At 41.2% G+C, this 205,166-nt stretch overlaps 3 protein-coding genes across 5 annotated transcripts; all 3 read right to left on the minus strand.

Moving 5' to 3' along the window:
* Positions 1 to 12,010: 12,010 nt before the first annotated feature.
* Positions 12,011 to 48,594, minus strand: OPN5 (opsin 5). Of its 2 annotated transcripts, XM_088162493.1 has the most exons (8): positions 48,465 to 48,594; positions 48,149 to 48,227; positions 37,648 to 37,797; positions 31,297 to 31,416; positions 27,101 to 27,271; positions 23,668 to 24,002; positions 21,292 to 21,527; positions 12,011 to 20,100 (listed from the first exon to the last, which is right to left on the minus strand). In XM_088162493.1, exons 3-8 carry the CDS (start codon positions 37,781 to 37,783, stop codon positions 20,037 to 20,039), a joined length of 1,062 nt encoding a protein of 353 aa, XP_088018619.1. In that variant the 5' UTR covers positions 37,784 to 37,797; positions 48,149 to 48,227; positions 48,465 to 48,594; the 3' UTR covers positions 12,011 to 20,036. The 2 variants fall into 2 exon arrangements, with proteins under 2 accessions (XP_088018619.1, XP_014728385.2); XM_014872899.2 differs by lacking the exon at positions 48,465 to 48,594 and having other exon boundaries at positions 48,149 to 48,432.
* A 20,336-nt stretch (positions 48,595 to 68,930) lies between these two features.
* ADGRF4 (adhesion G protein-coupled receptor F4) lies at positions 68,931 to 80,689 on the minus strand. Of its 2 annotated transcripts, XM_088162494.1 has the most exons (9): positions 79,844 to 80,689; positions 76,620 to 76,721; positions 76,200 to 76,236; positions 75,904 to 76,064; positions 74,654 to 74,935; positions 72,597 to 73,961; positions 71,698 to 71,739; positions 71,559 to 71,618; positions 68,931 to 69,347 (listed from the first exon to the last, which is right to left on the minus strand). In XM_088162494.1, the coding sequence occupies exons 2-9, from the start codon at positions 76,695 to 76,697 to the stop codon at positions 69,342 to 69,344; spliced, it is 2,031 nt and encodes a 676-aa protein (XP_088018620.1). In that variant the 5' UTR covers positions 76,698 to 76,721; positions 79,844 to 80,689; the 3' UTR covers positions 68,931 to 69,341. The 2 variants fall into 2 exon arrangements, with proteins under 2 accessions (XP_088018620.1, XP_014728436.2); XM_014872950.2 differs by lacking the exon at positions 79,844 to 80,689 and having other exon boundaries at positions 76,620 to 76,765.
* A 1,661-nt stretch (positions 80,690 to 82,350) lies between these two features.
* Positions 82,351 to 159,812, minus strand: CD2AP (CD2 associated protein). The gene is made up of 18 exons (XM_014872951.2): positions 159,687 to 159,812; positions 137,663 to 137,823; positions 121,293 to 121,446; positions 117,711 to 117,811; positions 113,562 to 113,682; positions 111,051 to 111,250; positions 107,561 to 107,669; positions 104,089 to 104,180; positions 102,492 to 102,596; positions 100,197 to 100,233; positions 99,773 to 99,835; positions 96,366 to 96,525; positions 94,405 to 94,547; positions 88,208 to 88,323; positions 87,293 to 87,379; positions 86,495 to 86,679; positions 85,695 to 85,758; positions 82,351 to 84,647 (listed from the first exon to the last, which is right to left on the minus strand). The coding sequence occupies exons 1-18, from the start codon at positions 159,688 to 159,690 to the stop codon at positions 84,606 to 84,608; spliced, it is 1,944 nt and encodes a 647-aa protein (XP_014728437.2). The 5' UTR covers positions 159,691 to 159,812; the 3' UTR covers positions 82,351 to 84,605.
* Between the last annotated feature and the right edge of the window lie 45,354 nt (positions 159,813 to 205,166).

The raw sequence follows: 205,166 nt of genomic DNA on the forward strand, positions 1-205,166 counted from the left end.
AAATTGATACAGAGCGTTTGTTTTCAGCACACCAAATCACACTGCCTTCAGTAATAAGGGCTGCAAATGAAAAACTGGTTCAATGAGATTGCTCAGCACAGCTTTGCTGTGATGACTAAATTCTCTAGGATCTCCAAAGGACCCTAAAGTCTACATTTTTCTGCTATGCATTATGTATAAATATGAATTTCTAATCAAGACATGCACTCTCCTCTTGGTATATATAGAATAGTCCTGAGTTAGTAAGAAATAGCTTTCTGCTCTCTTAAAAATTGAGATTCTTCTCTAGTGGGTCTTTAAATCTTTGTTCCAGGAATTGATCATCCTGTTTTGACGTCAATGGCCCATACTGAGGTTATTGAGTACAGCAATTTTACAGCCAGCTCCTCTGTTTTCCTTCATGTTTTACAATTAGCCAAAGTTTTAGCAGAAATATCAGCTGGGAAGAGAGCCTCTTGTCATTTCAGATTCATCAGCTGCAGAAGCCACCAAGAAAGGTCAAAACCAAAAGCAAACATATGTCTTCATATTTACATTTAAAGCAGGCAGCCTGAACAGCAGAGAGCTCTTTGCCTTTGTTAAGCACAAACAAAACGTTCTCAAGTAGTGAAGTGTGAAGGTGACTGGTAAATCAACCAACAATATTTTATGTTAAGTGTTTACAAAAAGAATAATTTAAGATGGAAAACACCACATCTCCCTGAGAGTATGCTATCCATGATTCCACCTCGAAAATGGTTCCACATTAAGGAAAAGAAGGAATTATCTTAACACTATCATTTCTTTGTTTCTATTGTTTATCTAGGTGCCAATTTTTCTGTTTATTCCATATTTTTACCTCTGAAGATGAACCTTCTTTCCAAATTGTTGCTTTTTTTTTCACTAGCACATTATTTTCCTTCTGCCCCAATGTGTAGAGCTACACAGTTGATAAATCAGAGCAATTTTTACCTATTTACCTGTTGTTTTATTTTTGTAAGTTTTTTTTTACCTATTGGTTTATTTATTTACCTACTGCTTTTTCAAAAAAGTCACCCCCAAGCTAAATTTCACAAGTTTTCTGTTCACAATAAAAAATTGTCCATACCTTTTGTAATCTGGGATTAAACTTGCTGATATTCTGGAGTGGCCCAAACTCTGACTGAAAAGTATTTTCATATTTTTCTCTTTGTAGTGGCAGAACTCATTGCTTGACCCATTTGCACCATGGCAGTTCTACAGCTGCACACTGTGGTGGGTATAAGGTGGGCTCAGGCTTCCAGCACAAGAAGGGATAAAAATGTGATGCATTTGGTCCAAATTTTATTGTGTAGCATGGAATTACATATGTCCCCTTCCAGTATAAGAAGGGTATTGCCAAAATGAGGAAATTCCAGCTGAATGTCACCGAGATGTTCAGGAGACCAGAGATGCATTTGACATGCACAGATAAACTGACAGAGTGAGGTTTATTCAGATTATTATAAAGCAAACCACATGGCAGGTGTCACAGGAGCCTTCCATAGTCTAATTTGGGTTAAGGAATTTAGATAAAGCCTGAGTTTCCAGAGAAGTAAAATGAGAGGACAAAAGACAGTGGGCATAAAACACTACAAAGTAAATCTTGATGAGATCCAGGGTAAAAATGGTTTCACTATAAGGTTTCACTATAAGTCAAATATGGAAGCAAGCTGCTCAGGGAAGTCACAGAATTTCTATCTTTAGAGACTCGAGCTCAGCTGGACCTGGAACTGCCCTGTGAAACCCAACTGGCCTTGAAGACAGCCCTGTGTGAGTTGGGATTACCTGGCTTCCATTGGCATTACCTGGCTTCCACTTATTGCTCTCTACAGCTTCCTGAAAGGAGAGTGTAGCCAGCTGGGGGCTGGTCTGTTGTCCCAAGCAACAAGTGACAGAATGAGAGGACACAGCCTCAATCTGTGCCAGGGAGTGCCAGGATGGACATCAGGAGAATTTCTTCACGTCAGGAGTTGTTTAACATTGAAATGGATTGCCCAAGGAAGCAATAGTCACCATCCCTGGAGGTGTTCAAGAAATGACTGGATGTGTCAGTGAGTGGACAAAATGGTGATCAGTCAAAGGCTGGACATGGTCTTGAAGGTATTTTCCAACTTAAAAGTTTCTGTGATTCTGTGTGACTCTGTGGTCTCCAATGCTAACTCAGTGGAAAATGAAGAAAAAACTGCACATGTATGGATTGTGCATTGACCTACACTGACAATTTATTGGATTTCTCTCCTCAGCTCTTGTGCCATGAAGGAGAGAACTCCTCTGGTAGGGGTTTGGAGCTCTCTTTCCCTTACCACGTGGCCAGTAAGTCAATGGATCCACTGCAAGAGATCTCAGAACACTCAAGTCCTGAAAAGAACTTTGTGTACATTGAAACAGAGTATAGGAAAGCTCTGTTATAACTTGGAATTATTCTACGTTTATTATTATTGAGATATTATTTGTTGGATATACCATTGTTTGTTGATACCAATTAGCTGATCTTGATTCAATTAAAACTTGAATGTCAGAAGTGTGATAGAGCTTTCATGACTTTTTCTAAATGAAGAGTTGGTCACATACATTGAGTTTTCAAGAATACAATAGTGTAAGATTCTGGGTTTTTCCATTCTTTTTAATTTTTTCCTAAAATAGAAAGCAGCACTTATGAAAGCTTTTGTGGTTTATTTCTTTTGCCTTTTAATTGCGACCAAAATTTTTCAGCAGGAAATAAAAATAGAAAGAGCCTTGCCCAATAATGTAAAAATCCCTTCCTGTTCCACACAAAGGCTTGTTGATGCAGATTTATACTTTATATATGTATATTGTTCCATGTATAGGCATTGTGAATAGTCACAGAAGACATGGAAGGAAAAAACAGCCTTCTGGCACCCAGTGCCTAATTTTTTCAGCAGAAAATCTCTATCTGTACAAGGACTAAATAGTGTTAGGGACCATTTTCTACTGCAGAAATCAGGAGGCACAATTTGAACAGATCTATGATATTAAAATAAAGTATTAAAGCATAAAATCTACACTAACTGACCACTTGTGCTCCAGACTCTACCCCAGCTCCATTGCCTTCCCTGGACTTGCTCCAGCCCCTCAAATGTCTTGGTTTTGAAGAAGAGGCCAAGGACTGGCCACAGAACTTGAGGTGCTGCCTCACCAGTTCTGAGTACAGATGGGTAAAGGGCTTGTCCTGAGTTCTTCTTTGTTTTCCTCTTTGCTCTTATTGAGACCAATATTGAATTCTCATTGGCCTTTCCACGAGGAGAGCTGGATTGAGCACAGCTGGATCTACCACAGCTGGATCTACCACAGCTGCATCATCTACCATGTGCACAACACCTTCAGTGCTTGAAGAATCTCTAAACTCCCTCATATGTACATGGAAAGACACACATCCAAGTGACCATTCAAGTCTTTTCCTTCCTGATTAAGACCTGAATCACCGAGGTAGTTAATATATACAATAACCTCTGTTCTGTGCCTCTACACCCAAGGAACAATGACTGTGATTCATAAGGTCCATTATGTGGTACCTTTGGCACATTGTCAACAGTGCTATCTTTCCAAGAGCCAGGATAAAGGGTAATGGAATGGAAAATTTCCTTTTATCCCATTGCTGGGTCAGTCTGGGTGCATCCCATGTATTAACTTGCAGCCAAGAGGCAGAGTGTGTGTCTTCAAATCACATGCCTATTGGGAATTTCTGAAGGGAATACTACTGACACAGAGGAAAAGGAAACAAAGTCATGTTCAGCAACTTGAAAGAATTCTTTTATTTTCTTTTCTTTTTCTTTTCAGTTGGCCTTTCCAAGTTCTTACTAAAAGCACAATTCAGTCAGAGGCTGTCTTCCTTTTTAATGCTAAATGTATGGGTTGAAAAGTACATATTGTCTGCTGGAATTTGGGGTTAATGATGAAAAGCATTCACCTTCCTTAGACAATCAGTGCCTGGCAATAGAACTTGGGCTGATTTTAGAAGATTGTGAAAATTAATCTTTGAAAATTACAGCAAAACCAATGAGATTTTTTTATTCAATCCTGAATTTTCATTCCATCCAAGCCACTATTGCCATATCTCAGTTGTTATCTATTTTTATCTCAGACTTGGCAAAGCTCTTTCCTCCAAATTTCCTGTCTATCCTGTCATGCAAGGCAGTCCAACATCTGTGCCAGCTACAGCATCACCCCTGCAGGCTTGAGCTCACTGGTCAGTCCTTGCTTTCCAGGATTCAGCTTAAGACAGAAAACTTAAAACATTTGAGAATGTGAGGTACTGAAAATAAGTATTTTCAGCAATTTAACCTTCTATACAGACTGCACATTTGCCATTGCTGCATCATTAAAAGTGGAGCTGAAGGCTGCATGGATACACCAGATGTTGAATAGTCACATCAACAGCTTAAATTCAAGAATTTTGCACAAAAGAAACAGTGATGAACACTGATGATTTATTGAACTTTATGGCAGAAAGCAACTGGAAAAAAAATAACCCAACATTTTGAAGAGTCTCCAACTGTCAATACTTCTATTTGAGGAACCAGGTATTACACATCAGAAAAAATGGCATCCAACATCTTGCCCTTGGCATTTTCCTTTTAGTTTTGTTGCATTTATTTGCCATAGGCAGAAGCAACTTCACATTCACTCCTTGAAAAATGATGTTCCCTCGACTTTTCTTAAGCTTTGTGGTAAATTCTCTGCTTCTCTGTCTTTCTAAAATAATGTGAATGGCCTTAGGAATGTCTTTATCTCATTCCTACTGCATGCTAGGCTATATTCCATTCAGCTGGCCTGATCCATATGCATTTCTATTTTCCAGATAATTACATTGTTCTACTTGTAGCATTAATTTTATTGTTGCTGTTTCTAAGAGGTTTTTCCTATCTAACTGATTTCCAGGTTTTCTTTTTTGAATTTTTCTGAGCTACTGAGTTAGAGGAGAAGACAGCAAACCTCTTCTGTTCCTAATCAGAATCCCCAGTCTCTGAAACCTTGAGGCTTTCTCATTACCACTCCTAACAAAAAGCGTTTAAAAGTCATTATCTCCCTTCTTGATCCTCTGTAGCAAGAAATGGTTTTTCCCATATAAAAATTCCAGGTTTGAGCTAAGGTCATCAAGGAAAGGGGAATCTACCCCTCATCAAGGAATGGGGAATCTACCCCTCCCCATCGTAATTTGTTTCAACTCGTAGTCAAGAGTTGTGCCTAAAGCAGATTATCCTAGCTTTTGTTATTTATCATAGTTATTATTTATGCTTTCTATTTGTATACTGCAAACTCAGTCTGCTCTGAAACATCTGCCAGACTCCATAAATGGACACAGTGACTTTTTGTTCTGGGGTAGAGGAAGAATGCTTGCACTCAGCTGCTCCTGGAATGTTGTTGTCACCCAGTGCTAAGGCTAGGAGCGAGTTTAATCTGCTGGTGTGTGATGCTGTCTGCCACGCCAGGGCAAGGAGGCAGCTCAGACTGGCTGAGGCTTGCTGTGCCCAGGACATGTGTCCATGGCCTCCTCTCTCAGCACTGGGTCCAGCCCTGGAAGGAGCTGATGCACAGCCCCAAAAGCGTGGGAGACTTTTTCTGGCTTTGTGGGTATGGCAGCAAAACCTCCCAAAGTAGAAATTGCAAGTTCATGGAGACCTTGAGAACATGTTCTGGTGTCTGGTGTCACTCCATTCAGATATTCGTCCAAATTTCTAGCTAGCATCCTAAAGGGATGGCTCTTAGTAATCATATGCATATTAAATATTCCAGTTCAGCTTTGATGCCATCTAACTGGCAGTATTTTAATCTCAAAGCTTGAATGATCACAGTGTTCCCTGTGGTATTCCTCGAAGTTTATTCATGCTTCCTTTGCTGCTGGCATACACATGCCATTAATGGCAGAGAAGCAAGGAAATTTAGTTGTGACTAGAAAAGGGGTTTTCCTCTGGATGATAACTTTCCATTCTTAAGCACTTCCTTAGCCTTGGGAGTCTAGATTTTTCCCTTTCAGAAACACTGCTTTGCCAAGAATCTTTCCTTTAATTATACAAATCTATCAGAGGTGTCACACCATTCCTGATTTGAGCTGAACCTGACCTTGCAGGAACACGAGGCTCATTTGGTATTTGGAAACAGAACAACACCCTGTCCTTCCCTAGCTGCCCCACAACTTCCTTTTCACCCATTTGCCATCCTTTAATAAGAAAAGGAGCTTTACATGAAGGTAAACAAATATAATAAACCAATCTCTCTGAAGATGAACTGTGCCTTCTTTTTATTTTTTTCTTCCTGTAAGTCTTCAAGACTGAAATTCTAATAAACAGCTCTTTATAAGATATCTCCTGTCACTTTTTATTTGTCTGTAACATTTTTTCCCCATTGGTATATCTTTCAGCATTTACCCAACCAAGAAAAATGCTACTTACTGACATTAACAGGCTTGCAATATTTAAGTAAAGTATATAAGCTATTTACAAAAATCAGGCTGACAGCAACATTTCAAAAATGAGATTGTAATGTAATAAAAACATTATCCTGGCTTGTGTCTGATCAGGGAATAAGAAAATGAAAGAAATATTGCACAAATGAGAACTGGGAGAATTTTCCAGAGAAAGAAAAAATAATAGTGGAGCTAGAGAAAAACAAGGCAAAACCTTCTGAAAAGGCCATGTTTGACTACAAGAATTTATGTCTTCTCTTTTTATCTCAATGCACGCTCTGTGAAAGCAGTCCCCATAACAAACCTGAATGATTTGTCAGCTGCCCACTAAAACCTTTTTCTTCCAAGGGCTTAACCACTGTTACATGTCCATTGCATTTCCACAGAATGGTGCATCCATGTTTCAAACAGCAGAGCCTAATACATCCCTGAAAGCATCCCTGCCACTGATGTTAGCAGCAATAAATGTGGCAGACTGAGGATACATTCCCAGCAGGGCTGTGACAGTGCTTAATACAGGTCCCAAAATGCCCACCTGTGTGCAAACAAATCTCTTGCTTGATGATGTCTCTTTCTACTCAGCCATTCAGGTGCAAACCTTTCTCTTGCTGTCATTCCTTGGTGAGATACAGCTTTTCTGTAAGCAGCACCACAGGCTGATTTCTTCCTTCTGTTCCTTCAAATCCTGAAGCAAAATCTCTGGAAGGGACAGGCTTTGGACCAAAAAGTGGGTGAAGTTTCTGATACTCAACATGACTTTTATTATGCTGTGCCACACCTCGGGGCCATGCAGCCCTTTCTGGCATCAACCCCAGCAGCATCCCTGGAGAGCAGTTCATCCTAACCCAATCTCTTTATACAGATGGAAGATAAATGAGAGATAGGAATCTGCAGTTACCTAACAACATGGCCAGTGGACTATTGCCCAATCTAGCTGTCCAGACAAGTCAAACTGACACTGAAACTGAGAGGAGCCTTTGGAATAAAGGCAGATTCCTGAGGAGATGGAGAAAATGGCAGCCAATAATAAAAATGAGGGTGAGCAGCCAGAATATTTGTGTGCTGCAGATATTTTTGCTTGCCTGTCCTTGAGAGTCACTGTGACCTTGGAAGAGTTTGCAATGGCACGAAGCTGTCCTACCCCTCTAGGCACAGGAAAAGAATAAAACAGATGTTAAGCCAGCTTGCTGTGCTTCTATTTCTGCTCAGCAGTTCAGCCAGAGCATAGCCAGGTTTCTCTGTGCAGTGTCCCAGCTGTGGGGCAGATGCAGGAGGTGAGTGTGCAGCTCCTGCACATGCACTTGTGCCCCACTGGCAGACCACGAGAGAGAGCTTGGTTTGACCAGTAGATAAACGATTTAGTTTTGCTATTTTAAGCCTCAAGTCTAGTTCAACACACCATGGAAGTGGGCATCATCATTTTCTCACTCTCTTCTCCAATGAGACTTGGCTCACTGTCTGCTCAAAGACGACTGAGTTTAATTAGAGCACTCATGCCTACCAATTTACATGCAAAACTCCACATGAATGAAATCCAGTGTGTAGTTCACACCTCTGGAAGATTATGAATTGGATGAGAACAGAACAGGAATAGAAAACTTCAAAGCTGCAAAACTTCAAACTCTCTTATTTAAAGCTGGCAGTTTTATCTCTGTCATTCATGATGCCTTTTGCCTTTATTCCACTTCCTTTCAATAACCATCAAGACTTTAAAATTTTTTTTTTTTTCTGTTATCCTCAAATCTACCTTGCTGTATATGTGGACAGAGCAGCAAACTGCTTATAAGTAGAGTATCATTTTTGTCCTTTTTTTCCTCTTCATTCTTCTTTCTTTTTCCTGCTGATTTTCTTCTTCATATAGCAATAGTTCCTGTGGTTTCCTGAGATAGGCACAAAACCACATCCTGTAGCTATTGATTTATTCAAAACCCTGAACACCTTTCCAGGCACTCCACTAAGGGATTTCACAACCCACACAATTATTCCAGAAAAAATTCTAAGTATGCAGAATTTATCTCTATTTAAATGAAGGAATCCCTTGCTCTATTTAAATGAATGAATCCCTTGCTAAAAGACTTTTCTTTCACCATAGTAATGAAGAACTGTTCTAGGAAATAATTCCAGCAAAGACTGATCTCATATTTTAAGATACTGGTCCCTAAAAGTGAATTTGGCAAAGACAACATTCACAGAAGTAGAAATTGAGTCACATCCACATGAAAAAACGTTTGCCTATGGTTTTGGGGTAACGTTTCAAGGTTACAGTCTCAGTCAAGATCCCTCCTTGCATAAGAATATTTATTGGAAAGATGTGGATATGCATCTCAATTTCTCCTTCTCAGTCTCTTCAGGTGGGCCACTCACTTTGTCTAAACAGTTAAACAGAAATTGGTCCAGAGAAAAATAGAGAAACTAATGGTACAGGCATGTGACCAAGAGCCTTTGAAATACAGTAGATCCTGATCAAAATCCCTTTTCCCAAGAGGAGGGAAAGGACACTTGGACCTCCATCATCCCCTGGCTCTTTGTGCACCCTACACCACTCAGCATTCTGGATCCCGAGTAAAGCTTTCAAAAGTCATTATAGAAAATGGGGGAAACATCATTATTAAACTTTGTTTTTAGGTGAGGTATTTAGACTAAAGTCTGACATTTGACACCCACTGGATGTGCAGCCTTGAAGTCCATCACAGCTTCCATCCTTGAAGTCCTTCTGGCTGTCATATTTATGAAGGAAGAAGATCTGAAAAGTTATTTTTAACCAGTATTGCTGGAATTAAATTTTGTCCCTATCTGTCAGCACAAAATCAAAATTAGAAAAGTCAAAATATAAAATGTAATGATCCACAGGAACAAGATCAGTGAGTAACCAGCTTCAAACTTTGTCCAATTGAGTCATTCCACTTTCTGATGTCATTTTTGGTTTTTTTGATTGTTAAAACTAAAGAAAAAGAATTGAGGGAAAACAATCTAACAGAAAACCTAATTGTTGTTGACCACGATGGAACATCCTAAAAGGGAATTTTATGGAATTACCTCACACAAGGTGAATCTATCTGCTTTATACACTGGGTCCCTAGGAGAAAACTTACATTACCACACCACCATCCTTTATACAATCTGAACACCTGGAAAAATGGCAGCAAAACTAAAGATGGGTTCAAACTAACTTGTTTTCTTGTTACACAACAATTTTATGAGCCCATTTCTGGCCCAGCCAGATTCCCACAAAACACAACCCTGCACCATCAGGAAGTGCAGATATAGCCAAGATGGGCTTTTAAAATCTCAGGGATAGCCAAAACCACTGACTCTGTGAGACTTAGGGCACCACATAATAAAAGTACTCATGGTTCACACCATTTTGTACCTGAAAATCAAAACAGGATCAAGAACAAGTCTTAGTAATTCATACTGAGATTCAAACCCCTGTTTCATTTCTAACTGCAAACCCTCGCTGTTTTAGCATCCACATGTATGTGTTAGATGCACCAGAACCACTTCTTTTATAAAAATTCTCATTTAATTCTTTTATTTTCAGCTTCAACGGCAGAAAAAGCTTACCATAAGCAGAAAGCTCCTCGTTAATCTCCAAATCTCCATAGAGAGTGCATCTGCTATGGTGCTCCCTCTGATCTTACAGTTTTCCTACTGATCTAAAAATAAATATTTGCTCATAATTTATTTTTAAAAAACGTCTCTTTTTCAGGATATCAGAGTAATTTCTATAAAAGAAAGGGGGAAAAAAATCTGTTCTTTTATTCTGGCTTTGAAGAAAGCTAAAAGAAATAACACCTGATTCACTCAGAGAACTATTTTAAAGCCATTTATAAGCACGACCTTCAAAGAAAGCCAAAAGGCCTTCTTCAGTGCCTGCTGTTGGATCTAAACCTGCCTCAGTGAAATCAAAGTGCTCTGTTTTGCTGGATCCATAGGATGTGGGCAGGACCATCCCTCCCTGGGGCCATTAAACCAGTCTGTTTGAGCATCCTTGAATGCTTTTTCAGGTAACACTCTTTATGTCACCTCTGTGGGACAAGACCCTGCCAAGAAGAACTCCTGTGGCTCCTGCAGAAAAGTCACTTTGTGCCTTTGCCTTTGTGTGACTGCAGTCAGCCAGGAGCCCAAATTCCAGTGCTGGATGAATGCTCCCTCACTGCTCAGTGATGTGCTGCCAGGACAAAACACGTCCTTCCCTTTGCCTCATGCCTGATGTTTTACACTGGGATGTTTTATTTAGTGCCTTCCAACTCCTGCTTCAGGGAAAAAAATCTGTAAATATGATCCTTTCATCTTCTCCATGCTATCTGTGGGCTGTGCTATATCCCATCAGATTCCCCCTCTTCCAAGATGAATCCATGTAACCTGCCATTGCACAGAAGCTGTCCCATGGTTTTTGACTTGTTTTTTCTGTCCTTAAGCAGTTCTTTCCCTCTTCTGCCATTTCCTGGGACAGTGTGTTGGAGCTGTGCAGATGTGGTGTTCCAGGACTCCTGACAGCAGCCTGGAACTCTTTCCCAGCTCAATCCCAGTTCCTCCCACCAAGGTTTTACTGTAGCTGAGCTCGCTGTGTGGGCAGAGTAAGACAGGATTGAAACACTGCCAAGTCCAGGCAATACCACCAGCACTCAGGTTTGCAGTGACGAAATCTGCAGTTTCTCAGCCTTGGCTGGTCAGATTTACAGACAGGTTACTGCTGAGGGGACAGGATGAGTCTGGGAGGAAAAGCCTCCACCTGCCTGTATTTCTTCTGCCATCACTGTCTGGCAAAGGTTTCCACTGTGCATCTGTTTTCAGATGAACAGAAAGAGGAAGAATCCTTCTCCCCAGTTTCCAACTCTCCTCAGATGTCTCAGAGAAGAACAGGGCAAAGTGAGACCATCTCACTTTGATGTACTCTCAGGCAAGAGCATGTTAAAAGCCTGTCCAGGTAGCCTGACTCCACTGGGTCAGGATGCCCAAACCATGGCAGCTCCCAAACTTTGATTTGTAGGATCCCTTTGCCAGAACTGCCAACTGTCCTTTGGGGCTGGGAAGAAAATAGGTGGAAACAGTATTTTTTTACTTTATTTAGAGAATCATCATTCTCTAAAGAATAATAAGAGTAATTAGAGTAATAAGAGTATCTGCAAATAACTTCTCAAGTGGAGGTTTTACTTGTTTCTCACTAGGCTGAAATGGTCTTCACACATGTTTTTCAGCCACTGAAGACACAGAATCATAGAATGGCTTGGGTTGGAAGGGATCTTAAAGATCATCCAGCTCTAAGTCCCCTGCCCTGGCCAGGAACACCTTCCACTATCCCAGGCTGCTCCAAGCCCCATCCAACCTGGCCTTGAACACTTCCAGGAATCCAGGGCATCCACAGCTTTTCTGGGCAACCTGTGCCAGGGCCTCACCACTCTCATAGGGAAGAATTTCTTCCTATTCTCTGATCAAAATCTCCCCTCAGTCAGAACAAAGAATTTTACTACAGACCAGTGCAGGTTAAGGATTGCAGTTAAATGGCACCAAAAGCAGCCTTGATATAAAAACATACAATTTTGTGATCAAAACCCAAGACAAAACCACAGGTAACAGCATGTATCCATTCTCTTGCTTTATTTGAAAGCACATTCAGATAACAAAGTGCAGAAAATAAAGACTGCCCATGATGTCATCCATCTGGTTGTGTGTTTAGGGGAATAAAAAGGGCAGAGAAAAATGAAAATCACTGTTGTTCCAACACAGTGACAGTAAAGTGTCCCCTGATGTTAAGTGCAGCCAGTAAGTGAGGTTCTTTACTGCTTCATAACACAGTGTTATACATTAATAACATATTAACTCAGCAACACCACTTGAGAACTTACACAGTTATTTACAGGCTCGCTCCATAAATTTTCCCTTACATTGGTGATTGCAGTTCCAGGACATTGCACTGACACACAATGTGTTGGAAACATTGATGGACACAAACAATTGAATTTTATTCTCTGAGTTACAAAATCATAGTAGTTAATGAACCCTCCCACTTCTCTGACCTCTGAGGTTCATTAATACTCAGATCCTCCATTATACTTTGAGCTCCAATGTGCTGAAAAAATTCAGTAATAAATATTCTAGGAAGTTTTATATTAGTTTATTACAGCTTTGAATGTTGCTTACAATACCAGCATGCTATGACTGACACTTAGCTGTGTACTCCAGTGGGTTATTGGGAAGGTCAAGTGCATCTTTTAAGGACTATAATGAAGCAGAATATGAAGGAAGCTGAAATCACTCAAAGCCAAGTGCAAAGTGGCCTTCAGCCTTCCTCATCTCTGTGCTACCAGCCAAGTTAAATTTTTATTGCAGTCAGTAGGTCTCCTTAGCAAAAATGACCATCTTAATTCAAGGTTTAGTTGTTTCCATCAGAGCTGGAGAACCAGCTACCAGACAGTGGTCAGTACATGTGGCATTTCTTGGGCCCCATAAAACTGAAAAGGTATTTTCCCCTTTCATTTCTATCGCAGTTTCAGACCAGTGCCCTGATTTTGGTGGGGTTGTTCCTGGTTTATCTCATCTTTGAGAAAGGAGCCCACATTTTTCCTACTTTCCCTTTTCCCTATGGACCCAGACCCTGTTATGGGATTTGTTACCCAGGTGCAACTCCAAAAAGGCTGCTGAGGCTGCTGTGGTGGGAGACGAGCAAGGCAAAGGAAACACAAGATTCCTGTTTTAGAAACTGGAAAGGGTTATAGACCATGGACTTCCAAGCAAGTGTGCATGTATTTTCAGCAGGAAGGAGTCTGATCCCCTAAACAGAACAGAAATCTATCTAATAAATGCCTGTGATTTCTTGCTCTACAATATTAAGCATAGACCAGTATCAGGACATTAAATGTGAATACAATCCTACTACCAACAAAATGAAACAATAATTACAACACATTTACACAAAAAATTACACTTGAAATTATTCCTTAATAGGACATACCTTCAGTAGTAGAAATATATGCCTATACAATTAATACACCTAAACTTTGAAATAACAATCGTATTGTAGTTATTTTGGGTCAGTATTACTAGAATTTTATTGGTATCTCTGTAAATTTAACTCAGAAATATAATTCCTAAGAATGAAAATGTAGATCACAAACCACTAATATATGTTTTTCTGAAGGTAATTTTCTCATGTAATTTCCTTGTGATTGTTTGGTGTATTTTAATTTAATGACTCTGGGATTCCAGATTTATTATCATGTGCTCGAAAGCTAAATAGCACAGCTGAAAATATTTTATTCCAACAAATTGTCCTTGGCAGTAATTACAACACTTTATTTCAGCTTGAACTGCAAGTGTTGCAGAATGATACCTCTCTGAAAAGCTCGTCTAATAACTGTGAAAGCAAAGCTACTTCTTTCATAATAAAGTGAAACTCTGCATCTGCACATATCACTGCATTGCACCAACTTTGGATTTTGAAATGACTTTGTTAGGAGTGAAGTTTCACGGCGTGAGGGGTCTTTTGAAGCCAGTTCCAGTGTAAACAATCCAGCCATCTGTACAGCAAGGTCAGCACTCACAGCTTCAGCAGCACAGACAGCTCCAAAGGTGAGCTCCTACTAGTGTTTAAATTAGGAAAATGCTCAGAAATTCAGATATCAGGACTAAAAATGGCTGTTTAGAAATATTGCCAATTGTTAACAATTTTTGTTAGATTAAATAATTTTTCTTGAGTATCTAGTTAATCATGTTCCAACTTCTCCCCTTGAGAACTCTTCCAAAGCCTGAATGTTCCTGTAGTTCAGAAAGTCCCATTCCAGCTTTTCCTGCCTTAGCTTCCAGCTTTGATTTCTCATCTATCACCTTCTGAGACTGCAAATAACTCTTTTCCTTCATTTACATTATTATTTCCTCAAAGTTATTTATAAACTGATATCATTTTCTCTGACCTTTCCTCTTTTAGATTACTTTGCTTTGCCCTCTCACCACCTCACCTCAGTTTCTGTTGCTTATACATTGTCATTCTTTTTCTCCTCCCTATTACACTTCCTTTAAAGCTCCCCTTAGCTTTGGGAACTGCAGACAGGCAGGTTCTCCACCCACTGATAATCCCAGATAAAGGTTTGTAATTCAGGAATGAGGATCTTCAGGGAAGCACTTTTTGGTGCTGCAGACTGCCTCCATGAATGCAAAACCCTAAGGTCAGATCCCTTCCTTGAATTTTTTGCAAGATTTGTGCAGAAAGAGCAAGACTTTCACACCAGCCTCTGCTTTTAGAATGCTGAGCATCTGTGTAGCCCCTTTAGAAACCAGAAAGGTCTTCCCATCTCTATTTTTGTAGTTATATTCTACACATACCTATTTCCAAAATGTTTCCTATTTTCACTAATGTAATATTATGCTTGGTGGAATGTAAGCATTATTTACATTTAAAATGTATTGTGTACCACACATGTAGCCACCATCCATACCTGAAATAGTTCTGTGCAATGTCAGGCTTTGGTCAGTGCAATGTTTACTTGTCATTTCACAAATTTATTAGCTATATCCCACAAAGATTAGGAGATCTACTCCCAAAACTCCCTTTGGGTGCTGTCTTCAAAATATAGACCAATGACCATCCTACTGCCTGAGGGAACCCACCAAACCTTTACCAGGAACTTTCTTTCCTTTGTTGCAGTCAGCTGATTTGATACTGGACGTGTCTCTCAGAACAGATCTCTACAAACCAGGTGGGTTTTGTTCTCCACCCAACTGAGACACAAAACTGCAGTCAGTGACTGGAAAAGGCTCTTTATTCAAAACTAGTGAAGCATCCTGTATGTTCAGGATTAATGAGAATGTGAAAATCTGTGACTACACCTTGCATTTCAAAAGGTTTTGCTCAGGCTTATATATCCAAGACCCACTCCCTCAGCTGCAAAGTGAGACTGGGGAAGTGAAGATCATTCCAATTACAAAAACAGCCCTCACTGTGTGCTCCAAGTGAAGGAGAATGTGAGCCATCCTGAAAAGCAAAGCATGTAAAAGGTCACTATGGGATGCACAAGAGCTCACAAACATGTCAACATGGTGATGATAATGGTGGTGCTCAGCAGCAGCTCTCCAGAGATTCCAGTTTCAGGCTGCTAAATGTTCTTCCCTGGGCCCAGACACCTGCAAAGGTTTGTGAAACTTGGGAAAATGCAGATATGGAGGGAACCAACCAAACTTTCCTTGAGAGGAGGGAAGAAGAGAAATTCGTGTTATGGTGAACATCATTTGTCAAGAGCTTCTTCCCAGGGCAAGACTCATGTGGGGACATCCTGAGCTGGGAAGTGTGACTAAAAAAACGCCAAAGCAGCTTTCCTGAAGGATGTAGATTGATGTGTCTGAAAGTTCCCTGGTGGGAAGAAGGTGTAGAAACACAAACATTAAACGAATAATGTAGAATTAGAGGGGAAATAAGTGCCTGGTCATTTAGCAGCTATTCAGGTTTATTCTGATGGCCAAGAACACCCTGCACAGAGGAGATGGGACAGGCTCTAAAAGGCATTGTCAGCCAAGAGAAAAGTTCCACCAAGGATTCCAATTCACTATCATTGTGCCTGTCATTCATTAATCACACTCTCTTTGTATGAGGACACATCAATTTTCTCTTTCACTTTCGATGCCACAAAGCCAAAAATCTTCTGCTATCAGCAGTCTTGTGCTGTGGGTGATAAATATTTTTAACAAATCACTTGTTTGGTTGGGTTCTTTTCATTTTTATTACAGGTCTAGAAATAAAAATTGCTACAGCTGCATTCACCTGCATGGACAAACGCTCCCTACTCTCTTCCAAAATCCCACAACCATAACTTACATTTTTAGGACTTTTTTTTTTTGCAACTTCCATCATAAAAGTTTGTTTAAATCTCCTATTTCAAGAGTCTCTTCGGGCATTTTAAATCTTGTTATTTCTTCATTATCAACAGATTTCCAAGTCTGCAGAAGAAGATTTATAATCATTCGTCATCTCTGAGTGAAAATGACAAAAAAAAGAATTCCGTATCCACATGCTTTGCATAATTTCACTATGACTTCAAAATACAGTATTGCTCTTATTACTCTCTGACTCTCAATCTTGCTGTTCAGGTCAGCTCATTATCTAAGTGGAGTCTTAGCCTGTGTCAGTTACTTCCTTCAAGTTGTGGACAGTGAATTTAAATAGAATTTTGCCTCTTGGCAGCTCGGTCTGAATACACACAAAGGTTACATAAGAAAAGATCCTCATTTATAGCTATTATTCTTGATGGCACTGTTTTCATTGAAAAACATTTAGTTTAATGTTTATACATAAAAAGAGGAAATCTCTTAATATAAGAAGGAGGATGAAATGTTGAAATTGCAATAAAGAGATTTTCCTTCAGAGTGATATTCCTTACTCATTCATCACACTGAGTAGAATTTATATTGTTGGTGCTTTGACAAAGCCCAGATCACAAAATGGCATAAGTCTGAAATCTGTAAAAGATTTGGAAGATTTCTAGAACAGGAAAGTGAAAGATTCACTGTCTTTTGATGACCTCAGACCAAGCTTACATATCTCAATTTTATATAATAATCAATTATCAGCCTCAGCACAGGTAGAGGAAGAAACTCTGTCCTGAGCATCGGTGGCAAAGTATTATCTTCAGAACCATCTGGCTACAACCTTCAAATCAATTCAAAGTTGACCTTGAAAATTTGAATCCATAATAAGACTCCTCATTCCTTTACCACTGTGATCCCAAACAGAGCAGAAATTGTGTGAGCTGATTTATAGACAGGTGAACAAAGAGAGTGCTCCAGGTCTCTTTTGTCGTTGAATCCAATGAGATCCATTTGCTCTCAGGTTCAGATTCTGCATTTAAATTAAGCACTGCGTGCTGAAATGTGCATGTCCTGCTTGATTCAGGGGAACATCTTCCACTTGAACACATGCTCAGCATAAACTTGTCTCTAACTCCTGCACAAGCTGGAGTCCTAAAGCTTCTTCTAGAGCAAGATACTGTTCAGTCATAGAAAAACTAAGTTTTCAGACAAGAATAGTTATGGCACTGAATAAAAAAAATAAACAAATTTAAATAATATGAAAATAAAAATCTTTAAGTTATATGAAATGTTTCTCATTTTTCTGGAAGTTCATATTTAGGGTTTACTAAACCTCTGAACTCTAGGTAGCACATGTATCTAGTACATTTGCTATAGTGAGATCCAAAATATCTTACACTCTTTAAAAATATAAAACTCAGCCCTACCACAAGTGTGTATCCACTTCTGGGATGACCCAACAGCAACTCTAAGGAAATTGCATAACTTTAACAAATAAAGAGAAAAACTTCCTCATTTTAATTAGAGGAAGGGTTGATGCAAAAACTGTGAGTTGGATTACCCCTAAATCTGGCCAGAGTACAATTATACCAATTATACCAATTATACCAATCTTACAATTATACCAACAGTGTTGCTCCAGCTAATCTCATTTATAGGGCCACTGTACATATGATTTACATCACACCTTAGTTATGATAAACACCTCTAAATACAAACAGAAGTTTGTCTGGATGAAGAAAATAATAAAAGCTTCAGGATAATGCAGGCAAGGTTGTTAATGTCTTCATAACCAAGTCTGCAAATATTGTAAAAGATGCTTTCTGCTCTAGATCAATTTGTGGGCACAATTTGCAACCATAGTTAAGTTAAGGAATAAGTTGGTCTTATGCTGAAAAGTCTGTAGAAACAAAAGGATTCAACTTCTGGGGAAAAATTAACACAAAACCTTGTATAGGTAACATGGCAACTCTTTGTACCTCTGCAAGTTCTGTTAGTATTTATTCAAACTTTTTTGCTAAAGCATTGCAGAGGAGGAAGCAATACTTTCCTCTACCCAGCTTAGGAAATTCAATAAAATTATATTTCTGCTACGTAGTCTCAATATCATTTGATAAAATAGCAACTGCAGAATGGGAGTGTTGGGACATGCCAACAAACATCAGAATAAACCTTTATGATGTTATTGTATAAAGCAATATTAACATCACCATGGATCAGCTACAAAAGAAGTTCCATTCATTGTGGCAGAAAATGCATTTTAAACACAATTCTGAAATAACAGTAGGATAAATTAACATTAAACAGGAAATATTAAACAGGAAAGTAATTGAAACTCTTTCACAAATGCTTTCTTTCCTTAAAGGAGCAACTCAGAAGAAAACTTTGCCCTTGTAACTTTGTTCTTTTTAACAGTCAGCACAAATCTGTGTGGGACAATCTTTGATTTGCAATTAACTTATTTTTAATAAAATCATATCCTTCTTGAAGAAATTTCATAGAAACATCAAAGCCATTATTTTAAGTATTAAAAATCTGCCTTTACTGAAATTCTAGTTTATGATCTGTAGTGATGCCTTCACCCTTAGATAAATCCAAAGGAGAAAAAGGAGATAATAGGAATAATTATGTCTCCTATCCAACACAACTGTTTTGGCTCTGCAGGTTGTTTCAAGACACATTGTTTTTCTGTTGAATGCATTAGGAACTTACAGAATTTCATTCTCTCAAACAGTTACTAATCCTCATCCTCGCAGGACTTAGTGTTTAAGAATTACTCTGCAGCTGCACTTTGGAAAGACTCCTCTGTTGCTGTGACCCTTCTCACAACCACACCAGATTTGAATCTGGTTCCATGGTTTGGATTGAGGAACGTTTTGCCATTTTATATCTCATTAATTGATCTCATAAAGAATTGTGATGAGTAAAATACACAGTGAAAAATTCTATTATCAAATCTTTCTGCTTATTGCCATCATATTTCATTGTAATTTTGGCCAGAGAATGATAAAAATGTGTGAAATATTGGTTTGCTTAGTTTGGCTTGGGCTGACTTCATTCCAGTTCTGCTTTTTTATTGCAAAGTTATTCATAACTCCTAAGTGAATCTAGAGATTGAGCAAGAGACCTTTCCCCTCTCATTCACAATTGAGTAAGGATTTGTTATTCTATATCTTGTAAAGTGAGCCTGTGTATGAATGTGGCACCTCTGACTTTGCCATGACTAAAATCAAAATGTTTCTGAATATTGAAGGACTGAAGTCAAAGTGAGTTTAACACAGCTTGTACCTCAGGATTTGGAGAGATGCTCACCAGGGAAATCCAGTCAGATAATATTTCCCTACTGGGTAATTCCAAGCCCCAAGAAGTGAAGCTCCAACTCAGATTTGTCCTCTAAGGAATCCTTTCTCTTGTGCTCCAGGCCTCCAGTGACTGCAGCAGGAATTTAGGCAGATTAGCTTTGGTAAACTAAAACTGGCCTTTATGAATACTTTCCTTCCCCTGAGGGAAAATATTGCCCAAACTATCATTTCTGTTAGTGCTAAGAACAAAAAAGAATATTTTAGAGCATCTGAAGTGAAAGAAAAATGTTAATAAAAACAAATTTTCTCTGTTTTTTCATCCTGAGTACTTAGAATATTTGCCCAACTCTAACCACAATTTTGGTCAGGATGGAAAGAACTGTACCTTGTACATAGGAATAAGGAGTGAAATGAACCTGTCACTATGTTTGAATTCATTTACAGAAAGAGGACTTTGAGCCAGCAGGGTTGTTTGTCACCAGGTTTTCCTTTGCTGAAGGTGAGATGATCCCTCATGCTTCCAGCTGGGTTTCATTCATGGCTGTGGAGTCCCTGTGTGCAGATATTGTGTATGTCCTGTGGGGCAGAGAAGGCACCATGGTCATTTTGCTGACACCAAGCTGGAAATCCAGTTCCTGCCTCTGGGAAGTGATTCCTCCAGATCGTTCTGTTCACTGCACAGCCTAGAGAATCCAGCTTGCTTTCAGCTTGAGGGACTGGGTGAGACCTCCAGATGTTAAACACAAATCCAGCCACCAAAAATCCACTGAAGGCTACTTCTAATTTGTGTCCCATTGGGACACAAACTGCAGAAGGGATTTTGGCAAACTATCAATTCATCACCTCAGACATTTGCAACATGTATGAACTCTGTATGCTCTGCAAATGAAATTAATCTCAGTGCATTCATTATGGAATGATTTTCCATGAGAAGCTGTGGAAGATCAAGATTGATTCAGTGAGCAGCACACCAAAAATTCTGGAATTGGTAAGGGAATATATGAATGATAAAATGGTCCTCCATGCTTCTATCAAGGCACATATGTTTTTGGCCTTTGAATCAAATTACTGAAATCCTATTGTTTCACAGTCACTGAGGTGTGGTGACAGTGTACACTGTCGGATTAACATCTATCATTATCTTGTCATTCAGCCATAACAGTAAGGTACTTGTCTGGCATAATACAGAACTATACTTTTCCTCCAAGTGCATAATTAGTGTTTTCAGGAATTCCACAGGTGTGAAGCACAAATTTTGCCTGAAGATTGTAAATTTTTAAAAAAAGGAGTTTCTTATGAGACAATTACACTTTGATTTGTCTGGTTTGAGGTGGGTTTTCTTGTGGCTGAAAGTCATAGTATTAACAGGTTAATTATGGAAGGAATGAACACAATTCGCTTCCATTTCCTTCACTGGCAATAGAGATCATCAACACCTTCTGGAGGAAACTCATATGATGATGTGAAAGAGAAGGATTAGGAAGACAGGATTTATCCAAAATCTATTAAAACCAATGAGACTTTTTTTCAAACTATATCAGTGGAGTTGTAGCTGGATCTAAAAGTAAGGACTGTCTTCTTGCTTCTCCTTTTACATCTACAGTGACTTTATAAATTCTCACAGCAAGAAAAATCCCAAATCAAAATGGTCGCAGTCAAACCCAAGAAATGAGATTCAGTGAGCTGTGATTCTTGGTAGATCTTAGTTTGGTACTTTTTGGAACATCGTGTTCTTAAAGGAATCCTACTCCCCAGAGAAGAAATTACCTTGATTTCTTCAAAGAGCTCTTGGCCCTCAGCCCTCCTGAGCGGCAGCAGGCGAACTTGCAGTCGATGACCTGGTAAATGATGGGGTTGTACATGGCTGCTGACTTTGCCAGCAGCGTTGGCACCACTGAGAGCTGGATGGGGACCGAGTCTGGCTGCCCAAAGGCTGACCAGACCGACACCACGGCGTAGGGGATCCAGGCGATGAGGAACCCTGCGCAGATCAACATTGCCACCTTGTGAGAGCAGAAAAGAGACAGCAGCGTTTATCCTTAGAGCCAGGCGGGGCAGAGCAGCACGGAGCCAGGCAGAATGCGAGGCAATTGCATTCCACCGAATGGAAAAGAAGAATGAGAACTTGCTTTTCCATGCAAATTTACAATATGGACAAAATCTGCCTCTTTATCTCGTGCCTGTGTTTCTTTTGCCTGATACAGAGCAGCTGAGTCTGCTATCAGACCTTTAAAAATACAGTAAAGTCTGGCTAAACATGAGGAAAGTAAATGAGATTTCAAAAAATAATAATAGCTTGACATTGAATTCATATTATTTAAAGAGAGGATTCCTTTCGAAACACAGAATCTTCTTTTTAGGATAATATACTGATAATAGCAGAGCTGCAAAGGTTCTTGAAAAAAGATCTTTTGAAAACTGGGATCTTAACTGAGAGTCAGAATGCTAGTAAAATGTCTAGATTTATTTCTCCTAACCCATATATATAATGGATTTGTGCTCCATTAGAATATGTAGATACTTCAAATCAAATTTATGTTAAATATTTTAGTTCTGATAAATAAGTTTCTGGTAAATTAGTAAGTGACCTCCTTATAATGTGAGGAAATGTAACCATAAGAAAGCTTCGTATAAATACTAAAGAGAAACTGGGGCCAAAATCTGTGATTTGTATACTTTACCTGAACCAGCCTGTGTGCACTCGGTCACAGCCTGATATCCCTTCAAATGATGCCATGCCATCATACATCCTGAAAAACATCTGCCTTTATACTGCTGCCATTGACAGACTATTGCAGCAGCCAGACTGGTAGCAGCACATGTGCACTTATTTGGATTAAGGCAATGAACAGGATCAGATTACAAAAATAATTCACCAGAAAGGGGTTTGGACATTGCCTAACCTTTCCTGTAGCCTGTTCTTTTTGTTGTCTGTCACTGAAGGAATAGTGCAGGTGAGCCAAAGATCTCAAACACAGCCTGCTTGTCATAAATTATGCTGTGGAGTCAAAAGGGTTATAAAGGGAGACTAATTTTCCATATTTATATTTACCCCAATATTTTGTTCTCCAGTGTAGATCCAAGACAGGAGGGAAAGTTACTGGTGTTGAAATGCAGATCACATTACATGGTCCTAACAATATGCAAAAAAAAAAAATCTGCAGCCTCAAATCAAAAGGATTTCCATTGCTCTTCAAAGGAAATTTGCTGAATAATCATCAAAAAAAAAAGTAACAATTTGAAACATCCTTTTGAAAGGCAAGTGCAGTTGTACCAGCTGTACTGGCAGCACTGGCTGTGCAGGTACATAGCCGAGATTTTCAGATGTGTTTAGACATAATTTCCCTTATTGCTGTATGTTATATAATTCTCAGTTCAACTCACAAAATTGCAATAAAATTAGATCAGCAAGCAAAACTTGCTCCTTGTCTCAGTCTTGGCATGGCTTACAGAGGTTGGTAAATCTTTTACAGCTAAAGAATCTTATTTTGTTCAATACAAGGCTTTCTTTTGAGAGATTTCCTGGCACGATAACCAGTATCAAGTATCATGGCTGTCACCACTGCCAAACAGAAAATATATTCAATCAGAAAGGGAAAACAGGATTTGGTCTGAGATGGAAAATTAATTTTAACATTTCAGCATTTTTATCTGCAGTTCATGGCTGAGCTTAACTGATAAATTATTTGCATAAAAACAATTGCAGTGTCACAGGACCAATTTTGGTTTATATCTTCATTAACAGAGGAACGTAAACTGTCTGAAAGTTTTATTTCCCTGCTTCAATAATCTGCTCTCTATCTGTTTTCTGTTATAATTCCAGTGCACATCAAACACCCTAAATTACCCTTTACAACTCTTTCTGAAAGCAAAGGGTGTTCTGTGGTGGGGAGCAGGGCCACAGGGAGATGACATGACTTGTAAGGTCACAGGGGAAAGCTGAGGCAGAGCTTCAGAGGGAATCATGATCTCAGGGACCCAAGTGCCCTCGTCACAGAATTATGTTTCCACTCCTGTTTTTTCCCCATCTTAACAGCAACAGGGCAGAAAGCTACAAAAACCATCTTCAGAGCATCATGTTATTGCCTCCAAATCTGCTTCTCTGACCCAACACAGCAAACTGAAGAAAACATTCCTACCTACCTTGGTCAGCTTCATTTCAAGTATGTGGCTGTTCTGAATCCTGGAATCGTAGTGAGCAACTTCTTTGGTGGATGATTTGACTTTTAAAATTATTTTGACATAGGAAAACACAATCACTGCAGTTGGGAACAGGAGGCAGAAGAAAAGGATGCTCAGAACAAAAGCCTGTCCAGCCACTGAAGCCTGTGCCAGCCACCAGTCCAGAGTGCACGAGGTCCCAAAGGGCTCTGGGGCGTAGCTCCCCAGCCCAGCAAAAGGCACTGTAGCCCAGAACATAGCATAGCCCCAAATTATTGCCAGGCAGATAAATGCGTGGTGTCTCTTAAGCCAGGTACCTGGAAGAAAATTCAAGAGTTACAAGTCCATGTCCAGATGTGTTTGGCATGATGGAATGTGTGGAAGAGCTCAAGCCAGGCTGGATGAGTGTCTTGCCTTGCAAAGCAGGATGTAACCAGAAGTTTGTATTCTATCACCATCTATTGAAACCAGGTGGGGCAGTGATCCTTATCTTTTCCACAACCCATCCTTCCTCCAGGGAGATATCTTCTGTTAATGGGCCATTGAGTCCCACTGCACAACTGATAAAATTACATCATCCACTGGGTCCCACTGTGTGACTGATAAAATTACATCATCCACTGGGTCCCACTGTGTGACTGATAAAATTACATCATCCCACTGGGAGATGCTCCACCCAGGGGGAGGAGCCAAGCCTTTCCTACCTAGATAAAAACAGATCTGGAACACCAGAGCAGCCTTTTCCCACTGGATTCCAGAGGAAAACCAGACCCTTCTACATCATCATTGGACCTTCAGAGGAAAACTGCACCTTCTACAGGAGCACTGCTTCAACTGAACCACATCTGTCATCCAGGAGGATGCATCCACCATTTAATGGGACTGCTACCAACACCCTGCCTGACTGATGGGGGGTCAGGTTGTATTCTGACTCTGTCAGTAGTTATGGGTTTGTTTTTTTCTGTAATACTGTATTTCTATTTTAATTTTTTAGTAAGGAACTGTTATTCCTATTCCCATCTCTTTGCCTGAGAGCTCCTTAATTTCAAAATTATAATAATTTGGAGGGAGGGGGAATATATTGTCTATTTTAAGAAAGGCTCCTGCCTTTCTTACCAAATGGCTCTTTCAAACCAAGACAATGTGGCTGGAGCAATCTGCTCTACTGGAAGCTGTCCTGTGGGGCCTTTGGAACTGGATGGTCTTTGAGGTCCCTTCCAACCCAAACCATTCTATGATTACATGAAATATTAATTTTTTTGGCTGTTTGACTGTCATGTTCATCTTGGGTTTTTGCAGGTTTGCATAGTGACCCTGAGCTCACATTGTGCCTCATGAAGACAAAGGCACATTTACATAGAAGGCTTCACCTGTCCTTATTTCACATCTTTGCTTTAATTTGTGATGAATTACAACTGAGAAGAGTCCAAACTAAAGAAATCCAACAACCAGCTCAGCAATAGTCGTGGGAATCTTGTCCAGTAATTTCAATTCTTTACTGTAACTTAGGTTTTTTTCCTATTCTTTCTCTCCTGTTACTTGGCTAAAGTTCAAATTCAGTGACTGAAAAACAAGGCTTTACAGTGGAAATAAGATATCTAAGGTTTCATTTTACTTTTTCATTCTTTTCCAGTACAGAAAATCACCATATATGTCCTGTCAGATGTATCTGAAATATGTGTTTTCATGTATCCTTGCCCTTTTTTAAAATTAAATGGAAATAGAATTCCTGGAGATTAAACATTGTCTCTCTGCTCATCTTGCATACAGATCTAATTCATTTTGAAAAAGTTTCAGTTTTAATCATCATCTACATGTTCAGCATGTAGGACTCAGATAGGACTAGCAAATTTAAATCTTTAATTTTTTCAGAAGCTTGGAATATGATGTAATAACATCTTCCATCTTGGGACCCCCAACTTGTTTGCAGCCTCAGACTCACGTGCTTCACACTAACGTTAAGGAGATTTCTTCAGGGTTTCAGAGTGACTTAAAGTAAAACCCTAAAAAAGAAACACCTGTAATTTGGAGGTGTCCAGCTTCCCTTCGCAGCTGATTTTACATGTCCAGGTCACTGGAAGGAAAATTAACATTGCCTGACAAATGATGTATTCATGTGTGATGGCTGAGAGACAGAAAGGTGGTTTGTTGTGTTCAGGGGTGGAAAAACAAAGCAATAATAGCATAATTATTAAAAGAGAAACATTTTTAACCACCTACACTGAGCATGATAAACACATCTGTTTATTGCTCTCCATCATTTTATACAGCCCACCATGATCAAAGTCCTTGAAAATAAAGGTTTTGAAGAGTTTTCTGTCCCATGAACTAAGATGCCATGTTAAACACCACAGCTGGTGGCATGAATGCAGCCATGAAATACTCACTTCAGCTCACCAAGTCTGTGAAAAATTGTCTGTGATTTGGGTTGCCTCTGAATTATTTTGAGAAAGCTTCTATGGAAAGAACTGAAATCCTGCTTAATATTAGTGGTGTATCTAAAACTCAGCTAAGGAGTCCTCCCCTGCACTCCCATTCAGGGAAAAAGTATGGACACAGCAGGGTCTATGACAGGACACCTTAGCACAGCAGCACAGCTTTGATCAGCTTGCACAGACTGGCTTACTTACACTTCCTAGCTGCAAACACTCCTTACAATTAACATGACCAATATTACATGTCATCATAAAAAAATCTGTTGTGTCCCTCAAGTCACACGGGCCAGGTGTTTATTACTTGTAAAGTCACCTTGAGCATTCCCTGTATTAGGATGGGAATTTAGTCCCTTACAATGTAAGAAGAATATATTTTCTAAACTGTGACAATAACATTTAACTGGAAAGGATGAAGCATATAATATATCATATTCCAGAGGTACAAGATATTGATGGATATGGTGGTAACACCTCATACTGCTAAATTCACTTCATCCTCTCAGGTTCCATTTCCAAATTTAAGAGACTATTTCACATTATGACTTATTGCCCTTCCAAATATCTTCAGTGTTTTAAATAGCTTGCCACACACCACAGAGGAATTTAGGCATCTAATAAGGAATATTTTTGTGTGTTGGTCCATAAGACCCTGCAATATATGCAGTACTTGCTTCTGTTAATGCTAATAGGCCTTGATAGACATAAAGTGATTTGTCTATGAGGGGTTACAAAAACTCATGGCTTAAGGAGACAGCAGAGGGACAACAGTGAGGATGTTACATCCAGCAAAATGAATTTAACTGGGATTTCTTGCATCATGTAAACATGTTTCTCTCCCCTGTGTACCCCCTGTATACTTAAGAAAAGTAATCTGAAGAGTTTAATTATTCTTTCAGTGTAGTAAACTATAGCACTTAGTACAGCTTTTCTACAGCCACAGATAATACAGTTATCTATACACAGATGTACATTTGTCTTACCATAAGACAAGTGGCAGATTTTCAGGTACCTGTCCAGGCTGACAGCTGTCATGGTGATGAGGCTCCCACAGCCAAAGAAGAATCCAGCCCACCCATACCAGCGGCAGCCAATCCACCCAAACATCCAGCGGTGGCAGAAGAAGGAGATGATGCTGAAGGGCTTGCCTACAACTTCAAAACGAGAAGAGAATGTCAGCCCACTGGCAAAATCCATCCTTGCGAAAATATCCTTTTTTCAGAAAGGCAAACCCTCTCCCTTGCAGAAAATTAATACCCATAAAAGTGCTCTGCAATGTGGAGAAACGTCTTCAGGCACAGTGTGTGATGGCTTTAGGCTGGAGGGTAAATTTAGATGGGATATTAGGAAGAAAATCTTTACTGTGAGGGTGGTGAGTCACTGCCATGGGTTGCCAAGAGAAGCTGTGGATGTTCCATCTCTGGAAGTGTTCAAGGCCAGGTGGGATGAGGCTTGGAGCAACCTGGTACCCTGTCCCTGCCCATGGCAGGGGCTGGAATAAGATGAGCTTTGAGGCCCCTTCCAACCCAGACCATCCTGTGATCCCATGGCTTGTGAGCCCTCCGTGCACAGGACTGAGCCTAAGACAGCTGTGGCTGCATCCCAGGGCACCAATGATGTGGCAGGACGAGCCAAGCCTGCAGAAGGGCTGGGAACAGGTGCTTTACTGTAAACCACAGGAACCAGAGGTGAGCCAACACTCTGGAACTGATCGTGGGCAGACTCTTCTCGTTATGAAACCTTCAGAGTATGTGTTAAATCCACATGCCAGTACCTGAACAGGATGGATGATGGTGAGTCAGAGCTTAAAACAAGCCCAGATCTACTTAGTCTACATCCCTGTAGCCAACTGGGTGTCTTCCAGCACAGGGTAAAGAAACTTGCCCTCACAAACTTCTTTTTTCAAACCTGCCAAGGCCCAGCAGCAGGATACACAGTGAGGTAAAGTGTTAGGTGGGAAGGAGAGATATGGATTTGAGCTGCAGAGGTGGTTTCAGCTCCTCTCCACATTACACATTCCTTTGGTGCCTCCTAGCAAGTCACTGCACACAGATCCCAAAACATTCTAAGCTTCCCCAAAGAGATGGGAAATGAGTAAATATTTTTGAGGCTTTCTCTTAGTGGCACTTTAGCTCACTCATTTCTCCACAGGTAAAAGTGAGTGCTGCATTATGAAAGAAGTGAAGTTTGGTCAAATGATATTCCATCCTCACCTTAAAGTAGCTTCACATTTTTCATATTCTTTGTAAGTATTGCGACAAAGAGAATGTTTGAAAATTGTAATTATATAGTCATAAATCTCCATTTTCTCCTAATTATTGCCTTTTTCTTGGTCTTAATTTAGGCAAAGAAAAAAAAATCAACTTTAATGGCATAGAAAACTCAAAAATTTATAATCTAGAGACACCCGTTTTCCAAACGATTCCGTTTTACTTACCAGCCTGATCTTAAATTCTGCCAGGCCTGAACATTCCAACTGCAACATTCAAACAACATTAAATATTGAACTGCACCTTCCTGTGACTGTATTCCTTCCTGCACAGGAGCAGGATTTGAAAACATCTCAGCTTCCCTGGGCTGGTTTCCCTGGCTGAACCACAGTGTCTGTAATGTCACAGAAACTCAGTGAATTGATTTATGAAGAGGGCAAAAATTATCTTGCAAACTGTATTTCCTACAACATAACCTATTCATAGAAACCAAGACAAAAATCTCTATTTTGTTGAAGTGATCTGTAGGAAAATATTTTTCCTAAAAACATTCAATTTCACATTGAACTGATGTAAAACCACACATTCTCTTTTCATTCTTAACAGAAAATTAAATCATTTCTTCCAAAACCAAATCTTGCAGAAAATTACCTTTGCTCCATCTTCTATGCCAAAAGCATCAGGATTTGAAACCCTTCAAAATCAGATGCATTTTTTTAAAAAGGTATTTTTTGATTACTTTCCTTCAGCCTAAGCCTGTGAGGAAAGTTCTGCCTGGACCTGTAGGATGTGTTCAGGTCAATGTATGATGTGCTTTTCTCTGAGCAGAATAAATGCACTTTTAATTTTCCAAGCAAAAGCTGACCTTGGTGATTAAGGTTTCAAGAAAAACATTAAATATGGCAAGGTGAATGTCATGTGCTAACAATGAAGTCAGCAGCTTTAGGCATATAAGTGACTGACAGCTCTAAAGGTCAACACATTTCTGTGTACAAAATCAAATTTCTCTTCAGCAGCAGGACTCGGAGCAGCCCAGGCCAGAGCAAACTGAGCCTGATGCAGCTTTGGACAAGGGGCTGGTGCCACCCTGTGGAAATCTGCAGGAAGCAGAATTTTTCTTTCAAAAAGTTGTTAAAACAAGGGTGTGAAATATGAAGATTTTGCAGAAAAAAATCCTATCTTCAGTTTGTCCAGCAGACAGAACCCATCACATTTCTCAACTTAGCACTTAGCACCTTCCATTAACAACAACAACCAAAAAAAAAAGAAAAAAAAAAAGACAAAAGAAAAAAAAAAGAGCAGATAAAACCAAGCATGGCTCTGGCAATCACTATTCTGAATTCCAAAATTTAAACCCAGATGGAGATCCTGTGGAAGAAAGCAAGATGACCAGGTGGTGCCCCAAACAAGCTGTAGTTTGAATGGTTGGGACACACAGTTTTTATGGTTAGGAGATACCTGTTAAAATTCATAGAATCACAGAATATTTTGGATTGGAAAAGGTCTTAAAGATCCTCTCATTCCATCCCCTGCCATGGGCAGAGACAGCTTCCACTATCCCAGGTTGCTCCAAGACTGATCCAACCTGGCCTTGGACACTGCCAGGGATGGGGCAGCCTCAGCTTCTCTGGGCAACATTCAGAATATAAAGCTGGGGAAATTCTCCTGAAACACTACTTCTCATTGGAGTGACTCATATGAACTTTATAATACAGATTCTTAAAACACAAAGAAAATGGGAATATCAGAGAAGAGCAAAAAGGCAGCCTGGGGTTTTTCCTTAACTTCTAAGTGTCGAGAGAGGGAAGTAGTGTGCCCGTGACAGAAATGCCAGAGAAATCACTGGGATTTCTCTGTGTGGTAGCAGTGATATTTATACCAACATCTTTCTTCTACTGAACTGGTATTTCCTTCAGAAATTAATATTTACTGACTAAAACCACTGGAATCTGCAGGGATGAGCAGATCTTTGGTCTTGTGCCATGAGAGCTCAAACAAGCATCAGTCTGGGAAGGCTGGGAGCCATCATTTTTTATTCTTCAGTGATATTTTTGACATTGAGATGGGGCTAAAACATCTGGCAGAGACAAGGGCAGGAAAAAGGTGCACTGGAGCTGAGGACAGAGGTCCCAGTGTATTCAACACATAGGGGACAGATGACTCTGCAAGCATGGGAATATAATTCTATTTATATGGCACTGGGGAGATCCCATGGTCAGCTGGGTCCTGATACCCATTGGACTGTCTGCCATCCAAAATATCCTTTTCTAAAGGACATCCAGCCCTTTCCCTGTATTTACCCATGAGCAGATGAATCAATCTCATGTCAAGAGCCAAAACAACCATCTCTGCAGCTCTGGATGCAAAACATCCTCTCCAAAGCTCCCTCCTCCAGTGCCAGGACTTCCAAACTGTGGGGTTGAAACAAAAATCCTCCCAGTTGGCTCATCCTCTACAGATTGACACAAATGCTTATTTTTTCTGATCCAGAGACAAAGGAGGATGGCCACTAGAGAGAAAACTAACAGCTTTGGTGGGATGATGGCCACGGGCATATTCCAATTATTTGGCTAAACATGTATTTTTGAGGCATTTGGATCCTTTCTATTTCACCCCATAGCAAGAAAATGTAATTTTCTGCACCTGTAATACCGAGCTATTTTGTGGTTATTGTGCCAGGGTGCACATGGAAGCTGCCTTTGGACACCTGCCCAGTGCTGGGGTGAACAGGGGCTCTGCCTGTTTGATAAAATCAACGCTAATTTTTCCTCTGTTCTGTTCATTTCTTCCCATCAAGTTGCTCAGGAATGTTGTTTTCCATCCTCCTCTACTATTTATATGCAAATAATAGAAATATCTTCAGCAAAAGGCATTTGGTGCTCCCATGACTTCCAGAGGAATGTCTCTGGCTGCTGCCGGGCAGAATGGTGAGATAGCAAAAACGAGGGAGAATAAAAACATAAAATTACCTGAAATGCCCAGATCACACACTGCTAAATTAACAGTCATTATCTCAGCAGGTCTCAGCTTCTTTTTTCGCTTTGAAGACATAAAAATAACATACCCATTTCCCAGAGTTGAAAGGATCCCTGTAATAATGGAAAATAGAATAACATTCCAGTTAGAATCATCCTCAAAAACAGCAATATTCCATCTTCCTTGTGAAATTCCCTGATATTTTCAGCCTCAACCTGTGGTCCCTAATGCTGGGCATTTTACTCTGAAATGTCATCCCCTCGTTGTCATTGTGCAGCTCATAGAGAGCTCGGCTGCAGACACATCCCTCTCACAGGAAATTCTGTTTCCCCTCTGCAGCAGGGCATTGCTTTCACCACTTGAGCCTGCACAGTCATCAACAGAATGCTCATAACAAAAACTCCAGAATCTCTCTGCTCTGACCAACCCAGTTCTCACTCAAACATTTATACAGTCACAATAATGAAATTCAGCTCTCTGTAATCACAGGAACCAGAATCTGACCAATTTCAACTTTATTAAATACTTTAATCAGATGTTGAGGGATAAATTGCTAGTTTAATTTAAATTAATATATTAATACCAGATCTTAAATCTTGCATTAAAATTTATTTCTATCATAAGAAAGAAAAATCATAAAATAAAAGTGATTAATCTGATTTTAACTTCCAGATGGAATTCAGTGCATGGGATCCTTCTCATATTGGCTGAGAATCTTTTTCCATATCATCACCCAAGGACCTGCAAGTACTGGCACTGCAAATGGTTCATCTGCCATGGAATTAATCATACTGGTACAGAAAATTATAGGATTTCCAGCTCCCTTAAAGGAAATGTGTCTTCACTAATTCATGTTTGAGAGAGTTTAAGGTGAGAGTTTTGCTCTCACAGGACAGCACACAATATCCCTCTCATGGAGCAAGAAGGTGAAAAACCCAAAGGGGCCATGATCCACTGAGCCCCACACCAGATCAGGGGAGACACATGAGGAGGGAAATGCAGAAGGGAGGAGTGAAGAGCAAAGAGTGCCTGTGCTGCCATTGCCTCACCAAAGGGACCTACAACAGCAGTGAGGGAAATGTTGCAGAGAAGTTCAGCCCAGGAAAGGGTGAAGAAGGATGTTTTCCATGAATATTTTGGGTTTAAAGGGTGAAGAAGGATGTTTTCCATAAGTATTTTGGATTTAAAGGGTGAGGAAGAGAGTTTTCCATAAGTATTTTAGGTCTGACACCTTGTTTCTCACTGCCTAAACCAGTAATTAAACATTAAGCTTTGGGGGTTGGAGCATGATGGGAGCTGGAATGAGATGATCTTTAAGGTCCACCCAACCCAAACCATTCTGTGATTCCATGATCCTGAGTTTATTCCCCTCAAGGAGCCTGTTTGCTCACTGCAGTAACTGAGAGTGGATCTCCCTGTCTTTATCCCCACCCTGTCCTCATCTCCACTGCTTTTTCTCTGCCTGGTTCCTCCCTGTCCCTCTCTCAGGTTTGCCCTGAGTGCTTGGCAACCTGCTGAGGACAACTCATCACACTACTCTGAAAAAAGTCACAAACTATTAGTGGCTCCACATATTAGTGGCTAGCTCCTTTTTGCTTCTGTCTTTACTCAGAGTCAGGATTGAATGTATGAGAGACAGATTTTTTTGTCCAGACTCAGCTGTTTATTAATTCTTATTTAAAGTACAGAGAGTTCTGCAGCACTTCTACCTAACAAGCTAAAAGCAAGAAAATGTAGATCTAGCTAGTTACGAGGTCATTTAAAGCCTAACCATCCAATGAAAAGCTAATATCTGTATTATTTATACTTTTGACCTGATAACCAAACACCTGTGACCCACACTGCAGTACTTTCTATCCAACCGAAAACTATTACCTGAAACTAAGAAGGAACAAGAAGGAAGAAAGGCACAAAGCCCAAGAACCTCCATCTTGTCCCATACCTATTTCTATATTCTAAAACCCCAAATTCCAAACCCTTCACCATGTGAAAGCACACACTTCTATTCTAACTACACACCAGGGATTCTATCACTCAAATCTGGAGCCTTCTCCAAGGTCTCGGGTCAGAAGCAGAGTTCTTTTGAGGGTCAGTGCCAGAAAGCACAGAAAGTTTAAAACTCCCAGGCTTCAGGGTTCCAACAATAAACAACCCAACTTTCCTCAGCTGATGGGGTATCAAAGTCCAAAATAAACAGGATAGAAACTGGCTTATTACTGATCTTCAGTTTTCTCATCAAATATGATTTACCCTTGGTGAATTAAATTTTAAGAACAACCTATAAGCAGATAGAAATATTCATATGAGTCATTTTCTTCCTTGCAGCTGAGTGAATGAATCTCAATGCTGTGAGCATTTTTCATATATTTTAATCCTTTTCTCTCTTAATGCCATTTTCCTCTCCAGTGATATTTAGGATAACTAGAATGCCAGCATCCAGTTTGAAATACCTTTTGAAAGCATTTGACATTTTCCTGAATCTTTTTCAACTGACTGGCAGTCTAGAGAGACATCTCTATCAGCCAAGCAGCTCTGAAGCTGCCAAGTTGCTCTGCAACCACTGCTTGTTATTAATATCAATATTTCACAGAGCCCCAGCCCACTGAGCTCCCAATGCCGTGGCTGGAAGGGGTCCACTGATAATTTGTGTTGCCTTTTGTCTATGCCTGCATCTGAAAATTGTTTATCTGAATCTTTTTTTAACTCCTTGGTGGTGAAAACTTTTTAGCCTCCTTAGATGAGGCATCTAATTCTCCATTTCTCCTGCTATGAAATCATTGCAGTCAGCTAAAGCCTTTTCTGGAGCAGGCTCCCAGCTCTGGTAGGTTGGAAACAGGGGGAAAAGACATTTCAGATATAAAATAGAGGTTCTTTTCCAGGAGAGCTGTGCATGGCACCGTGGTACTATTACATATATACAAAGAGCCAAGGATGTGATAACTAAAAATGTGACACCTGCAGAGACAGAGCCAGGCTGAGACACACAACCTGAGAGAGAGGGGAAAGGGTTTACACGTAGCCAAATGGAGAAATAAACTTCCACTTCTCCAACCTGACAGCAGCACTAAACCATCAGAGAAAATGAAATTTAAAAAAAAAAAAAAAAAAAGGGAAAAAAGGTAGTTCAGTTTTCAATTAAGCTGTTTCACAACAGTTTGTAAATCAATAGTGATTTGCCAAGGGGTTTCAGAGGAGCTGACAGCCAGCGGGTCCCTGCTCAGTAGTTTGTCACCCTGCCCAGCTGTACAGTGAATCAATCAAGACAGTGATGAAAAAGCTGGTGGGGGAAGTGACAAAGACAAAAGAATTGGATTCTTATAACCATGTGCATAGTCTGATTTTTTTTTCTTCTGGACAATTAGAAAGCTACACATGGAAATGAATTATTCAGGACAAAGGATCATGTGCTCACATAGAATTTGTCAGACTAGTCAAGACTCCTGATTTTCTTAAAAAAAACCCAATTATTTTTCTATTTCAAACTGCAATACTTTAGCTGTACAACCAGTCTGACCCTAAAAGCTCTGCAGTTTCCTGATAAAATCCAGCCTTGTTCACTCACTGTTCAGCTTCTTCCCCTATCTGAATGAAATTTTAAGCTCACTAGCACCTTACACAGCTCAAGTGCAAAGACATGCACAAAAGTTGTCCTGACTTCCCACCTCCTGCTGCCCTGTCCCTGCTGTCAGGATGTCCCTGCAGGTCATCCTCAGGAGGGGCCAAATTTCTTGGAAGTGATCTGCAAAGGAGTAGGAAATGCAGATCACTGGAAAAAAATGTGATAGGTTCAGTCTAAATCACAAGTCATAACAAAAAAACACAGACATGGAATCATAAAATCATTTAGGTCAGAAAAAACCTCTAAGGTGATCAAGTCCAACTTTTGACTGAACACCACCAAGCCATACCATGAAGTGCCACGTCCCCTCATTTTCTGAACCATTCCAGGGCTAAAGATTTCATCATTCCCTGGGCAATCCATTCCTGTGCTCAACCATTCTTTTAGTGAAGAATTTTTTCCTAACCTCCTTATCCTATAGATCCAAGGAACGTGCAAATACAGCATTTATATGGATATGGGAAAACCATAATTGGCTCTAATGAAAGCCACTAGTGAAGTTTGTTATGCACACAAGGGCAAAGCAATTAACCAAGTAAAATGCAATGAAAAACAAACACTTCAAAAATTGACTTAATTTAGAGCTAAGTGTAGGATATTATGTGTACAGATACATACAGGTACAGCAGAGCTGTGGCTTGAACTACCCGGGCCCAGGCCACTGGATAGAATGAGTTCACAAGTCCAATATTTAAATGATTATGAGAGCTTTTAAAATTATAATTTCAGTTTCCTCACATTGCTCATGAAAGTTTGTGCCTTTCTGGCTGGATTTTGGCTTTTCACCGGAAATGTTTGATTCTTGTTCCTTGCCTTAATTTGGTTATGTCTGTGATTTTAAAGACGTTTCACACCTGACAGGGGTAATTTTTGTAACAGGATAAATCTACACTAAATACAGTGAATATAACAAGGCATCACAGTGTATATTGAGAGGATTCATCCATCAGACATATTTCCTGGGATTAAAGCTGAATTTACTTAACCAAGTGAAAAAAGACTCTAAGTGGAGTTTGTTTTGTACAGTTCAGTGAAGACATCTGTCGGCAGAGCAACAGAAAAAAAATTTACGTGTGAAAAGTGAAGATACCTACAAAACAGTGTATGAACACCAACAACAGCACTGAGATACAGCTTCACCTTCACCTCTGCTGCTCTGAATTCGTTTTTTCAATAAAGACATAAGCAGAAGAGAAATGAGAAATAAACAGAAAGAGAAGGGAAATAATAATAAAAACTCTGCTACCTCCACTGTGGAAAAGATTACATTACTTACATCAGTCAGAGGAAAAGCAGTAAGACAGAATAGGAGGGGGGAATGTAAAGTACTGAATGAGAAGCACAAAGGTGAGGCTGACTGACAGATCTTGATAGTTTGTGAACATCTCATTGAACAAGACAATGCATCAAAACTGAAATAAATGTCAAAGAATCACTGTACACCCGGTTTTCAGCCTTGTCTTTAGACATCTGACATCTGGAGCCCAGGATTTTTCAGAACAGTTCTGTCCTCAGATCAGTTTTAGTGAGAAAATAGCAGTTGAGTTGTGAGAAACTGCTGAACTAAGACCATAAAGCATAAAGGAACTTAAAATATATAAAGAAGAATGGAATGGAATGGAATGGAATGGAACGGAATGGAATAGAATAGAATAGAATAGAATAGAATAGAATAGAATAGAATAGAATAGAATAGAATAGAATAGAATATGGAATATCCTGAGTTGAAAAGGACCCACATGGATTATTGAAGTCCAGCTTCTGACCCTGCAGAGGAAAATTCCAAGAATCCCACCCTGTGCCTGAGAGCTTTGCCCAAACTTTTTGAGCTCTGTCAGGCTTGGTGCTGTGACCACAGCCCTGGGGAGCTGTTCCAGTGCCCAAGCACCCTCTGGGTGAAAAACTTGTTTCTAACATCCAACCTAAACCTGCCCTGACTCAGCTTCATGCCATTCCTTCAGGTGTTGAGGCAAATATGGACACAAAAATACATAACTATGCCCTCCTCCATAAAGTAAAGAAGGCAAATCATCAAGAATAAGGCCGGGTTTATCCCTAGAAGAAACAGAGACCAGCATTTTCCTGCTGAATGATAACTCCTTGGCATGTAATACTGTCAAGAAAAAACAGCTATCATGGGTGTGCACTAACCAATAGATAATTGCATTTATTCTGCTTGCAAGGTCACTTTGAACCTTGTAAAGGACTCCAACACAAAAGGATGAGGAGGGTGCTGGGCAGAAAATATTGCTCAATATGATGTGTGACAGAGGAGAGATGATGCCAGGAGCTGAGCAAGGGTCACATGAACACATCTGAGGGTGTTCACTGCTGTGCAGGCTCATGAGAGAGGCTGTGAAAACAGGCCATAAAATCCACATGGCATAGTGAGGGAAACCCTATTCTGCCCAGGGACAAATTAAACTGCAGAGTAGCAACCTATCAGTTATTAAAAACAATGAGGAATTCTTCACTTTTTGCTGGAACATCTACTGCTAGTCACTTTTGGCTGCCTGCAGTAGCATTATCTGTTGATATTTACCATATTTCTAACTATATTAACCATATTTCTAACACATAATCTCTCCTCCCTCCTAGATTTTTCTTTCTAGTATGAAAAAATGTAATTACCCAACTAAAGAACAGCAGTTTCTGCCTCCTTTCTGAGAGCTGCAAGGATGCAAGAGCATAGTCATATTTCAAAGACCAGTTATAAAATCATTACCAATTATTGTCAAATAAAAGCCAGCTATGATGTCAGCTTCTCTGGAGAGCTTTGATGCAAAGGGGTCTTCCTTTTGGAGATAGTGTGGGATGTATTCTTCCTGGGAAGAATTGTGGTATGAAGCCATCCCACTCATGTCCAGATAAGTGCCTGAAAAACAAAAGAACAGAGTTTGCAACAGATCACACCTGCTGTTAGAAACTGTGAAGATATTTTTGTTCATACACAGGATCCATCTTCCCATCTTCAATGCTGCTCTGACACTTCCCAGGGCATTTCAGGGTACAATTCAAACCCACAAAAAGCATCATGCCATGATTTAGGTCATGACTTACTTTATCCAAGAACATCTTTATTCACATGGGACCACAACAGGAAAAAGGGATCAAGCTGTTGGAGTGCCCAGAGGAGGCCAGAGGAGGGTGAAGGGTCTGGAGGGGAAGCCTTTGAGGAGCAGCTGAGGTGACATGGTCTGTTCACTCTGGAGGAGACTGAGGGGAGACATCGCTGGGGTCTTCAACATCCTCATGGAGGGAAGAGGAGGGGCAGGGGCTGCTCTGTTCATTCTCATGACAGGACTGGAGGAAATATGGACCTGGCTCTGTGCAACTTTGTCTTTGTCTATTCACATGGTTCTCACAATGCCAAGAAACTGGGAATTATCCACAAGACAGTCCCAGCAATTCCTTTGTATCCTCGGGGGCACTATGTCTGCAGATGGGAGCTCTGCAAATTTTACAGGTAAGTGAAAAATTACATCCATAAATTCTCCTTAGAGTTCCTTAGGAGTTGTGTTCCAATGCAAATAACTTCTCATGGCCATGGTTGTAAACAATAATTGGCCATTGGAATTGTGAAGCAGCAGGAGTATTAAATAGTAGAGTCGTCTAGGAAGGCTTTGGGGTTTTCTTTTCATTTTCTTTTGTGTGGAAATGCGTTATTGAGGTCAAAAGTGTTAATATAAATAAAGGGCACCCTGGCAGGGGAAAATGAGAATCTGGCAAACACCAATGAAAATCATCCCTCCAGGACAACTTAAGAAATAAAGGGAGGAACTCCTGCATAAGACAAAAACATTTCTGCCATGCTTGAAACCACCCAGCCAGGAGCTATTTATGGCATTGAGACACCCCAATTCCTCCTGCTGGTGCTTGCTGGGGCAGCAATGGCACTCAGGAACTTAGCACTTGACTCAGGGCTTCCATAACTTTTGCTGTGGGACCTGGAACAACCTGTGAAGCTGTAAAATTTTGCCCCCAACCTTACAGCTTGGAGGGAGACTAAATGAGAAACAAAAATTATTTCTTTATTTTACCCATTTTCTCTCTCTTCTGCATCTTGAGGACAGGCAGTCTTGCCAATAACAGACCTGTGTGGCCAGGTACACCCATGCACACCTGAAACACTCACAGCCCTCTCCCTACTGTCCTTCTAGCTTTGGAAAAAAAGTAAAAAGAAAGCTATTACTGAAGGGAATTGAACCATGAAGGCACACTGCTACTCTAGACATGGGAGACAACAAAAAGTCACCCAGGCATATGGCTCCAAGCAGTGTTAACTATTTAAGGTTCAGCAGCCTCATTGTCTTCTTTTTTTCCTCTCTTTTTTTTTTTGTTGTTTCTTTTAATTAAAAAAAAGGCTGATTAATTAAAAAAATATATTTTTTTTAAATTCAGTGTTCCAGACAGCAGAGCAACCATTTATGTTTGGATCAGGTACTCTGGTACAACAAACAGCCTGGACAGTCTGAAAAGAACAACTTGTAGAAAAGGATGGACTAAAGCATGAATCTGGGAAATAATCAGGATCATCCTGTACATCCTATCACAGCCACAGGTGTTGATCCAGGTTCCTCCTGGCCTTTAAAAGGATCCTGATGCTTTTCTGTGCCCCAGCTTGCAGGGTCCCAAGCTCCTCTGTGGCTGCAGCATTTGAACCTTGTGGGTGGCTGAAGTGATGCAAATGGAAAAGCACATCTGGGACCTGTCAGCACAATTTGGGTTTGGCACAAATATCAGAGTGTTTAAGGGCATGTTCCTCTTTGAGCCACAGTAGAATCTCCCACTCACGTCAGTATCAGGTGCCTCAAGGACAATATTCTGCCATGTCCAAGCATACAAACAAAGTAGCTTTAAACAGGAAATTTCAACTTCTGTGTATGCTAAATCCAGCCAGAAGTGCAGACACTGGGTTTTTAATCTGCCTTCAAGCAAAGGTGCTGGTTTTCCAGACAAATCACAGCCTTGGGACAGGAGACAGCCCCCTCTGGTCCACCTAGACAGGGAAAATTTTGCTGCTCCATTTGATAAAAGTTGTTTACCTGCTTGCAAATATTAATGTTGTGACACGCTATCCTCTCTGGCTGCTGAAAAAGAAACACTTCATCTCAGCTTTAAGCAAACAGAACACATTATTTCTTGAAAATTTTCAACAAAAATAAAAGGAAATTAATGTCTAACTTCCAAGTAGGTATGCAAACTTTCCTTATTATTTTAAATCATGTCTGGTGAATTAAGAATAAGTTTCAGATACAATACAAAGAAACAACTCTACTTGATTTACACAAAAATTGTTAGTTTCATATAATGCAGGGGGTTAATACTTGATTATGGCTTTAAAATATGTTCATCGTCCTGATTAGACTGGAATTAACTGTGCCCCCCAAAATGAAGCATTATTCCAGAATCAATCTCACTTTTAGAGTGCATAAGACAGAAAAGTATGCAATTAACAGGGCAGAATAATTAGTCCTCTCAAAATTCCAAGTCAAGAAAAGCCATAATTCTAATCAGCATCTGGTGTCTAAATATTGGATAAAAAATGTGGAAAGGGATAACTTTCATACCAATAGGCAAAGCTTAGAAAATGTAGGGATGTGCATTTTCATAAATACATTATTTCAGGAACCAAGGTTTGAACTGCCAGCTCTGTTGGTTTTATTTATACATGTGTTTTATAAGGTATCACAGTATTAAATGGCTGATAAAGGTCATAAATCTTCTGATACACAGCTCCTAAAAGTTAATGAGTCAGCAACTATAAAATATTATTTGAATAGAAACACAAGTGATCCGTGCTTGTACCAATCTTCATTGCTGCAGGTTCCTGGGAACTTCTAAAACATTTTGGGAAGCTACAAATGGGAGGTGTAGCAGCCCAGGTTCAAATTATTGTGTCCTCTTACATGGGACTTAGACAAATATGGGTACACAGTGGCAAAAGCTAAAGCCTTTAATCTAAGTTAGTAAGAATCTAAATTAGTAAGAAATCTTAATTAGTAATTAATCTAAATTAGTAAGGAAACGATCACTGTGCTTATGTTAGCCAGCCAAAAGTGGTGGTGCCCAATTTATGTACAACAGCCAACCTAGTATGAAGTGGGGAATTCATTTTTGTAAATTTGCTGGCAAATGAAGGAAATATTAATGCAAACCATTAAAAAAAAATCTGAAAAAGCTAAAAGCATGTTGTAGCTCAATGGCAAAAGTTATTTACTATGGGAAACAGCAGTGAGTGCCATAGGAATCCCAGAAGCTGAACTGTTCTCAAATGCTGTCAAAATCCTCTGTGGAAGTTACTGTGGCAGGAATGCTTTAATGTACTTGACAAGAGAGCACAAGAAGTCAAACATTGTTTGCAAAGTCATGGTCCACAGACAAGTGCTGCAATTATTTGTAAAAGCAGATTAATGGCAGGGGATAAATGGCAAAGTGAAACAAAAGATATCCATGGACCCAGAGTCACCTCATAGTCAGTAGGGCTCATGTGAAAGATTAATACAATTAAAGTGATAATACTATCAATTGTGTTAATTAAGAAAATAATTTTCTATTCTCTCATGTTATGTCAAGAACAATAAAACTATGAATAATTTTATCAGTCAGTAAAAGACAAAAGCTAAAAGAATAAATTAGTGCCAGCAAATATATTTTTAAGAGGAAAAAAGGTAATTATCTCCTAATTTGTCCAACGACATCGATCTCTCAGTATCTCCACAGCAAAGTCAGTCTGCTCTCAGTGTGTGCTGGATCCCAACTCTCACTGTCAAGTGTCATGTTTATCCTAAACTTCCCCAGGGTATTTTCAGGAGCTCCTTTCATAGGCTGGGGCTGTGGAAGCACAGGCAAAGGTCCCAGTGGTCACTGCCTGGTCCTGTCCCACCATCCTGGCTGCTGACACAGAGCCTGGAGCCTCAAACTCAGTGTGTGACACACATCCTGAGCCAAGCATTGTCCAGCCTGCCACTCTGCTTAGGAACATAAATAACAGGATCAGAAACACCATAAACAGCTACAGAGCACCATCCTTTTTCTCTTTTCTTTTCTTTTCTTTTCTTTTCTTTTCTTTTCTTTTCTTTTCTTTTCTTTTCTTTTCTTTTCTTTTCTTTTCTTTTCTTTTCTTTTCTTTCCTTTCCTTTCCTTTCCTTTCCTTTCCTTTCCTTTCCTTTTCTTTCCTTTTCTTGTGTAGTAAAAGAGATTTATTTAAGAAAAATAGGCTTTGTTTCATCTCAATTTAGGACTAATCCTGAAGATTCAAGCTATGAACTGGAAATCTCTCTTTTGTCCTCAGTAGGCTTGCTCAACCACCAGGCTGCGAGTTATTTCACAGTGGATTCGATCCCACTTGTTGAAGAGGAATCATCACTGTGAATGCACTAAATTAAAACATTTTCTACGTTTCAGGTGTGCACTGTGCTCCATCACATCACATCCCCTTGCTGCATTTGTGTTAATAATTATATAAAAAAGTAAATTTGGTACATCTCATGTTTCTCACACAAGAGAGATAGAGAGGGCTTTTGAAACCACAACTTTTGGTCTGTTGATTCCAGGAAAATGCTTCATGCCTACCTGTCACAAAAGATGCCCAAACAACCTAATGCAGCATCCCACAGGAGCACTGGAAGGGCAGGGGTGAGAGAAAAGCTACACTCAGATCACAGAATCACAAAATGGTTTGGGTTGGAAGGGACCTTCAAAGATTATTCCATTCCCACCCCCTGCCATGAGCAGGGACACCTTCCACTATCCCAGGTTACTCCAAGCCCCATCCAGCCTGGCTTGGACAGCTCCAGGGATGGAGCAGCCACAGCTTCTCTGGCAGCCAGTTCCTCGCTGCCCTCTGTGTATGTGGTCCCAATCTCAGGCTAAACACCACTCAGGTATTTTAAATAAAGCCTGGGTAAGTGCTACTATTTCCTTTCAGTTTCAAGACTATGCAATAAGACTCATTACCAGGCTTTGAAAAACATGCAATGATTTTAAAAAATAATCATTTAATGTCTGCAGCTACTTCCACTTTCCCAGGCAATACAGACCCACAGCAGTGGATCTGCAGAGCCAAGCAGCTGCTGTTGAGGACCTTCATTTACCAAGGCTCTACACTTTTCAAGCACTGAAAAGAAAATAGAAAACAAAAGTAAATTATAACCTATTTATAATTTATTCCTTGATTTTGGTTAATATCCATAAATTAAAACCCATGCTCCCAAAAGATATTTTGTGACATAAGTGCCTCATGCAGTGTGATAGGCATACTCGGACAAGCACTGGGAATAATCCAGTTATCAAGGACTGGTTTGGTTTTGGTGTTGCTGCCTCAGAAGACCAAAGAATTCCACATTGGTCTGTTCAAAGCTGGGGCAGAGAGCACTGCACCTCAGGCTGCCATCCAGCCCATCTACATTCTGTGCTGGAAGGCCCCCAGTGCCTGTGAAAACAGATTTTAAACCATAACTAAAGAAACCAACTTGTTCTGATTATTAGAAATGGGTTCATGCTTAGATCAGTGCTGCAGACCCTCATCTTTAATTAATACACAAGCAATTCTACTTTTAAATAATATATTCTTTAAAATGGAACTGTTCCACTATAGCCAACCTCAAGAGATACAAACTCCTGACTCAGACACTATAAAGTTTCAATATCAAGCCTCAAAACTTCTGAGATTAAAGAAAAAAAGTGATTTGAGGCTTCTTGTTTGGCCCAATGAGTGCAGCTTTGCCAGCCCTACATCAGTTTTGTTCCCTGCTCCCTCCCCATCTCTCACTGGGGGTGTTCCAACATGTCCTTCATGGCTTGGCCAGGCTGTTCTTACCCTGGCAAAGGCCAGGACACACCATCCCCACCCTTCTCAGGATAGAAGTCAACCACATAACAGTGGCCACCCTCCTGACCTCTTCCTCCTGTAGGGAGGGAACAGAAGGAGCACAAAGCACCTGATGTTATCCCTAAGATTTAGGCAAATCCAGGGAATTTTCACACAGAGTTGCTAAAATCATGATGCTTTGCAAGAGATGAGTGACAGCAACCAAAAGGACTTGACTGTTTTTTCTGTCATTTATCACAGAATCACAGAATAGAGTGGTTTGGGTTGGAAGGGACCTTAGAGACCATCTTGTCCATCCAGGGCAAGGAAACCTTCCACCAGCCCAGGTTGCTTCAGAGATCCATCCAACCTGGACTGGAACACTTCCAGGGATGGGGCACCCACAGCTTCTCTAGGCAGCCTGTGCCAGGTCCTCACCTGTAAAGAATTCCTGAACATCCAACCTAACCCTGCCTCAGTTGGTTTATTTCCATGATTTACCTGGCACTGACATTTGGTTTCAGGGTTTTGCCCCTCAGTGGCTGGGTCACAGCAGGCACAGCACAAGATTTTCCATGCCCCAAACTCCAGCCTGAAGCCTTTAGGTCCTGTACCCCTTTACATCATCACCTGGAGAAGGTGGGAACATCAGGGAAACTGCTGCCTCAGCAGCTCTAAACCCCTGACACGACTGTCCTGGCTGGGGTTTTGTCCATTTCTATTTCATCAGACACCAAGACTTCACCTCTGCCCACATTCCCATCCTGGTGTACCTGTTTTCCCATCTTCTGGAGGAAATTCTTACAGTCCCCTAAGCTTCTGAGGGAGCAGAAAGGTCTGGAGGACCAAGCACAGAGAATCCCCTGGGTCCTGCCAAGCCTCATCCTTTCTTCTACTTGATGTAGAATTTGCAGCAAATTGCTAAATCTCTTCCCCCCAAAGAAGAAGAGAGGGAAGGTGGACCAATGGACTAATGTGTTCTGGTGCAATGGCTCCCAAGTCAGTGATCCAGGCAAGAGCAATGTGTTCTGCTGGTTTGGAGAATTATTATAAACCACAAGGTGTCCTAAGGGATGGGGAGGTACTGTGATGTACTCTGAGATTTGAAGTTGTGGGTTGTTTTTTTTTCCTCAGGACAGCATCTTCAGAAGAAAAGTGATTTATTTACAACAAAGAGATCAAAATTGAAATTTCAGATTAGTCTCAGCAGCCTGGTATGTTTTCAATGTTTGATGTGAAAAACCACAAGCATTATTGTTTTCCAAATTTATCCTCAATATCCAGAGGACACCTAACATCATCCACAAGCCTGAAGTCATCATCCAAATTATTCAATTTATTTGTGGGTTTGTTTTTCCATACCTCAATAAAACAACAAATAATGCTCTCTGGCCTGCTAATACCCTGAAAATGGCCATATATCTGTTTTTGTCCAGGAGCAGAATCTGAAGGTGCTGGGGCACGCAAATCATGGAATATTTCCTTCCTCCCTTATCTGATTTCACAGCAGATTAAATCCTGGTTTTGTTGTTACAGATGAGTGTCCAGACTATTCCTAATAATTGCAATTTCACACCCTCCCGAGGTTAAATTTTTCCTGAGCTTAATCAAAATTTTCAAAGAAAGAAACTTGGGATCACACACTTCTTAAACAATTTACATCGTTAGGTCAGAGAGACTCATTTTCCTCCCAAATCCTTAATATCTGATATAGGTACATCCTTATGGGGAAAAATAATATTAGGGATTCATTACAGTATTTTAGGGGTATAATCAGTGCAGATCCAACAATCTGCTGAATTCAGCCTTGATAAAATCCCTGTTAATGCAAAATGGATTTGGGACAGGGCTGTGTGCAACAAAGGGAAATTCAAGTGCCTTGAACAAGTAACACACATGGAGAAGAGTAGGAGAATATTGATTTGGCAAGAATGGGGCATCAAAAGTGCTTTTAACGACTCAAAAAAAAAATCTCAATCCACCATGATGATATACCACAAAATACATATCAATAGCAAGAGGCCTAAGTACAGGAAGGTTAGAGGAAAGCAATAAGATAAATTCACAGGAACCTGAATTCAAAACCAAATATTAGTTTTTCTGGTGAATAGAAGGCATTTAAGAAGCACTGAAAACAACTTACTTTGGGATATTACAATTAAGAACCAAGTAAAGGTAAATGTTTTATAAACAACACTAGAGATTTCTTGATGCTTGGGCTTTAGGCCATAAAAAGACCTAAAAGTTGGCATTTAGACCAACCTAACTCCAAAGCATCATAGGCAACAACTCTGCAACAAGATCTGATCACTCTTTGCAAATTCCACAGTGATGACAGCCAGCTTATTCAGAGGAAAAGGTCTGTGCTCCCACTGTATTCCCAGGGATCCCTCTGACACATCAAAATTTCCTTACATCTATGTTTGAGCTCACTTTGATCATGAGTTTCATGGCACCCACCTCTGCTCTTGCCTGGGGCAGAAAGGGCCGTATTTTCGTGCAATATTTGTCCTGGGAGTCCTGCGAGTGAGCAGATCAGTGCTGTGAGCCTGCTACAGCAAAGTAAAGTGACAAAGATCTGGCTCTACCTCCCCCTAATCCTGCAGAAGGAGCCTGGCTGTCTCTGTAAACCTGAGCCAAAACAAAAGTTAAGAAAACAGAGGCAGACATTTCACAGGATCTGGAGAGGCTGTAAAGGTTTTATTGAATCTTTCTGCGGCAGCGTCAGCGCAGCATTTCACACTCCTGCTTCCCTGAGGCTGACTTGTGAAAAAAGCATGTGCCACTCAAATGTGGGGGCTACATAATCAGCAGAGGCTGTCTAGAAGAAAATGGAAAGCAGTCACTGCCAAGCATCATTTAGAGAAGAACAAAAAATGGTCTCAGTAACCCAGCAAGTGCCATTTTAACCAAGAGCTGAACCCCAATTGCAGCACCACGGGAGAACAAGCAACAGGGAAAAGCCGTGAAAACAAGAGCAGATGAAGAACAGAAAGACAGTGCCAGATCACAAGATACAGCACCTGAAATGTTGGCTTAGGCTCCTGGAGCACTTTTCCATAGAATTTTCCTATTGCAGAGGAAATCACTTCCCATTTGCCAATAAACAAACACCCTGCAGGCACACAAACACCTGAACTCTCTCCCAGGGATGAACAAGTGGTTTCCTGGTGGACCAGGCACATGAAATCTCATCTGATCCTTTCTCATGTAAAACATTAGGCTTGGAGTAACTAAATGCACAACTATTTTCCAGCTCATAAACTTAATTAGAGCAGCTTAGTCATCGACGTGCAGTCGTGTAGCGAGTCAGGGGCTGGGAATGCAACTTTCTCTCTCTGCTGGATCTCTCTCCTCTTGTTACAGGCTGACCCTGATATTAAAATTGTCCTTTTGCTGCCTGTTTATTTTTGAGGAAGTTCAGCACTGCAAACTGGGGTGCAGGCAGGAACACAGAGCAGGTGACTGCATCCAGCTCAGCAAAGAAACAACCTCCAGAAGCATGCAGATACAAGGACTGCTGATGCCTGACTCTCAGGTGTGTACTTCAATGCTATTTTGTTATTAAATGAAGCTTAGAGTTCTGCTAAATACAAAGAACTGCATTTTCTTTGGTGCAATGTGCCATCACAACCCTGTGCTGACCTACAGTTGTGCAACTCCAGGCATTTCCCTTCTGTCTGCGAGCAAAGTTTCTGCAAATACTTTCTCTTTCTGTAAGGGAATGTTTTGGGAGACTAATTTTAATTTCTTATTTTGAAATTAACCAATGATCAGCATAAAATCAATACTAATCATATAATCAGTATCAAATTAATCTATGTTTTAGGCTCCTGGTATTGCCCAAAGACACAAATGATCAGTTCTCTTCCAAATTCATTCTGTAATAAAGACAATGCCAGATTTGGGCAAAATTTCAGAAAGACTAATAGAAACACCAGCCCAAAAAGGACAATATTTATTAAATGGCATTAGACTGGCCGGTCCTGTTACATCAAGAAATCATCCCTGGTTATATTACACATTCCTAGAGGCTCCAATGCCTTCAGAAGGAGTGGAGGAGAGAAAAGAATAAATGACACTGTGCAATATCAAAACTTTCAGGAATTTTTTTCTGAATTTCCTGGATATATTTCAGAAGACTGCACCCTGACATTTTCATTCCTATGATGAAACATTTTATTCCACAGGAAGGAGAAGAAAAATAGAATAACAATCAAAAGGATTCTCTGAGAAACTAAGTATGAGCAAAGATAATATGCAAATGGACCTAAATTAAGAATACAGTGAAAACAGGTAAGGTAAGCACTCTGGTGTTTATCTGTGTTTGCCATTTTGCACCTGCATTTTCTTGTGCATGTAAATATCCACACTTCCAGCATCTTATCAGAACAGGAGGAGAAAAAGGACTTACCTTATTCATTAACTCTGTATAGAGCATCCCCCCTAGAGCTCCACAGCTGCTTTTATTTCCAAGTCTGGACCACAGTGATCTGTAAAAGCATAAATCCACAGGGCTCCTGGTGTTTCAAGTTTTGCAGTTCAAGAGGGAGAGGGGAAAATCATTCTGCTCCTCAGCCAATCTCCCTCCTGCTCCCCCTTCCCATCTCGGATCCCAGACTGGATTCTGCGCTGTTCCTCCCCCTCACTCTGCCCGGTGCTGCTGCTGTCGATCATCCATCCATCCATCCATCCATCCATCCATCCATCCATCCATCCATCCATCTCACCCCATGCAATTCCCTCTCTGGAGCACCCTGCCCCTCTGCCTGTGCCACGCAGCTTCCCAAAGTGCAGGGGCTCCTCACAGGGCCCTGGGAGTGCTCCAGGAGGGAAAGGCGCTAAGGCAGAGCAGCAAGCTCTGTCACAGCACATGTCACACGCTGCTGGCTCCCTCCTCCAGCACAGCTGAGGGATCCTGGGCATCCCCCCCACCACAGAACGCAGGATGCTTTTAAAAGAGAAGGTGCTTTTTCTCATCAAATTATTCTTACTCTTCTGGTAAGAGAGGAAAAAGATCTGCAACACTAAAAGTTGCTTTCACAGAGGTAATAAAAGCTTTTTTTAGTATTGCATTTCACTTTTCTTCACCAGCACCACCAGGCAGTTAGAAGAGTGGACTGGATGGTAAAAAGATGTGTGTGTAAATCATCATCACCACCCTGAAACCAGAAAATTTTACATTAACTGGAGCCCTTTCAATCCCCGCTGTAACAAAATAAAATCTGAAGCCTGTAAAAGAAATTTGCAAAGAAGAAATATAGGGAATGATCCTGTCTTTTCTTCACTGAGGCAGATTTCTGTGTCTGTACAGCTGAATCTCAGAGTCAGTTCTCTTTCATCAGCCCTGGTCAAGAATCATTTTCCTAGGTAACACAGCAAACTGACCCAGTCCTGGATACAGACAGAATATTGCAGCAAACATTTTTAGATGCTTTATAACTCATCACTTACCCTATCACCTTTCTGGCAGGGGCTAGGTATTAAGAGGCTGCAGAAGTCACTGAAAGATTTTAATAAATTACTTCACTTGACATATTAGTATTAAAAATAAATAGAGACGATGACACTATTTTGGTTTCATTTTAAAAAATATTGTCATGATTTCATGGGTGTCTTTCTATGCTTGCCAAAGGTGGAAGGACTGTGTTCTAGCAGTAAAAGACAAAAAAAAAAAAGGATTCTGTTCTAAAATGGTAAAAGAAGATAAGAAGCAGCAAATTATATCCAGAAATATTGAGATTCTTCTGAGCCAGGGCAGAGCCTCAGAGTAAGGCTGGATACCACTCTCTGATTGTTACATAAAAAAGAAAAGCAACTTGTTTTTTCATTTCCTTATGAAAGAAGTGGGAGTAGCCCAGTTTTTGGGTACAGACTGGCTCCAGTCAGTTCACCCTTCCTTGGCACACTCAGGTCCTTCAGCCTAAAAGCACTGCATGAAAAGGGAGGAATCATGAAACTCCAGAACCCAAAATCCAGGCTGCACCATCAAAGACCCTGTGTGGCAAGTGACTTGAGGCCAGTTCACTGCAGGATTTACAGGAACACAGAGCTTTATGCTCAGCTGGTTTGAGGCTACTCTGAACAACATGCTCATCCTTAATGCCATGTTTTATTCAGGGGGTGAAGAACCCTGGCAGAGAAAGGTGAAAAGCACATGATTCTCCAAAAAGGAAATTCATTCTAGGTAAGAACTTCAGTCTTCCAAACTTCCAGTGTGTGCCAAAGCAGCTGCAGACACCAGGAAGACTCTTGGGATGTGGAGCTCTGAGCCCTCCAAAACCACCCCTGTGCTGCTGCTGTGCTCGAGAGGAGACCAAGGCAAGCACCCCTGTGCTGCTCCCTGCTTTGGGGGGAAAGTCCTGAGGTGACACTTGGGGTCCTTTTCACCTCCAGCTCTTCACACCAACATGGAGCAGAGCAATAAACATCAGCATGTGGTGAGGGTTAAAGAGAGGAGTAAAACTCAGGATGGCCAGGACTTGGAAAGGACAAAGAAATGTGGAAAAGAAGGAAAAGATGGGGGTAATTTAGAGCATCACCCAGAGCCTTGGCACTTGGAGATAGCAGGAACATGGTTCTCCAAACAGATGTTTCTTTAAAGAGGACTTTGATAGCTGCTACAGACTCAAAAAACAGTAGATGTGGAATATAAATCAAAATCCTTCTGGGGCATGTCGCTTATGTCTAGGAAAGAGTTTGCAGAAATCATGGCTAACAACTCATGGAAGCTGGCAATGGGAGGAAATTGAGTTTATTCCCCAGTTTATTGCAGGTGGTGACATTGTCATTGCTAGTAACAGATCACAGATTATGTCCTCATCCTAGCTCCCATCTGAACTGGTCTTACTAACTGGTCTTGACTTGCTTTCCTTGCTCAAGCAGCAAAGTAGTCAGGGCACTCAGATCTTAACAGCAAAATAAGAAAAGTGGTGAGAGGGTTATTTTTTCGATCACAGTCCTTGTCCAGTAGCTTTAAACCTTGGACTTGCTCATATTTGGTAAGATTCAGTCTTAATACATATGGCAAAATCCCAGCAAAAAACCACATGAGAGTGAAAATCCTGGCACGGTAAGGGTTCATAGATGGCTGGGAAAGAAGCTCACTAACAAAAATAGGATAAAAATAGCACCGGGCAAACCACAAACTCGAGGAATTTTAGAAGATTTTGAATGTGCCAGGCCATGGATGTAGTTGAATGTTTTGAACTGTCTCATGGACTAGTTCAGGTTTAGTGAAGAGGTGAGACTCAAGGATTCAAGTTGTCAAGCAATTTTTCCAGAAATCTCAGAGGAAAAACCCCACAGTTTGGAAAACGTTCCACTGACTGAAGAAAACTAAGAAACTGCTGGTCTCCCCAAGCTTGAATGAACATAAGTGGCATGTACCATGAGAAACAGAGAAATAAAAACCAATATTGAACATGCTTGCAAGGACAAAAAAAACCCGAATATTTTATTGATTTTTTTAGGAAAAAAAATGTACAGGAAAAAAGAAAGGTACAGGGAAGAATATCCTTCAGCCTAGTAGTTCATTCATTCAAGTTTTCTTTCTATTTTTAAAGCAGCTTTTTAAAAAATTATTGATTTAACGGAACAGCAAATAAAGAATAAATCAGAATGGCAGCATTTCTATTACTGATACACCACAGCAGTGCAAGGTGTCTTTTCATCACCCACCATGAAGCACAGCAAAGCTCCTTGCTCTCTGCACAGCACTGTGGGGGAATCCTGGTGCAGCACAAACACCAGTGCAGAGCAAACGTGGTCATGTGCCAAGGCAGGGTGTCTGAAATGTTCAGTGCATTTACTCACATGGTTATTAAAAAAATAATAACTGTGGCTTGATGCTTAATGTCACACTGATCAGCTGAGATAAAAACTAACTCCCTGCTCTGCTTACACAATTTCATCCATGACAACAAGAAATGGAATGGAAGAAGGAGATTTGAGTGCAAGGGTTTCACCCATCTGGATATGTCCAATGAAACTGTTCCTATTCCTATTCTTGTCTCACTGTGAAACAGCTGCCAGGACTCATTAGAGGGCCAGGCTGTGCAAACCTCCCACTGCAGCATGTGACACAGTCAATTAACACAATGCCAGTGCAAACCTGAGGCACAGCAGATCTGGGTGAGGTGGGTGCCATCCTCTCCTGGGGGCTCATCTTCTGCCTGCCAGAACATGTTAACTGAGCCATGGACTCTGCTGGACTGACTCACACCATTTTGGATGATATTCTAAATATCCCTGCTGTGACAGGATTTCCCAAGTGGAGCAATTGTGTTCATGCCCAGGTTTTCCCTGTTGGCATGACTCTGGAGGAGCTCTGCTCTCACCCTTGGGACCTTCTCCACAGTGCCCACCCTCTGGGAGGGAGATACTTTGCTCAGCAAATGTGTAGGGTAATAAGAACCAAAATAAAATGTCAAAACACTTTTCCCCCACCCCTCCCTTTTTCCAGGGCTCAGCTTCACCCTGGATTTTCTGGCCCTCCTTCCTTCAGCAGGGGGCAGGGAAGGGGGCTGTGGTCAGTTCATCACATGGTGGTTCTGCTGCTCCTTCCTCCTCTGAGGGAGGACTCCTCACACTCCTCCCCTGCTCCAGTGTGGGCTTCCTCTCCCAGGAGACAGATCCAGACCCCAGGATGAACTGTTTCTGTGTGAGTCCTTCCCATGAGCTGGAATTCTGCATGAACTGCTCCAGTGTGGATCCTTCCCAGGGGTTGCAGTCCCTCAGGAATGGGCAGCTCTGGTGGGGTCACTGTGGGTTCACAAATCCTGCCCAAAATCCTGCTCCAGCCTGGGCTCCTCTCTCCATGGGGCTGCCTGTCCTGCCAGGACCCTGCTCCAGCACAGGCTTCCCAAGGGCTCAGAGCCTCCTTTGGGCACCCCCTGCTCCAGTGGGGGCTCCTCCATGGGCTGTGGATGGATCTCTGCATCCCCCATGGATCCCCATGGGCTGTGGGTGGATCTCTGCATCCCCCATGGATCCCCATGGGCTGTGGGTGGATCTCTGCATCCCCCATGGATCCCCATGGAGGCACAGCTGCCTCTCCCTGCTCCTCTCCAGGAGCTGCAGGGTAATCCCAGCTCTGGTGCCTGGAGCTGCTCCTGCTCCTCCTTCTCCACCGACCTTGGTGTCTGCAGAGCTGTTCCTCTCACACATTCTCACCCCAGCAGGGAGGCTTTTTTCCTTCCTTCTAATCACAGAGGCCATTTCATCTCACTAAGTACAAAGAGCTGAGAGTAGTCAAGTGAATTGCCCTCTAAAAATGCCAAGTTTTCTAGAACTGGAGAACTAGGTCTAAAATTAGTCCTGACTCTAACTTTTCCTCACACATCCCTCCAAAGCACCTTGCACCAACCTGCACTGCAAACGTAGGCAATGTTTGCTTTAGCACGCCTGCATGGAGCAGTGAATTTCTCTTACTAAGCCATATAAAATCTGTGTGATCAATCAAGCCACTAATTCTGTCCTCTGGGTGTGCAGAACTTGCCAAAGACAACTTCAAACTAGGCCACCTGCTGTCAGTTCTCTCTGGGTACATCTCACTTCAAAAAAAGCTTCCCTCCAGCAGTGAGGACACCTTGGGATCCTCTGCTTCCACCAGTGCTCCTGAGAGGAGGGACAGGGATGGCACAGAGCAAAGAAACAGCCAATAAAGTGCAGGTGAGCAGAATTCCAGAGTTTATCCTATGCCATATGAAGATAATTTATGTGCAGGCTAAAATCCATCCCACCTAATGGGAGTTGGTGAAATGTGAAACATCAAAATTTAAATATCTGTCAGCTTTTTATCTTTAAACGTGAGGAAAAAAAGAAAAAAAACCAAAACCAAAACCAAAACAGAAACCACTTTTATAATGGAATCATTCAAAAGAGAAAATTGGTTAAAGAGAAATGGGAAATTGTAGTTTGATTTAAAATTTGAAATTTAAGTTTCTGATGTGAGATACTTCCTAAAAACTAATTTTTAATTTCTTCATCCCTGAAAATACATATTAATTCTGAAAATTGAATGAAAGTTAAGCAGTTTACTTGCTTCTCAGTTTCTTAAGGGAATTGAGAACTACACAATTACAGTGCCCAAGGTTTCCCCAAAAATTTATGAACTTGTTGATTCCCTCAAAAACAGAAACTAGTGGAAATCTCTAATTATATCTCTTCTAATGCTTTGAAAAAACAGCAAAAACATAGATAGAGGAGATGCAGAACCATATGCAAAGCAAGGGGACCTACCAAATTCACTGCTAAGAGCAGCAAATCCCTTCTTTGATAGCAAATCCCTTCCCTGTTCCTCTTTGTCTGAAGAGATGTGCTTGGGTTTGTACCTGCCATTCTCTCAGCTGCAAACCTCCCTGCTATTTGTGTAAGTTTTGTTAAACTAATCCAGCTTACTCCAGTTGGTTTAGCAAGGGGTTGTGATAAGATTCCACCCAAACCATTTCTCCTAACTGGGAGAAATGAGACCCTGCTTGTGCAGTCACCACTGCCCCAACACAATCCTTTAGAGATGATAATGATTTTAACTTTAATTTCAGCTCCTGTTTATTCAGTTTCTGGACATACTGGCAGCCTCGTCTGACTACACCCTTTTGAGTCAACAGCACAGAGAATTGAGACTGTCTTGGTATCACAACCTAAAAAAAATGAACCATTTGCAGAACCTGGCAGAAGGTGTGAGATGAATCAGGTTTTGCTGTTTGGGCTTTTTTTTTTAATTTAATGAATGAAAGTTATCTGAATGATTTAATGATTTGAAAAATTTCTTCACCAAAAGGGTTGCACCAGAACAGGCTTCCCAGGGAAGTGTTGGAATCACCATCCCTGGAGGTATTTAAAAGATGTGTAGATGTGGCATTGAGGGACCTGCTTTAGTGGTAGGTTGCAGTTCTGGATTAATGGTTGGACTTGATGATATTCCCAGTCTTTTCCAACCGAAATGATTCTGTGATTCCATGAAAAGTTGAATTTTTTTTATGGACTCTTTAGCCTTGAAGCAATTTTGTATCTTTTTTTATGACTCCAGGTTTTTTTCAACTCCATTCTCCTGGGAGAAAGTGGGGAAAGAAAGAGAGGGAATATTTTTTAATCCACCTCTGTTGACTCATGTACTATTATACATGTTCATTTAAAACCAAAATTTGGTGCCACCTGATTCCCATGTTGTCACATGAGTGTCCCCAGAGTCACTGGTTTATTCACCACAATGAGAAGGTTTGATTGTTGCCTGCACGACCTCCAACAAGGAGCAGTGATGAAGGAACTGCAGCAGGCACATCAGGCAGTTTAACACAAGGATGACTCAGCCGAGGCCACCAGCTGAGATATCCAATGGCAACTCTATGTGTAAATTGTATTTTCCAGTCTTTCTATACTCTAAGTACACTTTGGGCACAGCGAACAAGAGAGGACACAAAATCTGTTCTAGAAAAGAGGAGAGGAGAGGAGAGGAGAGGAGAGGAGAGGAGAGGAGAGGAGAGGAGAGGAGAGGAGAGGAGAGGAGAGGAGAGGAGAGGAGAGGAGAGGAGAGGAGAGGAGAGGAGAGGAGAGGAGAGGAGAGGAGAGGAGAGGAGAGGAGAGGAGAGGAGAGGAGAGGAGAGGAGAGGAGAGGAGAGGAGAGGAGAGGAGAGGAGAGGAGAGGAGAGGAGAGGAGAGGAGAGGAGAGGAGAGGAGAGGAGAGGAGAGGAGATTGCAAAAGAGAGGAAAAGGAAAGTAAATGAAGAATATGCAGCAGCAAGAGCAGTGGAAGGTAGGGGAAAAAAAACCATTTTCAAACCAGTTAAAGCAAGAGAGAAAAATATTGAAGTAAAATGGGTTGGAAAATGAAAGAGGCTCAAAGGAAAAAGAAAGAGGGAAAGTTTCTAAAAATGCCTCCTCATTCATTTAAACTGCATCTTCTATGATGCAACAATCCCCAAAATCCCCTTAAGACCTTCAGGGTGGGGACATCTCCTCTTTTCAGCTCCCTGTGCAATTCCACACCTCAGCCTTGTCTATCACCTGCCTGTTCCCCTCTCTCCCCACTCTCTTCCCAGGCACTGCTGCTTCCCTGTGCATGTTACACATTTTAGTCCTTGGATTGGTCTCCTCACCTCCCCAGTCCCATAGGTGTGAGCCTGGAGTTTATTTACTGTGCTCCATTTACTTGGATGGAAAACCAAGGAGCTGTGAGGTGTTTTGGAGACTTTTGTGCCTGTTCTGGGTCATGCCCACAGTCCCCTGCCAGCACAGATTGTCCCAGCTGGGTAAGAGCAGGTGTGGGGGCAGTCAAGTCTCTGCAGGCACCACAGCTCTACCATCAAATTAACCATTTTACCACCAAAAACCCCAGTCCTAAACAGAATTACCTTCAGTGCCACAAAGAAAAATTATAAGTTTCTCAAGTCACCGAGAAGGCATTGGAGATGTACTTGGAGATGTGAAATATCAGCTTGTAAAGCTTGCATCATTGAGTCATTTCTAGTGGACTGATTAAAAATTAAAGGTGTAGTTAGTAAAAATAAATATATATCTATATAACCACAGCAGAATATTATTGCTTTAAACAATAATTATTTTTTCTGAAAAACAGTACAAAGGAAGTGTTCCTATTTCTCCACTTGAATATGTTGGTAATAGGTGTGAGACACTACACCCAGGGTGAGGGGTTTTATTTTATATATTTTATATGTATATCCCATACCTGAGGAATTCATTTTCTCTGTGTTTTTGAAAGATTTCTGTGATAAAACCTAGGAGACCATCCAGCTTTTTGACAGCAGTGGAACAAGGGTTGAGAAGAGTCTTTCATGTCAAGATAAGCTGAGCCCAGGAAAAACATAAGAGCAGCTCCTCTCACAGTTTCCTAAGTACCTCCCTTGTCCTTGGACATTACCGACCTCACCCATTTCCACTTATTTCAGACTTCAGGGTGACTCTAGGGGCCAGGAATTGTTCCCAAAAGGGGGCTTGGATGTAGCTACATCATTTTGGAGACCAGAGTTTCTTCCCAGAATGGAAATCCTGGCTGGCACCAGGGCCAAAGAGCTGCAGTGACCCTGACAGTGCTCCTGCATGTGCTGGTTTAATCTTCTCCTGATGGGCATCAGGACAGGTACAGACCTGGCGTGTTCCTGGCAGCTTAAACCAGTCAAAAGCAATATTTGCCTTTGGACTAAGGAGGATTTTTGTCTCTGTAACAGATAGACGTGAACATAACAAACTACAAATGTAGAAATACACCAGTTTCTGAGAAAATATTGATATTTTAATTTCCCAGTCTAAGAGGTTTATGAGCATTTTGTCCTTTTAAATATTAAAGTCAATACGAGATTGGACTATTTTTTAAGTTCTTTTTTAAGATAGTAATTAAAATAAAGTCCTCCAATAATCCTGAGTGGCATTTTTGTGTCACCCCACAGCAATATAACACAGGGTGTTAAAGGTAGTAAAAGCAAGTCCTGCAAATAAAATCTCCTTTTTTGACTAGCCATTGTGCTGGGTTGATGGTTTGCCTTGATAACCTTAAAGGTCTTTTCCAATTTTAATGATTCTATGATTCTCTCAATGCATTTCTAATAAAAGAGCTACTTCTTCACTTCTTAGTAAGACAAGCAGGACCAAGAACGTTTGCACTATTAAATAAATAAATAAATTGCAGTCTAAGTGTTCTGAATGAGGACAAATTGGGTTTTAGGGGCTTTTTGATCATTAATATGAGAGGAAACAAAAGTACCTCTGCCTCTATACAAAATATGTTCTAATAACAAAAAATATTGCCTAATTCTTGAAAGAGGCATTGTATTATTTGTACTTTTTCTCCACAAGCAGAAGAATTTCCTCTTAATGACTAATTCTAGTTCACACTAAACCAAGTGTTGCAAAGCCAATGCTGTTATTGTCCCAAAATTGTGAGCTACCATTAAATCCAAAAAGCTTCTATATAAATCAAACCATGGCTCAAGGTGGGGCTTTTATTATTTCAACATGCAAAAAAGCAGAGAATCTATTTTCTGATTATATAACATATATTCTGAAATATAAGATATTAAGTATATGTTTAATGTAAGTCAATTTAGCATGTGTTTAAATCATTTCTTATGATAGTATATTTTTAACAAGATGGTTGATGTTCTGAGACCAAAGTAGATTAATTGGGAGATGATAAAATGAGCAGAGTAAGAATTACAAGGTAACTAAAATCAAATGAGTCACTGAAATTACTTAAAATATTCCTAACAGATTATGTCCACTGAGAGACGGAGTGTATATATATATGTATGTATATATATATATATATATATATATATTATATCCACCTCTCCTTTGGGGCATTGAGTGACCACAGCACAGAGAGGTGAGGATGGAACTCATGGCCATGTAAGTGAGCAGATGAGCCTGGCTCAGTCTTGGACAGGTCAGGGAGAACAGACTCATTTTTTTTCTCTAAACCCCTCTTTCATGATTGCAGTATAAATCACACCATCAGCAGGATGGAGGAAATGCTGTGTAAGAGCCCTCTACACTCAGTGGATTAATTTTAGAGCCTTCACATTACAAGAACCTAATGTCCCTCATGGCAACTGGGTAAAGTTCCACTCAAAAATGTGCAACCTGAAGTGTTATCCTCTAAAAACGTTTTCTTCCTAAAGGAATAAAGGATTTGAAAACATGCAAAGCCATGATGGTGGTAAGCCTTCAACTCAGCCATTCCAAATGTTCGGAAAGGATCTATTTGTTTATTTTAAATCCCTTGCTGTTTGCAGTCTCTCCCTCTAAAAGGTGACACCAGTGTTAGGATTTCTGCTGGGATACTGGGAGCTCCCAGTCAGAGGTTGGACCTTATAGCACAAACTGGAACTTTAAAAAAAAAATCTATCCAATAAGCAGAAAATGATTTAATAAAGAACTTCATTAGAAGTCCAAACACATTATTTGAAAATAATATCCCCCAGAAGGCACAGAAGGATAAAAGATAATTAATTACTGGAATGATATGAATTTTTAAAACTTTGAGAGCAACCCCTTGAGGACTGGTAAATGATTAACACCTTCCTATTGAAGGAAAGATGTTTAAAAAAAGACTCAGGCATATCATGATAGGGAATCCCACACTCACCAGCCACTGCTGAGCATGCTTAGATTATTCAGGGGGATCCACTTAAATTATATATAAGCTGAACATTTGAACACAAATGTGCTGGTAGGAGCAGGTGCAGTGCATATTTCCAAGGTCCCTGAGCTTTTCTCTAGGAAAAAGTGTTTTGTCATTAATTTCTGCAGAGAAAAAGAAAGAAGCCATTATTAAATTCACTATTTCAACCTGACCAAAAGCAGGAATCACATATCAAACTGAAACAGCACACTGGCAGCTTCTTTTAGAAATAAAAATAGAAAAGTTTTCTACTTCTGTACAGCAATATTTTTTTCTGAGTAATTGTAACAAAAGTGAAGTACAGAGCGACTTTGGAAACTAACTCTAGGAAAATAATGCAGGTGTGAAGAAGCATTCAGTGCTTTTCCTTCACTCCCAAGAACTTTAAGGGAACTCAAATCATTATATAGGAGCCAGGCATTCATACAACAGTGAATATTTATAAGTACTTTGCTAAACTATTCTGACCTTTGCTTTGATGAGGTCCCTGGTCCTTCTATGCCATGAAAAGAAGAGATTTGCTTTTTCTCTGTCAAGCAAACCCAGATCAGCCATTAACCCATTTCCAGCAGGATAATGTGTTTAACTCTGCCTGGCAGCCCCACAGCAGCCCTGAGAGCTGCACCTCCAGTGCATCCCTGGAAACACATCCACCACGTCCTGCCCTCCTGGGAGACACCTTTTAATTTTATTTTGATTCATTACTGAATTATGGTCCTCTAAACTCCCAGTAAAAGCAGGGTCTGTTCAAGCTTGGAAAAGTTTCCTGGCTAAAATCTACAGTCTGCCAAGTACACGAGGTTGAAGTTGTGCACAATTAATTTTTTCTGAACACTTTATGACATTACAATCCTTGTTTCTTGCTTCATATTGTAAATCTGTAATAACTGCTCTTCAACAGAATTATACAGGTACGTTTTTCTTTCTTGCTCCCACAGAATGTGATGAAAGAGTCCCAGATATTTCATAGCAATGTTTTCTCCTTACACACCAAATCAATTTTTAAATTATTTAACAAGTAATTTTCTGTATCTATTATACCATCCATTCAATTTTCTTGAGATTTTTGGAATCCTGAAATATAACTGAAATATTTTTAAGATTACTGTTCACAAATCATCATAGAAAACACTAAAATAAATAGGTATTTATCTATACTTTTGTGATTGGCTTTTAACAGCTTTGCAAGGCATAATATAGGGTTGATTTTTTTAACTAACAATTTGCCAGCAAAATTAGTACATGCCTCATTCATGCTAAAGTTCAAGATGATCAGCACATATGAATGATTTTTTCTTGAGAAAAGTTCACAGCCAGAAATTGCCTCAAGAGTGTTAATTTAATCAGGTCACACTGACATTTTTCCCCTAAAGAGAAATCAGATAATAATAGGAAAAGTCACATCACCTCACATTTCTGATGAAAATAAATACCAACAGCATAAAATGTTCAGCTGATGTAGCATTGTACGTGTGCAAAGGTGAAATTGTGCATTAACTTGCCAAGACAAAAAGATGTTTCCATTATTCTGCCTAAAGAATTCTTTCAACCTTTTTCTAGCTAAGATGTGATTACATCTTAGAATGCAACAGGCAGCTCCAATGACAGAGTACTTTTAAAAATCCCAAATAGCACAGAAAAATCTAGAAAACTGCTTAAGAAAGGGGGTTTTCTGAGAGTACTTTTAATTCCAGAGGCAAATCAGCAGAACTGTATTTTAATACTAAGAAAAAGAGACAAATGTGTCAAGCATGGAGGAAAGGGGAGGGTTGTGAATTAATTCCTGGTATCAGTTACTCCATGTGGAAAGAGCCTGGAACCAATACAGGGGACAAGAAAATGGAGCAAAGATGGACTGGCCTTTTAAAGAGGATAAACTCGCTTTCTAAAACATCTGCTCATGCTTGCCCGTAATACAGGAAGCAGAACTGGAGATGACATTTGTTATTTCTGTTCTATTTACAGTCTGTGATACAACTGCACATGAGACAAGTTCTGGTAGCAAGTCAATCTGAAAATGAAAGATTTCACAGGGAGAATGCTGACTGATTCCCTTCATAGCCAAATGTTCATGAATTCGAATTTCCCCAGCTTTTTCCATAAAATATGGGTGCAATGAAATTGAGAGTAGAATTCCACTTTTATCCACTTGTTGTTCTGTCATTTTTAGAAATTTTAATCAGGATACAGAAAGAAGACTCGTGACTCATCCTGGATAACATCCTCACCAAAAATTAACAAATCCACATATACTGGCCATGCAGTTCTTGTGCAGATGATCCAGGACTTCCTTTTCTTTGTTCCCCCTGCCCATCTCTGAGCCCACCCATGGTCCCAGCAGACACTCACAGTGCCCACACTGCCCATGGAGCAATTATGCAGTGATGCTCTGGAGCATTTCCTGGCTCACCCTCCAGGATGAAAAGAGAGACATGGATTTTTTTTTCCAGGGAAATTACATTTTTCTCATGGAATGAAGCACAGTCTGTCTCAGAGCTGAGGGAAGGATAGAAGTTGAGGAAAGAATTCAGTTGCAGATGCCTCCATTAGCAAATTACTCCATTTCCTTCAAATTTCCCTGTGGGAAAAGGCAATAAGCTCTTTGAGAGTCCCAGGGAGAGGATGGCAAGGTGCAGGCTGAAGGTTGGGGAAATTTTTTGCCTGAGTGTCTAGAGGTCTTCACCTCATCACCTTTGCTTTAATAGGTCAATATTTACAGGAAATACAAAGCCAAATGCAGATATCTGAAGTTTCTGAAAGTTCCCAGTAAAACATGGCTGAATTTACATTTTGCCTACCAACAGCACACACAGAGAGAGGAAGTGATTATAAATTACTGGAAATGGGCTGTGTTTAATAATCTCATGCTTGCTTTCTGCTAACACTACCCCTGTGAGGAGTTTGGCTCACTGAGATGGAGAATTGTTTCACACACTCCCTGTATTTTTCTTACAGGCTTCTGTTAAGAACCTCCACAGTATCTGAGACTATGTAGATCTCTAATTCATCTTCAAAGTTATTATCTGAAAAAAATTATTTACGATTATACCACAGTCTCAGGGGTGAAAAACCTGTTATTTGGTTTAGAATTAGGTCAATAAAGAGAACAAGTTTGTGGGTATTAGTCCTTTGAATATGTAATTTTGTGTTTTGACAAAAAACTGCTTTTTGAATTTGCTTTGTGCAGCTGTCTCTGGTTAATAAATGAGATTCTTCACAGGATGGAGAGCTCAGAGCTCACACTGCAAATTCCCCACAGGCCTGTGCTCACACTGATGAGAGGGTGAAAATCTATGACATTAAAACGACAGATTCCATTAGATTTGCACCTTCAGAGTGTGTCCTGTCAGGAGAAAGGAAGTGTGAATGTGCTGAGCAAGATGACTTTGGCTTTTAAAAACTCAGGTCACTCAAGGAGCCCAAAGTTTTCCTGGGTGCTGCTCCCTGGCCAGGGGGATGCTCAGCCTGTCCCGGGCTCCTCCTTGGCTCCACAGGGAAGAGACTGAAGGACACACAGTGTTCACCTGACAGAGAGCCAGGCCACCTATTTCCAAAGGTGTTCACGCTGAGCCAAACAAAATGTGTTCCAGAAATGGTTTTCAGCTCTGCACTGAGTACATTGAGTAAACAAACTGAGAACTGAGAACCTAAAACCACAGCCCGTCTGAAAATCTACCACAAAGTTCCTGATAGAAAGCAGCAAACAAAAGGGTAAGAACAGACAGTGTTGGATCCACACTACAGCCAGGAAATATTGAACAAGGACTCAAAAGCAGATTTTCATCTCAAATTCTACACTGTCAAAAGACACTAAATTTGTTTTCATTGACTCCTCATTGTATGATTGCTTCCAATTCTTTTGGTGGAACATTTTGAAGGGGGCAAAGGATCCTTCTGCTCCCCACAGAAAATTCCTTTTTTGGTGATAATAAAAGAGCAAATCTCTAAAGCATTTAGGTTTTTTTTTAACCAAAATGTATAACTTCTCTATAAGCAAAAGGACTTAATTTTATTCTATTCTATATTGTTTTCATATTTCCATATTTTCCACATCATTTCCATCTTTAAAATCCTTCAGTCTGCCTTTAGGGAAAAACTTTTTGCCTTACCTCAGCTTCTCTGAGAACCTACTGCCTGTATCTTTGAAGACAAAAAAACCAAAACATTTATTTGGTTTTCCTCATCTTCCTTAGATGAGTGCAGGCAACAAACAATTGCATTGCTCTGGGGCCCCAGCCATACAAGTTCTAACAGATACCACATCTTTGCTGCTGGCCACAAATTGGGAAATTTTAATCCTATCAAAGGCATTTTGTTTAATTGGTTCAATGATTTATTTCAAATGGCTCTGCATATCTATAAAGCTATATAAAGATGTTAACAAAAATAAATTATTCCAGGCATAGCCTCCATTAATACTGCATGAAGAGATGTATTTTTTACTGCACAAAGGCTGTGCAGTGTATTTTGATACACGTGCATGTGCATGCCTACACACACCTTTAAGTCTGGTGATAAAGCCAAAGAATAAATCTACCACTTTCTACCTTTACAACTTCTTACTAAAAACAAAACAAAAAAAAAAAAAAAAAAAAAACAAACAAAAAAAAGTTAATACACTGAGAAACATGTTGTTAGGGAAAACAAAGTCATAAACTTCATCCAAAAGCTGCTGCAGAGATTGACACAGACTGACCCTCTCAGAGGCAAAAGCTTCTTCAAATCTCAAAACTCAAAAGCTTCCTCAAAACTCATAGAATTGGTGTCTTTCAGTCACCTTTCACCAGAAGCAGCACAACCAGAATGACACAAAATTATTAACTAATAATAATTCTGCAAGAAGGGAAGGTTGTGTGGAGATCTCTTTTTCAGGAACTGCAGTGGTAGGACAAGGAGTTATGGGTACAAACTGAAAGAGGGAAAATTTAGATTGGATACTAGAAAGAAATTATTTATTGTGAGGGTACTGAGACACAGGAAGAGGTTGCCCAGAGGAGCTGTGGCTCTCCCATCCCTGGAAGTGTTCCAGGCCAGGTTGGATGGGGTTTGGAGTAACCTGGGACAGTAGAAAGTGTCCCAGCCCATGGCAGGGAGTTGGAATTAAATGATCTTTAAGGTCCCTTCCAACCCAAACCATTCCATGGTTCTAATTAAAGATTTTAACCAGAAAGACAGGAAGCATTCCTTTAGAAGAAAGGAAACACATATTCATTCGGAGCATCACATTTTCCGTGTTTATTCCTCATAAACACCCCAGAGTGAAGCATCCTCCATAGGGGCTGCCTTCTGCTGCTGCCAAACAACTGCAGCACTCCAGATCACCTGGGAGAACTCCTTTTTCCCTTCAGGTTTTTCACACCTTCCTTACAGGAAGAAGACTCTAATTCCTATTACTTTAACACAGCTTGTAACCTGATGGGTGCATTTGTGTACTAAATTAATTGTTCTGTCTGCTACCAAAAATGGAAATCAATACAAATTCAATAAGACAACTCCTCTTCTCAAAGGGAAAAGACAAGCCAGTCTGTCAAAAGAAGCTTGAAAGGTGATTTGATCACATGAGAGAAGAGAAGGCTCTGGTTAATCTCAGCAGTTACTTCTGGCTTAGAATACAAAAGCTTTAAAAACGTATCAGTGAACCTTTTCCCTAAAGCAGACATTTTCAAGACACTTAGGGCTTGGCAGCTGGTTTTAAAGGGAATTTTAGTGCTAATCAGCACACTTCAAAGTCAGCCTTCAAGTCTTGTCTTCAACAGATCTTTTGACAGAGGCTGACACACATTATACTGCAAGAGCTTTACAGCTGATGGATAAAGAATCAAAATCCCTGTCCTATCCTGCTCTGCCCTGCAGCACTGCAGCAGATAACCAGGGGATTTCTCTCCAGCTGCACAGATGAATCCCCCAGGCTCTCTGCAACGAGCAGGGATTAAGATAACATTTTGTAATAATGCAGGAGAAATCCAGGCTGTCCCAGGGCTCCCAACCCAACCATCTCAGCCATGTGGGAGATTTTCAGCTGCAGCAGGAGAGAAACAAGGATTGCATGAGTAACTGTGATTACCCAGGAAAAAATGGATCATTTACTGTGGAAACTGCAGAAAGGCACAGAGCAGGGTGAGGAATCTGATGAGATTTAAACAGGCCAGGGGTACCCCAAGCTCAGTTCTGCTCTTTTGTAACACAAAGGGCAAGATGAAATATTGACATCAGTGGGGCATTTCTGGAAGATAAGCACTCGAAGAGCAAGGATGTGGGCCAAAGATACTGATAATGAGCAGCAGGGTGCATTAAAAAGGTTGGCATGGATGCAGGTATACTGAAAGAAGTGCCCCAGCTCCCTTTTCCAGAGAGCTCTGCCTGGAGATGCCCACCTCTGACCCCAGAAATTCCCCTTGCTACCAATCCTGCAGTGGGGAGGACAGCCTGGGACAGGGATCAAGTGTTGAGGCCCCCAGGGAGCATTTCACAGGCTGGGCATCTGCCTTCACACCACTGCCCAGTATTTGGTGTTTACTGAAAGCCTGTTTAGCAACACCAGGGTACGGAAAACTCACTGCTGCTCAAAACACTCCTCTATTAACTTACCCTTCTCAAACAAGGGTATTTTAAGCCAAACCCAAGCTAAACATAGCTCCATCTTCCAGTAATTGCAACAGTCTGCCTGTTCCCTGCCCAGATATGCTGCAGCATGAATAGGAATTACATTATAAAACTCAGCTTGCACTGCCCAGGGGTTGGAATGATCTTGCTAATCAATCCATTGTTCAACACTTAATCCTCACACAGCCCAAAGAGATGATTTACTTACTGGTCTCAACCTGAAACAAAAGTACCCAAAGGATACACATACATCTTAGATGTGGGTTGAAGAGCTGTAATTAAAGATTGATGTTTAAGTCAGCAAGAGAGCAAGTTTAGGACTGCTGAGCAAATAAAAGTGCCATTCCACTGACTGGCTGCAGTTAAGTAAATAAATAGACCTCAGATTGTGTTTTCTAGTTGTGAAAAAGAACGGCCTGAGCACATGGCTGCAGTAATTAGTGACAGATGAACTATTTTTGTCAGATCAGAAGGGACATGCACCTTTTCCCAAAGCAGCCCCAGGGTGTCACTGGAGCCAGGCTGGGTTTCAGATACAATGGGAAACCGAGGGGCCTGGAGGAACACACAGTGTCCAGACACATCTGATCTGAAACCAAATGGCATGTAAACATGTTCACAAGCTTTACACCATTGGAAAGGTTTCTCTGTTGTGTCCAGATGGAAGTTACTGAAGAAAAACACCTCCAACCACAGTGTTCAGAGAAAAACCATGGAAAGATTTCATTACATTAAAATCTGACAGGGAAGTTAAAATTCTACACAACTCCAATGGCATTTTATAGAATCACAGAATGGGTCAGGTTGGATGGGACCACAGTGGGGTCACCTGGTCCAACACTCCTGCTCAAGCATCATCCCAGAGGACATGCACAGGATTGTGTCCAGATGGTTCTGGAATATCTCCAGTGAGGGAGACTCCACACACTCTCTGAACAATCTTTCATTGCTCATCACTGCACAGCAAGGTCTTCCTCAAGTTCAGCTGGAACTTCCCATGCACCAGTATCGATTTGATATTGATTGTGCCCCCCTTGAGAGAATGAAAACAAAAATAATCTGCTTTATAATACAGGAGATGTTAGAAACTTTAACTACATATTCAGCACTGCCCTGGCTGCAGGATACAAACAGGACATCTGACCTGGGGGGGCAGGGAAGGGGAATACTGGTAAGTTTAGAATTTTGACTCGATGGCATTCACAGATTTATGTGCTAAAAATATATTCCCATCATGCTGTTGGCCTAAACAAAACCACTGAAATGAGCCAGAGAAGGAGGCAGTGCTCCCAAAGGGCCCTTTCCTGGGAGCACATCCACCAGGGATTTTAGGTGCATCCTCCCTGTGGGGCAGGAGGTGAAATAGTGCTGCATGTCCCAGACTGTGCTTTCCCCCTGAAATGAGACTTAACTTTGGGAGGACATGGCCCTACAGACCTTGTTTGTGCAGCCACACAGCCAGGGCTCAAAGCCTATGGCAAGAAATGGGATGTGCAATGAATTGTGATCCCTTTGGCAAGGTGGGCCCGGGGGGTTTCAAGTGTCACCACTTTGGCAGCCAGGGTGGAACAGCTCCAATCAAGCTCCTGCACATCCAGGAGTCCAACTGTCCCACACAGCCCTGACATTATTAAGCTGTTGCTACACAGATAATTTGCCAAACTGGCAGAATTCCAGCTCTGGTGATTCCCTCTCCTCAGCTGCAATTAAAGCTGGGCTCTCAGCCCATGGCATTTTGAGAAATACTGGTTTACAGCCCATGAAGGACAGCTACAGCTTTCACTCCTCAAATATATTTATTCATTAAATGCTCCTGCACAGTTTAAGTTTGGGGTATTTAAAAAAGAAGTTCAGTGCTCCTCCTCATCCTGGACCATGAACTGGCTCTATGTAAAGCTTCCCCACCCCTGTTATTTTTAAATACCTAAATGACCATAAAACACAGAGGAAAACACTGATATGTGCCAGGTGCTGAAAATAAGCACCATGCTTCAAGCACCCTTTGATAAACAGCAGATGAAACTGATTCCTCTCACGGTGCTTTTGCTGAGGGAAGACTCCTGCTGAATTTCCTGGGATTCTGGAAGGGGTCTGTGTAATAGAGGAAGCCTCACCCGAGACCATCTATAAATTCCACTGTTTAACAGACTGGTTTAACACGCACACATGTGAGAGGAGGGCAGGTGGCAAGTTTGCTTAAATTTTCAGGTGCTATTAAAAAAAATCCAATCACTTCATTAATAAAATGACACCAAGAAGCAGACCTTGGGGTACTGGTCTTTTAAAATTTGTTGCAGCAGCACACAGACCCAATTTTACCTCTGTTTGAACAAAGCTCTCCAGCCTGCAGATGGGCTGTGTGAAAGGAGCAGGGATGGACTCCTGTAACATGATCAGAGTCTGTGAGAAGAGAGGAGAGGAAGCAACAGAGTCCTGAGGACAAGAAATGTCCCATGGCCCGGGCACAGCTCTGCCCTCCTCAGCTTCTCCCACCAGAACATTTGGCTGTGGCTTTTTCCATGCCAGGGCATTTTTCTCCTTCTTCAATAAAAGCTTGTTGAGGACATTAAACTGTTTTATTTTGCACAAATCTTCTACATTTCAAATGTATGTGAAGCCACATGGGTTTAGGTGATTTCTGACTTTAGGTAATACTACAGGGCATTTATTTACATTTCTGGTAGAGAAGGATAAGTACCACTTGTTAGAAACAATGACAAAATTTCAACTTTATTTTCATTTGAAACCATTAAATCATCCCTGACAAGAGTCAAAAATATTTCTATCAAAGCCTTCATTAGAAAGGGTTTCTCAGAGCAGGACAGATTTTATAATTAAACGAGACACCCCATCTCACATGGAGAAACAATCTCCTTTGTTAGGACATTGCACAGGACATGTCCATCCCTCTGATTAGTTCTGCTTGCTTTCCCACATCTAAAGGGGGAAACTGAATATTTGCAGCATCCTCTTTCTTGTTCATCTCTGTCATTGTCTTGCAGGACAGGAAAAATAATAAAAATTCTGTCCTGACGGATCAGAAAAAAACTTTTTAAAATTCCTCTGGCACACAAGTACTGAGATGGGCACAACAAATACTGGGAGGGAGAGAACGGCTGCAATGCAGAAACAGAATTGTCCATCAGCCTGGGAGGACAAATGGAAATGATGAATACAGTAGCAACTAATAGAATCAGTTGTGCTCAAAAGACAGCCAAAATCAGCTAGATAATACTCAACATTTGTACATCACATGAAAAATTAAATAATTGCAGAACATCTCCTTACTGTGCAGTTGGAAAGGAAAGGAAAGGAAAGGAAAGGAAAGGAAAGGAAAGGAAAGGAAAGGAAAGGAAAGGAAAGGAAAGGAAAGGAAAGGAAAGGAAAGGAAAGGAAAGGAAAGGAAAGGAAAGGAAAGGAAAGGAAAGGAAAGGAAAGGAAAGGAAAGGAAAGGAAAGGAAAGGAAAGGAAAGGAAAGGAAAGGAAAGGAAAGGAAAGGAAAGGAAAGGAAAGGAAAGGAAAGGAAAGGAAAGGAAAGGAAAGGAAAGGAAAGGAAAGGAAAGGAAAGGAAAGGACTGAAATGGCAAACTAGGACAAACTCTCCTCACAGCAGTTTTCACAAAGGTGAGAAACAAGCTTTATGTTTCAGCATGTTTCCTCCAAGGGCTGCAGCAGCACTGATGGTTCCTGCTCCTGACAGCAGGTCCAGGGCCTTTTCTCTCCAGGTGTTCATGATGTTCCCAGACAGTGCTGTCCATGCTCTGAGCTGGCCAGGCTCTCCAGCTCCCCTCAATCCAGCATCTCTCTGCAAGAAGTGCTGCTTTGCTTCTCGCTGGTCAGATCCACTGAAGACAACAGACCACAGCTAGGACTAGGAGGGAAAACAATCAGGTCAGACTACAAGAATCATCTGGGAAAGCAGAGGGTCCATTTCAAACAGGAGGTGCATCAGCATCCTGTGAGAAACACCACAAGGTGGTCACCTTAAAATGTGACCCACAGGAAAGGTTCCTGCAGGTCTGGGGAAACTCAGAGAATGAAGCAAGAGTCTGCATAACCCTTCCAGAGTTTTACACTGACCATTAAACCCCTGGATACATTGTCCCATTTTGGGCCACTCACTTCAAGAGAGACATTGAGGGGCTGGAGCGTGTCCAGAGAAGGGAACAGAGCTGGGGAAGGGTCTGGAGCACAAGGATGATGAGGAGCAGCTGAGGGAGCTTGGGGGGGCTCAGCCTGGAGAAAAGGAGGCTCAGGGGGGACCTTGTGGCTCTGCACAACTCCCTGACAGGAGGGGACAGCCAGGTGGGGTCGGGCTCTTTTCTCAGGTAATGATGAACAGGATAGAAGGAAATGGCCTCAGCTGGTACCAGGGGGATTTAGATTGGATATAAGGAACAATTCACTCTCGCCAAGGATTTGTCAACCATTGGAACAGGGCAGTGGTGGAGTCACCATCCCTGGAGGTATATAAAAGTCACATAGATATGACTCTTGGGGACATGGTTTACTGGTGGGTTTGGCAGTGCTGGCTTCATGGATTTGACCTCAGAGGTCTTCACCAACATAAACAATCCTATGATCCTGAAGCTCTCTGCAACAAACTTTTTTTAAAACAATCAGGTGTGACAAACTTCTCCAGCTCTAATGAGTCAAACTCCATGTTTACACCCAAGTTTACAAAAGTGGGTGACTCACATCTTTCCCCTCTATTATGCCACAGTAAACACCTACACGTGGTGTCTTCCACCCAGGTGAGTGACAACATCGACCCAAATTCCTAGGCACACATAGCCATGGTTTCCACATCAAGTTTTGCCCAGTGAGATCACTCAATGTTTTTATCAAATGTTGCTGAGTCATGGGATTAGTGACACTTCCATCTGTTGTTTCCAGACTATTATATTGATGGTGTCTTGAGAGAATTTTAACTTTCAAATTTTCAGTCCTGACCTAATGCCTGACAAGATGTGAAACATCTTTATTGGATCTTCCTGGACCTATAAAAGAATTGTAATCTCAAAGTTGCACAGTCTCTCCTGCCCCAAATGACCCAAATGCTGGTTTCAGAGGAGAGGAATAGTTGCCTTAACCCCTCTGTTTTCCCCTCATAAACCATGTACATTTGAACACACAGTCACTGGAAGACCCTCTGCAGCTTTCAATACAAGGATCATAATTGAGTAATAGACTGGAAAAAAAGAAAAGAAATTATTTTTCCCACGTCCAAACTGACACAGTTTCTTTTGGCAGAGAGCAAAAACACTGCAAGTAATTCTTGAGACACCTAAAGGGCACTCTCTTTTATAAATATTGTGTGAAACCACTAAAGACTTGGTACCAAAAGAAATCTAAGGACAACAGATAAAAGTTTTCCAGTAGAGGTAGGAAACACCAACTCAGTGAGGTCAACACTTCAATTCTGCCAAAGTTTTTGTCGGAAGCTGCTAAAACACAGTTTATTTCCTTAAGGATGAAACATTGATTTTAATGAATTGTTCAGATATTTAAAAGAACCTCAAGGTCTCATGAGTGCACATCACTTTGCACCAAACACCCTGGCTGGGCTCTGGCTGGTTTCCATCCCTCAGATGAAAGCAGAACAATCCTCTGGCATCCTAAAGCAACCCTGCTGGCATGCAGATCCATGTTTTTGTGAAGGCAGCAATCAGGTCATTATATTGGGAATTCCAATTCCTAATTCCATTCCTTCCTTATTCAGTGACCTTAAAGTAAATCTAATTTACATGTAGGGCAAAAAAAGTTACTGGCACTGTTTACCTAAAGGGCTTTGACATCTGCAGGTGAAGAGATTATATTAAAATACCACTTTTAACTCTGTAACTACAGCAGTAGGTTATGTAGGAGTCACAAAAATCTATCCATTGCCATTTCTGATATTTAGAAGCTTAATATCCTGAGCAGACTTTGATGATACCTGTATGTCCTTCAGCATGAATTTACATTTGAAAAATGGTGTAACATTTATGTTGATGTAGTGGATGGTTCCATTCTTCCAACATACAAATAAGGTTTGTAAATTGGTAAATAAGCCATTAATAGGAAAATAAATAAACTTTACCTTTTCTAGACCCCACTTCCGCCTTGATGAAAAGCAGTTCATCCTTAAGGCTTCTCTTGTCTGCAGATTTAAATAAAAAATATTAAAGGGACCAGTTTCTCAAGGTGTAGAAAATGTGCATACAATCCAGAATAAGTACCTTTCTGTCCAGAAGTGTCCCAAACAACAGGATGAAGAACCCCTAAGAAATTACAAAACCAATTAACAAAATCAGCATAACTACATGATATTTCTTAAGTGTTTCTAGATGTCTTTTCATTAAGGAGAAATATCATCACCTGTGATTCAGGTAACAGCAATGCACAAAATGGGTTTATCCACCCAGGTCATGCAGGCTCTCAGGAATGGATACAACCTGTGTTAATCCTGACTATGAACTGGACTGATGTGTAATAAACCAGGACTTTCTCAGCTCACTCAGTGCAGCCTGAGCCAAGAAGAGCTAAGACTGGGTGTGCAGCACTGCATCAGGTAACACTGGGTGTTTATGCTGATGAGTTAATCAAAACCATGGAATCAATTATGGAATGGAATGGTTTGGGTTGGAATTGACCTTAAAGGACATCCAGTTCCAACCCCCTGCCGTGGGCAGGGACACCTTCCACTACATCAGGTTGCTCAGAGACTCATCCAGCCTGGTCTTGAACATTCCTGGGGATGAGGCATCCACAGCTTCTCTGGGAAACCTGTGCCAGTGTCATCTTCACTGGAAAAGAGAATTTCTGTGCAATTGTCAATTGATAAGGATCAGACATCTTTGCAGTTATGGACATTAACTGGTGTATTTTACATTTAACAGAAATTAATAATGGGATTAATTATTCTTCCCACTTCAACCCAGACCAGTTTGTTCCATGACCCATCTGCACCTAAAACACCAACCCGGGATGCCTCGTGCGGGAAAGCACCGAGTGGAAGGGAAAGCTGAGATCCTACTTTTCACACACAACACCTGCTGCCAGCCCCTCTTTGACCTGTACCTTTATGCCAGGCTCAAGGTCTGAGCACACACACTACTCCCAGCATCCCAGAGTTTACCTGGAAGGCGTTCAGCAGTGCAAACACGACATGGAAGGCCAGAGAGCGGCTGTCGAGGATTGTGGCTAATCCAAACCCCCAGGTGAGCCCCAGCAGAGGTGTCAGAAGGGCAACGTTTTTGCTGACTCGGATCATGCTGCTCAAATCTTGTGACTTGCAGCCTTCTCCAAATGAGGATCTCCCAGTCTTCACCACAACCACGACCACCACAATGAGATTCATAACAATGATGCTCAGGGCAGGTACCACAAAAGCCAAAAGGGCTTTTGTCTCATACCAATTGAGCCAGCAGGCTCCACTCCTTAAATACCCATTTTTTGGTTCAGTAATAGCAACAGTGAGGACAGATATGACCAAGGGACATCCATATCCCATAGAGAACGCTGCAGCTAGGAATACAGACCTTGTTATCTTAAAAAAAATTAATAATAATCCATAGAGAATCAAGAGGCCCAGGGTAAACATCCAAAAAAACAGGGCAAGATAGAAAAAGTGTAGGAAAAAGGTAGCTGCCACACAGAGCTGGTAGTTTAGGGCTGTATTGTGCACAATGGCTGCCAGGATGAACACGACATCAGCAATGAGAAGCGAGGCAGCGATGTTGACCAAGCAGACGTGGCGCATGTAGCTTATTTCTGTTTTCGTGACGTGGTGCCAGACCACGGCCTCTATGAGAAGGCAGAGGACCAGGCTGAGAATGGAGAGGCCCAGGCCCAGCTGAGTGATGTAGTCCAGCACGGGGCTGCGTGGCACAGCCGGGGCCATCAGGATGGAGAAGGATCGGTAGGCGCGGCGCCGGAGGGCGCAGACACAAACCACGGCGCTGCCGGTGTGAGCGCGCAGCTCGCACGGCCCCGGGTCCCAGCGCCGCTCGGCCGAGTGCCACCCCACGCACCGAGCCCCCCCCTGCTCCAGCTTGTTCAGCTTCTCAAAGGTGAGCAGAATCTTCTGGAGCTCCTCCGGCAGCGACACCGACAGCACCATCCCGTTCACGAAAGCGGGGTCGGGCTGGTTGGTCTCCAGGACGGCTCCGAGCGTTGGGAATGCCACGCTGATGGCTTTGGAAGCCCTGGGTAACCTCAGGAGCTCGTCTTCTGGAATCACCACGTGCCCAGTGATGTTGCCTGTGCTGTTGAACTCCATGGAAAAGTCAAAGCTCTTTGCTGAAGTGTTTCTATGTATGCTGTAGCCTTTGGTAGCGATGAAGGGCTCCTGGATACTCTCTGAACCATTTCTTAGAAGAAGTTTCCCAGCAAATAAATTCACCGAGTCCAGTAATATTGAACCAGCATTTCTGTCCTTTACAAAAGCCCAGTTGGAAATGATGGAACTGTTCAGAATATGGTTTGCTATCCTGCTGTAGCTCTGAAACAAACAAGCAAAATAGAATTAATTTGTTTTATGTTAGAAGAAACCAAATCTTATTCTCCTGGCAGTGCTTCCAAAAAGGCTCATTTAATTCATGAGTGACTTCTATAAAAGGAATAATCCCTTTGACAGTGAATATGTTCCCATAATCCACCCCAGTCAAACCCAAACATCTCATTACTAGAATTGTCCTATCCTCTTCATATCTTACATCAAAAGGTGATTGGAGAAATAAATAAAAAGCAAAAAGGATACCCTAGTTCTATTCCAGATGTTGCCCCATAGTGCAGGTCTGGTTTTTACCACCCTCTCTGATTTCTGAGTTGATCAGGGAAAGATCTCAGCTATTGTTGTACAACACAGCTGCAGGTGAGCACCCCCAAGGCTGCCTTCCCTACAGTGTCATACTTCAGAAATTAATTCTTCCTTGTACTGTTATCCCATGCTGTAACAGCAGTTCCTGAAAACCTTTGCTTTTAAAGAAATTTAATTCCACAGTCTATTTTCATCACACATGAATAAGTAAAAAAGTTTCTCTGACAACAAAATATCCCACTCTGGAAACTTTCCAGGTGATCTCAATGTGACTTGCAGCCACCACTTCATTGGACAGTGGCCATAAGGACAAAATACTTGTGGATGCTCTGTAAAGCTCAGAAGCATCTCCTAAAGCCAATACAAGTAAATACCTGCATTTTTCCTCTAGTGACATTTTCTGAGAGCAGCAGGGAAATCTTCTTTAGCAATTCCACTATATCACCAATGTTTCCTGGGATGGCTGGTGAAGACAGGATATCTGGGATGATGCACGAAAAATCAGCTTGGCAGCTATGATTCCCAGTACCAAAATGTTTTGCTCCATCTCCAGGCTTCCCATGCCCTAGCTTTCCTCCTCCTACAAAAGGAAGATGTTCTCCAGCAGCACCACTGTGTCCTGCAGAGCATGAGAAGTGTTCACTTTGGGATATCCTCTGGAGGGAGGAAATAGATTTGAGACAATTAATGAAAATGAATGAAAATGAAGCTACAGTTACAACCAGACAAGAGATTCAGTGCTGGGTGTGCTGGTTCAGGACTGAAACCCAGGACCAAAGCTCACGTGAGAAGAATATCGTGGTTATACTACACACATGAGGGAAGGGGCAAGAACTAAATGCAATGTCTTATTCTTGAAGTAACTTGAACAAAGATCTTGCAGCTGAGGAGAATTTGTCATAAATAATCTGATTATTACACACACTGGTGTTGTCCTTTCCTCAGTTTCATCCTACAGTGTTCTTATCTTGGTTTAGATCCACATGAGGAACAGCAGTCAAGTGAACATGGCAATTTCATTCCGGAAATATTTCCACAAATTTATTCCTTAGCACCTGATTTAAGATTGTGAAAGAACTAGAACAAACTCTGATGAGGAGTGGCTGAGGCATCTGGGAATGCTCAGCCTGGAGAAAAGGAAGTTCAAAGAGGGACTTTATCACTCTTTGCAACTACCTGAAATGAGGTAAAAGTGAGGTGGGGGTCAGGCTCTTCTCACAGGTGGTGACAGGACATGAGCCATGATCTCCAGCCACATCAAGGGACATTGAGATTTTAGGAAAAAATTCTGAAAGGGTGGTCAGGCATTGGAACAGGCTGTTCAGGGAAGTAGTGGAATCAAAATCCGTGGACATGCTCAAAAAAGGTGTGGAGGTGGCACTTGAGGATGTGGTTCAGCAGTGAAATGGTGGTGCTGGGCTAATGGTTTCACGCAATGATTTTAGAGGCCTTTTCTAACCTAACCAATTCTTTGATTTCATGGAGTCAGAGCCTGTTATCAAAGTATTCCGTGTTTCAGGATCCCATCTCCCTTTGCTCAAGACTGAAAGCACATGGAAGGAGGGTCTGTCTTTGAAAGAAGTTACAAGCACAGGCCAAAATAGGTGCACAATAGCATCCTCACCTCAAAAAGGGACTGAACATCCAGGCTTGCACAAGCATCTGACAGCATCTGCCACTTTCTGTCTTCACAAACAAAGCTTGTCTCCCCGTGGAAGGAGGGAGAGCAAGGCTGAATACAAATTGCTCCGTTATCTTGGCAGGGAATGAGATTTATACAGGCATCTGGAAAATAGTCCAAGCAGATACTGTTACAAGACAGCATACACAGTGTGAGATGTGAGTATCAGGGGTGTAAAGTATTGATAAGTGATAAAATCTCACAAAGCATTAACCCAGGCACACAGTTAGTCACTGTACCTTGCTCATCACCAGTCTTTGATGTGTTACTGAGAATCTGAAAAATAAGAAGTGGAAGGTAGAGTGAATGTTTACATAAATAAGTAAAAGATGACTCCTTAGTACAAACCAGAACGGGTTTAAAGAGGAAAATAGTCCTTTTGAGGTCCAGAATTCAGAGCTTGTGGCCCTTTGCTCGTACAGACCAACTGAGAACTCTCTAATTAAAGTCTGCCTCTATATAAGAAGAGGCCTTCAGTTGGACCCTGCTACTGAAGTGACACTGAGCTCATACACAGGACCTCAGATGAGGAAGTTGTTAATGATGAGGCTGGTGGGACACTGGCACAGGCTGTCCAGAGAAGCTGTGGCTGCCCCATCCCTGGAAGTGTCCCAGGTCACTTGGTGGGGATTTGAGCAGCCTGGTCTAGTGAAACTTACCCTGGGAGTGGTGTGTGGCATGGCCAGGAAGAAGTGTGCAGCCCAAAGGAGCAGGCAGTGGATTGCCCTCACATCCATCACCACACATTTGCTGATTTCCTCCTGGAAGAAAGATGTTAAAGAAGTTTAGATATCTCTGTTTCCACTTTTTGAACACAGTCTGACTACTTACTAGTAAAAAAGCAGCTAAACCTATGCCAGAGACTGTCCTTACTGGGATTGCAAGGTGATTATCAGGCATTCATAATTAATTACCTTTACTGAGAATGACTTGTGAACCCTTTCTTAAAAAAAAAAAAAAAAACAACCAAAAAAAAGACGGAAATCTGTTCAACACTCAAAATTACTGCATTAATAATTTACTGTACACTGCAAGCTGGAGAGCTTATTAAAGCAGGTCAGCCTGTGGATTTTGAAATTATTTAAGACATTCTCATCTCCACTGCTTTCAATGCTCTGCTCTCCTTGGGCACTTCCTGCCATGTGAGTAGGAAACATGGGGACTCAGGGCCTAGAAATCAAAATATGATAAACAAGGCCCAGAGCGAAGAGTTATTTCCTTTCTAGAGGATTCAGACCTCTATTCCCTCCATGAAGTTTCCCACAGTTCTTAATAAAAGCTAAACATCCTGGGATGCAATTTGTTACAGACATATTTGTTAGAGGAAAATAATCCAGCAAAGGGAATGAAGGAAAAACAACATCAAAAACATGTGATACATCAAATCCAATTATTAGATGCTAGACATGTCCAAGGCAACAGAAACAGCTGCTCTGGGTTCAAAAGAATTGAGACACTGATCTTCTATCACCACAAGTAGATTAATTTAATTTTTTTTAAAATCAAAAATAAAATGCATAAAAGTCAGTGAGCTAAACCACTAAAGCAAGAAGGAAATGCACACTGGCAAAATAGGAGTACAGCAGGATCTTAAGAGAAGGCAACATGAAAAACCTCATCAAATTACCATGCCTTGAGAGGAGCCCCTCAGTTTCCCCCCTGACACACACTGATCAGCACAGATGATGCTGATCAGAAGCAGAAAGGGTCCTGCACTGGGAGAGCAGAGATGTTTTCCCATCCAGAGGCTCCAGGCTGTCTCATCTGACAGCATCAAAGGGCCAGGCACACAGCTGGCTGCTCCTTTCACCTGTGGTGTTTGTCCACTGTGCTATGTTTTTAGATCTGTAGGTTTATTATTTAATCATGAAATTACCATAAAAATAAGAGTTCAACTAATGCACTGAATTTCCAAGGTAGCTCTTAAGGAGAACCTCATGCCAGCCTCTGAATTCAGCTGTTAATATGAAAAATATTTTCTGGGTTAAAAGCTAGCAGCCACTAGCTCTTCTGAGAAATAAAATTGATCAGGAGAAGTAAAGCAGAATATTTGGATCAGTATTGCCAAAGAACGGGAGGTGGCTGGGAAACACCTACAGGTTTGGGGTGAAAGGCTGCACCAAATTCTTTTCTGATTTCTGCAGTCATTAAATGTTTATTGTGAGCCCGTAGCCCTAATACCATTTCACAGCTTGGAATCCTTGAGCTCATCGTGTCTCACCATTAATTCACATTCATTTTGTATTAAATCATGGGTGCGACTCCACCTAGGGCTGTTACCTCTGATGAGGCAGAAATCTGGGACATCTCCAAGTACCTCGGGCTCACCGAGACAGCGGCCCCTGCCAGCAGTGAAACACTGAGCTCGCCTGGCTGCATTGTTTGACTCATCCTGGAAACCACCCAGTCCCAGCACTGCAACCCCTGTGCAGCTGGGGAAACTCAGGGCAAAACAAGCGAGACAGCAGCAAGTCACTGTTACTTTAGGAAAACACATGGGTGTAGTGACACTGGGCCGCATGAAAGCATGAACTGAGAGGATGATTCATCTCCTACCATAAACTCTCTACTGCCAATAATCCCTGCCTTTGTAAGGAGCTGTAAGCACGATACTCCTCTGTTCCAGAGGTTTCTGCTCCATCCATATACCAGGACACAGGTACATGAGCAGCTGAGGTGTCAATACCCTCTCATGTGAAAAAGACTTTATAGTAAGGGGACACTTCCACACCCAGCTCAGGAGATTGTAACCAGGATCACTGATGATCCTCTTTCTCCAGTTCATTTCAAAGCCCTCAACAGAGGGAAAGAGCGAGGAGAGAGTGGATGGGCAGCGGTTACAAGAGAGCAAAGAGTTCTTTAAAACAGAAAAAAAACAAAACTGACCATGAATTTAAAAAGTAATCCTTATGTTGGTTAATGCTCACAGCCTTACATTCAAATCCCTTACTCTTCCTGCTGGTGTGAAATTGAAGTATTTTGTAAATACTACTCTAGTCCAAGCATATTCTTGATTTTAACTACGGGCAGGATGCACTGCACAGCAGTCTGGCCCCATGTGGGCACAGCAAACAGAGGGATCTGTCCAAACAATGACAACTGTGGAGTTACACCACCCCAATGCTGGACCCAAAGTCTCTGGCCAAAGGGCCCTTCATCACCTGGAGTCACCTCTCTTCCCTCTACTCCAGAAAACAAACTACAGTTAAGTTTACAAGGAAAGGTTTCCTGCATAAAAAGTTTATGAGCACACTTTTTATAAAATTAAGATTTATACCAACCTTGCAATAATTTGCAAGAGAAATATATTTTCCCAAATACTACAAACTCACAACTTTAACATTTACTAGAAGTATTAAACCCATTATTACAGAATCCAATCTATTGGTTATAGGGCTTGAATGGCCACATGGCTTGCTTACAACTCAATAAAGCACCATAACATGGTAACCTGCCATTGCTACCAAGCAAGTTAAGGCTGCAGCAGGAGGTTTTTGTGTTCACATGGTCATCCAAGAAAAAAAAGTAAAGCTCTTAATTCTTCAGAACAGTGTTAGTTGTATTTTTAAAGGAATCATAGTTGGAAAGTGTAGCTTTAAGTGAAGTAGGTCTAAGAGGAGAATAATCTTAATATACAGCCGTAAGAAAACTCCAATTTCTTTTTTTTTAATTACAACACTGATTAGAGACCAATTACAAAACTACAAAAAAAAAGAGGTTAATTAAAATATCTAATTATTTTCACAAAAAACTCAGGAAAGAAGTGCAAACTAAAGGCAGCCTTAGCAATTAAATGCATTTTAGATTATGAATGAACCAATTTCACAGACCACTGATAACTCACAACATCTCTGGAATAATGATGTTCTGTGGAAGTACTCACCGTTTTCAGAAGTCTGGGGAATACTGTGAGCAAAGTGAACCCAGCCAGGGATCCCCAAGGTCTCAGACGTGACAGTCTAACCACTCATCTGCTGCCATCCTGCCCCAGTCTCACTCTCAGTCTTACCCAGCCCTGCCTGGGTGCTTCGATTCATTTGGAGTTTTCCCATGAAGAAATAATGTTGGCCAGCAGCTGCTTCTTTTCTCGCCTGACTGGATTAAGGCTGAGGAACCTGCAGATGAAGGTATTGCACTGCAAAATGACAAAACACGTTACAAACCCGCCCATGAATCTCCAGATTGCCACCTCTGTCAGAAGTCCACAGGGATGAGTCACACCCGAGGGGTTGGTGCCTTTCCTCCAGGTGCAGGCAGCACCTTCTGCTCCCCTGTGTTTCATAGAATTATGGAATGGTTTGGGTTGGAAAAGACCTTAAAGACCATCTAGCTCCAACCCCCTGCCATGGGCAGAGACACCTTCCACTGTTCCAGGTTACTTTAAGCCTCCTCCAACCTGTTCTTGAACACTTCTAGGGATGGGGCATCCACAACTTCTCTGAACAATTTCTTAAAGACCTCGAAACATTAATGATCAAAATCTGGTCAAGTCAATGCATTATCCTTCATAAATGCAAGAGCACACTTCTGACAATACCTTGTGCAGCTAAAAAGCTCAATGGGCAAATAATAACTTTGCTTCAGGGCTACCCCATCATAAAGGGTGACAGTTATCTGCTGAACCTTGTGCCATGGTCACTCTTGGCTCTCTAAATATCACCTCCCCTCCAAGAGCCAGATTTCCAATAGTCAGAAATTGACAGCAATTCTGTGGCTTATCACTACAGAAGAGCAATTCCTAACACTCCTTCACACAGGACTGACTTGGAAGAGCTCTGGTCACTAATTTTTTTTTTCCTAATTTCCTGCAGTGTGTTACTCAGGAGCTTATGGGGTTTCCTGTTATTTTGCCTGCTGTCACAACTCCAGCCAGTCCTCAATCACAGGTGTGTCTCCAGTTTTAACCTAAAGATTGACATTATTTACTGTTCTGCTTTGATACAGCCAGCCTCACATCAGGATCAAGCAGGAATTTAGCCAGGCACAATCAAGCACAGCCAACACAACCCACCTGGGAAGGTTAAATTTCTTGTACTTGGTAAAATACCAGATAGAGATCAATTTTAAAAAATACTTTAAAGTAAGAAAGGGTAAAAACCATACCATGGCAAGGTATGACAGGTTTCAAAAGCCTTCTTGCCCATGTCACCTGGAGCTGTGCTTCTACACACTCCCTGAACATTTAGTGTGATGGCAAAACTGAATGGCCCTTGATTCTCAACACCTTCTTAACATCAAGGGTTCTCTGAAGGATGCAAATTCCAGCACCCTGCAGCCCTCAGACACCCACACACTTCTCCCAGAAGGAAACTGTGTGAAACTGGGCTCCCAGGGGGCTTGGAAAGAGATTGAAACCATGACTCCCAACAAAGAGAGCACTCCAAACCCTGACCCCAGCAGCATCAGCCTATGATTTACAAGCTGGTTGGGGTTGTTTGCATTCTTCAGGCACGTACAGGGAGGGGTTTGTCTTCTCAGCTCTTGCAAAATCCAATTAACCAAGATCTGCAACCAGCTGCTTCGATGCTGTGCTCACCTCTTGCTTTCTCAGAGATCACAAACATCACAGGTAACTTTTACAGCAGCCAAATGGCAGCTGTGTAAACCAGGGTTAACCATTTCCTTTGGAAAGAGTTAACAACAGACTTGTGCTAACTTAATGAATACAAGGTATTTATTTAAAAGTTCAGCAGATACTTTGCTATATTCAAACCCTGCAATAAATCACAGGTTTCCATGAGAACTTCACTTCCATGAATATTAATGAAAAGATTCATCTTTGTGGAAAAAATAAAATCAAGTAAGTAGACCTGTAATTTTACTTAACTATACCTTGTGTGCTACCAAAAGATTTTTAGAGAATCTTAAGATTCAATGAAAACCTGGCAGTTTAAAAATGCCCTTCTGCTGCTCTGTTATTTATGTGCCTTTGCCCTCTTCCATATCCCTATTAAATATGCCACAGTCTCAGTCTTCAGTTCTTCACTATATACTTAAGAAGGGATTCAAACATGCATTTATCCATGTTACTGAGTGGCAATAGGGATCCTAAATAAAGCCTCTGAGGATGCACAGTATGGTCAGTTCAATATGGGCCAAGAGGAAAAAAAAAAAAGGGGGGAATGGATAGATCCTGAGAAGTTAAAGATTCTATATTTGCAAAGCAAAACTGAGCTTTCCAACTGTCTGGGTCCTAAGCCACCCTGATAGTCAGGAGCCAGAGTACCCTAGCGAGTAAATGGAAATTGGAAAATTTTAAAGGGGGATTATTATAAATACTTTGCTTCCATCCCCCAGACTCCTCCTTGCAAAGAATTTAATGGCCAATTAATTTAATTTGTATTAAATTTTAATACAAAACTCCTGAACAGAACTGAGCAGACGCCTGAAGAGATTTTTATACTCATTTTATTTGCTGAGTTTGGATAGCATGCATCATTTTACAGCACCGGTAGACAAGTCAGTGAAGCACACTGCTCTTAGGAACTTGTACTGTGGAATGTCTCCAAAACCATTACCCTCTCCCCCTCCACTGCAGTACATAACAGTAGCTGAAGACAAGACAGACACACATCAGGGCAACTTCCTTATGGCTACAAATACTCATAGCAGCGACTTTTAAAGGAGGGTTTATTAAATCAAGTCATTGCACTTGGGTCATTTATTGCTATAGCGAACAAAGGCCATTAAATAACAAACACCTTTCATTTGTGGCTTTAACTGATTGTCTTGTTCTGTTCATCCTCTGCAAGCTCACACACAGGCACAATTTCTTCAGAGCAACCCCCTTCCAAGATTTGTTTCGTGCTCCAATCACAGTGAAGAGCTTGTATAACAAAACTGGGTCCTCCATTAGGCTCAATTCTTGTTTTTCATCACCTGCTTTACAGGCATGAATTCCAGGCAAGAGTTCAGTATGAAGCATGTGATTCCTCAATTCATCTGTGATGCACTTGGGCAATTCAAGGTTAAAAGCATTAAGAGTCAATCAGCTTACCAGCAATTTGACTAGTATATATTACTCAATACCTGCATAGTGTATTGATCAGATTTCATCAACTATTTGAACCAGTAATGGACAAACATTCCTCAACTGACGTTTTGACGTTTGTATTTTATGACACATCAACTATGGAAGAATCCCACAGTGTGGGATTACTCTCAAAAAGTAACACTTCCATGTCCCTTGAACAAGTGACATACTGAATGATTACTATATTTATGCTACTCCCATGAAGAGAAGCTTAATAACTTTCTTTTATTAGTGAAGTTGCCAAATTACGTGGCATGTTTTTGTCTTTTAAGTTATAGCAGACCTAAAGGAGATGAGCTGATTAATGAACTAATGAATTTGACTGGCTTTCTAAAGCTGTATGTTTTTTAATTCTTTAATCAGATAAACACAGCAATAAATACCATAGTCTCCCATCACTTTGCATATTATTTATGTATTATTCTGGTGCAAGTTTTGAGCCCAGGGGTTAAAGATAATGGTAATCCACAAGATCTCAACTTTTTTTCCATAAAGTAACAACACCATCTTGGACACCAGTACAATGATGTCAAAGCAATTGTTCCAATCACTCATTAAAATACAAAGATGTTACTAAGTTTAGAGGTATGCAATATACTGAGAAAGTTTATGGCATAAATATATAAATATTGAGAGCTTTTGAGAGTATCAAAGTTCCAAAGGGATTTATTTGGAGATATATTATAAACAAAACCTGACTATTGTAAAAACAGATCAAGATGCATACTTGAACCACTAGAAAGACCAATGACTTCAGAAACACAGAAGTACAGATGCTGTGACTTAAGGTTTACTCTTTCATGCTGTATACTGTAATATTTTAGGCACAACAGGTTGAGTTAAGACTGGATTCTCACTTTGTTTCTGTTTTCCTTGTGGTTTAACAGTTAATTGTGTCATGATTATATGATTCAGTCTTAAATCCCTTTTTAATCCAATAGTGCAAGTGACAAACCGTTCTGCTGAACTACTCGGATTAGATCATTCAATCTTTCTACAATGCATAGGAGTTTCACCTGCTTCATTGCACTAACAAATTCCTATCTCATTACTCAACTTATGAACAGTATAGTATTAATATTCTCACTGCAGACAGGCACAACAGCATAACCCTGGGTAGGACTGCCAAAATTATACAAATACCATATATTCCCTTTTGCATGTAGGGGAAAAGTAGTGACTACAATTACGATACAGTTATTCCATCCCTTCCAACAGACTATTTTACAGATTAGTTGCAAAGACAGATCACCCTATTTATAGTATAGATCTCTTTAAAAATTAAGCTACAGGTATTCAATAAAAATCTATTAAGAATTCCCTCTCCTTTCTATACAGATTCAGTAGTATTTTCAAGCAAACCAAAAAAATAAGGTCTGCAATTCCAGCACAGTAAGAAATAAGGCCTCTTTTATATTGGCAAAAAAATTACACCATTATTCTTTTTTGTTTTCTTATCTCTCTGAATATAAGACTATATTCCTTTTTTTAATTATATTTTTTCTTCAAGACTGTAGAACACCAGCATCCATTATAATGTAATAAGAGTCAGTTCTCCTTGTGTTCAGCTTTGAATTCCTGGCGAGTTAGAAACATTGAGTCCATAGCTGTCTCATGTAGACATCACTGCTTTCTTCAATTTTTCTACTTCAAGCTGAAAAAACAGACATTTTGAAAAGAAAGTCAGTATTAAAATAGCTATAAAGTCTTCAAAGCTTTCATCAAAGTTAAAACCTTTACATTTCAAAGACACTTAAAATCTGTTTATCTGGATAAACTATCTTGAAAAAAGAAGTCAAAGCTGGGTTATGGAATCACCTAACATGCCCCCATGTAATGCTGCACCATCACCTGAGAGTAACTTCCTAAAACAGCCTTTCATGCAAAACACTGCCTGGATTAATTTGTATTTCTTGAAATGGACAGAGGACACCTGGAGTTACGTCCTCTCCATCTCCACTGCACATTCAAGGCAGTGGTGAGTTAATGTGATATATAATAATGTGACTCTAAAGCACAGATTGCTTTAGAGTCACATTAGAGACTCACCAGAAGTTTCTCTCATGTGTTTCAAGCAGCTTTGTAGCCAACAAGATGTACTATTTTACAAATAAAATGCCCTTTTGTACCAGACTGAAATAATTTCCTACAATGACCTCATCCTATTAACTATTTAATGTCATCATATTGCACTGCAGGTAGTGTTCTTCATCAGTAAACTGAGGAGTGGTGTTCATTCATAAGCAAATTTTTCAGATGCATTCTCTTCTTTTTGGCAAATCATCCACACTTAAACAAGTCATCAAAAATTTAGAGAGTTTTACTTCTGCCCTTTCTTTTGATTACCTAAATTAAATAGGGATTTTTCAATCTTATAAATGCAAAGTATTAACTTTCTCTCTTGGAACTTGTCCAGTTGCACAGATTTCTAGCAAAGAGCAGAGTCCAGCAATGCCAGACTGAACTCCCATCCCAACCCCCACACTGATTGATTGTTAGAAATAATATTCCAGAAAAAGAAAGCTGAACTTCTTCTCTATACATCCAAATGTCTCATGAAGCATTCATTCAATCACAAAATAAAACAGCAACACAAAAAGAGACTGAACAGGTTTGGTGAGACTTTCCTGTGACATCAAATCTCAGAACAAAGCCTCCACACCCCTAAACTCCCCATGCCCTCCCAAAGTGATAACATTACCTCCAGATTGCTTCGCAACAGCTTCTCTTCCTCCAAATCCTTCTTTAGTTTTTCCAGTTCTCTCCTAATAGTAGTTAAGATAGAAACAGAAGTTAGAATGGGGAAAAAGAAACTTCACATTACTGAGGACAGGATGCACAGGTCTTGTTTATATTTTATGAGTGGGATTCACAAAACAAGGCACATGCCCACCAGTGAATTGTTACTCATGTATGTTGGACCACAAGTTTCCACCATCACTCAACACTTCTTACTTACAGCTATTCACCTATCCTTAACTTTTAACTCCAATTTTAAGGAGGCTACTTAAAAGTTTGTGCTGTTATTTAATATTTAAAGTTGAATTCAAGCTAAAATAACCTAAAATAACCTGGCTACTTCTACAGAGAGAATAAATTCCTTACAGTATCAAGTTCCCATCAGCCACGTTGATAGTGCAAGTACTTGAGCACAGTGTTACACAGGGCCTGCACATGTACTTACATCATTACCACAAAAAATTAACTACTTGTCCTTACAATGAAAGAACAAACTGTTTAAGAAATACTTTCAAAAAGATGTAATGGATGCAGGAGTGCAAAGTAGGAGGGAGAAAATGCATACAAATTCCAAAAATACTCTGACATCAAATTTGTATGCATTTAGGACATTTAGTAGGATCAATTTCAATAGAAAATATCTGAATTTATGTATTAATATATTATTAGCATAGAACAGCTTTCTTGTTTTAAAGTCTGGCATCGAAGACATTTATAAGATGTCTATATAACTCTTTGCAGATCGACAAAGGAAATATTTACCCATGCTCTTTCTTCAGTGCATCTACTAAACCCATTAAATCATTAATCTGAGTCCTGAGCTCTTCCACAGATTTTTTTTCATCATCTGCTTCTCCTTTAGGTTGGAGGTCTCCAGGTAAAAAGTCGAGTATGACAGAACTTGGTCTCTGAGATGAAGGTGGAATCACTGGGCTGAATGCAGATGGCTAAAAAATACATGAGCAGAAAGGTAAGAAGTGAAATCTTTATGAACTGAAAGCTTGCAGCACACAGGTTGTACCAGGATGGGAGCTAAAGTTCCCTTATTTTTCTAACTAAAAGGTAAAAAACAATGTCCAGCTTGAATGGATTACTGAAGTACATGAAATAGTTACTTTATACAGCTCTGAATTAAGGATTTATCTGAGGTTCCTGTAGTCACTAAAGAAAGTCCTTACACTACAGTCCTCTACACTTAAAAAAAAAAAGTGACTTAATGGATCCCACTGGATCATTATAAACAAGCTTTTGTGCACTTTGCTGATCTGCTCAGTTGTTCTGTCTGTCAGGAAATTGGAGGCTGAGCAGATATGGAACTTATTTGGGCAACACCACCTGATACAGCAGTTTTCATCAGAACTCATGCACTTTTTAAATATAAATGAGCTTCAATACTAAATTTCTTACTATGAACTTTATACTAAATGGCTCAGCTCACTTGTACTTAAATAATAAGGACTGGCATTCAGATGGTTGCATGAACCTGTACTGGAAATGCAAACAGGATGAACAGAACACCAAGCTGCCCAGCACTCCTCTGGCTACTTGGTAGCATCATACCTTCTTTGTTTCAACTGGCTTTGGTTTGGCACTTTCTTCTTCTTTCTGCACCTTCAAAATTTTTTCTGGACCCACATTTTGACTTGCCTGGTAAGCCATTCATAAGGAATGAAAAGGTTTTCAAAATTAAAAAAAAAAACCAAAACAACCAAAAAACAACAAAACTTAAAAGTAAATAAATAAAGTAAATAAAGAAAAAGCTTTTACATGCTTCTAAAAGTACAATAGTAAAGAGGAAAATCATGTAACTAAACTTAAATTTCTATGCTAGCAGACTTTTCTTCCCTGACAATCAGAACTTTCCTTACCCATATTCAGCTGAACTTAAATCAAACACAGGAATCTTGGGCAGGATTTTCAAGCATATTTGCAATACTTAAGTCTGTGATGCTTTTGGGAGCCTGTAGGTGCTTCCACAAAACACAAACAGGCAGGAACTGTATATAGTAACTGGCATGACTAACTATGCAACATCCAGTGACAAAAACCGATTTCAGGGACTCTGCTTCTCATTACCAACCTCACATCAGCACTAAGATCACAAACCTCACATTACAGCAGCATTAAATTACAAATTTATAGTGGCCAATTGTCAAAGTCATTAAAGACGCTTTCAGATCTGTGTGTATGTACAACCCCTAGTTAATCAGCGAGGCCAGAAGAGCTGAGCATTTCCTGCAGCAATAGCCATGGAACAGGAACACTCCTTCAGCTGCAACACAGTTCCAGTTATTTCTCTCACATTCACTTGCCTGCTGGGAATGATCTCCCTGCACACAAAACCTACAGGAATTGAACCCCTGCAGCATTTTGCTCTCAGATAAATGGCTTACAAGACTGCTCCTCAGGGCAGTCCTGTTTCCTGGGAAGCCAGGTTTTAGTTCCCTACTAGGAGAACACCCCCAAAATACTCACAGGACTACTGCTATTGAAACGGGAAGGCAGCCTCCTACCAGGCATCTTGGGCCGGTTCGCGGTCGGGTGTGACAGATTATCTGAGGTAGCTATTACATCATCAAAGCTTAACAGATCTACAAAAAGATGAAAACAGAGATCACCATCAAGACCAGGAGGTTTTGCTGTGTTATCACTTTTTTTAAACTTGAGACACAAAAAAAAGAATTAGCAGAATTCTTATTGTTTCAAGGATTTTCAGCATATACAACATATGAGGTATCTGAAACAACTGCATGACTGATATATCTGGAAAACTGCATTTTCCCCCTTGGAAAAAAAATAAGTTAATTCAACTAGGACTTAAATTCAAGTTGATTTGTGTGAACAGAAGAAATGCTCTAGCAACATGGCAGCATCTGCAGAAAATACATTTATTACTTTTTCTAAGAGCTGCCATATTCAACTACTTGAGAGCATATTTTCTTGTCACTGAACTTGCATGAAAAGCATGAAAATGCAAGTTTTGTGACTAAAAGAAAAATAAAAGCAAAATGGTGAAGTACATACTGAGGTACTCCACACGATGGTGAAAGCTAACAAGAATTAACTGCACCTATGTCTGTGCAGTAGTTTTTTCATGTTCAGTATCTAAAGATAATACACAACTTTATAAAGTCTTTAATAAAACACTTCAAAACTCCAATCTTGCACTTTATTCAATCACACAGATCTCTTTGCTCATTAGTCTTTTTATGCTTGCACCTCTAGGTAAACTCTCTCAGATCAGCAGAAATGCTTTACATCCTCTGGGAACAGGCAACTTCAGGAAAAAAGTTGAAAATAGAAAGAACTGACCACAGCTAGTCTTAGTAACTTAAGTATTTCACCTATGTAACAACAGGACTTAGCCTTTTCTCCACAAAAATAAATACACTTACCTGGCAACAGATGTTTAGTGAGACTGAGTGGTGTTTTTTATTTAAGCACTTACATAAGATTACATTAGATTACTATATATCATTTACAACCCAAATTCATCACTTATTCTATAGACTGTAACTAAAATGCCACACAGTATTTACTACAGGTACCCATAAACAACATTCAAGATTTTGGGTTTCATTTTTTTTCATGACCTCTGATTCTTACTTGACATTATGATTCAACAAATAGAACCTACAATATCTCTTTTCCTATGTTCCCATTAAAAGTCAGATAAGAAAAAAGCCTTGGATACACTGAGCCAGACCATTCATACCCCTTCAGTGTCTGGATATCTTAAAAATATCTGATTAATGCAAGTTTTATTCACACATTGTAAAATCTAATTTATACCTGTAGGTACTGAGTTTTCCACTGAATGTTTTAATTTATTTAAATGTGTTCTCTGCATTAATATCCTTGAAGGCCTTAGAACATTCAGCTCCTTTGGACAGCCCTGATCAATCCTACTTCATCACCTATTCCTTTACAGCACTGCTACCAATCAGTTTTGCTGCTTTTCACTTCTATTCAAGAGAATGTCAAGGCAGTCTTTTGCAAACATGCAATCACACCTGCAATTAAACAAGCGGGGGAGAAAAAAAAAAGGAAGAAACAGAAGAGCAATGAATGGCAAGCAGCTGACGGAAAAGAGGATGAGGGAGAAATAAATGAGAAGGGATTTCTGTTCTAGTCTGTGCCAATGTTTCATTTAATACACTGCAAGCAACAGTGACCATGGGGTCATCTTCATGGCCTTTACTCAATTATTAGTAGTCCCAGAGTGGTTCGGGTTGGAAGGGACCTTAAAAATCATCCCGTTCAAGCCCCTGCCACTAGACCAGGTTGCCAAAGGGCAAATTAAGATTTATGTTAGTTAGGTATCATTAAAAAGGTAACAAGAAAATATTTTATGCCTTTTTCCCTCATCTCACTAATTTCTGGCTTTAAACGATCCTTCTTTTGTCATTCCACAAAAATGACAAATCATTTTGCAAAAAATTTAAGTAAGAATTATAAATGTAGTTGCTATTATGATTTTAATGCCATCCTGACTCCAAACAGTAAACATCAGGAGTATTAAGAATATTAAGAATATATTAAGAAAAATGTTAAGTTTTAAAAAAAAATTATCACAATATTTGACAAGACTTGAAGACTGCTATGGTCCTGAACTATATACTATTTAAATATAGATGGTGGGATGACACAAAATCCAAGGATTTTTTCCACATTTCTACGAGCTTCTAAAATAATTTCTTACACCTGAGAGAATTGCTCTGCATTAAGATTTTGCCAGCAGACTCCAGTCAGAAGGAATTTTGACTGTACTTGAATTTTTCTTTTTACCTTTCCAATTTATTGTTTTGGTATAGGGAAGAAATTAAAATACAGTTTGGTGGAGATTGGGTTTGGGTTTTTTGATGGTGGTGGTAGGTTGATTGGTTTTACTGCAGGCTTAGGGGTTTATTTTATTGTTTTTCTTCAATTAAACAGCATTTTTAGTTATTTTAGAGAAAATTTAACCAATAAATCATTAAATCAATAGAGATACTGAAAGTCCATTGAAAGTTCACAGCCTACACACATTTCAATCAATAAAATGATTTATCAAATATGATTCTTAGAGATAGCCTGAGAGCAATTGTTAAAGGAAATTCCATTGTGGTGCCAAAAGAGCAATGCCACACATCTGGATAATCTGGGTCAAAAAAAAGACTTTATGACTGAGCAAGAGCACCTTTCTAAGAAGATGAGCTAAGTCTAAAGTTACATAGGATGGACTATTAGAAATGTCTCTTCTACAAGCTTACCATGGATCCACCACAGAGCTGTTAGGAGCTTTGACAGGTACAATTAATGAGAGCCTTTGTTAAGATTTGTGAATGCTTCACAAGTGTATTCATAGCAGTTTGTCTTAAAAAGCTTTCACAAAAAGAAGCAAAGCTGAAGGGTGGCTGAAGAAATTATGTTTCCACCACCTCTTGTGGCTGGGGTTTAAACACCCATGATACAAGTGAAACGTATCCAATATTTCAGAAGATAAGAACTCACATTAATCTGTGGAGTAAAAAGATGGTGTCCTTTCTCCTATTACTCATCTTGCTGAGATTTCCAACCAAAAATTCAGGGGACAGCTATAAGCTGTAAAATATTTAAGTGCCCAAAAGCTTCATGATTATGTTTTTTGTGTACAGAATGATAAAGCCACTCAACCTACATACACCAGGCGTGCTAAAGGTACTGAACACATTTCACTACAAACAAATAATAAGTTTGGGTTATCAACAGCTCAACTATAAATTTTTTTTCTTACTTTTAGTCCCCACCAGTTCCTAATGGAAAAGCCTACTTAAAGTAACTTCTTTAACAGCTAAGGAAAACAGGCATTCAAACAAACAAAAAAAGTGCATTTTTAATAGAAACCCCCAAACTTTAGTACCAATAATTGCAACTGAAAACCACGCTCACGATGTTAAGAAGAGGATATGTGTATGGAATAAAGCATTTGGATTTCCTTAGAGATTGTTATCTTACCAAAATGGAGAAGGGTAGGGTAATTTCCTGACACGTAAGAAGGGAAACATGGCAAACAGGATAGGAAACAAAATCTGGAAAGAAAAGTCAAGGAGAGGAATGTCTAGAAAAAGATTCTGAACAAAAAAATTATTTTACAAAGCAGGAAAAAGAAACATTTGTAGAAGAAACAGAATTGCTTTACATGTTCAGCATGCCAGTATTACAGCTTTAGTCTTTTTTTACAGTACTTGATTCTAACCAAAAAGAGAAACATTTATGCAATTTTTCATATAAAATGTCAAGAGGAGTTATTTCAATGTGATCAATATTTCTAAATAGTTCTTATTATTTGTCCTGATCTGATGGCTGGTAACATAATTTTGGCATGGGTTGGGTTAGTTTTTTCATTACAGAATATTTACAGCTTTTTATTATGCTAAACTGAAAGTGACTCAATCTAAACCTCACTTCATGGTCAAACCAAGATGCAAAAACCGGACCCATATTTAGAAAAAAAAAATTTCCTAAAAATTCATCTACCTCAGGATCATAATCTGAAGAGGGGAGAAGAAATAAAAAATAAAGACTTCTGTAAAGCAGTTGCCAGCCCCAGCCATCCATTTTCCCTCATCTTTTATTAATACTTATTCTAGTTATTGTAAGATTAAACAGTCTTAAACATTATATAAGGACCCAGTATCTTTTTTTGTAGTTTTATATAGCCTTGCTGCACAGGGCATTATGTCTTTAGCCAGCACAGTATGTAGAGAATTAGAGTATGAGACTCATTACATTTTACTGGCAGGAGTTTGGATCAGTCCTTTTTCACAAGAGCAGCAGGAGTGACTTATGCAGATTGTTTTAAGGAATGTCAGTTTGAAAAACACGATTTCTGAAATTTTCCTTCAATTGTAGCTCCTTGACCCTTCTCAGTGCTGCAGCCCCACCTGAACTGCCTGAGCCTCCTTTGCTTGCTGGGCACCAAACACAACTGAACAGACCTCACCCATGAGCCCACTGTGCACCCCTGTGCCCTGCCCCATCTAGGTATTAAAACCTGTCATTTCTCCATAAGCCTATAAAAACCTATGTTAGCAAAAAAAAATTCTTAGTTTTTATTTCCTCCATCTGTGTAAAATTATTCTTTTCCTGTCACAGTATATTCTTGCAGTAAGAATATATATATGTATATACATGTATAAGTATATACATGAACACCTAACAGCACAGGTACTATGTTGCCATCCTGATTATTAAAGATGTCACAGTAACTGGATGTAAAGGGAAAAAAAGAAAGATATTTCAGCTATTTTCATAGGGATTTTTTCCTGAGGTTAAATAATACTGTCCTGTACATTAACACATCTAGCACAACCCCAGAGCCACTCATAGAATTTATTATACTATCTAGAAAGCTGGTAAGCTTGGAATGGCTTGGGTTGGAAGAGAACTTGAAGATCTTCACCTTCCATTATCCCAGGTTGCTTCAAGCCCCATCCAACCTGGCCTTGGACATTTCCAGGGATGAGGCAGTCACACCTTCTCTGGGCAACCTGTGCCAGGGCCTCACCTCATATTAAAGAATTTTTTTTCTACTATCTAATCTGAGTAGTAAAACTTCTGTATTAAAGACATACATGAACTAACCTTTCCTCATATAAAGCATTCACACTTAAAAAGCGTATTTTAACATTCTCAATGAAAAAAAGTCAGGAGTATTCTTTTTATTCCTAAACTGCTTCAGTTCTTTTAATGCATTATTTTTATCTTCCAGATGAATTTATTATACTTTGGACCAACTATTCTACAACTAGAATATCACAATTTGCCCTAAAAATAAATATATTTATAGTATTTTTATATTTATTATTACTAAAATTTTTCTGAGACAAAAAGTTGCATTTGAGATATGCAAGACGAACACTGCAGGTATAATTCACTACAGCTTTTTCTGACGACGTTAATCATAAAATAGAAATATTTTATAGTTTAGAAAAATATGCCCACAGCAGCTGATCTCTGCCTAAGTGACACACAGAGGTCTGACAGTTGCACTGTCAGTCAAGGGCTAATGGTATCAATAGAGTAGTTCAGAGATTCTGATCATTAAATGTAGGTGCTTTAACCACTACAAAGGGTTTTACTGGATATATGTAGAATTAAGGAGATTCCAGGTTTGGTTCAAGGTGCTTTAAGCAAAGCCATAAGCATGCTATTCAAATGTACAATGCTCCATGCTTTTTTAAGGCCCCAATATAAGGTATGGTAAAGTCAAAATCTAGAATGGCTCTGAATTACATCACAGGAGGCTGAAGGTAATGGCGTTACTAAAAATTCTGAAGCTAAGCTAGAAAAGCAAAGTTATCTGAACTTCAAGAGCAGAACAAACTGAACCAGCCATTAAGAAAACAACTTCATAAAAACTCAAGATGAAAGAGGCAACAAAAAAACCAAGCTTTTAAATTAGAAAAACCATCCATTATCTCTGTCTCCCTTCCTGCCCATTCTCACAACCCAGAGCTCAGCAGCTCCCTGCAAATACCCTGCTGACATCTGGCCATCCCCTCCTGACTCTTACCTTCAGCTGCCTACAGCTCTTACAGGCATAAATGCACTCTGTGGCATTTTGAGTAAATCACTCAAAAAGCTTATTCCAACCCTGTAAAACACAGCAATCCAAACAGAAAGGCCCAAAAGAACATTTCTTTTCTTACCTGATTCTTTAGAGCTCTTTACCACAAGTGAATCTACCTCTACTGATTTTGGTCTGAGTGGCAATGGTTCAGAGTCTAACTTTGGTTTTGCTACTGGCTCAACTTCAGATTTTGGTCGAAGAGTAACAACTTCTCCATTAGTTCTGTGGTAAGAAAAAAAGACAAAACATTCCTAGTCAAGAGATGAAATAGTTTAAAAGGGAAACGTGCCAAGAATTAGAAGCAAACTGAAAAATTACAGTAGATTTTATCATTTTCTAAAGCCTTGTTTTAAAACCAAGGCTTCCGGAGATCAATTCTACTCCTGTGAACATCAATTCTTCTGTTCCAGCTCTTACAGACTTGTCAGATGTGCACAAAATCCATGTGAAAATAATCCAGAACTTTTACTATAGGACACACTTTGGCATTTCTGTCTAAAATATTACACCTCAAATGACAGGTGAGCTGAATAACATTTTCACTAGTACCTCCTGAAATAATTCAGAAACTGACTCCTTGACATAAAAGAAATGTTCCTTACAGGAAAAAAGGCTGACAATAACAAGTTACTTCTTGCTGGATATGGAAAAAGCGACCTTGTAGCTTTTTTTCTACCATGCATTCCTTCCATATCTGCTCTCATCATTCACAGACAAAAAAACCCCAAGAACAACAATGAATAAAACACAAAGTACTAAAACCCCCACTAAAATAAATTCAGAAGAATAGGCAACATCTTCCTTTACAATTCTTGCCATCACAAACCCATTCTGACCAGGCCTAATGGCTGGCCTGTACATGCCAAATATAAACTGTGCTCCTTTCATTAATTCACCTATCAAAGCCTGTTAAGTTTTATTGCAGTAGAAAAAGGGACAGCAGCCTGATCTTCCTAAAACAATGTTAAAAACTTCCAGACAATTAAATATCTCTAAGTTTTAAAGGTTTCAATTATTAAAGGCCCACAGCTTACTACAGACCTCTATTTAACTGCACATGTGCATCCCTTTAGACCAATAATTATTTTCTAAGCTGGAAAAGAATATGACTTGTGGTTTTAAAAAAATAATCTTTACTTGGGAAAGTCTCCAAAATACTAAGTGAATACAACACAATTCCATACTGAAAAGTTATTTAAGGTGCAAGCTCTTTGATGTAGCAGCTGTCTGCTTTATTTGCACAAGGCCAATTATATCACAACCTCACTTGCTCATGGTTCTTTCAAGACAACTGAACATCCCAACGGGACAGTTACCAGTCAGCTGTGGGTTTACACTTCCGGGTAAGGGCCTAGCAACTACTGTGATGGAGACAAAGGAAAATTCTGCGTGTGGGGGATTGTATGGATGCATAATTAGCCTTCGTTAAAGTTTCAAACTCACGAGGAAAAAGAAACCTAAGTGGATGTAGAAGCATTTGTCCTTATTTATCCAGTAACTCAAGTGAGAAGGCTCAAGAGGGGATAATCTGAATGCGGTTCTGTACTAAGTGCTTCCTTCCCCAGAAGCAAACATGAGCCACAGTGAGTACCTTTAGCACAGGTACCTGTGCTCAGTTCTCCCTCTCCATCTATCCTACCCTGTACTAAGTGCTCAAGCCTTGAACCCTGAGGCAGCTCCAATTTTCAGGGTTTTTTCCTACACAATAATAATTCTCAAAGGCCATGCCCACATTCTTTTACTCCACCCTGTTACTGTAGCTACAGCAACCCCCAGATGAGCAATTTCATCTGCCCCATGGTCGGTTATGCTCTAATACTGACTCCGAGATGGATTCAATGTCTCAAAGGATTTGAAAGGTCTGAGTTCACATTGACAGAGACTTGGAGAACTAAGACACTGGGAGATGTAAGGCAAAACTTATCTTTGCATCCTTTTCACCCTTAAAGCACACATTTCTTCCTAACTCATCCATGAAGGAAGATCAAACAACAAATCAAATTGAATCTACTTGGTGACTGCAGTTTAAGTGATACTGACTTGGATGCAGACGATGGCAAACCAGGTTTGTCTGGACGTTTGGGGGGCAGGAGCCCTGCTCTCAGTAAGCTGTTGGTCTTGCTTGGAGGAATCGGCTTCTTGGGTGGCACTTGAGGAGCTTGTGGCTTCAAAGGCTTCTGATCCAAAGCTCCTTTTTCATCTGACAAAGGAAGTCACATTTTAAAAACCCCATGTTGTTTAGAATTCTTAGAAAGCACCTGCTGTCAGAAATGCCTTCTTTGAAGATTAAAATGAAAAATAGATAGGCAAGTGTTGTAAATGACACCTTAACAAAACACACAAACTACTTACCTGAGCACAAAAGATTTATGTTAGAGTAAGATAAACGTTCCTACTGACATGAAACAGTAGTAATAAATTATGGATTCACATTATTGCACTCCAAATGACAGCTAAGACCCAAAAATCTTTGTACTGCTTTGTCTTTTTTACAAATTAATTTGATTTCCTTTTAAAGAGGTAGGGTTGTAACTAGACTTCTTACACACACAAGCAGCATAATTTATTTATGGAAGAAGGGGGGGAGAGAAATGAGTTATCTGAATAGATGAATTTATCTAATGTATACCTTCCTACAAAGAGATAGAAATTAAGTATAGATAATATTTTTTTTAAAAAAAGTTGTATTTATTTGTTCAATGACTGCATGACCTAACTGAATTCTGTCCAGAGAAGTTGACATACAGCATATGGTACACTGAAAAATTCAAGCTGTTTTACAAGAAATAGTTGAATAGGTTTTAACCTATGTGTCCTACCTCTACCCTGTTGGATAGCCAGAGCAAACCTTCTACTTCTCCCTGTAAAACCATGCCACAGTTTAGCAAACACAAAGTACTGAATATTTGAAAATATAAATGTTAGGTTACAACAAGGGGTTACAGTTCTTTACAGTTATTGCCCTTATAGGGCAGTGAATCAGTAAACTGGGATGGAAAGAGTGACGTTCAGCTTTGATTCTCCCCATCCTCCCCTCCTGCAATTTGCTTTTAACCAAGTATTGATCTGGTGTAAAATGTTTACATGTGCTATGGATCTGGGAGCAGGGCTGGGTATTTGCTCCAGCTCCATGCCAGCAAAGTGTCTGAACTGCCAGGTCAAGGACTGATTTCCTTTGGACAAGTCCTGCAGCTACTGAGCATCCCTCCAACCCTAGAACAGGAAGAATGTTTTTTCACAGGAGTACTGGCAAGCAAACAGATCCTAGAGATACTTCTGTCAAAAGCATTGCTCAGGGGCAGAATTCTCTTCCCACTTTGGGACACTTGAACATGAGCAAAAGAACAAGCTGGCTGACATGTCTCAGTCTCTCTCAGCACGGAGCTGACAATGCAGGGCGCTGCAGCAGTGGAAGGATTTGCCACACGGTGGGGCTGCCTGCCCTGTGCAAAGCAGCAGCAGCCACTGCTGCCTCCCCACCCAACACAACATCGCCTTTTTATCACCCAACACCAGCCACTGCTAACTGCAGATCAGCTGTCTGCATTGAAGCTATGCTGAGCACAAGCTGAGAATTACCCCTTTTGCTTTTAAAAATGAGTGAGTTCATAAACAGGGCAGAAAACAATGCTGTCATCGAATCCTATTCCTGAACTCTCATCTGTCAGTTCTTCCTTCTAATACTCCCACTCAAAATCTGAATATAAAAAATGTCTATAGCTAAGTGGAATAAGTTAATGCCAAAGGCCAAGGTTCACCATGAGCACAGAAACTGGGCATTTCTGCTGGACAAAATGAAATATCTTTTTTGGATTTTGCTCCTCAATGAAAAAGAGTGTTGACTAAAAATGAACAGTTTAGTAATGGAAATAAAAGATACAAATCTGAAGACATTTACACTGGAAAAAAATTTCTACATGACACCACTAAGTGTCCTTCACTATAAATACAGAAATACTCATAGAAACTCTACTTTTAATTTTTGATCAATTTTTGATTGTAATTAAAGGCAGATTAGTCTCCCAATAGGCGTAAAAATGACATGGTTTGATAGTTTCCGATTAGAGCTGCTCAATTAATATTTTTTTTCTGAGAACTAGCTACAGAACAATTTCATTCTTAATGGGTTTAATTACTAGTATTAACAAGGCTATTTTTCCACAAGCACAATTGCACTGATAAATGGGCATATCTTCCAGTAAAGCACCACTGCTATCTAGAAAATTAATTTTTATGACCTGATCTGCAACTGAATACATGACAAATTTTTCCTCCTGCATTTCTTGTAGCTCAGTAAAGAAGAGTTCTCTACCTTATGTAATTTTGTAGATTTCACATTCCTATGTTTTTTGGATGGTGTCACTCAATGTTTTTTCTTATATTCCTTCATGAACAGTGAGCTCAACTATGTAAAGATTAACGCTATAGTCGAAACAGGATCAGTTTAAAATTAAACTTCCTTGAGTTCAGAAAAAATTAAAAGGAGCCACGTGATCAACATTTCTGGAATCATATATACACCTCAATTCAAACCTGAAGATACTGCTCCAACAGATAAAAATTATTTGTTTGCTCACATACACAACAAACAGAACTGACTTTAACAAGTGCTTTTCATATTCAGCAACTGAGAAGATGCCTTGTTAAAATGGGTAATAGAACCTGCCCAAGAAAGCCATCAACAGCCTCACTGGTAGAAATGCTGGTCAGTTCACCATTCACAGGACACAGTGGTTTTGTAATTTGGTTAAGCTTCAGGAACATCAGGATTTCTTCTGCAAGGCCCAATCTCTTTAAGGTTGTTCAAGCATTTTACTTTTAAACATAATCAAACATTTTAACTTGGCAAGTTTTTTAAACATAGAAAGAAGTCTTTTAGAATCTGTTTGGGTGACAATAGTAGCTTAGCCTTTGGAAAAAAGTGTCCTTTAAATTTTAAGAATAAAGCAGTAAATGTCTCCAAATTCAGTGGAAAATATGAAATATTGAAAATATGTAATATGGCAAGAATTAACAGGACAAGAAATACCTATTTCTAAGTATTGTGACTGTAACATCTGTCTAAGGAGTCTTGTACTTGTTCTGTGTAGCTCTTTCAAAATACTTTTGATGAGACTGATTTTTGTAGTGGTCAACCTTTGCTTTTCCAGTAACTTACTACTGCTGCTAAAAACTGCAGCCACTGTCACAGAACTACCCCCTCTTCATGAATTTATAGTAACTGCGTTACTGTGCAGTGCAATAACCAATCTTCAGAACATAATGCAGTAACAGAAATAAAGATTTCAATGGAGTTTAGCAGTTCCTCTAATCACTCCAAAGATATTTCTGTAACATCTCACACATGCAAACTTCAGTAGAAGGCAGCAAGGAAGTTTGTACAATGGCTCCTAACAAAGAGCCTATTGCCAGAGCAGCCAAGTCACCATGAAGAAAATTGTCCTTACCTTTTTCTTCAGGCCTCAAAGAAAAGAATTTCTTCTCTCCAGTTGGCAATTCAGGTCTTGCAGCTGAATGCAAAAGCAAATCATAGACATTTCTCAAAGAGCTTTAATTATCTTGGTCACTAACTAAAAATAAGACTCATGCCAAGTTGTGTCTTCTCTTTTGCAAGGAATGTAATACCATTTATAAACACTCACTTGAGCCCAGAAAACGGTGAGCCATTGTTAAAATGTTTCCAAACCAGGCTCCATCATAATTTTAAAAATATACAGCAGCAGCAAAATATACAAAATATGGAAAGTAACCTCAAAGTGTGACTATGGCTGCATTACTAGGAAATAAAAAGCTGCTTCTAAATTTTCTTTTGAAGTCATGCACTGCTTCTGAAATTTAGTATTTTCTGACCACCATACATGTACTACATACCTGGGCTTTTAACTGGAGGTGGAGGTTTCTTTGGCCTCTGCAAAACGAAGGGGGGAAAAAACAAAGTCAAACAAGCAAGCAAACAGATATTCTCCGTATCCAAGACAGCGTCATTTGTGTTTTGTTTTGTATACTGTAACTTGGAGCCTTGTTTACCAGCTGATTTCCAAGTATTTCATACAGGAGGCAATCAATTCAGACAGGAAACCCAAACACATGGAACAATTCCTCTGATATCTCTCAGACAACCAGTTACAAAAATTCAGGACCAAAATTCAGGTCAGTTCAAATGAAATGAGTGCTTCAGCAATGTGCATAACAGAAAAAAAAAGAACTAAAATCCAATAATCTCATCTTTTTTAGTCCAAAGAATTGATCTGATCACACTCATTTTAATTAGTACATGCCAGTTTAAAAGAGTAACCAGGTAATTTTTTTGAACCAAAAATGTTCACTCTCACTAAAAACAGATTTCTAAATTATGTATCAGAGGAACGGCTTCAATTAATTGACTTTTAAATTACAAGTGTAAGAGAAAACAAACAGATGCTGGCTGCATTTGTCTCAAAGACTGCAGCTACAAGAAAAACATTGATTTGAGCTCCCTTATCATTTTACTTAAGTGGGAAAGATGGACAAAGAACACCAGGCATTAAAAATGGTCAAAGTATCACAAAGTATCACAATGCAACAGTTTGTACATTGAAATTATTATTTTGAAACAGTCATTCATCACTTTCTGATACACTTGAAGTTGCATCTCTCTCCTGCTGAAAGGATACTGGCACCTCTCAGGAGAGATCTCAACCACTCATTCTCACAATGTGATTCATTAAATTGCTTTACAAGAGGGGCCTTTCTGGTTGTACTAAGGACAAGATTCCCTGATAAAATGATACAAAAGCCTACAAAACCACTTATTCTTCACACAGGTACTGCTGAAACCATACAGGCTCAGTCTAACACAACCCCTCCAAAAACACCTCGCAGTGGGTATTTTTAAAACAGTTGCTATGGATGGATTTCATTTCTGTGCCCCCAGAGCTATTGAAAAAGCTCCTTTTAATGCAGCAAAACTTTATTCTAACATGCAAAATGTAATTAAGCAAGGAGAAGAACCCCTATACAATTTCTTTCTCTCATTTCAGAGGACACAAAAGCAGTGTACCTAAGTAACAAGATTCTATTTTCTTTCTTCCCCCAGAAAAGTAACTACATTATCCAGCTGTGCAGCATTGGTGTCTATACCAAAAACAATTAAACAGATCTCAGCATCGACTTGCCATTATTCAGTTCTGCTCTGTGTTTTTATGAAGTCAGTATCAAATAGCTGATTATGATCACCAGCCATCCAATGCCTTGAACCTCAAAGCTGCTCAGTGCAAGGTGAATCCCTGTGCTAAGACACTGCACACAAAACAGAAGAAAGGATCAAAGCCAGGAAATGCTGTTTAGGGTAAAATAATGGTTTTTTTCTCCTTCTCTGTAGGAAACAACTCTGTATTGTGATACAGCAACCCTACCTACCCTTTCTTCTTGTATTTTATGGCATTTATGCTGCCCTTGCCCAGCAGAGAATCTGTCTGAAAAGAAAATTCTGACTAGGGGTAGATAGGTTTCTGTGGATGTGAGGCAACTCAGGATAAATGAGAAATTAATAGCTCCTGATCTGGAGCTGAATCCATTCCACCTGGGGTTCATGTACATTTGGGAATTAACACAACCATCTTTGCTACACAAATGTGACAGAACCAAAACCACACTAATCTCAACAAACAAAAAAAAATGGTAACACAAGGACCAAAATTACAAGATCACTCCCACACGAAAATGTGAATTTCTACAAGTTAGTACACAAGATGGCGAAAAAATATTTCTAAATCTGACTCAAAAAATAACCTTCAGAGGTCACTTAGCATTTTGTAATTACAGTTAGTTAAGGACGTGAGGTGCAAAAACCAGCTTATCTCCTTTCTAAACAGCAAGGGTTTAATTCAGTAACCAGCAACATGTAACACCATGCCATCAGAACTACACCCTTTTCTAAATGACCTGATCATCCTCATTAATTAGAGTTTTATCTCAAAAAGCACGCCTCATTTTAGTATTTATGGTCAAGTTAAACACAAAGATTAACCTTTTCATCTTTCTTCTTTTACACAACTAGGTCAAGATAAAGTTAAAACTGCCATAATTGTAATATTTTAAGCTGTATAATGTGCTGTGACCTCTTTTATTCTCCGCATTTTCATCAACGGTTTCTTGTGATACTAAACAATAGGTGTAAGAACTTACAGGGAAATCTTTATCAGATTCTTGTATTTGAACAGCAAAGTTATCTGGGAAGACTCCTTCTTTACCATTGAGCTCTCCTCTCCACCAGCCCGGCTCTCCAGTGTCCTAAAATAAACAAAAGGTCATTTCAACCAATACTTACTTCTTCCCCAGAACAGATACAGTTACACAACAACTCTTTCCCTTTTACACACAACAAAGTAATTGTCTGAAATTGGCCAATTTAACAAGGGGAAACATCTACAGAACAGATCAGGTTTGGTCAGTTTTTGTTTGTTTTCTAAAATGCAGGATGAAATTATATTACATCATATAAGATAAGGGTATAAGGATAAGATCTGCAAAGGGAAGAAAAGTACACAAACCCAGTTAAGACCTAACATTTGATTTTCTCAGCTTCCTTGACCAGCAAGTTACTCTGTAAATGCTTCAAATGTTACTGGCATGACACACAATTCCACTAAATAAAATTGATTCTGATGTGATGGATCAGCTCCACTGGTCTGAAAGGGTAAAGAAGAGGAAGAATATACCCCACAGAGAGAAAAAAAAAACAACATTCTACAACAAAAGAAATTAAAGTATTGGATAATTTACTCAGTGGCAGAGAAATCCATTACATGATGTTACTGGATCAAGGCCTTTGTCCATAACAGAAAGAATGATGTTATACTTTACCAAAAAAATCACAGAAACCTACAATGGTTTGGGCTGAAAGGGATCTGAAATATCATCCAGTTCAAACCCCCTACCATGGGCAGAGATGTCACTCAGTCTGAACAACTCTTCTTAGCTCCACTCTGGACCAGTGTGTGCTTGGGTGTCTTAATAAGACAGAGAGGCAGAGATTGAGTGGAGATGGGGCAAGGGTTGCTGTATTTACAAAAGGGCCTTCCATAGTTACTCTTTTCCACTGTACTTATGATCAAGGATGCTCATAATATCAATAACTTAATTCCATAAAATTGAAATCTTAATAAAAAAAATGTGTTTTCTTCTGCAAGTGAGAGAAAGTTGAAGATGAAATTTTCCACTTTTTTAGGAAAGTCATTATTCCTTAATATAGCAAGCATATAAACAAAAGACTGCAGAATAGTGCAAGGAAATTAAGTATGGATAGGTTTATTTCCTGTTTAGAACCATCTCTGCAACAAAATGACCAAAAGGTGCTTTCAGAATTCAACACAAATGAGAACATTCAACTAAATAGTCATGTTTCTCTTATAGACAGAAAGTATCACTAATTTCTGTCTGCTCATTCTGAATCACCAGGGAAGAAGAACTGTTTCTGAAGGTAAAGGGGCTGTTTGCAAAGATTTTCCCATTTCCTCACTGAAAAAGCATTTGGTACTGAAGGTACACTGATCCCACTGGCCTCTGAGGACCCCACGATAACCTCCCACTCTGGAACCATCTTGGGAGTCATCTGGATCTCCATCAAGTGCAGAAGCACAGAGCTGACCCCCACACGAGAGAAATCGGTTTACAGGAATATCTACTCCAACAGAGCCTCCTGGTTCTCAATTCATACACAACCCCCCTGTATGAAATTCACCACAGCCATACACACGGGCAGAGCAGAACCAAACTTTCTTACCTTACTGATTATTTGAATGATCTCGCCTTCTTTAAAGCTCAGCTCATCATTTGAGCCATCATAGGAAAATATTGTCCTGCAATATTCCTTGGCTGGAAGAGAGGAGTACAATTAATGTGGATACCATGGATAGTAACATTCATTATAACAGCTCACTTACGCTGTCTGAGAGCTGAGAAATTCACACTGTAACTTTCCTTCTACACCAGCCACCTGAGACTGCTTTATGAATGCTCAAATCACAGCAAAAATAAGACTGCATATGCATTGAGCAAAGGAAATAAATATTTGAGAAGTTAGAAGTATAGGCCTCAAAACATTTTTTTTTCCACAACAGCAAATTAATTCAAGCCCTCTGATTTTGCAGGGAGAAAAGAGGCACTAAAAGTGTAACAGTTAAAATTGTGACAGCCCATCTAACTCCCTCCATAGCATTTATATATTTAATTTTGAGCTACTTTACACAAAAATGGTTTCAAGCTAATTAGAGTTTATATGTATTTTCTCAAAATTGATCTAAATTTCAAATTTGCAATCCTAATTAAATACAGGCAGTTGTTTTCAAGTGACATCTTGTATTAACATGCACAACTATAGAAATTTCAAGCAGCAGACTTCAGAAATTGTGCAGTGAAACCAAGTTACTGAAGCAAAGGCATTCTTTGGCTAAGCACCTGAAACCAGAGCTCATCTGAGCCAGTAACTTGGCCACAGCCTCTTCTGCATAAGCAGAAAGAATAATTCTTTTCCTTCCATTTGGTACAGTTCAAAAGTAATCCATTTTAAATTGTAACAATTGAAAAAGCAAGAGGATTTGTTTTCCTTTCCCACACTGGCATAAAAACAACCATGAGAAAGGCCCAAAATACTTAAACAGACTTTTTAACCCCAGCACATTTAAAATAATTTAGCAGATAAAAAGGTTGGATTTCTGTATCTGACACACTGATAAAAAGGAAGCAAACAAAGAGGACTCTTTAGGTGCTGCCATAACCTGGCACCACAATGAGCAGCTGCTTCACCCTCCAGTTAGAGCAGCCATCACCAAGTCACAGAATCACAGAACCATCTGCAATTCTTCATGACAGCTTTTGCTGGGTGGTAAGAGAATAAATCAGTTGCAGTCAAACCATTTTGCTGCTGTTTTATTTTGTTTAATCAAGACACACTGTAGTTTAAAAATGCACAAATTGTATTCACAAATAAAAACCAGTGATAACCACTACATTAAAATGCCAAGTATGCCAAGGTTAAAGAGATAATATTAGAAATATATGTATGTATGTTCATAGATACATAATCACATGAGTAATCTTAGGTAAAAGAACTTGTGTTATTTTGATGTCTTATCTAGCAATCAAAATGTTCAGCCACAGCCTGATGCATTGTGGTTCATGAAGAATTACAGAAACGTTAAGAACCATGTCAAAGAGATGAATGTTTAAATTGAGGTCCAAAGCCCAAAATTCATATTGACTCTAAAAAAAACTCAACAAGTACACTACAAGTATCTATCAAATTTGAGGGTTTTATCTGTAGTCATGAGTAACATTTCACTACATCCTGATTCTGTGAAAACACATGCATTTCCTTACTTCTGGGGAGTTGGTGAGTATAATCCTTTACCTCTGCTCCTCCTCCAAGCACTTCTCCCCTCCTCACACAGACCAAGTCCCAGAGCAGACTCAAGGCAGTGACAGAAAGGAGAACCTTCACTTTGCTCCAGCTGCCAGGAAGGCTGGAGACAGGGAGCTCTGCACCTGCCCAGATCCCCACATGCCAGGCTGTGAACCCCAGCATCAGCACCACCAGAAAACCCAGACATATGAGAGGAGTTTGTATCATTTCTCCTTTTGCATCTTATTTTGTGAGCCTGGTACTCTGCCAGTGGTTAAGTTTAAGAAAGACTCCAGTTTAACTTTACAGCATTTAAATTTCAGTAAATATTTTTAAAAGAACTTAAACTAAGTCTTGACCAAAGTCTCAAGACTACCAATAAAGTAGCAGGAATCCTAGATATTGCATCCTAACATAATTGGGGGAAAGAGGGGGTCACATTGTGATTATTTTATTTTTTAAAGAAAATATTTTTATATACTCGCACCAGAAGCCAAAACAAGCTTCCAAAACCAGAACCTCACTGCAAAATAAGCCACCCTAGCCTAAACATTTCAGAGAACTGAAAACCTGGTCTCTCAAAACTGAGGATGAGACCCATGAACTACACTATGGTCTATATTTAAATAAAACACTGAGGAAGAAAAACAAGCTTTCTTCCTAAGGTTTAAGATGTTCTTATCTGGTGTCTATGTGTATTACCTACTGATGCTCTCCCACAGCTTCACTTATTGTCATATTTAAGTTCCTCTCTGATATATTTGTTTCTCTGGGAAAGAGACTCAGCATAGATACAGGATTAGTCCAACTTTCACACTTTTAGCATGAGATGCATCTGAAACTACGAAAAGAGTTAAATACCGAATGTTTTGGATGTCCAGCATTGAATGCTGGGATTTTTTCTAGGCAGAGTTGAGTTAATTTTTATGCCAAGTTTTAGACAAGTCAAATTTCACAATTCTCAGGGCTGCACATTGTCTTGCTCGTTCTTAGAGCAATAGTGCTAGAATGATTTAAAAGTAAGATGTGACAGTTTTCTTATTTCTGAAAAATTACACATTCCATAGAAAACAATACACCAAAATAAGAGATTTCCACGTAAAACAAAAATATACTTAAAATTACAATGCAGAAGTTGACTAAACATCTGCTCTGGAACTGGGGAAATAAGCAGTCTACACATCACATAATCAAAGTCAATTTTTCATACGGGGTTGGCACTCCCACAAGATGTTTTGTGTTGACTTAAAAATATCTCTCTTGATAAAACTGTGCAATTTGACAGCTAAATGAAGTCATAAATTCTTAAAAGATAATAAAAAAGAAAAATAAAAGACAATATAAACAGAACCACAATGGAACTGGATTATCAAGGGAACAGACCTCAACACAGTGTAAACACCAACTTTCTGATGCACGCTGCCACCTCCACAGAAAATCCTGAGCCCACAAAGGAACTTGTGTAACTTGGGGACAGAAATTGTGCTGGGAGACTGTTCCATGGAAATAGGTCTCCAGCATCCCATCAGAAACAAACCAGGCAGAAAGTACATTCCTTTCAACATGTCAACAGAAAATTAATGCAAAAGGACTGTTGCAATCAAATTTCCTACCAGTCTTATTTTATTCTGGGAGACAACCCTACAAATGTTTTTGATTCTTTTTCTACAGAAATATAAGCAAAAATTCCTTCAGACTTTTTTTGCACTTGCATAACCCCTCAAAGGTACAGATCATTACACAAAACTCCAGTACACACAGATGTTTTAGATTTTAACATTAAAAAAAATTGATAACCAAAGAGTTCATAAGAAAGGACTACCTTGTAACAGATGTGAATATCTATCAGCCTTACCTTTTGGTTTACTTTCAGCTTCTGGTTTTATTACTTCAGGTGTGTTTTCAGTTTTTGTTATACTGGGAAAATGAATTAACTTTGTTCCAGGGGGATGGTTAGGTAATGGCTGTATGAAGGGAAAACAACTTCGTTAACAAAAATTCTTTAGAGTTTTATTTTTGATTAGCCTACAGAACACACTGAATTTTTCATTAGTTGAGATGATGAAAATTACCATTTTCAAGAGATTTAATGAGCTTTCTCACTAAGCACTTAGCTTACTGTATTTACTTCATTACAGAGACTGCAATTAGAGTTTGTTTACTGATTAAAGACAGAGCTCAGCTTTCAAACTTATCTCAGGATATGGCCAAATATACTTTAGCAATTGTACTTCAGCAGTTGCAGGTGTTACTCTCCCATTAGCCTGAATACTGTCTCCTCCAGCACATAACAGAAGCAGTTATTTAACAGCTTTGCTCAGACAAACTCGCTGGCCATGCTTACTTTGCACTGGAATAAGGCAGGGATATTCAGCAGCCATACACCACATCAGACAAGCAGTTTTTTAACTACTCAGACAAATGAAAGAGAACATGAAAACCCACCCCAGCTTTCCTTCACTCTCAGCAATTTGTACAGAACAGGTTTAGTGTCACTAGAGGTTTCTCCTAAATGAAAAAACTAAGAGGCATTGCCACAAGTTTCAGAGTTAACATCTAACCAAAATAAATTACAGAGTATTTAATTTTTCCCCTTGGAAACTTACTGAGCTGCCAGGCAGACTCCGACAGCTTCAGCTGCATCCACTTCTTCATACCCAAAGAGCTACAAACACAGAATATGTTCTTACAGTCAGTACTTACCTGAGCAGCCCTAACAGCATTATTGATGTGAAAAATCCCCCTGCCTTTAGTTACTTTGCTCATTTTCATCTACAGTTCAGCTTGGCAGACCTTCTACTGTCAGAGAAACTGAATTTACTCTCCTTAGAAGCAGACAATGCCTGTAGGCTGCTGCTTGGTGCCATACCATAGAGGAAGCCAAGGTCACTTGGGATGTTCCTGCAGTACCTATGCAATTTAACTCTCTCCAGAATGGTACATGAAGGAAGCACTAAAATAACCCTCCTCTGAGATTAAACACCTCCAACATGGAAATAGTTTTCTTCATTTCTCCCTTCCAACCTAAGATGCAATTAAGAGTAAGAGAGGAAGTTTAGGCAGACAGAGTATAAATAGCCTGAGCCCAGGCAGGATGCTGGGAGAGCTGGAACAATCTCCTACAGCAGCATATTCACTTTTGGGCACTTCAGATCCATCAGCACTCAGCCTTCCTGTGCTGAACAGTCTGAATTTTCCAAGGGAAAAGACCCCTCTCTCCTCCACACAGCTTTCTTTTTCTTACTGTCTTAAAAGATTGACAGTGCTCTCCCAGCATTTCATCAGCTAACCCCAAAGCAAGTTAAGCACAAATCCAAGGAAGCCATCTATTTTCACAAGAGCTTCATGAGAATTATCTCCGTTGGGCTCTCCATACTGCTCTAAGTCTGTCCACCTTTGGGATGACTTTGGCAACAAGTGGAAGTGAAATATTAAGTGCTAAACTAAATTGTTTATTTCTCTGATATTAAGCTATGCAAAACTGTTTTCTCACTTCATTTCCTCTCTTTATGAGAAATGACCTACAAGACCTTCCCAGACAGGCCAACCAAAACTGAACAGCACTAGCATATTTTATTGCTTATACACAAAATAGAACAAATAGAACAATTCAAAAGGTCTGAGAAGACTTCATATTAATTGCACAAGTTTGGATAGGCTCTTTATATTCCCAAGTGACCAGGCAGACAGTAGGGAAGCACCCTTCTGAATGATCAACCTCATTGCAAGAAAGCAAACTGTAGGCTAGGTCCTGAAAACCTACTCTAACAGCATTCACATGAAGATGTAGTGATCACAGACTGCCACATCAAGGGACAAAGAGAGGAATGAGGAGAATCCATGTGACTTCACAGAAAGGTTTGAGCTGGAAGAGACCTTCAAGAGACCACCCAAGTCCAACTCCCTGACGTGAGCACAGACACCTCCCACAGACACAGACTGCTCAAAGCCCCAGCCAGTCTGGCCTTGAACAATTCCAAAGATGTAACCATAACTTGTGTGGGCAACCTGTTCCAGCATCCCATCTCCCTCACCAAGAAGAGCATCTTCCTCATCTCCCCTCTTTTCTTCCTAAGTCTCTCCTCTTTCAGTTTAAGCCATTGCCCCTTGTCCTCAGTACACATCTCGGTAAGTCTCTCCTTCTCTATATATCCATCTATATATTGAAAAGTTGCAGCAAGGTCTGCCATGGACCTTCTTTTCTAAACAACACCTTCTTTAGGAGGCAACATTCCCCAAGCTTTAAACAGAAGGCAACACACTTGCAACTCTTCTAAATCATCTGATGCTCTGACCAGACCAGAAAGAAGCACTGCACAACCATGCCATTGCTCTGAGCACTGCTATTGAGGGAGAACACATTCATGGAAGCCTCTGACTGTCCCTCCTCCCAGAGACTCACCTCACTTTTTTCCCTACACCATTACAATTATTACCATGGCAGAGGAAGAGAAATCACTCACCAAAACAGCATTAATGACCACAACTCACAAACAAAAATTGAAATGGACAAAGGCTTTAAAAGCTTTCTTCATCACCTGAGTCAAAACTGAAACTCTGGACTATCTCAGCTGCCTTTAATTTATCAAAAGCTGAAAATCCATATTGGATTTAACAATTCAATTATTAAATTGGAATAACAAGTTCAAGTTAAAGGACTGAGCATTGTTGCTGTGCTTACAAGGGGTAAGAGTGCTCTCAAGTTCAGATCAAAACAAAATTCAAACAACAAAGAATAAAAGTGCTCCTTTTCCCACTCACTCATAAGAAAATGGGGGAAAGAAAATGCAAAATCCTAGAATTGCATTTTTCAGACTTACACAACCAGTAATTTATGAAAGCAGAAGCTTGGCAGCACTCACTGAAGGTAATGGCATTTGACACCTAGAACAGCAATCTCAACATCTGCCAAAGCTTGGTAAAAAAAAACCCCAAATTGCCAAAACACAAAGAAACGCCAATATAGTCCTTGTTTTAAAAGACAAGTTTAACTTGCATAGGTAGGGTTAATCTTCTCCCAGACTATATATAAAGTCTGCTACAAGATGAACTACAAGAGACCTCACACTGCAGATGCATTCAAGATGTCATGGTGACTTTCACCACATAGCTCTGAAACGAAAATTTATGTATCAAGCTTGATTTTGAGTCTCTAATGGTTTAAATACCAAGACATTTGAATAGATCTTTTGAAATCAATGTTAAATACAACTTACTGTGAAACAAATTTGAGATTTGTTTTGTTTTATAGGCAAGAACCCTGTGAGAGGATAATGGTCAGATTCCACATCTCCTAAATTATTTTTACACGAAACCCCAAAAGAAGAATATGTACCACTACAAACCTTATCTTGCTTTTTCTCTTCTGATCTTTTATCGTCTGATTCATTACTGGATAATCTCGTTTTAAGTTTCACTGAGCCTTCCTTAAAGATATCTCCAAACCCAACACCCCGGACTTTCTTTGGCTGTGCTGGTCCCAATGCAGGTTCACTCCCATTTCCTGGAGAGGTCACAGGTGAGGTAGGACTATTGAAAACAGGCTCTGAAAATAAAATAAGAAAGGGAAAGTTATTTTAAAAGCCAAAATTATTTATTTGCCTTTCTGGGAAAAAGTGGAAGCAGCACAGGTTTGTGCACTGCTCCTGACAAAGAGCTTTTCTAGGAACAGCACTGTAGCTGTAACGCCTCAGATTTGTTCTCATTTTATATTAAAGTAAGACCAACTTAAATCACACCAGTTTTGCCCTGATTGCTTTGGAACTAAGTCAGCAGCTCACTAATATTCTTGCTATTTCAATTAGCACTCAGGCTCCACAGCCTGCTAACGTCAGTGTTTTCCATTAGTTTTATGAAATGCTGTTTATGCACTCCCTGAAAATGGCACTTTAGTCCAATATTTAAAAGCTTCTCATTTGAACAGCTACAGCCACAGAAAGCAATAATCAATAAAGGTCCATAATGAATCCAAATATGTTTCAACTGCCATAGGAAAACAGTGTATTTCAGTGGCCTCTCAAGGAACCAAAGTGACATTTTCCTATTGCTCAAAATGCTCCAAGCATTCAGACCAAATATAGTTGTTGGAAATTAATCACTGCTGGATAATTGAACTATTTACAATTCTTTTAATCTTTCAGTTTTAAGGGACAGCATTTACCCATCCCCTATAAATGTATTTCAGAGAATAACTTAATTTTGTTGCTAAGAGCTTTGCAACTTTTTTAAGTTTTTAAATTATGGTGAGATCTATTAAAGCCACAAATTAATATACATAGGGAAGCAATTTTTGCATACAAAATTCCAGGAAACAGTCATGTGAAAACAGAGAGCTTCTATAAAACAAAGTCAAAATGACCTCCACATCTTTTAGCCTTTGGGTCAAGTTCTTTTCAGCCCATGCAGGCCTGTGAACCACAAAAAAGATTAAAGCCTCTTCCTCCTACTATAAATTTAAGATATTTTGATGGTACCATGAAGCTAAGTTGCTCTTGACTTCAGTTGCTCATCTTTTGTCTACCCAGATGCTTTTTATTTAGTTATATCCCCCTGAGATATCTCATAGGATAGCTAGACATCCTGTTGGTGGGCAAAGTCCAGGCTGCACCTTTGAAGGAGCACATGTGAGTGAAAGAGGAAGTTACTGTTTCCCAAGAGTGAGGAGGGAACCAAAAAATACTCCGGACTCTGAGTGTGAAAGTACTCAGCATTAAATATAATCCCTAGGGGATGAGGGGCTGAACACACCAACTTGTTAGGTACTGACAGAAAATACAATCACTTCAAATTACTGTGCAGTGTCACTGATCTCAGTATTCAGGAATTAAGACCAGTACATATCCATTTGGAAATTCACTGCACCAGACCTCACTAAACTCAAGAGAACCTGACCTCCAAGGAAACAGCCACTGAGCTATTTGGGACTGCTCAAGTCAAACTCTTGTTTTATGCTATTGCGATTTCCACAATTTCAAAAAAAAAAATTCCAAGCCAGGCTTTTCCTATGTCTGAGCAAGCCTTGTTTGAAGCAACCAGTAATGGATGTCACATAAATGAGGGTGCACATTAGCATGAGGTAAAAAACAAAACAAACCAAACTGTTCTCCTTGAACATTACACCGCTGTCTTTTAAAAATCAATTAATTCCTGCTATGATGTTCCCAAAACCCATTCCTGTTTTAGTAATACCATATCACAAGTCCTCTTCAAACTGATCTCCTTAGACTGAAATGTTTCTAAAGTGCATTTCCAAGGGAACAGTGTAATTGCCTGTAACACACAGACCTGCCTGGCACCACTCAGCCACTGTTCAGCCACAGGGCATCTGCTTCTGCCCCAGCTATACAGTCATAGCCAGAAAAGGCTAAAATGTAAATTCTGCCTTAAAAACAATCTAAGGCCTAAGAACCAGGGTCTCCTTCCTTGTACTAATATTAAGTTGAGGCTCTCCACACTGTTTTGATTCTCAAATGACTTAGTTAAACACCTACATTTTCTGTTTTAGAGAGCTCATGTATGTGAGAATAAGACTGAAAAAAGTTACTAAACAAAAGAATAATTTTATATCCAATTCTAAATAATATAAACTTTGAATATGATAAAATTTCTAGTGATAAAGTGTAGAAGACACATTTGCAAGATTAAGACCTTGACAACAATTTTATGATGAGTGAAGTGGGAGCAGGCAGGTATCTTCATATTCAGCATCAACACTTTCTAGAAAGAAATAGCAACACCACTCTTAGGAAGATTGAATTCTCTACAACTTTGTTGTACTTTAACCATAATACTCCAAATTATACCAGAAATTAAAAATTACTTTGCTAAGAGTTTGCAACAAACAGAACACTCACTACCTGTGTCATCCAGAGCATCCTGTGTTTCTCCATCATCCGTTGATTCCAATTCTTTCACAAAGTTTGAAGGAAACATTCCTGCCTTGCCATTGAGTATTCCACTCCACCATCCTTCTTCTACCTGTATAGAAATATTTTGCACATTACCAATGGAGTAGAAGGAAATTCCTACCAATTCCATACAAACTCTACAACCAGCACTGGGGAAAGTTCAAAGTATCATTTCTTTATAAAGAAACCTACCAAAGGTCTAGAAGCATTAGCCAAAAAGAAGGGCAAGACAACTATTTAATGTTACTTTTATCACTATAGCAATGATCCATGCCAGCTAATCCCAAAAAGCAGCAAAATGTTCATCAACTCTCTCAAGATGGGGTAAGAGACATTGCACATTTAACCACAACAAGAAAGTATTAAACTGTTCATGAAATACAGATGAAACTTTGAGTTTGTGTGTCCATGGAAATTTCTATGTGTTCTTGCTGCCCATTTGTCTTTTCCTCTGTCTTGTCCAGTTTCCACCAGGCCTGCTCCAACTGGCCTCATATCCACGGGCCAGCTTCACACAATTTCAATCAAAAGACAAGTTTCAAAGATAAAATTTCTACAGATAACGTTGGGTAGAACAGAGAAAAGTCCTTAAGGACATCAGAGTAATGGAAAACTAAGTTGTCCCCTCCTAGCAGGAGGATGAACAGCACAGCCTGGCCCCACGTGCCCCACAGGGGCAGGGACCTGCCCACCAGAGCTGACCAATGTCACCGAGTCCATGAGGATTTTGTGGTGGCACACAGCAGTCCTAAGGCTAAAAATATATTGGAAAGTTTATCAGGAATATCCCATATGGTCTAAAACAGAACAAGCAAAAGCTGGGCAGGAAGAGGTGATGAGGTAAAATGATGCCAAAGGACTAAAAACTGTGCTCTTTGAATTTATGAACAGTTTTCAAAGTATCTTAAATAAATTCAGTCTATTTACCTAATGAGCACTAGTTAAAAATTACAATTCAGATAAATTTTCAGAATCTTTTATTTAGGTTGCCCTGTTTTGAGGCTGGAAAGCTGTTTTTAAGAAAGGAAAGCAAGAGGAAAAGGAAAAGGCAAACCAAGCAGCAGCTGTTTGCATTATCTTTTTTTAGCCTGGCTTTGTAGGTCACTACGCCTGACACACAGGCACAGTTTTTAAATGCCAGCCCACCTCCAGGCAAGCAGAGCCCAAGCAGAAGCTGGCAGCTGCAGAGACAGGCAGTGAAAAGAGGACTATTGTTTTTAAAAGCATCCTGGTGTGAAAATACAGCTTTGTTGTGGATGGTTGAAACTCAGAGACTCTTCTGAAACAAATGTTAAGCACAGATTACTGGCAAGTGCTGCCCAGGCTCTGGTACCTCAGGCTTTCTGTAACATAACAGAAAACTAAAATACAAATGCCTTCACTCACCCACATCACTCACTCAGGAGCCATTAGAAAGGGACTTTTAATGGTTACAATACAGAAAACGACTTGAGCATCCATTTCTTCTTCTGCCAAGAGATGTGGTCAGCAAAGCACTTTACAGCAAAGCAAAGCAATGCCAACTCAGAGGCACTCGGGAACAAATCCAAAATTTCTTGGGCACACTCACTTCAGCCTCCTCACCATACTGCCTTTATATAAAACCCTGACCATACACAAACTGTATTTGTGAAAAACTGAAAGAAACCAGCAAAGGCTTCTTTCATGAACATTAAGACACAGGCTAAAGAAGTTCTCCATGCTTTGGTGGAGAACATCTGCACATCTGTAAGCAGCAGCAACACAGATGACAATTTCATAACTCTTCTCTTCCATTCCAAAATATTATCATATGATCCAATTTCCACAAGAGGGAGGTACAGCTCTGGTACACACACCAAAACTTTCTTTTGCGAATCCCACCAATTTATTTCTACAAAAAACTCAGACTTCTAAAGAAAAAATAGGGAAGAAGGGTGAAATAGGAAGCTTTAGCAATCTGGTCTGTTGGGCTTTTTTTTTATTTTACTGAAAACTTCCCTAATGATGTTATATGAAATTTTATTTCGCTTGAAAAAACAGTATGCAAATACTAAAAATATAATACTACAAAAATAAGTCTGCTATTTAGTGCTGCTCCTGACAGGAGAGAGGGGAAGATATAAAGGAGAAACAATGGTTTTAGAGCAATGACAGTCTCATCACGTGCATTCTGTGCATGTTCTTCATGGGTAAAACCCACGTTCTGTAAACAAAAAGCCCTGTGGATTCAGCCAGCACATAGCACAATTTTCTTCCCAAAAAGTTACTTTTGCTCTCTTCAATATCAACCATTTCATTTCTGAACCCATTTGCCTCCACCTTTGATTTCATGATCAGTGGCGTCATTTACATCTACTCAATTTATAAAAACCAGTCAAGGGCTAAATATTGAATTATTCTCAAGTAGCTGATAGAGCTGATCCCCTCACAGAGCTGATTTTACCTTATTTTCCTCACAGAAAGAGGTGACCAAACAATCTTTCCTTGAAGTTACAGTTACATCTGTACATCTGCATGTACAGAAACAGAGTACATCTCATATACAAACAGAGCCACCTCACAGTAGTGAGGACAAGCTACCTAAGACAAGTTATCCCAGCATACTGCACAACCAATGGACAGTATTTTCTACCATTCTTTACAATTCTGGTCCCATCAGTACAGTTTCATGAAGCAAACAGACGTACCTACACCTGTCAGGTCTTTTCTACATCACCATGACAACAGTATGCAAACAGCTCTGTGATCATAGTAAGCTGCAATATTTTTTTACCAGGTAGCATTTCCCTAAACATTTGTTAACAGTTTTTCAAAGAAGTAGCAAAGACTGGGTACTACAAAAACGTACTTTCAAATCATTAAAAAAGGAATAAGCACGGCAACTAATAAAAAAAATTCTAAATAATAAAATATAATCCACACTTCCTGAAGAAACCAGATGAGGAAATGCTCTGATCTTTTATTCTGTTAGGCTACTTGGTCATCTCTGGTACACGACAGTACACACCCCTCTGAAAAGAATTCCAGATGCTGACACGTGCAACCAAAACAGCAGTTTTCACAAGAGTTCACTGCACGTGCTCTCTCATGAATGCTTACACTGGACCGTCCAGTCACAACTGCCAGTGCAGGCACCATCCACAAATTAAACTAATTGCTGAGGTTACCCAGGAACACTCCTCTAAAAACACCCACACACAAAGGTATTTATGAAACTGAGTTTAGCAAGCAGGTTTTGCAAGTCACTTGCTCTGTTTACTCCCACGTATTAAATTCTGGAAGTATTAGTGCAAATGCATGGAAGGGCATAGTTTTTTTCTTGCTAGGAAAATGGAAGAGTTCTTCCTGGCAACTGTGAGGTTAGCACTCTCTTCCAAAGAGGGTCATGCACATGAAAGCACAGCCTCATAAAGCTACTTAAAAAGCACCACCAATAACAGATGGCTAGAAAGAAAGTTTCACTCTCCTTCCTCAGAGCCTCAGGGAGGAAGAGATGGCACCAGTGAAGGTCAGAGTCTGCTGTGCAGAAGTTTTCCATCCAGTTCTAAAAAGGTTCCTTCCACAATCACTCTGATCTTTTCCACAGCTTCCCTGACAGATTTCACATTTGGGAGAGACACTCCTGTGACACACACAAGCTTCTCACCACTGCTACTGAATGGAACAGATACCAAGGAAGCACACAAGTAAGAAAAGATAAAAAAAACACCACTCCAACTCAATGAGTTTACAAGAGAGCTTGAAACTGGCAAATCAATCCAAATAACATTTTCCACCTATACCAGTTTGGAGTATGTCAGCCTAAAGAAAACAGTCCAACAGTTTTACCACAAGCATCCTAAAGCCAAGGATCACACAGACAGGGCCAAAGAACTGCAAAACCCTTTCAAAAAATGAATCTTTGCAACAGATCACAATTTATTACTGTGATGATCAAATATTTCATCTAAACATCTAGCATTCATTGTTTTAGTATTAGATCCTAAATTATTAACTTTAGCAGCAAAAACACTACTTCCCATGCTATTTTCCCAACATGCTTGTAATACAAGTGATCAGCCAAAAAAGTGGCTTGACTCTCAGCACATGAATGGCCAGCTCTGTAGAACAGCTTACCTCATCAATGATGTCAATCACGTCCCCCAGCTTGAGCTCCAGCTCATCCTCGTTCTGTGGGATGTACTCGAAGAGCACTTTGCACTGCCGCTTCTTGGACTCTGATTCAAGGGAAACACCAAAAGTAAGAACTTCCATAAAGGAGAATTTGTCTTTCCTATACTCTGCTCCTGAAGACCCAGAAAAAAGCTATGTAGCTTTTGATGCTGGTTTTGTGGTTTGCTTGGGTCACCTTAGGCTAGGGAGCCATAGTTTTCACACATGAACACTGTATCAATTATCAATCTGCTATAAAAAGCATGTTGACACAAGCAAGTCAGGTAAATCCCCACTACAGTGATTTCTCAAGCTATTTCCTAACCAAATTCTGCAGGAATGCAGTTAGCACCTACTTGGAAGAAAATGTGCAAGTTTGAGCCTCCAGTCCTTAAGTAATCCTGAAAGCAGGAACACCTTTTGTTGTGCACCACACTGGAGAGCTTACAGACCTTCTGGACTCTAACAAGGACCTTGCTAACCCCAGCTCTGAGGTAATGCCCACATTTGCTGGGCTCATATTTCAAAACTTGAATTCATCTTTATCTGTGAATTAAAAAAAATCCCTTCCTTTTCTCAGTGCCAGTATGACATCTGGTAATTCAAACTGTCAATTAGCAGTCTTTGACAAAGGCAAGATTGAAATCAAGTGCAGTCTTTAGCTGTTTGCCCCATATCATTAAAGCTCTGCAGGCATTAAAAAGGCAAAATAACATCCTGAGAGGGGAGAGCATTGAAGTGGCTTCTGACAAGCCAAGCCCTGCAGCCACAGTGGTGTGAACCCACACTGCCTAATTACTCTGCAAATATCCTGGAGTGCTGCTGAACCCAGACAGTTTATGCACTCCTCTTTCAAACACGAGGCCATGTCTTTAGACCTTTTCCACAACAAAGCAGCCAGCATGCTTTTGAAGACAATTATCATCTTGAGCTATGACCAGTGCATGCTCCCTATGCTCCTCAAAAACAATCGGCCACAGTTTACACTAAAATATCAGTCAAAAGCTTGAGGTGGTAAAGCCTAAGCTTACAGGAGCTGTGTGATTTCCATGGCCTCTCTCTTTGTACTCCTTCCACACTCAAGCTTCAGCAATTAAGATTAGGTTTGTAAAAACATTTCAAGACACAGATACTGCCTCAAGATTGATCCTTGTCTTTTTACAGCACTGCTCAAAGTCCAGAGCAATGCATTTAGAAAACCACACCCAGCATCCCAGGCATCAGAGTAATATTCAGCATCTACAATTTCTGAGAGAGGGCTCACCAAAGCAAGAATTTTCTACATGCTGGCATTTGATCTATGCAAGAAACAAAAACCAGAAATAATAAGCTTTATGAATTATTTCTAATAACACATAATTGCCCACATAATACACCCTGCTTTTACCTCCACTGGAACTCATGCATGAGCCCAGAGGGATTGTTCAGTTACGAGTAATTGCAATAAATGGTTCAATGGCCTTTACTGCCTCCTGCAGTGCTTTCAAGGCTTCTGCTTTGTAGGAGATTAACTGATACCAAAGAAAAGGCATATTAAAAAGTCACTGCCACTTGGTATAAATCTGATCTCAGTGTTCCTTTTCATAGTGTAATTATATCTAAATGGGAGTGGGGGGGAAACCCATGGATGCATTTCACATCCAGAAACCTCCCTCTCCTCTGAGATCTGTTTCCAGTAACAAAGTTTAGGAAGTACTGCCTCCCACTTTCGAAAATCCCTAGAATAACCTAGGAAGGGAACCAGTCCTCTCAGAACAGCATTCAGCTTCACTGGGCTGGCAGCCTGCAGGCAATTCTGTCCCTTTCCAAAACAACTTGTCAGGCCTTGAGATTTTGTTTGTTTTGTACAGGGTAAACCAAATTTAGCTCTTTGTTGTCACTTAGCACACCTTCTGTATTTTCCTTCTGCTGAACAAAAGCAGACAACTAACTGATAGGAATTCTGCCTGCAGCTTACCACCCACCTGACACAAAAATACCTGAATTCAAGGAGAGCTGCATGAAAGAAACTTTAATCTGTTTTTAACATTGTAAACCTCATTTCATCAAGTGAAAAAACAGAAACACAAAGACAAGTAAGCTCTGGAAAGCAAGTGATTGCCCAGGCACAGAGTAAATAGGATCTGCAGGAGCTGTTGAAACAGTGTTCCAGGAAAAAGGGAACAGCGAGTGAAATGGAAATGCAGAGACTGCCACTGCACCAGGTAAACAGCTGTGTGCCTAAAGGGAACTGCTTGAACACCATTTTCTCCAGAAGGATGAGAGTAGCCAGAGCCCTGCAGAGTTTGAGACCAAGCTGTACCTTCTACCCTGGCCACAGCCACCAGCATGAGGATGTGACATGGAAAATATGGGAACATTCCAGGGTTAGGGTAACCAGAACAATAGCTGACAGCTGAACTGGTATCAGATCATGTTCACAGAACCCTACAGTATCTCCAGGTGGGAGGACCCATAAGGATCACATTGATTCCCTTTCAGAGCCTGGCTGTATTTATCTAGGAACAGCATTAATCCTTCAGGTTGGATTTTTCCAAAGCCTGCTATGTAAACATCCAACAGGCACCTGCACTGTTGCCAACATGCATACACAGATCAGAGTCACTAAAAAGTGATTTTAAATCTTTGGTTTCCTGGAACAAAGACTCAACAAATTTGTAAAGGCGGTGGTCCTGTTTCAGGGTTTTAAAAGACAACCAGTGGCTCTTCTTTTATGGGCAAAACCTCAAAGCACAAACATGCCAGAACCAGTAAGTTCTGAAGTCTTTGTTTAAAAAACAAACTTAAATCATAAATGCCTTCAAAACCTTGTAAGACAGAGGAAGGCAGAGTAATTTAAAGCAATATCTTACAAGAGATTGGTATGTCCAAATACAAATCACAAGCCCATTTGCTGGATGCAGGGAATAGGAAGCTTTCTGCTCCAGGCTTTAGTCACCTTCATATAAAAACCGGCATTATAACAAAGAAATCACAGATACAGAAGCACCAGTCCTACACTCCTGCCATCCTGAGCGTTGCTGTTACAACAAAAGGAAAATTACTGCTTTTTGTTAATACCACCAACTTCACCTTATTTCACACCAGAAGCAAGCCTATCATGAAGAATCTGACTAACACAGCATTTCCTTGTCAAAGCCTTGAATTTGTAGCAAAACTTGATGCTTTCATGTTTCAACTTTTCTTTTAAAATGACCACATTTTTGTGAAAATTTTTGATTATCATGAACAGGCCTGGAGTTCTCCATTCAGGTACCTGACAATACAAACAGAGCTCACATGAAGTTACAGAACTCCCTGACATCTGGAAGGAGTCTAAATCCCATTCACAGGGAAATTCACCCCTATTACTGATGTTAAAAGCTGCATTTAAGCTTTCTGCCCATCCATAGAGGAGAAAAATTTGTCGTTGAATCAGTGTTTCCTCTTATGTTTCTAGTTTTCCACATAATCTTAAAACTAAGTCATGCATTAAATAATTCATGTTTATTTTAAAAATGCACGTCAGCAGCATGTGTGATTGAAGGAACTGGAAAGACCACATACTCTTCTTGAAGCCTTTGGACGGGGGATGAGGCTGAAATCCTCCTGCTGGAAGCCCATAGCTGCTCATACGCTGCACAAGGCTGGCTACGTTGCCAGATTTCTCCCTCCTGAGTGGCACAGCATCATCCTTGGGCTCTACATCCTTCTTAACTTCCTGAAACAAGAGATTTAAAAGACTCAGAGGCCACTTAAATCACCCAGGAGGTCAGTGGTTTTAAACAGGTGCACCACAGACTAACACATTTCAGGTACTTACCATTTGGGGTATAATGACATACTGTATCATAAATCATGGCCTTCATCCTACAGTTAAACATATCCAAGGCTGTAATAAACTTGACCTTTCCATACAGTTGTGGTAATAAACAGGTAATGTGCTGAGAAAAATCAGAAACAGGGGCAGCGTTTTAGCCACCTCTAAATCTCAGAGAAGGAGCTTTGAGCCCAGAAGTCTCATATTACAACTTCTATATAACAGCTTGTATTTGGAAATATCTTTAAAAATATAAATATTACTTCAATGACAGACCATAGGGTAGGGTACTAAAATATCTTCATATATAAAACTGTATTAGGTGATCATCTCTGCCTCAGAAAGCTCAAAGGTGTTTACAGACAAGAGATGCAATTGCACTGCTGAAAGATGCAAGCAGAAAAGAAAGGGAGCTCCAAGAAACAGAGTGGGAGCAAGTGAGGGGAAAGATCTAACAGGAAAATAACAGATACCATTTTTCTGGTTAATGTCTTCCACTCTCCTAATCTTTCTAAATTAGAATGTCAGCACTGAAATTGATTGTGCCAAACAAGACTGAGAAGCCTATAAACGAGAAAGCACCAGTTCTGAACAAAAAGGCCAAGCAGCAACAGTTACTCTATGGCATCAGCTCATTAAATGAGATTCCACTGGAGAACAGATATTCTGAAAGAAGGAAATCATCACTTTGCACAAGAACAAACCCATTAAATCGGATCAATGGCCCATCTATTGCAGATCACAGCTCCAGCAGTCAAAATCTCAGATGCTGTTTAGAGCTCCTGCAGCTCAGATGGTCCCACATTCCCAGAGCACCAGTAAGGGTTCCATCAGGGAGATGGATCACCTCCTCTCCCTCCCGTGCCTGCAGCTGCAGCTGTCTGAACCCTTTCTGCACCCACAGTCCTGCCTGCCTCCACAGCATCCTTTGGGATGCAAACACCTGTAAGCACTTGCAGCTTTTTGTGATCCACTTCGGAACAATTCTTGTATCCACCATCAGTAACCACTGGTTAACATTGTAGCTATAGCTGCAATAAAATATTTAATACTTGAAGACAGAATTGGCAAGGCATATATATATATATATATATATACTTAACTCATGTCATCTGAGATCTTGAATATGAGCTTCAAGACAAGATCCATACATTGATAAAATGCCAACAGTATAAGAAACATATTCCCCAGGACCTGTCTGTCTGGTGCTTTTTGGACCATTAAAGCACAGCTTTCTTACTTGCAGCTGTCCAGCTGGAAAACGCAGCAGGTCTGAGCACTCACTGATGCCTTCAAACATACCATGAACCTCAAGTTAAACAGACCAAAGCATCTTCCTATTTCTAAGAACAGAGTTCTGTTCCTAAGAACAGAGCGAGACTACAGACAGCAGGATTTTTCCTCCCACTCATCTGTGTTACATAAAGAAGGCTTTTTAGAAAACAGTTGAGTAGTCCCTGCTGTTACTCTCCTTCCTTCACAGTGACTTCTGCCCTGGAGATCTTAGTTCTGCTGAGATCTATCCCATCTTCCAAGTTCAAAAAAACTCTCAAAACAAACAAAAAACTAAACCCCTCTTGAACAGAACAGCATCCTGTCTACCTCTCATTTGAGCAGACATTTCACATTTCAAAGATTTTGTCATTCTCAGGCCTACAGCTGTTTTTTGACCTGTTCCAAGTCTGATAAAACCATAAGCAATTAAATTTGGCTACAGCTGAAACGTTTGTCACCTCCAAAATGCCCTTCTAGCTGCGTTGCTGACAAGGCCATTCTGCTCATCTTAAAAACATACTTGTACTTGAAAATCTGCCTAGAGTGCTTCTGCCTGCCCCTGGATTTTTAAAATTAAAATTTTTTTGCTATGCAATTTATACAGGCTCTAAAATCTCCAAGCTGCTCCAGGAACTAGTACTTCCCAGGTTTCTCAAATGTAACACTTTGCAGGGAGGAGTCAGCTACAGGCTCCTTCCCCAGGTCAGCACTTTGCACAAGACTTCAGAAGCAGCTGCTTCAATTGCTTTGTAAAAAGCACAAAGATGCAAAAAGGAAGTGGGGAAGCCCCACACAGGCGATTTGGTCAAAAACATTACTTTTTAAATTTTTTTTTTAATTAATTTATTAGAACAAAAAAGAACAAAAACCATCATACACACCACTTCCAAATGCTAGAAAATGGTGTGAGATAAGCACCCCCTTAACCAGCAATTTTAATTAAACAGACAATATGCTTTTAAGTCCAGCATCAAAGACAGTAAATAATGGATAGATTATAAATAATAGGAAATTATTTCAGATAAAAGCAGCGCCTACTACAAAAGACCAAAGACCCAAAACCAAAAAGATGAATGCTTGAGCAACTTTGTTGCCAGGCTTGAGTCTCCACCTGAAGTAGTGACAAGTAGAAAATGCTGTGGGTCTAACACAAGACAACGACAAATGTTAGCAGGAAGTACAGGGGAATTACATTAAAAATAGAATCTAAAATAATTCTGTGTGTACTCATTAAATGCAGAAAATCTTGCTGCCCACTTCAAAGGCTGAAGATTTCCTGATGAAGAATTTCCTCAGCAAACATCAAAAAGAACAGGCAGACAGTGGGAGAGTCTGGCAGTACCAGTAAGGTACTCTGTACCTTTCTACCACAGTCAGGATAGGAAAGCTGTCAACACTTCAATATATAGTTAAGAGAAATCATCCTAATCCAAGACACACAAAAGCAAAGAGGATGCAAGGAGAAGTTCAAGGTGCTGTGATACAAACAGGAGCAGAGAGACTGCAAATCCATCTCATTTACAATGAGCAGACATGGGCACAAGACAGGTGCCAGCCAGGTTTGAGCCAGAGTCAACAGTGACATTTTACTTTGTGTGTTAGAAAGCAGCACTGGAGCATCACACGGAGCTGCTTTGCAACAAGGAGAGAAAAAACAACCACATGAGAGAGTTCTGTCACAGCAGCCAGGCATAAATCTAGCTTTGACACAGAACTACAGAAGGGGTCAGTAAGCAATGCCTAAACGGGGTAGCAACTGCTTTTTTCATATTTAACCCTCTACCCTTTGTTACATTCTTGTAAAGCAAGAACTGGTTTGTTTGTTCTCATTGTTAAAGAAGAACTGCAACATTAATTATCCTTCCTTGGGGTATTATAAACCACATTAAAATTAAACCAAACTGAAACAAATTCAGGAATCCCTGGTCTCCACACCTGCATGTGGCCCACTACACCACAACCCTGTAGTTCACATCAGTCTTCTAACAGCAGGGAAGTGCTCCAAGATTCATTTTCACACACATCAGGATCCTCTGACATGCACACCCATCATCCCTGCCAGCATCTTCATCCTGGGCATCATCCTTATGACTCCTTTCACAAATTAAGTAATCTTTATAGAAAGGCAGATGAGATATCTCATAAGTGGCAGTTACTGATGCAAGCATGAGTCCATGCTCCATTAATAACATTAATAAGAGTTTGTAATTCTAATTTGTAATTACATCCAAACAGCTTGCTTGCACTTCAGTGGTTGGAAAATAATACTGCCCAGAAGGTCTCACCTCTGAGGTAACACTATACCCAACCTGAACATTCCCAAAACTCCTGTCCATGATTTTCACAAGGTAGTCTTCCTTCTTGTCTTTGGTATGCTTTAAGTCAGCCTCACATATCCAAATTATCAGAGAGTCTGTGCTGTGACAAGAACCAACAAAAAGCTCCAGGCTGCTGCCAGCCAGCAAAACCAGAATGAAAATATGACATTAACTGCAGCTGGAAATTTTAATATTTTTATTCTGCCAGTCCATTGCAATTCAAGGCTTGTCAGTGTTTCCATGAGCAACACAGATTTTATGCATTTATGACTTGGCAGTACAAGGTCAATACAGACTGTCTCTTGGCCTAAAATATGCTCCACTGGGAAGCAACCACCCATTTGTTCTGTTGTGAACTACAGCAGTAGTCATAAAGGTTTGAAGTTTTCATAATCTCCACTAAATGTGTATTTCGCAACACTGACAAACTCACTGCAGCCTGATAGGCAAAAAACAAGTATATAAATTTAACTAGCCAAAAAAAAAAAAAAAAAAAAAAAAAAAGAGTTGTTGTTTCTGCTTTAATTGCATCTGTCACAGTTTAATAATCCCTCAAGGAAATGTGTATGTTCACAAATAAAAATCTCAAAATCGTTAAAATGCAGCAATGTGTGATGCAAGAACTATATACACAGACAAAAAGGCAACACATGTAAAAGCATGCACAGCCTCATGATGCTGTCAAAATAAGCTGATGCTCCTGACCTACTTCTGAGGCCAGCAGGAACAGCCTCCCCTCCATCAGCCACTTGCCCACCCATGGCTCCAGCAGGGACAGCTGGATCCTCCCCACTTCCCTTGCCAGCAGCCAAAAGCTCTCAAATCAGGCAGGCAGTGGAGAGGCAGAAAGCAGGTCAGAGCATCTGAAAGGCCAGGAGTTAAAAATACAAAGTCTATTCCTGAATTGTAAGGGACAGAGAAGTTCATTATCCAGCAAATCTAAATCCTCAGCTAGATTCTTCAAGCATAAATATTAAGGCTTCAGCTTCCATCTTCTCCTATATATGCCATTATGCAAAGAAGCATCATCTTTATACTGCTTGTATTAATTCCACTGTAACATCAGTTTGTACAAAAATGATGTGCATTACTCTCAGTGGCTGAGTACATTTTAAAGCAAGATCTCAAGCAGCAGATAATGGTCTCAATCTCTAAAGAGGCTGAGATAAAGAATACACAAAGATAAGTGTCTGAGCCTACTCATACAATTATCTCATCTCTTTTCTTCCCCATCAGAACAGCAATAAAGAACACATGGACTGGAGAGTCCATGACTCTCATTTTACTGAGTAGAAAATAAGTAACTGAGAATTGAACCTGTCATTTTAGGGGAGAGGGAGGAATTGGAAACAGGCAATAGTTCTGCTTATACAAGTTCACAGCCTGCAAAATCCCATTCCTGAAAAAAACACATAGAAATGTGACTGTACATAAATACATAAAAAATCTGTACAGCTGCCTACAGAGGAGAGATTGTCATCTGTAACCTGTTCAAGAGCAATGACATCTCAGTTCCTCAGGTTTCTTCACAGAACTAATTATTTAGGCACCACATTTCCAGTTTTAGAAACAGCAACAGAGAGGCAGGCACATGGCAGCCTTAGCAGCTCCAGTCACTTAAATCTTAGACATCCTACATCCTTGCATTTTGCCTGTGTCTCTTCCCTGACCAGAAAACATGACTTCTCAACCTCAGTGTAGGTGCCCAGAGGCAAAATATTTAATAAAGGCAACGAAAGAAAGATGAGTAATGTGCAGCTGCTCCTGTCTGTCTTATTACTTCACATGAGCTAAAGGGAAACATCAAGAAAATCCATGGACCAGAACAGCTGAAAAGCTGCTGAGCTCCTTCCCTGGAGCCTTCAGGAGACCAGAGCAGGTTCCACCTCCCAGGAGAAGAGCTTGGCTGGGAGAGGTCAGAGGCTGCCCCTGACTCTCCAGAGGATTAAACATTATTCTTGAAAACAGAAACGAATCACCTAAAGAGGAAAGCAGCTACCATCTGAAGAACTGACAAGATGGATAACCTTGTTTTGCAAGACAACTTACCTCTTGGAGAGTGTAACACGTGTCATGGGTTGATTTTTGGGGGGCTTAATTTATGGTTGAAGTGAGGAATGCTTAACAGTGAATCACTGGGTTTAAGTGCTGATCCAAGATCAGGCTGAACCAACACTGAGGCAGCATCAGTCCCTGCCTTTGCCTCTCCATAGTCTGACTTGTAGCTTTCTATTAAACCACACCCACATCACATAACATAGTTTAACAAGTTACCAACATTTTTACATGTGTTATAATCTATACTAAATATACATCTTTTAATCATACTGTCTCCTTGTGTGGGAGGAAGACAATCATCAATCAGGCAAGGTATCACTTCTTTCTCACAATATGCAACACGTGGAGTAAGTGGGATCTCCAGGAAGCATAAAAATTAACTGAATTGCTGCAGATTCACAGACTAAAACCTGAGACATTGAATAATTGTGATACTTGAAGGTCAAGAACAGACAAGGAGTCGAACTTTCCTATATAAGAAACACTCTACAGAGGTAATGTAGAAGCAGGCTTGAAGTTTCAGATTTTGATACAGATTATAAAAATGCATCCATATAGTTTTTATGTATACAAATAATTCAATTTTGTAATGGAGAATTGGACATGTATAAACTTTGTGTCAAGCAAGTGTCAAAACAGAATCTGACATGAAGTCTTGTAAATATTGGCAAAATACAAGAGACCTCAAAGAAAAGATGAAAGCCCAGACACAGGAGATCTCAGCAGTCAGCTCACCAGGTCCACCAACAGCACAGCAAGGAATTCTAAATTAACAGGAATAACTAGAGGAAGTACAGATCTTTACATTAATTTTTCCCAACCATTTAATTAAGAAAAAAGTTCATTTAAAAATACTTATGAAAATAATACCTTGAGAATATTGTATGATGTTGCCATGTTCATAGCCAGGTAAAACCATTTTAAAATGCTGATTGCATTTCTTCTCTATTGTATTTGCTAATACATACATATGAAAATTTAATTCTATTTCTTGTAATTGTTTTATAGAAAAACAGTTAATGTCCTGTCAACCATCAGCCACAAAATAGTGCTTCAGATCAATGAAAGCAGCAATCACACGTGGCAGAGGGCAAGACAGAGCTCCAGCTCCCACAGCACATGTGTTTTATCAGCTTCCCCCACATGGGAAGGCAGGAAGACATTTCTATCTCTTCTCCCAGTTAATTGCCTCTACTGCTGGTCCAGAAAAATGTAGGATCCAGTAACACTACAGGTTCACTTTGATGTTTAACTCAGAAGGTCCCTTGTTCCTTCTCACCATCATCCTGTCTTTCTGCATCCACTCTGTGGCATTCAGCTTTCTTCTTCCCTGCATCCTTTTTCCAAGGTACCGTCTCTTTGCATTTCCTGTAAAACCTTCAGCATTTCACTAGTGGCCACAAGATAAAACACTGATACATCCACATCCCTTCACAAGTCTTGCCTAGGAGATAAAATTAAATCCTTAAGAGATTGTCAAATAAGGGCTAAAAATATAAATCTGGAGTCTCCATGGAGATTAGAAAATGTTTAAATATTAAGCGTTGCCAGAGATTCATACATTAAATAACATTTTTAACTGAAAATGCATCTTGCTTTCTGCTCCTGTTTTAAAAGCATCTATGTAACATGCTTATCACCATTAGTTTCTAAGAATTCAAAAGTTTATTACACTAAGTCCAAAGCTAATGAATTCCATACATATACCATAATATATTTTTACAATATATTTTTACAAAGTGAAGAGCATCGAAAAAGCTTGCTAAACCTACAAAATATTTACCACACTAAACTTTCAGATCAGCTCACAATATTGAATGAAGCCAGTGTTCAAGGAACACATACATCTGAAAGTCAATTTAATACTGAAAGTGCTACAGCTGAAAAGAGCTAACTGCCCCCTCCAAACAAAAAGTTCAGAATTGGTTCAAGTATTAAGAGATGAAAGGACAGAGAGGAGCTACTCTTGTGCAGGTTTTAAGCTTCAAGCTGACATTTAGATTACTTCATTCCAACTCATAAAAAAAGCAAAAGAACAGATACAATATTAACTGTATTGGGTGTACAGACACACTGATTTATGAGACATATGGCAAAGGATTACAATTACATGGCTGGAATGTGCAGCCAGAGCCTCCCGGGATGTAACAAACATTACAGCAAACAGCACCTGGATAACTGACCTCTGGTCTTACTACATATGCTAATTCCAGAGTGCATATTTATAGCTGTATTTTAGACTTCTGCACACGGGGAAGATCTAAACTTTAAAAAGTCAGGTCCCTGCACAAGCCCAGTCAGTCCCTGCTGCCTGAGACGCCAGCAATGCTTTGTGCAGTTTACTCAGTGATGGTTCCAAACACCTTCTGATAGAGCACACCCTGTTTGAAGCCTCCAGGCAGGGAATGATTGCCTTGCTCCTGGTGCTTGGAGAGAAAGCTATAAAATTATACACAAATCAAGTGTAACAACTAAATAGGGATGGACAAAGGAGCAAACTGCTTCATGTGATTACAGGAATAAGGACATGTATAGACCTGCTGCTTCTTCCACACAAACCATTACACTCAATCAGAGCAGCTCTGGGAGTAGCCAGGGGTGTGCAGTTAGCACAGAGCAACATCACAAGCTGATAAGGCATTTAGAAAAGCAAGAGGCACAAGTACAATCAACAAACTTGGATAACTCAAATCAGAGGGAATAATTAGCATATTAAGCAATATTCACACAGATCATTAATCTGTGAACAGCATCTTAAATTCCTTCAAGTTCCATACCATTGTTGCCACCGAGGCAAAACTGAGAAGCAATTTCCATTTCTCTCATGCTCTTGACAACACAATATCAACATATATATATCCCATATTTGAAAAGATACTAAATATTACAAGAGCCACCAGTGTTTTCCCCACTCTGTGTTCACATTCAGCCACTGAAAACTTCACAACACCACAGATTTTTACTCTTACAGTGAAACAATAGTTTGCGAATGCAAAGTGAAATCTTCTCAGGATTTTTTTCAACATCTTGAAGCACAGGTGTTCACCTTGAACAGGGAAAGGGCCACATTATTCCAACAAATTTTTTGCAGTTAAATAGTTGACTTTTAGGAAAGCATCTGTGACATTTCAGATCTAACTGTCCATCAAGATAAATATTTCGAACAGTCAACTCACTTGCCTGGTCTTTCTTTCCAAACAAGAAGCCTATACTGCCCCAGAATATGAAATAATTCACACATCCACAACCAACACCAACAAAGGAAATTCCTGTGTGGAGGTGGTGACAGCTGAAAAGACAACCTGACACACAAACGGCTGTGTGGGCACAGCTGTGTCAGCAACAGCAGCTCTACAGTGCTAAACCAAATACACCTCCAGACTTCCCCTGCTCATGCCAGGTACAGTCACATTACAGAGGGACTTCACAGGGTCAGGACCCAACTGGTCTGAACCAAAGCAGTCAATCCAGTGACTCAAATGCAGAAGTCACAGGAATAAGAATAAATCAGGGTGAGCTCTGAAAGACAGTGAAAATGCTTACATACCAGTGCCATTAGTTATATCTGTCAATGTCTTCAGCTGATTTCATTTTCTCTACTATTGTTTTTAGAAACAATAGTTTCCCCATCATAAGCAAGGCTCACTGAAGCCAGTAACCAACATCTCAGTTGGAAAAAAACCTGCTTCCTTGTTTATTCCGGCCAAAACAGCTGGATAGCATAGACTCTCATCCCCCCAAGCAAAGGAATCACTATCACCATTCTCACAAATCTCAGACATGTGCCAGTGGATGGGATTAGCAGGTGCAGTTCAGGCAAACCCATAAGGTATTCCCTGAAATGACACTCTCCTCCAGTGGTCCCATTTCCTCCAAAAGCCTGAAGAAAAATCGGCAGGAACAATGGGTGGCACCATAGTATTGGTAACAGGTGTTAAAGCACCAGCCTGAATGCTCAGCTTCACTCCTTGCCTGAAGATAAAGAGCCCAGCATTTCTCTCACACACTCAGCACTGAAACTGAAATTACTTAATATGGCTTTCAATCTTGCATGTAATCTTTGTTTCTGAGAAACGAGAACTGCCAGCTTTGAAGCAAACATCACCTTCTTACCAGCAGGGCTGCCTACTCTGCCTGGGAAGCAATGCTGCTCCAAGCACTCAGTGCCACCTCCCTGCACAACCCACTGCTAGTGGTGACAGCTCCTTCAAAACACTAATAAAGCAAAGGAAAAGGCTCTATAAACTGAAATGTAATTTGACCAACAGGACTGATAAATTGCTGTGTATCTTGTTTTCTCCAAGTCTTACGTGGATGCAAAGATTTTGGACAGAATACTTAAAGGGAACAGGCACCAACATTTTGGAAATAGGTATTTTATTCTATTTCTTAAAGACATCCTACTTATTTCAAACTAAATGCGTATGGCTTAGACATTGCTTAAAATTTTATTTATTGATTAGTTTTTAACTAATGTTACTACACTTTTTAATTATGCTCAGGTTAGAGTTAACCTAGAAGAGTCTATCTTGTCTGCAATCTCTCCCAGATCCATGATTCCTGTTTTAAGTTCTGGATGGGGTCAATTTACTATTTTTGAGAAGGACTTAGGGAAGACGTTAAGCTTGAAGGAGCTTTCAGCCAAAACTTCTCTCACTGGCTCACAGCACAGCTGTGTTTAACAGCATCCCTCCAGTGAGAACACAAGGCAGAGGCAGCAAAGACAGGCTTAAGAAGGTAGGTCAGTTGTACTAATACTCTAAAGTGCTTGTCTAGGGGTGATGAAAAGAGAAGAGGCTTGGGCTATGTTTTGTTTACACAAACACACAGACCAGGAAGCTGAACAGAAAGAATCCCCTAAAAACAAATCTTTTTTTTTTTTAATGAACTCTTTCCACAAGCACCGTCTGCAATCTCTAAGTGTCTCCCTATACTACAGAAGAGGACAGGAGCTAAACCAGCCCCAAGTAATTTTATTACACAAATAATTCTCAGATCAAGAATTTACACCATATACTAAGTAAACTCTCAAAATCACATTGCAAGCACAACTTTTAAACTTATGCTGTTTCCATCCACTACTCGGAAATACAAAGTCTGTTTACAACATCTGATATTAAGAACATACGGAAAATAAAACAAACTTACCACTTCCAAGGACATATTTGCTCGAACACGCCCAGTGTTGCAGGATTTTTTTTTTATTTAGGGGGAGGAAGAAAAATGTCCCAGTGAGCAAAGTTCACGTGCTAACCTGGAGAGGATCCAGGCTCGGCACTAGGGCAGCAGCAGCTGCTCACACCTGTGCAGGCAGGAAGCTGCTCCCGCACCAGCTCCAAGGCTGAGGGGCTGCATGTCCCAAACTCGCTCAGAGAAGTGTCCAGCTCACTCACCACAATGTCCCCAGAGCCTGCTGGCAAACTTCTCTGCCTTAACTGATGAAAGCTACTGATTAATCTATCCACTGCTCCTCCCTCATCCGAGTTACTGCCTTGAGCTTATGATCAAACTGGTTTTACTACCATGTAAACCCTATTACTCACAATACAGCTATTTAAAAATGTAAGATAGCAATAAATGAAATAAAACAAGGAACTTCGGTTCTTAAAAAAACTTCTCACCTATGTAGGGACAAAAGCGTTAAGAAAATAAGCAGAAGGATGAACACCAAATCATCGCTTTCAGTTATCAACACAATAGAATAGAACTACTCTAAACAAATCAACAGAAATGAATCTTAATCCATCTTGTCAAAGTAAATGCAAAAAAAGGGAGTTAGGATTCACTGGGGCAGAGAAAGAGGAAGATCTAGGGGACTTCCTGAAGGAGGTCTGGACTCTTAATCTTTACTTTCAGAAAATTGTTCCTGTATATTATATAAAGTCTAGAAGCAAGGAGAAATAAAACCAAAACCAAAAAGTCCTCCACATTCCACACATCTTAATATCTCCAAAAACCTCACACATTCCACCTAACAGCATTACTACACCTCTCTAAATCTCACTGGAAAAAAAAAAATGTGTGCACATTTTTCACTGTGATGGATTTTAGAAAGGAAAGGCTGCTCTTAAAGAAAACAATAAAAGTCTGCTAGGTTCCATTGCTAATTCCTTTCAGGAATTTAGAAAGATGTTTATTTTATATTACCCATACAGGAAGAAGCAGAAAAATGGCAATAACAACGTCAGAAACAAGAACCCTAATTCAACCCCACTCAAAGAGGATATGCACAGAGTTCAAACAGGAATTGCACATCAGGTTTTGTTAATAACACTGGAAACGTGTGCATTCCAAAATCCAGCTCTGCAATACAAGCAGAACATCTTTAAGAAGCTGCAGCACTGAAAAGTGAATTCAAGGAAATGAGCTTCACAAGTAGTATGATTGCTTGCACTTTTTTATTTTAAAACTACTTGTATTCAATTGTACATTTATCACCCATCCTCTTCTGGTTTTAGGACTGCTTTGGACATCCCACACACCCAACCTTTACAACACCTCCCACTCCATACAGTGACACTGAACAGTAGGATCTGAGGACGTTTCAGGGGCTTTATGGGGCTCCCTTTAGCTGGGTCTACCTGTTCTCTTTCTTCCAAAGCAGAATAATGCAAGTAGAAGTCAGCACCAAGAACTGCACCTTTTTGGCACAGACCATCTCAGACTGCTCACTAACCCATTAAGTGATTGGCTCACAAAACACATCCTGGTCCCAGCTGGCAGGAACCAGACATCACCAAGCTCTGATTATTCTACAGGATCGCCCTATCAATATGCAAAAGGCTTGGGTAGAAGCCAATAAAACCCAACCAAAAAGTTACCAAACGATAAGATACCAAGCATCAGCATTACATCAGTATCCACAGGAAGCTTCCATAAATTTCCTTCTCTAGAAGAGTGTTTCAAAGTCACATAGTGCTTAGCTCACCCACACTGTACAAAAAATTAACCCAATTAAAAATACAGTCGGCTTTCTCCACTGCACTTCTGACAGCAAAGACCTAACTGCTACCACTACATGAAACAAGCCTACCATCACAATTTAAAATGATTTTGCAATATTTAGAAGACTTGACAAATAAAAGGAAGACATAATCAAAAAGCTATTTCATGCTTTAACAGCCCAAAATGAAGCTGACAGCACTTAGTCATACTTCAAACAGAAAAGATGCATTTGTCAAAGCATGAGAAGTGGCATAAAATGCCAGTAAACCCAATATGCATGGGCAGAGCCCAGAAGGAGGGAACAGAAGGGGACTGAGCTGCTTTAGCAGTGAGGATACAGTCTGAATCTGGGGCATCCAACATATTCAGGCAGCAGGCATCAATAATCCTCCTGTCCACATTTTGCTTGTCCTTCAAACAGGCAAGAAGCAGCCTTGTGGTGCCTGACAGCCAAGGACAGTTTGCAGCTGGCACCAAGGCAACAAGCTCTTTTCCTGCCCTCACACAGGATGATGAAGAGACAAACTAAGAAAATTAGCAAAAACAAACTAGCTGGAATTAGAACCTTCCTCCCCATTCTCTTTCGGTTGATGAAAATCAAAGGCTTTTATTTCTTTCTAAAAAAATAATTTATCTTCTTTAATAACATCTAAACATATTTAAAAGAAAACATGTTTATCTTCACCCAGTTTAATCTGTCATATTTATTATGTTTTTAAATTTTATACATGAGGGCAAATCTAGTGGATTACACATGCTCTTTCAGCTTCAAATTTTAATCTTTTCCAGATCAGCACAAATTATAATTTACAATCCAAAGTCTGCATGGAGAGGCAATATCCTGGCCACAGTTCAATTCTTAACAAATCAGTGTGTATATATATGTCACCAAAAAGCCACCACAAATTTAACCACATAATGCATTCAGGTCAGATCCTCATTTAACGCATGAAATTATATCCGTAACAGGAGAGTAAGACGATCCTTTCAGGAAGTAATAAATATTTAAGTACAGCCCCAGAATTTTGCAACCAAATATGTAAGACTTGGTGCAACCAAGTAGTACTGTCCACAGCAATTTATGCTCTTTGATCACATTTCTGTCCTCTTTCAAACTTTTGTGCTCCTTCCCTCTCATGTGGGTCATGAGAAGTCAGCAATACTCATCCCTTGTCAGCATCCTCACTGTTCTTACCACTCCCAGTGCTGGTGGTTGCTGTCAGCAGCAAACAAATAAATCCATTTCTCAAGGGACTTTCCTCATCCACAGGGGAAAGTCCAGCCCTGCTTGAGCTCATTTCCACCCCCCTCCAGCAGATCACCCACACCTTGCAGGTGCTAACAGCACACCAGGCCAAGAAGGGGCATTTAAGTTTAGTTGTAGAAGCTTGGTACTTGCAGCAGTCTGATCAAAGTAGCATCCCATAGATCCTGCAGCATGATCCAACAACTTACTACAGCAGCAAATGAGAACCGTTTAGGAGAGGAGGCACAAAAAAAAAAAAGTACAAACCCTACCTGTGGATACATGGCCTAGGAAAGTGTGAAAACAGGAGAGCTTTCCCATGGACTGCCTGAGAAGTACAGGCTTTCTCATGAACTTGGAGAAAACAGAAGGGAAAGAATCTCAAACAAAGATGCACCTGCTATTATTTACACAATGTGTACCGTGAGAAATTGTATTGTTTATGGTAAGAACATCTTACAGGAGGTGTTGTTGGCCCCGACCAATGGGCTGTGTTTTGTTCCTGAGTCAGTGTCCTGAGTGTATTTAAGCAGTGTAGTGTTACAATAAATTGTCTCCTTCCTATCCTGGAGGTTGACCATGTCGCTGTGTGCTTCATTACCGCTGTTCCAAGGGTTAATTCCTTAACAGCAACACCCACCATCAAAATACTTTTTTGTAACAGCTTTCCCAGAAATAGCCTCTCAAACTATGACTACCTGTAAATTAACTTTTACAAAGAAACTATAAGCAAATTGACCATGAAGAAAACACACAACTTTCACCTCCCTAACAATTAATGCTTTCCCATGATCTCTGCACCACTGCACAACAGCATTCCAGCCTAAACATACCATCTTGAAGAAAAGTTCTCAAGATCAGCCTCATTACTGCACTCAGCTCCAGCATCAGGAAGGCAAGTTATCCCTGTTGTCATGAAACAAAAGTGATAATTTTCTTCTACACAACTTCCCTTCTGCTCCTCCAAACCCCTACACCTTCTAGAAAACTGACTGTCTCCTGTAATTCAGGACATCTGACCATGCCATGCACATATGAACAGCTGGAAAGTTAAAAATACCTGCAGCTGAGATGCCAGGATGGAAATAATTTTAACCTAAGTTTATAAAAGCCACAGATGCAGAAGGGCAAGAAAACACCCAACAAGTATGGTAATTAACACAGAAACATGTCACATCTGACTTTGATCTTCAGCAGGACAAATTGATGACACACAAACCAGCAAAGAGCCGAGTGTGATGCTTTCCTCCTACATAGCACTTGAGAGCTAATTAAGAACATCAGCACAGTAATCATCAAAATACCACTTGAGGTCAAATTACTATTTATACAACACTCAAAACCCAAAAATTACTTCGAACTAAACTACCAACAACTTGAAAATGTCAGACAAGTGAAAAGCACTCATACAAACTTTCCCTTGGTAGGAGACCCTCTCTGAGAACAACTGGATTGTTCCCATCAGTTTTAAAAGGAAAATCTTAAACCCTTCCACAGTAAATCAGAAAATAATAATTTTGCTTTTTCAATTTATCAGAAAAAATTGTCAAATTTAAAATAAGCAAATGTAAAGAAGCACTGGACCAATATCCCCTTAGGTTTTACAACATGAAAGTATCACGTAAGATACACCGGATAGTTCTGATTTGCAAAGAATTAATTTCACTTCAAAAGAGGCAGGAATATCTACATTCACTTGAACTCTATGGAAGTGTTACACCAAGTTTGCAGAGTCACAAAAAAGGCAGTGCCAGCAGCAGAGTCCAGGGTGAAGTAGAATTGCCCCTTCAAATTAAGCAGCTTGATCCAGGCTGAAGAACCCACAGCAGCACAGCCTGAGGATACAGTTTTTCATTACAGATGAGCTGACTGAGCTGTGACCCCACTTTCCCAACTCTCTCATGACTGAATGTCTTCTGTAGGGATATGTTTAGAGGTTTTTTTTTATATTCTGTTTTTTTTAATCAGTTCATCCCACTAAAGCAGGTAACCATGGCTACAGACAATTTGGTGCACTGCAGAAGTCAGAGTGACACAGAACACACAATGCAAGGGTACAGACCAAAAGAAATGCTAAAGTAAGAATAGACAGCAGAACTTAAATTTAAAAAAATCTTCAAAAGCATATTAAAAAAATGTCAGCACCTTGAAAGTCTTCCCATTAAAAAAAAAAATCATCCCGTTACAAATACAACTGCTGTGTATTCCAACCATTTCAGTAACAATGATCCAGCCACATCATCACAGTAAAATCAAGCCAATGCAGAAAACTCACCTTCACAAAATTGTCAGGGAACATGCCCCTTCTGCCATTTAACTCCCCTTCCAACCATCCTTCTTCTTCCAGTTTTTTCACATTCCTGATGATTTCCCCAACTCGGATTGTTAACTCATCATCATGCACTGCATCATAGTCATATTCCACAATATAGTCCACTAAAAAGGAAAAAAAAACATGCACAATTAATACAACCCACACTGGGAAATGCAACTTGAAAGCCATGCACGTTCAAAAGGCAAACCTAACAATGACAGCTAACAACAAGCATTTCCCTCACAGCAATGCTCATCTGTGAACTGTGACATTCCCATGTATTTTTGAGAGGGAGAAACAATTGCTTAGTCACCTATTAGAATAAAGCAAATTTAGGAATATGACACCAGGTCATATTCTGATGGTGGTAGGTAGGTTTTTGTTCATGTCTAGTGGAAGGAATTCCTTGCGATGTTTTTTTCCCCACCTAGTTCCAGCTGAAGATTCACCAATTATGAATCACTGCCCACAGGGCAAGTGCTTCTTACTCAGTGCCCATTTGGGGCCAAGGATCAGACACTGTGTGTATGGTACATACTTGCAATGCTTTGTTAATTCTCATACTTGAGCCTGCTACTATGTTTGCAAAAAACTAATTGCTGCACATACAGAATTTCTGCAGGGTTGATCCAAAAAATGCAATACAGCCAGAAGGTGTGTAACTGGCCATATCATACAGCTTAAATTGCAAATATGTAAAAAGCACCTTCCTTCAGAGTCATGTGGCTTGTAAGAAGTAGAATAAGCAAGTGAACTTTACTTTTGATACAATTTAGTTTACTCAGAGGAGCACAACAGTGTATTCACATACTTGTCCATCTGTTGCACAAGATCCATGAGAGCTGCTCACTGACAGATTAAGGCTTTTTGGCAATAAAGACCCATTTGTTCATCAAGAAATTCTGTTCATGACTGAAATTTCCACAAACCTGCAGCAATCAAATAATCTTCTCTCTCACTCAAACTCAGTTAAATATCCAGGCACTGTCAAATGTTAAAGCATTGTCCTCACTGAAACCTCGCTCTCCTCTGCAGATCACAATGCACAAGAGCACAACAACGTTAAGACAGAAATCCTGAATGGTTGTAGAAGTTTTCTTCCATCAGTGCACAATAATACCCAACAATTAATTAAAAAATGAAGGAATCAAATGGCAAGAAGCATTATTTCCTTGTTATTGAACTTACAGCTGCATTAAACCAATGTGTAATTCTAATCTCTAGGCAGTTTTAATCACAAGTGCAGCTGCAGTGATTGCAATTAAGCCTTTATCCCTCTGCTGCCTATGGATGAAGCCAGAAAACCCTTAGTAAAAAACAGAACTACATGATGGTGCCATGAATGCAACAGATGCTTGAATTATACGTCTGGCAAACTATTTTCTGAATGCACCCATTAATAAAGGAACCAGTAGACATAAATGTGAAGACTTAATTTTGCTTTCTTCATTAAAAAAAACAAACAACATTTTCTTCCTAATGAACAGAAGTCATTACCAGAGTTACCTGCCTACGACAAACACCTGGAATTTCTAGCACACACTTTTTGTACTGTAAACATTTATTTTTGCCAAATGTCCTCTCTAAGCTTGTCTCAAAGCATCACATTCCCCCACTATTACCTGCAGCAAGCAGAGTAGTTCTGTCTTGCTTCTGCCCAGAATTGTCTCGAGTGGCTGACATAAAATATTGCCAAAGATACAGGAAATTCTGGCAGTCACAAATCATAAAGACAACAGCCATTCATCACCTAAGAGTCTGGAAATGAAAATATCACCTTCCAACCAGCTCAACCCAGCCATTCTGGAAACCTACACATGTAGAAAAATGTAAGAAATACCCATGTCACATATTTCTCTCATGATACACTGTTTTGAAGCACATTAGCAGGTAGCATATTTCAACATACACACTACAGGACAGCTTTACAAAGCTAAACCTGGAAAATGGATCACAACAGTGTCAGTCACAGCAAATGCTCACAGCAGTGACTTGAACTGCCACACACCTGGTCCTTTTTCCACAGCACCAGTAGATAATCACACCCACACTGTGTCAACATGAACCAATTCTATTGAAAGCTTATTTATTACCTTGGGAGAACATTTCTGTATTTGTGTTCGAAATACACAGCACATTCATTTGGTCACCTTTCCACACTATAAAACATGACTCGGTCATGACAACAACAAATAGAGAACCTAACAACCTCCCAGTCATCATCCACATGTCTTTATGTTCCAAGTAGGAGTAAACAGACATCAGCTTCTTACACTTGAAATTTAGATGCTGAATTTCCTCTTGTATTTGTCAGTGATACCCAAAGCCACCGTCACTCTCATGGATACATCAACAAACCAGATGTGAATTCTCTTGCCTCGTCTGTGAAGGGGAAGGAACTAAGGGGAATGTCAAAACAGCTTCATCCCATAGATTTTTTCCATATGATGGCAGAGGAACAGCAAGGAGCTACACATCCTATGTCTTGCTACTACATGGTCCTCAAGAAGAACACTTAGAAGTTTTGCTTTTCAATATTAGTAAGTAGCAGTAGTTGAATCATCCAGATGATGGGCAAGAGACCTCTGTACTGCCAAAACAGTCCAGATTAAATAAATCTCTGAAACATCCTAAAGTATAATATTTACCCTAGTAAAAACAGAGCCCAGTGATGACAGAAAATGTATTTAAGGAATCACAACTCCTACAATAACACTAACCAGAAATTACATCAGTCTACTGGTTATACTTCTTAATGCTTGTACAAGTTCTGAATGCTTCAGGTTCTCACTTAAAAGTTTTACTCAAGAACAGATACACTGCAATCAGTCAGCAGTAAGGTGGACTCCAGTAATATAAGCTACTCAAAACTTCTTTTAAAAATTCTCAACTTGTGCAGCAGAACGCCTCAGCAACAAAGTATCAAACCCACCTATCTTATGTCCCTCTGCATTTTACACTGCTTTCTCCATTTCAAACTCCACTCAGATCAATTATCTGTAGCTTAAAGTCCATAACAATCAAGTTTCAAATGAAAAGTAGTCTTAAGGTTAAGCAGGAACACTGCGAGGTTTACTGTGCTTTTCTAGCACATCCAGAAACACCGAAGTTCATCTGAAAGGGGCAGACAACCTTCTCCTGATTTTTCACAGTATCTGCATACGAGGAAAGGCTGAAAGAGCTGGGAAAAGGTTCAGGGATATCTCATCAATCAGGGTGTGGAAAAGACCAAGCAGTGCCCAAGGAAAACACAAGAGGCAGTGGGATAAAATTAAACCAAACAAATACCACTTAAACATATATAAATACACTCTGTCATCCAGCCATGACAGGTTTCCAGCACACTCAGGAAACCTTCCAGATGGTGTTTTTTGAAGGTTCTGACTCGTTTTCAGGGGCAACTGATTACAAAACAGGGGCAACAAAGCTACAAAAAAAAAATTATTGACTGGACATCTTTGGAGGAAGATGGCTCTGTGGGAAGGGATCTGCTCAGCTCTTGCTTTTTAGTAAGATGACAACCTCACTAACAAAACAAGAATGAAACAAGTAGGTTGGACATCAGGAAGAAATTCTTCACAGAAGGGTGAAAAGAGTGATCAGATATTTGAATGGACAGCCCAGGCAGGCGTTTAAGGGAACAGTGCATGTGGCACTTAGTGCCATGGTCTGGTTGACATGATGGTGTTTGGTCATAGGCTGGATTTGATGATCTCAGAGATCTTTTCCAACCCGACTGATTCTGTGATAAAACAGAGCAATCATGTCAAAGCCAGTCAGCAGCTCCAGACTGCATTATTCCCCACAGCACAGACAAAGTGTCCTACCTAACACCTCTTTGACAAAACAGCTCCCACGGTCAGCCAAGACAGCAACACTGCCTGCACCAGGCATGCAGTCACTGCTGGCACAGCTGGACTCCCCACTGTCCAAACCTTACACAACCAGCTCTTCTGCCAACCACATCCCAGCGCCAAGGCAGAGGCCAAGTCTCCCAACAAGCACGGCCACATTATACCACTCTCCTCTGATTTTAAACAAAGAATTCCTTCAGTTACTCAGACTCTCTCTGAAGTTGCCTGTTAGAGGTAACTAAGGCCCTCTGGTATCCCTAAAACAGAAATCAAAACATGTATCAAGGAAGAGTGGAAAATATATCAAAATTCTAGTGTGCCTGTGTCTTCAATTGAAACAGACACTCATCCAGCAAAGCACACAATTCCATATTCTTAGTACGTTGTTTAGGGTATTACAATGCTGTCAGAATCCAGGGACCTTTCAGTAGTAGCCAAAAAAAGACACCAATCAGATTTAAAATAAATCCCAGGAAAAACACACTTCAATAGCTTACACTTCTTATTTTAAGAGGGGAGAGAGATTAATCAGATAACTGAAATCCTTGCATGTACTGGGAAGCCTTGCTGAAACTTGCTGCAGGCCTGGAGGGACAGAGTCCAAAGTGAAGCAGCAAGAATTGCTGCAGCACTCCATAAAGGTCTCTTCAGGCAGGTTTCAGGCCAGTTCAAAGTCATTTATTGGAACAACAACCCTGGAAAGTCGTGTGACCTCCAGAAGTACCTTGCCAGCAGAGCTGCAGTTACCTTAGAAACTGAGCTTCTGCTTTTCCAACTTACCACAACAGACAGTTGCTAGATGCCTAAAACAAACTTCATTAGTATTGTTAATTCCACTTGTACATTTATCACTTTAAACCTCCAAAGTTCAGTCTCCTAAAAAACAACGCCTAACAATTTTGTTATTATGCATGAATAGAGTTACAAAGGTATTTCATTTTACAGCAAACCAAGTTTACACTAGAGACAAAAGCCACAGAGAACACAATCTTTTAACTACCATACTTTTCTTCACAACTGTTTCATCATCAGATGCTGAACTTAAGGAGAATGATCGTTCCAACTGCTTTCCCACAAAAATGTTTCTACCATTTATGAGCTATAGGAATTCCAGCTTGTTTAATACTGATATAGTAGTATATGTTCAGCCACTTAAGACAGACCTTAAAACTGAAAAAGTAGCTCAGGTGTTTAAATGCTGAACAATGAAAACACCTCCATAAGTGCTAAACATAAGTAGTGGTTATAAGAATGTTTTCTTTCCACTTCAATACTGTATAATTTCCTGTCACCCTGACCTGAGTCACTGATGACAACCCAGATTCTTAAATAGAAAGGGATGACAGACTTTCCACTGCCTTTAAAATTTTAGTTCCTGCTCCCAAAACTGAGTTTTGTCCAGAAAGGTCTCCTGTAAAGACACGTGAACAAGGTGAGCACCAGGGTTTGGGAATCAAACACAAATCTCTCCAGGCCAAGAGCTCCCACTGCTCCACAGCCAGGCTTCACACTGCTGTTTACCAATGACCAGAATAACCAGTTCCCCAAAGATCCAAGTATTCCTTTGGGATACAGATGTAGGTTTGCTCTTCCTCAGTCTGAGTAGGGGAGTGCCTCACATTTCTCACTATCAGGCAAACCACTCTGAGCACTGGTCTGGTACAAAAGTCCTTCCCTTCCTTTCCCACCCCAATAACCATCCAACTGAGAGGCAGTTGAGGGACTGAACTTTGAACAGATGGAAACAGTATTTCCTACTTCCTTCTCCTGGTGCCATATAAAGCTACATCACCAACAGAAGGTGGGAAACACAAGAAGTTGTTTTTCAAAGACCTCTCACAACCAAAGGATGTTATGATCCCATGCTCTCTTCTGTGTGCATTCACTAGCCCCTCCCCCCTGCTCTCTGCTTAAATTAGCAGTTATTTATAATATTGATGAATCAGAAAAAGAAAACAGCCCAAGAGAAAGCTTGTAGAGATAACTCTCTGCAAGCTTATCTCCTTAAGATGTCTCACTGCAGAGTCAGATACAGGACTGCTTCAAACACACCTCAGATCAACCTCTACATCCCTGTTACAGCCCAGTGTGCTCAGTGAAGCTCCAAACCACCCTCATTTGTGGTGGTCCAGTTCAGGGTGGAACAATCTCACAAAGTAACCTGGAATTTTTACTGAAACTAAACCCGGGAAGGCACTTAATGCACATTAATCTTTAACAGTCATTATGTCCATGGGACAAAACTAAAACTACAGTGATATAAATGTGTCCAAAACTTGAAACCTGAATATGGTCCCTCACATGAACGATTTCCCCCTACAGATCTACTTATCTTGCCCCTCGCCACTTGCTGCTTTGCTCAAAGCCAATATCTGCTATGAAACCACATCCTAACATAACACATTATTGACACAAAGCCACTGGATTCCTGTCAACTCTGATGGTAGGGATGCTGTTCCATACTATTAAGAAACTGAAAAAATGTAATTAGCTAATGGACACCGTGCAGTCCACACATATTTAACAGTACAGTCACTAGTTTTGAGCCACCCGAGACTGAAGAGCAGACATTTCACTGAGCTGAGCCATGCAGAGCCATCACATTCACATTCCACGTGGAGGACTTGCAAACAGTTGCATCACAAGGGCTACTGCAAGCCTTAAACATCACCAGCGAGATGTTTTACCTTCATAGCAGCTCAGAAGGAGGCCGGGTGCCTCCTGTGCAGTGACACATGGCAGAGCCATTTCTACCTGTGCCTCCTCCCAAGGGAGCCACACCAGTCATGCCAGCTCCAGTCTAGTCAAACAGCTCTGCACCAAAGCACTGTCACCTCCCCCTGTGCTCCTGAAGCTTTGGTCCTGTGTGCCAGCCAAGCAAACTCTGTTGCCACAACGAAGGGATGTGACAGGGGAGGTTCTCTGCAGTTTAAGATAATGCTGACCTCATTTATTCAAATATTGACTTATGGTCTTATTTTAAGCAAAATACCCTGAGAATTTATTCCATTAGTTTATAATAATAAAACATAATGCCAACGAAATAAAAATATTTTCGTGCCATTCTATGTACATTTTCTTTTAAGCATACACAATTAATTCCCAATTTGCTGTAAACTGTTTAATTCCAGTCACAGATTATTTAAAAGACAGAGAATCTAAATCTGTACCATTTATTAGTTCAGGTTGCTGGGCAAGCAAACAATCCTTTCAAGCACTAAAGATTACTCCACTACATACAAACACACAGCATTGGACCCAAGCTGATTCTACATAAAACCAACTCAGCTATGTCCACCCAGTCTCAGGAAGCACCACAAACACCCTGCTGTCACCCAGTGGGGACTCAGTTTGGATGCCAACAGGATTTGCTCTGTTTAAAGCAACTTCATGTTGAAGTATGAGCTCACTCTCTCTTCAACACATCCCATCTCAGAAGGCTCAGCAGGTTCAAAGCATCATTAGATGAGTGAGGGCAATCAGACACTGCTGCAGTCAGGCTAAATTCCCAACAAGCTCCTTTCCACTTCCTCAGCACATGGGCTGAGCAGTCAGAGCACCATCTCCCATCTGAGCCAACATCAAATTAATCACAGAATATGCTGAGTTGGAAGGGACCCAACAAGGATCACCAAGTCCAGCTCCTGGCCCTGTACAGCACCATCCCCAAGAGTCACAACACTCTGTGCCCAACAGCAATGCCCAAACATTTCTTGAATTCTGCCAGGCTAGTGCTGTGACCACTTCCCTGGAGAGCCTGTTCCAGTGCCCAGCTACCCTCTGGGTGAAGAAATAAAAATTTTTCTACCATCCAACCTAAACCTTCCCTGACACAACTTCAGAAAATTCCAGTCCCCACAGAGCAGAGATCCATGTCTGCCCTCCCTCTTCACATCATGAGGAAGCTCTAGACCACAATGAGGTCTCCCTCCAGTCTCTTCTTTCTCCAGATTGAACAGGCCAAATGACCCCATATGGATTTCCTCTCTAGAGCCTTCACCATCTTGGCTGCCCTCCTTTGGATACTCTCCAGTAGTTTAGTATCTTTTTTACACTATGGTGTCCACAACTGCACAATATTCAAGATGAGGCCACCCCAGCACAGAGCAGAGCAGGACAATCCCCTCCCTGGTCTGGCTGGTGATGCTGCTGTGCCTGATGCACCCCAGGACAAAGCACTGTGCCTGGGCAATTCATTCTTTCAGCTGCAGCGCCCATTCCTCTATCAGATGGTAAAAAAACTCAGGAATTTAAATATCAGAGTCTTCTCAATCAAAAAATCATTGTACTGTTATCAAGAAATTTCATCATTCTTCTGGAATAATTTCTCTTAACTATCCCAAGTCATTACCAAAATGCTGTTGGATATGGGATGGTTTACAAGATCTGTTAAGAACTTACTAAGTACTCTCCAGTGCTTACACTGAGGGTATTTTAAACTGCTACAAAGATATCACCTTTGCTTCCCCTCCAGGGCCAAGAGCCCAGCTACTGTCAGCTTCTCACTTTGATTAAGTACTATGAGCTTAAAAGGAAAATAATTACCATTGCAAGAGTGGAAGGAGCAAGCTGGCCCAAAGGCAGTTCTGTTATTTTCCTTAAGTATGGGGTCTCACCACATTTTCTGCTTTCTAATGATAAGAGGTACCTTATATAATTTTTAGTATACACTTTTTAGTATATACTTTTTCCCAAGGTCTGTAGTGACAGGACTAGGGGCACTGGTTTTAAACTGATGGAGGGGAAATTTAAATTAGACGTCAGGAAGGAACTGCTGCTGAGAGTGGTTAGGCAGCACCTGGAGCTGCCTGGGGACTGCACTGTCTGAAAGTTCATGGTTCAGATGTCAGTGGCATAGCAGTGAGAAGGTATTTTTGGGAGAAGATTTTAGTGGCTGAAACTAACTTCAGATTGGCCAACTTCTGCAGAATTTCCTGCCAGCTGTAAAGATAGAATTGAAAGTGTAAGTAAGAAACTTCAGTGAGGGATATGAGAGATCTTGTGGATTATAAGAAATCTCTGTGAGTTACAAGATGTCTCTGAAAAAGAACATGCTAATGAAAGGTATTTCTTCATATATTTGTGTGGTCTATAACAAAAAAAATATCATAAAAGATATTTGTGCCTGAATCACGGGATAGCTTCGGTTGGAAGGGACCTTTAAAGATCATCCATGGGCAGGGACAGCTTCCATTAGACACAGTTGCTCCAAGCCCCATCCACCCTGGCCTTGAACATTTCCAGGTATGAAACATCTGCAGCTTCTCTGAGCAGCCTGTGCTAGTGTCTCAAGTCTATGCTAAGGCAATTTGAATAAAGTTTCTTTTTCCTTTTTTGTCCACCCTGCAGTATCTGCTATTTTCCCTTACTTCTTTTGTAACTTGCTCTGTGCTGCATCACCCAGTTCTAGCACAAATATTTTCTGCTTAAAGCAACAATTCCTCTACATCCATAGCTTGCCTAAAAAAAAAAGAAAAATAAAACCAAAAATAGCAGTCTACCCTTGAGACAGTCTAAAGCCAGGAGACTTGGTTCTGTCAGCACAGAACTCGTCCATCTGGAAGCTGCCCTGGATCCGCCTGGCATTTCTGGATTGGGTAAGGCAATGGTGCATTCTCCAAGATATGACTCACCATGCATTTTTAATAAAAAGTTTGTGTTGAATTTTACAGCCCAGTTAGAATGCCTGAAATAATTAGGAAAATGAACAGTTGAAAACAGTTAAATCATAAACTTTTCTGCTCAAATTTTTTCAACTAATGAGAAACTCGTTGCATTCTAACCACCACCACTCAAACATCCGTCCTTGTGCTGGCTCAGGTGCAATTAGCACGAGACTTTGAGAAGGGAACGAAACAGTACAGCAGAAACCCTGCCCAACAGCCTGCCCTGAGAGACACAAACCACATATGCCTCGTTTTCCTACTCCAGGCTCCTGTAATTTTCTGGAGTGCATTATAGTACTTAACACTGTATAAGATAAAACACAATTGAAAATGGAATGTTTGTCAATTTTCACTTACTCAAGCAAAATGTCTTCGCACACACTCTTATTTTACAACTGTATGCTGAGAGATGGTACATCACCACTGCCAACTAGATGGGAAGAAAAATGTTTTAGGGACACCCCACTGCAGATGTATCAACTCTAGAAGTACCCTATCATGTCTCCTCCAATATTATCAGAAATACTTGTCTTAAACTTGTCAGCCATAAATTTAATAAAGGTGGATTTAAATTGTGGATTTAATTTACCTCTCACTTCTATGAGCAGATTGCTGGGCTCTTCCATTTACATCACAAGACATGAAATCGGAAGTATTAGAATAAAAACTCAACCATCTCCAGGTATTTAATACCATATAAGGACAGAGGAGGTCAAAACATTTTGCCTGGGAAGTGACACAAAGCAGAAAGTGATGGTTTGTGCTACTTGCTATTTCCCTCAGTCTGAGCAGAGTTCAGAGCAAGAAACCAGACTGGAAATGAGATGTGACACCTGCAGGAAAGGCAGCAAATGTCTCCACGAGCAGAAGTGAAAAAATGCTACTAATTCACATTGCAGAGAAAACCAGGGATCTTTGAGGGCACAGGGGAATGCATTTAAAAAAAAACCACACCACATTTTCTGAAACCATGACTCAGACATTGTTCCATATATAGATGTATGCCTCTTCCTCTCTTCCTTCCCTTAAGTTAATTTTATAACATCTATTTGGCAAAACATGCAAGGTGAGTCACAAAACACTGAATTACAAATTCTGCTAAAACAAAGCCATGCCAAAAAGCAATGAAGAACAAAAGAATCATACCTCATTCACATTTTGTTCAAAGAACCAAATAAGCAGGGAAAATACCTTGAGGTCAACACCCTATTTATAGGTGTTCCCTTAAAGCCTTCACTAGATAATTAGCTCGCAAAAATAAGTTTGAAGCTAAAGACTGTTGCTTATATGAGAACTCTTTTTACAAAGTCATTTCCCTGAAAAATAAAAAATTGTATTTGAAGTTTCTTTTCTTCTATGAGGACTTCACACTACTACAAAAGCTTCAGCTCCTCCTGCGGATTTATTTCAGGATTCTCCTAGCCAAAAAGGACATCATGATCACAGCCCCAGGTTATGAATTCAAGAGTTATGAAAACAAGAAAATCTCTGAAAGCCTTTCGGGTTTAAACGAAAACTCCTTTTGCACTCCAAAGAAATGTTTTGATAGACAGCCTACAATTTGGCACATCTCTAATTCTGAATGACAATTAGTACTTGTGCAAACATAGCAAGAATCTGGCTTTGAAATAAATTTACAGGAACTTAAAAGCATTATTTGGAGCATACACAAAGTGTTCCCTTCATCTGTGAAAACAGACATGATGCAAGAGTCTGAATGGTCCCAGATTGGAATCTTGCAAAAACCACAAAATATGCTTAGCATTACAACAAGAACAAGTGTTTGTATCTGACTCCATGCTGTCAGGGCATACTAATTGTGACATAAAGTTCATTTACTTTTTAGTGTGAACATTTTAGTCAAGACAATTAACTGAACTTCTGATGGAAAAGCACAGAAAGAAATCCTTACAAAATGGATTTTTACAAAAGCCAGTCAAAACAGCAAATGCTCAAGGGCACCCTACAGTCTCAATGAGACAGTTTTAAAGGAAGCAAAATTGTTTCATTAGGTCAATTATGTTCTAAAAGCTCAGGGATCAAGTCCTTCAAATATCTATTTCCACAGGTACTTAGAAGGATTTAAGTAATTCTTACTAAGGTCATGATTTCAATCTGTATGGCTTGCAATGCTTCCAATCACAGGAAAATAGGGTTTGAAAGGATCTCTGGAGGCAACTTATTCCAAACTGGTCAAAGCAAGGTTAATCTCAAAGTCAAATCAGATTGCTCAAGGTTTTGTCCCAGTTAAATTTTAGAAGTCTTGAAAGGATGGAGATAGAACAGCCACCCCAAGCACCTCTTCCGATACTGAATTCTCATAATAATTTTTCCACATTATATTCAGTAGGAATGACACTCTCCTAACTTGCAGGCATTGGTTCATAATTTTGCACTGTGCCTCAAAGAATAATAGATTGTTCTCTCCAGGCACACCTACTTGTTGCACACCATATGCACCAGCCTCCCAGCCACCCTCAACTCTCCAATTCAGTGGCATTCCAGCTGTATTTGAGGGGACAGAGGTGCAAAACTGGACACAGTATTTTAGAGACTGTCCTGTGAGTGTCAGGGAGTAGGGAACAACCACTTCCCATGACCTGCTGGCTACTATCCTGCTCGTGCCCTCTGGTAGACAGTAAGGTAACTCATTATTGCAGCACATCAATCATCCCCCACCCCATTCACTGTGGCATTTTTTAAGGTACCTGGTCGTAATCTTGAGCATTTGAAGAAATCAACGTTGTTGTGAGCATCCCTACGTGCCTGTCCTCCTGCTTCACTCCCAATAATTCTTCCCCTGTACACCCATTTGGCTGAAACATGCCAGAAGAGCAGCATCTCTAAAATAAGAGCTGTACATTTTTTATTTTTAGGGTTTTTTTTGAAGAGTCAGTACTGAAGTACTCAAATCTCAGTCCTTCCCAAAGAAAAGACTTCAGGACTGCCCCAACGCTTGCCCTTCTAACCTGATGGTTGGCTGATCACCAAATATGCAACTTGGAAGCAGCTACAGCATGTGCTGTGTCTTGCAGACCTAATTGATAGTAACACCATGATTGGTATTTGAAGAATTTGAGAAGGGATCAGAGGCCTTACAGGAGTTTATGAAAAGCAGTCTGGGGCAAGGGATAGCAGTTGCTGCCACCCGGAGACAAAGCACCCAAGGCAAGTTCATAGAAAGCCTCTGCTCATCTCTGCTGTTCTCAACACAGTCACTCGAAGGAGTAGTTTGGATTTCAGAAACACAAAGGAAATACTCTTAATTGTTCCCACATATTCACAACTACAGGCATAGTCCTGGGAGCCCAGCTACACACACACAACAAAAGTGAAGCCATGAGAGAACAGTCAGCAATATAACCTCTGCTTTTTCAAACACCAAGGTCAGGATTTACCACTTCAGTCACAGCTCAGAACTGAAAAACCAGGATCCAGCAGGATCCAGCAACTCTGTGTTTATGGGAAATCAGTAGTCTCCTTGCTGCATGGAGATGGCAGCCTGTGTCTTATTGTACTGACAGCTCATCTCCTGTTTCATAAACAGCTTTATTTCATCTGCTGTTCATCCAGCCTGAGGCTTTCTTACTGGTTATCTACTGGAGCAGGTTTTCTCCTTCAATCTACATATTAGAAGCTATTTACATTACAATCCATACATGTGCCTTATAGTTCTGTCTCAGTAAGGATGAAACACTAAGACTGAAAGAACAAATTCCTTCCACAAAATAAGCATCTAGTAAGGTGATGAGCACATGAAAATAAGAGGAAGCAATTTTATACACTCTTAATTGTGCTTTTACTTGACAACCCCGCAATGTTTACATATTTAGCCCTATAGCACACAGTGATTTAAGAAATGTCTTTAATCTCTCTTCAAGCTGCAAAGGGTGTCAGCTGAGATAGTTTCCAATTCCTCTACTTCCTTACACCACATTCTTATTCAGATACTGTTAGTCTATAAAAGCAGGCCCTGCTATACTTAGGCCTTTTATAATGTGAATGTGTCAGTGTAATGGTTTTTAGTATAATCTTCCACCTCACAGACACTCTCCTTCCCTGTGCTGAAAGATGAGACGTATCTTCAGTAACCTCCAGGTCAGGCAAAGGAAGCCCTGTATCTGGTTTTCAAGAGGAAAACAGCACAGTTCATGATAATTTATCCTTAATCAAAAGGCTACATTCTGCTGTTTGCACTTTTCAAGAAAATCTGATGCCTCCTTATCTACCATACCCACGAGAGCATGGGATTAACATATTTGCTTTTATCCTCACAACTTCAAAAGCCTTGCTCACCTCAGCACTTCCACTGTCCCACTTGCAGTTCAGCATCTAATTCCACCTGGCCTCAGAACAGCACCAACTCAGCTGAACACAGCAAGAAGTGCTGTTTGGGACACTGAGGTTTCAAACAAACAGCCCACGGCCCACTCTGCAGCCACTTATGCAGCCTGTAAACCCTGCTAATTTTGTGAAGTCTTGTACCAAAAGTCTCCAAACAAAAGAATATTCTGCACTTAACCTCTTTGGAAAGGGAAATAGACAGGCTGTGCTTTTCAGGAACGACTGCTTTAGCCGCTTACAGAGACCAGAGTTTTACAGTGCCTCCAACGATCTGAAGCTAAAAGGAGAGACCCTGCGTGGTCTCTCCCTGCTCATTCTCATTTCACCATGTCTTCCCCTGTGCTGGTCTCACAGTTGTGCTGCTCCAGGGTGTGTCGGTCTCGTTTGCTGCCAAATCAGGCAGCTGGTTCCCTTCCAGCTGGATTCAACCCTGGCCAGCGTCTTGAACTGGACCATTGTATGGACACATGATCACCAAACCTGCCAAAAGGGGAAATTGAAGAATACACTGATATCTGCATTATCCAGGGATTGACCATACCAAGAAATGATGGATCTAGAATTCTCCTGGAAGTTTGTTCTAGCAATTAATAACTTCCCTGACAGAAACATTTAGATGTTATAATGAATACAAATAGCAATGTGATTTACTTCAAGTTTTAGGCAGGCTTATTGCACTTAATCTTGTATTTACTGGTTTATGATAGTGCTAAATAAGCCAAACTCCATAAAAGAATTTAAGTGATGGGAATGCTGCAAGTCCAGCCCAACTGCAGAAAATCAGGATACAGAAGAACAGAAGCATATTTTTACATACTATGCTCAGTCCTTTTCTCAAGACATACACATTATTGAGAACAAACAAAATCAACACCTACAGAAATACAAAAGGCTTCTCAGTAACAGGTTCTAGCTGCTTAGAAACTATTTTCTCTTTAAAGGTATTATTAAGTGAATTAAAAAAATGTGAATTGGAGGTACAGTTTAAAAGGAACATTTGGCTGGCTTAAAATGGATTGGAAGGGATAAAAAAACTCCTTTAAAGATACAGAAAAAGAATGCTGTGAAATAACTAGTTTAGCGGATTGTGAACACATTGGGAGAGCAATTAATATAAACATTCAAAAGAAACTTATGAAATTTTAGAGTGGATTTCGTGCAAAGTAACTGCAGGTTAAAATAGAAAGGAAAAACACCCTACATTCTCTGACTCCTGAAATTCAGTGCCATCCACTCTCTTGCCAGGAGGTAAGGACTGCAGCCAGAGTGACACCATCCAGCTTGCTGACATGATAGCAAAGCTGGCACAGGAGGCTCTCCCCACCAGCCCATCAGCTCCCAGCAGGGCTCACAGCCACTGGGCCAGGACAAGCCAGATACAGGCACTGCACAGCTTGGGCCTTTCCAGCAGCAGCCTGGAGCTATCTCAGAAGCACAGCCTGGAACTGCACCCACAGCTCCACAGACTTCAGGACAAGGGAGATTATAAACAAAACAGCCTTAAAACAAATCTGTTCACAGCTCGAGGTTCAAGTTCAAAGTTAAGTGATTAGATTCTCATTCACTTCCTGAAACTAGTTGTTTCATTTCTTCAAGCTGCAAAGATGGAGATTCCTCTCCCTGAGCCAAAGATGCATTGAGAAGAAACAACTTGAAACATTCTGTCAATGTTTTATATTTTATATATCTGCTTTTATATTTTTCCTGAAAAATGAAGAAACAGTGCAACTTGGGGAAATAAAAACACACTAAGAGGAATGAAGGTATAGTGGTATCTTACCAATAAATCCATAACTGAACTGAAGAGCCAAAACTGGAAGACAAAAAATTTCTGTCAGGACCAAGCTGACAACCACTCTAAGTGTGCTGCAGCTGGTATCAGTGTCAGTAGCATCCTCCTCCTCCTCCTGCAGCTATGAGCTCAGTCTCAGCTTTTGGACAGCGAGACTGGCTGAAAACTGATTCAGGAAGGCTGGGAAGTTTCAGATTACTTGGTTCATACAAGCAAGGGAAGAGGACAATGCTCATTAGCCAGAGGTAAGCAAAGGTTCAGACTTAACTTCAGTGCCAGTTTAAAAAAAAAATCAAACTATATCCACAGTCAAAAACATTTGACGAAGGCTGACCACTTAGTAATTTTATCAAAGAGGCAGAAACTGATGATTTAAAAGTCTTCTTCAAATAGTAAGTCAGGCAAGTTTCCAGGAACTCTAGCAAAACGACCTTATTTAAAATTAAAGTAAAAATCATTAATAACTCCCATCCACAAAAAATCTATTCACAGCTGCTGCAGAAGCAAAAATAATGAGATTGCCTAGCACTGCTTAATTCCAAAACCATTTGCCTCTAATGACAAAAAGTATGTTTACAGTGACTCACTGTTAAGAAACAGTGCAATCTTAAGCCATTTAAATAATTTAAAGCAACACTTTATCTAGTTAAAACAATGAAAGCAATAACATTCACTTTGAGTTTCTGTAACAACAATGTCAAATTTAAACTCAATTTGCAATCACAAAGTTCTTCAGCATTAAGTGGAGAGTAACTGCAGCCCTCACCTGTAACACCACAGGTCAGAACTGCACTAACTCCTAAAATTAAAGGAAAAGGCTTCATTTTATGATTATTCGAAATATTATATTCTCATTTATTCTGCTGAAAGCAATCCTGGCCTAATACGATTTCACAAAATGTTCTGAGTTGGAAGGGACCCAAAGGGATCATTGAGTCCAACTCTTAAATAAATGGCCCATACAGGGACTAAACTCATAACCTTGGTGTTTTTAGCACCAGGCTCTGATGAGCTGAGCCAATCTCAGAGTCATGAGCATATTATAGGCAATAAATATTGCTTTAAGAGAAGTGAACTTAATATTCTAAATTACCTCATATTATACTCTCTACAGTGTACATCACCCCGAAAGTGGAAAGATTTAACTCATCTGGCAGACAGACACATACTGTGATTTTTCCTTCAGTCTGATTTAGGACTCTGGCAGTGGCAATACTTAAATTTTTGTTCAAAAATATCGACAATGCATTGTTTTCCTTGTTCAAGATTTCTGAAAAAGAAGTATTTCATTCTGATTGCATATGAACAAAGTCAGTTCTACGTGAAAGTACTGAAGTAAAACACAATCTCACCCCAAAACTCTTGTTGGCTTTAGTCAGAGAAAGAAAATAGCAGTGCTGGTGAAATGAAGTCTGAAGTTTATGCTAGGAAACAGGGAAAAATTTAGGGTAAAAGGACACTTGTTAACATCAGAAAAGAGGCAACTAGAAAGGCAGTTTTAGTGCTTCAGTCCTGCTGTCACCAGTGTACCAGGACAGCCATGGGTGATGCTCAAGCAGAGTTGTGCTTCCACCACCACAGCACTGGGGAAATCTGTGTCTCACCATCCCACATCCAAAGTGAGGGACAGCAAAGGCTCAGGCACCACCTCCACTGAACACTGGACACATTTTAGATCATGAGCACATTCACAATTCAAAGTTAAAAAAAAAAAAAAAAAAAAAAGGCAACATTATGGAAAGGAAAAGTGTCAGGAAAGAAAAAGCTGAATGGAATTTAGCTACCTTACATAATACAGGATGCCAGTTTAAAAAAAGACAAATACCCATTTTAAAAGGAGCAGGAGGAAAAAAATTAAACTCCCGTGAAGGACCAGAGACACATTTTAAGTGCCCAGGTAGCAATCACTGCTGATAGAAATTGCTACACCCCAGACCCACTAGCAACAAATTTCACCTGATTGACTCACCACTTCTGTCAAGACGATTTTAGCCACTTTAAGCATTTTCATTGCTGCTCTTTCCTAACAAATCATTTTTATCAAGCCAGGTTGAGGAACTATCAGACTAGCAGTCATATGTGACAGTATCTCCAGGGAAGCAAAACAAAGGGAAGAGCAGAGCTGTGACAGCCGGAGCAGGACAGAGCAGGCAGCCACCTCACTCAGCCCCAGACAGGGCAGTGTGCCCAACCACACGTTTCCTGTGTTTATGCAACAAAAACCCACTAAGGGGAAAAACAAAACCAAACACAGACAGACAATGCAGAAAGCCCGTGAAGGTAAAGAGAATTCAAGGGCAAGGTCCTACCTAGCTGAAACTAAAGCTCTTAAGAACTGTTAGAAAAACAAAAGAAATCAAGACACTAAATATAATTCCACCCCTGCATGAAGTTACCTCTTGAATTACATGAAAAACTCTCTTCAACAAGATGAAAACACGATCAATACGAAAATAACTAACCAGTAAAGGTGAGCAGCACCTGGGATGACTGGCATATGCCAAAAGAAGACATAGAGACTTCTCAGTATGAAGCCACCAAACAATCACCCACCGTTTCTCAAAAATATAAAGGAGCCTGGCAGAACAAGGAGCAGTTTCAGGGCAAAAAAAACCTCACACTGAAAGGACCTATTTCCCCCACACATTCCCACATGTTAAACAGAGACTCCCACTGTCACAGACAGTGGTGGTTGGCAAAAACCACAGGGTTTTTTTGAGTCCTTTAGGGATGGACAACCACAGACTTGAACTATCTATAAAAAAAGATCTGGTGAAACCACAAACACCTCTGAGAAAGCTCATAAATCACTAACTGCCAGACTAGGGGTTTTAATTAAAAGGAAAAAAAAAAAAAAAAAAAAAAGGAAAAAAACTTCCCACTACAAACCTGCTTTCCACATCCTTTTCCTCCCTACCTGACTCCACAGTCAGGACTCTTAGCACAGTAGTTCTTACATTCTGGGGAAAAAAAAAAAAAAAAAAAAAAAAGGCAAGAGCTGACAGAATCTGCAGCACCTTTTGATAGGATTTCTGCTCTGTCTTGACCCAAAGTCAGGATCCACCAACTGTTCTCAGTTACTGGAATTTGGTCTCCCAATGACGTAGGCACATATCTTCCAGAAGTCAATTTTACATCACCCTCCCTTATGGTTTTGTTTACAATAAAAAAATGATAGTAAGAAACCACTTTGCTGACCACCACATGTACAGTTGGTCGACATCAGGCTCATCAAATACCCGAGTACAGAAGGGTTTAACATCTGGCACTTCTGATTGTCATTTTACTCTACAATATAGTCTGACTGAAGCTCAACTGCACATCCCACCTTACATATTTCTTGGTAAAAATACCAGCAGCAGGACTCCTCATCTATCCTATCCCATTTGCTTGGGGGTGTATGGAGTAGATTTTTGGGTTTTGGTGAGGGGTTGTTCTGTGAGGGTTTACTGTTTGCTTTTGAAGAACAAATCCTGAAGCAATGTTCTAACAGGTTCTTGGGATATTACTGGTGAATACTGAAACTGTCACTCTCTCCACAACAAAACCTTCTAGATTGTTTTTTTTTGCCAACGTGAAGTTAGCAGAAGGCTTCACACAAATCTAATGTTCAATGAACTTACTCTGTCGACCAAATATATTTATTCTGTTGGCAATGAAGAAGTGTACCCAGCTTCTTAAAGTATTCCAAAATTATAAATTTTTCTGAAGATAACATGTAGCAAATTCGAATAAACTAACCATGGCAACCACAAATCAAAGTCTGCACAAATTTTTGGAAATCAAAAAGATGGGGGGTATGCATATAGCTAAGGAGATACTGACAGACGTGGATTGCAGTCTTCCACTGTAGCAATTTATTAGCTGCTGCTGGAATATTTCCTTCTTAGTTATAAAGCCATTTGACAATTAGCTGGAAGCTAATCTCTCCAAGTTAATATCACCTCAAGACAGAAAAAGACAATTCAATCAAATAAAGTATTTTCCACCTATACCATATGAATACAGTTTCTTCCCTTTAATCTGTTTATCAAGCTGTTTCTAGATTCATACACACATGATTAATCTAGTGCAGAAGGCAGAGAATTATAATCAAAGGGCTCAAGGGTGTCACTGGACATTACCAATAACTTTATATGGTGTTGTGTGCATCACCTCTGATCACACCTCCTTCCCCATCCTTCAGACACCTCAATGACACGTGCTCTTGAAACATTAATTTCCAGATACCAGAAGAACAGAAAGAATTTGTTTCCAAGGGATTCTGTACTTCTTTTGGTTCCTCCAGAGTCATACTGGCTGTTCTTAGTTCTCCATAAATCTCAAAAAATCCCCGAGTTCGTCAAAGATACCTCAACACTCCCCTCTTACATGTAATATCCCTTCCACAAGCTGACATAAAAGACAATCTCTTATCAAGAGAAAGCTCTACCATGATGCCAGTAATAAAATAATCAACTAATGACTTCTCAAGGTAAATTGTGAGGCAACTACTAATTACAGTGAGTGCAATGCAAACTACAGTTACTTTTTTTTTTCCACTCTTATTTTTAGTGATGTTTTACGGTATATTCCTCACCCCTTCTGACCACAAGAAAGAAATACTTGGAAATCTGAATAAAGAACAACACCTTCAGAGAAAATCTGTTTAAAGGGCTCTGAGATTATTGTACAATCCTTTCTAGAGCTTGGCCACCATCCTAGCAGGAACTGCTCTACGCAACTGCACATACACACCAATTGTTATGGTAATAAATAACCCACACAATCCACTCAGTTCAGTCATACCTGGAACAGCAATAACATGCTCATTATGGTCATCAGGAGAGGATTTCCTTTAGAAAAGCAAACTTAAGGACAAAAATACATAAAACCATGTCACAGAATAGCCATATACAACCATGAACTGGACTCTGCCCTTATACAGTATTCCTAACTATATTGAGTATACTAAGGATTTTAATAACTCAAACATACCATATGTCAATCCTGAGGTATTTCTCATTTCAGCACTATAGCTGAGTTCAATATGCTTAATTAGCACACTAAGCCTTTCTGCTTTAGGAACTACCATCACAGGCCACTACAATGACCTGGGCAAACATCTCTCACTTGTAATTAAAACAGTGCAGCCTGAAAATAAATGAGGAGCAAGTCTTATCTATTCTGAATAATCACAAAAACCATCAAAAAGTGAGATGTTTGGTTTCTACCAGAATTTAAAACGCAAATTTCATTTTCTATTTTCAGATTTCATTTTAAGCATGCTTTGACTCTATAAGACAACTTTCATTGAGATAAACACAGTGAAAGCAGATCTTGGTATTCAGCAGAACGCCAGCCAGGAGTGCTTCTCGCTTCACTTGACTGCACGTTTGATCTGCACACCGTGCACTTCTTCATTTTCATGCACAACGGGGAGGCAGAAAAGCTATCCAAAAACCCAGGTCTCCTTCCACTTTAAAAGCTTTACTCTCGTTCTGACAGAGCATGTTTGCACACTGCAGAACAAGCACACTGAAGCCACTGCCACCCGCGCCCCTGCACACACCCTCCACGAGTAAACGGCTGTACACAGCACAGCACAGCAGAGCAGAGCAGGGTGGAGGTACCAGAGACAGAGAAAATGATCCGCGCTCTGTTTCGGACCCAAGTGAGGTCCAAAGTCTCTAAAGGGGAAGTCGCTATAAGCAAAGAGGGCTCTCAGGAGCAGTGTCCAAGTCACTCGTTCATACTTCCCCATGCCAACGCTTACATTAAAAATCAGACCCATCACAACCGACTGTTTCCAGTGTGAACCCGAACTGGCATATCCTGAACACAGGAACACTCCCAGTAGTTCTACACTCGCTCTCTTTAAAATACACTCAGTGCTTCTCGCCTTGGTGGAGAAATGGGTGAAGGCGCAGCTCAAACTGACGATGAGTTGGGAAAAAAAAGGCGAAAGGGCAGGATTTAACCATAAAAACTTTTACGCTTCACCAAGCCACTCCCTCCGTGCAGCACCAGGCATTGCTGTACACCTCGCTCTCCCCACCGAAACCCATGGAACCTCCCCGCACCTCCTGCCAGCCGGAGCCCCTCCGCAGCCCCCGGGACCGGCCCCGGCCTCCCGCAGGAGGGAACGCTCACCGAGCACCTGCCGCACTCGCCGGCCCGGCAGCTCCCTCACCGGTTCCCAGGTACCGGCACGGCTCCCGCCCCGGCACCTCGGGGGCTGCCCCCGGCCCCGAGGGTCCGCGTCCTCCCCTCAGACAAAGGGTGGCGAAGGAGCCCCCGAAGAAGCGGGAAGAAGGGGCTGGTCCCGCCGCCCTCCCCGCCGCGCTCACCCATGCTGCGCCCGCCCGCCCGCCCAGGCTCGGCGGAGCGGCTCCAGGTCCCGCCGACGCGCTCAAGCCGGACACTGCAGCTCCATCCGTGGCGCTATGGGCGTGGAAGGGACGGCTCCGAGCCGCGGGCGGCCCGGGGCAGAGGGGCCGCTCGCCCGTTCCGTTCCGTCCCGTCCCGTCCCGTCCCACCGCTCCCGCTGTCCGCCTCAGCCGAGCTCGGGCACCGGCGGCTCCGCCCCGCCCACGGCGGGGGGCGCCAAGTCCCGCGAGAGCCGCGCGCCGCCACCGCCCCCACGCCGTTGCCAGGCGGGGGTGACGTCATCGAAGCGGCCCCGCCCCGCGCGGGGAGCTGGCCCCGCCCCCTAGCCCGCCCCTCAGGGCAGGGACCGCCCCCGGGACCGCCCTCTCGCCACACCCTCATGGTTCCCCTCGTTAGCCCTGCGTAAACCGCCTCACCAGCCCGCAGCGCTCCGCTCATCACCGCCCTCATCAAACCCCCTCCTCATAACTCCCTCACAGCTCTCTCATCACTCCCCAATCAGCCTCCTTACAGCCTTCTCATAACCCACTCACCACCCCTCACAGCCCCTTCATCAGCTCCTCATCACCCCCTTCACATCCCCATCATCACCGCCCCCTCCCAGCCCCTTCATCAGCCTGCTCGTCACCCCCTTCACATCCCTCACAGCCCCCTTCACGCAATCACAGAATAGGTCAGGTTGGAAAGGACCACAGTGGTTCCACCTCTCTGCTCAAGCATGATTACCCAGAGAACATAGCATGGGATTGTATCCAGACAGTTCTGGGATATCTCCAGTGAGGGAGACTCCACTCCCTCTCTGGACAATCTGTTCAGTGCTCGGTCACTGCACAGTAAAGAAGTTCTGCCTCCTGTCCAGGTGGAACTTGCTGGGATCAGTTCCTGCCCGTTCCTCTGGTGCCATTGCTGGGCCCCTGGAGCAGAGCCTGGGCCCTGCTCTGACCCTCCCTGCACACAGGGACACCCAGGGATGAGGTTCCCTCTCAGGATCTCCTCTCCAGGCTGAACAGCCCCAGCTTCCTCGGCCTTTCCTGGGCAGGGAGATGTTCCACTCCCTTCATCATCTCCATAGTCTCCACTGGTCTCACTTCAGGAGCTCCATGTTTCTTACAGAGCCCAGAACAGGACAGAGCACTCCAGATATGCCCCAGCAGGGCTGAGCAGAGGTGCAGGATCACCCTTCTGGCTCTTCCTAATGCACACAGGATTCCTGTCGCCTTTTTCGTTCGCAAGGACTCATAAGCAGCACCAACCCCTCACCACTGTCTTCACTGCTGCCTTCACATCCCTGCCCTACTTCCTGGCGTAAAGCCCTCCTCTTCCTCTGGGTCTGTAGGGCAAATCTTATGAGGAAAAGCTGAGGGTGCTCAGTAGGAGCTTTCCACAGAAAGAGTGATTACACACTGGAACAGGCATCTCAGAGACGGTGGAGTCACCATCTTTGGAGGGATGTTCAGCAAAGACTGGATGTGACACAGTGCCAGGGTCTAGCTGACATGGTGCTGTCTGGGCACAGGTTGGACTGGATGATCTGAGAGGTCTTTTCCAACCGAACTGTCCCCTTAGCCAATGTCATTAACATCATGCACATGTTTGTGGGCTTGTGCACTGCTTTTGAAGGTTTTATAGGGTAGGGGTCTTTTTTTGGGTGAGGTTTTTTTTTTTACTTCAGATGCATGTAGGAAACTGCTCCAAGCTATATCAGGCTGCCACTGTTTAGGTTTTTGTGGGAAACTCAGGAATGAGTGAAACAACTACTTAGAACTGAAGCAATTTAAAGAAAAAGCCCTGACCTTGAGGCCAAAAGGACAAGTAAACACGGTCTGGTTTTGATGAAAATCAGGGAATATAACACAGCAGGGCTCTCTGAAATGAAAATATTCCCTCTTCCTTGCTGCAGACATCCTTTTATGAGTGGTTCCAAATGAGCTGTTTCAGCCAAGCTCAGGACAAAATTAGCCTGAAAAGAATGTCAAGTATTTCCAGGAGTCAGCTTTTGCCTAGCATCTTTCTCATGGCACAGAAAGGGGAAATGAGTCAGATCATGAGCGCTAAAGACAGAACATGGAGTCTGAGTGTATAAACAAGTATATATCACATTTTATTATGATATTTTATCTGCTTCACCATACTTTAAGGCAGGTGCTTCCATTTTTTTCAGCTGCAGAGCTGGGAATGTACAAGTCATAGTCAGAATTTCCTTGAAGCAGGTGCAGTGTTTTACTGATAAATGGCCCCATGGTGCTACCCTGAAAAGGAGAATTTATTTTTTTATAAAATTACAACCTTCCTGCACCCCCAGGTTTAAAGTATTTAACAAGAAGAGGAAGTTTGGGACAGAAAGGAAACATTAGCCTTAGAGTTTGAAGTCAGTCCCAATAAAAATTCAGAAAATAACTTCCATGAGAATGAATTATCCTCATCTGTCTAATATATCACTTTTTTTCCGCTTCCTTTGTAGAGCTACATGCTAAAATAAGAAGGATAAAGAATAAGAGGAATGACAAATTTTATCTGATGTAGCAGTTTTTACTTTTTTTAACTCTGCCACAAAGCTAAGTGTGTATGAACAAGAGGTGAGAAATAAAATGTCGATAGTGTACATGTTTACAGAGCATTGAAGGAGCTCCATGTAGCCTTCTTTCTGTAAGCTTCTTTCTGGAAGCTGGCAAAATCTCATTGCAGTTCGTATTCACTCATGCTGACATAAAGCTGCCTTTGCCCTTCCCTTCAGCCTAGGAGAGTAAGGCCCTGGTTCTTGGTTCTTACACTGTGGACAGGTAAAGTACTGGCTTTGTGAAATTCTGTTTTATTTCAACATGCCTTGATAACTCTGGCCAGGGCTGGCTCAGGGCTGGCTTTAGCAGCCTGAGTACAAAACCTGAGTTTTATTCTGAGCCCATCTGCTCTGATGATAATGCACCAGCACCCACTGGTCCTGTGCTTCAGCCTCCATCCTCTTTCCAATAGCAGTGAGGCAGAAATGGGATGGCTCCTGAGGGAGCCCCTGTGGCTGCTGAGCCCAAGTCTCTTTCTCTGTGGGCACTGCCTGTGATGCTGCTGAATCCCTCACCTGCAGCCTGAGCAGTTTTCTATCTAAAGAAGGGTTGTGGCCCATGAGGTGTGTGGCACTGGCGGTTGTGTCTGCCTCATGCTTTGTTGAGTTTGACAAGATTTCACAGCACTGAGGTTTGCGAAAGTGCAAGAGTCTGCTCATGTGTGACTCAGAGCAGCATGGGGACCCATATTTAGCATTCTCATGTGAGTTGGCAATTGTAATACATGTAAAGAAAATGCATCTGTGCCAGGCTATTGACTGTTTTCACTCAACTGTTAAATCACGTGACTACTTCATTTCTTTTCTCTATGCTCTATGTCTGGTGGCATGTGCTAAATGTTTATTTACCGAAAATTGCCTTCTAAATCACTTACAATGAGTTCCTTCCTCCTTTTCCACTTCAGTAAAAGCTGAAAAATTTAATGAGCCATTTTCCCTTGGATATTAGTCAATAATTGGAATTTATGCAGTCCTTTGAAAATAGTTTTGTTCATATTTAGATAGATATACAGGGAACACTGGCTCTTGCTTTTTATTCAGACTTTCAGTTCAAGGTGCAGAGAATTTATATTCTGACTCTATGGAATTAGAAAAGTCCATATTTGTTTCAGAGTCGTTTCAAATCCAATTAGGTTCCCAAAACTAACACTATCATCTCACAAATTTGTCCAACAAAACTTTTTTAAATGAAAGATCAGCATTTTAAATGTTTTATGGAATATCTGAATTTCTACCCTGCTTTTGAGAGAGGAAGAGTTGTGACATACTTGCAAATCAAGATAATATCCACTGTTAACATCGGTAACTGCTATAATTTTATTTTACAAGAGAGATCATTGTATAGTTCCTGCTATGCAGGTTTATAACACAAGATAAGAATGATACAATTTGTCATCACTGCAGATGATTTTTTTCTCTCACAAAAAAACTAGCAATAATGAGACTCTTTCCCTAGTTCTGCTACAGTGAACATTTCACTTGACCTTTTTTGCCACTGTAGTCATCTTAAAATTACTCCACTATTTCCAAATAAAGAAACCTAAACCAGGAACTTTCAAAGCTTCTCTCTAGAATGCAAAAAAATAAAGGAACTTGCTTTAAAAAAATAGAAAAAAAAAAAGAAAGAAAAAAAGTGTGTCAGCTGTGTCAGCTGTTACCACATAGTGGTTTCATGCACATTTGAGTGGCACATGCACTGCAATAATTGTGCATTCCCCTTTAACCAAATAGTTTGCTCCCAAACATTCCATCTGAGTTGATTTTTCATGCTTTTACTTCTCTAATGCATTTTTCATTGCAACAACTTCTTGCACAATGATATCTGTAAAAATTGACTGGAAGCAAGCAGCCTTTAGTGTTAAGGAGTTAAACAGTCTGGATGGTAAAATGTCACCTTTTCAGCAACAGTTCCTGCCAGGTAACAATAGTACTGAAGAAATAGGATTGTGTTGAGAAGTTTAAAAATTATTTGGATGAGCAAACTCCCTCTGCTGGTTTGAAGCAGCAGCAGATATATTTCATTTCAAAACATACAAACTGGGAAAATACTCATTCAAAGCACACACTACTTTTCCCTTCACTGCATAATCAGTGAAGAGTGAATCTGTTTATTCCACAGAAGGAGGAAGGACTCTTATTTAAAAAAAAATAGAGGAGAAAATATAAAACCATAGAGCAGTTCTTTTGTAAATAAAAAATGTATCAAAATGCAGATTTTCAAGCAAGGGGAAAAAGAAGCTTGCTTACTCATAGTGAACCTATGGGGTTTTTTCTGTTTGTTTGTTTTTTTTTTTCTTTGTTGTGGAGGTGGTTGCATGGAGCCTGTACAGAGAAGGGAATGGAGCTGGGGAAGGGTCTGGAGCACAAGGATGATGAGGAACAGCTGAGGGAGCTGGGGGGCTCAGCCTGGAGAAAAGGAGGCTCAGGGGGGACCTTGTGGCTCTGCACAACTCCCTGACAGGGGGGGACAGCCGGGGGGTGGGGGTGGACAGAACAAGAGGATATGGCCTCCAGCTGTGCCAAGGGATATTCAGACTGACATCAGGAAGAATTTCATCAGTGACAGGGTTGTCAAGCACTGGAATGGGCTACCCAGGGAGGTTGTGGAGTCACCATCCCTGAAACTCTTCAAGGAAGACTGGATGTGGCACTCAGTGCTGTAGTTTATTTGGCATGATGGTGTCCAGTCAAAGTTTGGACTCGATGATCTCAGGGGTCTTTACCAACTTTAATGATTCTCAGATTCTACCATTATTCAAAGAAGCAAAGCAAGCTTTGTTTTTCCTGTTCTTCCTCGCCACTGCAGACACTGCATTAAAGGGACATCTTAGCAGCTCCACAGGGTCACAGTCTGGACCCTTTGGGTACAGCACAGCTCCCTCCAGCCACGCCAGGAGCAACTGGTCAGAGTCTGTCTTGCAGATGATTACTAAGGAGGGTGAAAAACCAGCTGGACACAGCAGGGATCACCAGAATACAGCCAGTGATGCTAAGGATTTTGAGGGCTGTTTTTCAGGCTGTTGAAAGAATCATATCCTAGTGCCATATTTTTCAAACCATGGAATGTGGGTCAATGCTGATCTATAAGAACTCTTTATGAACTGGTCTGCAAATAACTGCAAATGACTTTGTAAACCAACCATATTTTGCATTCTCTCATTAAGCAACCAACCAACCAAAATGAGGAAATTATATGGATGCTGGAAATTTATCCTGATCTGATTTGTCTTTAACTGGAAACTATTGTGGCAATACCACAAACATGGTTTGTTTTTTCTTGGTTAAAATCTTAGTTGGAAAGGTGGAAGAACATCAGCCAGCAGAAACAAATTCCCCTGTCCTTTGTTTCAACCACTTTTGTCTATTTCCTCCATTATAATCAACCTTTTCAGTTGATCACATTCTCTTTGCAATAATCAGTCCAGCCTTGACTAGTGAGTACCATTCCTTTTCCTTGTGTCATTCTTTTGCCACGTGCCAAAAACTCTGTGCCTAACTCGATTTTCCTGGGCTGAGAACAAGACAGGAAACCAGGACAAGTTTCAATTCTGTGGCCTCATTGTGACATACATGTGAAAATACATCCTTCAAAGAGCGCCTCATGTTGATTTAAACATTGTTTTAGATGACAGCTTGTCCTGTACTAAATACTTTTGAAATTCTGAATGAAGTATTAGAAATGTCACTCCTGCCCAGGTATGAAATAAAGTACTTGTAACTTGAATCTTGAATTGTTGAATCTTGAAAAGAAAGAGCTGGGGGAGAGGGAGATGTTTGTGAAATTCAGGCTAAGTACAGGCAGTGATTAATCATGTTTCTGCCATGAGGCCATTACAGCAGCAATCTGAAAGAGGAGTTGCCTACCCTGATGACAGCTATTATGTTTTTTTCTTTTACCTCTTTTCTGAGGATGCAATTCATTTATACAGAGCTATTACAACTAATTAAAACAAAGCTGCAAACAGCAGGGAGTGTGTGGAGCAGCTCCATCCACATTATGCTGATAAAAAACAGTTCACATGGACATGCAGTCGTTAACAGTACAACCATATGTGTAGCTGTGTCAAATATATCAAAGATATTCTGTTTGAATTGAATGCAGGAGAGTTTTCATCTCACAGTTTGTACATCACACTGTACTTAAGAAGAAGGAGAAAAAAAGCAAAACGTGCTTCTCACCGGATTTTTTTTCACTTCTCTAATAAACAAGCATTTACCTCCTTCCTTTCTAGGTACATTTGGCATTTTGCATTTGTATTATGTCCCTTTGGCAGCCCCCCGTTTGGGATTTCCTTATATTAACATTTAGCACAAAGGAATCTCATCTTCAGGGTCCAATGGGCTAATGGTTTCCTTCGGCATCTGAATAAATCAACAGCTGTGGCCTTCAGCCATTTTGTCTTTCCAAAATAAAAGTAAGGCGAAGCTGCTTGTTGTTGTAGCAGCTCTCACACATGCTCTGTGAGCAGGATACAAAGCCTTTTTTCTGCAGAGATGGCTTCACACAAAACATACAGCATTGGCAATGTAATTTTCCCCTCACTCCATCAGTAACAGCTATGAAGCCCAACTTGAAGTGATCAGAAGATACAAAATGTGCTCAAAAGTCAGTGTGTTTAATTAAAACATATGATACATAAATACTGGTATCACAGTAAATGCACACACGTTATGTATGTGCCTGCATTTCTGTGCCACAGGCAGGGTGATGTTATCAACTGGAAGTGCTTTTTTATTCAAAGACAGTCACTGATACCTGTACAGGCCCTTTGTGCTGCAAGTGTGGTTCCCAACAGCAGCTGAGGCATTGACACAGCAGCTGGAATGTGTCACTCTTTGACACTGAATTTCTCTTTCTGGCTCTCTCACTCCTGTGCTGGTGCTGCTGCTCATCTGATAGTTGTGCTCAGTAAGTTCTGTTTCGACATCCAGCAGGAAAATTTAAAGCAGGGAATTGTTAGTCTTTAGAGCAGTGTGGACTTGTAGTTAAACTGTATCTGACTGGAATTTTTAAAATTCCAAATAAAACCACTCTATCACAAAAAGGCTGGATAAGAAAACTGCACAAACTACTTACACTCAAGGAACTATTTTGGATGTTATTGCTTTGGTGGGGGGGAGGGTGGTTTTGTTGTGGATTGTTTTTTAATGGAAATACAGCAAAGACACTCCTGAAGGCTCGGGACACAAAGACACAGTTTTCTCCCTGGAGCCTTTAGGAGAAAGGGATGTGAAGTTACCTGTAAATTTACATTTTTCTGTATTGATTTGCCTAAACTGACAATGCCATGAGCAGGGTGTTCCCATCAATACCCCAGGCTTCCACAGAGAGGCCAAGACAAAGCAGTGCAAGCACATTTCATGCCTTAAGCTCAGACAAAGCCTCTTCTCTCTTCATCCTCCAACGATGTCAGATTGTCATTAATTTTCTTGAAACTGGCAGCCTTTTTGTGAGTGCTGTTCAGCCGCTTTTGAGTTTATAAATAGCATTCCCAAAGGGCAGTCATTCTGTATGTCTCTGGAATTGCCAGAGTTGACCAAATTCTATAATAGAACACTATTTCCCCTGACAATTACACACCCTCACCTTCAGTTATACCTGCTGAACTCTATGTGCTTCTACAGTCAGTAGATGCTTCTGAGAGGTGTACAGTTATTTCCAGCAAGCTACTAAATTTTACAAAGTAATGTTTCCTGCATTTTTGGTTCTGAAAGTTATTATGTAAATAACAACTGACAAAACCATTAGGCATTACTACAGGGAAAATATTGCCCAGTGCTAGAAAGGACACACATTTCTCCCTGCTTGGCCCCAGAAAAATAAAAACCTATAGATTATTTTTTCTGTTGTCAAAAAAAGTCAGAATTATGATTTGATCTATTAAATATGAAATATTTTCAATTAGAAGTGTAAGCTCTCCTCTTAGGAAGGTACTTGTGACTATGAAGAAGGGCCCCTTGGCAGCACTTTGAAGGCTTTCACTGATTATTTTTTGTTGTTTTTATGCAGAGTAAGAACTTAGATGTTTATCTACATTCCTGCAGGCTTGTATATCCTCTCCCTCGGGACACTGATGTCTGCTGCCAAGAATACACATCAGGTTTTCTAGGGAGGCAGCAAATTGAGCCAAATAACAGACAGAGCACTACAGAAGCACCTGATTGCCTTATATTTTCCCTCCTAAGAAGTGTTGGGGATTATTCATTTTATCACAGTGTATTCCCACAAAAGCAGCATAACATGAGTTTTATGTTTCACTCATTGGCTACAAGTGTAAATTTTGACTCTGTATTCTCACTTTAACTGTTACCAAAATCTCAGCCTGAAGGAGGAAAAGCAGCTCCTGTTCTGCTTTCAGAGCCAATGAAATTAGAGAGGCAAACAGAAGATTGGATTTACAGCCTGACAATTAAAATGTTTCTGAATTTCTATTCTAAGTGGGATAGTGAATTGAGATTATTTTTACTTCTCCTGATAAACGTGCAAAGAACTGCAAGTTTTTTGTGTGCAGAGGAAAACACCACAAAGGAATTAATACGAAATAGTTTGTTGCATTTTTGGACTTGCATTTGCCATCGGAAAGTGCAGAGGGGGATGTGTGACAGAGAAAGGGAATGTATTCCAGCATTTCCCTGAGTTGCCAAAAGTGTATCATCAAAGGTATTTGGAAACCTGAGTGTTTTTTCTAAGGAAGCAACATTTAAGTAACTCATCAGGTGATCTGTGAGTTGATTACCCACAAATTTGGGCATAGGTAACACATACTTATCGTACCAAAAGTTGAATCCTTTAGCTGGCACACTCCCAACAACACCTACTCAGAGAACAGTTTGCAGACACGATCTTTACTATTCTTTTTCACTTCTCCATCTGTGTTATTTATAGCCCAGACTGGAAAATCAGCATCTCTTCTTCTATCTAGTTTGTCCTTATGCCTTGGCCCTTCACATAAATTTTTTTCTTTTTCAGAAATTCATGTTAACAGTTATTCCAGAGCTCCTGCTGTACTCAGGAACTCCCAGTCTCCATTCATTACCTTTTGCCACCAACAAAAGGGAGAAAAAAGAGAGAAAGCAACAGTTTTGTTTAAACACGCCGGTCTGCTAAAAGATCATATTTTTTCAGAGTGAGCTCCTAGAAGATGGAATTGGTCTGATATAAGGGCAGAGAGCAACACAGGATTGAAGGGAGGAAATTTCCTGTTTCAGCCTTTTTTTCCACCATAGGATCAGAGCTCTGTCATGTGATATCAGAATTCCAAAATTTATTCTTGTCCCGACTTATAATTAGAGCGATTTGTGCAATGAATGTTCTAAAAGCCACTTGCTTCTGGGGAAAGAAAAATGGTTTAAACATTCTATGTTTTTCTTTCAGTGTTTATGTTTGTCTCATGACATGTTGATAAAGACCAGATTTAGGGAGTTTAGTTCTTTTTAAAGAGTTCTCTGACATCCCAGGTGACTTCTCTGTGATCCCTTTTCTCCTCAATGAGCAAAAAATCCAAGTGTCATTGACTGAATATTCTTTTGGATTTTAAGATAAACAGTGAGGAGAGGCTCATTTCATCTGCTTTCAGGTGTCTGCTCCAGCTACTCTGCTGATGCAGATTCACTTGACAATCTGTGGAAAGTAAGAAGCAGGCACTGATGAGAAACAGTTCATCATATCCTCAAGTAAGTGCCTGAGTGATAAAAACCCTGGAGAGGTGCCAGCATCTTTCTGGTGGTTGTGGAGGGAAAACATACAACCACCTTAGACTTTGATGAATAAAGTTTGATAAAGCAAATGCCATCATAAAAATTCCTTTTGCAGCATCTCTGTGTTAGTTTTGCCTTTAGGTTCTGCTAAACCTCTGTTTTCCTTGCAAACAAAATCAACAGTCAGTTCAGACAATCCAGAATTAGATTTAGTTCATGACTAAAGCTTACAAGCAGCACTGCTCAGAATCAATAGACACAAAATGGTGGTGGGTGTGCTTAGACTGGAAATTAGAAAAGAGATATCATGGCAGAGCACTGCCATGATGTTCTGGAACCACATTCATAAAGCAATTTGGAGACAAGTGATATTAATGGTTCTCAGGATGAAGCTTATTCCTTTTATCTAACGATTATTGGTCAGTGATTTGCTTTAGCAGCAGGAAAAAGGACTTGGTTACATTATTCCCTAAGTTTGTGTATTAACGTACACACATATATAAAATGTATGTATACAGCTATTTATTCATCTTTTAGAAGTCCTGGGCACAAGGGTCAAGTTCTTACCAGTCCATGGAAAAGAAAGGGCACAGACACCTGTGTACCTTTATAGGCTGATACAATGTACAGCATGGCTTTCACTATTCCCGTTTTGCCTTTGACAGCCAAACATCCAGGCGTGACTCCAACACAGCACACAGGTGCCAGAGCAAGCTTAGCAGGGCCAAGTCTGAGTCCTGGTGACAGCAGTCATGGTAAAGATCTCAACGAGCTGGGCAGTCTGCAGTCTGAAGTCATAGCATGACAGGATGGAATTGTTTAGGTTGGAAAAGACCTCTGAGATCATCGAGTCCAACCCTTCACCCAGCACTGCCAAGTTCACACAACCACTAAACCATGTCTGCCAGGGCCACACTCACTCATCTTTTAAATATCCCCAGGGATAGTGACACAACCTCTCCCCTGGGCAGACTATTCCAATGCTTGACAACCTTTTTGGGAAGAATTATTTTCATAGTATCCAATCTAACCCCCCCCCCAGTAAAACCTGAGGCCATTTCCTTTTGTCCTGTCGCTTTTTACTTGGGAGGACAAAGTCCCACCTGGCTACAACCTCCTGTCAGGGAGATGTAAAGAGTGAGAAGCCTCTCTCTTTCCAGGCTAAACACCCCAAATTCCCTCAGCTGCTCCTCATCAAACTGGCTTTATTAATGGGTTATCACAGTCCCACTTTCCCCCTGTTTCTTTTTCCCAGGAAGGACAGCCTTCACATTACCAGAAGGGCATCTTTAAAGGGGCAGGTAGAGGCACAGACCTGCAGTAATCACTGCAACCCTCTCCTGCTGTAAAAGGAAAAGGAAAAAAAAACAACAACAAACAAACAAACAAAAAACAAACCACAAACTAACAAAAACCAGACACAAAACAAAACCCCCAAAACCAAACAAATAAACAAACAAACAAACAAATAAGCTGAAATCAAGAACTGAGGTCTTCTCTCAGCTTTGGCTGTTGTCCCACAACATTGAGTTGCCACTCCAGCCCAGGAGTGCTGGAACAGTGCTGTTTGACAGCTGCTCATTAACCCCTGTGCTCGAGCAGCAGTGATAGGTACCATACACAAGCCAGACACTTCAATTGTCTCTACTTGTGCAAGCTGTGGCCTAGAGTATCTGTTTCTATGAGGCCACCAATCCAGCACCTGCCACAAGTGTCTAGTTCAGAGACAGGCAACAAAGGGAAGTCCCAGTGACACATCTTCCAGCTGCAATCCCAAGGAAGTGTCACAGAAGAACAATAGAATGCCTCTTCTGCAATGAATGAGTGGGTGTTATTACGAGACACATAAAATATGCACAGGGTTGAATTTCACCCATACCAAAGACAGGAAAGAGACACAAAATATGTCTAATTTTACTACTCTCTGGAGTTTTGCTCTACAAGGTCCTTGAAGAAAGTTGTAGTGGGATGAGTGTCATGGCAGTATCTGTTAACAGCATTGTAACTTCCATTAGAAAATGTGATGCATGCGATGTAGAAATCACATTCTCCTAGGCTGCATTTGCAGGGAGGGAGGGAGAAAGAAAACAAGAGCCATTATGTCATTTTTACATGGTGACTACTTCTCTTAGAAAATGAGAAGATCTTTATTCCTTCTACTTACTTATTTTTGTCAGTACAACAGCACTGCCCTATGCAGTCCTCAGTCTCCTATTCCTCTGCTTTGTTGCCTTTCATGTGCATTTGAATCTTAATCTCTTGATCTTGAATCTTGAATCTTGAAGTTTAATCTCCCTTTGCCCATACAATTTTTCTCCTTGTCCTCCTCACACACTATTCATTTTTGTTTAAATTGTGTATCCATTTTTATTGCTTTCTGTAAAACCATTTACAAAAGAGTTGGTATCTAATCCAGAGCTCTATTCTTTGTATCTTGCCATTTGTAGGAAATGCTGTTAATTTTTTGTCGTCAACTTCAGGATGATACTTGTCTTTGAAGCACCAGCTATTCACCTGCTACCTTAAAAAAAACCTTCTCAAGTCGTTCCCCAAAGAGGTTATAACAGTCACAAATGTGTTATAACTGCCTGTATTTTTTACTGTATAATTTCCTAAGTCATCTGGTTTTCATAAAGTAACCTCTACTCTCAATTTCAGACAGTCTGCACATGGGAACACAGCCTGATCCAAGCAGCACTGGGGCAATACCAGAGCAGGAGAATAGAAAGTCCGTGGTCTGGGAAGGCAGAGGAGCTCCAGGCACAGATACAAACCAGAGAAGCTGAAAAGGCAGGAGGTCAGAGGGAGGAAAAGGCTGATAAGGAGTTGTATCCCATACAGCAAATACAGACCAGGGAAACAAGGGCCTTCTCCAGGAAATGAGCACAAGTGTTGGAGAGGAAGCTTACCTCACACAAAGGCTTTGTATCACATAGATCTGAGCTGAGCCTTGGAGACAAAAGCCTGAGGTCTAAAGAAGGGGACACCACTTAGAAAGCTCTAAAAGGATGGCAGCCTGGAAAGAGGGAGCAAACAGCTGGAGTCTGGAAGCAGGAAAGGCACCTAGGGAAATGGATTAATTTTTGTGTTTGAGGAAGCCATCTGGAAGATGTTGGATGTTCGTTTAAGTTCTCCATATTTGGAGAATTTCTCTTAAAAAATACAGAAAGAAAAAAGACACGAGAAAGGGGAGGAAATTACACAATTACTATAACACAAGAAAATCCTGAGCCAATTCACCAAGCCAAAACAGGCCTGGAGTGACAGGGCTGATCTTTCACAGCTTGTAGCTTCAGGGCATGAAAATACATATTAAACAAGAGAGAGAAGGAATCATAGTAAGGAGGGTCTTAGGGGGAAATCAGGTCTTGGGGTAGAAATGTATGAAGAAGAGGAATAAGGGTCAAAAAGGGACTGCTTACTAGAGGAGCCAGAAGAGAGAAGGAGCTTGGGTTGGCTGAAGGGTTGTTCAGAATTGAGTCATCAGCTTTTTTTATCCTGGGAGGAGGGACAGGGCTCAGAGTCTGCCCAATGGGGTGTTAGTACTGGAGACACAAACCCTGAAATTACAGAAGAAGACTTCAAATTGTTTTACTTTGTTTATTGCTTAACTTTGGGAGAAGTGCTCCTGGTCATTACATTTTTTTTTTTTTATCTTCTCCACCTTTAACAAGTTGTTGACATTATAAACACAGTGATTCATTAGTGTGACGGGAAAGGAAATTTTCTCAGGTGTCTGGGCTGGGGCTCAAACCAATTTTCACAACAGTTCTTCACAGATAATCAAAGCCAGCCCTTATGGCTGCCATCCAGGGCCCTCCAGAAATATTATAGTAAAGCTGAGAGCACTTCTATGGTTTACTTGGCTGTTGGAAAAAGGCTGCAGCTGCATTAAGTACTGTGAAACACCTGTCCCCAAAAAACCTGCTCCCAAAAGTCCAAAATGCGGGAAATGACATGGGCCACAATTCTGCCCAGGATCAAACTTCATTCCAGAAAGTACAAGGAAACAGTGCTAGTCCAGCCCAGGTAGAGAATCAAAAGGACTTAATGGAAGAAGAGGAATCCAGCAACAGGCAGATTTTAGAAAAACAGAGTTTACCCCAGCAGGATCTGAAGCCTGCAAGTTACTTCTTCAAAATATAAAGCAAAGCTTCTGGGTATAATTTTTGCAAAGCGTCGTCAACCTGTGACAGTTTATTGTTTTTCTGAGAAAGTTTCTTTGTGTCCTTGTGTTTTTTCTACAACAGATATTTATAGAAATTGTAGTCATAAAGTTGCTAAAAGCACTTCCGGTAAATTACATAAAGGTCTGCCTCCCTTCCAGTATCACAAGGACCTCTTCACAAGCTTGCCAATACTTTTGAGACCTTTTTTTTTTACAGAATAGAAGAGATCTCTGGCTGTTACCATACACTATCCATGTGCTCAAGGAAAACACTTGCCCATTGGAGACAGTCACTGGCAGAGAGCAGTAAATGAGAATGGTTCACGTTGTCAGTGGTAGTTTTGTTGTTGGGATTTTCAGATCTTTAAAATGTTTTCTTGAGCTGCTTTTTCTTCTGAAGTTATTCATTCAGATTCACCAGCATACTCTACGTGGTTCATTTTCCCTGGACAGAAGTGCATGTCATTGTGGCCTCTTTTTAAAATCCATCAAAATATTGTGTGCTTCCCCCCCACACAGTATTTTCACAATAAAGTAGCTGTGCACCTTTTGTTTAGATCTGGGCTATGTTCACCTTTATGGATGAGAAGACCCTGGCATATCCCCAGCAAAATTAAACAGTTTAGAATACAGAACATTCTGAAATAAAGCTAAAGTGCCTGGGTTAATTTTATATCCAACTGAGCATAAAATGGCTGATTGCAGTGTTCAAGAGGAAAAACATGAGATTAAAGAATTGATCTAATCTGCATTGTAGTTTGTTAGAAAACATAATGTATTTTAGTGGGCCTAAACATGCACGTTGCCTGGAGTTCAAAGGAAAGTGAAATCCAAGCAAAAGGTTTAAAAATCTGGAGAGCACAGTTGCATAGTAAACAATCCCATGAGCTCATGCTGTGCCCTTTCTTTGCCTGCCTTTGATGTTGGAGTTCCCATTTTAATTGTACAGACTTGGTCTTGCTGCTTGTGAATTTGGTGGGAAAACTTCTCATCAACTTTGATTGGGCAAAAAAATTACTTTAGATTCTTACATGGCTTTTTGGGACAATGCGGCAGTTTTGTACTTTTACTGTGTGATGGAATCCTAAACTCCCCCATGTAGGAAAGAAACAGAACCAGGGCTGTGTTGCACTGGCTTTCTGCTCCCCTATTTTCAATCTGTTCTCCTCTCTTCACCAAAATGCCAAAAGGAGACAAGCAATGGAGCGAAAAGGATCAGTGGTGGTACAGGGGGAAGGAGCAAAGGAAGGATGGGGGTAGAGGGCTGTACTGAGTTGAAATAGCACCATAAAATCTTACAGAGGTTTAGCTTGTAAGGGGACTTTGAAGTCCCTGGCCCCTGCAATGAGCAGGGACATCCTGAACTACATCAGGTTGCTGAAAATCCCATTCAACTTGACCTTGAATGTGTCATGGTGGTGGCAGAGAGGAGGTGGCTCTGATGCCTCCCACACTGTGCTGGTGTTGTAGCACAATATTTTTGAGGGGAAATGGGATATCACTTCCTAAAATTCAATGTCACCCATTGTGGATATAATGCTTCTTCTCAAAAGTGTGTTATTAGGTCATATGCAGAGAGCCATAAATACAAGATGTGTGATACTCTGCCTGCATTTCTTAATTGTTAGAGAAGGATTTTGACACCAAGCTTCCCCCCAGGAAAGGAAGGAAAAACAACACAGAAAAAATTGGAAATAACTTCACTTGTCCAGCTTGCATCTTCCTCAGCTCCCTCATATTCAGAAAAGAACAATTTCCAAAGATGGTCTCCACTAAATGAGTAATTCCTGACATTGCAATTATTAACTGAGGAGAAAAACCATCTGAGGCTACTCCCAAGAGCAGAGTAATGGAGATTGGCCCTAATCTATACAGATTGTTTTAGATTAAAGTTTACAGTGCTATAGAAAGGATTTAGAAAGTGCCAGTGGACATCCCAGCCTTGCCCCTGGCTGTTGCCATCATTTTCTCACAGGAGACAGAAAGCAATGGACCCGAGCAAGGAGCCCAGGGAAGTGTAAAATGCTTTGAGCAGGAGCTGCAGGCACCAGGGAATGGAGAAGCACTCGGAGAGGAGCAGAGGGGCTGCGAGCATTACACAGCTCATTATGGCTTCAACCACGGCTGGCAGCATCACACACTCCTAATTGAATTTAGAATTGAGGTGATTTCCCAACACATTGTTTTGCTCTTGAAATTTCTCCCTCAATTCCCCTTTTGCTAATTTATTAACAAATTAGGATGTTTGCTGTAGCAGATGAAGCAACTTGCATTCACAACTGCACAACACTGGTTTAAAATTAGTAACAAGAAATGTAATAGCTCAAATACAGGGTGTCTACTTGGAGAGTAAACATGTCTTCAGTGTTAGTTCTGCCTTTAAAACAAACTCAGTAATTGCTTCCAGAGGTAAAACATTTGCAAGCTGTTATTACAGCACACATTCATTAAAGGCAAGAAAACACAGTTGTCTCTTCAGAGCAGGCAGATATGAACAGAGAAGGCTGTGCTCCATAATTAATCTTCAAGAGCTGTCAGGTACCTTTACCTCTGACAACTCAACATTAAAACCTTATCCGTGGAGCATTCATCCATGCTTCTGTTTCCCAAGCTAGCAAAAGAGGTTGTGAATTTAATTAATTTCTGGGAAACACCATGGATCTGTCTTCAAAAGCAAATAGCCCAGGGAGATGTAAAACATCTTGTGCAGACAATATAAACCTGCAAGTGATTTCAGGGTTTGAATATTGTGTATTCTTCAAAAGCAATGGAAGAGAAGGGACTGTGCCAGCTAGCTCATGTACTTACACAGAGACCTGTTTTTTCTTGAAAGTAGCTGTTTCACATGAGAGCCTGTGATCCTGCAGCTGCTAAAACTGACAGCCAGCTTCTTCACACCAGGACGGGTTGGACTGGAGACTGTCTGGAGATAACAGGGGTAGTATTTTGCTTTCTAGAGATTTCTTTAGGGTTATGCAATAGAACATATTGCTGGCTTTTGTTGTTCACAGAGACATCCCTCACAGACAGCAGCGCTTTCAGTCATGGTTTTAGTTCAACTTTTCCTGTCCTTGACATAATTTGGAACAATTCTGCACTAAAAATAAACAGGCCGGAAAAAATAACCAAAATAAAGAACTCAAGCAAAACATAAATCTACATTGTTTCCCTCTCAAAGGATAATAATATGGTGATATGGCAGCAGGCCACAGCAATAAATTGCCCCATATCTGCACTGCACACATGCTGCATCAGAATGGCACATTTCTGTTCACAGGAGCACAAAATTAACTATCAGGGGCTCCATACCACAGAAAGCTCAATTAAAATTCTGATGCTTAAAAAATGAAGAGCCTCAGTAGCACTGAGGATATTTGAAGCACAGAGCCCACTTTGGAGCTTCTAGGATTTTCAGTGGGAACGTGGCACATGTGAATCCCAGAGTTACTCACATGTTTTACAGTAAACACTAGTCTGGATTAAACCTCACTGGACTTAACTTTTGGCCAAGGGCTACTTAGAATTTAGAAATTGGGCAACCCTCAGCAGGCCTGATTCACTCCAGTTGTGTAACATGCGTGCCAATATTGTGATCCCACATACACAGCCAGGGGCAATGCCCACCTCTTGTAGGAACCCCACTGCCCAGATCTCTTGCCCAATAGGAAGACTTCTTATTATATTACATTACTTCTTATTACATTACAGCTGCAGTTTTTCCTGAAATGCTTTGAATCCCCACTGTACTGTACTCTAATTAACAAGATGGTCTCAGCAAAGACTCCACCTCTGTTAAGGGAATAAACATCCATGGCATGCAGACACAACGCCCTTTTCTGACTGAGAGAGTGTTTATTTGAGGCTGGAGCCCCTTAGGGAATTGCCTGCTGGATTTTTTATGTGAATCTGTAAAGCCAAAATTTGGCAAAAAAGCAAAGAGAGATCTTCAGGAAGCTCCTACCCTTGTGAGCATCCTGCTGGTGGTCACCATCGTGACATTGGTCTGGAAACTTCCCCATTCAGCCCACAGAGAATTTGGGCTTTGTGAATTCTGATCCTGAACTGTCTGTTGCTACCATCTGCCCTGCAGGTCTGTCTTAGGAACTTACTGTGGAAAGGAAACAAAGATCTTCAGATTTCCAGACTACTGCCCCTGTTTCTGGCATCTTCCACCCTCTTGTGCACAGGTTCAAAGAAAAGAGATTGTAGGAAGATAATATTTGACCAGGAGCAGCAGCATATGGTTACCCTGGTTCTCTTGCACTCTTTATTATTCCTCTTCACAGAGGAAGGAAATTTTATAATGATTATCTGCAAGGATTTCCAACAATCAGAACTCATGATCCACAGGGAATATTTGGCTGGTTGTGAAAGGTGTTTCATTTGTCCTGCTACAGAGGAAGCTCAGTGACTCACTGTTTGAGGTATAATAATGATTTTTGCCAGATCAACTTCCCACAAAAGAGAGCATTTAGTATAAACAAATTACTTACTGTGGAGCAGGACTGGTTTGTAGTGCAAGAGAGGGCAGAATTTACTGCAGCAAACACAAGCTGGAACAGATCAGTCACTGGGGACTTCAAAACATCAGTGCAAGTGTGATTTCTGTAATTTGATTATTTTATCTCCCTTCACAGTGTACAAGAAGAACAATTCTCTTCCTCTTTTCAGGAATCTTTTTGTGTTTAAGGGTTATTAAAATATTTTCCATCTGTTTTCTTTTCTAGAAATGTCTAGAAGTTTCTAGAAATTGATTAGTTGGCATTATCTTTTCTGAAGTGTTTTTCCCAAACCAAGGACATGTATTCCATCTGCAGCCTTGTCAATGCTATCTAGACTGGCAAGAATATTTCAGGATATTTTCTTACTGGTGGAACCAACTGATTGTCTACAAACCTGCCTTGACTTTTCTTACTTAGATGTTTCCTGCATCTTACAAGCACTGTTCTGTTGTTTTTTCAGAAAATGCAATCAGCTTGATTAGTGACAATTCCAATGCAGCTCCCTTCCTTCTATTCTGAAAAGAGTCACCCTGATTGTTCTCCAGTGCCCTGGAACCTCCTCTGTCCTCACCATCTTCTCAGGGAGGATCACCAACATCTCATCCTGCTTACCACAGCTACTTAACCATTTTAAATAAACTTCCTTTTTTTAAGTGACTACTGAAGGAAAAAAGCCCTTAAACCTGTCACCCATTATTATTTCTTCTTTCCCATCACATGTTGAACTAAATTACCTTTCATTTCTTTGAAGAATGTCCTCATATTATTTTTCATTCCATTTCCTTGTTGTATCTTATTCTGCTCTTCACTTTTGTCCGTATAGGAATTTATCATGCCCAAACACATTTGACTCAGGACTCCTGTCACACAGGGCACTAGCTTAGCTTTTCTCTGACAGATAACAGTAAGCAAATACATTTTAACCAAAATGCCACAGATTTTTTTGCAATGATGTCTCTTCATTTTTATAAATAGACATGCAAGAGAGGAACAATTTCACCACTGAAAGCACTATTTATTCTGTTTCAATACCTGAAACCTAACTGTATGATTAAGCAGCTCCTCTAGCAAAGGTTGGATAAACCCAAATTCAAATGTTTTCTGAGTATTTTCTGAATGTTTCCCACACCAGCCAGAAAACAGTATTTTGACAGTTCTGAAGTGTTTCCATAATACTGTTTTTCTCTGATATTTCGTATTTCTACTGTTTAATCTGTTTTTATTTAAACAGAATTGAGCATTTTAACAGTAATTTTTTGCAACATTTCTCTAAGTGTGATTCAAAGCACAAACTGAGCCTGTTCCAAAATGAATGAAAATGTAAAAGTCCAGAAGCGTGACTGCCTTTGTGAGCTGAGGGCAAAGCTTGAGCCACCTGGTATTTACCAGTTTTATTGCTGCACACTTCCCATCTTTAAAATCCTCTTCAATCATTAACTGATCTCTCACAGCTTAGCAATGCAGGTAAAGTTCTTTCTTCCTGCCTGGCAGGAAGAGACAGAATGATACAGTGAGTTGAAGAGGCACAGAGGGAGTCCCCATCAGTGCCCCCATTCAGAACATGATTTAATTAATCCTTACATGATGGAAAAAAAATGGCTGCATCTTCCTTTTAGTCAATGAGTCATCCATCTCTTTCACATCTATGTTGCACATCTTTGTCCTCTTGCTTTTTACAAAGAAATTCTACTTATTTTTTTTTTTCCCATCTGCTTGGTTTCTACTTTCCCTGTGAAAATTTTGGTGCAGGGAAAAGGATCCTGTATCTTGCTCTGGAATTATCGGTGCATTTTTTAGCAGACAATCAGGTAAAAAGCAAAGCAGAGAGATTTGGCACAAGACAAAGTCTGAGTGTTTGGTTGTTTGGAAATTTTTTTCATTGTTTCTAGGGGATTTTTTTCCACATCTCTTCTTGGGAATGTTTCACTTAGGCTGCCCTTCAGTCCAGGGAGAGAATAGGAACTCATTCTATGAAAGCCTGAGGTTTGATGTTACAGCTATTCACAGGAAAGTGGGACTTCCCTTTTATTGTTCACAACAAACATTTTCCTTCATGAGAAGCATAATAGAAAGGCAGGTCTGAAGTTAGGGCAAAAAAGTGTTTTGCCCAACTTTAATCAGATATGAATTGCTTGTGAAGTTTTACAAGAAATATATTGTTTGAGCTAAAGAACGCCAGCTGATACTTCCTTTCCTTTTTGAATGCATCATTACTAAATAAATATGGGAAAAGATAAAGTGTAAGTATTGTAATGTTTCACAAAAAAAAAAGCCGAAACAAACAAAAATAGTCAAAAACCAAACAGAAAAACCCTATTTAAAAATAACTAATAATTTGTGGTGTTGGGTCTCTGCATATGGTCTTTCTGTCTGTCCCTACTTGGGGGTGAACTGCTCTATTCCTGGGTCTGTAGCACCTCTTCGTGGGCTGAGCCAAGAAAATGATTCCTCATCTCTGCTTGCAGGATTCACTGCTAACCCGGGGTCATTTCCCACCTGCTTGGCAGCTCTGTCATGAAACATCTTAGAATTGGCCATGCTGACCCTTTAAATACCAGCTTCTCATCACCCAGCAGAAATAAACCCTGTGCTTTTCATTCTCCAGCTTGTGAGCTGTGTTTTCCAGCTGCAGCCACTCTGTGAGGATCAGGATCACAAAGCTGGGTTTCTGGGACTGTCCCTCCTTTCTGGCAGAACCCAAATCCCTACATGAAGCTCATCCAGGGTGTACAACACTCAAGTTTACAGGATTGCTGAGCTTCAGCTTTAGCAAGAGCTCTGATCTGAGCAGTCTTTGAATTCTGAACTCTTCAATCACCATTTCAGTAAAGCAGGTGTTTTATATATTATACAAGGTATCTGTGCTCTCTTTCTCTGCATGCCCCACGTCTACATAAGATGTTCATGAAGCACAGGGCAGTCTTTTCAGCAGATCTTGGGCCTTATCTTCATACAGGCTGACTCTGAAATACACTAAAGTTTTATATGTTCTGTATTAATTCAGAGAAGGGCCATGAATGGACATGTTTCTTTCAGAATAAACTGAGTTTTCAGCAAACAAAGGAAATAGCCCCTATGGGAAAGTTGCTAGAGGGGAAGAATAAAGCTGATCTAATTTAGGCAGATACAGAAAGGTGAAGCTTGGAGGTGTGAAGAGCCATGCCAGACCTATATTCCTGAAAAGCCACTCTCTGTACTGGAGAAAAGTTAATGGGGAATTATACAACTAATGCATGATATGCTGAAGAAAGCAGAACTAATAAAAGATAAATTGACTCTGTGCAACCATAGGAAAAAAAACTAATCAGTGTTGAGATTAAAGCAGCACTTCAGCCCCCTGTGTTACAGCAGGAGCTGTTGGCAGGTGTGTCTTTGGGTTCTTTTCAGCAGTGTGCTTAAAATCATGAGTTTATTGTATAATGTAAAAGGCAAAAAAAAATTTCAGGAAAATAATCTTTAATAAAATTATAAACCCCCGTCCTAGTTTTTCCTCAATGGCCAAAGCGAAATTTCACAAGACTCATTCTTCATTTGGAATTTTTTACCAAATATAGGTATTATATTTTGCAAAAAGTCTGCTTAGGTTGTTCTTCAGCCATATATTGGATAGTCCTGTCACATAGAAAACACACTGGTAAAATTCTTGGTTTAGTGATCAGATTATATTTTTAAAAAGCACCAATTATTCATACCATCTACATATCTACATGTACCAGTGGTTCAGAAGGACTTGGGCTACACTGATGGTAAAGTTTGCATCATACATAGAAATTCACTTTTACAAGTTTATTTTGAAATCTGCTTTCTAACATATATGTTCTGGTATAACAGAGTCAAGTAAAACTGGAAGCCAATGAACCTCAAAAAAGCATTAAAAATATTATTATTTTTAAATTTTAAAATACTTTTCTTATTCATAATGATTTAATGAAGTAATACCAAAGATTAAATTGCACTAATTACATAATTTTTGAAATTAAACCTTTTTAAACTATAATCTAACGAAGTATAATTAATGCTGGCATGAGCAACCTTTAATTACCCACAGAGTTTTTACAGAACCTGATGTTTTTAATGGGAAATTTCTTGTAGGAATATTAAAGTCACTGGAATGTAGGAAAGATCCTGTGTTAAGTAAATTCATGAATAATCTGCCTTCCAGCATTGCTCTCTAGAGGAACGTGTTTCTTTCTCTGCGTCCTTTCCCAGGTGTAAATATTGGGAAAGCTCTCCAAACAAAACTAGAGGCAAAGAGCCTTATGCCAAAAATTCTTTCCATGTTATCACAACCCCACTTAAGAGGACATCCAGCAGGAGGGTTGGTCCACAAAGTTCAGTCTGCTCATTGTCTGAGACAATGTCACATTACTTCAAAAAACACATCCAAAAACAGGTCAAACTTAAGATCTCACAAGAAAGTCCCTGAGGAAGAAAGCATTTTGCAAAAGAAACTCCGTATTTTTCCTTGGTGTCTTGGTCATGGCACTCATTCAAAAAGGATTTTAGATGGAGAAGCTGCCAGAAAAAATATTATTTGAAAGCTCAGAGGAGTTGTATTTATTACACTGTAGCTCCTGAGCATGGAGGAGAGGTAGTCACAAGAAGCCTTTACCTTTTTCATCCTCCCTCAGCCTGTCAATACCATGAACCAAGCAGGAGAGCAAACCCACAGCTGATTTCTGCTTCAGCTCTGCACACTGCTGGTCCCACGGCCAGGTGCTGAGCCCTTTTGGTCAGGTGAGCATTGGGCCTGCCCACAAACTCTCTGGCCATGCCAGGTACCCTCAGAGATAAGGAGAGAGAATCTTCACCACCCCATGGTGCCCCTGCTGAAGACAGGGGCAGCAGGTTCATCCCTCAACCTCTGAATTAAAGCTTGGTCTTAATGGCCCTAGAGATCTTTTCCAACCTAACCAATTTGATGATTTTACACATGTGAGGTACCTGTGTGTTATCAAAGCCCACCTGCCTCACACTGGCACTGCAAACCTGAGTTCTCCCACCATGCAGAGCTGTCCACTTTGGTTAAGGCTCACATGCACAGCTCTGTGGGGGCTATTGCCAGCTGATTTGTGTGGGGCAGTGGGTCAGGCCAAAAGGAATCTGATATTATTGATTGTTGTCTTGACGTGCTGTGGTTTAATCCAGGCAAACTGAGTGAAATTCACCAGGAAAACTGAGATGTCCTGTCCAGATGGATCTAAGATGAAAGCTGAGCAGGGCTGCCTGCAAACAAATGTGTAGGAGGTTGTTTGAAGAGATGTCCTGTACTTCCCACACTGACCAATGCTACCTTCATGTGATCTTGGTGCTCTCCACTGATGCAGCTTCCAATGCTCTCGAGTTTTCAGAGATGTTTTCCTGAGATGTTTTCCTGGGAGTGCAGGGAGGTCTCAGCAGGGCTGGAGGGAAGCAGGTGGCCCTGCCAGGTGTTTGTCACCTGATATCTTTGATATGAAGCAGTTCTGGGGAAGATGTCAAGTGAAAACAGAAAACAAGTCAGCATTCACAATTCAGACCAAGCTGGTACAAAGTCAATGAAGCTGACTGGCCCAGCTCAGAGCAGGGACGTGGTGGAGCCACCATTCCTGGAGGTATTTACAGGATGTGTAGAATATGGCACTCAGGGACATGACTCAGCAGTGGGCTTGGTGTGTTGGGTCAATGGTTGGATGAGATCTCAAGAGTACTTTCCAACCTAAATGATTCTATGATCTGCTGTCTGATTTGCTCCAATACTTTTCTGATCCTAATTTGTTACCAGCTCCATCTTCTCCTAAACCATGCAGACCTTCCCAGAAGGGAATGAAGGACTGTCCTCACCATCCAGCAAAGAAGGGCACCTGGCCACCTGCAGCACCATGTCCCTTTGGGTGTCTTGCACTGGCAGCAGGCTGGGAACAGCACTGTCACACTGCTGTCAGATGGCACTGAAGAATGTCTCTGACTTGCAAATGTTCTTTAATGTAACACCAAAAAAGACAATAAAACCTTACAGGGAATGTGGTGCAAAATGTGCCACATCAGTCAGGCAAATAAAGCACCCCAGTGACAGCTGCCTTAATGAAAATACTCCAGAAATACCATGTTTCAGCCCAGGCTTGCTATGGAGCCATTTTAAAAATCCTTAAAATCAAACAAACAAAATATTATAAGTAAGTAAAAAATACATAAAGGGCATTTGTCACACTTTGGTCTTGAAATGCACTGATGACACACACAATGAAGGTATATTTCAATATAATGGGCAAAGTTAAGGCTCTTTTTTGGAGTATGTAACGTGCTATTTCACACATGGTTGTTTTTTTTGGAGAGAATGAACATGTTTATTATTTATGCAATGCACAGCACCTGCCCATTCCTATCAGTATTCTGTGCAGACACAGAACTGAAATATTTGTTCAATGCATATCAGCCCCTGTCCATGGAAGTGTAGATATGCCAGCATGACAGCCAGGCTCAGGGAAAAGAGGACAGACGTGCTCTGTGCCATGGGGAGAGTCTTTGTGTCAGGAGTATCATGATCCAGTTTTACCTTTTCTGCATATTCTAATAAGCCAGCAGCAGTCTTCCACCACTCAGGGCAAGCTAAAAATAGCACAAAGACTCAGCTCTCTCACCTTCCTTTTAAAAGCTTTCTTCTTCCCCCCCTGTTTTTCCTAGGGCAATGGCTATCATGACTTTTTGAGCCTGGTTACTATTTTTTTTCATCTTTATTTCTGATTTCATTTCACCTCTGCCAAAATATCACGAACTGAATTGCCAGGGTTCCTCCAAACTGCAAAAGCAAGCCCAGCTCCTGCTGGGAAAGAGGGTCCTAGATGCAGAGAAGTGCAGCTGGAACAAACAGTGTGAGCCAGGATGGGAGCAGAGGGGAGATGAGCCACCCATAGGTGCTCATCTGGGACAAGATGAGCACCAACTACAGCACTCATGAGAGCCACAGTCACCCTAAGGCCGGCTTGGATGGGACTTTGAGCAACCTGATCTAGTGACAAATTTTATGGCAGGGAGGTTGGAATAAAGTGATTTTTAAAGATTTCTTCCAACACAAACCATTCTATGATTCTTTCAAACTCTATTTCTCTCAAACTACAAAAGCAGCTCTTTCTAGCCTGCTTTAAGCTCTGCTTTCTGTGAAGCATCCACCGTGCAAACCTAAAAATTGCAGCAGCTGTTTATAGCTTTAAAGGAAAGGTGCATTTCTATCCCAAAGGCACAGAGCACTTTGCAAAGGAGAATCATGCTCTTTCTGAAGCCTGCTGTTTGCACACAAATAAGGAAGTGGGTATTGTCGTGGAATAAACACACAATCTGTTTTGCAGACCCAGGTCAGGCAGAAGAGGTTTGTTTCTGCTGCTATTGGAGAGCAGGCAGTGATCCATATGATCTGATGCAAAATAAAAGTGCTGGGGCTTGTGTGCATTGATAGCAGATAAAAAACTGCCCCAAGAAAAGGCATGGAAAGAAACTTTGTCAGAGCAGATGTGTCCCTGCCTCACTGGCAACTCAGGGACTACAGCCCTGTGGCCTCAGCACAGCTCTGTTCAGCCTGTGCCTCTTGCTCCAGATGCTGCTGTGTCCTCCAGCACTTTCAGGCCTGTGTGCACATTCTGTATCATTTCACAGTGCTGTGATTCCAAGCAGAACTCCTTTGAAGAGGGAAGGGTCTGTCTCCTGGCTTCCAAGGATACTTCAAAATATCTTTCATTTCTTCCTCCTTTGTCTTGCACGACGGATCCATAGCTAAAGATGGGGCAATGTTGGGACATTTCTTACAGAGAAGAGCAGGTATCAGGCTGGCAGAGCTAAACAATTCTTGTGCTGAGTTGTGTGCTGGAGCCAGACCACGTTGTCTGTACTGCCCATGGGCTGCATCGCAAAAAACACCCTCAGCGGCATGGACAAAGTTGGAAAAAACCTAGAGGAGAGGAAAAAAATATCCGTCCTTGTACTGCATCCCTGTGTCAGTAGATGGCTCTGCAAGCCGTGGTGCTGCCTGGTTAAGCACTGAGCTCAGCACGGGCAGGGGCAGCCTGGCTTTGTGAGCTGCTGCAGTTCCTGCTTTCTGCCTGGGGAAATTCTCAGGCGCCCCAAAACCTGCAAAAACCCACGGGGTTTGTCTAATCACTGTCCTCGCTGACATCTTCCCCAGCCTGACCTTATTCTTTTTTAATCGATGCCCATCCCATGCTGCTGGCTCGGGAGGATGAGTGCAGAGTCATTCCACCAGTGCCCATCTCAGCTTTGCTCCCAGGTCCTTAGCTGAGCGCTGACGGCACTGGCTGGGTGGGTACCTCAGCACAGCCCCTCCTGCAGCATCCCAGGCACCTCAGCTGGGTTCCACAGCATCCCTGAGATTCCCACAGCTGCGGCATCGCATCCCGGGAGCGCCGGAGGCACCGCAGCTTGCCACGGCACTGAGCAGGTTAAACCAGAGCTGCCATCCACCACACTGCAGAAAACACAGCTCAGAACACAGCCTTGGATCATCCCTTCCTGTGCCTAATGCTGGAAGCCTCTAGAGGTCCAATCTGCCTGACTTTTTTTCCTACCTGGCAACTCAATTTACCGGTGTTTGTCTCCTGTGACCGTGCAGAGTCAAAAATTGCATTTCATAGAGAACACATTTAGGTTGGGGATGCAAGCCAAAAGCACTGTTATGGAACAACACACACTTGGACCAGTCAGGGAAAAGTACATCCTTCCCAGCTAGAGCAGATTGCTATGGAGATGTCAGGAAGATTTGTCGAGGGTAGCAAATGCCTGGGTAGTTTAAATCATCTAAAGAGATTTTTACCTACACAGCAGCATCCAGGCTGGCAAAAGGGGCTGCAGCTTTACCTGGTATCTAAAACAGTGAGCTTGTTCTCTAAAATTAGAATCATAGAATCATGTAGGTTGGAAAAAACCCTTAAGGTCATCAAGCCCAACCTTTAACCCAGCACTAAACCATGTCTCCAAGCACCACATCCACACATCTCTTAAATTCCTCCAGGGGTAGTGACCCCATCCAGCCCCACAGACTCCTGTTTGTCTAAGTGCTGTAGCAGGTCACTGACCATTTCCCCTTGGATTTGGGAGGCTTCATTCTGCACCTCATCTCTGTTTTCCAGCTCAGGGACCTGGCTGTCTGGAAAACAACTGATCTTAAAAGACTTAAAGGTTGAGGTAAAGAAGGCATTAAGTACCTCAGCTTTTGTCACTATGTGTCCTCTGCATCCAATAAAGGACAGAAATTCTCCTTAGCCCTCTTTTTGTTGTGAATATATTTATAGAAACATTTTGTATTGTCTATTACAGCAGAAGCCAGATTAATTTCTAGTTGGGTTTTGACCCTTGTAATTTTCTCCCTGCATAACCTCACAACATCCTCCTGAGTTCCCTGGCAAAACAACTCTTTTTTTTCCCCTGAGTTCCAGCCAAACCTATCTTTTCATCTAGGCCAGTCTCCTCCACCAGCTCATCTTCCATCACATGGGGACAGCCTGCTCTTGCACTTTTAGATTTCCTCCCTGAAGAATGACCAGGCTTCCTGGACCCCTTTGCCCTTCAGGAATGTGTTACTACTCTGTAACAGTGCTTTGTGTTCTCTCCCTCACCACACAGGGTACGATTAAAAAAGGTCTCTGAAGTTGCTCAGGCAGTGGATGGCACCATTTCTACACTGAAGAGGCACAGAAAAATTTTCCTCAGGGGATTGAAGGTGACTTAAAGGAGGTTGCCTGTGAATGGGGGGCTTGGTCATATCTTTGGATCTGGGCTGAAAAGATCCCCCTTTATCCACGCTGAGCCCCTTCAAAGCCCTTCCATCCCCAAGAGACACACATTGCTGTGCCTGTGCAGAGCATTTCTCAGCTCTCACCTTAAACTGGTACTACAAGCCTGTTATCAATGTTTTGTTGTTTCTTTTTAAACCCTGCTGCCTTTCCTCCCACTAACTCCACTTTTCTATTTATTTCTCCTATGTCTGAGTATTTTCACTTATGAAGATAAAAGCCATGGAAAAGTGAAAGTGAGAAAGTTTCCCACTTGAATTTCCACAAAGGCAAATCCTTGACCCTGAGCTGCCAGAGAAGATCCTAGCATGGTGGCAGTGTGCCTGGTCCCAAAAAGGGACACAAAGGCCCCATCTGTGTGAATGCAATGTACAGGCACTGGTGCCCAGCTGTCTGCACGCTCATCTTGGTGGGACAGCCCTAGACACAAATTTGGCCACAGCTCTGCCCAAGCAATTCCTGGGGTGGATTCAGGACTTAACCCAACACAGGAGCCATCCCCAGCAGCAAACTGGATGCACACATTCCTTTAAAAGGTGAAACTGTAACACTGTGGGTGCAGCCTTATCATACCATGCAACCTCAAGGTCAGGGAAAAGGCAAAGAAGAGTTTTATATGACAAAACTGAAAGTGATGATGTTTCAGAATGGAAATAAAAATGTTCTCTCTCAGCAATGCTGAGCTTTGGCTCCCTTGACAAATTCCAGACAAATCAAGGCAAGAACATGCTCATTTGGACAGACAGTGGCTGAAAGCCATTCCTTCAGGGAAGCTGGCACAGCATGCCCAGCACACAGAACAAACCATGGCTCTGCCTATTTCCACCTGCCCACCAGGGCCCTGTGTTTAGCAGGGTCAGCTTCTCTGGGGGATGTCCCATGGGCACTGCAGGGCACCATTTGGAAGGGAAATATAAAGAGCTCCAGCTCACATGCACTATAAAAATAGCTACATCCATCTACAGAGCCACTGCCCTGCTTTTCAACTCAGCCTCATGTCCTCCCTGGAGCTACAGCTCCCAAACAGATCCGACTGTGCAGAACCTGTGCCCACACCTGGCCAGGACTGTGGTTCATCTTAGTGCAGAGCACTTCATGGACCAGTTTGGTGGAAATGTGGAGTTGTGAATTACAGCAAAAGGCACCAGGTGCCTTCCCTCCTGTCCCACCTGCTCTGCTTTGGCAGATGGTCACAACAGGGTGGCACAGGAACAGTGCCAGCACCAGGGCTGGATTGGGCAGCTGGTGTGTCACAGGAGCCCAGATTCCAGGATGCATCCCAGGAATTCCATCCCCTGAATGCAGCTGTCATTTGGGCAAGCCACTCACAGCAGCCATCACCAGGGGACTTCAGCGACTGCTCACATTTCTGCCCTTACCACAAAATTTGCAAAAGGGCCCGTGATCTCTGGAGCAACCCTGTAGTTCCAAAAGAGCTGCTCTAGCCATGAGCAATCTGTGCTGCTGGGGTTGCCTGGGCTGGTGCTCCCTGAGATCCTCAGCCTTTCCATGCCTCATTCTTCACCACTGGGCACAGGGAAGGAGAAATCCTCCTGCCGTTTGATCAGGCTGAGTAGGAGGAATAAGGGCTCATAACTCAAACCAGGACAGCCCTGCCTGGTGTGAGGGCAGTGCTTCGGTGGCAGGAATGAACAGCAGTGCCTCTCTCCCATCTCCATGGGCCCTCCAGCCTCTCCTTCCCCTTTCTCTGGTGCCCATCTCCTTCCCACTGAGCTAAGCTACAAACCACTGCTCTGCCCTTGCCTTGGCAGGCTCTGAATTGACACCGTGATCAGAACCTGTGCTGGGCCCTTCTCCCCAGGCTCAGTCTTGTTGAAAAGCCAAGCAAAACAGGGGCTGGCTTCCATGCTGGGTTTTATCAGTGCTCACCCAGCTTGGGCAGGATAGGACAGGGTAGGACAGGGTGAAGGTTGCACAAGGAAGATGCCTGATACCTTGTAAAGAGCCAGCCTGAAGAGCACTAAAATCTTTGGAGGATCTATTGCCTAAGGATGCCTTCATGACTCACAGCAATGAAAAGGAGCCTTGCTCTCTGCACTGGGCCCTGGGCTTGCATACAAAGGCATCTCAGAAGCATCCTGAGCTGGGCTGACTGGTAAATGGTGAATTTCTCGTGTGTTTATGAGTGAAAGGTGTGTTTGATGAGTAGGCTTTAACGTGTTAATGCCTGCTGTGCCCTGCTGTGCAATGTATTCACTATTTTAGAATCAGCCCTGAAGGATAATAGCCTGTGTCTGAAAACCTGTGTGTCAATTTGACTCAGGACCCTCACTGTGTTATCACTCAAATACTGAAATCTGTAATCAAGAGCTCTGCTGAGCCTCCACTTTCCTTAAAACATTTCCCTCCTTGAATATATCTTCACATCAGCATCGGGGAATGCATCAGCTCCTTCCTTGCTGAGCAGCACCAGGACAGCTGTGCATGGCTGGGATTTTCAGTTCTGGTATGGAGAAGCTGATGTGAAGCTGCTTTCTCAGCTGTAGAACTCCTGTCCCTGTTTCATCAGTCACATTCAATCCTGGCAGCAGCCCCCAGCCTCAAATCAGCATTGGGATACCCTGGGCTTTGCACAAGAAGGGCTTGTGGAGGAGCAGAGGCAGGAGGAGCAGATTTTGGGGTTGTGCTCACAGCAGCTCCTGCTGTGTTGGATGATTGGAACCTGACATGTCTCAAGACCCTCAGCAGCAAGGGGAGAGATGTGGGGATATTTCTGTCATGGGCTGGCTGCCTATGGGTGCAGGAATTAAAGAGAAAAACCACATTGGGACAAAACATTTGTTCATCCATACCAGTCTCATTCCCAGCCTTGTCTGCACTTATGTGCTCTGCTGGCATCATGATGACTTCAGGTGGGCCTGGTTAAATGCACTGAAGAGTATGAAATTGTATGAAATTGTATGAAACTGTATGAAATTATTCCCTTTCCTACTAGTCCTCCTTCCCCTCCCAAAACCTCCACCACTGGCCTTCTTCAAAACCTCATGTCAGATTCTGAGGATCTCTATAATAAAATAACAAACCCAGCAATCAGTAAAAAGTCCCCATGTACCTGTTGTACCGAACAGAGGAATCTGCTATGGTCTCTCCTGGCAACTGCCCATTCCCTGAGCAGCCCTGAGACCCCTGGCAATTCTGTTATTTTGATCCAAAAGCTGCCAGGTGTCTTAGAAGCCAGATTAGCTTTCCAAAAATTCACTGTTTCCAAAACAAAACTGCAGTATTTTGGTTTCTTTAATGTTGTTTGAGGTTCCCTTCTAATCCCACATGAAAATAACTCTGCAAATCCCAGCATAATTTCAAGGAAATGGGGCTTCCCAGCCAGCTCTGGCATTGTCAGCCCTCTCTTACCTCCTCTCTGCTGTGCCTCCAGCTGCTGAGACTTGGAGGCACCACTGTGCTGGTTTTAGGGAACACTGCCAGTTTTCCAGAAGAGCAAGAAACAAGAGGACAAGGTCTTAAACTAAGCCAAAGTCCAGGACTTTCCATATCTTTCTATGTTGTCACTTCCAGCAGCTTCCTCCCCTTCTTCTGTTAAACATGGACTCTTCTTGAGGTCTTCCTGTGGAAGGGCTGCTGTAGGGCAGCAGCCCATGTGTCAGAGCCTTACAGGGTGTAGGATGATCCAGACCTACTGAAAGGAATAACCAGTTCCACACCCAGTTAGCCTGAAATGGTGCAGATAGCTCCAGGCAAAATTAAATTCTCTGTTTCCTTAACTGGAAACTGGAGAGAGAGCTGCTAATTCCAGTACTGATCAACTCTGCCACTAGTCGAGGGAAAAAATTAATGTAATTGCTGTTAAGAGCTGGGGATTCAGAAAGACTGGTGAGATAATCAGTAATCAGTGACAGAGCAGTTGTACCATGGCCTGTCTCTCTTTCAACAACGTAGGATGAATATTGCTCCATGCAGTGGGATGTGCAGGAGAACAAGAAACACAGGCAGTGCCTAGAGAATGGGGACTGACTGTGTCTAGAAGAGGATTTGAGGGATTTAGGGGGATCATCTGCACCAGCTCTCAGTGTGATGTTGCAGCAAAATGGACTGAGACTGAAGAACAGATGGGAATTCTGTGCCATAGTCAAACACAAGCTGTTGGACTCAACAGGAGGAGCTGGTTACATCTTATAATTCTGTGTGAAACAAAAAACCAAATGAGATGTTCCAATGGAGCGTAAGTTTTTGATTTGCCAAGGATCACACGTGATATTTATCATAAAAAAGAAATTTGAAGACGTCTGTGAAGCCCTGTGGCCAACATCCATCTTCTGAATGTTTGTCTCTCTTGAATGAGAAATATCAAACAACTTTAACTGCTTTTCCTTTCTCTCCCCCCTTAGATTGGAGTGGGCTGGCTGGGAAAGCTGTGGTTGTGAAAGGCTGCACCCAGAACTGGTATTGGGCAAGCTGCTTTTGAGCAGAAATTCTGATTACAACACAACCTTGTCCTGCTGCACTTTGTACTGGATCCTGCCTGGGTCCTACAGCACAAACCTTCAGCAGATCCCACTGCTGTGGGCACCCAGTGCAATGTGGAACAGCAGCCTTGCTCCAAAGGTTCTCCTGACATCATTGGCCTGGTTCTCACAGAATTTGCTCTGCCTCGCTGCCCTGCAGCAGCAGTGAAATGGGGCACCAGTGAAATGGGCTCAGAGCTTGGATTTGGTCTGGAAAAACATCCAGAAGGGGGAATGCTCCTGGCATTCTTGTTAACTCCATGTCAGAGCTGCTACGCCAGGGACGTGGGAAGTGACACGTGGCTCATCTGGGGAGCTTGGCAGCACTTTCCCTGCAGGCAGTTCAGCTGTGCTCCTCAGGGAGGGAGGAGGAAGTGTCCTCATTTCCCCAGCAGCACGAGGCACAGTGTACTTCCAGCATGTGTGCATGAGAGCTGTACCTTCACCTGGGGACGGGACCAAGGGACATTTCCTTCCCTCTGACAGACCCACATCACAAGGGAGATATTGTAGTAATACACAAGAGATCAAAGATGTTTTTCTCCTAGAGGGCTGGGAAAGAAGGGTTTTAAGGTCCTTTCCCATCCAAGCCTTTGGGAATTCTGCTGGAGTTGCAGAGAGCCTCTGTGTTCCTGCTGGCCAAGAACTGAGCTGCCTGGGAGGGACAGGAGCTGCTCCAGGGAGCAGAGCCATGGACAGGGATACTAGCAGGTTCCTTGCAGTGTGAGATGGACCCTGGAGAGCAGCAGGGAAACCACCTGAGTCAGCAAATTCACCTTCTAGTCATTGCTGTGTTCATGCTCTCAGCTCCTCCTTTCCATGCCTTCCCACCCCCAGCTCTTCAGCACAAAGCCTGAGCCAATGTCACCACAAAAGCAAGGAAAGCTCAGAGAGCTGTGGCTCATCTCCCTGTGGTGAGGTCTTCATGCTGACCTGCTCCTGTAATCAAGGAAATTGCAACCTCCTGGTCTGGACCCAGGATGACATTCAGTCCTAGTAGAAGAGGGAGGAGGAGTGAGTTTGGTTTCCCAGGGCTGCTCCCTGTAAGAGACCTGCTGAATGCTTGGTCGTTTTGTAACAGACTCTGTAAAAGCAGATCTGCTCAGTGAACAGGATAGGCAGAGGCTTGTACTCCCATTTCAAGGTGTCCAGTGCTGTTGTGTGACTGTCATTCCTCAGTGTGGCCTTGGAGGTGCAAAACTGGGCAGTGGTGGGGAGGGAAGCATGAGAAGTTTGTTGGACCACCCATTTCTCAGGGGAAAGGAGGTGTCTTCAGCCCAACAAGTCTGAGGACTAGGATGAAGGGAGGATGGAAGGACAATCTCCTGCTTGCTACTCCCTATAAGAGTGCTGAGTATTCCACTGCTCCATGTGCCAGGACAAGGTGGGGCAAGCCAGTTGGGCCACTGGTCCCTGTAGGACACTGCCACAGCCAGACTGCAGCCATGCCCTCTGCCTGGGCACCAGGAATTCTGTGGCTCTGTCTGAGCCAGCTCGCAGCTCCCTGAGCATTCTGCCCTCTGATATTTTCTTTCTCTCCCTCTATCACACACATTTTTGGCATTACTGATGCTCATTCATTTTTAATGCTGAATACACTTTTCCTGCCTAAAGCCTTCCCTAAACATCAGCTAATGAAGCCTCTGTGCTCCCCTCAGAGACTGGCATTGGGCATGATGATCCCTGTACCAGGGATTTGCCCAGGACCATGAAACAGGTCAGGTCCAGAGCTGGTCTTAAGCTTGGGACTGGAGAGCCCCAGGGCTGTGCTCAGGCCAGAAAGGTTTGTGGGAAGCACACACACAAGTGGTGGGTAAGGTCTTCACCCAGGGTTAGGGGACAAAGGACTGAAGGTCTGTATGGGCTAAGCTGCACATCCAAACTGCCACAGCAGGTGTAAAACTGTATTGGGGTACAAACTGAAAGAGGGGAAACTTAGATTAGACATAAGAAATAAAATTTTTACTGTGAGGGTGGTGAGACACTGGAACAGATGCCCCAGCCCTGGAACTGCTTAAGATGAGGTTGGATGGGACTTGGAACAACCTGGTCTAGTGGGAGGTCTCCCTGCCCATGGCAGGGGGTTGGAATTAGATGATCTCTAAGGTCCTTTCCACCCCAAAACACTCTGTGATTCTGTGATATAGAATGCAGAGGATAAAAAGTGTGGTCCTGCCTGTCTGTAGCAAACTTGTCAACTACAACTGCAGAGGTGTTTTGTTCATGGCAGAGACCATCCATCACCCAAATTAAGGCCCTGAGCAGTAGTTTCTTGATAAAGGATGGGTGTTATTAGCTCCAAGGCTCCTGTGTCTGAAAGGCAAAATAATTCACCAGCTGTTCCTGTTGCCTTGGTGTGCCTGGCCCAGGGAGCATCCCAGAACCAGGAGCTATCTGCATCCTAGCACTAACTGCCTTCATCATCATCATCATCATCATCATTACTAATATTACCATTATTGTGATGGTCTCCTCTGTGCTTGCCTGCAGTTTCCCTCCCCAGAAAGGGCAGGTCACTAAAGCATTGGAGGAACAGCACACAGTGCAATCACAGCTGGAGGAGTTGAGGGAGCACTTCTGTGCAAAAATGATTCCTATTTTCCAGACAGAAGCTTTGCTTCCAAGTGGCAGCGGGATCACATAAGACAAAACCGAGGAGCAGGAGCTGCTTTGATGTGCTGCTTGGAGCTGGAGCATCTCACCCCTGCAAGCCAGAGGTTTCAAGGATGGCTCAGCACAGAGAGAGATGCCTGTGCCTGCAGGCTGCTCTGCACATTTCCAGCCCAGCCCATTGAAGGATACCTCACTCTTTATGTCAAGTTGTTCCTTAATGTGTTTTCTTTCCTAGGTGGCATTTCGGGAAATACATAAATGTCACCGGTGTGTTAAATGAAAGACAGATGAAATACAGTGAAAAGCCCACAAAAATGAAATGTGTCTATGCCTCAGCCTCCCTCTTTCCCACTCACATTTTTCTTTCTTTTCATCTACAGTAGGAGCAAAAGCAGCAGGAAGGAACTGGGCAGATGGCAGATGAGGAACAGGGCATGTCAAGTAATTTCCCTAAGCCCAGAAAATCCATGGGTTAAAGTGGTAAAATGTGTCAGTGCCAGCATGACCCTGGTATGAGGTGTGTTTAATCAGAGCAACAGACCCAAGCTGTCCTCTCTCCTCCAGGGCAGGGTGTGCAGGGGCTGGTCACTCCTGCAGCTCCTCACCCCAGCCCCACACACCTCCTGCTCTCCCTGGTGATCCCAAGGGACTGCATCCCCCAGCTCCATGTGTAACAAGGGGTGGCAGGGATGCTGGATGTGTTTGTCATGGTTATCCAGGATCAGGAATGCTGTAGCCATCACTTCCAGTGCTGTCCCACTGCTTTCCAGGTCAGTAGGAGCAAACCCACAAAGGATTGTGTGCCAGAGCTTGGGCTACTTAAAATGCCTCTGAATGGGATACTGTAGAGCAATATCAGCTCTAATACTGGTTCTTTTAATTATCCCACAAGTCCTTCCAGTGCCTTGAGTCACACCATTTACTTGGAGTGTCAATGAGGGGAAACGTTCACAGGCACAGGTTTCCCAAAGAAGTTGTGGATGCCCCATCCATGGAGGTGTTCAAGGCCAGGCTGGATGAAGCTTGGAGCAACCTGGGCTAGTGGGAGGTGTCCCTGCCCATGGCAGGGGGTTGGAACTGGATGTTCTTTAAGAACAAACCATCCTACAATTATATAAATAACACACGTTGGGCTTTCCTGGGTGAGGCATGTATCGACCCTGCAGTACCAGGAGATGCTGTAGTGGGGTTGTGCAGATCCATGTATTGGGTTGACATGGCCAGGTTTTGGTTGTGGGAGAGCTGCAGGAGTGGCTTCTGTGAGAAGCTGCCAGAAGTTTCTCCTATGTCCAGCAGAGCCAATCTCTGGCAGCTCCAGGACCAACCTGCTGCTGGCCAAAGCAGGACAATTAGAAATAGTGGTAGTGCCTCTGTGATAATAGATTTAAGAAGAAGGAAAAAAAATATTGGTGTAGTTGCAGCCAGAGAAGAGCAGAGTGAGAATATGTGAGAGGAACAGCTCTGCAGACACCAAGGTCAGTGGAGAAGGAGGAGCAGGAGCAGCTCCAGGCACCAGAGCTGGGATTACCCTGCAGCTCCTGGAGAGGAGCAGGGAGAGGCAGCTGTGCCTCCATGGGGATTCATGGGGGATGCAGAGATCCACCCACAGCCCATGGGGATCCATGGGGGATACAGAGATCCACCCCCATGGCTCCTCCATGGAGGAGCCTCCACTGGAGCAGATGGAAGTCTGGGAGGAGGCTGTGACCCCGTGGGAAGCCTGTGCTGGAGCAGGGTCCTGGCAGGGACCTGTGGAGACAGAAGACAGTGCTGGAGCAGGGTCCTGGTAGGACTTGTGACCCTGTGGGGTCCCAGGCTGGAGCAGTGTGTTCCTGAAGGACAGGACAGAGTGACCCACAGAGCAGCAGGTAGTGGAGAACTCTTGCCCATGGGATGGATCATGCTGGAGAAGTTTCTGGAGAACTGTCTCCCATGGGAGGGACCCCAGGGTGCAGCAGGGGAGTGACTTCTGTCCCTGAGCAGTGGGAGAAGCCATGAGTGATGAACTGACCATAACCTCCCCTCCCTGTCTCCCTGAGATCCTGGGGGAGGAGGTAGAGCTGGGAAAGAGGGAGAGGTGGGGGGAAGGTATTTTTAAGGTCTGGTTTTACTTCTCATTATCCTGCTCTGATTTTGTTATAAATAAATTCAATTAATATCTCTAATTCAAGTCTGCTTTGCCCGTGATGGTATGTGGTGAGTGATCTCTCTCTGTCCTTATCTCCACCCAAGAACCCTTTGTTACATTTTCTCTCCCCTGTCCAGCTGCAGAGAGGGAAGACAGAGAGGCTTTGATGAGTGCCTGGCATCCAGCCAGCATCAACCCACCACGCCCACAACCTTAGCTGGCTGTTTTTTGAAAATTAAACCCACAAACACAATGTGCAGCAGATATTTAGTGTTTAGGTGATGTGTAATGAGGCAGAGCTGTGTGTGTGCCTGGGGAAGTTGGAGGGGGGTCTGTAGCTTTGATTTCCTGGACCATATGTTACCCTAGATTTGCCAGGGAGTGTGCAGAGATGGACACACTTAGAGGACAATGTTTATTCCCTGAGACCTCATCTCACCCTGCAGTATTATGTCTGTTAATCCCAGAGTGATAATGGGAGTGATTTTTGCTTCATCACCTTCTTTGCTTCAGCTTTGCTGCCAGGGGAGTGGCTCTGTCACATCCTGACCAGAGCAAAGCAGGAACACTTCTGTTCCCAGTCACAGCCATGGAAACAGTTTTCTAGGGGATTTTTTTATTTATTTTATTTTCATCTCTTCAGCCTGAGGTTGCTTTTACTGCAACGAGTCACTGGGTGCATGTATGAGACAATACTTGGCTAAATGCACAGAGGAGCACAAAGAAACACTAAAATGTACCAGAAATCAATATATTTACACTAGATTACACTTCTGGTGATTTCAAGCTGTTCATCAAGCCAAAGCCGTTTTTTCACTTTGTACGTGAGCATTTATAAAATCAACATGTACAGCCTACAAGCAAGTGTATGTGAGCATATTCTTGTGTCCCCACAATTTACTGCCTTCCTGGAATTACCTCTCTGTGAGTCCAGAACAGATGCCGACTTCATACTTCTAATAAATCCACCAACCATCCAGCCTTGCATGCAGACATGGTGTAAATTTTTTTTTGTTTGTTTAAATTGGACAGAATACAGACAGAGGAAAGAATTTGTTATCAACAACTAAAAATGAGAGTGTTTTTTTCACACACGGGCGTGTGAAAAGCCAGAAGGCAAAGTGGAGATGGGAATCTGGTGCCTTGGAAAGTCTGCAAGCTGTTTTATGTGTCAGTCATATTTTACTCTCTTGTCCACTGTGTCATGAATCTCTGCCTGTATTTGCATGTAAAAATGCCCCAGCTTAATTATTAGCTATTAATTATATGCTGGATTCAAGCGAGAATTACCATAATGTGCCACAGCATCCATAAATACGAGATCCAAGAGGGGCAGAATGGCCTTTTGTTTCCCTCTGCAGAATTATATGCATGACCCAGTTTTTTTCTAATACTGCAGTGGCAGGAGAGACATAGCATTGTTTGTTCCACACGAAATGGGGAGGGGGGAAGGGCTCTATTTTGAAATGTACAGTAAATAAACTCTTGCATTGCAGAATAAGACCAGAGAAAGGATGCTCAAGTCTCTTGCTCCAGCCAGCAACACTTGCAGAGACATCTCAGAGTTAAATATAATACTTCTCTGAACAGTCTGAGGCCAATCTCAGAATCCAATGTTCATTTTAAACAGCCCTCTACGACATGTCTCCTGCTTGCAATGCAGGTTGGCTTAACCTGCTGGTTTGGGTGGAGATCTGTGAGCCCCAGCCCCTGGTGCCTGTGGGGTTTGGAGGGGCTTGGAGCTCCCTGGGTGGCAATGGAAAAGGAGGAATAGGCTTGGAGACTTGTGGGACACCAAAGCTGGGAGGTGCATGATCCTTATCCCCAAACACCTTATTCTTCAAACTGTGTGGTCACTGGGATGAGCAACGAGAGAAAAAGCAGCCAGTTCTGGCTGGGAATGAAGATTTTGGTGGCTGAAATTTCACAGCTGAGAACCCCCCACCTGGGCAGAGGTCCATAATTACAGGAGATGGGGGAGGATCCAGTTTTGTTGGAGAAATTACAGTGCTGATCTAAGGGTGACCCAACAAAGGGAAAAGGGCAATGCAGTGATTATCAACTTCCCCCAGGAGTCTAGAAGATAAATAAATACACCCTGAATTCTTAAGATACAGTCACCATGATGACATAATGCACAGAGAAGGCACAGCACAGAAACCTATTTCTGTTCTTATGGAGAAAATCTGGGAAGAGCTGAGCAAAGGAAAGCAGTCCCAGAAGGGCACAAAGCAGGACCTGGGATGTGGCCATGGCTGGAGAGGCTGGAGAGCTGAGGAGGAGGAGGTAGGAGAGGTTTTTCCAGTTATCAACAACAGGGAAAGTGAGGGATGTTATTTTAATTACCCACAACTGGAAATGAGACAGAATCTCAGTCCAGTGAATCTCTTGGATGCTGGGACAACACTTCAGCTCGGATGGACAAACAGTCCATTCATCAGGCTCTGACCATGAGGAGCCAGCTGGGAACTGAAGGGACAGTGACTTTGGGGAGAGCAATCTCAAAGTGGCAGAATTCATCTTTCTCACAAACAGGGAGATGCAAAAGCAGGGGCAGAGGGATGCTGGACCCAAACCAGGTGATTTTGGCACACATGGGGAAGCTGTGGATACCTCCTGAGGGAGAAGGAGAGCCAGCACAGCAGGGAAAAGCCCTAAAGACACTGGGTGGTTTATCCTGCCAGGAAGAAGGCAGAAATCATGAACACTGAGCCCAACACCAGTGGGCCTGCTGCACATCCAGGGCAGAGGGAGGTGGGAACTGTGGGAGCTCTTTATGTATTTACATCAAAAACTGCCCCATTGTGCAAACACCCAGGAACGTGTGAAGGAGTTTCAGTGAACAAGGGTGGGAAACCAACAGGAGGATCTGTAAACACATCAGGAGAAGAAAGAAAGAAAGGGAGATGAACCAAGGAATGCTGTGTTCACAAAAAAGGTTCCTTATCATCAGCTGACTGACCGTAATTACCAGTTAATCAAACAAAGGGGTGGGGCAGAAAGAAACCATCCAGAGATGGTTCAGGTGGGACAGAGGAGATGGAGTCAGCACATGCAGAGGATGATCCTGTGGGAGATAAGCAGTGGAAGGAGTTGGGATGTTCTTCCCAGACACCCTGGGCTAGGAAATACCCTATGGAGCAGAAACCAGCAGGCACAATATCTCCCTTTAAAGAGCAGGATTTATACACCAGGAGCCTAACTCTGAGTCTTGGAAAAGTCCCAGAACAAATTAATAAACAAACAGTTGATCCGAAGCCAGAGGAGAACACAAGAATAAGAAGAGAAGATGAATTTGTCAAAAATAAATTGCCCAAACCAGAGTAATGTTCAACTCGGGATCCCTCTTGAGCAGCTGAAATATGCTGTGATTTAGGCCAAGCTTTTGAAATAGTCCCATCTGACATTTTACCAATTCTCTTAAATTAAGGAAATATGAGAAAGTGAATTTAGGAACAATTTAGTAAAATACACCTGGAGTCCCTGCAGATAGTTTTCAGTCACACAAGGAGGAGATTTTGAGCAGAGTCTTCCTGGATCAGGCATAAAAGTGATTCTATTCAGCATCTTCATTTACTGACTCAAGCAATGGCCCAGGGAAAGCTTTCAAAAATATGCAGGTTGTGCTAGATGTCAAGCACCTGGGAGGACTGGAGGAGAATTCAAAATTACGTGGAAAAATTGGAGAAAAAGCCTGCCTTGAATAAGATGAAATCCAGTAAATAACAGCACAAACTGTGGCTCTGACAGGAGAGACATCAAACACACAGGACCTGCCAGGGAGCTCTTACCCAGTGACAGCACAACAGAAATAGAAGGGGAATGGCATTTCACAGAGGATGAGGATGAGAAATCTGCAGTTGGGAAAACACCAGCAGAAGCAAATCTCCTTCTTGGATGCAATACTGGACTGCTGTGTGTAAGCCAGAGGAAGTAATTGCTCAGCTTGCTTCCATGCTGATAAAGTCTCAGCTGGACCAAGTGTCCTATTTAGGGCACACTTTGGCAAAGATGTTAATTAATTAAAAAAGATTAAGATACGAAAAAGTAGAAAGGTTGGAGGATTTAACTTTGTTTTGCCAGGAAAGGGAAGCTGTGATAAAAGGCTCCTGGATACAGCCAATTCTTACAAAGAGCAGATATTCAAGTGTTGCAAGAGGAAATCACATTAAATTGCATCAGGGCAGGAGCTCCTTCCCTGTTAACCTTTTATCTGCCTTTTCCTGCCCCTTGTCCCCCAGCACACCCTCTTTGGGTGCAGCACACAGGGCTGCACCGGGGCTGAACACAGCAGCAGGAGGTACCTGGTGCCCCATTCTCCACCTCCCTCCCCTGTGTCCCCCCCTGCCCAGGGCTCCTGGGCTCTGGCAGGGACATCTTGGCTGGCCTGCCTCACCCAGCCACACAGATTTGAGCACTGCTGAGCACAGAAGCAGGGGAAAGCAGCCATGGCTCTGCAGCAAATGCAGCAGGACAGGGGGCTGGAGCTGGATGTCCAGTTTAGGCTCCAGATAATGTGTGTGTGTGGCCACCCTTGGAGTGGGTCTTCCAGCCCCTGCCTCAGCCCTTTGGACTCTAATCTGGGCTCAAGCTGTTGGAGACGCATCAGTTGAAAATAAACCCAGCAATAATTAAAACACTGTGCAACGCTTTTCCCTTTGGGGACTGGTGGGGGGGGGGGGGGAATCTGTTTGTATTTTTGGCCTGGTTTTCCTCATTTTCTGCCACAGAAAACAATTCTTCTTAATGATGACTGTTCCACATTCCCACTCGTGTTCCTCGCTTTTGTTAATGTGAAGATTTAAATGCACCATTTAATGCCAACATGGGCCAATGAACTCACGGCTGCACTGGCACTCCCAGGCTGCCAGGAGGATGCACGATTCTATGACAGGCAATTAAAAATCCCATTATGGGACTAGGGAATAAGAAGTAGATGATGTATTAAAACAAGGAACATGTTTAATTTATAAATTCAAGTTATTGCATGCTGTGAAGTGCTAGGGAGAGAAATGAATAAAGAAAGGACTTTGTAGAGCTGCTCTCTATTAAGTAGTATAAACAGCAATATATGTCTGGCTGTCAGAGCCTCCTGGCAGCTCAGCAGCCCTCTGCCTCCTCTTCCCCCAGGGCAACTAATTTCTTGTATTTCCAAATCCAATAAGAATTTTTGCTGCATTAGCCAAAAAAACTCATAGCCGCAATATCAGGGAATGTCACATGAGCAACCTGGCCTGGGGGATGGGATCTAAAGTGGAATTGCACAGTTTTTCTATTAAAATACAGCTAGAGTAATTAAAATTTGATAATAAAGACCTGCTCAGCACCTCAAAACTGCAGGGATGAATTTTTCAGGCATGTGCCTGTCCCTCCTGTGCATAGTGTGGTGGTCCCAGCATTGCTCTCCTGGTAGCTGGATGCCTGGCTGGGAGAGTGGGCTGCCAGGGGCTCCCACATTTAATTTTTGGAGGGAAAGGGAGAGGTATATCACACAGATTGTACAAATAATTGCATGGACGGCAATTGCATGGATGGCCCCATCCTTCTGATGAGATTGATGAGAGATTGATGCAGCAGGGTGCAGCCCAGTTGTAAAACCCCCCCAGGGATGGCAGCTGGGTTAGACTGAGGTCCTAAAGTACCTGAGCCCAATTCTCCATCTGGATGGGGAAGCTGAGGCTTCTCCATGCTCCCTACACATATGCTGCAGTTATCCTCGGAAGAGAAATGCTTCCGGCCCCAGCAGCTCTGGGGACAGAGGGATCCTGCGAGGGACACTAGCCTGGGATGACCCTGCAGCCTGACCAGAGGAAATCCCAGAGAGAAGTCAGGGAGACAGATAACAGGAGGGCAAGGCATCCAGGGATCCACAGGGAGGGCTGGGAGAGGAAACGGCCCATTAGCAGCGTCTGGGGGAATCAAAGAGCCTTTGTGCACCGGGCTCTGCATGCAGCTTTCTCAGCGTGTTTGCACCTCCTTGGGGACTCGTCTCCAGCCTCTCACCTCCTTACGTCAATGCATTTCCCAGCAGATTTCCCCATCTGTTTATCATCTCTGGTGGTGAAGGGTCTCATGGGGAGCTCTGCCTGCTCTGCATCTGCTCTTGTGACAGGCTCCATTCTGTCTGTGAGAGATGAATGAGCAGCCCTGGGGTGGGGAAGTCCTGGGAATAAATATTCTGGTCTGGGGAAGGGACCTTTCTATGGTGAGGGTGAGATCCTGCACTGCTGCTGTGGTAAGCTGGAGAAGAATGGGAGCCAAGGGGGTCTTTGTCTTTATCCCCAGAAAAGCAATGACATGTTCCTACATGTCTCACTTCCCATGAATGATGGAATGGTTTGGGTTGGAAGAAACTCTAAAGAACATCTCGTTCCAACCCCTCTGCCATGGGTAGGGAGGGATGCCACCCACTGGACCAGGTTGCTCCAAGCCCCATCCAACCTGGCCTTGAACACTTCCAGGGATCTACAGCTTCCCTGGACAATCTGTGCCAGTACTTCACCACCCTTTGAGTAAAGAATTTCTTCCTAACATCTAGCCTAAAACTCTTGTCTCTCAGTTTAAAAACATTCCCTGTTGTCCTATCAGTATCTACTCGTGTAAGAAGTTGTTTTCCCTCTTTTTTATAAGCTCTCTTCAATTACTGAGAGGTTCTCTTAAGGTGTTCCCAGCGCCTTCTCTTCTCCAGGCTGATCACCCCAACCCTCCCAGTCTGTCTGCAAAGGAGAGGGGCTCCAGCCCTTTGAGTTTCTTCATGGTGTCCTCTGGACCTGCTCCAACAAGTCCATGTGTTTCTTGTTCTGAGGACCCCAGATCTGGATACAGCACTCCAGATGGGGTCTCACAAGGGCCTGTAAGGATCCTGTTCTCCCTGTGTATTGTGCAGGGTAGAACATTATTCTGCCTTGTCTCCACCAAAGGCAATGTCCATCTCCTGACACACTTATTGGCCAAAGGAAAGGATAGGCCCATGGCAAAGGAAGGTGATTAACACATCCCAGACCAAGAATGCCCACATCAAACTATCTGAGAGTTGGCTCCAGGGGGACCTGGGCACAAGGGGAAACCACCAGCAAGCCAGGACAGAGAAGTCCAAATGATGCAAAGCTTGGCTGCCTGCGATGCACAAATGCCCCGGCTCAGAAGGGCTGTGTCTACAGAATGTGTGTCGAGGGACAACTCACCCAGGCAGCCAAAGGGACTCCCAAAGCCAGAAAGGACACATTTCTCTTTCTCTCCTGTCAGTACCATGGCCACTGGAGGACACAGAAGCCCCTAACTCCTGAGGGTTTTGCAATGACATTCGTGTGTGAAAAGCCCTGTGTTTCCCAACTCCCTCGGCACTGGCTGGTGCAGGAGGTTTTTTGTGAGAGCAGTTCTGCTGTTCCTGGTTTATCAGTGACCCATATTCCTACCTGAGCTTCCAGCCACCACAACATCCCAAATAAGCACATTCTCCTCACTAAGGTGTGGGTATGGTCCCTTAGAAGGGACTTTCCAAACCATTACAAAGT

Source organism: Sturnus vulgaris, chromosome 3 (genome assembly GCF_052056855.1).
Source record: "Sturnus vulgaris isolate bStuVul1 chromosome 3, bStuVul1.hap1, whole genome shotgun sequence".
Taxonomy (NCBI): domain Eukaryota; kingdom Metazoa; phylum Chordata; class Aves; order Passeriformes; family Sturnidae; genus Sturnus; species Sturnus vulgaris.

Excerpts from the sequence above, each read along its gene's own strand:
- CD2AP (XM_014872951.2), bottom strand. Across the intron at positions 121,447-137,662 it reads TCCCTGACAATTTTGTGAAG|GAAGTTAAGAAGGATGTAGA; the intron begins GTGAGTTTTCTG and ends CTCTTGTTTCAG. Across the intron at positions 88,324-94,404 it reads AAAGAGCTCTAAAGAATCAG|ATCTGTTAAGCTTTGATGAT; the intron begins GTAAGAAAAGAA and ends ATCTTTTTGTAG.
- OPN5 (XM_088162493.1), bottom strand. The coding sequence starts at position 37,783 with ATGAGTGGGATGGCTTCATACCACAATTCTTCCCAGGAAGAATACATC. Across the intron at positions 31,417-37,647 it reads CTTTTATTTGACAATAATTG|GGATCCTTTCAACTCTGGGA; the intron begins GTAATGATTTTA and ends CCATTATTACAG. Across the intron at positions 20,101-21,291 it reads AGCTCTTTGAAGAAATCAAG|GACATACACAATATCTGCAC; the intron begins GTAATTTCTTCT and ends TCTGCCCCACAG.
- ADGRF4 (XM_088162494.1), bottom strand. The coding sequence starts at position 76,697 with ATGGATGTGAGGGCAATCCACTGCCTGCTCCTTTGGGCTGCACACTTC. Across the intron at positions 74,936-75,903 it reads ATGTTCAGTCCCTTTTTGAG|AGGATATCCCAAAGTGAACA; the intron begins GTGAGGATGCTA and ends TCCTCCCTCCAG. Across the intron at positions 73,962-74,653 it reads TCACTAGAGGAAAAATGCAG|AGCTACAGCAGGATAGCAAA; the intron begins GTATTTACTTGT and ends TGTTTGTTTCAG.